Raw genomic sequence first — 288,358 nt, forward strand, 5'->3', positions numbered from 1 at the left:
GCAAATAGATAGAGATTTTCTTATTTTTCCTGCTACTGTGTTTGTTTGTTTGTTTGTTTGTTTTCTTTTAAAACGCAGCTCTACTGGGGCACCTGGGTGTTTCAGTCTGGTAAGCATTCGATTTCTGCTCAGGTCATGGTCTCACTGTTTATGAGTTTGGGCCCCGCATCCGGCTCTGTGCTGACCGCTCACAGCCTGGAGCCTGCTTCGGATTCTGTGTCTCCCTCTCTCTCAGCCCCTCCCCACTTGTGCTCTCTTTCTCTCTCTAAAAATAAATGAACATTAAAAAAATTAAAAAAATAAAAAATAAAAAGCAGGTTTATTGAGGCATAATTTTTTTTTTTAATTTTTTTTTTTTTTAGGGGCGCCTGGGTGGCGCAGTTGGTTAAGCGTCCGACTTCAGCCAGGTCATGATCTCGCCGTCCGTGAGTTCGAGCCCCGCGTCAGGCTCTGGGCTGATGGCTCAGAGCCTGGAGCCTGTTTCCGATTCTGTGTCTCCCTCTCTCTCTGACCCTCTCCCGTTCATACTCTGTCTCTCTCTGTCCCAAAAATAAATAAACATTGAAAAAAAAAATTAAAAAAAAAATTTTTTTTTTCAACATTTATTTATTTTTGGGACAGAGAGAGACAGAGCATGAATGGGGGAAGGGCAGAGAGAGAGGGAGACACAGAATCGGAAACAGGCTCCGAGCCATCAGCCCAGAGCCTGACGTGGGGCTCGAACTCACGGACTGCGAGATCATGACCTGGCTGAAGTCGGACGCTTAACCGACTGCGCCACCCAGGTGCCCCAATTGAGGCATAATTTACATGGTATAAAATTCACCCATTAAAACAATTTTTTTTTGTTTAATTTTAGAGAGAAGGCACAGTGGGGGAGAGGGGCAGAGGGAGAGAGAGAGAATCTCAAGCAGGCTCCACATTCAGTGTAGAGCCCAATGTGGGGCTCAATCCCACAGCCCTGGGATCATGACCTGCGCTGAAATCAGGCGCTGGATGTTCAACTAACTGAGCCACCAGGTGGCCCTAAAAATCACCCATTTTAAGTGGCATCTAGATAAGTGTAAATAAATTTATACAGACGTGCAATCATCATCACCACAGTCCAGCTTTAGAACACTGCCATCATCCCACCAGTTTCTCTCACACCCATTCGCTGATGGTCCCCACTCCCACCTCATCCCCAGTAACCACTGATCTATATTCTGTCTCTATAGTTTTATCCCTTCTATCAATTTCATATCAATGGAATCACACAATATGTAGTCTTAGCGTCTGGTTCCTTTCCCTTAGAGCGATGCTGTTGAGGCTCATTTGCGCTGTTGAACGTATTAGCAGTTCTTTTCTTTTTATTGGCAGATTGAATGGATATACCGCAACCTATTTACCCACTCACCAGCTGATGGACTTTTGGGGTGTTTCCAGCTTTTCGCTTCTCATTAATAATGCTGCTGTGAACATGTGTACAAGTCATGGACACAAGTCATTGGAAAACATAAGAAACTGATGAACTGCCTTCCAAAGTGCTTGTATTATTTTACATTCCCACTAGTGATGTATTTATATTTTTTAACATTCATTGGCAAGCAAATGTATCCTCATAAAGTTGCTGAAAGTTCATAGCTTAGGTAGGCTAGTTGTTGTCCTTATAATCTTGCTTATTTTTTACTTATGCAACCCTTTCTTTGTAAGTAGTTCAAAGGTAAGTCAGACTATTCCTTGTTGAATTATGATGAATTCAGAGTAAATGTGACCAAAAAAGAAAAAAAGCCCACTAAATTGTTTCCCCTTTCTTAGTAGGGAAAGAAATGATACAGATGACATTATTAAGGAAAGAACTTTTCACCCTCAATCTTTAAACATAAAGGTTGATTTCATCAGAAACTTGAGTTTACATTCTTTTTGGAGGGAGGACAGGAAGTGAAATTAGTTTATGGAAGGAAGTACCTCTTATAAATGGTAGATACTCAGGAAGTTGACTATAGTTAGGGTAGGGTCATTAACTTCAGATTTTGAGAAATCAGAAGAGAATTCAAGAATCTAAAGATTTTTAAAGTTTATTTGTTTACTTTGAGAGAGAGTCAGGGGCGCCTGGGTGGCTCGGTCGGTTAAGCGTCCGACTTCAGCCAGGTCACAATCTCGTGGTCTGGGAGTTCGAGCCCCGCGTCAGGCTCTGGGCTGATGGCTCAGAGCCTGGAGCCTGTTTCCGATTCTGTGTCTCCCTCTCTCTCTGCCCCTCCCCTGTTCATGCTCTGTCTCTCTCTGTCTCAAAAATAAATAAACGTTAAAAAAATTTTTAAAAAAAAAGAGAGAGAGAGTCAGAGAGAGAGAGAGAGAAGGCACTTGCATACCTGTGAGTGGGAGAGGCGCAGAAAGACAGAGGGAGATTGAGAATCCCAAGCAGGCTCCACACTGTCAGCACAGAGCCTGCCTCAGGGGGCTCGAACTCATGAACTGTGAGACCATAACCCGAGCTGAAATCAAGAGTTGGATGCTCAACCGACTGAGCCACCCAGGCGCCCCGAGAAATCAAAAGACTTTTAAAAGGAGAAAATATGGGTCTCAACTTGGTGTTTTCATTTTGAAAGGAGAGCCACGGTGGTTGCAAAGAGGCAATCCTAGACCTGCAAGCCACCATTGCTGAACTCAGCACTTACACCAAGAGTGGGATAAAGGCCAGGTCTTCCTGTGGTGCCCTAACACGCAACTGGACACAAACGCAATGCTCTTTCAGTGCCTTACAGCATAGCTGGACAGAACTGCAGCCTCTTGAGAACCAGAGTTCGCTTCATGACGGCCCTAATCCCAGTTAGCTTCCACATGGCACACTGGGGACATGGCGGGTGTCAAGTCACCAACCAGAAAATCCATCTCAGTTCACAGTCTGTTAGGGTTTTTTTTGTTTTAATTTTTTTTTTAACGTTTATTTTTGAGACAGAGACAGAGCATGAATGGGGGAGGGGCAGAGAGAGAGGGAGACACAGAATTGGAAGCAGGCTCCAGGCTCTGAGCCATCAGCCCAGAGCCCGACGCGGGGCTCGAACTCCCGGGCCTCTAGATCGTGACCTGAGCCGAAGTCGGATGCTTAACCGACTGAGCCACCCAGGCGCCCCCACAGTCTGTTAGTTTTTAAACGATCTTTAGCTAGGGGCGCCTAGGTGGCTCAGGCGGTTAAGCCTCCGATTTCTCGGGTCGTGATCTCCCGGTTGGTGAGTTTGAGCCCCGTGTCGGGCTCTGGGCTGACAGCTCAGAGCCTGGAGCCTGCTTCGGATTCTGTGTCTCTCTCTCTCCCTCTTTGCCTCTACTCTGCTCACGCTCTGTCTCTGTCAAAAATAAATAAACATTAAAAATATATATATTTAAAAAAAAACGATCTTTAGCTAAATTTAAAAAGAATCAGGCGTGCCTGGCTGGCTCGGTCAGAAGAGCACGTGACTCTTGATCTCAAGGTTGTGGGTTCGAACCCCACGTTGGGTGTAGAGATTACTAAAAAACACTTAAAAAAATAATCAGAGTTTGCCTTCAAAAAATCTCCTCACATCTCTTTTCAAAGTTTTTCTTTCTGCTTCTGATACTCCTTACCTGGTTTTTGTCCCTTTTTTGCCAAGATCATAGGTCATTTTCTTGGGACTGGGCTTAGCCAAGATAGATCTTAGCCAATAGAACTTTCTTTCATAAAAGGTCCACTTAAAATTATTAAACATGTATCCTGTGCTTCAGGGAAGTGAGGAGTATTTGGGCAGCAAAGGGGTTTTCATGGCACCCTTTAAAATACGTCATACAGACAGATAGTTTCCTTCTCATAGGCCTGGCTCTTATAAGGCACTTATGTACAGGAAATAATGGATCCAGTGTTTTTAAGTTTTTACTTTTTCAGCAAGAGGAAAATGCCCTTGGGAGCTTAGAGTCTATTGGATAAACTGAGTAAAAGTATTTTATATGCCACGAAAATTATCTATTTATCTATTATCTATCTAGCTATCATCTATCTATCTGGTTAGCTGTAGCTTTCAGAGCTGTACTTAACTGCTGAGTAATAAAGAGAAAAATTGAAGGATAATATAGTATGTGCTCAAAAGGAATGGCTGATATGTATTAGTTGGCAAAATGCACCTAATTATTTTGTAGTGCCTATTTTTTTTTTTTAATTTTTTTTTTCAACGTTTTATTTATTTTTGGGACAGAGAGAGACAGAGCATGAACAGGGGAGGGGCAGAGAGAGAGGGAGACACAGAATCGGAAACAGGCTCCAGGCTCTGAGCCATCAGCCCAGAGCCCGAAGCGGGGCTCGAACTCACGGACCGTGAGATCGTGACCTGGCTGAAGTCGGACGCTTAACCAACTGCGCCACCCAGGCGCCCCTGTAGTGCCTATTTTTAATTGGAATTCTACATAGTTTCCTTATTTTCGGGAATCGTCTAAAATACACACACACACACACACACACACACACACACAGGGGTGCCTGGGTGGCCCAGTCAGTTGTGCATCTGCCTCTTGGTTTCGGCTCAAGTCATGATCTCATGGTTTTTGAGTTCAAGCCCCCGCATCTGGCTCTGTGCTGACAGCACGGAGCCTGCTTGGGATTCTCTGTCTCCCTATCTCAATGCCTCTTACTCTCTCTCAAAAATGAACACGTAAACATTAAAAAAAATAAAATACGCATGCGCGCACACACACGAACACCACACTGATTTTTAACTATTGGCTTCCTTTTGAAAGTTCACATCTGTATCATTCCATAGCTGGAGGATGTCGGAGAAATAGAGTAGAGGAAACATCAAGACGGCCGTATTTCTGGTCTGGTTGGGCAGTAAGTAGGTCGATTTGAGGATTGGTCCCAAGGTGCTCACATCTAACCTGTGGGCTTACTCAGATGACTTATTGTGACCAGTGGCTCAGTCGTGAACACGGTACAGCAGGGGGGAAAGCCATTAATGCTCTCTGGGATACTGGCAACTCCCACCTTTTCCTTTTGTTCTATACTTTCTATCTTCATACAAAATAGCAACTTTTACACTTGTGACGGAATAAGTAAAATCGATCTAGACTCACAACTTAGGAGTTGTTTTAAGGTACACTTGACCCCTCCATTGCTTTCAAGTAGTTCCAGAATTTTATTCTTCTCTGGGAAATCCGGCGATGGCATCTGACTTTCCCCTCTATCCAGTGATGTGCTGGTCAACGTTCGACAACTAGGTTCTCTAAAAAATAAAAAGCCCTGATTTGTAGCATTTGCTGATTTCCAGGGTGCAAATATTCCCGACGTGGCCGATTTTAAGCCAGCAGTATGACTTCCTTTAACACGGAGTGGGAAAGAGGTACATATGCCCTTATAGTAGTCCCATCATACAGGTTAAATAAAGGCAAATATTGTGATGTCGTAGGTAAAACTAAAAGGTAGCAAAGTAACTAGGAAGTGATGAGTTTTGAGTGTTTCTTCCCGTTGCTTTGACTCTAGTTTATTTATGGCACATTGGTAGAATTTCATTTTTGCAATGATTACGTTGAACGGCCAGTTGGCAGAACTCCCGCAAATGTAATCATTGGTTCTCACCAGCCAGCATGAACTGGCTCCAGCACCTTCCATGCCTCATTGTATCTCAGCTTCACCGATGTCTAAGAAAGGGGGGGCCTGTGGGCCCCTGGAGCACTCTGTGAGAGAAGCAGGGTAAAGTGGGGAGGGTGCTGCAGGATGGGGAGGACCGGCTCAGACTCCATTGTGTCTCCACTGTGGGTTTCCTACCGCCTTTTGATCGTCCGTCAATCTCTAAATCCCACACATTCAGTTCTATTTTCTGACATTTCTCTCTTTAAAGCAAGGCGGGGAGAACACTGGTCCTCAAGTTCTACCTCCCGTGTCTGCTCTGAGAGTAAAGTTCCCGAAGACAATTCCTTCACTTATGTTCCAGTTGTGAAAAGGTGTCATTGTTTAATGGCAACACATTAGAAAGCCATTGTTGGCTGCTACTATTTAAAGCTCACGCTCCTGATTTGTCTGTACTCCCTCCCATCTCTTGCTTTTCCTTGTGTCCGTATGGTATTTTTTGTTTTGTTTTTTTCCTATAACTCTGTCTCCCTCTGGTTTTCAAATTTTTAAAAAAAAAAATTTTTTTTTTTCAACGTTTATTTATTTTTGGGACAGAGAGAGACAGAGCATGAACGGGGGAGGGGCAGAGAGAGAGGGAGACACAGAATCAGAAACAGGCTCCAGGCTCTGAGCCATCAGCCCAGAGCCTGACGCCGGGCTCGAACTCACAGACTGCGAGATCGTGACCTGGCTGAAGCCGGACGCCCAACCGACTGCGCCACCCAGGCGCCCCCAAATTTTTTGAAATCTGTTTCTACTTGTCTTCTCTCTCTGGGTCTTCTTTTTTATTTTTTAAAACATGTATTTTATTTTAGAAAGAGAGTGAGAGAGAGCCCGAGTGGGGGAGGGGGCAGAAGGAGAGAGAGAGAGAGAGAGAGAGAGAGAGAGAATCCAAAGCAGGCTTCACATTTAGCACGGAGCCTAACATGGAACTCAACACCTCATCCCCGGGATCATGACCTGAGCCGAAATCAAGAGTCACTCAACTGACTGAGCCACCCAAGGAACCCCGCTCTGTGGGTCTTCTAACTGGTCCATAATACAGACCAGAACCAATAATACCAGAACCAATGCATACATTTACAATGCATACATAATACAGACCAGAACCATAATACCAGAACCAATGCATACATTTTTATTATTTGTTGTTTTTATTCAATAGAATGTTATGTTTTCTTCTTAATTTCAATACTATGCGAGCTGTATGTGTTCTCTTTCAAATAAGAAAACAACATGAATTTTATTCGCGAGTCCCTTGAAGGATTTGTTGGGTAATTGCCAATTGCCTTTGAGAGAGAAAAAGAGTTTATCTACACCCTTTCTAAACACTCTATGAGTTCAGCCTGAAAGCACACCGCTCAATGGTCAATTCATAGATGTAACAAATCAAAATTAAAAAAAAAAATTTTTTTTTCAACGTTTATTTATTTTTTGGGGGACAGAGAGAGAGCATGAACGGGGGAGGGGCAGAGAGAGAGGGAGACACAGAATCGGAAACAGGCTCCAGGCTCCGAGCCATCAGCCCAGAGCCCGACGCGGGGCTCGAACTCACGGACCGCGAGATCGTGACCTGGCTGAAGTCGGACGCTTAACCGACTGCGCCACCCAGACGCCCCAAAAATTTTAAAAAGGATTCAGGAGGCTGGAGCAGGGTGGTACTGTAATATGTTATGAAACATAACCTCAAGCCGGTTTTTACCAAAAATTGGAAGAAAAAAATCTGGAGATAGTGTAATAATGAAAATTCTGTTCAGCACCAAGGTTTGACCCAGCCAATGACCTTTCAATCACACCTCTTGAGTAATTTGACTCCCTGACTTGTAAGCTGTTCTTTAAATAGCAAGAAACGATGGCTGAGGGCTAAAATCCATGCCACATACGTGGCTGAATCAGGGAGAGCTGCTCACGGGCATTCCGCTAGGAGGGTGAGAAGGGCAGAGAATGCCATACAATCGCAGGTGCCCCAAGAATGGCCAGAGTGGTGCCTATTGTTTAGACAAAGATGCCACTTTTCTTTTTTTTTTTTTTTTTTCCCAACGTTTATTTATTTTGGGGACAGAGAGAGACAGAGCATGAACGGGGGAGGGGCAGAGAGAGAGGGAGACACAGAATCGGAAGCAGGCTCCAGGCTCCGAGCCATCAGCCCAGAGCCCGACGCGGGGCTCGAACTCCCGGACCGCGAGATCGTGACCTGGCTGAAGTCGGACGCTTAACCGACTGCGCCACCCAGGCGCCCCAAAGATGCCACTTTTCAAGGTTAGCGCCGATGCAAAGTTTTGACTCTGCAAGATCAAGAAGGAGGATTGCATTTCGATGAGACCTTCGCAGGTGCCGTGAACACTCTCAGAATCGCATTTGCGAACGGAGAACTATCCAGAAGGGAAGCTCTACAATTGTTAATATCTTACAAAACAAGACCTGCCAGGAATAGTTACATACCCTGAGTCATTTAATCGATGGAGATGAAATGGAAAACTTCTTGAGGACAGGGACCTCCAAGCTCTGGGCCAACAACCCCACCAGCCCTTATTTGGCACGTAGAACAATTACAAAAACCATAGCCTCTTTAGAGAATATGCGGATATTAGATGTTGAGGTCTTAGTCCATTCAGGCTGCTCTAGAACAAACGTATCACATATCCGGTGGCCTACAAACAACAGAAATGTATTTCTCAGAGTTCTTGGGGCTGGAAGTCCAAGATCAGGATGCCTGCCTGGTTGGGTGAGGACCCTTTTCCAGGTTTAGACTTCTCATTTTAGTGTCACGTGGTAGAAGGGACAGGGGAGCTCTGTGGGGTCTCTTTAGAGCACTAACCCCATTCACAAGGGCTCACGACCTAATCACCTCGCGAAGACCCCCACCTCCTAATACCATCACATTGGGCATCAGGATTTCCACATAGGAATTTCGGGGGGAACGCAAACATTCAGACGAGAGCAGGGCCTGAGACCCGAGCCTTTGGCGGATGCGCTCAATTAAGACCTAGCTCGGGGCGCCTGGGTGGCGCAGTCGGTTAAGCGTCCGACTTCAGCCAGGTCACGATCTCGCGGTCCGGGAGTTCGAGCCCCGCGTCGGGCTCCGGGCTGATGGCTCGGAGCCTGGAGCCTGTTTCCGATTCTGTGTCTCCCTCTCTCTCTCTGCCCCTCCCCCGTTCATGCTCTGTCTCTCTCTGTCCCAAAAATAAATTAAAAACGTTGAAAAAAAAAATTAAAAAAAAAAAATTAAGACCTAGCTCATGGAGACCAACAGGCACACTTATTAAAACAGCCAGATCAACCTCTCTCTCCTCCCTTGCTTCTCCACCCCTAACCCAGGAAAACTGTGTTAGAGGATGAGAGTCCCACCTAGGGTCAAAGTCAGGTACGTGTCTTCTTTCTTTGAAGATTTCCAGGCCTTAGGGTCTCCTTGGAGAGATGGGTCCGGGATGGGTGTTAGTGGATGTTGGGACACTCAGGGGACAGGAAACAGAGGGGAATGTTGGCTCTTCTCATTCAGGCAGGAAAGAATGGTTTGAGTAAGACACCATAGTGACTCTTCATGGGTGAAACGTGGCCTATTGGATATCAAGGACGTCAGGTTTTCCCCCACATGCCTTGATGGGGTATAGGCAGATGTCCCATCCTGCATGGGCCAAATTGGAATTAAAGTAGGAGGAATAAATGTTTCTCCTCATGCTAAAACGGGCAGGCATGGTTTTAATTTAGATCAAGGAGATTCAAGTTAGATCAAGAAAGACTCTTCTCTCAGTGAGAATTATTCACAATGAAAACAGTTCTCGCTGAAATACTCAAGATGTGGCTTTCGAGCAGATGCCTAATTAAAGTCAGATTTCTGTATTGCTCATGCATGTACTATAAGGAATTAAAAGAAGCAAATGCAGTGAAAAATAGGAAATCCTGAACACATAAAACAGAGAAGAGTGAAGGGCAGTAATCTAACAAGACGGACAATAATTATTTTATAGCTGATCAGGAATGATCTGTTTTCAGAACAAATTAATGAGAGCCTGAGTTGCAATTTGTGTTTATAAAAGAAACCAGAAACGTATAGGAAAATCAAACTTGAGCCTGTCGCCCGGGAGGAGGGTCCTGTTTGGTTCCAGGGCTTTCCTGGATAACAGTGAAATGCCACTGTTTGTCAGGGCGCTTAGGTGTGGTACCAAAATCTGTCTGCAGAGTCACTCGATTCAAAGCACGGATTAGTCTCTCCCCATGTTTCCCAGCATGCCTTAAGTCCCCATTCTCGAGCTATCCGATTCCCCTTCTCAGATGAAAACTCTTCCAGATCTCACCTGTGAGAGGAAGCTGCCTTTCCTTCTGCCAAATGATCCAGATCATTTGTGGTTCAAGGTGATTGTTCCTTCTTGCCTCTAGGTGCCTAAACTCGCAGGGCACCGTTATTCCTTATTCCTTGGGGCTGCAGTCAGGAAGATTCTTTTGTGAGTTACGATACAGCCGGTTTCACTTGACAAAGTGTGATGAGACTAATTAGGTGAGCTGGAAACCAATTACTTGTGAGTGCGGGACCAAGAGGCGACTGAAGAGGGAAGGTGGTGAGCTCAAGGGGACGCCTGCTGCCGCCCGACTCATCTGTGACCCCAGGATCGCCACTGAACCGCCCTCAGGCGATAGCGTGAAAAATTCAAAGAAACGTATAATCGAGCTCATTTTCACGTTAGCTGACCGGCTTCCAAATAATATAAAAAAGGTGGGTAGTGTAACTATGAAGCGTCCACAAAATTTTAGAAAATGCATAATTCATGGCGCCGGGCCAGGAAACCATCAATCGTCTAGGCCCATGGGTAAATAATGAAATTGTTATGCCTCATTTAGCTCTCTATCGATTTGGAAGACGGAAAGTGTTTCAGAGGAAATTTATAAACCAAGGCAAGTCTTGATTTGGATTCTCAGCGAGTACCAGAAGCGTCACACAACCTTTATCACTTAGCAACATACACCGTAGATATAGACTTTCAAACAACAGGGAATAATGGACCTGGAAAATTGTGTTTTCGTGAAAAACACCTTCAGTAGCGTGAGAGACACACGTTTTGTGATCGCAGTCTGCTAATGCATATTTGTGGGACTTCTCTCGCATCTCGGGACCGCTCCCCGTTTTCTTTGTGAAGCTGTGTCGCATGAGCACCGGCGGAGGCCCGCCCAGGAATTCTATTAGCATTTACTGTAACCACTGTGTAGGGAACACAGATGACTAAAGTCGTTGCTTTTAAAGCCCTCTTCACAATTGAATTTCCTGTGGGGAAGCAATATCCCAGGAGCATAATAGATTCCCCCCTCCTTCCATTTACACAGACACTTGCACAGCTAACTAATCAGTCGCCACTCTAATCTATATTTCTGATTTGTTTCCATGCATCACGCAGGCGGGCCATCTTTTGAATTCAAAGGCGCCTTAAAGTGAAATAAAATAAACCGCGAGTAAATGACGCGGAATTGCTAACAGTAGGACCCTTGTTTACATCCCACATTCTGAAAATATTTTGTTCAGCTGGCTAGGGAAACCACATGGTTGAGACAGACTGGGTGATGATCGGGTTTATTGCCTGGCTGGAACCAGGATGGGAAAAGGGATGGTGTGTGATGTGGCTGTCTGTCACCTCAAACCCAGAGAAAGAACACATTTTCAGCACACATGCGGTCCGTGCTTTCCCAGATCTCTGATCATTCTTGCCAGAGCATCACGTGTGCCTGGCACCGGGCCAGAACGACATGCCGGTCTTTCTGAATCTTTAGATAATACCCGTCTCCTCCTTCCTGTGGTCATCAGTGGATGCGGCTTCTTTTTCCTAAGACTCTCTCAGAGCCCATTTGTTCTTCAAGTCCTTTGTTCCCTCCCACTTTCTGGAAGGATCCCCGAAGACATTCGTATTTCTCCCTGTCCACCTGCATTCGAAGGTCTATTGAGAGGCTTCCGCGTTCTCTTATCCCACTTTGTTGCTTAACGATAGCTGAGGAACAGTCACGGGGGGGGGGGGGGGGGGGGGGCAAGGACATTGGAAACACAAAGATACTCTTTAGCGTGGGCTCCGTGCTGCACGGAGGGACTAGCTCACTGCGCAGACCTGTACCGGGGCGGTGGGGCTGGGGGGGGGGGGGGGGTTGCAGAGAGCATGCAATTGTTTGGTCAAAGAAATTAGAAAAGAGGGGGCAGGGGATGGGGGGGTGGGGCGGTGAGGATGGAATTTAGAAGGGAAGAATTGGATTTAATACCTTAAAAAATATTTTTTAAGTTTCTTTATTTTTCTTCTTCTTCTTCTTCTTCTTCTTTTTTTGAGGGAGAGAGGACAGGAGACAAGCCAAAGCATGCCTCTCTCTCAGCAGAGAGCCCCACACAGGGCTTGAACTCACCCACCAAGAGATCATGACCTGAGCCCAAGTCAGAGGCTTTACTGACTGAGCCACCCAGGCACCCTTTTCTAACTGCGGTTCCTCGTATGGTACAACTCAGAAACTTATTTCATTCTCTATCTGTTAGGAACATACAGGTCCACCTGAGGAGAACCAAAGGCAAGGGTTCTTTAGAGACCGAAGGATGCTGTCACGATTTTTTTTTTCCTTTGAAAAAATGTCCTCCTTAAGGACATTTGCATCTCAAGAGCACAGGGATTATAGGAGCCACAACAGGGAGCCCTGGGGCGGGGTGGGGGGCGGGCTGGGGGCTGGAGGAGGGCGGGGAGCCTGTGGATGCGCTCAGCCTCCTATATGTCCATGCGTAAACAAGAGAGTTTCCAGGAGCCCCTGTGAGAATCAGAAGAACTGAAACCGGTCCAGACTCTGTCTGTAGGCATTTCTCCAGTTTTCTGCCCCGGACGTGACCCAGCACCCTCACTAGCCTCTCCTCGCTCTGTCCCTGCCGGAGCTGTTCTCAGCCCATCTCTGCTGTCTATGTCGGGGAATCAGGGCTTGTAGAATATTGCCCAGTTTTCCTGTCCTTGGGCCACACTCAGAGGCCTGCTCCCCATGCAGGGGGTGGCGTGCAAGGCTCTGTGGGCTCCTGCCTTCTGCTCTGTGCTCTGAGATCCCGAGTCCCACAGACCCTCTTCTCCACCCACCCTGAGCCTTTCTGTCTCGCCTTTGAAGCCTGGAAAACAAGTTCCCAACTTATTCATCGAAGGCCAACAAATCACAGTGTAAAATGAGAAAGTAGAAAACAAATAGAATTGTGAACAAATTCACTGCAAATTTATAATTTATAAATGTTAGAGGAAAATCTCCCCCCTCCTTTGCCCGTGAAATAGATTTGTTCATGAAACAGAAGAAAAATGTATAGTTAATAGTTAACGTAGTTAATAGTTAATAGTTCCTTAGTTCTCAGTAAAAGAGGATGTTTGGAATAAACACACACACACACACACACACACACACACTGAAATAAAACTTTAATTGAGAGCAATAAAAATTAGTATTCCAACTAACACGGCAGAAAGTGGGATCATGTGTACCTAACGAGCTTGAGGAAATGATTTAGAATGTGAAGGAAATACTATATATTTTTTACAGTGTCACTGATGTATATTTAACACTCCATAAAAATTGCCCATTGTAGGCATGCAGTTCGGTGGGGTTTGAGAAATATACACAGTTGGGCAACCCGCAATCAAGTTTTAGAACAGTCGTATCACCCCGAGACCTTTCCTGTGCCCCTTTGCCTTCAATCCCTGCCCCCACCTCAGCCCCTGTGCCAGGAAACCACCGATCAGCTTTCTATCATTCCGGTCTGCCTTTCGTAGAAAGGCAAATCGATGGAATCACATAGTATATATTCTTCTGTGTTTGGCTTCTTTCATTTAGCATGGCATTTCTGAGATTCATTCATGTGTATTTCAGAAACTCATTTCTATCTACGGTTGAGTCGCTTTTATGGATAAACCACGTTTTGTTTATCCATAGATAAGCATTTGGGTAGTTTCCATGGGGGGGGGTTATTATGAATAACGCTACTATGGGCATTCGTGTAAAAGTCTTCGTATGGACGTTTGTTTGCCTTTTTCTTAGGTAGGTACCTAGGAATGAAAAAGTTGGTAACATACGCTGGTAAATTAGTACATACCTAAGGTAAATCCATACTTCACTTTTAAAGAAGCTGTCAAACTTTTTCAGAGGGATTGTACCATTTTACATTCTCACTGTATCCTCACCAACATTTGGTATTAACAGTTATTTTTATTTTAGCCGTTTTAGTGGACGTGTAGTGGCATCTCATTATGGGTTTCATTCGTATTTCCCTACTGACCAATGATGTTAAACATTTTTTCATCTGCCTGTTGGCCATTCAAATATTCTTTTGTAAATGTCTTGTCAAGCTCTTATGCTGATTTTCCAATCAGATTGCTTGTTTTATTCTTATTTACTGAGTTTTAAGAGTTCTTTTTATATTCTGAATGTGAGTTCTTTGTCAGAAATACATGATGCATATTTTTTTCCTAATCTGTGGCTTGCCTTTTCATTTTTTTCTGGTGTTTTCCAAGAAGCAAATATTAATTTTGATGAAGTTCAATTTATTGATTTTTTTTCTTTTATGTTTGTGCTTTTTATGGCCTAAGAAATCTTTGCCTAACTCAAAGCCACAAAGATTATTCATTTGTGTTTTCTTTTTTTTTTTCAACGTTTATTTATTTTTGGGGGGACAGAGAGAGACAGAGCATGAACGGGGGAGGGGCAGAGAGAGAGGGAGACACAGAATCGGAAACAGGCTCCAGGCTCCGAGCCATCAGCCCAGAGCCCGACGCGGGGCTCGAACTCATGGACCGCGAGATCGTGACCTGGCTGAAGTCGGACGCTTAACCGACTGTGCCACCCAGGCGCCCCATCATTTGTGTTTTCTTCTGATGGCAATAACTGGAATAAAGAGGATGCTAAGGAGAGCTGCGGATCCATAAACTATCGTTATGAAAAAAGTAAGCAGAACCAATAGATCAGAAATAATAATAAAAAGTATAGGAGAAAATCTTTTTAGAAGCCAAAAAGCATTTAACACCTAAATCTGAAGTAAATCTAAGACCAAGTGTTAGGGTAACCCACTCTCGTATCTCTTACCTCTGTCTCCTGAAATGAAGGACTGGTAGAATTTTCTGGTCAGGCTCAGACTCTGACCGGCTTTCACCTGCTCTCCTATTCCAAACCCTGAGGCATGTGGCTCCCGGAACCCAGCCCTGGCCCCTGCTTTGTGCTCCGGGCCTTCACATGGTCTCTTCTCAGCCATCGAATGGTCTACTGGGCCTTGGAGGGACTCTAGCTGGGAAAATCTCAGCCCCAGCCTGTCCGTGAGACTGACAGCGGGCAGCCCACCATTCTACAGGCTGAAGAGGGGAAGGCACGGAAGGATGTAACTTCCAAAAGAACGAAGCCAGCTTACCCTGACACTTGTCCTCTTGTCATAGGAAATAACAGAGCACCACCTACAGAAGTGGGAAGAAAAAAGGGAACTTAATCTACTTGAAGGCGGTTCAAAAAAAAAATCAGATAGGTATATTGTCAGAATATCGGTGATCCCAGTGTGATTTTGCCAAAAGGCTCCTTAAAATGTGCTCGGGATAATTATGGAGAGGCAAATCAGAGAAGAAATGAATTAATGGGGAATATGCAGATGAGGGCTGGTAGTATTAAAACCACCCAAAGATGGAGATATGGTTAAAGGTACTAACCAATGATTAGGACAAGGGCTCTTCTTGAAATGTTAAAAATAGCATTAGCGGGGAGCCTGGGTGGCTCAGTCGGTTAAGCGTCCGACTTCGGCTCAGGTCACGATCTCACGGTCCGTGAGTTCGAGCCCCGTGTCGCGCTCTGTGCTGACAGCTCAGAGCCTGGAGCCTGCTTCAGATTCTGTGTCTCCCTCTCTCTCTGACCCTGCCCTGTTCATGCTCTGTCTCTCTCTGTCTCAAAAAATAATAATAATAATAAACATTAAAAAATAAAATTAAAAAAAAATAGCATTAGCAGGAGTTCCTCTTTTCACTTGATGGTCTCCAGGTTTTCATGTCCATAAACTTAGGGACATCTTATCTAACATCCCATTCATATTACAGTTTCCACAACTATCCTAAAAAAGTCCTTTCTACCTGGTTTGTCCAAACCAGGTTCTGACCCGAAACCATGAAACATGCTTGATCACTACAGATTGTAGGCATGACGTCATACGGCACAACCCCTCTTTGCATGGTACCGACTCATTAAAGAGAATGACCAGTTGAATTGCAGAATGTCCTGCTGTAGAACGCGTCACCCGCTGGATCTACCTGGTACTTCCCACCGCGATTGTCGTTTAGCGTGTTCCTCCATTCCGTAGGGAGATCCCTCCGCAGTCGCTAGGGGAGGAAAACAAGTAAAAGAAAGCAAGTAGTAAGCATGGAAAATGACCAGTCTGAAGGAGGGGTGCCAAGGCACGAGAAAGTCTTCCTCCCCGATTCATGTGTTGAAACCTACCCCCTAAGGTGATGCTATTAGGAGGTGGGGCCTTGAGGAGACGAGTAGGTTCTTGTAATGAACTTCGTGCCCTTAGAAAAGAGGCCCAAGAGAGCTCTCTTGCCCCCTCCTACCGCATGAAAACATAACAAGAAGTCTGCGTCCTGGGAGAGCACCCTCACCCCACCGTGCTGGCCCCCCAGCCTCCGATCTCCAGCCTCTGGAACAGTGAGAAATCCATTTCTGTTGTTTATAAGCCACCCAGCCGGCATGGATGGTAATCACGAAGAGCAGAATTCGGGGAGATGGCCCAACAAATAAAGGCCCAGATAAGGGGAAATATAAGCAGTCTGATCTAATGACTTCAGTCAATTCTTTGCATTCAGAGAATGCTGGGACCCCTTACCAGAATTACTGAATGATACAAGCAGTTGCCGTTCATGTTTGCTGCGACATGTAATTAATCGGAAACATTGCCAGCAGTGTTTAAACAGGATATTTTCTTTCACATTGCACCACGAAAGAATACTGTTGTTTCCATCAGGTTTACTATATGAAAGAGTTAAAACAAAGGACACTTATTCAGGATGTGCATTTGGTACAGATACGGATTCCCATTTTTTCACCTTCTGGTCGCATTTGGTTTGGATTACTTGAAGATGCACCCTGGTCTATACATGCAAGGATGATACAAATCTTCAGAATGCGTTGTATACATGACTGCCCCACTGCAAATCTTTTTCTCTGATAAAACTAGAAAACCTGTCACAGATCAGAATGGATACTTTCAGTTAGAAGCTAATTGCGTTGAAAATAATGTAGATCTGTGCTTCTGAAAACAAATTACATCAAATGTCTGCTTAAATTTACCTCAGTAATTGATACATCCTCCTCAGATTTGATCATTGAAATGAACAGACTTTAACTTCCACCTTGTGTAGCTGAGATTATCATGATAATCCTTACAAGAGGCTTCTAGATGGTGTCTTCGAATGCTGAGAGATCTGTTTTCCTTCAGTCTCCCGATCTGCAGAGCATCATTTAGATACTAAACCTCACAATCATCTTGGTCTCTTCTCTTTCCTTTGTTTCAGAGACAACAACCGTCCTGAAGTCCCATGGATTCTTCATCTTTTTTTTTTTTAATTTTTTTTTAACGTTTTTATTTATTTTTGAGACAGAGAGAGACAGAGCATGAACGGGGGAGGGGCAGAGAGAGAGGGAGACACAGAATCGGAAACAGGCTCCAGGCTCCGAGCCATCAGCCCAGAGCCTGACGCGGGGCTCGAACTCACGGACCTCGAGATCGTGACCTGGCTGAAGTCGGACGCTTAACTGACTGAGCCACCCAGGCGCTCCATATCTGTTTTTTTTTTTTTAGTTCTTATCATGTACACCCATTGCCAGATGCTTATCACCTAGATAGACTACTGTAGGAATAAAAATTGACTCAAGTTTCTGGTTCTTCACTTACATACTTTCTACCAGCACATACACATACACACACACACACACACACCCTCCAAAGATTTAAAGAAAATACCCAGACTCCATTTTCCCTGCCAGGAAACTTCTGACCCAGCTTGACTGACCAACAAGTCAGGTCAAACAAGGACTTGTTGCGTCTCGAGCCTGCCCCACATTCACCCCTGACTCCCATCCTTGGCCTCTACCGTTCTCCTGTCCCAAAGGTGGCTGTTCCTTCTGTCATTTCTAAATGCCTGTAGTTAAAGGTTTATCTCAAGGGCTGCCTGGATGGCTCAGTCAGTTAAGTGTCTGACTTTGGCTCAGGTCATGATCTTGTGGTTCGTGAGTTCGAGCCCCGCATCTGGCTCTGTGCTGTTAGCGTGGAGTCGGCTTAGGATTCTCTGTCTCTCTGTCCTGCTCTTGTGCACTCTCTCTCTCTCTCTCTCTCTCTCTCACAAATAAATAAATAGTTTTTAAAAGGTTTATCTCGAGTCCATGGAGCTTTCTCAGTGGGCACCATGTCTCAAACTTCTGTGAAAGTAGGTAATTCAACCTATGCATGTCATTTGCTTTGACTTTTTATTATTCTTGGCTTTTCCTAGTTACTTAACTATGTCCACGAATATCTTTATAATCACCTCCTTTGACAAATGACCAGAAATTTGGGACATGTTGCCTGAACTCATCTTGATTTCCTTCCTGATAGCTGTGCACGGGTTGTAAATATACACCACCCGCCCTTCGCTGTGAACTTCTATCTGATTTGACTTCAGTAAGTGCTTAGCTCTCCACATCCCAGCATTTGTCCCTTTGTGTGTTAATGGCCTAACGAATTGATTTATTGAAGGGCTGTGACTCAGGGTTCGGGCCTCTCTTGGACACTGGGATACATGAATGAAAAAGGGGTAGTGATTGCTCCTGAGAACTTTACAGTCTACACAGCTTTGGATAAACAAACAATGAAAGTTTTAATTCGGATTTTCTGATTCAGACTGAATGAAACTGAATGAAGAACCACAACTATATGAAAGTTGTAAGAAGTTTAAAAACAGCTTTGGTCACTCATATGCAAAACAAACATTAAAGAATAATGGCAAAGTTCATAAGATAGTCAGGATCGTTCATTGCCTTTGTTTGTTTGTTTGTTTTACCTCCTTTGTCCTTATATTCTAAGCTTGGAGAGCTGACCTGACAAATGTGGGGGTGAGCAGGCATAAATCACATGAACTCTGCTTTAATAGTTGTTTTGTTTTATTCATTGAGGTTTTATTTAGGAGGGTGGTTTAAGGGGATGGTTCTCCCTGCATCATGCTGTTTTAGAGAAGTCAGCAGAGGCCGGCTATAGTATGTAGGTAAGACCTCCGTCTAGAGCCGTGGTTTATAACCTTGGCAACACATTCCAGAATCACCTGGAGATCTTTTAAAAAGACTGCCTGGTACGAATGCAAGCTGGTGCAGCCACTCTGGAAAAACAGTATGGAGGTTCCTCAAAAAACTAAAAATAGAACTACCCTACGACCCAGCAATGGCACTACTAGGCATTTATCCGAGGGATACAGGTGTGCTGTTTCGAAGGGACACATGCACCCCCATATTTATAGCAGCACCATCAACAATAGCCAAAGTATGGAAAGAGCCCAAATGTCCATTGATGGATGAATGGATAAAGAGGATGTGGTATATATATACAATGGAGTATTACTCGGCGATCAAAAAGAATGAAATCTTGCCATTTGCAACTACGTGGCTGGAACTGGAGGGCATTATGCTAAGTGAAATTAGTCCGTCAGAGAAAGACAAAAATCCTATGACTTCACTCATATGAGAACTTTAAGAGACAAAACGGATGAACCTAAGGGAGGGGAAACAAAAAGAATATAAAAACACGGAGGGGGACAAAACAGAAGAGACTCATAAATATGAAGAACAAACTGAGCGTTGCTGGAGGGGTTGTGGGAGGGGGATGGGCTAAATGGGTAAGGGGCATTAGGGAATCTACTCCTGAAATCACTGTTGCACTCTATGCTGATTTGGATGTAAATTTAAAAAATAATAATAAAAATAAAAAAATACAGTGGATCATTAAAAAAAAGGCTGCCTAGGGGCGCCTGGGTGGCGCAGTCGGTTAAGCATCCGACTTCAGCCAGGTCACGATCTCGCGGTCCGGGAGTTCGAGCCCCGCGTCGGGCTCTGGGCTGATGGCTCGGAGCCTGGAGCCTGTTTCCGATTCTGTGTCTCCCTCTCTCTCTGCCCCTCCCCCGTTCATGCTCTGTTTCTCTCTGTCCCGAAAATAAAAAAATAAAAACGTTGGGAAAAAAAAAAAAAAAAAAGGCTGCCTGGATCTCAGACCAAAACTGTAATTTAATTGGTGGGGGGTGGGGGGTGGGAGTAGGGGGGGGTGTTAAAGGATTCTCAGGTGATTCTAATGTGCAGCCAAGTTTGAGAACCACTGAAGCAGAGCCAGATCGCCAACGCAGAGCTCTGTCCATTCAGAGGGAAGGGGAGTGAGCCGTTGAGGGTCTTTCCAGTGAGCTGGGAGACAAGACAGTACCAAAAAGACCAACGGGGACTTGCCTGGGAAAAATGACAACACATCCGTGAGGGGGTGATGGAAAGCCAAACTGTAAGAGGCACCCGTCAGCTAAATAGGAAAGAAACTATATCCCCAGTGGTTAAAAGCAAGTAAGGACAAAATGAATACGCAAGGAAACGGGTTTGAATGAGCCTTATTATGGGCACCAGTGACACAGATCGGGAAGACCTGCAAACTCGTACATCGGTTTGCACTTTGCTCAAAATGTATTTTCCGTTGAGGGAGGGGCAGATGTCAAAACACTTGTTCAATTTTATTTATTTTTTAAAAGAATTTTTAGTGTTTATTTTTGAGAGAGAGAGAGAGAAAAAGACGAGCACAAGCAGGGGAGGGGCAGAGAGAGAGAGAGAGAGAGAGAGAGGGAGACACAGAATGCGAAGCAGCCTCCAGGCTCTGAGCTGTCAGCACAGATCCTGACGCAGGGCTTGAACCCACGAACCATAAGATCATGACCTGAGCCGAAGTCGGATGCTTACCCAACTGAGCCATACAGGTGCCCCTTGTTCAATTTTATTTTATTTTTATTTTGAGAGAGAGAGAAAGAGAGAACACGAGTGGGGGAGAGGGGGGCAGAGGGAAAAAGAGAGAGGATCTTTATGCTTAGCGTGGAGCCTGATCTGGGACTCGATTCCACAATCCTGGGATCTTGATCTGAGACACATCAAGAGTCAGACGCTTCACCAACTGAGCCACCCAGGCACCCCAAAATACTTGTCCTATTTAAAAATGTCATAATTAGGGGCGCCTGGGTGGCTCAGTCGGTTAAGCGTCCGACTTCGGCTCAGGTCATGATCTCTCGGTTCATGGGATTGAGCCCCGTGCCGGGCTCTGTGCTGACAGCTCGGAGCCTGGAGCCTACTTTGGATTCTGCGTCTCCCTCTCTCTCTCTGTTCCTCCCCTGCTCTCACTTTGTCATTCTCTCTCTCTCTCAAAAAAAATAAAGATTAAAAATTGAAAATTAAAAAAAAAAAAAATAAAAATAAAATAAAACATCATAATTAAATGTGAGCTGTTTTTACATATACACACTATGTACGTGTATTTTACATTCTTATCAATAAAAATCAGAGTTCAGTCAAAATGTTTAATGTTAGTTAATAGCAGAGTTATATTAGTGGTTCTCTAATGCTTTCATGTGGCAAAGCATCTAGAAATCGTGAGGCTTTTTATTTAGTTAGTTAGTTAGTTCGTTTTTATTATTTATTTATTATTTATTATAATATTATAATTATTATTTATTATTTATTTATTTATTTTAAAAATACAATTTATTGTCAAATTGGTTTCCATACAACACTCAGGGCTCATGAGGCTTTTTAATGGAATACCATGAGATATGGATAGAGTAAGTATGTAGGAATTAAATATATACTTTTGTGTTACATCAGATACTGTCTCTAATAGACAAATAATGCCTATATACAATTTATAGCAAGAGTCAAAGATTTAAGAAAAAGACAACTATATGAAGACCGATAGAGAAAACTATCATTCACCTAAATTTTCATTTGAGTCGTGAAAAAGTCATCACTGTTTAATTCTTTTTAATTTTTTTTTCTTTAGCGTTTATCAATTTTTGAGAGACAGAGAGACAGAGCATGAGCAGAGAGAGAGGGAGACACAGAATCCCAAGCAGGCTCCAGGCTCTGAGCTGTCAGCACAGAGTCCAATGCTGGGCTTGAACTCACGAATCGTGAGATCATGACCCAGGCCGAAGTCAGATGCTTAACCGACTGAGCCCTTCAGGCGCCCCTTAAAAAAAAATTTTTTTTTCATCACTGTTTAATTTTTAGGGACAGAATATCTTGGTTCTGTGCAAGAAAATCAATATTCTTTGAGCATGTAGCTTGAGAATGACTTCCTTGTATCAGTGAACAAAATGCATTAATAAGTGCTATATTCTTGCTTTTCTCGTGATTTACGCAGGGACAGAGCCTAACTCCTGGCCCTGTGTGCCATAAACAACTGAAAAGGAGGTAGCTAACTGTGGGACTTGTAACCCCAAACACTCTAAGCAGTATAAAATATTAAGTGAGGATTTCACAAGTGAAAAAGGAAGGAAGGGAGGAAGGAGGGGGAACCTGTGTTAAATGATGTCCTTTAGAACCAACCATAAACTCATTTCTGATAAGGGCTCTATTATAAAATGTCCATATCTCATTATACATGTCTTGAACCAGTGCAATAGGTAAAAATCTTTGGTTTAATAGGAATTCATTTTCTATTAACCATTTCTCTTAAAAATAAATCCGTCCGTTTAAAATATCCAATTACAGGGGCGCCTGGGTGCCTCAGTCGGTTGAGCGTCCGACTTCGGCTCAGGTCACGATCTCACGGTTCGTGAGTTCGAGCCCCGCGTCAGGCTCTGGGCTGATGGCTCAGAGCCTGGAGCCTGTTTCCGATTCTGTGTCTCCCTCTCTCTCTGCCCCTCCCCCGTTCATGCTCTGTCTCTCTCTGTCTCAAAAATAAATAAACATTAAAAAAAAAATTAAAAAAAAAATGTCCAATTATGTTAGTTTTCTGTCAGCCGAGTTAAACTCCCTTGAAATTTTTTTCAAAAAGTCCAAAATTTTCCAAGACGTCAAACAGAATTAAGAAAGAAAATCAACAACCCTGCAGATTAGCATATGGCAAAATTTCGCGATACCTTATTAAAAATATACCAAGAAGAAAAGGCCATGCAGATAGATTTAAAAATGTGACAAAGGGAGGGGTGCCTGGGTGGCTCAGTCAGCGAAGCACCCAACTCTTGATTTTGGCTCAGGTCATGATCACACGGTTCATGAGTTCGAGCCCCGTGTCAGACTCTGCGTCGACAGTGCTGAACCTGCTTGGGATTCTCTCTCTCCCTCTCTCTCTGCCCCTCTCCTGCTTGCTCTCTCTCTCTCTCTCTCTCTCTCAAAAGATAAGTAAACTAAAATTGTTTTTTTAACTGTGACAAAGGGATACTTTTCTGCATAAATGATTACAATGAATTCTGTTCCTGTCTTAAAAAAAAAGTGATTTTTTAAAAAAAGTCCACCTTCGTCAGCAAAGTAAAATTCTTAAAACTTTAGCTATCCACAGAAACCCTGTACAGACTTTGAAATGGGCTGGTGTTCCACCTAATGAAAGGAAAAATGTGATATATCATAGCTGTGCCCCTTGCTGACTTTTAAGTGCAGTAAAGATACCAATCAAAAAACAAACCATCAACAAGTTCTGTGTGCCTATTTGTGGGAGATCTCCAATCGTTTGTGTGCTTTATGATTCTCTCACTGATATTTGGGTCTCTCCTGGGTTTTAGGCGCTTCAGATTTAGAGAGGAGAAAACAATGCTTGTTACATGCTTCCATATTGTGCTTAAGTGAGTTACAGAATATCTTCTTAGACAAATTGTATACTTTTGCATACGCTATACAAGAACAAAGGCCGTTTTCTTTTCTGCTAAATTTAACAAGGTCCGCTAGTGATGGATTCATCTAGCACTATAAGAGAATCGTGTGTTCTGGATGAATTTTCCAGATAGCTCTGATTTATCATTAAGCATCCAGCTATAACGATCAAAACAAAACAAAAAACAGAAGCTCCTTGGACGTGACGATCTTTTGAAAAAGGTCATGCAGCTTAACCTTTCCTCAGTATCCCAGGGACCTCATTATGGACATCGGGTAAGGAGGAACACTGAAATAAAATGATATCCAATCTTCCTCCGGTAAAGCATGGCAAAGACCCGGGGCCTTGATTTCCACAGCACAGCTGACATGTGGCAGGACTGTGCAGATTCGATTCATGGATGTGACATGGGGCAGGGACTGTTGCTGGCTTCGTGTCTCAAGCACAGAGCGGATGGCGGTCCTCCCGCATCAAATGCTGCACGATTCTGTCCAAAAGGGGCTTCTGCCCCAAAACCGCTTCCTTTTTTGTCCAATTAGGCTCTGAGCTGAAGATACGGGCGCTAGGGAGGCCACCCAGAGTTATCGTTAGTCTGATACGTTCAGCTTTAGTGCTTCAGTGGCTCCGTCGGTTAAGCGTCCGACTCCTGATTTCGGCTCAGGTCCCGATCTCGCGGTTCGTGAGTTCAAGCCCCACGTCGGGCTCTGTACTGACCGCACAGAGCTCGCCTGGGATCCTTTCTCTCCCTCTCTCTCTGTACCTCCCCCGTTTGTGCTTTCTCTCGCTCAAAAAATAAATAAGTAAACGTTAAAAAATGTATTAAAGTAATAACATGATAGATCAGGGACGTCTGGCTGGCTCAGTCAGTAGAGGCTGTGACTCTCGCTCTGGAGGTTGTGACTTCAAGCCCCACGTTGGGCATGGGGCCCCCTTAAAAAGAAAATTAAAACGATGGGTCAGAATAAGAAGACGTTTGATGTTCACGAGATGGAAGGTGATGCCTTTTTAAGGCCAGCATGAATGAAGGTTTCAAAGTATACACATTTGTCTCTGACGGAAAAGGTCACCTCTTTTGTTTCGAACACAACAGGGACTACACCGTTGTACTTCAGCGTTAAGCTCACGGTCACTTTAATCAGTAGATCGCGACGAGGAAAGGCGTCAAGGATCTCTGCTTCATTTAATGCTAATAATTGTTCCATGATAAAAAGTCTCACGTTGTACCACCTGAGAGCTAAATCTCGTATTCGGAGAGGTTACCCCTTATCCATCTTTTTAGAGGGATGAGGGATTTTTAGTGTCTTTCACTCTCGTGGGCCTAAACCTCCCTCCAGTTTAGAAGGAAAGTCTGACACTTAAAAAGACGCGTTTCAGTCCCCAGCTGATTTGGGTGTACAGGAAGTTCTCAGACACACTGGTGGGGAAAACAAGAGGTTTGTTGCTTGTTTGCCACAAAGCACAAGATGTTTAAACCGATGGTAGCCAGTCACCGTCCTGGTGAAAGGCAGCTTCCTTTTCCCATGTTCCTTGCAGCTGCCTCCTGAATATCATAAGCTCACAACTTGGATCATCAGAGTTTTATCTTTAAACCTCTACGAGGTTTAAAGCCATTTTGCACCTTCAGTCAAGGCGGGGTGGTTAACTGCCTCCCCCCTCCCTCCCTCCAGCATCTTTCAACCTATAAAAGGCCTCTCCTCGGCACCTGAGTGGCTCAGTCGGTTAAGCGGCCGACTTCGGCTCAGGTCACGATCTGACCGTTCATGGGTTCGAGCCCCGCGGCCGGCTCTGTGCTGACAGCTCAGGGCCTAGACCCTGCTTCGGATTCTGTGTCTCCCTCTCTCTCTGCCCCTTCCCCGCTCGCACTCCATCTCTCTCTCTCTCAAAAATAAACATTCCCGGAGCGCCTGGGTGGCGCAGTCGGTTAAGCGTACGACTTCAGCCAGGTCACGATCTCGCGGTCCAGGAGTTCGAGCCCCGCGTCGGGCTCTGGGCTGATGGCTCGGAGCCTGGAGCCTGTTTCCGCTTCTGTGTCTCCCTCTCTCTCTGCCCCTCCTCCGTTCATGCTCTGTCTCTCTCTGTCCCAAAAATAAAATTAAAAAAAATAAATAAATAAATAAACATTCCCAAAAAGATTTTTTTTTTTTTAAAAAAAAGTCCTCTCCTTTCTGCAGGTGTTCATTCTGTCACTTACGGAATCAGGACGATGACCATAAAAATTAAATTTAAACAAAAGGTAAATGCAGCCACGCCTTAAAAATTTACTTAACTTTTGGCAAGAAGAAAACAAAATTTCCTTCTTTCCTGTCTCTTTTTTGTCAACGGAAGATGTCGTTTTGTTTTATTTATTTTCAGCATATTGAGCTGAAATAAAATTGTAAAATATTTACGGTGTGCAGCACAATGGTCTGATATGCATACGTTGTGGAAGGACTTCCCCCAGTGAGTTAACGAACACTTCCCTTCCTTTTGTCTTTTTAGACGTTTCTCGGATTTTCTTTCTGATCTTCTCAATTCTCCATCTTGGCATCTGTCCTCGCCTTGGAGTCGTAAACTCCTTTTATCATCTGGTGCTGCATTTTGTCAAACAAGAAAGCCTGAGAGTTCAGTAAAAGATGGTTATAGCTCTCTCTACAGACACATTTATTTCATTTTTCGATTTACTTATTGTAAGTAAGCTTTCCACCTAACTTGGGGCTTGAACTCATGACCCTGAGGTCAAGAGTCTAATGTTCTATCAGCTGAGCCAGCCAGGTGCCCCTCTCTGCACAGATATATATATATATATTTTTTAACATTTATTTATTTTTGAGACAGGGAGAGACAGAGCATGAACAGGGGAGGGTCACAGAGAGGGAGACACAGAATCTGAAACAGGCTCCAGGCTCTGAGCGGTCAGCACAGAGCCCGACGCGGGGCTCGAACTCACGGACCGAGAGAACATGACCTGAGCCGAAGTCGGACGCTTAACCGACTGAGCCACCCGGGTGCCCCTCTGCACAGATATTTAAATAGAAACCAGTCTGTAAACATGTCAGTTGGTTGGTAGGGTTAACTGGCTTGTCAATTTGCCGCCTTGAAGTGTTGGGAATTGAAGAGATTTTACATATTATTTTTAGGTGGCCCTGTAGGTGCTCCCACTGATCGTAGTGGTAAACAAAGGCAGAAGAAAATGGTAGATAAAATTAAATTTCCCTCTAACCTGCAGCCCATTGGCAAACACTTGAGGCAGACAGAGCAGAACATCTTCTCCAGGAACGCCCTACTGTCTTAAGGTCAATGCTTTGCTGGCGGGAGAAACAACCTTAGCTTGACAACGGCTAGGCCTCCAGGATCTCGTGAGTCCTCTTTAGCACGCGAAAATCCTTTTGGGAACTTAGCCTGGCCTTTACCCACCCCACCCCCCCCCGGCCCCCAACTCCCGAGTCTCTCCTCACAATCCCGGGGCAGCTCTTTCTGCCCACGGATCTTGTCCCCGAGCTTTAATAAAACCACATTTTTGCACCAAAGATGTTTCAAGAAGTCTTTCTCGGCCGTTGGCTCTGGACCGCTCCCCCCCACTCCTCTGCCCCACCCCGTCACTCCCAAACCACATCACTGATGATTTTATTACAAGGTAGAAATACCAAGAGAGGGATGAACACTTAGATGAACGAAGTGAAACTGAACAATTGGCAACATTTGGTTTTCTCGCCAAGGGATGGAGACAGGTGAGCCCGGCAACTGGGTTCTCAAGTCTACCCCAGGCCACGTCTGTGTCACTTGGCCTGTCTCTTTCCTCTACCCGCTTCGTCAAGCTCTGTCTCTCCAGCCATAGGTGTGGTCAGGAGGCTAAAGGTGGGTGATTCACAGCACCGCACCCTACCTGGCCCTGGGCAGTTTAAGATTGTGTGTGTTTAAGGATCCTGGCAGTCAGGCTGCATTTTTTAGATCAATATAGGTTTTTCCCTCTATTTTCATTAAACAGCATACATTGTTAAAAAGAAACGTAGCTTTGTGGGTTTTTTTCTTTCTAATTTTTCTTTTAATGTTTATTTATTTTTGAGAAGCAGAGAGAGACAGCACGAGCAGGGGAGGGGCAGAGAGAGAGGGAGACACAGAATCCGAAGCAGGTTCCAGGCTCTGAGCCGTCAGCACAGAGCCCGACTCGGGGCTCGAACTCACGAACCGTGAGATCATGACCTGAACCGAAGTCGGACGCTCAACCGACCGAGCCACTCAGGCGTCCCCACAAACGTACATGTTTCTAACATGCAAGGAATCTGGCCGACAAGCTGAACGTTTCTGGTCCGACCACTCCAAGCACTAAAATCTGACTGCAACATTCAGTCACGCACGGTACATCCAGATCAGATTGTTACCGATAACAATGCCTGAAAGGGTTTCATTTTACTGGGACAACAGAAGAGTTCAGTGCAATGGACGGAACCCAAACCCTCGATACCCTTGAACCTTTGAATTATACAACTAATTTCTCTTGTTCTGATTCTAGGCTTACAAAACAACACCCTCACATATTTGTTTTGCACGTAGCCCACTTACCGTGGGCGAGTGGAGGGGAGACTCGGCTGGGATGGAGGAGACATTGGGGGCACAGGTCACCCACACGCTATTTTTTTATTGTAAGTGAGCCACATGGCCTGGAGATTTATCACCGTCACTTCCTGTGATGTTGTCAGGGCACATCAGCCCCCTGAGCCCAGGCAACTCTGGACGGTGACAGGAATGAGTTTTTGAGCGTGCGGGTGGGGGGGGGGGGCTATGTCCTGGACAAGAGTCGGTTGGAACTGGTGTCACTTGGGTGGTCAGTCAGCTGTCCTTCCCCCAGGACACGCCCAGATGGGACTGCTCACCACTGTTTCAAACTTTTCCACCCACGTCTTAGATCTCAGAGTAAGAATCGTGTGTCTTCGCCGATTCATCCCAGCAAGGGAGTGTGATTCAGTCAGCTATTTGTGGCTATTACTAATTTCACCAATGAAGAAACCAAGGATGACTTTTTTAAAAGTTTATTTACTTATTTGAGAGAGAGAGAGAGCGAGCACGGGCAGGGGAGGGGTAGACAGAGAGGGAGAGAGAGAGAGAATCCCAAGCAGGTTTCATTCACGCTGTCAGTACACAACCCGATGTGGGGCTTGAACCCACGAACTGTGAAATCACGACGTGAGCTGAAGTCAAGGGTTGGATGCTTAACTGACCGAGCCACCCAGCACCCCGCCTCCCCCCGCCCCCCCACCAAGGGACGTTTAAGTTGGGAAAAGAAAATGCCAGAGCCAAGTTTTAAGCCCACATCCTGTCCTTTTAGGTCTGGATCTCTCATATATATCCCATGTGCCTTTGATTCCCCCCCCCGCACCGGAGTTATGAACAAAGTTTGAAAATAAGATATCTGTGTTGACAATGGGAAATACTCTAATTAGAAATTGTTAAATACCGATCATTCTGTGACTTTTTTTTCTTTTTCTCTCCCTGGACATTTATGAGATGTCAGAATCGACAGAGATGGAAAATTCCATGAAGCGAATTCAAGTTTAAGAGGGTAGGTGTTTTACTTTGAAAGCAAAATAAATATTCCTTAGCAGATAAAAGTCGATTTGCTCTTGGCTACAACTGTGAACCAGAATGAAACTTGATTCTGGCTTCCAAGTCTACCTGGGAGTCCATGGCCGGGTGATTAGACTGATTTCATTTGCTTGCGTTAAATGTTTATTGAGGGACGCCTGGGTGGCTCAGCGAGTTGCGTGTCCAACTCTTGGTCTTGGCTCAGGTCATGATCTCACAGTTTGTAGGCTCGAGCCCTGTATCAGGCTCTGTGCTGTTGCCATGGGGTCTGCTGGGTATTCTTCATCACACTCTTTCTCTCTCTCTGGCTCTCCCCTGCTCACTCTCCCTCTCAAAATAAATAAACTAAAAAAAAAAAAAAAAAAGGGAAGTGTTTATTGAACAACTACTATGTGATAGACACTCCCTCAAGAACAAGGCTTGGCAGACAAGAAAATAGATGGCTACAATATCCTGAGAGAAATACCACCACATTCCAGTGTTGTCCAGGTGAAACCAGAGAAACAACACCATGGCTTTGTAAAGATTTGCTAGCCATTCCGCTGATGGTAAGTAAGCTTCTAAATTAACCAGGAAAAAGTATTCTATACTACACAAAACAGGCTTTTGTCTCCAGGTGGTGGCATTATTTTATTTCTTTTTTTTTTAATTAAAAAAATTTTTTTTAACGTTTTATTTATTTTTGAGACAGCGAGAGACAGAGCATGAACGGGGGAGGGGCAGAGAGAGAGGGAGACACAGACTCTGAAACAGGCTCCAGGCTCTGAGCTGTCAGCACAGAGCCCGACGCGGGGCTCGAACTCCCGGACCGTGAGATCATGACCTGAGCTGAAGTCGGCCGCTTAACCGACTGAGCCACCCAGGCGCCCCTATTTTATTTCTTTATAATTATGTATACTCTTGGAATTTTCTAAATTGAGCATATAGGGATCCGAATGATCTGACAAAAAGGATGAAGCAACTGAAAAAAAGCAAAACAAAACTGAACACGACTGTCCCTACCTTGGCCGGACCATCATGACTTGAGTCTGACTCTGCCCTGGCCCTTATCGTCGGGACAAACTGTGCAGTCTAAGCCCGGTGGGTGAATGCGAGCACGGCAGGTGTAACAACAGCTTAGCACCAGGTAAAAAATCAGGTACCAGGACTCAACCTGTGATTCCTTTATCTTGTTTCTTTAATTTTTTAAAGATTCTATTGTTAAATAATCTCTACCACCCAAAGTGGGGCTCGAACCGACAACTCCGAGATCAAGAGTCGCACCCTCCTCCAACGGAGCCAGCCAGGTGCCCCTCTTGTGTTTCTTCTGAGGAGGGGTATAGAGACCCGAGGCTCACTATGACCGGGCCTACAGAATGATAATGAAAAGTCAAAATAGATTTCACAGAGTTCAACCACTGAACTCTGCGGATCCTGGGCCTGATGAAGATTTGACAGGTCATTTCTTTTCGGTCAGCAATGTCAGATTTCGTTGGCTCAGTGGCTATGACTGTAGAGAGACCCAAAGTCCGCACATTATCTGTTTCTTCCCCCCCTCAAAACATCTCTTTCCCCTCCGTTTGGTCGAATCAAGCGCATAACTGAAGGAGAAAAGAGGTCGAATCCCACCCCCATCCTCCTGATGAAGGGGTAGGAGGCGGGAGTAAGGGAATCCGAACGCAGGGTGAAGCAAAGTGGTGTTTGAACTGCTATGAGGCCACTGAGGGTTTCTGAACAGGCCACTCTGTCACTCCTTGGGGACCGAGGAATCTTGGAGCTCCTGGCGCTCCTATAAACGGGCGGTTTAGAGCGAGACCGAATACATACACGCTTTAGCGGCATAGGTTTTAGACTCTGGAGGGAAAGGACCTATTTTGTTTGATTCTAATTTTCTGGAAAGTACCACCCACAACTCAAGCCTGGTTACAATAGCCTGTAAGACTTTGTCCTGTGGTTCTTACATTATCTATTTTTGCATCTCCCCCTGAGAAGCTCTGAAGGATGTGTTGACACCCGTGTTGCTGCCTGTTTTGGCCTGTGGCTACTACCACCGGATGGATCCCTCTGACTCTATGGAAACAATTGCAAAGTGTTACAGTGTATTATTGCTGGAAGGACAATGTAATGATTGTTTCGAAAGGCCCCTGGCCTTTAGCATGCAGATAAATCGTGATGTGATAGTCTGGGCTGAAAGAACCCTTATTTTGGTGTTCCCTGTCGCTGGAAGAAGACATACCGAAAACAGAGTAAATACTTTCTGATGGTTCTAGTATCTTCTGTGAAAACAAAAGCATTGTTAATTTTTTTTGTTTTGGTTTGTTTTATTTATTTATTTAAAAAAATTTTTTTTAACGTTTATTTATTTTTCTGAGACAGAGAGAGACAGAGCATGAACAGGGGAGGAGCAGAGAGAGAGGGAGACACAGAATCCAAAACAGGCTCCGGGCTCTGAGCTGTCAGCACAGAGCCCGACACGGGGCTCGAACTCACAGACCGCGAGATCATGACCTGAGCCGAAGTCGGACGCTTAACCGACCGAGCCACCCAGGCGCCCCTGTTTTGGTTTGTTTTAAATGACAAGTCAAAATAGATTTCACAGGATGTTTGGTCGCGTTGTATTAATATTTTCTGTTTACTGTTTTTTTAAATACATACAAACATATACGCACACCACTTCGTCTACACCCACAGTGTAGGCCAAGAAGTAAAGTATTTTTTTTTTAATGTTTATTTGTTTATTTTTTGAGAGAGATAAAGAGAGCGCACCTGCACGAGGGAGGGGCGGAGAGAGAGGGAGAGAGAAAATTCTAAGCAGGGTCTGCACCATGAGCACGAAGCCCGATGTGGGGCTCGATCCCAGGCACCGTGAGATCATGACCTGAGCCGGAATCAAGAGTCAGACGCTTAACAGACTGAGCCACCCCGGGTGGCCCCAGAAGTAAAGTATCTTACCTTTAAAGAAAGTTGAGAAAATGTTTGTGTATGCGCCACCATCTTCTTTGCATATTTCTCTCAATTTGTTCCCAACTCTGACTAGTTCAAATGGTACGTTGGAAAGATTTTTTTTTTTTTTCTGCTGTTTTGTTTGTTTGTCTGGGCTCCACTGGAAGGACACGTTGAAAAAGCCCCAGGGACACAACGGGCAGGATACTGATTGTCGTTCTAAAGACGAAAGGAAGTTTCTGGACACGGAGGGGGATGCATCATTAAACACACGGGGTTGAAAGAAAAGACTTCGGTATGTGCTCTGGCAGATAGGGCACAAGATAACACGCGCACTAGGTGAATTCGCTGAGCTTTGATGTGTAACGAAGGTGGGTTTATTGCAGTCTAAGCCTGGTTTCTTTCCCATAAAACGTATGGCTTTCTGAAGAGGCACACAATGAGATCATCGGCACAAACCCCAGACACTCGGCGAATACAGAGAAGGCACAGATGTGGAAGGCAGGAGGGGATTATAATAGTCAGGGGTCTGTTAGACGGCAGGTTGATCTGTTGTCCCAACGTGGCGTGTATCCTGGGACACAAATGATGTATGTGTGCCGCTGTTACTGTTTCTTTTCTTTTTATTTATTTATTTATTAAAAAAAATTTTTTTTTAACGTTTATTTTTGAGACAGAGACAGAGCATGAACGGGGGAGGGGCAGAGAGAGAGGGAGACACAGAATCAGAAGCAGGCTCCAGGCTCTGAGCCGTCAGCCCAGAGCCCGACGCGGGGCTCGAACTCCCGGACCGCAAGATCGTGACCTGAGCTGAGGTCAGACACTTAACCGAGTGCGCCACCCAGGCACCCCTGTTACTGTTTCTTTATGTCAAGGTACAGGAGCGACTGAGCCTGCAGACCTGTGGTTCCCGAAGCCTAGAGTAAGAGATTAAATGGCGCGTTTAGTGCATTGGACACAGGGCCAAAACCTTCCACCCTCCATTCAGAACCTGGGTAAAGATTGTCCAAGTATGACAATTAGAAGGGTCCTGACAAGGCGCGGAGGACCCAGGTTCTCATGTGACTTGCCTTCATTATCTGTGATTCGAGCCGCATGGACTGAATGAACAAAACAAACTAGGATATGTCTGCTTTCAAATATGAACCGAGAGATTTTTACACTAACTTTTCCACCCTTCTTGCGGACACTATCCTCTCTATTTTTTGATGGAGAGAGAATAAAGTATAAATGCCTTAATTTATTACAATGTGTTTTAATATTTAAGAAATAGTTAGGCCTTTCCAGATATATATGGAAGTGATCTAAAGAGTAAACGCCATAGGGGCGCCTGGGTTAAGCTGGCGGTTAAGCGTCCGACTTCGGCTCAGGTCGTGATCTCCCAGTTCGTGAGTTTGAGTCCCGCATCAGGCTCTGCGCTGACAGCTTGGAGCCTGGAGCCTGCTTCCGATTCTATGTCTCCCTCTCTTTGCTCCTCCCCAACTCGTGCTCCATCTCTTTCTTTCTTAAAAATAAATAAACATTAAAAAAAAAGAGTAAACACCATAGTCTAAACAGGACTTACTATTTTAAGTATTACTAATTATTGGCATTACTAATTATTTTATCTTACTCTCTATATTTTTGAAAGTACCTTATGATCTTTAACAACACAATGTAATCCAAAGAAAAGAAAATAAAATACCTTTCTATAGAGGTTTGATGAACGTCTCGATGTAACTTTGGTCTTTCTCCTTAGTCAAAGACTTAACGTTTTATTGCCTTGCCCCCCCACCCCCCCAAAAGTAACCTTTCTTTATCACAGGATCTCCAGTTACCTAATGGAGACGTTTTGTGAAAATTACCAACGAATACAACTTTAAAATTTAATTCAATCAACATTTATCAACTACCTAATGTCTATCAGGCACCTTGCTGGGTATTGGGGATACAACAAATAAGGGAGACAGAGGTTGCAGTCCAGGAAAGCAGACTCCGGAACGCTCCCTTCAAAATATAATTTGAAAAATGCACTAAGAATGAGATGCTTACACAAGGGGAACACATTCAAAGAGTCAGTCATCTTAGAGCAGGACATACAATGTACCAGGCATGACTCCCATCTTAATGTTCAACTATTTGAACAGTTGCTGTCAGAAAGCTCCCCCTCATAGGCACTTAGCAACTGGGTAGAACATGGTAGTCATGTAACCACAGATGTCATGGCTGAGCATCCTCTAAAGAATAAAATATTTGGCCCTCACTGTTGCTCTGCATGTTATTCCTACCTGCTTAGAGCTGAATACCTCTCGGCTTCCCATTTCTCAGGTACGCACTGCTATCTCTTAGGAGGTATCTTTCTGCGGGCTTTTTTTTTTTTGGATCACTGCTCCTGACAGACGTGCTCGGACTAGAGTCTCCAACTGCACAAATGGGGCTCGCTCGTGGATCGTTTCTAAAAATGAAATTGTAATGATAAAAACTCTTAGCACTTATAAAACTAAACAATTATAAAAAGCAGACAATAAACGTTATAAAAACTAAAAATAGTTTCTTTTATCTATAGCTCTATGGCACTAGGTCACTCTTTCACCATGAAAATCCTTTTGGTTGGTGTTTTGGTTGATGTTTTGGGCTGATGTTAATGTTTCCAGGCATTTCGCCAAGCTTTACACATCTAAGAAATGTTTTCTTGTTTGGCCATCTTTTCCTATTTTATTAAAACATGAGTCACTCCTCACTAATTGAATAGAAGCCATGGAATGAAATTTTGTAAATCCACATGATAAAAGGAAATACACTTATTTATTTATTTATGTTTTATTTATTATTTTTGAGAGAGAGAGAGACAGAGCATGAGCAGGGGAGGGACAGAGAGAGAGAGGGAGGTACGGAATCCAAAGCAGGGTCCAGGCTCTGAATTGTCAGCACGGAGCCTGATGTGGGGTTCGAACTCATGAACTGTGAGATCATGATCTGAGCCGAAGTCAGATGCTTAACCAACTGAGCCACCCAGCTGCCCAGGAAGTACACTTTTAAAAAATAGTTTTATTTGTTGAAGTAACCTCTACCCAATATGGGGCTTGAACTCATGACCCTGAGATCAAGAGTTACATGCCCTTCCAACTGAGCCAGTCAGGCACCCCAGGAAATATACTTTCTTTTCTTTTTTTTCTTTTTTTAATGTTTATTTTTGAGAGAGAAAGAGACAGAGTGCGAGCAGGGGAGGGGCAGAGGGAAAAGGAGACACAGATTCCGAAGCAGGCTCCAGGCTCTGAGCTGTCAGCATAGAGCCCGATGCTGGGCTTGAACTCATGAATGGTGAGATCGTGACCTGAGCCGAAGTTGGTCGCTTAACCAATTGAGCCACTCAGGAGCCCCGAAATACGCTTTCAAGTAAGAAATATTAGAATATAAAGTTTGGGGGGGGGCAAGTTTTCTCTTTGTAAATTATTTCAAGAGATTCACAGATCAATTGCATAAATGTTGTGTGTCAAACATATTAGTAACAGCACTGTTTTCTTCTGGTGCCTGTCATGATTCTCAGTGACGTTGCGAAGAAAAGGCTAGAACAGATTATTGGTTGGGTCTGGCAGAGAGTTAGCTTGGGGATCTAAGATTCTGCTGAGCGTGGCAGCTGTTACAAAGCTCGGTTTAATCTCCCTTCCCGCTGCTCTGTGAGCTCCATGGTGTATCCCAGCGCCTGCTTCAGAGTCATTGTCAGTGTTGATTGAATTAATGAATGAAAGATGAATGCATCACAGCAGTTTCCTTGAGGGATCACCGAAAAACTAGGGCCGCGTCTAACATTTAATAATGTTCAAGGGGGTGGTGAGGATGGAGAAAACAAGCAGTACAGGTTTTTAGTTTTGCTTTGTTTTGGGAGGCGAGCGGGATGAATTTCCGTTTGAAAATCTAAAATCCAGGAGCACTTCTAAATATATTTTTATTCATCTGAAAATTCTTTGATGATTTGACGGATGACCCTACGCTCGTAAGAAAGTGTGCATCACGAGGAGTTCAAACATTGCAGATGATTGGGAAAGTAATAAGGGAAGTGGCTTCGTAAAAAGAAAAAGGCTAAATAAAGCAGGGACTGACTACTAGAGAAAGAAAGTGAAACTCCTCTCTGTCAAACGGGAACGAAGAAATGGTGTGAGAGCACAGGGGAAGTTGGGCGTGCAGAAAGCTTCAGGATTCGAAAAGAACCAAAAAAGTTTTGCCCTCTCTACTCAGTGCGAGGCTGTGGTTAGTTACGTTGTTCTCTGCAGTTGGCGTGAGGAGTTGAGAGGCAAAAGGGTCGGAGGAAATGGGATATTACCATAAAGATAATATATATTTTATTCACCAGCACGGAGAGCCTAAATAAGGTAAATAGCCTAATTACTGGCTGTAAGAGTGGGAAGACGCTGGCAGCGGTAAGAAACCACAAAGTCTTGTTTCTCGTTGCCAAAAAAAAGAAAGGTCTTCCCTCGTTGCCAGACTTGGTCTGAATTCCCAGAAACGTGGGCAACACTCGGGGAAATTTGATAGAAGTACGTTTTCTAATCAAGTTCAAGGATAAAGTCAAAGATGGACCCACTTGCGACAGGCGCCAGTGACGGGTGTGAGAAGGAACCTAAGGCTGATCGAATCCTGCTCTGTTTATGTGTAGAGGTAGCATTTTCGACTGTTTTAGTGGAGGGTTGCTGCATTGATCCTTTATCTATTTATTTACTTATTTATTTATGTAATTTATTTATTTTGAGAGAGAGAGAGAGAGTGAGAGAGAGAATCCCAAGCAGAGAATGTCTGTGCTAACAGTGCAGAGCCCGACTCAGGCTCTAACCCAGGAACCTCGAGATAGTGACCTGAGCTGAAATCAAGAGTCTGACACTTAACCGGTTGAGCCACCCAGCCGTCCTCACTGATATTTTAAACAGAACACTGAATGAGGAAGTCACATTCACCTGGCACTTAAATTGAACCCCTAAGTAAAGCCCAGAAGTATAATGGCTGCAAACAAAACTTTCCAACTCTCCAGAAGTTACTCGTACTGGCGGATAAAATTTTGAGGGGGCAATAAACTTCTTAAACCTGAATTTATCTTTTTTTAAGTTTATTTATTTATTTTTGAGAGAGAGTGAGCGAGGGGAGGGGCAGAGAGAGAGAGAGAGAGAGAATCCCCAAGCAGGGTTCTTTGCTGTCGAGCCCAATCGGGGCTTGATCTCACGAACAGTGAGACCATGACCTGAACCGAAATCAGGAGTTGGACGTTTAACTGACTGAGCCACGTGGGTACCCCAGAAACCTAATTTCACATCATTGGTATATCTAATGTAATATTCATTAGACATTTATTGTCATTCCATTCCTCCTGCTTTAGACCAAATAAAGGTCTATAAAGACAGTGATCTCCTGAGCCTAGCACAGTGCCTGGTACATTGGGAAGCATTACTAATAACTATGTTAGTCCCCACACAGTAAGTAATAATAGTACTGGGAGGGAAGGGTTTCCGAGCACCAGCGAGAAAGGGACTAATTCCAATCTGGGCATCCTGAAGGCTTTGTGACGGAAATCACATTTGATCTAGCAGTGAAAAGACAGGAGGGCTGAGAAGAAGTCCATCCCAGGTATGAACATGTGAATTGTGGCAGGGGAAAGGGGAACATATGGCCCCACTAAATTACAGGTTATGTGGCCCACAAACTGGGAGGCAGGCTGAAAGGGGAAGGTTGAGTTGGATGGTGGAGGGCTTTGAACGCCCCGCTTCTGGGGCCTTATCTCTTTCTCTGGCGGGGTGATCCTAGCACTCTTTGATTGTACACCTCTATGTAGAAATTTCTAGTACCTAACCCCAAAATAGGAATACTAATTTTTAACTCATATATACTTATATATTTATATACCTGGAAAAGCTGAGTGAAGCTTTTCTATAATGAATATTTTTTTATGATTATGAACTAAAAGCTATTAACAACAAGACAGTATTCATACCTTTGGGTTCAGGTTTTCTAATAAATTTTCTTTAGAGATTTATCCTACAGAAACTGCTTTTGAAATGGGCAGAGATTAATGAGCTCGTTTGGAAAATTTTTAAAAAAAATTTTTTTTTTCAATGTTTATTTATTTTTGGGACAGAGAGAGACAGAGCATGAACGGGCGAGGGGCAGAGAGAGAGGGAGACACAGAATCGGAAACAGGCTCCAGGCTCCGAGCCATCGGCCCAGAGCCCGACGCGGGGCTCGAACTCCCGGACCGCGAGATCGTGACCTGGCTGAAGTCGGACGCTTAACCGACTGCGCCACCCAGGCGCCCCTCGTTTGGAAATATTTATTAAGAGCCTGCCATTTTCCAGACACGATGCTGGGCACTGGGGATACAGTGGGGGAAAAATAGACACATCTCTGAACTCACGACATTCACAGTCTAGTAGAGGCATCAGACTTGAATCGAATAGTCCCACAAGTACAGGTAAAATTTGACTTGGATCAGACAACAGTGGAAAGACTTGTGGTACAATGAGAGCGTGTATTAGGAACACAAAGGAAATTTAAGGGTCAGGGAAGATATTTTGAGGAAGAGAGACAAATGGGAAGAAATCTGAAGACTAAGGAAGAACAAGAACCTAATTACAAAAATGATTAAATAAACTGTCAACATCCAGCCATTTACTGGGATACTATCCAGGGATTAAAAAGAAGGAGGTACCACCATGGAAACAAGTTCAACATCCAATGCCAACTTAGATAACACTATATTTTATAGAATTCCATTATGTTCCATATGCATAAAAAGTGTTCCAAGAATGCTCCATATGTATAAAAAAAGATATACACACATATGTATATACACACTGAGAAACATCTAGGTTGTTTGGGGGATTATGGTAGATTTTCATTTTCTTAAATAAAATTTAAATTTTCTTAAATATTTGATGTATGTTTGCATTTTGTCTAACTCTACACTATGTTTATAATCACGGAAAAAAATATTTTTAAAGTATGATGGTCACAATCGCCTTTTCTTTTTTTTTTTATTTTAGAGACAGAGAGAGTGTGAGTGGGGGAGAGGAGCAAAGAGAGGGAGAGAGAGGATTTTAAGCAGGCTCGGTGCTGAGTATGGAGACTGACGTAGGGCTCGATCCCAAACCCTGGGATCATGACCTGAGCTAAAATCAAGAGTCGGTATGCTCAGCCAACTCAGCTACCCAGGTGCCCCGAAAAAAGGATTTTTAAAATTAGGGTCCATGGGGCGCCTGGGTGGCTCAGTCGGTTAGGCGGCCGACTTCGGCTCAGGTCATGATCTTGCGGTCCGTGAGTTCTAGCCCCGCGTCGGGCTCTGTGCTGACAGCTCAGAGCCTGGAGCCTGTTTCAGATTCTGTGTCTCCCTCTCTCTGACCCTCCCCTGTTCATGCTCTGTCTCTCCCTGTCTCAAAAATAAATAAACGTTAAAAAAAAATTAAAAAAAAAAATTAGGGTCCAGGTCTTACCACTGGTGTAGAGGCTGACGTGCCCACACATATCTACACACATACATGTGTAGTAATTATAGATAATCTTGATTAGTGATTTATACAGTCACATCAAATGATATATTAAAATATACATTAAACCATGTGCTCTGGGAATATTTACCATTATCATGAGTGATTCTTAACTAATGGAACAGAAAGCATGATCATGATGGCACCACATTTCAATTCAGTCTCGCTGGAAGGAGAGAAATTAGATGAATTCTTGAAATCCCATCCCCTTTTCACCAGTTTTCAGAAGACTGTAGTTCATAAAGCAAGGTATTTTGTTAAAAGGATAACACTATTTTGTGGGTCCAGGGAACCACGGGCCTTAGGAGTTTACCAGACCCTCATACTTATAAATTGCCAAGAGTTTGTTAAAACCATCAAATAGCATTGCTCTATGGTTCTCAACTTTTCACGTGTCCAGGAATCCCCAGGACACTTGTAAAATATATGCATTCCCAGGCTTCACCTTGGATTTTCTGAGTCAGAATTTCTGGGGGACATCCTGAGATCTGCCTTTTAACAAGGTCTTTGGTGGTTCTGCCTGAAGTGGCACCGAACCCACCTTCAGGAAACACAGTCCCCTTTGCATCCCACCAATCAAGCTCTGCCCTGACAGAGAGGGTGTGGCTGGCTTAAAACGCGGAAGATGCTCTAACAAGAATTCCTTTTCTCATTTCTGATAGATTTAACCAATGGATGAAAGGAGAATCTGAAGCCAATTAGCTAAAATGCTTTTCCGCTTTCCAGTTCCTCAGACTTTATGAAAGACAAGACTTCTTAGTAAGAGCTGTTTTAGCCCATTACCCATCTTTTTTTTTTCTTAGTGAACACTGGCTTGTTAATTAGAAACCAGTGCCTTTCTCAATGGATGTAATCAGTGCCTCCATGTTCTTGGGGCAACAGGATGGTTTGTCTTAGCCCACGGTCCCATGGTTATGTTACAGGGAATCCACTTTAATGTGAGTGGGGTTTGGATTGGTTGGGGGGATGTGGGTGGGAGGGTAAAGGAATGGGAAAAGAGGGGCAAATGTATGACGTAGAGGGAGAGTGCTGTGCTGGCAGTGAGGGAGAATGAGGTACTTTCTTGGTCTTATGTTGATAATTATCAGCGACATAGTTACGACCATTACCATTTCATAGAGGAGACCAGTATCACACTGTAAATATACCTGACCCTAAAATGTAGATTTCATGCTCTCTTAGAAAAATATTCATGGTTTTGTAGTTTAAAAAAGAACACGCTACTTCTGCAATTTACCAGTATTTGTTTTGTGTGTTTTGTTTTTTGGGAGACAGACAGAGAGAGCATGTGAGTGGGAGAGGGCAGAGGGAGAGGGAGAGAGAGAATCTTAAGCTGGGAGTGGAGCCAGATGTGGGGCTCTGTCTCATGACCATGAGATCATGACCTGAGCTGAAATCAGAAGTCAGACGCTCAGCCAACCGAGACACCCAGGCACCCCCCCAAATTACCAATATTTGATAGAGAAGTTATTAAAAAAACTGCACGTGTGATAATAGAGATACTTTGTATCATCGTATTACAAATACAGATTAATTGTACTTAATACAAAATCCTACCGTCTGTGAATTTCAGAGCGTAGAATCAATCAACTAATTTTTGTGACTTTCCAGTTGTAAATCTCTTTCTCTCTCTTTCTCTCCCTTCCATTATCTCCCTGCCCTTCCCCCTCTCCCTCCCTCTTTCAACAAATACTCAGCAAAGCAATGGGAAATACTGTCATCCTTTTCAGAAGGCCCTGATTTCTCATCCTGGTAAAAAATTAAGAGGCTGGAAGCTTAATGTAATACCTAATATAAATGATTGCTTTTTTCCCCCCTAAGATAATTAGGCATTTTAAATCCCTCCAGTCAATTCCCCAAAAATATTTCAAAATATCCCTATTTGGCCTCATTCTAAAAGTAGCATGCATTCATTTTTAAAAATTAAAAGGTTCACCTGCTTCCGATTCTGTGTCTCCCTCTCTCTCTGACCCTCCCCCCGTTCATGCTCTGTCTCTCTCTGTCTCAAAAATAAATAAACGTTAAAAAATTAAAAAAAAAATTAAAAGGTTCAGAGAAGTGTAAAATAGATACCATCAGTAATCTCACCACCCAGAAACTACAGTTAACAATTTAGTGTATTTCCTTGCAATCTTTTTTATTAATATACACGAACTTATATATGTTTTGGTTCACAAAGTGTATACAATTATTGTCTACCCAATTATTTTTCTGACCATTTTGACTTATAATGCTGAGGACATTTTGCCAACCATTACATATTATTTGAAAATGAAATATTAAAATGGCTCTCCACTTTCGCACCATACGGCGTCACCGTAACCTCAGCAGCTCTTCACTATTGTTGGACTTTCCAGTGGTTTTCAACTTTTTTTTTTTAAATCATACATAGGATGAAATATATTTTATTAGTTGATCTTAGAGCTCTGTTTAAAGAGGGAATTGTCTTTGTCCAGGAGAGCACCCTGATGACCTGCTTCTGGACATCAAAGAACTTTAAGGGGACTCATGGGTGGCTCAGGTGGTTAATGGACTTTGGCTCAGGTCATGATCTCATGGTCTGTGAGCTTGAGCCCCACTTCAGGTGAGCTCCACTTCTCTCTCTCTCCCTCTCTGTCCCTTTTTGGGTTCTCTGCTCCTCTCTCTCTCTCTCAAAAAACAAACAAACAAAAAAAAAAACAAAAAAAAAACCCAGAAAACAAAAACTGTAAGACATGAAGATTGAATCCAATTTTTAAATTGTCTGTATTGCTGTAATTGAAAACAATGCCCCACCCCCTTACCCCAACCCAACAGAATAGACTGCACACCTTTCCTTTGTGTGAAATGTTTTGGAAGAATCAAGGAAAGGGCTTGAGTTAGGGGCTGTGAGGGATGGAGGGTGGCAAACAGCCACAGCTGAATCATGAATGAGATCAAGGGTCCAGAAGTGAGCAGAAGTCACATAGGCAATGTAAGTGCCCAGGAATTTGCAGAAATATCACAGGAGGGCACTGTGCTTCCCTAGGGACATAGAACTAAAGGCTCGAGCCAATTTTATTTTAATTTTAAAAGGTCGAGATGACCTCAGTCAACATCTATGAAATAAATAACACTGACGAAATAGGACACAGTTGGATGTTTATTTTGATCCACTGGGGCGTCTCCGTCTTCTAATAGAGGAGATTTTAACACATACGTGTATATCCATTAGCTTGTTTGATGCTCTCAGTTAAAAAAAAATACTCTTCGTAAGTTTTTGTTGTTGTGGTTGTTCCATTATTGTGTTTTACTTTAACTATGAGGACTGCGTTTACTTTGTCTTTACAGCCCATAGTGATTTGGAAGTCACATATCATTATTAGTCATTCTCCCCAAGAAACAGGTGGAGATTTGTCTGTAAGAAGGTTGCTAGAAAATGTGCTCAGGAATAGTCTCTCCAAGGGTATGAGGAATATAGGACTAGGCTGAGAGAAGCCGAACAGTGATGCAGTTGCAACAGTGGCCTCAGCCTAACTCCCACGGAGCTCTGAGATTGGGATGGCCCTTCTAGAACATTCCAAATTGAGTTGTGGGGGGTGGGAGTGGGAGAGTCGGCCGGTGGCTAGCACGTATCCTCCTGTATCAACTAGTCATGGATGCGGGCTGTCCTGGAGAGGGGTCATGTAGTCACATCCTTGAATGAGGAAGCTACTCTAGCTGAGGACACTTCCTGGGGAGGGACCCAGGGTGAGCCTTCAGGGGGCAACACTCCCAGCAGCTGGGGGACAAAAGCATCAGTCCTAGAGGGGATACGGTTGGTACCCACAGTGCTCATTACACGTAGCTTCTTATTTTTCTATTAGCATTAAGTTGCAAATAAAAATGCCTGGACTTCTTTTCTCCCATTTTAATGTCAATAGTTATATTATACTTGAATGGAAAGAATTACTGACGTGCTTTTGAGTCAGATGAACAATTTGGCGGGATTCTACTGGTTTGGGTTGATATAATCTGGCATTTGGATGAACAGAATCAACAGTATCATGTTATATTTCTCATCTTTAAGAATTAGATTTGTCACTCGTACCATTTCATTTTATAACTATTCCCACATTTTTATAGATTGAGCCATTTAAACTCATAAAGGCTAACTATTAAACTTTTAAAAATGTTTGTTTTTGAGAGAGAGAGAGAGAGAACAAGCAGGGGAGGGGCAGAGAGAGAGAGGGAGACACAGAATCCGAAGCAGGCTCCAGGCTCCGAGCTGTCAGCACAGAGCCCGACATGGGGCTCGAACTCACAAGCCGTGAGATCATGACCTGAGCCAAAGTCGGACACTCAACCGACTTAGCCACCCGGGCACCCCTTTAAAGGCTAGCTATTAATTTTCCTCGCTCCTTTGACATGAATGAACAAATGAACGAAAGACCTAGAACCGAGGACAGAATTATACCTGCTTTGCTGCTAACCCCAAAGCCAGCATTCCCTAACTGGCATCCGTAGTGTAAAGTTACTATTTTAAAAATCAGGCGTTCTGGCCTGATTTTTTTCTCCTTTTGGACTCACAGGAAGTGACTTGGAGTCCTAGCTAATCTATCTAGTTAAATACTGTAGAAGATCCTGGGGTGCCTTGGTGGCTCAGTCAACTTTGTGTCTGACTCCTGATTTCGGTTCACGTCATGATCCCACAGTTCATGAGTTGGAGCCCTGTGTTGGGCTCTGCTCTGATAGCATAGAGCCTGCTTAGGATTCTCTCTCTCCCTCTCTCTCTGCCCCTCCCCAGCTCATGCTCTCTCTCTCTCCCAAAATAAATAAATAAACTTAAAAAAAGAAAACTATAGCAGATCCAAGTTCTTCCAATCTGTGAGGGCGAGGACAGAACAGGCAAGAGATAAGAATCATATTCACTTTGTCCACCCACCATATTGTTTGTATTTAATTCTACCAACTTGCTTGAAGTTAGGAAAGGCACCTTGATCTTAGGAATGCCTCAGAAATATGCCACAGCAGGATTATCAGCACAAGACATACAAGAATTTGAGTCTAAAGCAAGAGATTGATTCCAGAAACCGCAGGTGAAAACTGGGTTCTGCCCCCGATCCTTACCTGTGGTATGATACCAACTTTTCAACAAATTGCCGAATCTATTATCACATCTATTCGCCGTTCATTCAAGCGGGGAGAGCAGGACACAAGATGAGATCGCAAGTATGATTCAGAGCATGATACCCCTTTTGTGTGGATGACAAACTAGGGACTTTGCATGTTACCTCTGATAATAAGATATCTTTCACCTAACATGTGTTATTAGAGAGGTCTATGGCATGGCCACTTGGAACCGAGACTCAATGGGAGTGCACAGGTTAGTAGAGAGATCAGCAATAACTGTCGATTCATTTTAATGTGTAAGTTTTAGCTACCTGGCCGTGCATTGAAGGGAATTTGGGTGGAGGGCATGTGGACCTGTATCATGCAACATGGTGGCATCATCCCCGAGATTTGGGGAACACTGGCACAACCGTGTAGGTCCAAGATCTACCACTGCAGGCTAAGTTAGATACGGTTCAGAACAAGGGACGAGACCCTGTATTCAGTAAAATGCTATATTAAGTCAGCAGCAAGACCTTGTTTTGAATCCTTGTAGCCTATTAGAATTTAAAGTCCTCAACCTTCCATTATTTTTGTCTGGTCAAGATATATCTATATCTATATCTATATCTATATCTATATCTATATCTATATCTATACCTATATCTATATCTATCTATATATCCATAAATTTATATATATAAATATATACATGTATATATAAATTTATATTTATATATATAATTTAAATTTATATATATTAAATATATATTATATTATATATAATATAAATATATATTAAATTTATATATATTAAAATATATATTAAATTTATTTATATTTAAATATATATTAAAATATATATTTAAATAAATATAAATTTATATATATCCAAATATATATATACATGTATATATATTTATACATATAAATATATATATAAGTATTTATATATAAATTTATATATATATATACCTGTATATATATAAAAAAATATATATGTATTGTTGTTTTGTGGTTTTTGTCTGCTAAATACATATTACAAAAACTTGCATAGACATTGTCTTTAATTCAGTTCTGTTTTATATAAGTATATTTATATTTATATAAATATAAATATATTTATTTTTATATAAATATATACATGTATATATATAAATATATATATGTATTGTTGTTTTGTGGTTTTTGTCTGCTAAGTACATATTAAAAAAACTTGCATAGACGTTGTCTTTAATTCAGTTCTGTTTTATATAAATATATTTATATTTATATAAATATATTTATTTTTATATAAATTATACATGTATATATGTAAATATATATATATGTATTGTTGTTTTGTGGTTTTTGTCTGCTAAATACATATTAAAAAACACTTGCATAGACGTTGTCTTTAATTCAGTTCTGTTTTATATAATATGTGTATATTTATATAAATATACATATATTTATTTTTATATAAATATATACATGTATATATATAAATATATATATGTATTGTTGTTTTGTGGTTTTTGTCTGCTAAATACATATTAAAAAAACTTGCATAGACATTGTCTTTAATTCAGTTCTGTTTTATATAAATATATTTATATTTATATAAATATAAATATATTTATTTTTATATAAATATATACATGTATATATGTAAATATATATATGTATTGTTGTTTTGTGGTTTTTGTCTGCTAAATACATATTAAAAAACACTTGCATAGACGTTGTCTTTAATTCAGTTCTGTTTTTGTTTTTCTCGATTGTTACATGTAGGCACTGTTCATATCCATGGATGTTCATTTTATACTAGATGTTTAAAAGTTGCTTTTTGATACTGTATCTTCTTTACTCGAATTAGAGAAGTAATAGAACTTTCCATTCATATATGTTTTTTCCTGAGGGTAATCTGCTTTATTAGTCAAGCAGTTCTTTTACTGACTCTATGTCCCCGGACAGACATTTCTTTAGAGCTGATGACAAGAAGTGTGATACCATGCAGGTTTTTTTTTTTTTTTTTTGTCTGTCCTTAGACTGCCCTCTTCTATTTCCATGTGAATCTCATTGCAGAAGGATGGAAGTAATTAATTAGCCAATTTGTAAGTAATTCTTGCTGACAAGCAGGCCACCTTCCTTTAACAAGAGCAATCTAGGGGACATGTAGTAAATCCATTAATTAAATTGAACACAAAACCAAGGACTTTCAGGGATCATGTTTCTTTTGTAAAGCAAATCGTCATTTTATGATTAATAATTACGTTGCAATCATTTAATCGTAAATAGTGCCTGATTCTGAAGATACATGTATAAGCCAACATTTAACATCAGACGTCATTGTATGCTTGAGCCCGGACGTTTCTACCATTAGATTTTTCAGGTGACCATTTCCCCATGGATATTATCAAAGAGGAAGTTTTTCTGGAGGGGTAAGTCTTCCCCTGTCTCCTCGGAAACCTCTCCCAAAAGAGAGAATATACCGATGAAGGTAACTTGGCATCCTAATATCCAGGGCTGTAATCGCTGGTGCGACCAGAATACCACTTTCCACTTCAGAAAGATGTGATCACACAGGAGGATAACTATTGCAGACAGTCCCGACTCACTGCAGAGGAAGAAGGTAAGGTCTCGGTCATGCAGTCAGATAGACCCTGTGTGACGGAATCGGAGGCCACCGCGAGGCTCTCTGCCTGCGGGAGTAGGGGCTTCCTATGGAACTGCGGCCCTGTCCGCTTTGCCTGATACACCGTTACGTTTCTGTGAACACAGGGGCCACCGTTGGCAATGTGTTCTGTGAACACAGGGGCACCGTTTCGCAATGAAAACAGCGGTGAATGGTTACCTCCGCAAATGGGTGTCGACTCTACGCATCTACAAATCAGAATGAAGGTTGAGTTGGCGCTACGTATTTCAAGGTAGAGATTTCCCAAAGAGAGGCAGTGAAGTGCTCCGTGGTGGCTTGTATCACACTGGTGGTCGCTGGTGGGGAGAGTGCGGGTGGGGACCTCAGGTGGCTGGGCAGGGGCAGGGAGCTTGGGCGAGCTCTGCGGCAGCCTGGGGCCAGGAAGCAGGGGAGAGGAGGAGGAGGAGGTACAAGCAGGTGTGTGTGGATGGGCAGGGGAACTCAAGACGCTGCCTTTCCTGGAGGACAGAATGGGAGGGTCTGGCCGCCACGTGGGGACCAAAGTATGGCTCCGTGTGAAGCATCAGAGAAAACCTCAGGAGACATGGGCAGACAGCATGTTGCACGTGAGGTTAACATAGGAATAACTCAGACTGCACAGGGCGCCCGGGTGGCTCAGTCGGTTGAGCGTCAGGCTTCGGCTCGGGTCACCATTTCACGGTTTGTGGGTTCAAGCCCCCATTGGGCGCTGTGCTGACAGCTCAGAGCCCGGAGCCTGCTTCGGATTCTGTGTCTTCCTCTCTCTCTGACCCTCCCCCACCCCTGCTCACTCTCTCTCTCAAAATTAAATAAACATTAAAAAAAAAAAAAAAGGAAAAACTCAGACTGCAAAGCCAAGTTTAAAATGAGAGAAACAAGGAATCCGAGGAACAGCAGAGAGGACAATGTGTATCAGAACCCGAGCTGAGGATCCCTGAGCTCTGACCGTAACAGGCGCCGCCCTGGACAATGGGGCTGCTATGACCGTGGGTCACCAGCGTGGCTGAGCTCCAATGCCCCGCACAGCACTTTCATCCGGGAAGACTCAGTAGGGGAAGTCGAAGCTTTAATGCAAATCAGTGCATGAAATTAAAGAAGAGAAACCAAAAGTTTCGATCCAAAAGCCAAAATGTTTTCCTTCATTTCAAAATCCACGGTGAGTGGGATAATATTATATTATCATCCAGGGAAAATCTGGCTTGATATGGGTAGATAAGCAGAATATTTAGATTTTTTTTAGAGAGGAACAGAGATTTATCACATGCTACTTCTCTATGTGAAGAGCTGATTTTTAAAGGAAACTATCCTCTTCCAGGAATTAAGTTATGAACTGGTAAATGTATATTTATGATACAGAGCATTCAGTCATTCATTTATTCCTTTAGGCAACTGTTTCCTGATGGTCTACCTTGCTCTTGACTCTGAGCCAAACCTTGGCATCGCAATGATTAGACATGCCAACGGTGGCCCCTGTGTTCACAGAGCCCCCTCTTCCCTTTCCCCAGTTAGGGGAGAAGACAATAGTCAAACAATCATTCCATCAACTGCAAAGCTGGAACCAAACTAGAGGATATTTTATAATAGGGACCCATGCCTCAGAGCCAGGAGAAGTCGTAATTAAGAAACTGACAATTTCTTTAAAAAAATTTGTTTTAATGTTTATTTATTTTGAGAGAGAGAGAGAGAGAGAGCAGGGGAGGGGCAGAGAGGCTCCAGGCTTTGTCAACACACAGCCCCAACATGGGGCCCAAACTCTCGGGCTGTGAGATCATGACCTGAGCTGAGTGGTTAACCAACTGAGCCACCCAGGCGCCCTGGGAACTGACAATTTCAAACAGAGGTAACTGTGTGAGCAAAGGCCCTGTGGCATGAAGCATCGTGACCTGAGAGGCCACCATGGCATCTGTTACAGGAGGAGGCTCCTGGAGTCATGTGGACAGGAGGCCGCGGTGGCTTAGGTGGAGATGGATTTGGGAGGTATTTAGCGGACGAAATCAACAAGACTGGATGTTCGGATCAGAATGGGGGTGAGGGAGAAAGGGCAGTGAAGGGTGAGGCCTAGATGTCTGGCTTATGTAACAGGAAAGGTGGGCGTGGCTTCTGCTGAGATCAGGGAAGTAGAAGGGAGCCACGGATGGGTGGGTGGGAAGTTCAGGAAGTTAGTTCTGGAACTGTAGGGATACCTGGGAGCCATCCACGTGGAGGCAAGCCGGCAGGGGGAAACCGGGTCTGAAGCTCGGCCGGAATGTGTGGTCTGGAGACGCGCGTTTGGAAGTCATGGGGGTTAAGTCTGCAATTGATGAGAATGCATAGGAAGAGGACAGAGCTTGGGGAAAAGACGAGAGAGGGCCTGGCACCAGGTGTTGACTACGCAGTGGCTGAGGATAAGGAGGGAGGGCGCGCAGAGGAGACGTGGCGGCCAGAGCAGGGTCCCGCATCACCCAAGCCCAGGAAAGTTTCCAACAGTGCGGCTGGATCCGCAGGGTGAAGTAACCCCCCCCCCCCCCCCCCCCCCCCGCTCCGTGCCGTGCAGTGACACGAGAGCGGTGTCCGCTGAATCTAGCGCCACAAAGGTCGTGGTGACCCTGGCAAGACCAGTTTTGATGGGGGATTGAGGCGAAGCCAGAATGAGGAGTCGGGGAAGTGGAAGGTGGGGCTTGGGAAAGACAGGATAAAACATTCAGGCACTTTGACTATGATAAGGATCTGCCAAGAGATCCTTTCTTTTTTTAAGTTTATTGATGTCTTTGGAGAGAAAGAGAGAACACGAGTGGGGGAGAGACAAAGAGAGAGAAAATCCCAAGCAGGCTCTGGGCTGACGGTGCAGAACCAGACACTGGGCTTGAACTCACAGATCATGACCCGAGGCTGAAATCCAGAGTCTGCTTAACCGACTGAGCCCCCCAGGTGCCCCCCACTAAGAGACAGATTCTAATTTTTTTTTTTTTTTTTTTTTTTTTGAGAAAGAGACAGAGCAGGAGCAGGGGAGGGGCAGCCAGAGGGAGCCAGGATCCGAAGCAGGCTCCAGGCTCTGAGCTGTCGGCACAGAGCCCGATGTGGGACTCGAACTCACGAAGCACGAGATCACGACCTGAGCTGAATGAAGTCAGAGGCTTAACCGACTGAGCCACCCAGGTGGCCCCCCACCCCCACCCCCACCCCTAAGAAACAGGTTCTATCTGAGGGAGAGGAGTTACCAGAGGGTGTAAGGGTCCCGAGGTGACAGGCTGGGAAGGGATCCCAAGCTCAAGGAGAGGGATGGCTAAGAATGTTTGGCAACCAGACAAGGGAAGGGTCTTGTGTGAGGGCTTCAATTGTCTTCAAATTGCAGCAGGCACATTTTCTGAGACAGAGGGGCCAAAGTGTGTGTGTGTGTGTGTGTGTGTGGTGCGAGGGCTGCTGTCGGCTCGGCACAGGCGGGGAGAAGCCCGGGGATAGGTTTTGTGGAAGGAAAGAGTGTGTTACTCGTTTTTCTGCACTGACAGTGAAACAAATCTGCTCCACTGTGTGGCCTTACTTCTAAGGATTCAGCTACTGGGGGCCTGGGCTCATCAGGTGCAAGATTTCGCCAGACAAGGGGAGCAAAAGAGCCGAAAGGGCAAGGGATTGTCGAGCGTTGGGAGAAGTGCCCCCGGTTGCTGAACCATAGGCTCTGTTGGACGAGGCCGGAAGTCAAGACAGAAGGTCAATGCCCTGAGGCCCCCCGCGGAGCAGTGGGCCGGAAGTCGCCAAGAGGCTGAAGGCGGTGTTCTCAGCGGGAGGAGCCGAACAAGCCCGGGAAGGAGAAGGGGCTGCAGAGCGTCGTGGCCTCCGTGACCGTGGGCGTGCAGGCAGCTGCAGGCCGTGCCCGACGGCGAGACCCGTTTTGCCAAGTGATTGTCACGCGTGCGTTGAAGCTCCTGGCGGTTGCGGAGCTTGGAGGCCAGATGCTGGGACTTTGATGAGTAACAGGGGGCGGAGTGGCAAGGGATCTGATAGACGACAATGTCAAGCGGGAAGGGCAGGAAACCACGAGGCTCAGAGAGTGGAGTTTTATTTTATTTTATTTTATTTATTTTTATTTTATTTTATTTATTTTTATTTTATTTTTATTTTAATTTAATTTAATTTAATTTATTTTTATTTTATCTTATTTTTATTTTATTTTATTTTATTTTATTTATTTTTATTTTTATTTAATTTAATTTAATTTAATTTATTTTTATTTTATTTTTATTTTATTTTATTTTATTTATTTTATTTTATTTTATTTTATTTTATTTATTTTATTTTATTTTTATTTTATTTTATTTTATTTATTTTTATTTTTATTTTTATTTTATTTTATTTATTTTATTTTGATTTTATTTTATTTTGATTTTATTTTATTTTATTTATTTTATTTTTATTTTATATTATTTTTATATTTTATTTTATTTGTTTTATTTTATTTTTATTTTATTTTATTTTATTTATTTTTATTTTTATTTTTATTTTATTTTATTTATTTTATTTTATTTTGATTTTATTTTATTTTTATTTTATTTTATTTTATTTTTATTTTATTTTATTTATTTTACTTTGATTTGATTTTATTTTTATTTTATTTTATTTATTTTATTTTTATTTTATATTATTTTTATATTTTATTTTATTTGTTTTATTTTATTTTTATTTTATTTTATTTTATTTTAATTTTATTTTATTTTATTTGCAAGACAAGATAATAGGAGGCAAGATGGCAGCCAACTTCCCTATCCTGTATGGGGGCTGGGCAGAAACGTGAGGGCAAAGGAAGAAGTGTCCTTGGAGGGACCTGGGTTTCAGCGCAAGGTGAGCTAAGGGAGGTCGGCTGAGGAGCTGGAAGAGATTCTCTGGAAGAGGCGGAAGGGAAGGCCGGCGGAGGCCGGGCACCAGATCAGGGCCCCCACTAGACTGTTATTATTAGACCACAGAGGAGACAGACTACTACAAACTGTAGACCAGGAAGACGGGTGCAAACAAAAGGCCTTAAACATCAGAAGAAAAAGAAACTCTCAGCTACTAATCTCTCTCAGCGTCAAGCTAATTGCCACGAAAAAGAGCAGGGCCCCCAGCCGGGTCTCTAAACCCTTCCCCCAAGCAGAGACTTTCCCCTCGGGCAGGGATTTGTCCAAAGGACGGTTCGAACCCCATTTGAGACAATTCTCCTAACGCTGAACCCAAATATTTGTACTGTAGCTTAAAAAGTGTTGTTTGCTCCCTGGTGAAAACAGAACAGCTGAATAAAAAACACGTCCACAAGCTTGCCAGTTAAAGACGCCAGTCTAATCATCTCTTGGCTTTCTCTTCTTCAGACTGAACCGTCTCTGCCTCTCACTTGTTTGCATGTGTCCCATTTTCTAAGCCCCGTTGAATGTAGGGACAGAATGTTCCCCAAGTTCTTGGTGTTCCTCTGACCGTGGAACTCGGGCACGGACACAGTGCCCTGGGGGAAGTTTTGGCAAATACCACGTATAAAGGGAGGGTGATCTCACGGTTCTGCTGGACACGTATTGGTGCATCTGAACCCTGTGCGGTGTTTCCAGAGCCGGGGGTATGACTGACCGTCGCTTATCTATTTTCATTGCTGGCCCTTGTGTAGCCACCCTCGCCTGCAGCCAGTCACGTCTCACCTTCTATTTGTATACTTCGTTTCCCTCTCTTGAAGGTGCTACCCTGCATTTATCTCCAGCGAACTTAAAAAAGCATGCTGACCACTTCTCTAATTTAGTAGGGTTATTTTCAATTCTGCAGTTCACCAGCAGGCTGACGCCGGCCTTCCCGCTCCTCCGGTGAGGAAGTGACTAATGTTCTCCGAGTTTCTTTCTTGCCAGTGCTGTGTTGGAGGGCATCTGTTTGCACACATTTTCTGCCTGAGTTGTTATCTGCTACTCCTGGGGCTTCTCGTCTGTGCAGGGGCATTTTCTATGTGCCCTGCTCGCCTTCCTTCAGGCCTTTATCAGTGTCAAGGGAATTCAGTTCTTAGCGTTTTGCACCATAGGTCAAGCCTTTGTAGACGTTGATGCCAAAGTGGGCTATTTCTAACTTAATATGTGTAGGCAACAAGAACTTAAGCTTTTAGATTCAACATCAACACCCAGATTAGTTTTTTTTTTTTTTAAGTTCTTGTATATATTGCATACATCAGGGTCGATTATGGCCCCTAGGATGTGTGGTTCTAATTTTTAACTGAACCATTGCACAGCGTCAGGGCGTCGGCAGGCATTGACTGAAAGAAGCGTGAATATAAAGAGAGAATTCTGGAAAGGATACAGCTCAGCATGCCCAAATCCTCCCTCAGGAAGAGTTAACTTCTGTGGCTGAGTCACAGGTGGATGACACTTTATCTCCTGTTCTTCTCATCTTTATGACTCCTTTGTAAGTGTCCTTACCAACATTTGTATCTCAGGCCTGTCTCCCCTAGGCCTGCCGGAGAAAGGGCTGGTGACTAATTTATCTCTATTTCACTCACAGAATCTTACGTAATGTCTTACAACAGTCAGCACTCAATAAATATTTGTGGAGTGAGGGAACAATGAAGGGACGAATACCATTTGGGAAGGGTTCGGTCCCAAGGTGGATTTTTTTTTTTTTTTCCTGGCCAAGTAATTTAATTTGGATAAGACTCTTTCTTCTTTCTACATAGAAACTTTACATGATTTAAATGGTGAAAAGAATGAAAAAAAAAATACGTTTGAAATCTAGAAATAAAGACGCTTTTAGAGAAGAGGAGAAACCTTTAAGGATTTTCTCTAAAAAGCAGTCAAGTCAGTTGTCGCAAGCAAATGTAAGAGGAACTCATGTATTTGCCTTGGACAAGATGTTTGGAAGTTTTCGGCAAGCAGCAGCCAATCGGTAAGGGCCATATGCCGGGATCCTATTAGACAGCTCCAAACAATCTGATTATGTGCAAAAAAACATATGCAAGAAAGTATTTCTGAATAAAACACACATTTAAAAATGAACCAGCCAGTCTGGGATACATTAGATCGAACTAAGAGTATAAATCAAATACTTTATTCTACTGTCATGGCCCATGCAGAATTTTCTAGACCAGGCTAAGAAAGCTATCGTTTGTAAGAATTGACCTGTAGTAAAGAGGTGCTGCTGATTCCTGTTCGTTAAGCGTCCCTTGATGCGTCAGGCGGCCTAATGTCCTGTGGCCCCAAAGCGTTGTGCCTAAAAGCCCGCCCACCCCAGGACGGTTCGTGTTTACAGCTTGACATTTTCCCTACAGAATTTATAAAAGTCTTAGCTAATGTAAACATATCGATGAATCTATAAAAGTCTTAGCTAAATTTTTTTTTTTTTCCAACGTTTATTTATTTTTGGGACAGAGAGAGACAGAGCGTGAACGGGGGAGGGGCAGAGAGAGAGGGAGACACAGAATCGGAAACAGGTTCCAGGCTCTGAGCCATCAGCCCAGAGCCCGACGCGGGGCTCGAACTCCCGGACCGCGAGATCGTGACCTGGCTGAAGTCGGACGCTTCACCGACTGCGCCACCCAGGCGCCCCTATAAAAGTCTTAGCTAATGTAAACATATCGATGAGGAAACATCAGGACCCGTTCCTGGGCTTCTCCTGTCAGAGCCGGAGGGAGGGCAGGGGAGGAGGAAGCAGCAGCCTGAGTCCTGGTCTGGTCGGGTCTGGAATAATTTCTGCAATTGAATGAAGAACCCGCAGGGCCAGTGAGAAGTTTGGAAACGCAGGTGTCCACGGAGTTGCAGAATTCCCCTCCACCATGAAGGGTGAGCCAGCCTAAAGAAGTTCAACAGTAAGAAAATAGAAAACTTCCCCAACTCCTGAGGACAACTGTTCTCCTCTGGTGAAATTTCACTCTGCTAGGCATTCTCCTAAATGTTTTCTATAGGGTATCCCATTTAATTCCTCACCACCGCTTGATGGGGGGGGGGGGGGCACGATTATTCCCATTTCATAGGTGAAGAAACACAAGATTGCAGGGGATTAGATGACTTGCCCAAACGACCCAACTAGAAAGTGGTTTGGTCACCAGGCATCCCTGATTTCCAAGCCAGGGCTCCTCTGCGCTGCTGTCCTGCCGTTCCGTGGGAGATTGGGCACCTTGGTCCTTTGGCTTTGACTTGATCTGCCTGGCAGAAAACTTGGGACCGTGGCCAGGTCTAGCCAGTCCCCTCCATCTTTTCCCAAAACGCGCTCGATGGAAGATTTGTCCTGCAAGATGATCTGCAGAGAAATGGGTTCCAAACAAACAAACAAAATGGAGAAATGCTGCAAAGGAGAATTCGCTCTCGGAGATTCACGTCATATAGTAGAATCTTAAAGGCTCAGGACAGTCTTGTGTGAAAGAAACTCTATCTCAGTGCTTCCCAAACGGATTTGAATATAGAGAATCCTCTTTGCTCGCATAAAATCTATTAATAACTATGGAAAATTGTGGTCTGTGGGACACATCTTGGAAAACGGTGATTAAGGACATTTTCTACACTCCCCTCTCAAGAATGACTCTCTTAAAAAAAAAAAAAGAATGACTCTCCTTTTAGACTTCTGCCGCTATGGTGTCACAGTTCTTGTTCTTGTACCTCCAGCAAAGCTGGAGTTTGCTGCATTCTTTTGGGCAAAAGGCTGCTCTCTTGAAAGGCTTCAGTCTCCAGCCCCAAGCCCATCCAGATTTCCCACCTTCCTTCTTTCCTACGACTTCATGTTGTTGAGGCTCCAACCACGACAAGAATAAAGCCGTGTAAATGACCACACCCATAGATGTTGAGATGAAAGAGGAAAGGAAGATGACAGGGACAAAGGAAAATAGAATGAAAAAGAAGGGAACAGGTGAACAGGTTTCTGTTTGAAAGTTCGACCACCACTTCCGTAGGTGCACGTGATAACACGCAGAATGTATTTACAAAGTTGCCTATGGTTGAACCATTCCCAAACGGCTTAACAAATCATGTTTTTGTGTCCAGAACCGTGAATTCAAAGTGAGGAAAATTCTCAGTCTTCTGCGGCAGGGATAGCACTGTTCGGTTCTGTAGAGCACTGACTTTCTGTAGAGATAATAATGAGCTCATTCGGTCAACAAACATTTATTGAGCACCTACTAAATGCCGGGCTTAAAAAAATGTTTATTTATTCTGAGATACATCTCTTGAAATCTAAATCATTTAAACCTTTGATCTAGCTTGAGTTCGCTTTTTAACATAGTGTTACATGGGAATCCACGTCATTGTTTTGCGTGTGGCTATCGAGGTATCCCAGCACCATTTGTTATAAAGAGTGTTTCTCCCCCATTGAATGGCATTCACAGCATTTATGACCACCTGGCGTATTATTTACTTGCTTGCTTATTGTCTTTTTTTTATTTAAGCATGTTTTTAAATGCTTATTTATTTTGAAAGAGAGAGTTAGAGACCGAGCAAGGGAGAGGGCAGAGAGAGAGAGAGAGAGAGGGAGACAGAAAATCCCAAGCAGGCCCCACACTGTCAGCGTGGAGCCCTCACAACCAGGAGATCATGGCCTGAGCTGAAATCAAGAGTCAGATGCTTAACTGACTGAGCCACCCAGGTGCCCCAGGCTTTTTTTCTTTTCTTTTTTTCCCTACGCTCTTAAACAAGTAGGTTAAAAATACTGTGTGTGCCAGGGCCCGGCCCCAGATGCAGCCAGGAGCCCAGCTGAAGCCCATGCCCCCCACTCACACTCCCCACTGCTGCCACTCCATACGCACGAGCACTGACTCACTTTACCCGGTTCCTCACCCCTCCTCACCCTACCCTCCCTTCCCTGAGACAGATGGGTCAGAGGGGCCTACAGGTGGATGGGCAGAGCTGGGCCAGATCCCTTGGTGGGCAGGGGTCTGCTGAGCCAGCCCAACACCCGCTCCTGGGGGAGGTGCCAAGGGCACATTGATCCCCCTCAGTGTGACGTCCATTGGTCCCAACAGGCCTGCCGCCCTCCCCTTCCTGTGTTTGGCTCTCTGGTCACTGGACTTACCCTACGCAGCCTCTGGTGACCTGGGACCTTGCCGGGCCGGTCGTGCTCCTCCCAGGGGAAGTATTGAGCCTCGGAGGAGGGGTGAAGCCCAGCTTGGATGCCACCTCTCAGCAGGAAGTCCAAGAGCCCACCCGGGCTGCTTCTCCAGGAAAGAGACAGGCCTGGAAGGGCGAGGGGCCGGTGAGGGTCTCTGAGGAAGGTTGGGGAAGACCTGAGGCGAAAGCCCAGGCTTCCTGGGTCCCGTCTTTCTGCCCCCGCCTTCCCTGCCCTGGGCTCATTCTCTACTGACAAGACTCTTCCCTCTCCCACCCCCACCCTCGGCTGACCAAGGATTGGGGTTGGGGTGCTCCCTTTGAGCCAGCGCTGTGGAGGGAGAGACCCTGTGCCTGACCTCTTCCCCCCCTCCACCCCCCCAGATCCGGTGCTGAGGATACAGCTCTTCTCAGTGTCTGAACAGTCTCCAAAATCGAAACGTATATTTTTGCCAGGAGCCCCAGCTTCCTGTGTTTTTAATATAAATAATATACACAGACTGACAGAACTTTAAATAAATGGGAATCGGGGCGCCTGGGTGGCGCAGTCGGTTAAGCGTCCGACTTCAGCCAGGTCACGATCTCGCGGTCTGTGAGTTCGAGCCCCGCGTCGGGCTCTGGGCTGATGGCTCAGAGCCTGGAGCCTGTTTCTGATTCTGTGTCTTCCTCTCTCTCTGCCCCTCCCCCGTTCATGCTCTGTCTCTCTCTGTCCCAAAAATAAATAAACGTTGAAAAAAAAAATTTTTTTTTAAAAAATTAAAAAAAAATAAAATAAAATAAATGGGAATCTGGGGCGCCTGGGTGGCACAGTCGGTTAAGCGTCCGACTTCAGCCAGGTCACGATCTTGCGGTCCGTGAGTTCGAGCCCCGCATCAGGCTCTGGGCTGATGGCTCAGAGCCTGGAGCCTGTTTCGGATTCTGTGTCTCCCTCTCTCTCTGCCCCTCCCCCGTTCATGCTCTGTCTCTCTCTGTCCCAAAAATAAATAAACGTTGAAAAAAAATTTTTAAATAAATGGGAATTAGATATTTAAAAAAAAATACTGTGTGTTGGAGGGCGGTAAGTGCCACGGAAAACAGAATAGAAAAATTGAATGAAGGGGCATCAGATGGGGAGAAGGAGGGGTACAGATTGCGCTTTTAATAGACTGGGAGAGACGAGAGGAGAGGAAGTGTAAGCAAAGATTTGAAGGAGCACAGAGGAAAGCTGATACATTTTTGTAGCCAACCTTTTCTTCCTCCAACGCTCTTTTTTGCCTAAGCTTCCTTGAGTTTTCGTCAGGCTTCATTCGTAGTCTAATTGTTAAAAAAAAATTTTTTTTTTAACCTTTATTTATTATTGAGAGACAGAGAGACACAGAGCATGAGCAGGGGAGGGGCTGAGAGATGGGGAGACACAGAATCCGAAGCAGGTTCCAGGCTCCGAGCTGTCAGCACAGAGCCCGACGCGGGGCTCGAACCCAAGAACCGCGAGATCATGACCTGAGCCGAAGTCGGACGCTCAACCGACTGAGCCACCCAGGCACCCCAATCGTTTAATTGTTTTTACGTCCGGCTGCTTGGGACTCTCTCTCTCTCTCTCCCTTTCTCTGCCCCTCCCCTGCTCATGCTCTCTCTCTCTCTCTCTCAAAATAAATAAGCTTAAAGAAAATCAGAATGATATAAAAATATATACATTAAAAAATGTTACTCCTCCGTTTGTGTCTAACCATCCTTTTTTCCTCCATAATGGATATAGAACAGCTTGTGTGTATCCTTACAGTATTACTTTATATACATACAGCAAATATAGATTTATATTCTTATACTGCCTCCCTCCCCCACCTATTACACAAAAGGTTACATGCTGTACCCTGTTTTGCACTTTGCTTTTTAACTTAACACGAGAGGATCTTACCCATATTAGCACATAACGGTCCTTTTCTGCTTCAGGCATTGGTTGTGTGACTGTCCTATAATTTATTTAACTGCTCCACTATCGATGGTTATTTGGGCTTCATCAGTCTTAAACACAAGGTGACATGACCTCGAAGCGCCGGAGGCACCTGAGTGGCTCAGTCGGTTAAGCGTCCGACTTCCGCTCGGGTCATGATCTCACGGTTCGTGGGTTCGAGCTCCGCATCCGGCTCTGTGCTGACAGCTGGGAGCCTGGAGCCTGTTTCAGATTCTGTGTCTCCCTCTCTCTCTGCCCCTCCCCCACTCGCGCTCTGTTTCCCTCTGTCTCAAAAATAAATAAACATTAAAAAAAAATTAAAAAAAAAAAGAAATAGAATGTGCCTGAAACAAAATTTAAGGGATGATACTAAATTTTTCCCCTGAACTGAAGTCAGTGGGAAAAGATGTCCCACAAAACTTCCAATGACATGTATTGCTGCTTTCAATATTGAGGGTCTTTGGGCCAATGTTTATGAATGAGAAGATTTCTTTTTTTTCTTTTCCTGTTTATTTCCCGTGTTAAGAGCGGTAGAAGTTGGTAACGAAACATTTAAAATAATACTTCACAGGCTTGTTCACAGGTTTTTGAATATTTTGTGAGCGTTTCTCTGGCCAACTATACTAGACATCTATTTCCACAGTAGTTAAAATTTCTGTGTCCTGTATTTCTGTGGCAATTTATTTTTATCAGTCATTTCCTCAAAAGATTAAAATGAGTCATTGTAGGCATTAGTGTAAGATTTTTCTTCAAACTATATCTTCAGAAAGGTAGGTAATACGAGGTTGCACAGAATGAATGAATGAATGAATGAATACCAGGTTCCAGGTGTATCCTAAATCTATATCACCTGATCGTCACAAATGTGTGACGACCCATTCTTAGCCCCTTTTACAGATAAGGAAATAGAATCCCAGGGGTAAAATGTTGTGCCCAAATTACATATCTATTTCGTTTAAGAGCCAGGGTTCAGTCGATTGTGTCTTCTCCTTCTGCCATCTGTGTGCTTATCTAGTGAATTTCCCCAACTCTCAGGAAGTTCTTGGTACACGGCCCGTGACCATTTATTTGCTGACAACGTTCAGATGAATCACCTCCCTTTAAATTAAAAAAAAGAAAAATCATTTTGCCATCTTTTAAATTAAGAGAACAAAAATCATTTAGGGTTTGTAAGCTAGCCAGGGACCTAGGTCAGCTCTCGCGCACACACACACACACACACACACTCTCTCTCTCTCTTTGCTCTCAAGAATAAAGTAGCTCTGAAAAGAAGTGATGCATATTAGATAGTAGGTCTTGGCTTCTAAAATTTAATAATGGTACAACAAATTTTTGTAGACAAACCATTGCCCCTTCCAAAGATAAGGTGGAAAGAAACGTAGAGAAAACCGCTCTCCAGCATAATTTCAGTTCCTTCCACACAGAAACCAGATCTGGGGAGATAAGTATGTCACCGAACAAAAGAAAATAAAAGAAAAATGGGGCAATTAGAATCATATCTCCAGTTCCGTATAGCATGACCATACTATAACAGCTCCCTATTGACAGAAATACGTTATCATCCACTGTTGGGAGTTGTCACTTGACACAACATGTTTTATAGAATTATACTGGAAAAGAAGGAAAAACAGGGGGAGAGACCCCTGTGATTCACATATTGGAAAAATATCTTGATATATTTTGAAACATCTCGAGTATAAGGTAGTTCATCCTCTTGCCTAGGTTGTTGATGTGTTTGCGAAATGTATGGGCACTGAGATTTTTCCTTCCCATTCCATCCACCTGTCTTCCCCTTTTCTCTCAGAATTGGAGAAGTAACTTGGATTTGAGGTTCTCCCTTGTGAAGTAACTCTGGTCAGGGAAAGTGTGAATGCCGTCTGTGCCTAATAACGTCAGGGCATCCGTTTGCAAGAAACAAAGCCAAAATGATATTACTGGGAAAATAGAAATCTTTTGTGCGTAGGGAAGATTCGGGGGGGGGGGGGGGGAAGGATTCTTGTGGTTGGTGAGAGTTTGAGTTTAAGTATTTTCACGGAGGCCTTGTTGGCCCAGAGTGAAGGCGCTCTCCCAGACACGTGTCCCAGTAAATCCCAACTCTGTAGGTATTTAAACCCCTTCAGTCTAGAACTGTTGCACCCTTCATGGATTCCTGGATGTATTCACTTCACTCTCTGGGCAGGCCCAGGGGGGTGATACCTGGGGATAGCGGGAGGAGGCCCATCCCATTCAACTCAGTCAGTATTGGGCAGAGGCAGCCGCCCCTTTGTGGTCTAAGGGCAGTGAAGCACATGTCCTGGGAGAAATGACATAGCTGAAGAAACGGAAAGATCTTTCCCCCAAATTTCCTCTTCTTGGAGGAGAGCTAATGTCTATCCACCGGGAGACCAAAAGAAGGTGCCCGTCACAGGGGTCACCTACACATAAAAATATTTGTTTGCCAAGAAAGAATGGAAATTTGCCATTGGAAATACTAGTCACGCTTGTACGTTGTGTATTCTTGACATATCTTTTTGGCACGCATCGATAAAATAAGTGAAGATTCGAAATAGTGATTACCACTGGGGAGGGGAATGAAATCCACAAGGGGGTAAAAATAACTTAAAAAAATTTTTTTTTAATGTTTATTTATTTTTGAGACAGAGAGAGACAGAGCATGAGCAGGGAAGGGGCAGAGAGAGAGGGAGACACAGAATGTGAAGCAGGCTCCAGGCTCTGAGCTGTCAGCACAGAGCCCGACGCAGGGCTCGACCTCACGAACTGTGAGAGCGTGACCTGAGCCGAAGTCCGACGCTTAACCGACTGAGCCACCCAGGCGCCCCGACAGGGGGGTAAAAATAACTTTCAAGTGTATCTGTTAAATTTGATGTCTTTGAAAATAATCTGAAGCAGATATGACAGACCTTAATATTTGGTAAGCTGGGTGGTCTGCTCATGGATGTTGAATGAGTTTCACTCATTTTTTTTTCACGGTTTGAAATCTTTTATGTGGCAAATACGTGTCGGCTTGCTGAGGATCCATACCAATCTCCTTCTGAAGTGCCTCCCTGAGCTCAGAGACTGGAAAGCTAAAAAGTAGAGTCTCGCCCCCCTGGGGTCCCTGATATGATTCACGTTCCTATAGCATGAGACTTAGTTGGAATTGACATAATTGAGGGGAGAGGCAGGAGTGAGGCATCTATTGGCAGGGTGGCCATAGAGGTAGTCTGTTTCATAGCTGTGGTGCAGGCTCCCCAACATAGCTGAGCTGGCATGATTTGGAGCTAGCGGGCTCTCTCAGACCATGGTGAGTGTGTCGGGGCTGTGTGTGCGTAACACCAAGCAGAGAACCAGCAGAGACGGAGTTCCAGAAATGTGGAAACCTGCATAGGGGTGGTCTTGAGTCTGTGGCTGAATACTAAGCTGTACACATGTAAAGTGAAATACCACAGACAGGCAAAGAACAGCTACATACGCTGAGGGCCTTTCAGGTCTAGAAGATATTCAGGTCCTGCCTGGCCAGAACTGAGAGACCTAGTTGAACATCCCGGGCAGTGGAGAGAAGCCTCTTATTTTAGTAGTAGGATTAAATTAGCTTTTGATTAAAGACTACTCTAGATATCCTAAAAAAGCTTATAAACAAGCCTCAAAAGGGTCAAATTGACTTGCGGGTAACTTAGCCGCCAGCCAAAACAAAGTTCAACGTTTTTTACAGGAAGAAAAAATTCAGATACTCAACGATATAATGTTCAAAATATCCAGCATCCAATAAACAGGTTACTCAATATAGAAAAATGGAAAAAAAAAAAAAAAAAGAGAGAGAAAAAAAGACCCAAAGATGACAGCAATGATGGAACCAGCAGAAAAAAGCCTTAAAACAACTACCATAAAAATGTTCAAGTATCTAAAGGAGAGCAAGACCATAATGAGGAGGAAAAAAAGATATTTAAAAGCCACAAAATGGAGGGGCGTCTGGGTGGCTTAGTCGGTTAAGCGTCTGACTCTTAATCTCAGCTCAGATCTTGATCTCAGGGTCATGAGTGTAAGCCCCACATTGGACTCCATGCTGGGTGTGGAGCCTACTTAAAAAAAAAAAAAAAAAAGGAACTTTCTGGAGTTGAGAAATACAGTATCTAAAATAAACATTTCATTGGATGGGATTAGCAGCAGATTAGACATGCAGAAAAGAAAACACTGCAGAAGAACGGTGGGTGGTCAGACCGAAGGAAAAAAGGAAATGAAAAGAACCTTAGCACCCAGTAGGACAATAAATATCAATTACAGGTACATGTAACTGGAGTACAGATGGGGAGGAGAAAGGAGAACACAAAATCACTTGAAGAAAAAGATGTTTGAAGAAGTAATAGCCTCCAAATTTCCAAACCAACTGAAAAAAAATCCATAACCACACTGTTGGGAAACCGTGATAAATATAGACTGCTAAAAGCAGTATGGGGAGAAAGGGTGGGAAGACTTACCCACGGGAAGAAAAATGTATAATCACTGATTTCTCACCTCTCTGCTATTATCTGGTATCTCTTAATATCAGCTGGAAGACAGAGTATTTCTGTTCTGAAAGTAATGAGAGAGTTAAAAAACATCAACCTAGAATTCCATATCTAGCAAAAATATCCTTCAAAAGGACGGACAAAAGGACAGACATTGTTCAGGCAAAACTGCCCTACGGAAAATGTTAAAGAAAATGTGTTCTTCCAGCTGATGAAAAACGATCCCCGATTAAAAACTCAGATCTAGGGGCGCCTGGGTGGCGCAGTCGGTTAAGCGTCCGACGTCAGCCAGGTCACGATCTCGCGGTCCGTGAGTTCGAGCCCCGTGTCGGGCTCTGGGTTGATGGCTCGGAGCCTGGAGCCTGTTTCCGATTCTGTGTCTCCCTCTCCCTCTGCCCCTCCCCCGTTCAAGCTCTGTCTCTCTCTGTCTCAAAAATAAATACACGTTGAAAAAAAAATTTTTTAAAAAAAAAAACTCAGATCTAAATAAGGGAACAAAGAATAGCGGACATGGTAAATATGTTAGTGAATGTTAATGACTCTTTTTCTCATTAAAAAAATTTTTTTAGTGCTTATTTATTTTTGAGAGAGAGAGACAGACAGACAGACAGACAGACCGTGAGCAGGGGAGGGGCAGAGAGAGGGAGACACAGAATCCCAAGCAGGATCCATGCTCCGAACTGTCAGCAAGGAGCCCAACGCGGGGCTTGAACCCATGAACTGTGAGATCACGACCTGAGCCGAAGTCGGACGCTCAACTGACTGAGCCACCCAGGCGCCCCTCTGTTTCTCATTTTTAATTATTTTTCAAATAATTGACTATGCAGGTCAAAATGAATGAGAATGTATGTGTGGCTTTCACTACACGTAGAAGTAAATTGTGTGATGACCGCGGAAGAGGGATAGGAGGGGGTGAATGAACCATATTATGTGAAGGTGGACAGTGAGAACTTGGAGAGGCGGTGATACATGAGGGGACTGGGGAGGCACATAGGGGCTCTATATAGTCCCTCTGCAACTTTTCTGTAAGCTCAAGGTTATTTCAAAATAAGTTAAAACGAAATGATCAACTTTATACATATTTGAAATGGGTGCATGTTATCTTATGTTATTGGTATCTCCAGACAGCTGATTTAAGAAACAAAGATACCACCACAGACCCCGTGTTGTCTGCGCCCTGCGTGTCATGGAATCAACTTTATTTTCAAAGTGGTTAGTCATTAGAGTTTTGGGATAGCCGCCAGCCACAACTGGGACGGCTAGTTTCCTGTCTGTGGAGGCAGAGAGCAAGCACCTTACGGGAAGCTCCCACAATTCCTTCACAGAGAGCCCCCAAACATCTCCTCTTGTGTCCCGCTGAGCCCATTGGATCTCCTGCCTACTCCTGAACAGCATGCCCTGGCCTGGGAAATAGGATCAGCCAATCAGCGTCCACCCTGGAGTTGGGGGTGGGGTTAGTCTCATCTAAACCCTGATACTGGGGAGGTTGGGGTCTTCCTAAAATGGTGGTAAAAAGGAATGTATGCTGGGGAGCCGGCCAACAAATGCCTGGAAGAGATGGCTTCTGGCTTGCTAGAAAGACGATATATTTTATTTAAAATTTTTTAAAGTTTATTTTGAGAGAGAATGAGAGTGCGCACAAGTGGGGGAGGGGCAGAGAGAGCGAGAGGGAGAGAGAATCCCAAGTACGCTCCACACCGGAGCCCAGAAGCCCAGGTGGGGCCTCAGTCCCCCAAAGCATGAGGTCTTGACCTAAGCTGAAATCAAGAGTCAGTTGCTTCACCCACTGAGCCACCCAAGGGCCCGGAGACAAAATATTCTAAGTTCCCAACTAAAGAGGCTCTAAAGAGGAATTACTTAGCATGACTTAACTGTAGCTATTTCATGAGCCTACTGGCTCTTTCCAGTCGGAGAAATTTCCCAGGTCTGGGGTGAGCTTTGCACGGATACCGTTTATATCAAGCAGGAGGTAAACTCAAATCAATGCTTTTGATGACTTCCAGAAGATGCACCATTCCATTCTCTTTCTCTTTCCTCTTCCTCCCCTTGACAACCTGTCTTTCCCCTTCCCTTCCCCTCATTTCCCATCCTTTTTTTTTTTTTTTTTTGGTTCTGAATACCTTGTTTATAACAACACAGGCAGAGCAATCTTTGAGTCAAGTGCAACATCCAACAACATTTCTCCGGTTGTGTTGCTGCTTGCAAAGAACATTTTGTCCTATAGATGCTTAGACTTTGATTTTTCCAACGATTATCGAATGCAAAAATAGCATTACATATACAAATGTCAAATGTCCTGTGAGCTCGGTGCCATGGAATAGTCAGCTTAAGGGTGGGGATTAGAACCTTTGCAAATGGAAGAATGGAATGACAAAGATTCTCCCCTCACCCTTGCTTATGGTACACAATTTTGCCAAACTTCCATTGGTAGATGTTTCCCCAGTGGCTGTCATGGAAAAAGATTATAATTTTCCTGAGCCTACTCAAATGCTTCTTTCTAGCTTTGACTGAGTCTAACACTTTTGGAATGAATTTCGAATTTTCAGGGAAAATATGTAACTAGTTTCAGAGTGTGCCAATAACGGGAATCCACACCAAATAATGTATTATCTGTAATTATGTTTTGGTTGGCATGCTATTATATAATTAGCAATTTTTAGATCACTGTAATAATCAAAAGTGCATATATTTTGATAATGTACTGATTACAGAGCCCACAGAATATCGCAGTTCTTAAGATGCTTGCCTCTAAGCATTTTCAGAATTCATACAGTGAAAAGTCAGCTCATCTAGCTTCTCAGCTGCAAACCACTTAACAAATCCAGAGTGAATTTGAAAATTGCCGGTCCTGCTATCTGAAGAGCCTGCTGTTGTGCTAGATTCCGCTGATGGAGGAACGTTTTCTACAGCTCGAGTATCAATCCTGAAAAAACATCCCGTAGCAAGCAGAAATATTAGACAAAGGGGGAAGACTTTTAACCAGAGAAAAGATGTACTATTTCCCTAGCTGGGGTGGTCTGGACTCATGATAGTCTGCATTCTGACCCTGCCGGTTTGTCCTTTCTAGAAGCATTGCTTTGACTATTTTTAACTTCACAACATTTTACACCATTCGCTGTTATTAATTCCCAACTCAGCTGAGTGTTAATTAAAATAAATCAAGCATAATGTGTATGTATTTAACCCAAGTTTAAAAATCAAGGTAAATAATTGTTCTTTTCCCTCAGAATATAAAGTATTCTGTGCTGTTGCACAGGGAACGGGCATATCCACGTTAGGTATGAGTGTGTCAAGCCAGGGTTTATACCATCGACCTCACACTCAGCCTAATGGTAGAGTTCGAGACACTAGGGCCATTCCGTCCAAGAGAATATAGTGTGAGCCACATGTGTAATATCTAATTTCCTAGTAGCCATATAACAAGCAAAAAGAAACAGGTGAGACTAATTTTAACAATATATTTTATTTTGCCCTATATATCTGAAACACATGATTTCAACATGTGGTGGATATAAAATTATTCGTAATGTACTTCACCTGTTTTTCATACTGTGTCTTTAAAATTTAGTGTGTGGAGTAAATCCGAAGCACAGCTCAGTTTGGACCAGCCACCCTTCAAGCTCTCAACAGCCACATGTGGCTTGTGGACCCCACATTCGACAGCCCAGCTCTAGGTGGATCCACCATGCATTAGATGTCCTTGGCTTATCAGGCTTTTGGGAGATGAATGATGTTAATGGATTTTTGATGTTAATGGATTTTTTTAAGAATATGAACTTCTTTTGAAGTATAAACCATACAGGAAAATGCACGGGTCTTAAGTACATTTGAGTGAATTTTCATGATAAATGTAGTTGTGTAACCAGAAACCAAGAGATAGAGTATTGACAGAACCACAGAAGTTTCCTCACAGTCCCCTTGGATTTTCTCATATCCCAGATATCAAGACCTTGCTCTCTGTGCCCTCTTTCCTTGAAGTAGATCTACTTAGAAAACCAAGAAGAGGATATTGCCGATGTGTTGAAAACCAATCCTTTGGTGCTCAGGGAATTTTCATCTATGGCTAGGAACCTGGATTATGGAGCCTCACAAATATGAAGAAACTCTCATGGGATCATGCCAGGAAAGGAGGCTTAGGGGGAAAAAAAAATGTCCCTGACTACTTAGAGAATTGGGTGTTTCTGTATTTGCCCTGGCTCTCATTTAGTTTCAAACATACAGTGATTTATTTATTTATTTTTATGTTTATTATTATTATTATTATTTTCATTCTTGAGAGAGACAGAGTGTGAGCAGTGGAGGGGCAGAGAGAGAGGGAGACCCAGAATCTGAAGCAGGCCCCAAGCTCTGAGCTGTCAGCACGGACCCTGACTCGGGGTTTGAACTCACGAACCGTGAGATCATGACCTGAGCTGAAGTCAGACGCTTAACTGACTGAGCCAGCCAGGTGCCCCGAGATGGTACACATTTTGATCAGGCAAAGTTTTGTCTTGGCAGAGCAAGTAGCCTAGCATTTTATGTATTTTCTTTTCTGAAAAAAATTTTTTGGAAGGCTGTCTCTGAGGTCTATAGATACAAAGTCTTTCTGGAGCCAGGTTGGGGTGCAGAGGCTCACAGAAGTGGTCAGAGTGAAGGATTAAGCATAAATGCAAAGACACAAACATGGCCAAGCTAGAGAAGAAATCACACATCTCTGACCATTCCTTTAGGGGCCTGGGCCCGGAAAGGGAGAGCTACACGTCTTAAAGGCCCTTCTGAGGCAGAGAGCAATCTCCCCAACACACAAATCAAAATGGCTCCCACAGGAAATAGGACGCCTTGCTTGCTCCCGCTGTGAGCTGTCTCTCCTTCTCTCTCTTTCTGGCTCATTCTTCCCAGGAGGGTGCCTCTCTGGAAGAAAAGGTGTCTGGGCTATTTTCAAGCACCTGACAAATGAAGGTCATAATGAGAGCTGGATGGCCACATAGCTATTTAAGTCGTTAAAGACAGAAAATGATATTGGCTAAAATCCAGTCTTTCCATAGCTTAGTGACTATTTTGTCATGCCCTATTCTGAACAGACTGAAATCATTGTATAATATTGGTGTTGGGGGAATGAGGCTGAGAATTTCACATTATATCACTTGTTCTGTGCCACAGAATATGATTTAACCCGGGCGAATCTGAATGTGGTGAAAAACTGTATCACTGTGGAGTTTCAGGGTTGGGAAACGGGCTGGCAACAGTAGACCAGCCACGGGTGGAAGCTTTTTATTTCCCCACAGGACTTCTGGTTGTGTACCTTTGGGAAACTCTTCGAATAATAGCATTAGAACATTCAGGAATAAGAGGCGCTTGCCTGGTTCAGTTGGTGGAGCATGTGACTCTTGGTCTTGGGGTTGTGAGTTTGAGCTCTGCAGTGGGTGTAGAAATTGCTTAAAAATAAAATATTTAAGAAAAAAAAAAGAACAGGGAGCCTAGGTGGCTCAATTGGTTAATCTCCAACTCTTGACTTCGGCTCAGGTCATGATCTCACAGCTCGATTTGTGAGATCGATCCTGCCTTGGGCTCTGTGCTGACGGCATGGAGTCTGCTTGGGATTCTCTCCTATCCCTCTCTCTCTCTCTGCCCCTCCCCTGCTCATGTGCACGCATGCACTCTCTCTTTCTCTCTCTCAAAATAAATACACTTAAAAAAAAAGAACATTCAAGAATAAAATAAATTGGTATAGTCTGAATACCTCTGTGGAAAACAGATCTTCCCGCCCTCTAAAAAAGAGAACCACAAAGCAAAAAAAGTTATCTGAAGTTACTGTTTTGTAAATTTCCGCTTTGTAGAGGCTTAACTTAATATAAAATTGTAAGGTATTTAAAGTCTACGACGTGAGGGGGACCCGGGTGGCTCAGTTGTTTGGGCGTCCGACTCTTGATTTCAGCTCAGGTTACAATCTCGTGGTTCTGAGATCGAGCCCCGAGTCTGGGCTCTGCGCTGGCAGTGAGAAACCTGCTTGAGATTCTCTCTCTCCTTCTCTCTCTCTGCTCCTCTCCCACTAACACACACATGTGCCTGCTCTCTCTCTCTCTCTCTCTCTGTCTTTCTCTTTCAGGGTAGATAAAATAGAATAAAATAAAATAAAATAAAATAATAAAATAGTGTACAACATGCTCTTTGTGCACATTCTTCTTAGGTAAGTTGATCACTTTCATGAATTCAGATACCTTCTATTACACTAACGACTTCTATGTCTACACATATGGCCCAGACCTTTCCTCTGAGCTCCAGACCCATAAATGGAGCTTCCAGTAGACATCTCCAAACACATGGCTTATAGGTACATCGAATTCAGCAAGTCCTGTTGAGCTGGGGGTGTTACCCTGACAGACCTGTCCTCTTCCAGTGTTTTCTGCCTCGGTGAATGGCACCGCCGTGTCCCTTGTTGTCCAAGTCTGACACCTGGGAGTCACCCATGACTCCTTCCAGTCAATCACCAGATCCTAACTAGCTCAAGTCATTCATGTCAATTCCCAACATCAGCCAGATTCCAATCAACCACTAAATCTAGCTCCTGAAAATCTTTTTTAAAAAATAAGTTCAGGGCGCCTGGGTGGCGCGGTCGGTTAAGCGTCTGACTTCGGCCAGGTCACGATCTCGCGGTCCATGAGTTCGAGCCCCGCGTCGGGCTCTGGGCTGATGGCTCGGAGCCTGGAGCCTGCTTCCGATTCTGTGTCTCCCTCTCTCTCTGCCCCTCCCCCGTTCATGCTCTGTCTCTCTCTGTCCCAAAAATAAATAAACATTGAAAAAAAAATTAAAAAAAAAAAGTTCATTTATATATTTTGACAGAGAGACAAGGCAGGGGAGGGACAGAGAGAGAGCGTCCCAAGCAGGCTCCGCCTTGTGAGCATATAGCCTGATGCAGGGTTCGATCTCACAAACCATGAGAAAACGACCTGAGCCGAAATCAAGAGTTGGTCACTTAACTGACAGAGCCACCCGGGTTCTTGCGTATCTTAAATCTATCCACTTCAACTTCGAGTGCCATGTCCTCAAGGATGCATGACTCTCCCGGTGTCTTTAGGTGGCAGAACCCACAGGGAGTGTTGTCAACTAACAAACTCACTTGAGTGAGTTGGTTGTGCAGAGATTTTAGTGGGGCTTCGTTAAGTAGGCATGGCTGATTGAACACGCCCACACTGGCTAAGCTCCATCTACCGCCCTCTCCCCTCCTGGGGAGTAAGATGGGCACTGTGTGGCTCAGTCTTTATGGTATGGTCAGTGCTCACTTTAAAACTATTGGCATAGGCGCCCCCCCCCCCCCCAAGGAGTTCTTGTCTTGCATTAACCTACCAGGTGCCCGCTCGGAGTCATCTAGTTAACAGAAACTGTTAGGTGTGGTCTGAGGGCCCGTCGCGAATCATAACACGTTTATTGGAATTCTTCAGGAAATTCCAAGGGTGCAAAGATCGACTCCCAAGAGCAGGGACAAAGGCCAAATCTCTCTTTGAGTAAAGTTAATTCATCACTATACAGCATCTTGGAGCTGGTAGATTGGTGCCCAGGACAGATAATCTGGGTTCCTTCCCTAACCGTACACATGAGGCCAAAGACCACGCACACAAAAAGCAAGTTGGGGCTTGGAGAGGTTTTAGTCTTCAAATACCATTAGCACACTTTAATTCGGTAACTCTTGTCTCTGGCTACTTAAACTTCACGGTAGGATTTCCTCCTAAGAATGTGAAAGGCATATTGACGGGGAAAAATTAGTGTTAGCAGTTGTGCAAGTGAGAGAAAACCTTTCCAAACAACGACCACTAGAGTAGGGCTTAGAGAAACCAAAGGTTACAATACATTACCTTACCTTTTCCCGGTGATTTATAGTTTGCAAAATGATTTACATACCTTATTCCTTCGAGTGTTAGCCATGGTGTAAAAAGAACATAAATAAAGGATTCAAAAAGTGAGTGACAATTAAGGGAACAAAAAGATTATTCAACTTAATTTATTTAAGAATTAAATTGTGCTAGAATTCATTTTGTCGGCACTCAGAAGCACATTTACATAAGAATTGATATGCTAATGGAGACTCACTTAGGAACTCTGTTAGGTGTCAGTGTTTTGTTAATGCAGTTAACGTTTTAAGAATTTGAAAGGTCAAATTAAAAAAAATTTTTTTTAATGTTTACTTGTTTTTCAGAGAGAGAGAGAGAGAGAGACAGAGAGAGACAGAGTGTGAGCGCAGGAGGGGCAGAGAGCGAGGAAGACACAGAATCCGAAGCAGGATCCAAGCTCCGAGCTGTCAGGGCAGAGCCCGACGCGGGGCTCGAACTCACAAACCGTGAGATCATGACCTGAGCTGAAGCCGGCTGCTCAACCGACTGACCCACCCAGGTGCCCCAAAAGTTCAAATTTTGATACACAATAGTTTTTTGAGACTTTTTTTTTTTTTTCTGAAACCAAGCTTATGTTAGTGTGGCATGAAAAAATTAAGATAAAGCCAATAATGAACTTCCTTCTCAGAAAGAAGGTATTCACCAGTTAAGTAGAATATTTGATCCCTTTCCCCCTAAAAAGGTAGAAATTCTATCACGTGTCTTTTTGAGAACATGTGAAAGTTCTTTGCATTTAACATTATACCAGTCTACCTGTCAGTGATTTTTAGATGTGGAAAGTTATGCCTTCACCCTTTGTGTCTTTAACATTTCTATATTTAAACCTTTCACAAATCCATACTGTCCGAACTGAGGAGTCTTAGCTACAATGATGACATTTTTCTAGGCCTTTAAAAAAAAATGGTTCCAGATACTTTATTTAAAAAATAAAACAGGGGCGCCTGGGTGGCTCAGTTGGTTAAGCGTCTGACTTTGGCTTGGGTCATGATCTCACGGTCCGTGGGTTCGAGCCCCGCGTCGGGCTCTGGGCTGATGGCTCAGAGCCTGGAGCCTGCTTCCGATTCTGTGTCTCCCTCTCTCTCTGACCCTCCCCCGTTCATGCTGTCTCTCTCTGTCTCAAAAATAAATAAACATTAAAAAAAATTTTTTTAAAATAAAAAATAAAACAAAAACTAACTAGGGTGCCTGGCTGGCTCAGTGGGTAGAGTATGTGACTCTTGATCTCAGAGTTGTGAGTTGGAGCCCCATCTTGGATATAGAGATTACTTAAAACAAAACAAAACAAAATAATCCCCCCCCTGCAAACCAAAGAATTCTGGTGCATGATAACAGATTGGGCTCAGGCCAAAGCCTTATTCTATACCTTTCAAACCCTAGAAATAAGATTAAATAAAACAAACTGGTAAGTTCCTAATTGTTTGGGGGGGGGGGGGACAGTTGGAGACCAAAAACCATGAGATGCTTCTAAAATATGGAAAGCAGAGAAGTTCAAATTTTAATTTTTAAAGTTTATTTATTTGAGAGAGAGCATGCATGAGCAGGGGAGGGGCAGAGAGAGAGGGAGAGAGAGAATCCCAAGCAGGCTCCATGCTGTCACCATGGAGCCCTATGCAGGGCTCTAATCTCACAAACTGTGAGATCACGACCTGAGCTGAAATCAAGAGTTGGAGGCTTAACCGAATGAGCCACCCAGGTGCCCTGAGAAGTTCAAATTTTAAGTCATAGCTGGAAATGTAAGAGTAATTGCTATAAAAGAACTTTTATAAATTAATACATGTATTCCATTGTATCAGTTAGGGAAGTAGAGAAACAGAACCAGTATATATATATATATATATATATATATATATATATATACTATAACAGAACCAGTTATATATATACTATATATAACCAGTGTGTATATATATATATATACACACACACACATATATAGTATAAGTGAGTAAGTACATACATATATATATCATGTAAGTGGATATATACATACACATATATGTGTAAGTGGGTAAACCAATTCCATGAACAAATCTTTTTGTACGTAGAAATATATACAGGAATGTGTATATAATATATATTGTGTGCATAATACAGGGATATTATATATAAGGATTATATAGGGATATAAAAATTTTTATAAGGATATATATTATATATGGATATAGTATATATAAAGCTATATATAATATATAGAATTTCATTAATATATGTATAAATAATTGTGGGAGCTGGATTATATAGGGAAGTATAGGGATCTACATGTATATTCCTGTATAATTGTGAGAGCTACTTAAGCAGTTTCTGTGAAGCTATTGTCTCTTATTTCCTTTTTTCTTTTATTTCTTTTATTTCATTTTATTTCTTATTTTTTATTTTTTTAAATTTTAAGTAGGCTCCATGCCCAAAGTGGGGCTTGAACTCACAACCCCAAGATCGAGAGTCACATGCTCTGCTGACTGAGCCAGCCAGGCATCCCTGGGTCTATTTTTATTAACACATCTCTTTTCCTGGATATGAGCTACCATATTCTGCTTAAATTTTTTGCATATCTAGTAATTTTTATTGGATGATGGAAATTATGAATATTATGTTGTTGGGTGTCTGAATTTTTATAAAAACTTCTTTTAAAGAGTGTTGAATTTTATTATGACTGGAAGGCAGGTTATTTGTGGATCAGTTTATCCTTTTGATGCTTTTTTTAAACACGTATTTATCTAATTTTGAGAGAGAGAGAGAGAGAGAGAGTGCATGCATGCACAAGCAGGGAAGGGGAGGGGGGTGGGGAGCAAGCTTCAGGCTCTGAGCTGTCAGCACAGAGCCTGACACCGGGCTTGAACTCACAAACCGGGAGATCATGACCTGAGCCGAAGTCGGATACTTAACTGACTGAGCCACCCAAGCGCCCCTTGATGCTTCTTCATAAGCTTTGTTAAGATGGGTCTACTGTAGCCTTAGCTTTAGCACTAAGTTGTAATACTTCTATGGTCTCCACTGAATGCTCCATGTTTTCAATATGGTCTCCCCATTCTAGTTTTCTAATGAGACAATCAAGCATCCCCAGCCCCATGTGAGCTCTGGGAATTTTTCAGCTCACGGCTCCTTGGCGAGACCTCATGGGGTTTCGCACCACACATGCGCAACATAGTGTTCTGCCGAAACACCTAAACAGACTGTTGTGCGGATTTGCCTGTTTCTTGAGCTCTTGCCCTGCCCGGTTCCCATTTTCCCCAGCATTCTGCCCTACAAATTCCATTCACCTCAGCATTCCCAAACTCCAATCCCAGTGTCTTCAGTTCAGGGAGAACGTCGTGATCTGCCTGGTTCCCCCTTACAGGACTGCAGTCTGGAAAACGCCTCTAGGCAGATGCCAACAGTGATCACCAATGTCATCTTAGTTGGTTCATTTCTCTCAAGTATCACAGTCCCTACTTTGCATGTCTACAAACTGTGGTTTCAGAGACTGTCCAGTTTTCTAGATGTTTATGGCTAGTCTGGTGTCAGTTATTCTGTCATGGTTCAAAGAAGAAATCACATTTTCTCTTGGTTGTATCATTGAGCCAATGAATCACATGAAAAAGAAACGACCTCTGGACATTTTAGATGCATGAGCCAATATGTTTCCATGTTATTTTGAGATGGAGTGAGCTGGGTTTTTCTGTCACCTACGACCAAAAATTGCATATGAAGTGACATACTATATAAAGACTTATTTTCACAGCCCAAAATTAAAATACTTATTTAATATTCTATTATTTCTCCTACATGTTTTTCCCAATTTGGTCTTTTGCAATGTGAACATTGCTCTTACTTGACATTTATTGAGATGTATCTATATACATTTACCTAAATATAATTCAGATGCTAAGTTGGATGCTGAGGCTTTAAAGGTAAATTTCCTGCTCTCAAGAAGCTAACAGGTCACTAGGGGAAATTTACATATATGTAAATAAGGGTAACGCGGTTTGTTGTGTATTGAATTATGTCCTCCAAAAAGGCGTGCAGAAGTCCTAATTTCTGACACTTGTGGTATCAATTTGTTTGGGAGTAGGATCTTCGCAGAGGTAGTCAAGTTAAGGTAAGGTCATACTAGAGTAGAGTGAGCCCTAATCCAATGCTTGGTGTCCTAATAAAAAGGAGGAAATTTGGGTGCAGACACACAGAGAGGAGAAGACCCCATGAAGACAGAAGCACAGACACACAGGGGAGAAGCCCACGTGAAGACGGAGATAGAAACCGGAATGATGCATCTATAAGCCAAGGAATGGGAAGGATTACCAGCAATCCCCAGAAGCTAGGAAGATGCAAAGAAAAGATTTTTCTCCAGAGCCTTCCTAGAGAGCGTGGCCTTGCCTACGTCTTGCTTTTGGACTTGTGGCCTCCAGAACCGTGAACCCAATAAATTTCTCTGGGTCAAGCCACCCAGTTTGTGCTACTTTGTCACAGCAGTGCTAGGAAATTAACACTGGGTTGTATACAGACAATAGTGGAATTGCACGGGGGGGAGGAATGAAAGTCCCCCAGAATTTACACTCCCTGTGATCGCATCTACTAGCCTGAGTAGAAGGACCCATTACTAGGCACTGGTCTAGATACTTTGTATCAGTCAGAAGCCAGAGGGGGAAAGGAGGGGCAGAAACAGATTTGAAGAGGTAACAGCCAACGATTTTCCAAAAGAGGTGAAAGCTGTGGATCCGCCTAGGGGGGAATCTCACGTTTCAGCAACAGAAAACAACAAAGATTTCTCACGCTCACGAAATTCATTGTTTCTGGAAGATTCTGCAGGGTATCTTTCATCCAGGGGAGGGCTTAGCAGGATCTTCCTCAGCTTTGAGTCGATACCACGATACCACGTCATTCTTAGGATGGCCCCTAGGCAATGGGGAACAAGGCAATGGATCAAAGACTTAGTCCTTTCTGCCCAAGGCAGGACTTCCCTGGAGGGGAATCTCTGGTTCCGACTCCTGCATTTTTTGTGGTAGATTCTACCTGGTCTGCGCTGTGATCCCACGGCTTCCCCGACCCAGTCCAACTTCCTCGCCTTTTCCTTTGTAACTTTTATTCCACCATAAAATGTTTACACCCCTAACTCCATCACCACAGCTGCTTGCTTTTTTTTTTTTTAACATTTCTTTTTTTCTCTTTCTATTTTTAATTTTAGAAAGAGAGAGCACGAGTGGGGGAGAGGGACAGACGGAGAGAGATAGAGATAGATGGAGAGAGAGAGAGAGCGTGAGAGAGAATCTTAGGCAGTTTCCATGCTCCGCACGGAGCCTGATGCCGAGCTTGATCCCACAACCCTGGCATCATGACCTGAGCCGAAATTAGGAGTCGGACGCTCAGCTGACTGAGCAACCCAGGCATCCCATCGATGTGATTTTAATCTGGGAAAAGAGACACAGCAGTATTTGGGCGGGGGGTGTTTTTGATCACTTGGCAGGTCACTGTGTGAGTTTTTATACTGTCAGGAAGGACGACTCGCCAGCCTCGATTTTGCTTCATGATCCCTCCCCAAAGAGGGTTGCAAGGGACATCCTGTGTGGAATGAGAAAGCGTTCCCGTCATACTCTAGATAAAGATAGCTATCTGTGTGCAGAATTTCCTAGATGCAAATTGGGCTATTTTAACTTTATGGACCTCAGTACCTGGCTTATATTATAAAGTGGTTTCCCAAAGTCTACAGAATAATGCTTTACATAAGTGCCTTGGGCATAAGGTCCCTTTCTACCTTTCTCAGCTTTATCTCCTGTCCCTTCGCACAGGCTCTGTCAGCTCATGTTATTGTAAGTTTCTTGCGGTTTGCAAAATATATTTTGTTAATACTATTTCCTCTCCCCAAAATGAGATCCACACATTGTGTCTCTGGCTAAAATATAATCATTTCTTGAAATTCAGCTTGTATCGTCCACTCCTTGGAGCTGTCCTGCTTTCTTCTTCCATCTCTCCTGAACGAGGCAGTGTCATTTGTTGCTTCCTTTTATATCGAATCATGGAGGCTGAGAATTGGGGAGTTACTGGCAGCTTTTACAAAAGAGCTAAGATTTTGTAGTCCTAATGACCCTTTTTGTAAATACGGTACATCTATTTTTTAACCTGTTCGTGTAATTAAAATTTTTTTTAAACGTTTGTTCATTTTTGAGAGACACAGAGAGACAGAGTGTGAACAGGGAGGGGCAGACACACACACTCACACACACACACACACACTCACACACTCACTCACACACACACACACACACAGAATCCGAAGCAGGCTCCAGGCTCTGAGCTGTCAGCACAGAACCCGATGCGGGGCTCGAACCCATGAATTGTGAGATCATGACCCGAACCGACTGAGCCACCCAGGTGCCCCCTGTTCATGCAATTCACAGGAGTCGAAGTAGAAAACATCTGTGAAACACTAATAGCTTTGAAATTAAAAAAAGCTTACAAAAATAAAGCACTAGTATAAATATTCTAATTACTATATTCTTTACTATGTGTTCCCGGGGAAGAGGGCCTTACATTTAGCTCTGTGAAATGCACGATAGGCCAAATTCTGGATAGAAGAGTGAGGTAGAAATTTCAGTAATCAAATGTGTATTTTTCAATAGAGTCTTCTCGGTATCATCAAAATTTTGCTTCTGACACTATTAGGGTAAGTAAGGACTGATTTTCTAGTTCCGGAGATGGAGTGTGAGTAAAGACATGCAAATTATGTTCCCCCTCCCATCCCCCTGAGTTGCAGAGGGAAAAACAGGAAAGATTTTTGTTGACTCGGGTGGTGGGATGGGGGGTGGGGGGGGGTAGAGAGGTGGGGACCGTTGGTTTTTGAAATGCGTAGGTTTCCAAGGGACTGAATTCTTTTTCCACTGGTTGGAGTAGAACACTGGCATTGGTGGTCTCAGCGGCCAATGTAGTGGGCTCAGTGGAAGGGGCTGGTTATTCATCCTGTCACCCCAGACTGTTCGATAGTTGGGGACCCTGAACTCTGACTTAAGGAGCCGGCTGGATATACCTGTGCTTGTGTAAGCCTGGTAGGGCATTGGGGGTCTGGGCTGCCCAGATCCAAGTTTATTCTTTTTCTTCTTCTTGCTTCTCCCCCTCCTCCTCTCTTTCTTCTTTTTTGCTTTAATTGAATTTATTTTTTTAAATGTTTATTTATTTTTGAGGGGCGGGGGAGAGGACATGAGTGGAGGCAGGGCAGAGAGAGAGGGGGCAGAGGATCCAAAGAGGGGCTCTGCACTGACAGAAGCGAGCCCTACGTGGGGCTCGAACCCACGAACCGTGAGATCCTGACCTGAGCCGAAGTCGGACGCTCAACCGACTGAGCCACCCAGGTGCCCCTATGAGTTTGACTTTAAAGAAAAATTCCACATGTAAAGGGTACCATGCAATATGTGTCTTCCACTGTGTGGCTTATTTCAATTAGCATAATGCCCTCCAGGTTCATTCGTGAAGTAGCAAATGGCAGGATTATTGTCTTTTTTTAAAGGCTGAATAATTTTCCAGTGTGCGCGTGTATGTGTGTGTGTGCGTGTGTGTATCACATTTTCTTTATTCATCTGTCAATGAACACTTAGTTTGTTCCTATATCTTGGCTGTTGTGAATAATGCTGCAATCGACATGGGAGTACAAATATCTCTTTGCGATAATGATTTCATTTCCTTTGATTAAATAACCAGAAGTTGGATTGCTGGATCATATGGTAGTTATGTTTTTAATTTTTTGAGGAACTTCCATGCTGTTTTTCATAGTGGCTATGCCAACATACATTCTGCCAAACGTACAAGCGTTTCCATTTCTCCAGATCCTCACCAGCATTTGTTATCTCTTGTTTTATTGATAGTAGACATCCTAACAGGTATGAGGTGATATCTCATCATGGTTTTGACTTGCATTTCCTTGAGGATTAATGATGTTGAGCACCTTTTTATGTACCTGTTGACCATGTGTATGTCTTCTTTGGAAAATGTCTATTTGTCTAGTTTTAAATTGGGTTATTATTTTATTTTATTTTATTTTATTTTATTTTGCTATTGAGGTGTATGGATTCCTTGTATATTTTGGATATTAACTCCTTATTGGATATGTGATTTGCCAATATTTGCTCCCATTCTATAGGTTGCTTTTTTAGTTTGTTGATAGTTTCTTTTGCTGTGCGGAAGCTTTTTAGTTTGATTTAGTTCCACTTATTTATTTTTGCTTTTGTTACCTTTGCTTTTGTTGTCGAATGCAAAAAAATTCATGGCCAAGACCAATGTCAAGGAACGTACTCCCTGTTTTCTTCTGAGAGCTTTAAGTCATACGTTCAAATCTTAATCCATTTTGAGTTGATTTTTAAAAAATTCTTTTTTCAACGTTTTTTATTTATTTTTGGGACAGAGAGAGACAGAGCATGAACGGGGGAGGGGCAGAGAGAGAGGGAGACACAGAATCGGAAACAGGCTCCAGGCTCTGAGCCATCAGCCCAGAGCCTGACGCGGGGCTCGAACTCCCGGACCGCGAGATCGTGACCTGAGCTGAAGTCGGACGCTTAACCGACTGCGCCACCCAGGCGCCCCATTTTGAGTTGATTTTTGTGTATGGTGTATGGTTTCCTGGGCTCTCTATTCTGTTTCACTTATCTATTTGTTTTTATGCTAATACCATATCGTTTTGATTACTATCACTTTATAATACAGTTTTAAATCAGGAATTGTGATGCCCCCAGCTTTCTTCTTCTTTCTCAGGATTGCTTTGGCTATGGGGGCTCTTTTGTAGTTCTGTAAGAATTTTAGGATTTGTTACTCTATTTACGTGAAAAAATGTTGTTGGGAGTTAAATAAGGATTGCACTGAATCTGTGGATTGCTTTGGATAGTGTGGATACTTTAACAGTGTTGATTTTTCCTGTTCATGAACATGGAATATCTTTCCATTTATTTGTGACTTCTTCAATTTCTTTCACCAGTGTTTCATAGTTTTCAGGGTATAGTTTTCAAGAGCTTTCCCTTCCTGGTTAAATTTTTTTCTGAGTATTTTATTCTCTTTGATACTATTGTAAATGGGATTGTTTTCCTAATTTCTCTTTCCGATAATTCATTGTTAGGGTACAGACACACAGCTGATTTTTGTATATTGATTTTGTATCCTGCAACGTTACTGAATGTATTTGTTTTAATAGTTTCTTAGCGGAATCTTTAGGGTTTTCTACATATAACGTACATCTGTGAACAGAGAAAATTTCACTTCTTCCCTTCTAACTTGTATGCCCTTTCTTTCTTTCTATCTTGGCCGAATTGTTCTGTTTAGTAGTGTCCCTGGTTCTGCACAACAGTGCTCTGTAGAGTAGCTTTGGCCATCAAGTAATTTTTTCAATGCTCACAACACTAGCACATCCATACTCACGCTTAAATATGCATCTAAATATTTGAATCGGCTACGTATCCGCAAAACACTAGACGTTTTACTCGAGTCACGGGCAAATGATTATGGAAATGGAATCCAGTGGCCTTGCTATTCAGGCCAGAGTAACGAATGACAGCTGATTATCTTAGCCGATATAGATCATTTTCTTGACTTTGGCTTTCAAGATGAGTTTTGTCTTGATTGCAGCTACATGAAGGACCACCTTAGAACCTTCAAATCACAAATGGTAGTATTCAGAACTAGTGAGTGATAGAACATCTGGAGTGTTCTTCTGTCATTTATTCTGGTGAGCCAATTAATTAAAAACTGTACAGTTAGGAAATAGAAATTGCAAATGTTTCTCATTGCAAAAACTGTAATATTCTTTAACAACGTTCTTTTGACAAAGTATAAAGCATAGCAACGTTCTAGTCACATTGATTCCCAGTTAGTAATGCCAAGCTTAGAATGACAGCTTTGGACTTGGATTGTATTTTATTAAGATGCTCAAAAATGTAATGAACAGAATCCAGAAGTCCAAATGAAATACAATGTTTGTGATCAATATTAATGGGTTAAAAAAAAAAGTCACTACTGTTTCACTTACTGTTACAATGTGAATGCTTAGAGCAACATTGGTTTGTGCTAACTTTCTCAAGGGTAAGTACCAGGTAGCATGCTATGACTTCAGTGGAAACAAATTACATGATAAGTGGGTTATATGTAGACCTACATTTTCTTTTCTGCAAAGATAGGCATGCATTTGTAAGAGGTAGAGACTAAATTTGAAATGAAGAAGTCACCCTATTTGGAATGGAAGAAAACAAAATCTATTTTAGTATCATTTTCTTTTTGGAAGATTTCCTTATTTTAATATATCAGCTCCAGGGTGAAAAATTAAATTAGATTAATGTGATAGAGAAACTCATTGTATTTATGGGTTTGTATTGTTACTTAATCTTTGTGTGAGTTTGGCCTCAGTCTTCCATTAAATAAAGATTTTAGAATATATTCTCCCTCCTTAATTTTTTGATTCTTACAGAGGAATCATGGTTAAAATAAGCCCTACAATCAACTGTTCAAGAAGTCATTAGCTCCTTCAAATGCCCTGAAGTTTGAGGTGTAGACAAAGTTAAAGATACACTTTAGGTAATGCTACTGATTTGTGAATTACAATTTTTTTTCAATTTATAAAATTTCACTTATAATGTCATAGATTATACTCTGCTTGAAACTATAAATTATTTGTTTAATATTTAGTAATTAAGACATTCACTGTAGACATATCTATCCATTATAATTTTTAAAAATATTAACAAGTGATGGGGATCTTTCCCCATCTACTTATTTCAAAATATACTATAGGTGATTATTACCATCTTCTTTTGCTTATTTTTTTTCTGTTGTTCAAGTACTTAGATCAAACTTTATTTATTTTTTTAAGTTTACTTATTTATTTTGAGAGCGAGAGAGCAGGGGAGGGGCAGAGAGAGAGAGGGAGAAAGAGAATCCCAAGCAGCCTCTGCCCTGGCAGCGCAGAGCCCGACGTGGAGCTCGAACTCACGCACTGTGAGAATCTGAGTGGAAATCAAGAGTTGGATACTTAACCCGCGGGGCCACCCACGCACCCCTAACTCTAGTTAAATTTAAGTAAGAATTTTCATTTGTTTTTTAAGCTGGTTTTACTTGTCATTTCTTAATGTTTATTTATTTTTGATACAGAGAGAGACAGCATGAACAGGGGAGGGTCAGAGAGAGAGGGAGACACAGAATCCGAAACAGGCTCCGGGCTCCAAGCTGTCAGCACAGAGCCCCACGCGGGGCTCGAACCCACGGACCGCGAGATCACGACCTGGGCCGAAGTCGGACGCTCAACCCACTGAGCCACCCAGGCGCCCCTACTTGGCATTTCTTAAAATAAGTGATGGAAAATAAAATAATTTGGAAACGAAAGACTGATAACTCTGTCCCAAATTAGACACAACTCTCCAATAATGTGTAGAAACTAAACCACCTGTCCCTAGAATGATGCTGCCTTGGAACCAGATCCGTGTAGGGTGGCCCCGCCCTTCAAATAAGGAGGACGCAGAGGACCCTCCGGAGTCGGGATGATAGTCACCACCTGCCATTCAAAAAGCTTGAGCTCAGCTCTTTTTCCAGCAGTAATCATCTATCACTCATGATCCAACCAAAATCTTTGGCCCATTTTGGGTAAGAAAGTCAAGGCCAGATCTGACCCAGGATCCTGGCCTCAATAATGCCATGTGCTATTGGATTACCTTTCCACTCACCATAACAGGCAAAAAAGAAGAGATCAGAGAACCAGTCTTTGTACCATCAACAGTGCCATTGTATTCAATACAGTTTATTGTGGTGTTTCTGATCTGAGTTGTATTTTAGATCAATCCACTTATTTTCAGTTCAAGGGATCCTTCAACTGAGATCGTTAAACAGACACAATTGTTTAGCTTCTTCCCCTTCTTCTTCTTCTTCGTCTTCGTCTTCTTCTTCTTCTTCTAAATAAGCTGAATGTCCGAAGCCAAACCAGGGAATCTTCATGTAAAGGGGTTGCTTAGATCACAGTTCCTACTGTTTATCCACAAACATAGGTTCCACATATGATGTAGAGAGCTGGCTGGTGGTGAAAGAGGTCATTCTAAGGCATCCTTCACAGAATGAGATGTCATCTCAAAGGGATATATTGTCTCAGACACCTTTAATCCATCTTTTTCTTTAAGTGGGACGCATCCTATTTTCTTTTAAACCTCACAACCTCTAGCAAACAAGCTGGTATCTCCATAGTGCAAATGACAGGAACTGAGTTCAGAGTCAAAGGATTATCAAGTGGAAACTAAGAGCTAAGGGAATATGGACCCCCACCACTAAGTGAGGCTGATTTTAAAGGCCTGGAGTCAAGTACACAATGGGTATTGTTTACTTTGAAACTCGAGCTCTCAGGCTTTTAAATGATCTTTTTAATGGTGTGGCTGCCTTTCCCGTGAGGGGATCGCACCTTCCCAGTGGGTGCTCAGGAGTATTACCCTTTTGAATAGCCACAGGGCCCCCCGCTGATTCATGACCATTTGCAGAACAGGATCAGTCTCTGGGGTCCTTAATTTTTTTTCCTCTCCTGGTACAACAAGACGAATGCACTGAAACTGTGCCCAGGTCTTACTTCAACCATAGCATGAGATAAAGAGGATTTACAGGCAAAGAACGCCCTTGAACAGCCGCCACAAAAGCAGATAACTTTTAAATAACGCGATGTGGTGGAAGAAACTGCCTTGTGGCAATCTACTTTGGAGAAAAACAGCAACTATTTACAATAAAGTGTTGGCAAACTGTGTGCGTTTAGGCTCTAGGAAAGGCGGAAGGTCACCACACTGCTTATGGGTTTTCTTTCATCGAGAACACTGACTTGAAGGTTACAGACAGAAGTTACATTTTTATTATTTATCTTCAACCAAGTTCAGTTGATTTACAACAATCAGCCATATGACTCATTCACTTTGAATGGAAATGAATTCAAAGACGACATTAGAAGAAACATACAATGAGAAATTATCTAAATTATACAATTGTACCCCCTCACTTGAAACGGATTCAGACTTATAATAGATAATTGCTTTCTTGTACTGACGGGTTCTTTTCCTTTTCAGCATAAGGTGATTCATCTCCAGGTTTCCCTAAATAGTGAACTCTCTTAATGTTCTTAAAGTCTAATTAGTTTTCAAAAATCCTTTTCAAAAACATGTTTTGTGGAATATATCCACGGAATCAAATGAGGTTTGTTATGCTAAGACTCTCAAGTTGTTAACATGGGAGAGCTGAAAATTAGCATCCCACACCACAGTCCTTACGGGTAGTGCGTGAGGGTAATAACACCTAAGGACACTAATTTTTTTTTTTACGTTTGCCCATTTTTGAGAGAGAGAGCGAGAGAGAGCAGGAGAGGGTCCGAGAGAGAGGGAGAGACAGAATCCCAAGCAGGCTCCGCCCTGCCAGCGCAGAGCCCAACAAGGAGCTCGAACCCACAAACTGTGAGCTTGTGACCTGAGCCGAAACCAAGAGCAGGTTGTTCAACCGACTGAGCCACTCAAGTGCCCCAGGACACTGATTTTTGAACACACATAATATGAAGGGACAAAACGTCTCCTAGCCACGGAAATAACCACATAGACCGTAACAGCATCCAGGGAAGAAAGATGGTGAGTCTGAGGCGAGTAATAATCCGGATGCAAAAGAAGTGTCGTCTACGCTACGGTAGGAGAATCCATTAGATGTCTCATTTCCTCTGGCCCTGGTTCACGTTCACCCGCAATATTCTGATAGCTAGTTTGCTGCTCAAGTGTCTTAAGACCATGAAAGGAAGACCACTGGTTTAGAGGAAGTGACAGTGGTTTTCGTTACAAACTGTCTAATAGACACAGTTGGTGATCTCTGCAGGTGTGGACAGTGGCAAATTCCTGGACCAGGACTGTTGAAAACAAAATCCTATACATTCAACCCAGAACTTCTATCGGCCAGCAAGTCTTTAGATGAGCAGTTCTCAAACGTTTCCACATCATGGCATATGAGGAAATGATAATATTTGTAAGTGCCCCTGAGGTGAACTTGAGGGCATTTGAGGAGTCACTATGGGGCTTTGTGCAAAAAAGATTGCATTCCCTTTATGTTACATATTGATGATAAGGCAAGAAAATAAAACTTAGTCGAAAATATTGAATATCGAGTTTGTAAAAAACTTACAGATAAAATGGCTTCACTCTTTTACGTGAAAAGTGGAGTTGGGTCCTGAGAATATTTTACACACACACACACACACACACACACACACACACCTGATTTGCAGCTCAAAACCGTTCCATGTAATTCCTGATCCGAACCTTTCACGTTCTTCATAGTTACCTTGGTCAGAAATTATGTTTACAGAAGCAGAGGTACCAAATAGCAGATTATCACTTTTTCTTCCATGAATGGAAACTGTTTTCTTGCCCTTTATCTTTGATCTTTTATTTTTTTAATGTTTATTTTTTTTTAAATTTTTTTTTCAACGTTTTTTTATTTATTTTTGGGACAGAGAAAGACAGAGCATGAACAGGGGAGGGGCAGAGAGAGAGGGAGACACAGAATCGGAAACAGGCTCCAGGCTCCGAGCCATCAGCCCAGAGCCCGACGCGGGGCTCGAACTCACGGACCGCGAGATGGTGACCTGGCTGAAGTCGGACGCTTAACCGACTGTGCCACCCAGGCGCCCCATAATGTTTATTTATTTTGAGAGAGAGAGAGAGAGAGAGAGAGAGAGAGAGAGAGAGAAAGAGAAAGCATGAGTTGGGGAGGGGCAGAGAGAGAGAGAGGGAGAGAAAAAATCCCAACCAGGCTCCTCCCTGTCAATGTGAAGACTGATGCAGGGTTCGATCTCATGAGCCATGAGATGATGACCGGAGCAGAAACCAAGAGTCGGCTACTTGACTGGCTGACTGAGACACCCAGGTGCCCCTGATCTTTGGTCTTTTAAAATCTTACTTTGGGGGTGCCTGGATGGCTCAGTTGGTTGGGCATCTGGTTCTTGATTTTGGCTTAGGTTATGATCTTGTGGTCCTGTGGATTCGAGCTCCACGTTGGGCTCTGTGCTGATGGTGCAGAGCCTGCTTGGGATTCTCTCTCTCTCTGTCTCTCTGTCTGTCTGTCTCTCTGTCTCTCTCTCCCTCTGTCCCTCCCTTGCTTGCACTGTCTCTGTCTCTCTCAAAATAAATAAACCTTCGTAGGTCTTAGAAAGCTATTATTGAAAAAAAACCCTAAAAATCTTCCTTCGTAGGTTTATCATTTTTAAAGAATGGAAGTCCCTTCTCTTTGACAAATGCAACATTGAAATGTTTTGTGATAATGAGTGGATTTTGAAGCCTTTACAATGTTCTCATACTAAATATTTCAAAGTTTTCATCAAGTTTTTCTTCCAGCATAAAGATCTTGCCCCACTGGTCTTACTAATAATTTCGAGTTCGAATTCTAACAGTTACTAAACATCAGTCATGGTATTTTTCTTTGAACGCATCAATATTGACACTACACGTTCATTTATTTCATGGGGTCTTCCCAATCTTGGGTCAAGTTCTTTAAGAAGCTCAACAACATTAGTTAACACATTTTGAAGCCACCATACCAACCCTCATATGTGCAAAGTAAGAATCATTTACACCCACACTTACACTCACAATTTCAATGGCTCTTTCAGCTCAGAGACTCCAGACATTTTTCCTTGGTCATCCTCTTGGGTATGAACTGGTAGTATATGTTTCTGATCTCAATTTTTTGCATAAAGCTCTAAACAAGTGCTACTGTAGTGGCTTGAATTCACCGTTTTGAAAATATCATTTAATGTGGAATACAGAACCATGGAAAATCTTCATGCCAACATTTCTCTGCATTTGTAATTGAAACACGAAGGCTTTCCTTGATGGGATCTGGGGGGACCAACATTAGCTTAACAATGAAATTGTCAATAGACATCTAAGCGTTGTACCTGATATATATTATTTGCTTCGGTACATTGACTCAGCACTCTAAGCGCTTTGTTTTGGTACCTCTTTGCAGAATAAACAATGTTTTGCTGTAGCGTTTCTCTTTAGGTGGCCCGACTGGATCTATTAACTGGGCACACTTTGTAATGCCTGTAGATTCAGCAATCATTTTTGATATCTAGATTAGTGTTAGCTCCATGGTGACTCACACGTCACAAATGCATCTATTTGTGGCACTACTCAAAAGTGACATGTTTTCTATGCCTTTACTTTGCTTGCCCCAAACATAGACAATTTTAACACAGGCTATTAAGTTGAATAATCCTATACTTCGGTCTGTGAGCTGGCTTTAGCTATGAAATTGAGTCTAATCTCACACAAGTGTAACCGACGTCATAAAAAAAATGTCTTCTTTTTAAAAATTGAAGCTTGCAGATGCTTTAAGAAGTTCAAATCTTTTTCTCTTTGAAGAGATAAGCTTTGTGGAAGGGAGCTGGTCTGATGTGCTAGGCATTGTTGCTTCATTTGATAATTTTTCCATGACAAAAAAAAAAAAAAGCTGAGGATTAAAAGAATTAATGAAGAGCATTAATGTGAATTTGAGATAAATCCTCATTATTCTGCGTGAAAGTGATTTAAGCCTCCTGATTCCTTGGCTTTCTTGGATGGCCACGTCTGCGGTGTTTTGCCCCAGATTTACTGAGATATAATTGACATACAGCATTGTATTAAGTATAAGGTGTACCACGTGATGTTTTGATAGATATACATATTGCAAAATGAATATCACCACAAGGTTAATGAACGTATCCTTCACTTCACATAATTACTATTTTATTGTGGTGGTGGTGGTGGTGAGATTGAAAATTTGTCCTCGTAGCAACTTTCAAGTACAGTTATTGTTCACTACAGTCACCATGCTTTATCTTAGATCTCTGTCCCTTATGCATCTTCTAACTGAATGTCTGTACCCTTTGACCAACATCTCTCCATTTTTCCCGACCCCTCAACCCTGGCAACCACCGTTCCACTCTGTTTCTGTGAGTTCAATGTTTTTAGATTTCATATAAGTGGGATCATACAGTATATGTCTTTGTCTTATCTCACTTGGCATAATGCCCTCAAGGTCCATCCACGTTGTCGCAAATGGCAGGATTTCCTTCTTCTTTATAGCTGAATAGTATTCCATTGTATACACTTACTTTCTTTATCCTTTCGTCCGTCCGTGGACATTTAGTTTGTTTCCATGTCTTGGTTATTGTGAATAGTGCTTTGCAACACTGTTTTGAAAGTCATCTCTGACAGTTCAGTCTAGAACCTGTCACTCCAGCCCTTGCAACAATCCTATAAATCTCTAAATCCCTGCCAACTAGACTGGATTTTGCTGTCCGCAGTAGAACTTCAAATGATACAATGACTGGTACCAGAAGTGGCTGCTGACCTCAGAAATTCAAAGACATAAATCTGGAACTGGTTGTTTAATCTGAGTGGATCTGAAAAGAGTGAAGAGATCTTGAGTTTACCTTGAGAGGATGCCTTATGGGACTCACATGTGGTCTCTTAGAGAGAAGTAACTTTTGGAGACAATTTTGACAGACCAAGCCGCTACTGACATGGCACAGTTATGGCCATGAACAAAAGCACCACCAGGGATGTGAGATGGGTGAAATCCTTCTAATTATATTTAGTAGTTCTGAGACAGGAAATGACAGCCTTAGAGTTTTCAGTTTTAAGCCATGGCCAGAGAACCAGATAGTTCCAATGACTGCCATACGATGATATCTTATCTCTTGTAACCACAGTCTGGATCTGTAGATTTCTGATTTATCATGTGTGCCGAACTCATAGCTTCACCAGGTTTCTGAAAAGATCTAGAAGCAGCGACCAACCCAGTAGCAATGAGAAGCCCTCGTGTTTAACTTGTGGTCTCTAAATTTAATTTTCCACCATGACGAACCCGGGCAGAAAATTTTTCCAAGTTATGTATGGTAAGTGACTTGTCCCCAGAAATATAGAGGACTATTATGAGTCAATAGTAATAAGACAAACAACCCGTTATGAGTAGGACAAATGTTTGAACAAATACTTCACAAAATAAGTTATAGAAATGGTTAACAAAAACCTAGAATGAGCTCATCATTAGTCATGAAGGGAATACAAATGAAAACCAGAAGGATACACCACTACACATCCAACAGAATGGCTGAAATTTATAATTTTTTTAACGTCTATTTATTTTTGAGAGAGAGAGAGAGACAGAGACAGAGAGACAGAGAGAGAGGGCGAGCATGAGGGGAGGAGGGGCAGAGAGAGAGGGAGACACAGAATCCGAAGCAGGCTCCAGGCTCTGAGCTGTCAGCACAGGCTCCAACATGGGACTTGAACCCACAAACCGTGAGATCATGACCTGAGCCGAAGTTGGATACTCAACTGACTGAGCCACCCGGGCTCCCGGAATGGCTACAATGGAAGGGCCTGCCAATACCAAGTGCTGTAGAACATAGGAAGCAATTGGATGGCTCACTCATTGGTGGTGAGTATGCAAATACAGTATAGATCCTTTGGAAAAACAGTTTGGCAAGTTCTCATAACATCAAGCGTACACATGGCATAAGACCCAGAAATCCCATTCTTGGGTATTTTCCCAAGGAAGGAGAAACATATGTTCACACAAAAACCTGTGTATAAATGTTTAGAGCAGATTTATTGATAACAGTCCAAAACTGGAAAGAACCCAAGTGTCCATCAACCAGTGATTGGATGTTGTATATCCGCGCAGTGCAGTCGTCCTCGGCGACGGAAAGGGACAAGCTCCTGATATATGCAACACCATGAACAAATCTTAAAAGCTAAACTAAGGAAGCCAGACACAAGAGGTAGCATGTTGCATGGTGCAACCGATAAGACATTTTAAAAATACAAAATTATAGGGAGAGAAAACAGACCAGTTTTTCCCGGAGAAGAGGGCTGGAGGGAGAGGTCTGACTTCAAAGGGGCATGAAGGAAATTTGGGAGGGTGGAAATGCTGTACATCTTCATTGTGATAACAGTTACACAGCTGTAAACATTTGCCCAAACTCATCCAGCCATATACGTTCAAGTAAAAAGGACCAAGGCTGGGGGACGGACAGAGGCAGGCAAGGGACGGAGTTTGGAAAGTATGAGAGGAATTCAGGAGAGGGAGAGTTTTGTTTTGTTTTGTTTTTTTACTAAAGTCAATCAGAGGGTCTTGTATGAAGACAGCATTTGAGCTGGGCTTCGTTAAGTAGAAATAAAAGAGTATTCCAGGGGTTACACGAGTTGCGGATGACCTGGCAAACAGTAGGTGCTTAATAAATATTTGTGGAATAGGCGCAATGATGAAGGGACAGTGAGCGAAATCCAGAGGAGAAAAGTATGGAAAAATTGGGGGTGACAGTCGGCTTGGCTGGGGCTTGTGTTGGGGGAGAGAGGTGGGCGGCCCAAATAGGAAATGGGCAGACGGTTTTGCATACCAGGCTAATGAGTTCAGACTTTATTTTTAGGAAGCCGATTGAAGTTTGAATAGAGGGGTGACACGTCTAGATTGAGAAGTTCTGGAAGGCTGATCTGCCTCTGGTATGGTCTCTCGTATCGATGCAGGAATAGGAGGCAGAGAGGAACCGAAGCCATCAGACGTCAAAAATGGTGGCCCGGATTGGGGTGACCGTAAGGATTAAAGAGGAGGAATAGATTAGGAGACAAAATGAAGAGGGCCCGTTGACCTCACTGCCGATTGGAGTGGAGGAGGGTGGAGGACGAAGAAGGGAAACTGAGGTCTTAGGCCGTTGGGAAGGGTGGGATCAAGAGGAAAGAAAGGTGGAAGAGGAGGAGATTTTGACGGGCCAACACAAGTGCCGTGAGGACAGACTGGACACCCTAGGGCCTGGAAAGTGGGCCACGCAGGGGTGCAGCTTAGGGGAGCCTGGACAGGGGGTTGGTGATGCGGCAGCCATCGGCGCAGATTCCGGCTGGGGGCCTGTCTTTGGGGGAAAGCGCTAGCATCCCAGAGTACGCGAATCCAGAGCCGGTCCGCGGGCCAGAGGCTGAGGCTGGACGGCCTGCTGATTTCCAGTGTTCACCCGGACTGGCCGCAACAGTTAGGAAGAGCAGGGTTGCCGTGTCCACCCCGCGCAAAGCTCTGGACTCGGAGCTCGAGGTGCCTTCGCTGCAGACCGCTTACCCAAGGCGGGACGGGGGGCGCGCGCGCAGCCCAGCGCGAGCTTTCAGGGCCGAGGCGCGCGCAGGCGCGGCCGGTGTCGCCTAGCAACCAAGAGCAACAGTGGCCTCGGAGGCGCGCGCGGACGGCGGCGGGTGCGGTTCTCCGGGCGCGAGGGGCCGCCGCTCGGCGGGATCCGCCGGCAGGTAAAGGCGGGCGTGCGGCTGCGCGGCTACTCCCGCGGTTTGGAGGGGCCCGGGGCCGAGGTCCCCGCAGAATTTGGGCAAGGGGGAGGTGCCCAGCGCGTGGGGACCTCTGGGACAACCGACGGAACGAATGCCTCGTTGGGGGTCGTCGGTCCCTGCCCTGTGCGCCCAGTATCGGCCGGGGATCCGGGTGGGTTTCCTAAGCATCCTGGCCTCCTTCCGTTTAACAGGTGACGAAACAGGCCCCGAGAGGGGATCTGAGAGTCTGAGATTCCGTTCCGTGCCTCCCAGCAACTCAGGAAACGAGTCCCCACTGGCTGTAGTCTTCCCCCTTCCTTCACAGTTTTTAAAATAAGGCTCCTCCTCAGAAAACATTTAAGGTCGCACAGGCTGAAAGCTCACAAAGAAGTACAAACGGTCGACAAATTTGTGGGGGGAAAGCGTGGCTCCTTTCTAATGACGGAGGAGGTGGCCATTTAAAGCAGATTTGTTTTTGTGCTCAGTGCGGTGAAGTTCATGCCTTTTCATCCAGTTACTTGCCTTTCTCTTAAAGAAGCAGTTGAGGACGTGGATGAACATTTTATGTCCAAGGGGGTTCATTGCAGCCGTATCCATAATTTCAGGAAATGAGAAACACATGTTCAACAATAGGAGCCTGTCTAGATACATAGTGGATTTGACAATAGTATTTTAAATGACATGATATGCTGATTCACTGGAGATGATTGGAGCAATGAATGGACACAGAGATTTCACGAACCTGTCCATTAGTGTAAAAAAGCAGTAGGGGGGCGCCTGGGTGGCGTAGTCGGTTAAGCGTCCGACTTCAGCCAGGTCATGATCTCGTGGTCTCGTGATCCGTGAGTTCGAGCCCCGCGTCAGGCTCTGGGCTGATGGCTCGGAGCCTGGAGCCTGTTTCCGATTCTGTGTCTCCCTCTCTCTCTGCCCCTCCCCCGTTCATGCTCTGTCTCTCTCTGTCCCAGAAATAAATAAAATGTTGAAAAAAAAAAAAAAGCAGTAGGAAAGGAGGGCACTTGTGGGGATGAGCCCTGGGTGTTGTCTCTAAGTGATGAAGCGCGGGAATCTACCCCCAAAACCAAGAGCACACTGTACAGCCGGTATGTTAGCCAGTTTGACAACAAATTATATCAGAAAAAAAAAAAAACCAAAAAAAAAAAAAACCAAAAAACAACCAGAAGAATATGGCAGGCAAATGGTTCCAGGAAAGGAAGTTGAGAATAGGAGATCGAAACCCATGTAGCATGGTAAAATCCCTATAGAAAACACACAAAAAGGAACTATCCTGAAACAGTGCTAATCTCCCTGAGTTTATTCCTGAGTGATTTTTTTTTTTATTCCATGTGCCCTTCCTTGTTTTCCAAATTTTCTGTAATGAAATGTATTCTGTATAACTGGACAGTAGACACAGAACTATACAGTTAAGCAGGGTTAAAATGGTAAATTTTATGTTGTGTATATTTTAGCACGATCGAAAACATCACTGGGAAGGGTGGTAAAATAGTCAAGGAAAGCAGGTGTGCTTCAAAAAGTCAAAGGGATTTGTTTTTTTAATTTTTAAAGTGTTTGTTTATTTTTGAAGGAGAGAGAGACGGAGTGTGAACAGGGGAGGGGCAGGGAGAGTGGGAGACACAAAATCCGGAGCAGGCTCCAGGCTCTGAGCTGTCAGCATAGAGGGCCATGGGGGTTCTCTCGAACCCACAGACTTGAGACATCATGACCTGAGCCAAAGTCAGATGCTTAACTGACTGAGCCACCCAGGCGCCCCAGGATTTGTTTTCTTAATGGGGCGTCTCTGGAGCTTTAGAGGCAAACAAATCTTTAAAGAATAAACGAACATAAGATAATGTGGTTGTATCGTGTTGATTTTAAGTGAAATGTTGAATTTACAACGTTAAAAAAAAACACCTTATGGTCATCTTTGAGGCTCATCGCCCCTGATCTATGTCAGCTAAATACTTTGTCCCCCATTAACTACTATACTCAATTTGGTAATAAAAACACAAACTAAATGCTTCCTACTTTACGGTACTGCCTGGGATCGACTCCATTGCTGTCGTCCTGTGTTGAGGCAATTCTAACCTCTGTACTCTTCAGCATGCCGTTACTCAAAGCCACTATCCTGAAATGGGAAAAAATCAGTTCCTGAGTGAAAATCAGATGATGTACAGTAATTCAATGCAAGTATAATTCAGTTCTTCTTAAACATTATTCATAAGGAGTTCTTCTGTAAATCAAAGGCTGCTCTACCTTGGAGTCGATTACGAAGCACTCTAAAATTTCTTTTTCCTAGAGATTAATCGCAAGATAGATTTGCATTTGTCCAGAATGGTTTCTGTCTATCTGCCTGGAATATCATAAACACAAAATCTAGGGTCTGTGTGCTTTTCAAACACCTATGAAAGATGTTTGAGTTTTGAAAAAAGTATTGCCTCTAAAATCTGAAAAGAAACTTGAAAAATTAATGTAAATGTTTTAATATTAAATTATATTTGAGAACAGTTTTCTCATTTTGCAAGAAGTTTGAGGCATACAACCTGCTGAATAATTTCAAATGCTTGATTTCAAAACTTTATGTGATGAAAATCATATTTAATGGGGAATGTGGGTACATTTTAATGTTTTAATATACTGGATGTGAGGGAGGGCATCACAGTGTCAGCTTGCCCAGACCCTCAAAGATCTTGAAATTTATGTGACCTGAACTGAGGGATCTGGATGTCTTTCAGAAGCCCCTAGGAGTTTCTATGAACATGTGGCGTTTTAAAACATGTGATAAATTCTGGTTAGTGCCTCTAGTGCTAAGAGTTGCTTTTGTCCCTTGAGAGACCATCTGAACCAATCCTGACATTGTAGATTCTCACCAAAGATTTTTGACTTCCCAGAGTTTTCTGGAAACTGTACTAATTACCCTGAGACAGGTTTGTAGCATCTGAGATTGCCCAAATGCCAAACATAACCTCTCATTGGAGAAAACTCGAAAGGTTTCTAGAGTTATTTATTCTAACAGTCCCCAACATCTTGGAAAGTCCTCTGTACCCAGATGGGGTTACTGCTCTGTGGTTTATCAGCTGTCAGTACCAATCCTTTGACTTTTTGTCTGCACAGTCATGGACCTACGAGGGCAGGGAGAAACAGGTCTCGTAAGCAGTAACCCCAACTTCTCCAGAATACATCTCTTCAGATTCTCAATTACTTTTTTTTTTTTTATTGAGCTATGGATTATATTAGAGAAAACTTCTGGTTATCTGGGAAAATGACACCAACGTTCATTTGGAGTTGCCTTGTCTTGGGTATCAGTCACAAAATCATACTCCCAGGAAAAACAGTTAATGATTTTTATACATATCGAATACCTACCATGTACCAGATACTGTTGGGATAGATCAGTGCAGGAAAGCAGACAAAAATCCACCCCGTTGTGGCAGAACATTCTTGGAGCTCTCAGAAGTAAATTGGATTTAGTCTCCTAAGCACCCCATCAGTGAGCTATATGCATGGTAAACTGTTTCCCGTTATGTAAGTGAAAGTTAGGCCATGGATGTGTTCACTTCCTTACAAGCTGGAAGCCAGGACTGGTGCCCAACAATCTTAACAGTAAGTTCCTTAAAAACTGTGGCGTTTGAAATAAGACTGCAGGTAACATATTTGTACATGTACGACCATTTCTACCTATATCACATCATCTCTTTTTTAGGTAAAATTTATTTTTTTTTAAATTTCTTTTTCAACGTTTATTTATTTTTGGGACAGAGGGAGACAGAGCATGAACGGGGGAGGGGCAGAGAGAGAGGGAGACACAGAATCGGAAAGAGGCTCCAGGCTCCGAGCCATCAGCCCAGAGCCTGACGCGGGGCTCGAACTCACGGACCGCGAGATCGTGACCTGGCTGAAGTCGGACGCTTAACCGACTGCGCCACCCAGGCGCCCCATGGTAAAATTTAAATGAGGAAATAAATCTCCTTCGAAGGGCATCCATAGGTAACTGAGAGATTTGTGCGTATACAAGGTACAAATGACACTTTAACTAATTACTGCATCTTTTTCCAGAATGGGTAAAAAGGTAAAGAAGGAAGCGGAACCCCCTCCTAAGGATGTGGTAAGTTTCTGATTTTAAGACTAGTAGCCCGTTAACAACCAGTTTTAAAAATAAATTGTTCCAACTGTTTGGCATGTACCAGCATATACATGAGTACACATTGGCAGAAGTCCAAAGTCTGACTAATGATAAGATTAGTTAGAGAAATCTAACATTATATAAACAAACATTTACAACGTTGTCATTACATAATCAGCACAATTAGAGAGTAATTATTAGCTTTTCCAGGATGCGGATGGCGTGTTTATGGGCCTAGTTAATGACCAAATAGTTTTGGTTTGTTCTTTTAAATATTTTAAATTGATATTTGCTGGTCCCTCGTTTATGTTAATCATCCAAGTGCGTTTTCAAAAATAACTAGGAGTTTATGCTATAGCTATTAGCTCTGTATATGAGGTTGTCTGAAGATGACCATTTGAACATCAGAAGGCTCGTATTTTCCAGTTCTATGGAGAGAAAAGTCTGGGTTCATCATCTTTTTCTGTTCCAGATGTTTGAGTAATACATTGCCTAAAACACAAAGCCCTGTCTCTCTTTTCAAAGTACGTTTTTATCTTATTTCTCTTAAGGTTTATGAATTACCAAAAGATTATGTTAAAAATAAAAAATGAACTTGGACAGTTTTCAGATTAGAAACTTATTTTGAGGGACACCTGCCTGGCTCAGTCGGTGGAGCGTGTGACTCTGGATCTCGGGGTTGTGAATTTGAGCCCCACGTTGGGTATAGAGATTACTCAAAAATCAAATCTTAGGGGCACCTGGGTGGCTCAGGCAGTTGAGCGTCCGACTTCGGCTCAGGTCATGATCTCACGGTTCGCGAGTTTGAGCCCCGCGTCGGGCTCTGTGCTGACAGCTCGGAGCCTGGAGGCTGTTTTGGGTTCTGTGTCTCCCTCTCTCTCTGCCCCTCTCCCGCTCCCTCAAAAATAAATAAACATTAAAATAAATGAAGAGATGAAAAATCTTTAAGAGCGAAAAGAAACTCATTTTGAAACAGACATTTGGTGTGATTTTCTTCAAGTAAAATGTGACTGAAAAAAAGTGTTTATGGTCCGTCAGTAGACTCACAGGGATTTTACAGTTTGAAGGAAGCTGGGCTTAGTGCAAGGTCTTTCCAACAGCACTGGAGCTTTGCGGTTACAAATGTGAGCTACGTCCCAGCCCTGCGTCTCATGACCTGTGTTATTTGGCACAGCGTTGCCAAATGTGGCCATGTTCTTTCAGTTCTTGTTTGAAATTTCTTCAGTGTGAATTGTGAGGCCCAACTCGTTTTGGTTGTTGTGTGAATTATAATGAAGTAAAGCTCATCACGGTTCTCAGTGCCTGGCACATAGTTAATGCTACTAAATAAGACCTAATGTTGCGGGTCTCCTTTCGACTCTGATACACAGACCCACACAGACACACACCTATGTAACTTCCTGTGTTTGATCCTTCAATACAGTTGGGAACGAAGACTCCAGAAGTATCTGTCCGGGGGCACCTGGGTGGCTCAGTCGGTTAACCGTCTGACTCTTGGGATCGGCTCAGGTCATGATCTCACGGTTCCTGAGATCTGGCCCTGCGACGGGCTTTGTGCTGATACTGTGGAGCTGGCTTGGGATTCTCGCTCTCCCTCTCCCTCTCCACTGCTTCTGTGCACTCTCTCTCTCAAAAGAAATAAACTTAAAAAAATAAAACGAGATGAAGGAGAAGCATCTGTCTGCTCCAGTCTAGGAACACTTTGCAGAGATAGATGGCCATTGTGGTTCACGGTACAGTTTCATCATTCCAATTGCTCTCTTTTGGACATCCTCCTAAAATGTTCCAAATTCTCTTATTTTTTTTTCATTGCCACTTAAGTTTGAATTATCCCTTTTTGCTGCAAAATAGCATTTTTAGAAAAAAGATTTTATTTTTAAGTAATCCCTACGCCCAGCATGGGGCTCGAACTCACAACCCTGACTGAGCCAGCCATTTTCCCCGGTCAATATCATTATTGACATATTATTACCGGAAAGTGGACTAATGAACACAGTACTTGATGACAAACATTTTCTGATTAAAATTAGAATTAAGGGACCGTTAAACAATAGATGTATTTGTCTAATACACTTCCTATAATTTTGTAATGTTTTGCTGGCTTGTCCTCCGTATTCCAGTCCTTGGGGGGCACAATCAAGGGCTTGAGAAACAGTTTTAAACCTAGCGTTAACAGAAAACTAGCTCTTCTTTCTCAGTTCACGAGAGCCTTAGGGACAGCCAAAGCATGTGTAGTGGCCAATGTCAAAGAAATTGCTGTCTATGTTTTCTTCTTGGAGTTTTATGCTTTTAGGTCTCATAGTTGCATCTTTTCATCCATTTTGGGCTTATTTCTGTGTACGGTGTAAGAAAGTGGTCCAGTTTCATGGTTTGTGTGACCATGTAAGCATGGGTTTATTTCCGGGCTCTCTATTATGTTCCATGGATCTATGTGCCTTATTTCTGTGCCAGAATCATACTGTTTTGATGACGACCGCTTTGTAGTACGTCTTGAAACCTGGGATTGCGATACCTCCAGCTTTGTTCTACGTTCTCAAGGTTGCTTTGGCTATTTGGGATATTGTGTGGTTCCATACAGATTTTAGTATTATTTGTTCTAGTTCTGTGACAAATGTTGTTGGTATTTTGATAGGGATTGCACTAAGTATCCATCCATAGATGAATGGGTAGAGAAGATGTGGTATATATGTATATATATACAATGGAATATTACCTAGACATAAAGAGGATGCGGTCTTGCTGTTTGCAACAATATGGATGGAGCTAGAGGGCATAATGCTACAGGAAGTAAGTCAGAGAAAAATAAATACCCCGATTTCAGTCAAAAGTGGAATTTAAGGAAAAAAAGAGATAAACAACAACAAAAAAACAGACTTTAAATACAGGGAACAAACTAGTTAGTGGTTGCCAGAGGGGAGATAGGTGGGGAATGGGAGAGATTAAGAGGCTACTTATAGTGGGGCGCCTGGGTGACTCAGTTAAGCCTCCGACTTCGGCTCAGGTCATGATCTTGACGTTCGTGAGTTCGAGCCCCGTGCTGGGCTCTGTGCTGACAGCTCGGAGCCTGGAACCTGCTTCAGATTCTGTGTCTCCCTCTCTTTCTGCCCCTCCCCTGTTCCCACTTTCTCTCTCTCTCTCTCTCTCTCTCTCTCTCTCTCTCTCAAAAATAAACATTAAAAAAGAGTATACTTACTGTGATGAGTACTGAAAAATGGATAGAATTGTTGAATCATTACATTGTACACCATAAGCTAGTATAACACCGTAGGTTAATTATGCTTTTTAAAAAAGTAGAGTGATCCAAAAAAAAAAAAAGGACGTATATACCAATTACCAATGGGCCTTGACCGTGGCCTTTCCTCTTAGTCCTTCCATACTTCTCTTACTCTGACTATATGTTAATAAAGCTGGCAGATTAGTGTTAAACTATGTAACCACTTTCTATCTTGTGAATTCAAGTACTTCAAAACAGTATACCACAATGTCAACTGTCTGAACTTGGCATTTGTGCCAAGGTATACCTCTTCAAAGTCTATGAAAGCGTTCTTGTACAGAGTATAAAAGAAAACCAAATTTCAAAGATGGATGTATAAATGCTTTAAAAAATTAACTTTCCTGTGCCAACTAATAACAACTGGCTTCTTATTTCCAAAGATTCGTGTTGTTATTAGTCTTTTGTATACTAGTTAAAATGGGTAATGGGGACAGAAAGAAGAATGTTCAGTTATATGGTTAAAACAAAAAGGTCCCCTTGCTTTTCTTAATTTTCGAATCATCAAAACATACATTTAATGTACGCCCATGTGGTTTATTGACCTCCATTCCTTCTCGTGAAAGCCACCACTAGCTAAGAAGATGCTTGGAGGCGGGGAAGATAACGGCTTGAACGACCGATGCAACTATAATCTACCTCCCCAAACATTTCCACGTCTGGCTGAAAGGTTGTTTGTGATGCTTTAACAAAAGGAAAACTTTCTATGGAATGATTGCATAAGAGAATTAGTAATAGAAACAACCTTAGAAGGCAATATTTACTATAAGGCAAGATATTTAGGGACTAAGGATCCAGGCTCTGGAAATATACCGCCAGAGACTGAATCCTCACTCCATCTGGAGGCCAAGTTCCCGAACTCTGTATACTCCGGTGAGGATATAACGACAACCACTTCATATCTATTCACAGTGGGGAGGCAAGGTTAGGTAAATATGAGATGCTTAGAACAGCGCTTGGCACTAGATGAGAACTTGGTCAAAGTTGTTATTCTTCATGATGTAATTGAGAGTACTGTTGATCATCCCACAAATCTTGAGAAGTTTTGCGCATTGTCAAAGGAGGCAGGGAGATCAGCTGTGGAAGACCAGCTGGCCACTAAAGTTCCTGGTGGCCTGGAGTGTGGCCCTCATGCTTCATGGTCAGGTTTTCAAGTTCATGAGCATGGAACTTTTATTTTCTTCATAATTCAGAGGCAACTGAGTTTCAGCGGACTAAATCCACAGTATCTAAACTCACAAGGGACTGTGACCTGGTTCTGGAATCTCACTGTCAAGTTAACTGAACGTTTATGTATTTACGTTAATGGTTCTGCACCTTCTGTCCATAGTTAGGTGCAAATGGGGGGGAGCTAAGCTCGCTGAGTGTTGAGTCAGAGCATCAGGCGACAGCAGGATCTGCTTCCTCACGTGGGTGACCAAACCCAGTTCCTTGGAAGAGTGGGATGTCTCCAGTGACTTGTCTTCCCCGGACGCTCCCGTCAACCTCCGAATGCAACCCTTAACGCGTTGTCACGGGCTGCCAGAACTGCCTGGACTTATTTCAGAAATGAAGCTTCATGGGAATTAATTTTCCGATGTTTCCCCTACATCACAGATTTTAAAAAGTCATGATTTAAGAAAAATTAGTATAAATTAAGAAACATGCACAAAACCATATTCTAAAAAAATCTTGCTTACCTTGATCTAAAAGTTTATTTCAAGTTGTAAAGAAACCTAGAGGCCATTTTAGCTGTTTTCATTTTAACCTTGTCACTTTTTACTGGATTTTAACTGATGTCTAGATGCTCTCTACGAAAAGTCCCTACTAGAGTGAGACAGTCCATTTCTGTTCATCTGTCTCTCTTTTCATGTATAATTGGTTTCCCCCCTGATCTGAGACCAATGATGTAGCAAACACGCTCCAATAGCCATCAAAAAAGCCTTTTCTTTGCCCTTCTTGGTACCATAAAAATTACGAGACTCTCATGATTTATCTGTTTTCACTGAGTTCAACTTTACAACTTTGTATTCTTTTAGGCCCGGCCTAATGTAGTAGTCACCAGTCACCTGCGGTTATTTAAATTTAAATTAATGATGATTAAAGGCATAGTAATTGAAATTAACAACTAAAAATAAAACGAAACATTCAGCACCTCTGTCACCTTACACTTCAAGTGCTCAAAGGCCACATGCGGCTTGTGACTGCTATATTGGGCAAAGCAGAATCAGAACATTTGCAGTGTTGAACTTTGTGCTGGACAGCATTGTTCTAGAAGGTCTCGTGTCCTTAACAGAGATGTAAAAGTATCTCTGTGAGACTATGGCTGCGCTAATTGACTGAACTTAAAATTCAGAGTTTAGCCAAAACGCTTCCCCTTTATTTCACCCTTTCTGTAAATAACTTTGGTTCATCATTTGTTTTGTATACAGCGTGAAATTATAATTTCACAACCAGCTTGCTGGTGAGTGACTGTGAGTTCCTCACGGGAAAGCAGATGGGCTATGTAATTACAGCACAGTATTATTTATTTAGTTGTGTGGCATTCTGTTCTAGCTATCATTTGATTCTCAGCACCTTTTTAAATAAAAAATTACTATAATGCTGTAGGCTCTGTAGGAGAAACAGATGTCATGCCAAGTTTTCTCCGCTCTCTGCCAAATATTGGTATTTCTCCTCCTTTAACAGCTCTTTAGACTGTAACTCTCACAGTCTGAACCTTCCCTTCAAGCTTCTTGTACTCCATATTACCTTTTTCTTAAAGACGACCAGAAGATAGGTCAAAATACCAAAGTGTTTTCTCCACCCCTGAAGAAGGGTTACGAATATTTACGATGGGTTCGGTTTAAGTATATTTTCAGTATATATATTTAACTGCAGTCATTGTGTGGAGATCGTGACATTAAGTATGTTTTAACAGAGCATATTTATTCACATGCTTATAAAATCAGCTTTAAAAATCTTGAACTATCAGTGGTCTCTGAAGTGCAAGTTCTGAAGTGGAAGGGAACTTTGTCCTGAGTGGGGGTGGATAGAGAAGACAGCCAGCAGAATGCCAGGGAAACTGTTGTGGGCGGCAAAGACGATTTAAGGCTGTGATTCTCAAGGGTTGGGGGGGGGGTGCGGTCAGGGAGCCCTATGAGGGTGGGATGGCCACCGTGGACTCCCTCCCCACAAAAATGCCCACCAAAAGTTTTACATACAATTTTAGTGGAAGGATCTATCCCTGAAGCCCATTGATGGCTCCACGAACCTCAGGTTTAGAACCTTCTTTTCTGACATCAAAAGACAGTACACGGTTAAAGCCCTTTCAGGCCACAGGCATAAAACAGAAGTTTCCAGAGGTATTTTCATGCACTTCTTGATAAACATTTATTGAGTATTTCCACATCCTGGGTTTATTCTAAGTAATGGCCGTAGAGAAATTACACAGTCCTTTGCCTGAAGAAATTCATCCACTTATTAGACAAATATTGAGTGAATGCCATGTACAAGTGTTTTTCTACCTCCTGGGCATATACATGGGAGCAAAACAAAGTTCATAGCTTATATGCTAGTTAGGGGAAGCAGTCAATTAACAAATAATAATATAATTCGGGTAGTAATAAGATCAATGGGGAAAAATAAAGTAGGATATAAGGATGGGGAGGGATGGGGCTACCTCAAATAGAATCCAGGTCAGGGCAAGCTTTCTCAGTGGGGTCACATTTAAGAAAGACAAATGGAATGAGGAAGTCTGCTATGCAAATATCTGGGAAAGAGCACCCTAGCTTAGAGAGCACTGTAGCCATACTAAGACCTTACTTAGTATACTTGGGGAATGCCAAGAAGGTTGATGTGACTGGAGACTAGAAAGCAGGGAGCAGGAGATAGGGATTAAAGGTGGGAGGCTGGTGGTGATCATGGCCTTTTCCGCTATATTAAGGAGGTTGGATGTTTTCCTAATGTGCAAAAAGGGGAATCCGTTGGAGGGTTACAAGTAGAGGATTAGTGACATCTCATTTATATTTGAAAGGAAAAACATTAAGATCATTCCAGCTACACCAGGAAAAGTGGAAACTGGAAGACCAATATGGAGGCTATGACGGAGGAACGATGAGCTATGCAGCCCGGTGGCCTGAGTAAGCAGCCATGTTGAAGGCAGAAATGACAGGATTTGCTGCTGGATTGCACGTGGGGTGTGAGAGGAGAGGAGGTGGGAGATGGTTCCAGGTTTTGGGCTTGAGCAACCCAGGAAATGATGGTAAACATACTGAAGAAGACACGTAAACCCAAGAAACAACGCAATGCATTAAGTGCTGTTACAGAGAAGTTCAGAGGAATATAGCTGTGAAACAAAACAAAACAAAACAAAACAAAACCTTCAAAGCAACAACTGCCACAACCACAACAACACCCCAAGGATTTTTTTTTTTTTTAATATTTATTATTTTTGAGAGAGACAGAGACAGAATGCGAGTGGGTTAGGGGCAGAGAGAGAGGGAGACACAGAATCTGAAGCAGGCTCCAGGCTCCCAGCTGTCAGCACAGAGCCCGACGCGGGGCTCGAACTCTCGAGCTGTGAGATCATGACCTGAGCTGAAGTCGGTCGCTCAACTGACTGAGCCACCCAGGCACTCCCACCAAGGATTTTTAATACCCAAGCTATCATGAAAAAAAGCAATAAAAAACTCATCCAGAAAGATGCAAGCCTGACAATTCAATCAAGTAAGCCATAAGCTTCTACAGTTTCAAACGTTGTTTGTTATTTTAATTCTCTAGAAATGAGATTAAAATGTCAAGAAGTGATAAGTAACGTGGTGTTCACTGTTGATGGTCTTAGAAATATTTTGGTGAACTTGGGGCGCCTGGGTGGCGCAGTGGGTTAAGCGTCCGACTTCAGCCAGGTCACGATCTCGCGGTCCAGGAGTTCGAGCCCCGCGTCGGGCTCTGGGCTGACGGCTCAGAGCCTGGAGCCTGCTTCCGATTCTGTGTCTCCCTCTCTCTCTGCCCCTCCCCCATTCATGCTCTGTCTCTCTCTGTCCCAAAAATAAATAAACGTTGAAAAAGAAATTAAAAAAAAAAAAAAGAAATATTTTGGTGAACCAATGAGGATGAAAGTCAGAGTGGAGATGTTTAGCAGGAAGTATGAGGGGGAGAAAATGGAGGAAAATCAATAGTTCCTAAGAATTTTCTCATAGTTTTTTTTTTTTTTTTTAATGTTTATTTTTGAGAGAGAGACAGAGTGCGAGCAGGGGAGGGGCAGAGAGAAGGAGACAAAGAATCTGAAGCAGGATTCAGGCTTGAGCTGTCAGCACAGAGCCCGACGCAGGGCTCGAACCCAGAAAATGTGAGATCATGACCTGAGCTGAAGCCAGACGCTCAACTGACTGAGCCACCCAGGCGCCCCAATCGCTCCTAAGATTTTTGACTGTGGAAGGGAAGGAGAGCTAAGATAGCACCTGGAAGATGATTAATATCTAGGGAAATATTACTTTTGTTTTAAAATAAGAGAGTTTTGAGACATCAGAGTGTAGAGAGGCTAAAGTGGTGGAAGTTTGCAGAGTGCCAGAGAGGAGGGAAATATCTAGGAAAATAGCTCCAGAAATTTAGTTAATGATTCCCTTGATTCTTTGAAGTCTAAGCTGCACAGGGTGAAACTCATGTTCATGACAAAGAACAGGCATGAACAAACTATCAGAGAGCTACAAGAATAATTTTAAGATTCAGACCCGCCTGGAGGACATTCTAATTTTGATCCAAAAGATTGGAGAGATCTTGTTGAACATCTGGGGCATTAAGTAGAGCCCCCAGCAGGGTCATGCCTTAGTTGTAGTATGGCTAACCCAGCCCTAGAGCAACGGCTTCCTCAGACCTGCTGGAATAATGTTTTCAAATAGGCCTTACGTAGATAAAGCTGAACCATAAATAAGACAACCGTCTAGCAGAACAAAATTCAACATCCTTTAAGAGAAGGACCCCCAGTGGTGCCTGGGTAACTCAATTGGTTAAGCGTCTGACTTAAGCTCAGGTCATGATCTTGGGGTTCACGAGTTTGAGCCCTACATTGGGCTCTGTGCTGACAGCTCAGAGCCTGGAGCCTACTTCGGATTCTGTGTCTCCCTCTCTTTCTCTGCCCTTCCCCTGCTCACACTCTGTCTCTCTCTCTCTCAAAAATAAATAAACATAAAAAAAATAAAAAAAGAGAAGGCCCCCAATACAATCCAGACACTCAACAACATAATTTTTACAATGTTCACTTGCCAGTAAAAATTATTATATATGCAAAGAAAAATGTGACTCATATTCAGAAGAAAACTCAGTTGATAAACCAGTATAGGAGATAAAATCGGACACTAAAAAATTCAGTTGTCCAAAAGAAGATGGAAAAAGGAACCAGGGAACAAATAAGAAAAGGAGAAAACAAGGGTGCCTGGGTGGCTCAGCTAATTGAGCGTCAGTCTCTTGGTTTTGGCTCAGGTCATGATCTCACAATTCATGAGTTCAAGTCCCTGGAACCTGCTCTGGATTCTGTGTCTCCCTCTCTCTTTGCCCCTCCCCTGCTCATGTTCTGTCTCTCCTTTGAAAATAAATATTAAAAAAAATGTTTTTAAGTGAGAGATTGTCAAACTGAATAAAAAAACAAGATCCAAAGTGTAAGCTGTCTATAAGAAATCTCTAAATATAAAGATATAGCTAGGTTAAAGGTCAAAATATGGAAAGAGACATACTGCAAACTAAAATCATAAGAAAGCTAGAGTGCCTATATTAATACTAGATGAATTATATACCAGGGCAAATCATATTACCAGAGAAAAAGAGACCCATATCATCATAATGAAAAGGTTCATTTGTAAGAGGAAAAATGGTCCTAAATATTGTTTACCTAATGACACTTGTTTAAAATAGATGAAGAAAAAAAGATCTCATTTGCCATAGCATCAGAAACAACAAAATATTCAGAGATAAGTTTAACAAAATAAATGCAGTGCCTATATGCTGAAAACTATAAAGCATTGCCAAGACAAATTAAGGAAGACCTAAATAAGCGAAGAGATATACTATGTTGGATACAGATACATTGCTAGTGGGAACCAAGATAGTAAAACTACTTTGGAAAAACCTTATTTTTTTGGAAAGTTAAACCTGTACTACCAGTCAAGCCAGAAATTCTACTCCTAGGTGTTCACTCAAGAGAAATGAAAATATACATCTACAAGAAGACTTATATGGAAAAGCCCATTGCAGCTTTCATTCATAGTGGTCCCAAGTGAAATAACCCAAAGGTCCATCACTAACTGAACGGATAAACAAATTGTTATGTTTATACAATGAGATACTACTCATCCGTAAAAAGGAATGAACCACAGATACGTGGAATAATACGGATGAATCTCATAATCATTCTGCCAAGTGAAAGGGGCCATACGTAAGGGGTACCTGTGCCATAATTTCATATTTAAAGAGTTGAAGTTAACCTACGGTGAAAGGATGCAGATCAGTGGTTGCCCAGAGGAGATATGGGAAAGGGAATCAGCTGCAGAGAGGCAGGAGAGAATATTTTGGGGGTAATGGAAAGTTCCACATATTGTTTGGAGGGGGTTAGTTAGAGGTACCTATACATTTATTAAAACTCATCAGACTTAAACTTAGGTGCATTTTATTGAATCTAAATTGGCTCTCTGCAAAGTGGACTCAGAAGTAATGGGAATAATCCAATTGTTAGGAAGAAGTTGACTACTCAAGAGGAAAAAAAGGATGATTAATGGTATGACGTAACTGACAATGTGTAAGTTCTATGAGAATAGGGGACTTGATTATCATGTTTAGTATGCTGTTCTGAGTGCGTGGCATTATTAGCGTTGAATGAGTGTTTATTGAATCAATGAGAGAATTAAAGGTGAATGGGTTAAAAATCCAAAGCACACATTAGATACTGGGCTTAGATAGTAGGAGAAACATTTTCTCTAAAGTAACAGAAGAAGATATAGATAAGTTTGAGACGCTTGTGAAATTATTGATCTTGAATTTACAGCAATACTAATTTTCCCTGTAGCTTAACATCCTCCAAGAATGCTTGGATGTCGGGGTACAAATGCAAAGAAAGAAAATTCTAGTGTTTGTCCATATTCTAGAATTGATTTGGTGACAAGACAGAAGGATGAAAAAAAAGTTTATTTAGGGTTTGGCAGGAGTGTTATTAAAATAATAGATCATAATCTAAGCAAGATAAGAAACAAAGTGGAAAAAGCAAATAAAGAAAAAAAAAGCAAATAAAAATAATACCAAGGATTGGTGAGGAGGTAGAACAACTGGAACTCTTTATCTTTAACTAGTGAGAATGAAAATTGATAAAAGTACTTTAGAAAACTGTTCAACAGTGTCTATGAAGGGTAAACGCGTGTCTACCCTATGACTCATCAAGTCCATTCCTAGGTATATGCCCAAGGGAAGTGAGGGCATATATCCATAAAAAGACGTGTGCAAGAATATTCATTGCAGCTTTGTTCATGATAGCCTCCAGCTGAAAGACAAGAACCTAAACTGGTATATTCATAAAATGGAATAATATATAGCCATAGGAAGTATGACTTAGTAATACAAAAATGTGACTGAATCTCAGAGACATTGTGCTGAGCTAAAGAAGGCGGACATGAAAGAATACATGTTATATGAGCCTATTTATTTATTTATTTATTTATTTTTTTCAACGTTTATTTATTTTTGGGACAGAGAGAGACAGAGCATGAACAGGGAGGGGCAGAGAGAGAGGGAGACACAGAATCGGAAGCAGGCTCCAGGCTCCGAGCCATCAGCCCAGAGCCTGACGCGGGGCTCGAACTCACGGACCGCGAGATCGTGACCTGGCTGAAGTCGGACGCTTAACCGACTGCGCCACCCAGGCACCCTATATGAGCCTATTTATACAAAGTTGAAGAACAGGAAAAACTAATGGATGATTTTATTTTATTATTTATTTATTTACTTTTTTTTACTAAAGGATGATTTTAAAAGTCATAGAATGGTTATCTTTCTGGGGGTGTTTTTCGGAGGGGAAAGGAGCGTAAGGGAAATATTCAGAAGTGATAAGAATGTTCTATGTCTTAGAGAGATAGATCTGAATTTGTATTCTGTAAGATCAGGTGGAAGACGTATATATCACTACACAAAAAACAAATTTTGACAAGCTGACAATCTTAGTTACTGAGATCTATTTGCCTTACAGGTGTTTATTTTGACCACTGATAATATTTGGTTTTCTTCCTATCATTTTTAGGTTTTTGGGTTTTCTTTGCTATATTTTCATGTTGTGTTTCTCTTGTTTTTTCTTCCCTTTTTCTGAATTGAGCAACTTTCTTTTGTAACCTTGTCTTTTTGGTAAATTGGAACTTTTACTATTTTTCTGTAGCCTAGTAAACACACATATTTAAACCTGTTTTTTTATATCAAGGAAAAAATAAATAATAACTAGGCAATAACCCAGTTCTCTTTACCGAAACAATCTGGTTTCCTTTACCTGAGCTTTATTGAGAAAAATCTAGAGTTTTAATTCCAAATTATATTTTCCCTTATAATGTGTTATCACTACTTCAGAAATCCTTAAGAATTACATCATGATTCACAACATCATTATCATTCAATTTTACTATATATCTCATTGTATTTATTGAGATAGTACTATTGTTTTTTATATCTTGTCTTCCCCAGTGTTGGCTGGAGCATTTACCAAGTAATTTCTTTAAGGATATAGTTAATGTACTTGTTGGGTTTGTGAGTGCCTGCTGATTTTCAAGCCTCAATCCCCAAATGCTTTCCTCCCTTAAAATTTCTCCGGGTTTCCAGGTCGCTGTGCTCTCCCGATCAGTGTTGGAGCCAGTGTCTCCGCCACAGCTCTCTGCTCTGCTAGAGGCCATCTTGTCCCATTGGTTCACGTCACCGGAAACCCACAAGTACTATAAGCTTCGTGCTTGTGGCAGACTTTCAACGAAGATTTGTCTCCCCAGAAAGAGTCTAAGAGGCTTGAGAACAAACACCATGACTTTTGTAACTCTCACAGTTTCTAGTAGAGAGTTAGACATATACAAACAATGGCTTTAATTTGGATGTTAGATAACGCTGTCCCCAAATCCAATGGTCGTTTCCCCTGCGAGGACTATTTTTATCCCAGCTGTGCCCTTTTAGGTCACAGCTTACTGCTACCTTCTCTGTCTTCTGTACTCTTCCAGCCTCACACAATTATACCTCCTTACTCAGAGTAATCTGTCTCTCCATTCTCTGCCTGAAACTGAACACCAATGTTTGTTATATCTCCAGACACAATAAGATGTTCATTTAGAAAGGGACCACCACGAAGAGCCAGCTAAAGCTTTGCAATTCAATTTTTTTGTCTTTAACATAAGCAGAACACCCACCTTCACCAGTCTCTGGAAATGGAAGAAAAATAGCGTAACAATTTGTTTTCTCCTTGACCAAAGAAAACCCACAAGAGTCATGCATTTGTTATTGTGTATTTTGGCTACCCGTGAATTCTGAACATCTCAGAGCGGAATATAGTTCTTCCTAGAGCTCTATCCTTTTTTTTTTTTTTTAGTGTTTTCATTTTATTTGTGAGAGAGAGAGAGTGAGTGCGAGTGGCAGGAGGGGCAGAGAGAGAGGGAGACACAGAATCGGAAACAGGCTCCAGGCTCTGAGCCGTCAGCCCAGAGCCCGACGTGGGGCTCGAACTCACGGACCGCGAGATCGTGACCTGGCTGAAGTCGGACACTTAACCGACTGCGCCACCCAGGCGCCCCTATTATGCTGTTTATACAGAAAGGGAAACTGTGTGAAATTCTTACAGGTTAAGTAACTTGTTGGATTCCACATGGCTCAGTTGAAAAATTAGATCTGTCAGATTCCAAAATACTCTGCTCCTCCTGCCATCACCCCAGGAATTCCAAAGCCACCAATATTGGCAACCGTATCTCTATCAGTGATGTTTTTTTAAAATAAAAACTTTACAATGCACTTAGTGGGCAGTGACCACATCCTTTTTGTACGATTATGTTCTCTTCAAGTTTCTAGACGCCATTCCCTTTTTCGGTGTGATTTTTAAAGCTCGTATGTGAACCTGATTGTTTTCTCTCTACATTTCAGTTTGATCCACTAACGATTGAGAGCAAAAAAGCGGCAACTGTGGTGTTAATGCTTAATTCTCCAGAAGAAGAAATTTTGGCTAAAGCATGTGAAGCCATTTATAGATTTGCTTTAAAAGGTTTGGCTTTTTCAGTTTATTTTTCGATTTCATTAGTTTCCTAAAATATTTACTACATAATGGGCACTCTCCTTAGTCTTTAATTCACTTCTTGTCAGATGAATTCTTTCAGACAGCCAGAATATCACTTAATGCATTACCTGAAAGTAATATATCTCCCTAAGTGCCTAACTTAATCTCAAGGAGTAATTTAGTCGCTGCATAGAAGAGTCATGTTGAAGGTTGGATTGTAGTCTAAAAGATTGTAAGTCACGGGAGCTGAAAGAGCTCCCAAGGGTCAAAGCTGGCACGATTTGAGCAGCAAAATAAAGTCGTATTGGATTATAACCCAAAGCATAAGTAAATGTTTATGAGCCTATACTGATAAAAATAAATAATTGAATAAGTAAATAATTCGGAGAGAAAAGACAAATCTCCCACGCAGAAGAATTCCAAGTAATTTATGTACTCTGCCCTCAAGGACACAGAATATAACTTTTCACTCTTTAGGTATGAGCTTGGCATAGTGACTTCTTTCCAAAGATTACAATATGGAAGCAGGGAAGAAAGAGGAAGTTGACAGTGGAGAAACTTAACAAACACTCTCTCAGCCAGGTGATCAAAATCAGCATCAACAGTGATAAGTCATATTGATAATAGGCGATCTTGACACGATGTAATGAAAGTGGCCCTTCCGTTATTTGTTCCCCCAAAACTTATAACCCTCAAATCAGGACAGTTCCAAGTCAGGGACACTCTACAAATACCTAACCAGTACTCCTCAAAATGGTCACTGCCGTCAAAAACAAGAAAAGTCTGAGGAACTCTCATAGCCAAGAGCAGCTAAGGAAATGCGATGACTGAATGTCATAGGAGACCCAGGGTAGGATCCTGGAACCGAGAAGGAACATTAGACTAGAAGTAAGGAGATCTGAATAAACATAGACTTTAACTAATAGTAACGTATCCATATTAGTTCATTAATTGTGACAAATGTACCTACTAATGTAAAATGTTAATAATGGAAAAATGGGTGTGGGATATGTGGTAACTCTATACTCTCCTCGCCATTTTTCTGGAAAACTAAAACTGTCGTAAAAAACCAAAGTTTATTTCAACACTGTAAATGTTACAGGTTAGATTCTATTGCAAGGTTTATTCATAGAGGGTTTATAAACGCAAATGATAATTATATTTTAGTTCATTCCAAGTGGTGAGAAAATGAGACTTTTATTATACTGTGTAAGTTTTTTAAGTTTCTTTATTTTGGTGGTGGGGAGGGGCAGTGTGCAAGCAAGGGGGAGGGGGAGAGAGAGAGGGGAGAGAGAATCCCAAGCAGGCTCCATGCTGTCAGCGCAGAACCCAACGTGGAGTTGGATCTCATGAACCATGAGATCATGACCTGAGCCAAATCAGGAGTCAGATGCTTAACCGACTGAACTACCCAGTCTGGCATTGAGAATACTTGGAGAGTTTAGGGTAACTTTGTAATTAAAAACAAACAAACAAACAAACAAAAACTTTTAAACTAAGAAGGGAGCAATTTGACTTTTTTTTTTAATTTTTTTTTCAACGTTTATTTATTTTTTTGGGGACAGAGAGACAGAGCATGAACGGGGGAGGGGCAGAGAGAGAGGGAGACACAGAATCGGAAACAGGCTCCAGGCTCTGAGCCATCAGCCCAGAGCCCAACGCGGGGCTCGAACTCACGGACCGCGAGATCGTGACCTGGCTGAAGTTGGACGCTTAACCGACTGCGCCACCCAGGCGCCCCGCAATTTTATTTTTAAGGAAATGATACTTTAAACATTATGTTTGGGACTTGTCGGAGAGAACAACAAATCATCCTGTTAGCAAATGGTGAAATAGTCTCCTTGCTATCCCACTCTAGTCATCGTTGGGAATCCAGGTAAAAACCAGAATCATGGCTTCTGGCAGAAATGGTCCATGAGTCATTGCGTGGAATTCTGGGCTAGATTTCAGGGAGACTGGCTCATGCAGTTACGGCAGCACGAGTCTCACTCAGCCACAGAGTCATCCAATACCATCTCCTTGCATATGACATGAGGTAAAGAAACGGGTAGATTATGTGAAATCAACACAGAAGATATTGTAAGTCTGGTGTTTTATACTAGAGCAGTATTTTCTATTTTTTAAAGATAAATGATGGGACTTTCCCCCCGGCCATGAAGGAGTAAGGGGTCAAATTTACTTTCCCAATTGAAACAAGTGAGAAAACAAAAACATACGAAATAGCAGTTGGCAAAACCCTGAGTATTAGGCGATGAAGGACAGTGACCATTGAGAGACAGGAAATGAAGGAAATGAACTCTATGATTACATCAGCTTATTGATTTCAGAGAATATCCAGACCGCATCACGGGAAGGGTTAACCTGTACAGAGTCTGGTAGACACGGAGTTGAGAAGACAGATCCGAAAGTTAAGGGAGACAAAGGAAGCAAGGGTTTTCAGGACGGTAACAGAGAGGAAAGAGTTGCATAGAAGGGGAACTGGAGATTGCTAAAGGGTCCAACTCAAGACTGATCAGGGTGTGTATGTATGGGAACTATTTGAAGTCGGACAAAGGACCTAACAGGATCAGTGCTCACACAGGGCCACAAATAGGGCCCGTTCCCATCAGCCAGACTGGAAAACTCAAGATTCATGGACGATTGTATGGAACATACACAAGGGTCTTACTTCAATAGTTAGAAATAATTAGTGCTAGATGGAGCTCTGTTCTAGTACTATCTAATGAATATTTAAAAAGCAAGACCTGAAGGGATCAAATTGTTTCCAGATAATTGTGTCCCAAAACAAATTTGAAGAATATAAAAATAACCACTTACCAACTAGGTAAAATTCACAGTGTCTGGCATCCAAGAAAAAATTCCCAGGCGTGAAAAGAAGCAAGAAAATTCGACCCATAATGAGGATCTAAATCACCAGTAAATCAAAACTGACGCAACGTATGTGTAACCGGAGTCTTTGAAAAAAATGCGAGAGGGACAGAAAAAGAATTAGAATAAATAAGAGTTCCCAATTCCTCTAATTTTTTTTTTAATTTTTTTTTCAACGTTTATTTATTTTTGGGACAGAGAGAGACAGAGCATGAACGGGGGAAGGGCAGAGAGAGAGGCAGACACAGAATCGGAAACAGGCTCCAGGCTCCGAGCCATCAGCCCAGAGCCCGACGCGGGGCTCAAACTCACGGAGTGCAAGATCGTGACCTGGCTGAAGTCGGACGCTTAACCGACTGCGCCACCCAGGCGCCCCCCAATTCCTCTAATTTAATGAAAACTCCAACCTTCTAGATCCAAGAAGCTCATAAAAGCCCAAGCACAACGAATATGAAGAAAATTATATACTAAGGTCTAACAAAACAAAATTGCTTGAAAAGAGTAATAAAGAGAAAAATCTTAAAAGCAGTCAGAGGAAGGGGCGCCTGGGTGGCGCAGTCGGTTAAGCGTCCGACTTCAGCCAGGTCACGATCTCGCGGTCCGTGAGTTCGAGCCCCGCATCGGGCTCTGGGCTGATGGCTCGGAGCCTGGAGCCTGTTTCCGATTCTGTGTCTCCCTCTCTCTCTGCCCCTCCCCCGTTCATGCTCTGTCTCTCTCTGTCCCAAAAAGAAATAAAAACGTTGAAAAAAAAATTAAAAAAAAAAAAAGCAGTCAGAGGAAAAAACACATTACATTCAGAGAAATAAAAATAAGGATGACAATAGATTTATCATCCGAATTATGCAAGCAAGAAGTCAGTGGAGAAACATCTTTAACTAAAGCTGAAACTGGAAGAAAAAATAAAAACTTTAAACCTAGAATTCTATTCCCAGCAAAAATACCTTTCAAAAACATAAGCGAAATAAAGTCTTTTTCAGACATTCAAGAGCCAAAGTAGTTTATTGCAACCAGAACCGTACTACTAATTATGGTAAAGTAGGTCCTTCAGGAAGATGACACCAGATGGAAATGTGGATCTACACAATACAATAACAATAAAGGTAGAACACTAGAAATTTAGCATATAAAGTTTTTCCTTATTATTTAAGTCACTTAAAAATCAAATTGGTTATTGAAAAAAATTTAATGAAACATTTAATAAAATGTTTATTTTAATTTTGAGAGAGAGAAAGACAGTGAGAGAGAGAGCGAGAGAGAGAGCGAGAGAGAAACAGAGCAGGAATAGGAGAGGGGCAGAGAGAGAGAGAGAGAAGGAAACACAGAATCCAAGGCAGGTTCTGGGTTCCAAGCTGTCAGCACAGAGCCTGACGTGGGGCTCAAACTCACGAAAACCTTGAGATCATGACCTGAGCTGAAGTCGGATGCTTAACCGACTGAGCCACCCAGGAGCCCCTCAAATTGGTTATTTCAAACAAAAGTAATAATCATATACTGTGCCGCATGAAACATTTGTATAAATAAGGTATATGACAACAACAGAACCAAGGGAGAAAAGGGAAAAATGGAAGTGTACTATTATAAGGTTCCTCTACTGTCTGTCAAGTGGGATATCACCACTTGAAAGTAGACTGTGATAAGGACATATAATACAGACCCCAATACAACACTAAAATAACAAAACAAAGGGTAATATCAAATAAGCCAACAAAGGAAACGAAACGGAATCATAAAAATAATCTTCAGTTCATAAAAAGAAGGCAGAAATGAAGAAGAGTAAAACAAAGAATGAGACACAAAAGACAAATAGATGGTAGGCTTAAACCTTAAACAGATGACCGAACGAAATGTGAATGTCTGAGCACCTCAGTCACCAGCGTGAGAGTGTCACATTGGATAAAAAGCAAGATCAGGGGCGCCTGGGTGGCGCAGTCGGTTAAGTGTCCGACTTCAGCCAGGTCACGATCTCACGGTCCGTGAGTTCGAGCCCCGCATCAGGCTCTGGGCTGATGGCTCGGAGCCTGGAGCCTGTTTCCGATTCTGTGTCTCCCTCTCTCTCTGCCCCTCCCCCGTTCAATCTCTGTGTCTCTCTGTCCCAAAAATAAATAAAAATGTTAAAAAAAAAAAAAAAAAAAAAAAAAAAAAAAAAAAAAAAAAAAGCAAGATCAGACTACATGCTGCCTTCAAGAAATGCACTTAGAATATAATGACACAAATAACAATAGTAAAAGGATGAAAAAAAAAGGTATCTGGGACGTGAGGGTGATCTGGCTGCGACATCTGTCACCCCATTGATTGCCACGGTTGATTCGGCTGATCTGGCTGGCTAGACGGGTGTCCCCTTCCTGCCTCACGTGCGTCCCCTCCCGAAGCTGTGAGCTCGGTCGAAGAGGACGACCTTCCCCAATAGAAGAGGACCGTTCTCTGGTCAAGGGTATACGAGTAGCTGTGTTCCCCTCCTGGAACCTGTAAACAGGCTCTCAAGGCCCATTTGTAGGAGAATGTGTGGTAGTCAAGTTTCCATGACTCCAGACACATCCAAATGTGACACTGAACGTGGCAGTGGCAGTCGGCCTTTCTTAAAAAAAAAAAAAAAAAAAAAAGATATCCTATGTTAGCACTAATCAAAAGAAAGCTAGAGTGGCTGTATTAATTATCAGAAAAATAAACAGCAAAAAGAAGAGTATCAGATAAAAAACCTCATTTTATAATAATAAGGAAAGAGTCAATTAATCAAGAAGCTATGAAAAAAACCTGAGCAGTTATGTCGTTAATGTCATACCTTCTAAATACGTGAAGTTAGAAATGCAGGGAGAAATAAACATCCACAAGTATAGCTGAGGATTTTGATAACCTCTTAATAAATGAAAAAACAAGTGGATAGAAAATCTGTAAGGATATAAAAGATTTGAAGAGCAATATAAATGAATTTAACCTAATGGATATTTATAGAATACTCCAAGCAGAATGTACATTCTTTTCAAATGCACAGAGGACATTTATGAGAGGAGGCAATATTCTGAGCCATAATACAAGCCTTAATAAATTTCTTTTTAAGCCTGAGTGAATTTAAAAGGATTCCAATCATATAAAATATATGTCAGACCACAATAGAATTAAATTAAAAATCAATTCCACAAAGGACTCTGGACAACCCTTAAATAGTTAGAAAGTAAACTGCACACTTCTAAATAATCTGTGATTGAAAGAATTCAAAAGGAAAATCCAAATTGAAAATGAAAGCACAACATATACAAATTTGTGGGATGCTACTAGAAGAGTATTTAGAGAGAAATTTATTGTACTAAATGCCAGCCGGAAAATAAGGTCTTGGGGCATCTGGGTGGTTCAGTCAGTTAAGCATCCAACTCTTGATACTGGCTCAGGTTGTGAACACGCAGTCATGAGATCGAGCCTCGCATTTGGCTTCATGCTGATCATGGAGCCTGCTTGAGATTCTCTCTCTCTGCCTCTCCTCCTCTCTCAAATAAATAAATAGACATTAAAAAAAAGAAAGAGAATAAAGTCTCAAATCAATGACTTCAACTTCCACTTTAAGAAACTAGAAAAAGAAAAGCAAATTAAACCCAATGATTAGTAATAAGGATATATGAGCAGAAATCAATGAAATAGAAAACAGAATAATGGACAAAAGTAATGAAATGAAACACTGGTTTTTTGAGAAGATCAATAATAATGAAACAGAGTCTTAAATGCAGAGAACAAACTGGTAGTTGTCAGAGGGGAGGTGGGTGGAGAGATGAGTAAAATAGGTAAAGGGGATTAAGAGGTATGAACTTTCTATTATAAAATAAACAAGTGAAATATGTGTGTGTGTGTGTGTGTGTGTGTGTGTGTGACTCTTGAGCCAGATTACTAAAAAGAGAGAAGGCAAATTATCAATACAGGAATGAAAGAGGGGACATCACTCTGGGTCCTACAGATATTAAAAGGATAATATTAGGGGCGCCTGGGTGGCGCAGTCGGTTAAGCGTCCGACTTCAGCCAGGTCACCATCTCGCGGTCCGTGAGTTCGAGCCCCGCGTCGGGCTCTGGGCTGATGGCTCAGAGCCTGGAGCCTGTTTCGGATTCTGTGTCTCCCTCTCTCTCTGCCCCTCCCCCGTTCATGCTCTGTCTCTCTCTGTCCCAAAAATAAATAAACGTTGAAAAAAAATTAAAAAAAAAAAGGATAATATTAACATTATGAACAATTTAATGCCAATAAATTCTACAACTTAGATGAAGTAGGCAAACTTATTTTAAGACATAAACTCCCATAGCTCACTAAAGAAAGTATAGATAGCCTGAATATCCCTATATCTATTACAGAAATTAAAATTTGTAGTTCAAAACTGTCTCACAAAAAAAGCTCCAGGTCCACATATTTTCGCTGCTGAATTCTACCAAATACTTAAAGAAGAGATACTACCAGTTGTATATAAACTCGGGCAGAAAATTGAGAAAGATGGAATAATCCCCTATTCATTCTGTGAAGTCACTATTACCCTGATACCCCAAACAGACAAAGTCATTATAGGAAAATAAATCTGCAGGTTAATATACCTCATAGATATAGATAGATATAGATATAGATATAGATATAGATATAGATATAGATATAGATAAAGATCATGACCAACGAGATTTATTCCCAAATTGCAAGGTTGCTTTAACATTTGAAAATCAATCAAGGTATTTTACTATGTGTGGTAGGCAGACTAATAACTCCCCTAATCCCTGGAAGTTGTGAATATGTTATGTTCCATGGCAAAGGCGAAATAAGGTTGTAGATATATTTAAGGTTGCTCATCAGCTGATCTTGAGAAGAGGAAAATATCTTGGATTATCCAGGTGGGGCCTATATAATTACAAGGGTCCTTATAGGTGGCAGAAGGAGACAAGAGAGTCAGAGTCAGAGGAAAAGATGTGACAGCAGAAGCAGAGATGGGAGTGATGTGATTGCTGGCTTTAAAAATAGAAGATGCTCATTAGCCAAGGAATGTTCATGGGAAGAAATGAGAATGGGTTCTTGCCTAATACTTCAAAAAGGAACGTAATCCTGTCCGCATCTCAAATATAGCCCACTTGGCCAACTACATACTCCTGACTTCCAGACCATAGATAATATATTTGTGTTTTAAGCCACCAAGTTTTGGGTAATTTGTTATAGCAGCATTAGGATATGAATAGACTATATTTAAAAAAAGAAAAACCATATTATGATCTGAATAAATGCAAAGAATTATCTTTATAAAGTCCAGTGTCTCCTCCTGATAAAATATCTCAGCAAAGTAGGAGTAGTTACAGACTTCCTCTATGGCCAACTAACACTTAATAGTGAAAGGCTGAATGCTTTCCCCCTAAGATCAGGAAGAAGAGAAAAATGCCTGCTCTTGGCTGTGTGGGAAGTTCTAATTAATGCAATCAGGTAAGAAAAAGAAACAAAAGGCATCCAGATCGGAAAAGATGAAGCAAAACTATATTTGATTTATAGACTATGATATCATCTTTTATATAGAAAAGCCTATTGAATCTACAAAAAAGCTACTAGAAATAATACATTAGCAAAGTTCCAATTGGAAGTTTAGCAAAGTTCCAATTCCAGGTTTCCAATTGGAAATCAACATGAAATTTAACACTATTTACAATAGCACCAAAAAGTATGAGATCATAGGATGAATCTGACAAAAGGTGGGAAAAAATCTGTACACTGAAAACTATAAAATATTTCTGGGAGAAATTAAAGAAGTTCTAAATGAATGGAAAGAGATACTGTATTAATGGCGTGGGAGATGTCAATTGTTAAGATGTCATTTTCCCCCAAATTGATCTATGTATTTAATGCAATTCCTACCAAAATCTGAGCAATTTTTTTTTGTAGAAATTGACAAGCTAATTCTAAAATTCATATGGAAATGCAAAGCTTCTAGTAAAAGTCAAAACAATCTTTTAAAAAAAATTTTTTTTGTGTTATTTTTATTTGAGAGAGAGAGAGAACACGAGCAGAGGAGGGACAGAGAGACAGAATCTGAAGCAGGCTTCAGCCCAGAGCCTGATGCAGAGCTCAAATTCACAAGCAGTGAGATCATGACCTGAGCCGAGGTCAGATGCTTAGCCAACTGAGCCACCCAGACATCCTGAAAGTGAAAACAATCTTGAAAAAGTAGCAACCTTGAGAACATACTCTTCCTGATTTAAGACTATTATAAAGCTACAGTAAGTAAGATAGCGTTATTGGCACAAAGATAAACAAATAGATCAAAGAAGCAGAATAAAGAAGCCGTACATGGGCCCACATATATATGGACAATTTTTCTACCAAGGTACAAAAGCAATACAGTAGAAAAAGTCAGTCTTTTTAACAAATGGTTTTAGAATGAGATATCCACATAAAACTTAAAACTATAAAACTTCTAGAACACATAGGAGAAAACCTTTCTGACCTTGGGTTAGCGAAAAATTTCTTCGGTATGACACTAAAACATAATCCATAAGAGGACAGTTGACCGGATGTTATCAAATTTACCCTGAACACACACACCTAACCAAAAAAAGATACACAGGTGGCAAATAAGTGTGTGAAAAGGTGTTGTGTGTTAACCAGGAAATTAAAGCAAGAGTGAACTATCCCCACACACCTATTAGAAGAATGGCTAAAATTCTAAACAGCATGAATTCATGGCAGCATGAAGTGCTGGTGAAGATGTGGAACAACAGGAACTTTCATTCATTGCTGGTGGAAGTCCAAAATAGTACAGGCACTTGGGAAGACCGTTTGGTAGTTTCTCGGAAAGCTAAACATAATCTTATGCATTTCTCAGAACCCATAGAGTTGTACCACACAGTCAGTGAACTGTAATGTACATTGCCAACTCTAGTTAATAGCAACGTATCAATATCGGTTCATCAATGGTAACAAATGTGCCACACTAACGCATGATGTTAATAATCAGGGAAGTGGGGGAAGGAAGAGAGATGGAGAGTATGCGAACTCTGTATGTTTTGTTCATTTTTTTTTATAAACCTAAAACTGCTCAAAAAAAGGTCTAGTAATGTTCTTTTAAAAATTTTTTTTTCAACGTTTTTATTTATTTTTGGGACAGAGAGAGACAGAGCATGAACGGGGGAGGGGCAGAGAGAGAGGGAGACACAGAATCGGAAAGAGGCTCCAGGCTCTGAGCCATCAGCCCAGAGCCTGACGCGGGGCTCGAACTCACGGACCTCGAGATCGTGACCTGGCTGAAGTCGGACGCTTAACCGACTGCGCCCCCCAGGCGCCCCGGTAATTTTCTTTTTAAAGATAGGCTATAGATCACGAGAAAATCTTTGTCAATCATATATCTGATAAAGGACTTGTGTCCAGAACTCTCAAAACTCAGTAATAAAGTAAACCAAGTTTAAACATACATATGAGCAAGAGATTTGAATAGCCACTTGGTTAAAGGGCCATATGGATGGCAAAAAAGTGCCTTTGGCTCAACATCATTAGTCATGAGGGAAATACAAATTAAAACCATGAAGAGATACTATTTCACAGCCACCGGGATTACTCTAATCAGAAAGATCGACAGAAATATTGGCTAGGATATGGAGAAATCGGAACCCTCGTACATTGCTTATGAGGATGTAAAATGGTACCATCACCTTGGAAAACAGTTTGGTAGTTTCTCAAAAAGTTAAATGTACATCTACCACATGATCCAGACAAAGTGTGGTATATCCATATGATGGTGTAGGACTCAGCAATAAAAATGATGAACTATGATACATGCTACAACATGGATTCATCTCAAAATGATCAGACTGAGCAAAACCTGACAATAACAAATTCATACTCTATGATTATATAGAGTTCTGGGAAATGCCAAATAATGTATAGTAACAGGAGGAAGAGGTCACAAAGTGTCAAGAGGAAACTTTTGGGGCTGTTAGATACGTTTTTTTTTTTTTTTTTCCCTTAATGGTGCTGTTTGGTTTCATGGGTGTTAAACATGGGTCAGAATTTATCAAATTGTTCTCTTTAAGTTTGTACCGTCTATTGTTTGTCAATGATGCCTCATAAAAACTGTCAAAAAAGAATAAAAATAGATGTAAAGATTACACAAGCTATTAATTTTGCAAATCCTCTTTTGCTGGCCATAAAATTATAATACACAGCGTTGTTTATAAAGTGAGAAGAAATGTATTTTGATGAAGAAATAATTCAAGTTATGTAATAAAATTCTCAGAGCAAAAATTTAAAGACAAACTTAATTTTTATGACAATATGACATATAAAATACCTTTTTTATTTAAGCATAAGTATCTTAAAATTTATATTAAAGATTCATTTGACAAAATGTTTTCATCTAAGAAATTAAGTTTTAGAATTTCCTTAAGACGCAAATATTGGAAGATTTGAAGAGAAGTTGGTGATAGTCAAAGCAAGACTCTGGCATTACGTGGCCTTCTGGGGTTTCTTGCCACAGCTAAGGAGTCCCCAGTTACCCTGGCGGCTCCCCTCTGTGCGTGAACCTTCACGCTAGCTGCAGACACATCTTGGATGACAAAATAGGTGCTGTAACCCCAGTGGGTGAAAAACGAGCCCCCTGAACTCACCCCACCATCCCACTTTAACTTGAAGTGGGGTCCGCGTATGTTAATGAAGTCTCGTGATTAATTACGCCAGTACATGACCGGCACTATGCTAGGCGCTGAGGATACGAGAGAATAGAACAGAAAGGGTATCTGTCCTCGTGGAAAATTAAGTGCTAGTGGAACAGGCAAACGAGGCAAGGAGGTGGCTAAGGAAATAGATTAGGGAAGAGGAAGAAAGGCTTGGACGTAGTGGTAACATTAGCTAGGGTGGTCAGGGGAGACCCTCTGAGCAGGTGCAGTGTGAACTGAGAACTGAAAGACAAGAGGAAGCCAGCTCTTGAAATAAGCATCAGGAGGAAGGAAAGCAGCAAATGTCGAGGATCCCTGCGCTCTAAAGTTTATTCCGAGACAAGTATATGCGGAAGCAAAGAGGAATGTGAAAGGCAAACAGCAAATAAGAAATTAAAATGGCACCAGGAGAATTTTGATGAGACTGATGATATTCATGCATGCTTTTTTTTTTACCTGTGATATCAGGTGAAGAAAACAAAGCTACCCTCCTTGAACTTGGAGCTGTGGAACCTTTAACCAAGCTGCTCACCCATGAAGACAAAATTGTAAGAAGAAATGCTACCATGATATTTGGAATCCTGGCTTCTAATAGTAAGTATCAACTCTCAGACATAATCTCATGACCTCATGTAATGCATTATCCTTTTTTAAAATTTAACTTTAAGGGGTTTGTTTTTAATTTTATTTGAACTGACTTTGATGTTAACGAAAAGTTAAATAAATATAATACAACAGATTATGATTTCATATTTTAAGAACATATTTTTCTTCTTATTTTACTGTTTATTTATTTTTGAGGTGGCGGGAGGGGCAGAGAGAGTGGAAGACAGATGATCGGAAGCAGGCTTTTCACTGAAAGCACAGAGCCTGTTGCAGGGCTTGAACTCATGAACTGAAAGATCATGAGCTGAGCCAAAGTCAGATGCTTAACAGACTGAGTCACCCAGGAGCCCCGAGATATTTTTAAAATATAAAAATACATGCAAATATATCCATGTAAAACTCTCAGCGTTGGTGACGTGGTAGATTTGAGTCTAACAAGTTGAAGGGCACTCATTGTCTCTTAAAATAGCTCTTTTCTGGAGTTAGCATGATGTAATTTGTCCGCCCATATGTAAGCTACACTTCGTATGTATTTCATAGTGAAAGTAACCCAGGGCGAAGAGGTTTGATACATTTATTTTTCTGAAACTGCAAAATATACTTTGCCAAAAATAATTTTAGACATGGATTTATTTCTTAAATCAGACCTATGGCTTGAATATTTTCATATGTTTAATATGGTGAAATGATAGTATTAGTTAAAATATGCTAGTATGTCTGTTAGAATACCGGTTTGACGAAAACTCTGCCAATAAAGGCAGTCCCTGACTAATGAACAGGAGGCCTGTTTCACTTGAAAGTCATTTTCATGTTACAATGGTAGGTTTCTGAGTTAGCCACTAAAGGCCTTGTGACTTTATAATAAAACATGACATTCTTGGTGAAGACTGAATGAACTCTAAACCGAAACCCAGGCAGTTAGGAATAAACATATCTGTCTGTCTCATGGCATGCGGCTAAAGTTATCATACTTTCCCCCCCTCACCAGTCTCAGCAAAAGCACAAGCTCAGTTTCCTCCCTCAACTTCCTGACTCCCCCCCCCCCCACTTTCCTGACCCCTGGGGTGAGACAGGACGGGAGAGGAAGGAGGGGCTCTTTATTCCACGCTGTCCAGCAGGGACGGCGGCATTAATGTCACAGACAGGAAGATGGGAAGTGACGGGGAAGGAGAGTTTTAGGTGACACCTGTGCCCTTACAGCCAACGCCGCCAAGACTGCGTGAACACTGCCTGCCGTTCTGGGGGGGGGCTGATGGAGCCCCGCTGGGGCTGTCAGTGGAAGGGGATCTGGAGGCAAGTGAGGCTGTTCTGGAAGGCAGGGGCTCTGGGGGCATTTCTGGCTGCAGGATGAGGACAGTCGTGGGGGAGTGGATGCTCTACCAACCCAGATTTTGGTAACATTAGTCAACACTCACACAGCATTTACAGTGTGCCAGGCGCTGTCCTACATGCTATTTGTACATTCAGCCATTTAATGAGGTCGGTGCTATGGTCATTCCCTTTATATGTGCGGCAACTGAGGTACAGAGAAGGTAGTAATCATTTGTATCGTGGGGCCTTCATGAATTTGTCTCAGTACTGTCTGTGTACTAATTGTCTGTGTACTAATTCCGCCACGTTGAATGAGCCACCTTGAAAGTATTTATAATCAAAAAAGGGAACATGAAAATTTTTCTTACGTTTTATTCCGTTTACACGCCACGGAATTTGAGAAGCGGGGGTGCTTTGTAATACCTCTTATGCAACTCCTCATTTTAAAAATAGAAAAGAGCCCTGAAAGGATTAGGTTCCTTGTGCATTCATGCGGGTGGTTAATAGAAGAAATCAGATCAGAGCTAGAATTAGAACTCTACTGTCTGGCTCCTAGCTTTAGTGGACTGGATTCATCAAGTATTCTCCGATCCGTAACATGAGTGCACATGCTAACTCAGGTTCTCCTACTACGTGATTCTGGGGGAGAATGCGTGTCCTTTGAAAAGGAAAGTCATAATTTTCTGCTGAGACTTCTGCCTTCTAACTTAGTGTCTAGGTTTCTATGACTTTTTTTTCCTCTTTACTTTTGTTCTTGATTTCTCGTATTCATTTTATTTAGAATTCGCACCTTCCGATACACGAGGAGCTTATAATCTGTGAAGCCCTCCAAATTGTTTGCCACATTTTCCCGAGCAGGGTTTGAATGTTGCATTTCACGAGTTTCCAAAAGAGTCTGTGACCCTAAAATATTGAGAATAACCGTTGCATTTGAGTGCTCAGTGTGATGGCTCTCAGACCCGTCGAGCCACCCCCTGGGAGCCGGCTGGCGGGGCGGCGACCAGTGCTGGGGTGCAATCTGCTACCACGAAGCATAACACTGGAAAGAGTTTTGCTGTCTTGGCGGTTTCCAGCGAGCCCGTGGGTCTTAGATATGATGAATGAACCCTCCCGCCCCCTGACCAAGAGCTTTCTTTTGATTCCACGAATTGGGTAAAAAAAAAAAAAAAAATCAAGGCATTTATGGGAATTGATTCATTTTCTACGTGAACCGTCTGATGACACGATAACCTGCTTGGCGTCCTCAATGGCTCGTGTTCCTGTTTTGTCAGTACAGCCAGTACATGAATAGCTTTTGCTTCACTGTCCATCCATGTCCGAGGCGACTAAGCTAGTCGTTCACTCTAAACGAAGAGGCCTGGGGCACCTGGGTGGCTCGCTCAGTCGGTTAAGCATCTGACTTCGGCTCGGGTCATGATCTCACAGTCCGTGAGTTCGAGCCCCGCGTCGGGCTCTGTGCTGACAGCTCAGAGCCTGGAGCCTCCTTCGGATGCTGTGTCTCCCTCTCTCTCTGCCCCTCCCCCACTCACACTCTGTCTCTCAAAAATGAATAAACGTTAAAGAAGTTTTTTTAAATGAAAAGGCATGTTTCCAGACTAATTTGTAAACAAACGCACCTCTGGTGCCGCATGGTGAAATCATCTTTAGGCTGTCTTAAAATAACCGCTTTTTCTTTAGAGATGTTGTATCTTCACATGCCTTTCACGTACTCAATGCTTTCACTATGTTCATAGTGGATGAACCAGTACGATGTTCCAACAGAATGCCCAGTGCTAAAAGGATTGCTGTGAGAGCAAACAAATTCTTGATTTTTCTTCTTTGTCTTTTTTCTAAAGTGATTGAGTTATGAGCCTATGCTAATCCTGGGTCATTCAAGACAAGCATTTAAATTACTGTGTTAAACCTTTTAATCAAAATGGAGTTGCTGTCTCTTACGCACCCCCCCTCCCGCCCCCGGTTTGTATTTAGTTTGATGAGGCCATATAACAGAGGCTCATTTAATGAAGTCAGCTAAAGAGAGAGTTCATTGCCATCCTTGAAGCCCAGATTTTACATTACTTATGGCGATCTGAAGACCTTGCCATCTTAAGAAAAGGTTGATGTAAAAGAGTATATAAGGGGGGCGCCTGGGTGGCGCAGTCGGTTAAGCGTCCGACTTCAGCCAGGTCACGATCTCGCGGTCCGTGAGTTCGAGCCCCGCGTCAGGCTCTGGGCTGATGGCTCGGAGCCTGGAGCCTGTTTCTGATTCTGTGTCTCCCTCTCTCTCTGCCCCTCCCCCGTTCATGCTCTGTCTCTCTCTGTCCCAAAAATAAATAAAAACGTTGAAAAAAAAAATTTTTTTTTAAAATAAAATAAAATAAAAGAGTATATAAGGTCAAAAATAAATTGGATGGTTCATATTAGGCAACCAGAAAGTGTAAATAAGAATGCAGTTACAACAGATTGCATGGGATGTCTGGGTGGCTCAGTCGGTTAAGCCTCTGACTTCAGCTCAGGTCACGATCTTGCGGTTTGTGTGTTTGAGCCCCATGTCGGGCTCTGTGCTGACAGCTCAGAGCCTGGAGCCGGCTTCAGATTCCGTGTCTCCCTCTGTCTCTGCCCCTCCCCTGCTTGCTCTCTCTCGCTCTCAAAACTAAGTAAAAACATTAAAAAAATGTTTTTTAAAAAAACCCAGATTGCATGAAGTTACTCCAGGAAGTGAAGGTGTTGGCAGTTCCGAACCACCTAAAATTGTATGTGTCCTAGAGTTTAGCTGGAACATATTTAAAGCAAATTTTTAAAAATGTATTTATTTATTTTGAGAGAGAGACAGCACAAGTGGGGGAGGAGCAGAGAGGAGAGACAGAATCCCAAGTGGGCTCCACGCCATCAGCGCGGAGCCCGAGGCGGGGCTTGAACTCACAAACTGTGAAATCGTGACCTGAGCCGAGATCAAGAGTCAGACGCTTAGCCCACTGTGCCACCCAGGCGCCCCCAGCTAGAACATATTTGCGTGGACCGACCACAATAGAGTTTCTATTCAGTTGCCCTATATGAGCGTGTTCTCTGTGGAGAAAGAAGGGGGCAGAGATCGATATTGTTTTTCGAGTGATGAAAATAGGCACTTATCCGTTATGTTTTGCTGACTTACCCTCAGGAAAAGAAAGATCCTTTAGGGACAATTGGGGTCAAAAAGCAGAATAACAAACTGATCGGCTATGCCACTGATTTAGAGGCACTGCCACAGAATCTGAGCCCTCCTCTGAGCCAAGAGAAAAATGGTTTAGCGGAGAGCTCTACTAGATCTGTTACTGGACAGATTTGGCTAACTTCCTATCTAGAAGGGAATTTCGTGGCACGGGTTTCTGTGATGAAGACTTTTGAGTTGTTAGGGCAGAAGAACGTGAGGTGTCACATACGGGCCCAGCCAGGCGGCCTCGGCCTGCGGGAGCATTTCCTTCCTGCAGGGAAACGAGAGAAGCAGAGGGCACATGGAGCGTCGGTGTTCTTGACCTCATGGTCAGTGTTGCAGCAGAAACTTTGAAATATATGGAAGGTTCTTTTGGATACCAAATGGAGAATGAACTGGAGATCTAAAAGCCCAGAAATATTTTGCATCAAGCATGTAAAAATAGACGGGTGTGGCCTTCTCATTTGGAAATACAGACACTGGACTCCTCAGAGCAGGAATACCAAGAACACAAGTTTTCTAGAAGGTGCACCAGCACACTTGGAAAGATCTGAGTAGGATGCCTTCACTCGTTTAATTCCCTGTCAAGGTATACTTTTTTTTTTTTTTTTTTTTTAAATTTTAGAGAGAGAGAGCAAGAGAAAGCATGAGCCAGGGAGAGGGACAGGGAGAGAGGGAGAGAATCTCCCGGGGCTGGATAACTGGATCCCATGACCCTAGGATCATGGATCCCATGACCCTAGGATGATGGCAGAAATCAAGAGTTGGACACTCACCCGACGAAACCACCCAGGCGCCCCCGTTTTTTGAACCAGTGTTGACTGTAAAATAATGCCCTCCACTTTGGGATGCTACCCTTTCCAGAAGCTCTACTATTCTTTTGTACTTCGAGCTTATTCACATACGTGTAAGCCAGCGATAAGTTTGCTGGCCCTCTTCCGCCATTTTGAACAGAACAGAGCAAAAGGTGTCCAATAAAAGTCAAGTATACCCAGTGGTTAATGAGGAAAAATCCATCCAGAGACTCTCTGCCACGAAGTGAAATTTTCCAAAATCCTAATGATGCTAATTTTGGCTTACAAAGATAACTGACCAAGAACCACTGCAAAAACTAAATGAGTACCTTATTTCTTATGCCTCATTTCTCAGAAAACACGGGTTAAGGATGGCAGCGGAGAAATAGGGGCGTGTCTGCCCGGCCTTAATTAGGCTCACGTGACTAGTACAGAAGTGAACTTTAAACAAATCAATATACTTGTCTGATATACTTGTCTGATAATCAAATGGAACACAGCCAAGATATAGTAATCGAAAAGGCTGAGGATAATTCTTAACTTGCATTCTGCACAAGTTTTCTTAAAATCAAAATTTAAAAATACCCTTTTCCAACAAAACAACACCAAAAGGAATTTCTACTATACGGTAAACAAATGTAGGGCGCAGTAACTCGGCTTTACCGATTAGTGTTCTAGGTACACTTGGCACTTTTCTGGTTATCTTTTCTAGTGTTGTCGGAAGGTAGGATATTTCGGTGATCAAGAAGAGGGGCTAGAGTCTGTCTAGGGTCCGACAGACCTGACCATGCTACCTGGTCTCACCACTGACTTGCTGATTTTGAGCCTCAGTTTCTTTATTTGTAAAATTAGGTAATAATAAAGCCTATCTCATAAGGGACTGTTTAAACAACCTCGCTGTTATTGATAATAAGAAACATTAATACGCTGTTTCTTCTTTTGCAGACGATGTTAAAAAATTGTTAAGGGAACTAGATGTCATGAATTCCGTCATCGCTCAGCTTGCTCCAGAAGGTAGTTTTGCATCACGCATCTGTTTCAAAAATGGGACTGGTTTGTTTTTCGCATTTCATTAAACTACTCCTCGGAAATAGCCTATGTAATATCAACTGTGAATTGTCCTTAAGGTCTTTCAAGCCAAGAGGGGCTCTCACCAAAAGTTAGGATTCGTGAAGCTTTGGTTTTCAAAACGTGTTTTAAAGTAGTGGTTGCAGAAGCCTTTCTCACACTTGTGTTGTTTATCTTTGATGTGCAGAGGAGGTGGTGATTCATGAGTTCGCCAGTCTTTGCCTGGCGAACATGTCTGCGGAGTATACCAGCAAAGTGCAAATATTGGAGCACGGCGGGTTAGAGCCACTCGTCAGACTGCTGGCCAGCCCAGACCCTGACGTGAAGAAGAACTCTGTTGAGTGCATTTACAACTTGACCCAGGTGAGGGTGATTTCTAAAAGCGGGTTTTGACCAAAGCTATTTATAGAATTGATTTGCCCCATAAAAAAGGCTAAAAGGTGTTAAAAACTCCTCAGTTTTGATTCACTGGTTTTTTGTTTTGTTTTGTTTTGTTTTTCTGGTACTATTTAGGAGTTATCCCTTGGGGGAAAAAAAGAATGGAGGTTGAGTGTAGATACCTTTCAACTTTCACATTTTAGAAGCAATTGTGTCCCATGAAAGGGCATTTTCTTTTTTTTTATTCAGTTTTTCATTTTAATTCCAGTACAGTTAATGTATAGTTTTATACTAGTTTCAGGTATACAATATAGTGATTGAACAATGATATACATATTCTGGGCTCATCACCAAAAGTGAACTTTTTTTTTTTTTTTTTATAAAATTTTTTTTTTTTAATTTTTTTTTTTTTTAACATTTATTTACTTTTGAGACAGAGAGAGACAGCATGAACAGGGGAGGGGCAGAGAGAGAGGGAGACACAGAGTCGGAAGCAGGCTCCAGGCTCTGAGCCGTCAGCCCAGAGCCCGATGCGGGGCTTGAACTCACGGACCGCGAGATCATGACCTGAGCTGAAGTCAGACGCTTAACCGACTGAGCCACCCAGGCGCCCCAAAAGTGAACTTTTTAATCCCCATCCCCTAGTTCACCCACCCCCCACCCACCTCCCCTTTGGTAACCATCAGTTCTGTATAGTTAAGAATCTGTTTCTTGGTTTCTCTCTCTCTCTCTCTTTCTGTCTCTCTCTGTCTCTCTTTTTTGCCTTTGTTCATTTGTTTTGTTTCTTAAATTCTTAAATCATACGGTATTTGTCTTTCTCGGACTGACTTATTTTGCTTAGCGGAATGCTCTAACTCCATCCGTGTTGTTGCATTATGGCAAGACTTCATTCTTTTTTTGACTGAACAATATCTCATTATTTATATCTCCATCAACAGGTGAATGGACTGCTTCAATAAGTTGGTTATTAGACATAATGCTGCAATAAACACAGGAATGCATGTATCCCTTTATGAATTGGGGTTTTTGAATATTTGGAGTAAATATCCAGGAGTGTAATTACTGCATCAGAGAGTAGTTCTGTTTTTTTAACTTTTTGAGGAACCTCCAGACTCCCTTCCACAGTGGCTGCACCAGTTTGCATTCCCACCAACAGGGCGCGAGGGTTCTTTTTTCTCCACATCTTTGCTGACACCTGTTGTTTCTTGTATTGTTGATTTTAGCCGTTCCGACAGGTGTGAGGTGATAGCTCATTGTCGTTTTGATTTGCACTTCTTTGATGGTGAGTGACGTTGAGCATCTTTTCATGTGTCTGTTGGCCATCTGGATGTCTTCTTTGGAGAAGTGTCTATTCATACCTCTACCCATGTTTAATTGGATTATTTGTTTTTTGGGTGTTGAATTGTATGAGTTCTTTATATACTGTATTTTGGATACTAACCCTTTACTGGATATGCCATTTGCAAACACCTTCTCCTATTCGGAAGGTTACCTTTCAGTTTTGTTGATTGTTTCCTTTGCTTGTATAAACTTTTTATTTTGATGTGGTCTCAATAGTTTATTTTTGCTTTTGTTTCCCTTGCCTCAGGAGCCATATCTGGAAAGGTGTTGCTATGGCCAGTGTCAGAGAAATAATTGCCTGTGCTCTATTCAGAGATCTTTAGTTTCCTGTCTCACATTTAGGTCCTTAATCCATTTTGAGTTTATTTTTGTGTATGGTGTAAGAACGTGGCCCAGTTTCATTCTTTTGCATGTTACTGTCCAGTTTTCCCAACACCATTTATTGAAAAGACTCTCTCTCCCCGTGGATGTTTTTGCATCCTTTGCCAAGGATGAATTGACCATATAATTGTGGGTTTACTTCTGGGTTTTCTATGCTGTTCCATTGATCTGGGTGTCTGCTTTTATGTCAGTTACCATCCTATTCGATTACTACAGCTTTGTATATACGTTGAAGCCTGGAGGGGTGGTTCCTCCCATCTTGTTTTTCTTTTACAAGATTGCTTTGGCTATTTGGGGTCTTATGTGGTTCCATACAAATTTTAGGATTGTCTGTTCTAGAATGTTGCTGGCATTTTGATAAGGATTGCATTAAATGTCGAGATTGCTTTGAGTAGTATAGGCATTTTAACAGTATTTGTTCTAATACATGCGCATGGAATGTCTTTCCATTTCTTTGTGTTGCCTTCAATTTCCTTCAATGTTTCATCGTTTTCAGAGTACAGGTCTATGAAAGGGCATTTTAGAAGTGTATGTAAATTTTCAAAGAATAGAATGGCTTGCAAATTAAGGCAGGATGAAAGTAGATAAATGTATTTCTTCTTGAAACGTGGAATCTAATACATTGAACGAGGTTTCACCCACGCAGACTTATTGACCTAACCTTGGTGATCTAAGCACATTGGATGCGATGCATGCCGTATTCAGTGTACCAAGATTTTTGGATTAGACTTATTTATTGGTGAAGACCCAATGAGTTTATGCTGAACAGAGCTCATTGTCCATAATTTCGAGGTGCTTTGTCACTGAACTGTTTTTCCTTTGTTATGGAAAGAAACAGCCTGCCTTGGCCTCTTCTACCTGTGCTGTCCTGTGTCCCCACCCCTCCCGCAGCCCCTCAAGGCACCGCCCCTCCCCCCCCACAGCAGGTCAGCTTCCTGACACTTTGAACAGCCTTCTCTGTTTCTTTTGCTGCTCAGGTTCCTGAACAATTCGCACACACATTTGATTAGCTTTGCTTAGATCAACTGAAAATACCAAAATGCCATTTGAAAGAGTTAGCAGTAGAATATAGAAGGAAGAGATAGTGAAGTGAAGGTAAAGGAGGGTTCACCGAGAGGTGGAGTATCTAGACAAATTATATAGAAAGTGTGACAAATGGGTGATGCCCGAAGGCAGCAAGAGCATTCCCGGCCTCAGAAGTCATTGCCCCAGGCGGGGCACTCACTGGCCTCTGCCCTGGCTCCTCCCTGCTCCACTGCCCCCTTTCTCTTATCCCACAGGCCTAAATAACGTGGTCGGTGAGTGGGTTAGTGTCTTTCATCCCAAGACTCCTCATAGCTCTTACCTCCCTCTAATTTTGTAATCAAAGAGAAGTGAAAAGACTTGCCTTCACTATTCTTCACAACAGAAGTACTGGTTAAAGACAGCATGTTAATTTCCTCCCACCGCTGTAACAAACTACCCCAGACGCGGCGGGCGCGGCTTAACGCAACAGGAATTTCTCTCAGTGCTGGAGGCTGGCGGTCCGACCTCGAGGTGTCAGCAGGGCCCTGCCCCCACGGCCGCTCTGGGAAGCATCCTCCCGGCCTCTTCCTAGCTTCTGGTGGTGGCGGCCGTCAATCCCTGGCGGTCATTGGTATACAGCTGCCATCATTGCAATCTCTCCCTCTGTTGTGCCTCCTCTTACGTATTTAAAAAAATTTTTTTAGTGTTTATTTCTTTTTGAGACAGAGTGAGACAGGGAGTGAGCAGGGGAGGGGCAGAGAGAGAGGGAGACACAGAATCCGAAGCAGGCTGCAGGCTCTGAGCCCCAACGCGGGGCTCGAACTCACAAACTGAGATCATGACCTGAGCCAACGTGGGACACTCAACCAACTGAGCCACCAGGGCACCCCATGCTTCCTCTTCTTTTAAAGACCCCAGTCCTCTAAGGACACCATTAAGTACCTACCCTGCTCCACTATGACATTAACTTAACTAATAACATCTCTACTGACCCTGTTTCTACATAAGGTCATGTTTTGAGATACTGAGGGTTAGGAGTTCAACATACATTTTGGGGGGACACAATTCAACCCACAGCAAACAACTTTCCACAGTTTTTATGCCTGTAGGAAGCATGCACTGAAGGATGGATAGAGAAAAGCTAAGCTGTTAATGGGACCTTTTCCACCTTAATGCTATTTGACATTTATGATATTTTGATTTTAAGTGTCACGATTAGTAGTCAGAGTTTGGGGGCTTCTCATGACTTTTTGCTTGGTTTTCCCCACTGCTCACCCCAACTAGCCCTCTCCCCACCACTCACATACCCAGAATTGCAGACACACAGGGGAGAGCGACTCACCGAGACTCTAACGACCCCTTGATATTATAAACGTCTTGTATAAAGGTCATGTGTCTGAACTCAACCTGGTATAAATTTGCGTGCACAGGGCCTGCCAGCAGCACTGTGTGCATGTAAGCATTTCATAAATAATCCATTTGGATGAAGATAATAAAGAGTTGATGGCATCGTTTCATTTTATCAAATACTATTTGAAACAGGGTGTAGAGTGTGAAAAGAATTTGATTATGCGCAGATTTATTGTAGTGCTGTTAGTAACGAAAGGACTTTGCTGGATAATAAAGAAACAATAGGTGCTGCAAAAACCATAGATCACATCTACTTCCTGTTATTGACAATGTCTGCATAGTTAAAATGAATATTTAGGTGTTGTCGATGGCGGGTTTTTCTTACTTACTGTGTGAGTGACTTTGGAAGGCAATCTGGAATAAAAGATGGGAAATTTAAAACTTACAATGTCCTTTGTTAGACCATAGAGGTTCTCCATTCTTGTGACTGACTGTATTTTGCTTTAAATTTTACTTATTTGATCATTTGTATCTCATGGCAGGATTTTCAGTGTCGAGCTGCACTTCAAGAACTAAATGCAATCCCCCCTATATTGGATCTCTTGAAGTCAGAATATCCAGTTATTCAGTTGTTGGCTCTCAAAACCTTAGGTATTATTACAAATGATAAGGAGGCACGGACAACGCTGAGAGACAATCAAGGAGTGGACCACCTTATTAAAATCCTAGAAACTAAGGTATTTGACACTTTCATTCAACTTTCTATGAGGAAATGTATCTCTCCTACATGTTGCTATAAAATCCGAATGTAGAATGCTTTTTAAAATAAAATTTTATTATATTTAAGCATAGTGTTCAGTAAAATGGATTAATTAATTTGTTTATTGCTACATTGTTTATCAGCATGATTAAATCATATTAATGATAGAGGCCATTATAAAAGACTTTTTTGGGGGCGCCTGGGTGGCTCGGTCGGTTAAGCGTCCGACTTCGGCTCAGGTCATGATCTCACAGTCCGTGAGTTCGAGCCCCGCGTCAGGCTCTGTGCTGAGCACTCAGAGCCTGGAGCCTGTTTCAGATTCTGTGTCTCCCTCTCTCTCTGCCTCTCCCCTGTTCATGCTCTGTCTCTCTCTGTCTCAAAAATAAATAAACGTTAAAAAAAAAATAAAAAAAAAAAAAAGAAGCAACCAAACTGTTAAAAAAAAAAAAGACTTTTTTTGAGGGGCACCTGGGTGACTCATTGGTTAAGCGTCTGACACTCGGCTTCAACTCAGGTCGGGATCTCACGGTTTGTGAGTTCAAGACCTGCATCGGGCTCCATGCTGACAGTGCAAAGCCTGCTGGGGATTCTGTCTCCTTCTCTCTCTGCCCCTCCCTTACTTGCTCTCTAAATAAATTAAAATTTAAAGAATAAAATAATTTTATTCTTCTGGTTTAGAACTATAAGATTTTTAAATTCTTGTTTAGGATCCTCTTCATGATTTCCTGAAATACCTAGAATTAGTCTTTTAGGCTTTATCAGCCATAGTTTTCTCTAGGATAAAGCAGGAAGGGTTATTTAATCCCCACTGGGGAGAATCATCTGCTTTACTTAGTCTACTGATTTATATAGTATGTTCATCTAGAGAAATACCTTCATGGAAACATCTAGAATAATGTTTAACCAAATATCTGGATACCGTGGCCTAGCCAAGTTAAAACGTGAAAATTAATCATCACGAGTCAATTTGGCATCCCTACATATCTCCTTAAATCCTACTTAATCTCAAAATCAAGGCAATAGCAAGGTCCTTGCATGCCTAGCATGATATAACTATCCTGTGTACAACCAGAATATACTAACCCTTTCCCCAGAAGAGGGTGCCATGTCCTTGGGGGATATTTAGTCTTCTCCTTGATATCCTGTAACTTAAATACTATGAAGTAAAATTAAGAATAACTACTAACTTGTAAAGTCAATACATCTTATGTTGCCTGAGGGGATAGAGAGGGAAAAAATACCCACACTATTTCACAGACACACACACACACACACACTCATAACAAAATAAGGAAGAAATACTCATGGCAGTTACAACCCTCTTGTCTACAAGTGGCCACATGGTGGTAGTTGGTGTGGATAACTGTCTTCCTCCAATATCCATTCCACATTTCCTTTTCCTTCAGCAAGGACTTCAACCGGATGTGGTTCTTCACCCGGTGGGGTGATCCATATCTTCATACCTGAGGGTCTGCGCCATTCAGGAGGCCTGCTTGGATTAGGTTATCGTAGTTTTCTTTCAACCTTATTCACAGAGCATGGTAATACTAAGAGATACCCGAAGGGCTTCCTGCATTCCGGATATACTCTTCTTCCTGTATTCCGGATACACTCTGGTGTGGAGTAGCAGTCCAGTTTCCCCTTGGTAGTTGGGATCAGCCACCCTAGCAGCACAGGAACTTCCTTCATTGCCTGCTTATGTGGAGGCATGGGGGGGGGGGCCAAAGTGTCTGGGGGAAGTTTTAACTTCTAGTCCCGTGGAATCATTGTCGTGCCTCTTGGTGGAAGCATTCTCTCCTTTGGAACTAAGACCTCTAGGCCAACAGAGCATGAGTTCTGGGAGAGAGCAAGCAAAGATATGGCTGATGGGCCACTAGGGGGTAACAATGCTACCACACCCGTTTCCACCCCCTGATTCCTGGACCCACCATCACCGGCTCTGGGAGATCCAGCACCGTATATTGGCCACTGATTCAGAACGTATATAAAGTGGAGAACCTTGCCCCGGCCCTGCCAGGTATTGCCACCCACTTCATTGGCACCGTAACTGTCTTCAAAAGGCCACTCTGTTGAGCCAGCTGCTTCGGGATGGTGGGATATGGGCATGGACCCCCTGTCACCCTTGGTTTGCTGTGAAGAGAGCTCCTTGACCAGAAGCATTGCTGTGTTGGAGCCCATGATAGTGGAGGCAAGAAGTCACAGACTTACAACACTTCCCTCTACCAGCTGGAGATTTTAGGGAATATGCTTTCCTTCAGCTCCTGTCTGCTTTTTCAAAGAATATTTTCTTCGGATTTTAAAATCGTTGGTGGTACGAGGTTGTATGAGCAACTTCACTGGGCTACTATTGCTGCAAGCGTCTTTATCTGTGAAAAAATTATCCTGTATCTGTGAAACATTTTGGAGCAGGGGAGCAAGAAGAGATGGGGCAAACTGTGAGGGAGAGTGATGTTATGATAATTAAACAGAACTGTTTCCTTGGGCATCTGTCACAACAACGTTAACAAGGTTACGTTCTGACTGACCTTCGTCTTGTAGTAAAATTTGGGAAGTGTCAATTTCTTTCACTACAATTTTCTGAAGTTGTATTTGCTTTTATTATTAGGAATTGAATGACCTTCATATAGAAGCACTTGCCGTGATAGCCAATTGCCTTGAAGATATGGATACTTTGGTGCTGATTCAGCAGACCGGGGGTCTTAAGAAGCTCCTGTCCTTTGCAGAAAATTCTACAATTCCTGATATTCAGAAGAATGCAGCAAAAGCAATTACTAAAGCAGCTTATGATCGTATGTCTCATTTTATATGAACTAAGCACACATGCTTCCTCTTGTATTCTTGGTTTTGATTAGTACTAACAAGCACTAGAGTATTTGTCTGCTTTTAATTAATTTTTGAAGTTTATTTCTTGTGAGAGAGAGGGAGAGCGTGTGCGTGCGTGCACGTGTGGGGGAGAGGCAGAGAGACAGGGAGAGAAAGAATCCCAAGGAGGCTCCGTGCTGTCAGCACAGAGCCCGACGTGGGGCTTGATCTCATGAACTATGAGATCATGACCTGAGCCGAAATCAAGAGTGGGACGCCTAACCAACTGAGCCAACCGGGCACCCCAGTATTTGTCGGCTTTTAAATGAGCGTTGGAGAATAGTGCTTACTATTTAAGGTCAAGATTCATCTCAGTGCCAATTAGTAAAAGTAGAAATTGCTTTGTCAGGGACATAATTAACTCGCTATGATTTAATTATGAATCTTTTTTTTTTAAAGCAATTCATTCCTAAGTTAAGCCTTTATTTCCCCTTGATTCTGAAATTTTACAGAAGCCATGCCTTGCTTGTGATCCTGAAAAACGTTGTTTCAATATACCCACATTCGGAATGATATCTGTACAATAATTTCAACTTCGGCTGGAGACAGGCAGTGATGTAGCCATGTGATATGGCTGGGAAAAATAATATGCTCACACTGTATACATAATACAATTTTCATTTCAGTGGCAAGCTATGTTGGCATAAATCTGCAAAATATGAGAGATTAATTACATCACAAGCACTGAAGATGAAATTATAGTTTTAATTTATGTATATTTGGAGTATTTTATTTAATAAAAGATGTGATTTTATTTTCCTCCTTCCACATCACTCCTCTTCTAAATGATGACAGTTTTGACTAGTTTAAATGATTTGTTTCCAAACATAGACACCCACATCTGTACATATATATGCCTATGTGTATATTATGGGACCCACTTCCTTTTCAATCCATACTGAGTTCTTCAAGGCAGAGTTTTACAGCAGTAAGCCGAATGTCACCGTCCAGTACGGAGTTAATATAGAGGGGACTTGTGAGTTGCGTTATGAATGCCAAATCTAGACAGGTTGTAAAATCAAGGTTTTTAATATTGGCAAAAGTTGCTTGGCTCGGTGTTCTATCAAATGGAACTTCGACCTTATTGCGCCTGGTCAGTTCTGTTTTCCAGCTGTCCCAGGTCTTCTTAGCTGTCTGAGACCGAAAGAGAGGACGATGGCAAGAGACAGACGATATCAAAGCCAAAATTTTTGCGACTTCTCTTTTGTGTGGTTGGACCATTTAAAGCCGGTCACAGCCCCTCTTGGGATAGTGAGTTTCATGAATTTATGGCCCATCGTGCGACATAGCAGCGGGAAGAGCCCTGGGTGGGGAGTCCCTGGTGGTCTAGTTTTACCACTGGTCCCGCTACCTGCAGTGCAATGACCTAAGTTGTAACTATGAATGAACCACAGCCTCTCTGGACCTATTTACTAATTCATTTACTAATTATTTATTGAGCCCCCCACTTTGGGTCAATAAACCCAGAAGGGGCAAGGAAGCAGATGATCACACTGTGCTTGATGGTGGAAGGACAGGATCACCTGGGAGGGCCACCTAAAGTCAGGTTGGATCACATAGGTTTTCCCGACATGAGTAATTTACCAGCCAGGACATAAAGTAAATAATAGAAATTGTCTGGGCAAAGAAGGTCCTGGTGGGATGGGGAAGGATCACCAGTGCTCTAAAGGAGAAGGAACAGGGTATAAAGGCCAGAGGAGGGACAGAGCATGGTAAATTCTAGAACTGAAAGTTTTCAGAACGGCTAGTGAATAGAAGGCAGCAGAAAATTGAAAGTGATGGCTGTGGAAGTAATGAGGAGCCAGATGCTAATGCGCGATATAAGCCAAGGAAGGACTTTGGACCTTATTTTGATGGCAACAAAGAGCCATTGAAGTGGCTTAGAAAGGTGAGGGACCATTGCAGATGCTCACTTTTAAAAGAAAGAGCTCTCTTGCTGCACAGTTGGGGAGAGATTCGAAGTGTGCTGGACCGGACCCAGAAAGACCAGGAAGAGGACCAGGTGAAAGTTTCCTGAAACAGACATTTGCAAGGAGAATCCCCCATGACAGTGCTTGGCACATCGGGAGGGTCCATAAGTGTTCGATGAGCGACCACATGGGTTGGAGGAGGAAGAAGGTGATGTCAAGGACAAGACCAGGTTTCTGGCTAGGACAGCTGGGAGTAGAATGGTGCCATTCACAGAAATGGGGAACTCAAGAAGAGAAGCTGGTTTTGATTAAAGGAAAGGAAATGAGTTCTACTCTTTAAAAAAAAATGGTAGCAAGATATACATAATGTTAAATTTAGCGTCTTAACCATTTTTAAGCTCAGCGGTATTAAGTACATTCACGCTGTCTCCACCATCCATCTTCAAAGCTCTTTTCGTCTTGCAGAACAGACAGCTTGTACCTATGAAGCAAGAACTCCCCACTTCTCCCTCCCTGTAGTCCCCGCCAACCACCATCCTTTCTGTTTCTGTGATTTTGACTATTCTAAGTACTGATACAAGTGGAACTGTAAAATATTTGTCCTTTGGTGACTGGCTTATTTCACTCTGCGTGACCCATCTCAGGTTCCTCCATGTTCCAGCATGCATCAGAACTTCCTTCCCCTTCGGGGCGCCTGGGTGGCTCAGTCGGTTGTGCATCGGACCTCGGCTCAGGGCATGATCTCGTGGTTTGTGAGTTCGAGCCCCGCGTCGGGCTCTGTGGTGACAGCTGGGAGCCTGGAACCCGCTTCGGGTTCTGTGTCTCCCTCTCTCTCTGCCCCTCCCCCGCTTGTGCTCTGTCTCTCAAAAATGAATAAATGTAAAAAAAAAATTCAAAAAAAAAAAGAACTTCCTTCCCTTTTAAGGCTACATAGTATTCTGTATGTATACATCACATTTTGTTGACCTGTTCATCTGTTAATGGACACTTGGGTTTCTTCTACTGCTTGGCTATTGTGAATGATGCTGCTATGAACATACATATACAAATAGCTTTTCAAGTCCCTGCTTTCCGTTATTTTGGGTATATACTCATGACTGGAATTGCTGGATCATATGGTAATTCTGTGTTAAATATGTTGAGGAACTGCATACTGTTTTCCACAGCAGCTGCACCCATGTTACACGCCCGCCAACAGGGCACAAGCGTTCCAATTCTCCACATTCTCACCCACACTTGCTGTTTTCTTTATTTAGTTAGTTAGTTAGTTAGTAGCCATGCTCATGTGTGTGAAGTGGTGTCTCACTGTGTTTTAATTTGTATTTCTCTAATGATCAGTGACGTTGAGCTTTTTTTTCCATGTGCTTATTTTCTTTGGAGAAAGGTCTGTTTAAATCCTTTGCCGCCCCCCCCTTTTTTTTTTTTTTTTTTTTTTTCAACGTTTATTTATTTTTGGGACAGAGAGAGACAGAGCATGAATGGGGGAGGGGCAGACAGAGGGAGACACAGAATCGGAAACAGGCTCCAGGCTCCGAGCCATCAGCCCAGAGCCCGACGCGGGGCTCGAACTCCCGGACCGCGAGATCGTGACCTGGCTGAAGTCGGACGCTTAACCGACTGCGCCACCCAGGAGCCCCCCCCCCCCTTTTTTTTTAAACCAGGTTGTTATTGAGTTGTAGGAGTTCTTTCTATACTCGGGATATTAACTCCTTATCAGATGTATGGTTTGCAAACATGTTCTCCCGTCCCGTGGGTTGCCTTTTCATACTATTGATCGTGTCCTTTGACGCACTGTTTTTAATTCTGGGGGAGTCCAATTTCTCTCGTTTTTCTTTCGTTTCCTATGCTGTTGGTGTTATATCCAAAAAATCATTAACAAAGCCAATGTCATGAAAAATTTCCGCTATGTTTTCTTGTAAGAATTTTATAGTTTTATCTCTTATGTTTAGGTCTTTGATCCATTTTTGAGTTGTTTTTGTGTATGGTGTGGTGAGGGTCCAACGTCATTCTCTTGCGTGTGGAAATCCAGTTTTCCTAGCACCATTTGGTGAAATCCATTCTTTATTTGTAATACAAAGAAACTCAAGCAGATAGTCTTTAAATCCCATCTGGCACTTCATGTTTTATGAATCTACTTCCGTATGTTAGTTCTAAAATGACTACATCCCGGCTCCAAATTGTGTCTCCTCACTATTTTAGAATCAAATGACTAAATCTGTATTGATTGCATCTATGCCATTTGTGATTTTTTTTTTTTTCATGTTTCCTTTAACCGTTATTTTTCCAGACTGAAGAATCTTCAGTTAGCCTTTCCCCATACACCATGTCCTTATGCTATCCTGTACTCATTCCCTTACTTTTTCTGGATTTTCTCTTATTCATGATCTCCTCTTTGAAGTGGGGTGATGTATGTTACGAACAGCATTTTAGAAACATGCACCATCATTTTATGTAATATAAAGATTTGGTTATCGTAGGATTATTTTCAATTTCAGTTTTATGGAGCAAGGATTTTAATCAGCCTTTTGACCATATCAGCAAACTGGGCCAACCCTTGAGTGAAAGACCTACAGTGAGCCCCAGATCCCATTTCTCCAGCAGGACCCAGAGTTCAAAGTCTCCCATTTTAAATTCTAACATTTTTTTGATTTGTAGTTTAAAAAATGCAAGTTTTGCTTTGAAAATGATATTGCATTGTCACCGAGGCCTAGTATATGATCTATGGATACGAGTCTTCTATGAGATCTTGAAAAAGTATGCTCTTTGCCCACTACTTAGCAAATATTTATTGTATGCCTGCTATATGCAAGGCACTGTTCTAGAAGATAAAGGTAAACAATGAATAAAATACGGGAATAGATACTTGTTGACTAGACACAAAGGTGTACTACCAGCTCTTTAAACTCCAGATGAGGGGCGCCTGGGTGGCGCAGTCGGTTAGGCGTCCGACTTCAGCCAGGTCACGATCTCGCGGTGCGTGAGTTCGAGCCCCGCGTCGGGCTCTGGGCTGATGGCTCAGAGCCTGGAGCCTGTTTCCGATTCTGTGTCGCCCTCTCTCTCTGCCCCTCCCCCGTTCATGCTCTGTCTCTCTCTGTCCCAAAAAATAAATAAACGTTGAAAAAAAAAAATTTAAACTCCAGATGAGTTAAATAAAGAGACACATGAAGGGACTACTTTCAGAAGTACAGTCAGGGTTAAGGGAACAAGCAAGGGATAGCGAGGTCCCCACAGATTAGCAATATTGTGAAACCATCACTCGCTAGATCCAGAGGCAAGGGGATGAACCACTGTTAGGTTTATTTCTACAACTATTGTATTTGTTTCACCTTCTTCCTGACCCTGTTTGCTGTTTTCGGCTTTTCATTTTTCTATGTTGTCTTCTTTGCTTTCTTCCTTTTTTTGTTATATAGATGAAAGGAAATTTTAAATGACTTTTTTAAAGATAGAGTGGCTACAGTTATTGAAGACATTTAACTTTTTTGCTTCCATAACTCTTCCCTTTCCTGATGTTTGTAAATTTCATAGGGGGGGGTTATAGATTCTCTTCTCTAAAAATCTGTGTAATTTGGGGGCACCTCGGTGGCTCAGTGAGTTGAACATCTGACTCTTGATCTCAGCTCAGGTCACGATCGGGTTGTGGGATCGAGTTCCGCATCAGGCTGAGTGTGGAGCCTGCTTGAGATTCTCTCTCTCTTTCTCTCTCTCTCTCTCTCTTTCTCTCTCTCTCCCTCTGCCTCTCTCCCCCATGCATTCTTTCTGTAAAAAATGAATACATAAATACATTTTAAAAAATCTATATAATTCTCTTTTTTATGAATCAGTTTGCCGTTATACACTCAATTTTTTCCACACTTACCGTTATTTACATATTGAATCCACTTCAGTGTACATTGTAAATTTCTCATGATAAAACATACCCATTCTTAAGATTTTATTTAGGAAAAAAGCACATAAGACAGTTTGGCTGGGTCTGGAACTGTTACATCACAGCATTTTCTCCAATTTTCTACGAACCTTGTTTGTGTAGCGTCTGAGTCTAAGGGCAGTCTGATTTCCATTCTTCTTTATAGAAAATATTATCTTTTTGTATTTGTGCTGAATCCCTTATCCCATAAGTTAAAAAAAACTTTGTCAAAATGTGTCTGACACATACCCACCCTCTCTCTCTGCCTGAGACATAGAAAAGTCTTGTCATCTACTGAATCATGGTTTGGGATCTGTTTTTTGTTTTCTAACTTAGGAAACTTTTTTCCTATTATACTTTTGGTTATTACTTTTGTTTTATTTACTGTTTTTTTTTTCCCCCCCAGGAATATTTATTATTTTAGCCCGTCTCTGTTCTCTTTCTTTCATACCTATTACACATTCCTAATTGTGGTTTTTAATGTTTTGGTGGGTTTTTTTTCATCATCTAGGCCTAGTTACAATAATCAGACAAGACCTGCAGGATGCCCTTGCTTATTTACCCCGTCAACTGAGACAGCAATGGAGTCCTTTAGCCCAGTTTTGGATGATGATGAGGCTTTCCCACTAATGTGGCATTACAACACTGGGGTGCTATTTTCTCCTGGTCCTAGTGGTTATATAGGACGAAACCGATACAAATTTAGAACGTTCTGAGGAGCCCATAATTGTTCATTGACCAGGAGTAGTTTACAGAAATTTGTTTCTTCCTGACTTGTCCCTGACCCACGGCCCCCTCTTTCCCCCCTTTTCTTCTCAATCAACTGCTTTGAAAGACTAGTTAATTTGAAATAACTTCACCTCTTCATCTCATCTCCATCCCTCGACCGACTGCATGCGACTTCAGCTTCTCCCATTCTGCCAAAACAGTCCTTGTAGGATTTGACATCGACTTCCCAACTCCTAAATCCTACAGCCGCATCGTTTACCTGATGATCTCTTCTATTTGTTGTTTATTTACTTCCTTACGCTGTTTACTTGGCCGGATCGACAATAAGCACCTCTTCTCCCCTGCCTCCCTTTTGTACTGTGCCTTCTTTTCAAGCCCTACCTGTGTTTCTTGTCTACCCCTTTTTATACCAAATGTTGCCTGCCTTGACTTCTCTCTGCCAGACCCAGCCAGATCTAGGATGCTTTATTTTATATTAACTAGTGACAATGAAAAACTAAAAACTTACTAAGGAATAACAAAGTTCTCTCCTAATATTTCTGTATTGGAAGTAAATAATCATGAAGTCTCAAAATAATTTTCCACAGTTAGAAAACCCCAGAAGAGAGCACAGGCAGTAATTTCTCTGACATCAGCTGTAGCCACATTTTTCTAGATGTCTCCTGAGGCAAGGGAAACAAACGCAAAAATAAGCTATTGGGACTACATCAAAATGAAAAGCTTCTGCACAGCATAGGGAACAATCACCACGACTAAAAGACAACCCACTGAATGAGAGAAGATATTTGCACAGTTAGAGAACTCCATTTATAAGTAGGTTTTCACAAATATTGCTCCTTATCCTGTTATTAAGAATAATGTAACCATCAGTATTCACGTAAAACTTTCTTTCTTACTTTTTCATCATCAAAAATGTTTTGTAAGTTAGGGAATGCATTGTCATTGCACGTCAAAAACACACAGACACATAATGCATATTCTTTAAAAGAAAATTTTTTTTAATGTTTATTTATTTTTGAGAGAGAGAGAGAGCAAGGGAGGGGCAGAGAGAGGGAGACACAGAATCCGAAGCAGGCCCCAGGCTCTGAACTCTGAGCTTCAGCCCAGAGACCAATGGGGGGCTCGAACTCACAACCGTGTGATCATAACCTGAGCCAAAGTCGGACAGACGCTTAACCCGTTGAGCCATCCGGGCGCCCCTTAACACACATTCTTTAAGTTTTGTTTGTTGAGTACTTTTTAACATGCGTCCCCACAGTCGAAAGCCCAGATCAGTCAGTTTTTGACCTGGGACCGGGAGGAGGAAGGTGTTAATTACCACGTTGCCAGGAGGTTTATGAACTGACATTAACATCTCAGCAGGAGCAAAGGTGGCGCCATAGCAACTTCCCGAGAGCGGGTGAAGAAAAGCATCATTACGTGCAGATTTATTTCCAGTTACAAAGCCTCACGCTTTTTATTTTAGTGATACTGCACAAATGTTATCTTTAAAGGACATTACTCTATTAGTAGCATAATTACCTTGCCATCTTTATTATCTGTATAATTAAAACATAAATACTTTACTTCTCGGTGCAGCAATTCAGTGAAGGTACTTGGTTAATATGTTAATTCATCTTTTAAATCTATTATGGCCACACTGCAGTCAGCACTTTTGAGGTTTGGTGAACGCAGCTGGATTTTGAGAACACTCCCAGCAGGGCTGAGAAACTAATTGCCCGTGGTATTTAGATTATTTTTTAAAAAAATATTTCCAAGAATTGCGTATATACTGGTTTTTGAATGCGACAACCACATACTCCAAAGTTAGTCTTAACAAATTAATTCTTCTGGCTGATTTTCCTGGTAGAAGTTATGCTCAGAGTGTTCTGTTTAGTAAAGTTAATTTAGAGCTATCAGGGAAATCTTAATTATAAATCTAAGCATTTTAGGTCAAAGACTCTAGAAGAGTTTCAGATCTTTTTTATTCAGGGAATACTAATCAGGACTACATATATTTTAAAACCTTTCAGAAGCCACATACTTGAGATTTAAGTATTAATCGCACCATTTACAAGAGTAAAACAGTCATGACCTGCCTGAATCCTCGGTTTAAGTGAAAGGAGCAAGGGATTAAAACGATAGGATTACAGGACATGGTTCATAATTGGTTTAAGACAAATGAACAGAAGTGTTAGTGATGTAGCCAGTGCCAGTTGTGACCAGGTTGCTGTGTTTGGAATGAACAAAGGCCAAAAGTGATTGCAAAGGTGGTGACATGTGAGTGTGGTTCCGCTTCTGCGCAAAAGGGGGCAATTTGAAAAAACTCACGGTTAAAAGAAGACAGAGATCCTCTATTAACTTTAAAGTGGACAAGCAGTTATGATAAGTTCTGAGAATATTCCTAGAAACACAAGTTAGTTGTAATATATGTAAACGATGAATTAGTTCCTCGTGCAGAAGTCACATACGATCGAAATGAGTAGGGCGGTTTTTGCAGAGATTTTTTATTCTAACAGAATAGTCTCCTCTTAGTATATCAACATCCTAAGAGCATATCTTACACGTTCTTCTATTTTAACCACGTAAATTGACTTCAAAGGGTAATTAATGGAAAGTCAAACCTACGATGAGGCTTTTTGGAGGACTGTAAACAAATTAGCAAAGAATTATTTGTAAGCTGGTTCTTGTCAAACTAGTCTCTGATTCCTCTTACGGCATTAAAATTGAGTTTGGTTTAATATATCTTTTTTCTAGTACATGCCTTTAATAAAGAGTAACTTACGGGATGCCTGGATGGCTCAGTTGGTTGATCATGTGACTCTTGATTTTGGCTCAGGTCATGATCTCATGGTTTGTGAGATCAAGCCCCACGTCGGGCTCTGACCTGACAGCATGGAGATTCTGTCTTAAGATTCTGTCTCTCTCTCTCTCTCTCTCTTTCTCTCTCTCTCTCTCTCTCTCCCTCTCCCTCTGCCCTGCTCCCCCACTTGTGCGGTCTCTCTCTCTCTAAAAATAAAAACACTAAAATAATAAAAATTAAAATTAAAAAATAGCTGGAGAACACAGAACAAAAAAATGAGGTTTTAACATTCTAATTTAGTTTAATGCAGTGCTTGCTTAGTATAGTAATGAGGTTGTCATTTATTTAAAAAAATGAAAGGAAATCAAGAGAAAAACAGTAGGGAACAAAAAGAACATTGAAAATACTTTGATTTTTAATTAAGTGTTTCATAATGGGGTGAATGTCATGGTATGTTCTTAGAGTCACAATTTTATTTGTTTTCAAATAAAAAAAACCCATGCTAATGTATGTTTAGGTTACATCAATGGTAATTTAGCAATTAAATATTTATTGTAATTTTTGCTGCACCAGCATTTATTGTAACTTGAGATAAAAATGATTATGATTTTTTGATATAAGGTTATAAATCCCGAAGACCTGGGCTCATTCTCTTTTACTCTTTTTTACTGTCTTTACTTCTCTCCTTTTCTCTTGAGTCTCCAGCATGCCAGTTTGTATGTCTTAGGCATTCTTCAAATGTTGAGTTTTGTATTTAAAATAAACATCAAATAAACAGGGTTTTGTCCTTTCTAAAAAAAAAAAAAGTCTTTATTTATTTACTTTGAGAGAAAGAGAGAGACAGAGCTGGGGAGGGGCAGAGAGAGGGAGAGAGAGAATCCCAAGCAGGGTCCACCCTGCCAGCACGGAGCCCCGTGTGAGCTCGAACTCATAAACTGGGAGATCATGACAAGAGCCCGAATCTAGTATTAGGCGCTTCACCGACTGAGTCACCCAGGCGCCCCAAACAGGGTTTTGTCCTTAGTGAGAAGACAGCATTGTGTGAACACGGCACCGTGCCAGGCAGCATGGCTGGTGTTAAATAAATTTTCGCTGAATCTGAAACTTGCCTCTTTCTTATCGTAGAATTTTCTTTGCCCTAGTACTGATATCATACAAGGGAACAGGAACTTAAGTTTTAATATTCATAAGTCACTTTGCATAGTCACTGTGTTCTAGAGGTCGAGTGGGGGAATATTTTATTTAGTGTAGAGCTTCGCGACTGAGGCTAAGAAACAGTTGGAACCTCCTGTCACATTTTAGATGAGGAAGTAGTTACCCTTGCATGGTTTTTTGCGGCAAAATCCTGATTAATTTTTTTCCTTTTGGTTTATGAAAGCTGAGAATAGAAAACTTTTTCACGAACAAGAGGTTGAAAAATGCCTCGTAGCCCTTTTGGGTTCTGAAAACGACGAAACTAAAATTGCCGCTTCCCAAGCGATCTCGGCAATGTGTGAGAATACGGGCAGCAAGGAATTTTTCAATAACCAGGGTAAGCAAAGCAGAAAAAAACCATTTCGAACATTTTTAGGTCCCCAGTTGTAGTTTAGCTGGGTATTCACAAAACCACATCTTCCCTCTCTTTTTCTGTAGGGATTCCACAGTTAATCCTGCTGCTGAAGAGTGACAGTGAAGAAGTGAGGGAGGCCGCCTCCCTGGCCCTGGCCAATCTAACCACATGCCATCCCGCTAATGCAAAGTAAGCAGAAACTCAACGCTGACTTGTTTAGGGGTATCTAACAGTCCAAGATGTTCTCATTTTAATATTTTGGCTTTCCAGGCAATTTACATATTCTTTCAGATGTTCTCTCTTGGGTTACTCCTCAGGAATCCTTATGAAAGTCAGAGTCATCAGATGGCCCTGATTTTCAAAGATGCTACAAAATCTTGACTCTTCTGGGCCGATTGGGAAAATGGGTGAGCCATCTGGTTCAGCTCACAGTCTAACTTTTGTGGACGATTCCAGAAGAAACAAAACGGGAAATATTAAAGGCAACTTTGTAGAAACATGTGATAAATCTAGAGAAAATTTAAAAGATCCGTTTTATTTATTTATTTCTTAGAGTTTATTTATTATTTTTGAGAGAGAGAGAAAGAGGGGGAGACACAGAATCCAAATCCCAAGCCGGCTCCAGGCTGAGCCGTTGGCACAGAGCCCAACATGGGGCTAGAACTCAGAAGCTGTGAGATCATGACCTGAGCTGCAGTTGGAGGCTTACCCGACTGACCCACCCAGGCGCCCCTACAAGACCCATTTTAAAAGGACATAAATATTAGGTAAATCTAGAAACATTTTAAAAAGTCAATAGAGGGGCACCTGGGTGGCTCAGTCGGTTAAACGTCCGACTTCAGCTCAGGTCACAATCTCATGGTCCATGAGTTCGAGCCCCGCGTCGGGCTCTGGGCTGATGGCTCAGAGCCTGGAGCCTGCTTCCCATTCTGTGTCTCCCTCTCTCTCTGTCCCTCCCCCATTCATATTCTGTCTCTCTCTGTCTCAAAAATAAATAAACGTTAAAAAAAATAAAAAAAACAAGTCTATGGAAAGCAATATATTTATGGGTAAACACTATGCGGAAAGATTGGAAAGGAGTGCCCTCTATATTCTAAGCACTGTGGTGTGTGATCTATATTCAGCACAAACTTCAATTACCAAGATAATCTGTCAGCAGATGAGGAAACCGAGGCTCTGCAAGGTTACCTAATTTTCCTGGGTACACACATTTATTAAAATGGCTGAGCTGGGGCGCCTGGGTGGTGCAGTCAGTTAAGCGTCCGACTTCAGCTCAGGTCACGATCTCGCGGTCCGTGAGTTCGAGCCCCGCGTCGGGCTCTGGGCTGATGGCTCAGAGCCTGGAGCCTGTTTCCGATTCTGTGTCTCCTCTCTCTCTGCCCCTCCCCCGTTCATGCTCTGTCTCTCTCTGTCCCAAAAATAAATAAACGTTGAAAAAAAAATTTAAAAAAAAATGGCTGAGCTGGAAATTAAATCTGGAATCTGTGTTCTTTCCTCCACAGAAGATTGCCTTATAAAAGAGCGAGAACTTCTTGAAAGAAACATTCATAAATAAAATAATTATTTACCCTCCCTGTATCTCATTTGGTATGTTTATTATTAAGGATTCTCTAGAGAAACAGAACCAATAGGACATCATATACACATATGAGAAGGTTTATTATAGGAACTGGCTTATGTGATTATGGAGGCCAAGAAGTTTCATCATCTGCCATCTGTAAACTGGGGAAGCAGGAAAGATGATCTCTTGGTATAATTCAGTGTGAATCTGAAAGCCTGAGAGCCGGGGAAGCCAGTGTCCCAGGCTGGAAAAGATGAATGCTCCAGCTTAGGCAGAGAGCAATTCACCCTGCCACCTTTTCGTTCCATTCCGACCCTCAACGGATTAGATGATGCCCACCCCCATTGGTGAGGGCCACCTTTACTCAGTCTCCTGACTCAAATGCTAACCTCTTCCAGAAACACCTTCACACATGCACTCAGAAATAATATTTTACCAGCTCTCTGGGTATTGTTTCGCCCAGTCAAGTTGACACATAAAATCCACCATCACAATACGTAAGTTATTAACTTTTGTGTATTATTGCTTTATGGCATTGTGGCTGAGATTACTCTTTTCTAACTTGAAATCGATCTTCCTCTACCGCCATCATATACTTAATCTATTTCTTACCCTTCCTACCCTTTCTTTCCCTTTCTCTACTCCCACACAGTATTTTGTGAGATCTTAATGGGATGACTAAAAATCTAACAATGCCCGATTAAAATACAGCCAAAATAGGATAAGCATCAGAACAAAACTGTGTTCCTTTAATAGCTCCAATCTTTGACATAGCAATTTCCTAAATTCAGGGTCATCATTATCTATGTGAAAGTACACAAATTTCTAGAATATTGAGTCATAATAAGTAGCAATTTGAAAATAGCATTGTTCCAGGATAGTGGTGCCAGTGAAAAGGTCTTACCAGTGACATTAAAACACTTCTATCTTGGGTGCATTTAGATTGATATATTATCTAAAATACTTTAATAGGCCTCCAGAGTGTATAGATGTCTTAATTTGATGTGAGTTTGCCTGGCTTATATAATTTCACAGTTTTATACAAAATCATAGAAAGTTAGGATGTTAAGTAGCTTCTGAAAGAGGCTGCTTCAGACTTTCTCTTGCAATTCAGTCATCTGTTACACAGAACTTTGTCATCCGACTCTATGGTTCCATGTTGTCAACATAGAAAGGTCAACTAAGACTAAATGATGCCACGTGTCTCTTTATTTTTGTGATTTATTTTTACTTTTATAAAACTTTAATGGCAGGTGTTTCTTTAACCTATTATATACTGTCCATTCTGATCATTTTTTTCAATATGTGTTTGGAATGGGAAATGGGATGTGAATGGAAATGGTCGTCTCTTGAGGTATCTCTTATGGCTATGGATATCTGTCTCTCTTGAGACCTAGATACTTTTTTACTTTGGACTTTTTGAGCTAAAAGATACTGAAAATGAATGTTTTGGGGGGGAGGAAATGGGGTCAGATTTGACATATTTGTGCCAAATGCTGAAGACTGGCGTTGGCAAAGGTTCTACAGTCAACCAAAAGGAATGAAAACAAATAAACCACATTGCCCATTCTTCTAGCAGGCCTCCTAGAGCATTAATTAGAACCAAAACAGAAGAGGCAATAACCATGATTGATTATTTTTAATCAAAAGTGTATTCTACTCAGATTGTCTTTAAAAACATATTAGCTTAAACTCTGCGTTGGTGAATATTTCTGGCATCACGTTTTAGAAGCAGGGCCTTGGATCACTTTTCCTAGCTGCTGGGGCGGGGGGGGGGGGGCGCCGCATGAGGGCATGGGGGGCACGTGGGGAAGGGGAAGGCCTGAGTTTTGACTGCTGCTGGGGGGGTGAGATTGGGGGGGTGGAAAGAATGTTGCTTTTCTGCCACACCTAAGTAGTAAGAAAAGGCAAAAACCCAGAGCTAATGTCTTCCAGGTGCACTGGGTAGCTGTTCGGATACCTGATAATTGCCAGCCTAATTAAAAAGAAAGATTTGCAACTAAGCATTGTGAATACTAATTTTGTTTGTTAGAAGACAACCTCTTCTCTGACATTCATATCTCACTGTGCCTAAAGTGGATTTCTAATTATTTTTTTAAATTTTTTATTATTCAAGTTTATTTATTTATTTTGAGAGAGAGCAGGGGAGGGGGAGAGAGAGAGAGAGAGAGAGAGAAAGAGAATCCCAAGCAGGCTCTCTGCTGCCAGTGCAGACAGAGCCTGATGTTGGGTTCAAACTCACAAACTGTGAGATCACGACCTGACCAGAAATGGAGAGTCACATGCTCAACCAACTGAACCACCCAGGAGCCCCTGGACTTCTAATTCTTAAAGTCGGGGCACCTTCTGGAATTGGAGGCCTGTTTTATGCATTGAGTGATCTCTGGTGTGTTATGATTACACGTAATGCTGGCGTAATTTCCTTTATGTAACAACGGATTTGGGGGGGAAAGTGGACTTACACCAAAAACGCGACGGAAAGTGAAAGGACAGTGAAAAACCAGAAGGTCTGACATCAACCAATGCCCGTAATTGAGAACAGAAAGTGATCGTTTGTATTGTTGTGTTTTTACATGATTTGGATCACAGAAGCAACAGTGGGAACTTACCTCTAAGACTTTTCTGTTTGTACTATTCATTCTTTATTATCTGCAGGGTAAAGATCACTTAAAGTGGATCAAAATATGGAAAGGCCATGAACACAAATAAAATTAACAATTTGAGGGGCCCCTGGGTGGCTCAGTTGGTTGAGTGGCCGACGGGCTCATCATGACCTTGCCATTGGCGAATTCAAGCCCTGTGTCGGGCTCTGTACTGACAGTGTAGTGCCTGCTTCAGATCCTCTGTCCCCCCTCTCTCTCTACCCATTCCCCACTCGTACACTCTCACTCTCAAAAATAAACATTAAAAAAAAATAACAGGGGCGCCTGGGTGGCGCAGTCGGTTAAGCGTCCCACTTCAGCCAGGTCACGATCTCGCGGTCCGAGAGTTCGAGCCCCGCGTCAGGCTCTGGGCTGATGGCTCAGAGCCTGGAGCCTGTTTCCGATTCTGTGTCTCCCTCTCTCTCTGACCCTCCCCCGTTCATGCTCTGTCTCTCTCTGTCCCAAAAATAAATAAACGTTGAAAAAAAAATTAAAAAAAAAAAACCAATTTGAAGGCATAGGAAAAAAAGGACAAGAACAGCCAGATTAACTTATTTTATTTAATGTTTATTTATTTTGAGAGAGAAGAGAGAGAGAGAGCATGAGCGAGCACGTTGGGGGGTGGCATAGAGAGAGAGGGAAAGGGAGGGAGAATCCCAAACAGGCTCTGAACTGTGAGCCCAGAGCCCGATGTGGGCCTCCATCTCAAGGTCCGTGAGATCATGACCTGAGCTGAAACCAAGAAGTCAGACCGGCTTAACCGACCGGGCCACCCAGGTGCCCCTAACCATATTTGCTTATTTAAAGTGACAGAAGGAGAAAGAAAAGTGAAATCATTTTTTTTTTAATTTTTTTTTTCAACGTTTATTTATTTTTGGGACAGAGAGAGACAGAGCATGAACGGGGGAGGGTCAGAGAGAGAGGGAGACACAGAATCGGAAACAGGCTCCAGGCTCCGAGCCATCAGCCCAGAGCCCGACGCGGGGCTCGAACTCCCGGACCGCGAGATCGTGACCTGGCTGACGTCGGAGGCTTAACCGACTGCGCCACCCAGGCGCCCCGTGAAATCATTTTTAAGCGAATAAATAAAAAGTGAGAAGGCTAAGACAACCCTTGTAGGAAGAAATAGATGAAAATAGACACCTAAGAGCAATAATGAATTCCCTATGAAAAGGTAACCCATTTAGTCACTTCGGGCACTTGTCCTTGCTTCGTTCACTGCTAATCTTTCTGACAATTCTCCACTTGTAATACTTCTTGGAAAGGAGAAAGTTGTTGATTTTTCATCCAGGAAGTAGCATCTCAGCGAAATTTCAGGTGATCTCTACTTGTGCTCTCCTGTCCAATTATTCATATTAAAGTTGTACATGATTTACGCAAATAGTGAGGGAATTATTACCCGTGGTTGACATTCTTCTGAGGAGCAGATTCCACACATTACAAGAATATTTTAAGCTGTTAATTTATAACATCACTGCCATCTGTTGGATCTGATCAGAATTAGAGGTTTTGAGTTATCTGAAGACTAAAAAGACTTTCATGTTTTTCATTTTCCGTTCCAACACGAAGTGAGTGTTGGCTATTAGTAAACTGGGAAAAGATTAGAAAATGGTATGGTCGTTGGCAGGATAGCTTTCAAACGATGCAGTTATTTTAGGAAATAAGACAAGGAATAAAATAAAAATACAAAAAGTAGGGGCGCTTGGGTGGCTCGGTTGGTTTAGCCTCCAACCTTGGCTCAGGTCATGGTCCCGCCGTTCGTGGGTTTGAGCCCTGCATCCGGCTCTCCGCTGTCATCACAAAGCCCACTTAGGATCCTCTGTCCCCCTCTCTCTCTGTCCCTCCCCCGCTTGCACTCTCTCTCAAAAAATAAATAAAAACATTTAAAAAACTATGAAAAGTAATAATACAATTAATACCCATAGATAAGTAGGTAATAACTGGTTTTGCCACAGAAAACACATAATCTAGTCTCCGTTGTTTGTTCGCAGATCATACTAACTCCTGATTCTTCCTGCTTATTCTGTGTTACCTCCGTGAAGAACCAGGTGATTTCCCTTAAGCTTAGAGACCTTCTTATCTCCATTTCTTTCCTTTTCTTTTTTTTTTTTTAATTTTTTGTACCCCTTTTTGGGCTTTCCACAACAGCAGTGACTTAAGAGAGTTCTAAATGACAGCACATATAATGGTTACCCACCCCTCCCCCCCCCAAAATGATTGATTACTGGGCCACTGCTGGTCTCCATGACACGAGGGTCAAAGAGCTCTTCTGTGGGGACCCTTCTACTGCTGTGTGACCTATAAGTAAGGAGTATACCCCAAAGGGATCCCAGAAAGAGCCACAGTGCCCCCAAGTTGTACGGGTGTATGTTTGAGTAGTTTGGAAACTTGTGAATGTTTTTTTTTATTATCTGTGGATAACCTGTCATTTCGTATTACTCTTCACTGACGGAGAAATAAAGCATTGGCTGAATAGTTTTAAGGCCTAGCAGAATTATTCGTGGAGTACCGTGCCTAAGAAAGCCATGTAACGTGTAGAGAAACCATTTAAAAGGTATGTCATGGACAGACAGAATCCGAGGCAGGCCCCAGGCTCCGAGCCGTCAGGAAGGAGCTCGACGCGGGGCTCGAACCTGAGCTGAGGTCGGCCGCTCAACCGACTGAGCCACCCAGGCGCCCCTCACCCTTTGAAATGTTAACGTCTGTTCTAGAGCATCCTTTGTGCCCAATACAGGTTCACTTGGAAGAAGTAATCTTGTCACGGTGACTGCTTTGTTACTGAAGAAACATTGACTATAGAACGAATCCACTGTGATTTACAAAATTAAAATGCGGTCTCATGAAAAATGCAAACTCATGTCATAGACCCGATGTGTCCAGTCTAAGATAGACTTAAGAATGCTGCAGCTGTACAGTTATTGTCTTTATTGCGCGAGGGTTTTTCCCTGGGAAAATGTTTCCAGGGCTCTGTTTTCCCTGCCGAGCAGTGAAGGGAACCGTGTCTTTATACTGACCCCTAGTGGTGCTTAAGGAGGAAGTTGGGGGAGGGGCAAAAAATTGGCAACGGAAAGATCGCTCCGTGTTTTAGTGGAAGACACATTAATTTAATTTGAAACACCCTCTGGTGTGTCTAACGTAATAGCTTAAAACATTATTAAAATATTGTGATCTGGCAAGCATTTCATTGTGTTGCTTTTAAAGAGAGAATATTCTACCACTAACAGTGTGTTCATGCTTGAGTTTGTCTTTGGTCCTCTGTAAGGGGCAGTCGTTTAAAAATGTTCTGACACATTCATAGTTCTGGTGGCTGAGTATGTGCCGTGCCATATAACCACACAGGATTAATATAATATGCTTGGACAGCATCAGTTAATCGCATCGTTATCGTAATTACTCTAGAGTTGATTTTTCGCTCTTGACTGTGTACCCTGGAAAAGAATATTTTGTTTTAAAATGCCTACTAGTATCACTTTGTCGTAAGATGCTACCTCCTTTGAATTAGAATGCTCACAATATGAGCGACCTACAAGATAAATAAGCTAGTTTCATAACCTTTTAGGAAATTCAGTTTTGCGCATAAGGATGTTTTAAACTTTTGTATTAAGGTTGATCCCTCGAAGAACTAAATGTGTTATTTACCATTTTAAAAGACTTCTGAAGTTAACAGATGAAATAAATGGGAAGAGTCTTTGAGGTACACTTAAAATTTCTTCTTTTTTTTTAAAGTTTATTTATTTATCTTGAGAGAGAGAACACGAGCGGGGAAGGGGCAGAGAGAGAGAGGGAGAGAGAGAGAATCCTAAGCAGCCTCTATGCTGACAGCACAGAGCCTAATACGGGGCTTGATCTCAGGAACCATGAGATCATGACCTGAGCTGAAACCAAGAGTTGGACACTTAACTGACTGAGCCACCCAGGCGCCCCTTAATATTTATTCTTGTGTTATTTCCATCCAAGTTTACTGAATGGATACTTTTCTTTTCTACCTTCATTCCTTCTCTGGCCGGAAAAAAATCATACTGGATTTGAAGAAAGAATGAAAAGTTGGATTTTGCAGTAAACCAAGTTGATGCCATATCCCCATTTTGTGTTCCTTGTCGTCTAGTCAACTTTCACAAACGGTTTAAACTTTATTGGCTACCAGTTTCGTGAAGCTCTGTGAATCCCATGAAGTGATCAATTAGAATATTATCTATGCTGCTTTTATTACCCAGAGAGCAGACGCTAACATTTGCATTAACCTGATTTTAAAGTTGCTGGTACCTCTTTCCAGTTTAATTCCCAGCAGTACTGATTTTCCTAGGAAACTATCAAATTATTGTGCGATTTTTTTTTTCTCTTGCCCTCTCAGTTTGAAGCAGTAGTTAAAACCTACATAAATTCCATTTTTACTTATCCTTGACGTTTCATATTAATCATTTTCTGTGTGTTTTCTTCTTCTCTGGAAATGGCTTTTCTTTTTTTTTTTTTTAAATTTTTTTTCAACGTTTTTTATTTATTTTTGGGACAGAGAGAGACAGAGCATGAACGGGGGAGGGGCAGAGAGAGAGGGAGATACAGAATCGGAAACAGGCTCCAGGCTCCGAGCCATCAGCCCAGAGCCTGACGCGGGGCTCGAACTCACGGACCGTGAGATCGTGACCTGGCTGATGTCGGACGCTTAACCGACTGCGCCACCCAGGCGCCCCTGGAAATGGCTTTTCTTGATCATTGACTGCACCTAACCGGGAAAGGCTTGGGTGGGATCCCGAGAATGTCCCAGCTCCAGCCCTGCAAGTGTTGGAGATTTGACCACTTAGCCGAAAAGTTGTTTGAAAATGAGAATTTCATACACACAGGCAAATTTGGAAATACGGTGTTTTTCCGTGGTCTGAGAAATCGAGACAGGATATGGGAAAATCCCTGCACCGAGGCTCACTGAACAGGAGTAGACAATGGTGGTGATGACAGTTGGGCCAGGCATTAAGCTAAGTTCCTGAAATGGAATATATTACTAAATCCTCGAAGCAGTGCCATGAGGCAGGGATAATTGTTAGGTCCACGTTGCAGATGAGGAAACAGAGGCACGGTCTTTGCTCAGGGTCACGGCGGTGGGATCGAGCTACGCCGAGGCGGACTGCTCTGTACATCCCTAGGGAGTTTGCCGCGGTGGAAACTTCTAGTCTAGAAACAACTGCTCTTTCTCTCTGCCTCCTGCTCAGTATCTGAGTCTGAACTTTTCCAGATCGTCACTGAAATGCTTTTCTTTGCTTTCCTGATCTCTTTGAATTCTTCCAGACTGGAAAGGCCGTGACTCCTTGAACTCTAGTAGGGCGCTTGGGAGGCATGAGCTTTCATTTCCTCCTTTCCTTCCTCCCCTCCTTCCTCTTCTCCCAGCTTCCTTTCCCTGTTATCCCCCCTCCACTTCCTCTTCTTCCCCCTCCTTCTATAAAGGGAATAAAGAAAGGGGAAAAAATTTTTTCCAATGGTCACTAAGAATTTCCCACTATGCTACATATCAGAATGGCCCATGGCCCATCTCATTTCTCATTCCCTGAGGAATGATGAAATGAACCAGGTAGATCTTGGCGCTTTTTTTTTCCTTCTTCCTGGAAAAAAAACCCCACCGTACTTTTTTAAAGCTTCAGAGATCGATGGTTATAAAAGGTTATAGACTATAAGTCAGACCACCATAGTTTTAATCCTGTGTTGGTTGATTGACTTGCCTGGTGGTTAAGTCTTAGTCTCTCTAAATTTTCTCTCTCTTAACTATAAAACAAAGAAAAGTGAGCCTAGATTGCCTATTATATTTTGGGTATCTGAATAATTACCCTCTGTCTAGTATCCTAGGGCGTTTGGAACAAAGCTTCCACTAGGAAGGATGGGATTGCTCTTGACCTCTTTTATTGTTTTATCTCAAAGGTGAAGGAGGTTATTACTTATGAATTTAGGTTTCTTTTGTAATTCTCTCACCGGTACCCAAGTGTTCTTTATGTCTATTCTTAGCTGCAGGGATACCGTAGGGAACACAACAAAGCTTCCACGAAACGGCTGTCGTGAAACTTACGTGTTGGATGGGAGACAGAGACCATATACGAGTAACTTTAAGAAGGTAATTTCAGAAGTGATAACAGCATCAGTTAAATAAAACAGCACAATGTCAGAGAGAGGGGCACACGTGACACCAGGGTTGTGAAAGGGGTCGAGGGAATGACATAATGCTCGTCAAAGATGGCCTCTCCTGAAGAAGGTGACATTAGAGCTGATGAGAATAAGGCAGCCCCAGCAAGTGCTGTCACACGAAAGCACGCAGCGTCCTTATGATTTAGTTAAGAAAACCAACAACACGGTACCTCTAATTACTTTGGGATTGCGTCCCTTGTCATGTGCAGATATGCAAAGAGACTGATTTCCAGGCTAAACAGAAACATTCGGTAACCGCAAAAGCCATTTATTGCGAACATTCGAACACCTTGACCATTATTCCTATTTTATCAGGAGACAAGTCAGCCATGTAAAAATGAAGACAGTTGTTCTTTCCTGATGGCAGCTAGTTAATTATTGGCAGCCATTCCAGCTTTTGAAACAGAAGGTGGCATGTATGGAAGGAAGTATTGTGATTGGACAGATAGGTCAATAAGGATTCCATGTCACTCGTAAGAAAATTGCATTTGAAATCCCTAGACTTTGGTTGACTGCCTCGTAATTGGTAACAAAAACCTGCATGCTGTTTTGAAGGTGCTGGGTCAGCCTCTACTAGGTGCTTTGCAACTAGCCATTATCTCTTTGGAAACCATGATGTCATAGCAACTAGAGCAGAAAAGCACACTCTGAAGGTCTCAAAATTATGCCGCTCAGATACACCAACGTGATAGAAGCAATTTGGTTTTCGCATCCTTTAAAAAAAATTTTTTTTTGCGTTTTTCCTATTTTGCTGTGGAGTGTAAAACGTCGTGCATTTGTTTTTGTGGCTGGGTTTTATTTTAATAATTGTATGTTGCTTAAAAACCCTTCACTTTGAGCATTTGCCTACAATTCATTGTGATTCTCTCCCTTACTGCTGATAAGCTTCTTTAAATAATATTCCTTTAAAAGGAGAACTCTCTTGGCTACTTTTGTCTATCCTGGAGCTCAGCCAGAGCTGGGGCACGTATCCCATTCTCCTGCAACCGTGGGGCTGCAGCGGGCTCTTAGTTCTTTTCGATGCGCTCAGAAATCGATCAACTTCACGAATACGCTCGACTTCTTGGATCATTACTTTTGTTGAAAAATTGGCTGGAACCAGAGTCAGGAATCCTGTTCACAGCATTCCAGATCTGGCTGTGATACCTGAGAGACCCGTGTATCATAACGGCCAGCGTCCCATCCCCAGGCACCTGTACAGCCTCACCGGGAGCCCGCAAGGCTTAACCGCGCCAGCCCTGAGCCGGCGGCATATGCACCTCTCCTGACCACTTGCGGTGTGTCTGTTGCCAATATGTCTTCCTTGGTGTGACGAACCTCGCAGAGACATATGAAAAGTCACGCTGGTGAGAATGGTTGTAATCACTGTTAACAAACAAGGTTCTGATTGCCAATATCACCATCTGTTCCATCGGGTTCCACATATTACCCTGTATGTGGGCTCTGTTAAACAGATTTCTGCACTGCCCAAGGTCACCCTTGATTCGCGTAACCAGCCTTCGCAGGCGGGTTAAACGTGAACCTCCAAACTGCAGTGAGGGTTTTCTGAGAAGTACCAAATAGCGTCATCTGATGATGGGACCCGAGCAAACAGGTCAACAATGTCTGCAAAGACAAAACGTAGACATCCTTTGGCACATGAAATGGATATATCCCTAAGAGGTTGTCTAAAGCGCGAGATGCCATGTGCTAAACCCCACATGATAATTACTGCACGGAAATAATTAGAGTAGCATTGGGGTGGGGAGGGCAGCCGTAGGTGATATGAGCAGAGACCTCAACTTGGTTGAGGTCCTATGCCTTCTTGCAAACTTAAAGCTGAGCCGGGCATTTTCCCCTCACCCTCTCGCGACTCTTACTGAGGTTTTCTTCATTGCTCCCCTTGAGCTGAGTCAAGTCAGTTTAGATATATTGATCTTCTCAGCCCTGGGGATATAAATAGGACTCAAGCCCTGCCTCTAAGAAGGGGGAGCCAGGTGTAGACATAGCAAGAGGAGGGAGTGAATAACAAAGGGAGGCAGCGATGGACAAGAACGGACAAGAACGACTCCACACAGGAAGGGACAGTTGAGCAGGTTTTGAAGGGTGAGCTACAGTCCCCCAGGCAGAGGTGTGGAGGGATAGGGACCCGCCTTTTGGGCAGAGAAAACATGAGTGCAAAGACACACAGACATGAAATAGCATAGTATTTTCAGGGAGCCATAAAGAGACACTTATTTGAGCACAATGTTCTTAGTGCCCATGCCCGTAAGTGCTTTTTCATCTTGGGGTTCCAGGATTTAAATTTTTATTTTTAATATTTTTATTTATTTTTGAAGGAGAAAGAGAGACAGAGCATGAGCAGGGGAGGAGCAGAGAGAGAGGGAGACACAGAATTTGAAGCAGGCTCCAGGCTCTAAGCTGTCAACACAGAGCCCGATGCGGGGCTCGAACCCACAAACTGTGAGATCGTGCCCTGAGCCAAAGCCAGATGCTCAACCGACTGAGCCACCCAGGCGCCCCAGGGCTCCAGGATTTAAATGAGAAACTTTGTGCTAAGCTCCTTCCCACAACAAGCTTCTATAAAATAGTATTTCAAGATTGCTGCTGTTCTGTGTGACCATTTGTGCCAAAACATCATTTTAAAAAATGTGTCTATGTTTAACAAACAAATGATCTTGAGCTCACGTGGAAAAGAGCGCTGATCCAGTTGGGGGGTTATGCTTCCTAGAGGAAGAGGCATTTGTGCTGAAGTTGGCAGGTGAATAGGAATTTTCCGGGGGAAGAGTTTGATAGGAAGTCAGAACGGCGTTCTGGAACATTCAGAGGGGAGACAGAGCCCGGTGGCGGTAGCGTGATGCAGGTCTCCAGCGAGGCCCAGAGCACAGAGCCACAGGAAGAGGTGAGAGGCCTCCGGCAGCGGTGGGGGAGGCAGGTTGGCTCCTGCAGGGGCTTGGAGGCAAAGTGAGAAATTTGGAACTTCATCCTGAGCAATGGGAAACCAAAAACATTTTAAGTAGGGGAGACATCTGATTGTATGTACTATATATTTCACTGTATATATAATTATAATAACCTGATTCTGGGGCGCCTGGTGGCTCAGTTGGTTAGGTGTCCGACTTCGGCTCAGGTCATGATCTCGCGGTCTGTGAGTTCGAGCCCCACGTCGGGCTCTGTGCTGACAGTTCAGAGCCTGGAGCCTGTTTCAGATTCTGTGTCTCTCTCTCTGACCCTCCCCCACTCATGCTCTGTCTCCATCTGTCTCAAAAATAAACGTTAAAAAAAGAAAATTAAAAAAAAATAACCTGATTCTGATTTTATGTATTATGTATATTACTGTATGTTTAATTATAATAATCCGATTACTTATCTAGTTTTAAATGTTCATTCATTTTTTATTTTTTTATTTTTATTTTTTTTTCAACTTTTTAAATTTATTTTTGGGACAGAGAGAGACAGAGCATGAACGGGGGAGGGTCAGAGAGAGAGGGAGACACAGAATCGGAAACAGGCTCCAGGCTCTGAGCCATCAGCCCAGAGCCCGACGCGGGGCTCGAACTCCCGGACCGCGAGATCGTGACCTGGCTGAAGTCGGACGCTTAACCGACTGTGCCACCCAGGAGCCCCATAAATGTTCATTCATTTTTTAGAGAGATAGTGTGAGTGGGTGAGGGGCAGAGGATCTGAAGCAGGCTCTGTGCTGACAGCAGCGAGCCCAGGGGGCTCGAACTCAGGAACCGGGAGATGATAACGCGAGTCCAAGTTGGTCACTTGACCGACCGAGCCACCCAGGTGTCCTGGATTATTATTTTAAAAGCTCGCTTTAGCTGTAAATTGGAGAAAGGATTGGAGGGGGAGAGGAGAGACCGCTTAGAAGAGCACATCAATTCACAAGAGAGGATGTGGACTGGATTGGATCGGAGAGATACAGCTGGAGAAAAGAGAGAGGTTCGAGAAATATGGGGGAGGAAACCAGTCAGGACTTGGTAATAAATTGGATACACATGACGTGTCGAACTTCACTTCTGTTTACATATATCAAGTGATACAAACAGATGTTTTTATACATTCCCATATTTGAGTTTCAGTTATTTTTTTTAATGCCCATTTTAAACTCTTACTTGATTAAACTCCAACTGGTGGAGGTTAATGATAGTAAGAATCAAAATATTTTCGATTATCATGATGACATATGGGCCTACAATTCTGGATTTTGTAACAAAGCAGTTTGACTTCCGTCCCATTCATTTGGAGAATGCCATAGACTATCTAGGAAACGGAAATGTGTTTTTAAAATATGACAGGCTTCAGCTTGTGTGCACATTAGACACAGAAAAATAAAACAGAACGTCTTGGGTCTGAATCACAAAATTAACGCCATTTTTTTTAAAGAAAAATATAAATTCTGTGCTCTATTTCTATAAATGAAATTAAGGTTTGTTTGTTTGGGGTTTTTTTTAGGTAAGAATAATAAGCTGGATTTTTTTTCACCATAATAATTTCATCTCGGTTACGCTGTTTACACTTGAACGGAGTGCACACAGCACATTACAGGCAGGGATCTACCCACAATGCAAGTAGTTCTCCCAGCTGCACGCGTGCGATTTGTCTTTCAGCGTTGGCAGTTATGTTCCATTTAGTAAAAGCTCTATTCCACTGTGTACTAGAATCTTTGGTTTCTTAAACAGCTAGGATTTTATGTACTTCTCTTTACTGGCTCATAAAGAGCAGGGAAAAGAGCAGAAGATAGAGATACAAAGGAACCAAGGCAACATATGCCTTTGTCCAGGAAAAAGGAAGAAGCCAAAATGAAACACAAAGGTTGTGGGCAGAGGTACATCTGATGAAAATTCCTGTATCTCGTAGCCCCCTTTTTTTTTTTTAAACAAATAAGAGAAATCGAAACGATGGAGTGTGATCCTATGTATTTACTTAAATTTTCCATACAAAAGACAAAGCCCTTGAGAATTGACTGGTATGCGTTTACCTGAAACACTCGTACCTTCTGTCTCGGTTGCCGTTGAAATACCTCCACTGTCGGCTCCTCCTTTATTCTCCGGGATGTTTTAAAAGGTGAATCCCGTCAAAGGAAAAATCGCCAAGTGGCAAAGGAATTGTGCATTCTCACCAACGCATAGTTTGCAATGATTAAAAACTACAAAGTAATTCGGCTGAAGGGACTGAACGATTGCATTAGGTGCCTGAAAAACAAGTCATAGAAATAAAATGAGTTTGGAGCAGGTTTACGTCTCTAATGATTAGAAAACGTGCGTAATTTCAAATGCTTGCTGGCAGTAAGAAAGAATGGGAGACACCACAAGAAAGATTAAATATGTACCAAGGACTAGAGCATGGGTAGAAGTGGAAACAGACACTCTTGGCTTTGCCTTCGTATCAATATGGTGTGTTTCCCGGATTTATTCACACCAAGGGTGGGAGGTGCCTTGAGGGTTAGTACCAACCGACCAGGCATTCTCCAGAGCCTTAGTCATTTTGTCCCCACCTAGTTGCTGTCAGTTCCGTCCACCTCTGAGCTGGTCTGTGTGACAATCATAGCTTCTTTTCTCCTCGGTGATATTTCATTTACATTCTGTACTCTCTTGGGCAATTGTGATAACTTCCATTCTTTTTTTTTTTTTTTAGTTTTTAAAAATATTTATTTATTTATTGGAAGAGAGAGAGAGAGAGAGAGAGCAAGCTAGGGAGGGGCAGAGAGAGAGGGAGAAAAATCCCAAGCAAGATCCACACTGTCAGCACAGAACCCGACACAGGGCTCAAATTCACAATCTGTGAGATCATGACCTTGACCTGAGCCCAAACCAAGAGCGGGACGCTTAACTGACTGAGTCACGCAGGTGCCCGGATAACTCCTATTCTTGAGGTTGTCGCTTCTTCACAATCAGCAAATTTAAGTGCCAAATTAAATTTAATTCATCAGAATACAGGGTGATGGGTTGAATCATATGGCCTCACTTTTTTTTTTTTTCCTTCCACTTTTGGTTCTTAATATGATCCTAAGTGGAATGTATCAAATATAAACCTTAAAGAGATGTTCACATTATTGAAGTCTCAGGTATGTTTTTTGTTGTCTTGATTACCTCCATTCCCACGATGATGCAAGCGGATTTTTAACAAGAATTCCGGGTCTTCCTTTGAAACTAGGATGCTCTGTATATCTTATTGTTTGGAACATCTCTCGTCTGAAGCAGTTCCGAATATTAAGGAGCATAATTAAATCATCGTCCACTTGTTAAAATGATTTCTTTTTTTATTTTTGCTCCTTTATGAGCTTTTTAAGTAATTAGAAAGCAAAGACTATAGAAAGTATGGCGTTCTTAAAAAGAGATTTCGGCTTATTACTTGTCAGACTGTTAATATCGTTACGGATGACTGTGGTCTCTTTATAGCAGAAATAGGAAAGTTACCAACTGAATATGCCAACATTACTGACAGTAGTTAGTAGTTATCATGTCAGGAGTATGACTTTGATCTTTGATGTTTAATCTGTAAAAGCAACATTCACCTCCAAAACGTTTTGCTGGCTCCAAATGTGTTACCCTCTGCCCACAATTAACAGCCTCATTTAAATACGGGGAAGATGAACTAAAGAATCTTAACTTAAACCAGGAGCATTCCCTCCACACTCATTCCTACTATTTATTTATTTTTAACTTTTTTTTCATGTTTATTTTTGAAAGAAGGACAGGGCGTGAGTGGGGGAGGGGCAGAGAGAGAGGGAGACACAGAATCCCAAGCAGGCACCAGGCTGTGAGCTGTCAGCACAGAGCCGGAGGCGGGCTCGAACCCATGGACCGTGAGACCATTCCTACTGTTTAAAGCTTTGCGGGGCACCTGGGTGAGTCAGTCATTGGAGCATCTGACTTCAGCTCAGGTCATGATCTCATGCTTCATGAGTTTGAGCCCCGCCTCGGGCTCTGTGCTGACAGCTCGGAGCCTGGAGCCTGCTTTGGATTCTGTGTCTCCCTCTCTCTCTGACCTTCCCCCCCCCCCACCTCTCTTTCAAAGATCAATAAACATTAAAAAAATTAAAAATTAAAAGCTTTGCTTTCCTACCGGATGGGAATATCTTGATCGACTTTCTCGGAATAGAACTTCCTGATCTTACAAGTATCACTGAGTTAAAAAATGAACAGCGGTAAGAGGATTTCTAAGATGTCGTCATGCCTTTTTCTCTAACTGCAAGCTGCAGAAGTAGGAAAGGGGTAATTGAAATTCATTCTTAACGGACATTTTCCCGACATCACTAGCACCTCCATGCCGGGTTCAGCGCCGCGCAAATTAATTTCTTTCCCAAACGGTATGTATCAGGACCCAGTTGTGGCAGAGGTTCGGATGTACACGCCAAGGACAACGTCCTGAACTCGGATGAATGACGCTCATTTCTCCTCCGTTTCCCCAGGGCTGTTGCTGAAGCTGACGGTGTTGATCCGTTAGTAAACATCCTGTCGAGCAGACGGGACGGAGCCGTCGCCAACGCGGCTACAGTGTTAGCGAACGTGGCAATGCAGGAGCCTCTGCGCGCCGGCCTCCAGAGCCACGGCGTCTCGAGCGCCCTCCTGGGCCCGCTGCGTTCCGCGAACACGGTCGTGCAGAGCAAAGCGGCTCTCACCGTGGCCGCAACTGCGTGCGATGTGGAGGCCCGGACAGAGGTGAGAGCTTTTGCTGACCTGGAGTCTCTCATTTTTCCACCCATCGGTGGATTATTCTGAAACACTTTCAAGGGTTCGAACCTACCCATCCTTTAGGTCCTTCAAAAGTGGTGCAACCCTTCAACCATGGACTCTGGGTGATAATAACGCGAAGGTGTATGTTCGCCGGTGGTAACCAATGTCCCAATCCGGTAGGGGACTTGGTAATGGGGAAGCCGCACGTGTGGGGGCGGCGAGTGTGGGAAATCTCCGTCCCGCGGCTCAGTTTTGCTGTGAACCTAAAACTGCTCCACCAAGACCAAAATCTGCTACATCGGGGCAATACTTTGGAAAACAAATCGGCAGTATCTGGGCGCCAGGAAGCATTGTTTATAATATCTACACGACGGGAAACACACCAGTTGTCCAGTTTTGAAGAGAATGGTCAAATAAATTTGTGGTATATTCACAAAGCGGAATTTCACGTCAGTGAGAATGAATGACCTGTAGTTACAGACAGCAACAGGGATGCATCTCAAGCACAATGCCGAGCAAAATCAAATTGCAAAAGAATACACGTTCCAGATTCTATTTATGTGGCATTCGGAAATAGGCAGATCTAAGCAATACGTTGTTTAGGTAAACAGACACGTAAGTTAACACTATAGAGACAAGCTAGAGAATGATTAACCCCCAATGCAAGAAATCCTCCTGGGGGCTCAAGGGAGTGGATGCACTTCAGAGGAGCAAACAGGGGCTCAAGGTCATTTGAAAGTGTCATTCCTTAAGCTGAGCGTTAGACAGGTGTGCCTTTACTATGACGCTTTGTATCGTACATATGGATTCCACACACTCTTGTGTTTCTTGTATATTTCAAAGTTTTAAAACCTAGAATTTCATTCTTTTACAAGTGGATCGTATTTATCTTTCTCTTGCTTTTCCCATATTTGCTTGTCACCTGGCACTCACTCCAACAGCCTAAGACTTTGTTCCTCTCCTGCCAATAATATAAATAACAACAGCTAACACTTGCCATGCGGTGGGCACCGTGCTCAGCACTTGACAGACATTTAGCCTCCCTCACGACAGGCTGATTTGTAATCACCATTTTACAGATGTGGAAAACGAGGCTTAAAGATGTAGTGGGCTCAAAGCAGAGTTCGTAAGTTGGAAGATCAGGGATGCGATCTAGACCCCAAGCCGCTCCACTGTGCTCCCCGCCCAGACAGCTAACAAATCTTTTCTCCTCAGTCCCTTAGGTATCTCTTCTATCCTGTGTCTTTGTTCCCATTGATTCGGTTCATTTGTATTCATCCATCAAGGCACTAAATATTACTGAATATTTATTTTATGTCTACTGTGTGCCGGGTACTATGCTGGGCTTCGGCAACAGAACCATAAAAGCATATTGGTCCCACCTCCATGCCGTCTGCAGAATAGTCCATCCATTTCCTGGAATACCGCAGATCAGTCTACCGCTCCCCCCCCCCCCCCCCCCCCGGGCTCCTGCTTCCCACACTGTCTCCAGGCTGATCTTTCAAATTTGTGACCCTCATCGCCTCATTGCAAGTCCCCGCCGCCCCGGGGGGAAAAGTTCAGCTGCTTCGCGGGATATGCAACGGCGGTCACTGACCCGCACCTACCCACCCGCGCCTAACGCCTCTTCCCAGGCGGGACTCCATACTCCAGAAACACCATTCCATTTGTAATTCTGTCCATATGCTCTGCTCTCCTGGTTTCACCTCTTTGATTTCTCCCTTTGGAAAACCAGTGTCACTTTTGTCCGCCTGCTAAAATCCTGCTTTTCCCGCAAAACCCATCTCCGCCATCCTGCCTTCCGTGACAGCCCTCGAACCCGGGAGTATCCTCTGCTATTGTTCCCGTTACCCCCATGCAGGCTTCCCTTGTCTGTTGCGCATACATGGTTCCTGTGTGAAAGACTATAAGCTCCTCGAGGCTGTGGGGAAGGGAACTGAGAGTTTTTCTTTCCTGTGTCGACGTCATTAACAGATATCTGACGCAGAGTGCATGCTTAATAAGCAGTAGTTGAATGAATGAGGAAACGAATGTAGGAATTCATAAATGAGATCTTTGCCGAAAGAACACACGGACGCAGACCATCGTGTGTTATACTCGGAAGTAAAGATGTTCCGAAGTTTGACTTGCGTGAGACGCTTCAGGGAAACTTTTCTAAGCCGTGCATGTTGCACGTGCTAAAGTATCATCTCTGAGAGGAAACTACCTCTGGACACTGACCGAAAATGACCGAATCAAGTAGCTCTTCTCCCACAAGGGCTCTCGTCTTCAGATACTGCACACAGAAACTGATAGACTATTCTTTTTCTTTGGTCCTCTAGGCTCAGATAATGCAATATTGCATTTCAGGCAGTAGATAAGAGCTCTGTCGGATCTTTTTTTTTTTTTTCCCCTCCTTGGACTAATTCTATACATGAGTAATTACCTTCAGTACCTGAATTTCCTTTAATACCGTGATTAGTTCTGCCGATTTTCATTCTATTCTTTTCTTCGTCTCTTTTTCACTCTTTGGAGAAATGACGAAAAGACGCTGTGCAGTGATAACAAAAATTGCTCTTTTTCTGGGGAATTGCTACAACACTGCCCTGGCCACACTGATGGTCTGGTGGTAGTATACGGTGGCCCGTAGTGTATCAGTTCCCCCTGCCCAGCCTTAGGGACCGTGTTAGTTTCCTCTTGCCGCTGTAACCACCACGTTGTGGCTTAAAGTAATATAAACCTATCATCTTACAGTTTACAAAGCCAGAAGCCGAAACCAGGTCTTAAGGGTTAAAATCAAGGTGTTGGCAGGGGCGTGTCCCTTTGGGAGACTCTGGGGGGAAATGTGTCTCCTGGCCCTTTCTAGCTTTTACCATCCACCTCCATCCCTGGGCTGTGGCCCCTTCCTCCGTCTTCAAAGGGTATTTGTCCAATCGCTGCTTCTCCACACCCCCTTTCTTGCCTCCAGGCACCCTCCTCTCCATCCTCTAAAGACCCTTGTAATTAAATTGGGCCCACCTGTTGATCGGGGACAGTCTCCCCATCTCAAAATTGTTAGCTTGTCACATCTGCAAAATCCCTTCCAGGGAAGAGGACACCTCTGGGGGACCATCATCCTGCCTCCCCCAGGGCCACGTGAACATTCAGGTTGAGGAGCAGAGTCAATGAAAGTACAGCGGGGAGATAATAGGCTGTCCGCCCAGTCTCCATCCCACCAAAGATCAGGACGCCCTCCCTCCATGATTTCTCTGGGGGCCTCCTCTTGACCGTGCACAGAAATCTGGGCTCCTGTCTATAAGGTTTTACAGGAGCTCTTTCACCCCGGGATGTAAAAATTCCAATTATGCACAGATCCTAAAATGCTCGTACATAGTTAAAATCTCTTCACCACCAAACAAGGCGATTACAGAAACAAACAAACAAAAAAACCCCACGAATGTTTATATTGTGTCCTCCCAACGCGTACACTTGCAGTTTCTACTTTCAGTTAAGGAATTCAGGTGGCCTGGAGCCGCTGGTCGAACTCCTGCGCTCGAAGCATGATGAAGTAAGAAGGCACGCCAGCTGGGCCGTGATGGTCTGCGCCAACGACGAGCTCACGGCTGTCGAACTTTGCAAGCTCGGGTGAGTGGGGCTGCCTCGCGTTTCTGGCTCAGATGGAGAGCAGAGGAGGAAGGCGGACAGTCTTCAGGCCCAAAGAAGGGCAGGCAGGGCCCTGGGGAGCTGGGCTGGGCACCTAGAGCCTTCCTCCCAGAAAGGACCGCCTGGTGGGAGCAGGATCATCTGGGCTCCTCCCAACCCCTGGAGACCTCCCTCCCCGCCCCCCCTCCGCGACAAAACCATCTTGACTGTCTGTTTTTCATCCTGATAAACACCTCTCTTCCACTCTGCAATCGCGGAACGCCACCTCTGCCTGGCTACTTTTTTTTTTTTTTTTTTTTGATTTTCTTTTTCTTTTTAAGTTTATTTATTTATTTTGAGAGAGGGGGAGACAGAGGATCCCGAGCAGGCTCCTCGCCGTCGGTGCAGAGCCTGACGCCGGGCTCGAACCCACCGACCCGTGAGGTCATGACTTAAGAGCAAAGCAAGAGTCCGTTTCTTACTGGACTGAGCCGCCCAGGCGCCCCTATCTCTCCACTTTGGAAGCCAAAATAAAATGCGTGAGCCGTGACCGCCTCAGAATTCTGCATTTAACCAAACCGACAAACAGGCTTTTTAAGGTTCCACTGACAGGTTTCCCCATTTCTAACCATCTTTATTTATATTTGTATTTATATTTCTGTTTGTATTTATATTTCTGTTTGTATTTATATTTATCTTTACATTTATATTTATATTTTATATTTATTTGAAAACATTTTATTTTTATTTTTTTTAACATCTTTTTAAATTTTTTTTTTAACGTTTATTTATTTTTGAGACAGAGAGAGACAGAGCATGAATGGGGGAGGGTCAGAGAGAGGGAGACACAGAATCGGAAACAGGCTCCAGACTCTGAGCCATCAGCCCAGAGCCCGACGCGGGGCTCGAACTCACGGACCGTGAGATCATGACCTGAGCTGAAGTCGGACGCTTAACCGACTGAGCCATCCAGCCGCCCCTAAAAAACATTTTATTTTTAAGTAACCCCCACATCCAGTACGGGGCGTCAAACTTAGGATCCTGAGATCAAGAGTCACCCACTTGACAGACGGAGCCAGCCAGGTGCCCCCCAACCATCTTTATTTTCGTATGTATATATTGCCTGCTTAGCTGGAGAAATTGGAGCCCGATACTGCTTTTGCTTTAAATGAAGACCTTTCTCCCCCTGCAGAGTATCCTTTTCAACTGTTTGAACATGAGGCACTACATGGCATATGTATTCTCAGAAAGGACTGATTGGTCTTAATAATTCTGTCAACATTACTTTATCTAAAAGGGTGAGATGTCGGGGCGGCCTGGGGAGGCTGAGTCGGTTAAGCGTCCGACTTCAGCTCAGGTCATGATCTCAAGGTTTGTGTGTTCGAGCCCCACATCGGGCTCTGTGCTGACCGCTCGGAACCTGGAGCCTGTTTCGGATTCTGTGTCTCCCCCTCTCCCTCTGCCCCTCCCCCACTCATGCTCTGTCCCTCTCTCAAAAAACATTAAAACATAAATAAATAGAAAAAAAGGGTGAGGTGTCTTTAACCTTTCCATCTCAATTCTTCACTCAGGGTCTTAGCTACGGATATACATGGGAATTTAATGTTGGATTGCTTGTTTAGAGCAAATAAGGCTCTTTTCTTTTATTGACAGGGCTTTAGCTATCCTTGAAGAAGTTAATCTATCAGTAAGCCGAAAAAATAAATTCAGTGAGGCAGCTTATAACAAATTGCTCAACAACAACCTGTCTCTGAAATATAGCCTGACTGGCTACTTGTCATCAAGTAACATAATTAGTGATGGATTCTATGATTACGGTCGGGTAAGTGACAGCACTAATTTGTATTTCAGTATGTGCGATCGTTTCTTTAGTCACGATGCCATTACATTGCAATTTTATAACCACCTAGCAGAATGTATATTTTTACAGACAGAAACTTGGGAATCAGAGCTTTACTCTTAACTCTGTCTGCTATAAGGTTTTGCATTTATGTACAGTTTTACCTAGAATCTGATTACCTGTAGTAGAAATCAGCTTGCTAATGCTACTCTCGAGTTTCAGAGAAAATATGAAAGAAGGAGCGCTTTCTGTGGGGGGGTTCTGTTATTTCCAGGGCTCAGCTCAGCGATAAGAATAGAAGTATAAGTGTTTTGCTTTAATTCAAAAAAAATTTTTTTAACGTTTATTCATTTTTGAGAGAGTTAGAGACACAGAGCGTGAGTGGGGGAGGGGCAGCGAGAGAGGGAGACACAGAATCCGAAGCAGGCTCCAGGCTCCGAGCCGTTGGCACAGAGGCCGACGCGGGGCTCGAACACACAAACCTTGAGATCAGGACCTGGGCTGAAGTCAGAGGCTTAACCGACTGAGCCTCTCAGGCACCCCTTGTTTTATTAGTCATAATCTAATTGAAATTAACCAAAGTGTATTACCAGATTTAAAAAAAAATGTTTTTTTCAACGTTTTATTTAATTTTGGGGACAGAGAGAGACAGAGCATGAACGGGGGAGGGGCAGAGAGAGAGGGAGACACAGAAACGGAAACAGGCTCCAGGCTCCGAGCCATCAGCCCAGAGCCTGACGCGGGGCTCGAACTCACGGACCGCGAGATCGTGACCTGGCTGAAGTCGGACACTTAACCGACTGCGCCACCCAGGCGCCCCTAAAATGTAATATAGAAGAATGTTATTTAAGCTGCATTTCTGATTCTGATTTTAAAACCAATATACAGTGTAATGCAGGGTGGACGTCCAGAGAAATGGGAAGCTGAAAATTAGAATCTTGAGGACTTTCTGGCATTGCGGCTTAAGTTAGCATCTTCCTTTCTTCTGGAGGCCAACAGCAATGAGGAGAATAGGGGAAATTTTTTAAATCTACGAATCCCATATTAAGCAAACCTAGGAAGCAGATGTGATCCACAGACTTCAAAAAAAAAAAAAAAACATAAGGGGGTGCCGGGTGGCTCAGGCAGCTGAGCGCTGTCCTCTTGGTTGGTGTTCAGCTCACGCATGATCCCAGGGTCATGGGATTGAGCCCCGCGTCAGGCTCCGTGCTGAGTGTGGCGGCTACTTGGATTCTCTCTCTCTCCCCCCGCCGCCCCCCTCTTGCACCTGTGTGTGTGCTGGCACTCTCTCTCTTTCTCTCTAAAATTACAAAAAAAAAAAAAAAAGTAGGAGTTACTGAAATTTCCTGAGATCAAGCAGAAGGGGTGTAGGGGAAAAAGGAAAAGGGGAAAAAATAAGCACAGAGAGGGACGAGGGAGCCAGCGGGGGCAGGCCTCAGAAAGCACCATCAGCCATCCATACCGCCTCAGGTGATGGGAGAGCTCAGGGGCGCACAAGCCAAATGCTGTGTTTGCCGGGCAGGTGCAGGACCCGAGCACCTGGGACGAGCCAGGCAGGCAGCGGAAGCCTTCCTGGATCAGTGTGGTTCAAAAAGGCAGAGGAGACAGGGCCATGAAGGAATCACATGGCCGAGCCGTATTTGCAAGAAACACTCTGCCGGTGCTAGCGGTTCTAGAGACATTAAAAAATTTTTTATTTTATTTTATTAAATTTTTTTCAAAGTTTATTTATTTTGCAGGGAGGGGAGCAAACAGGGGAGGGCCAGAGGGAAGGGGAGACAGAATCCCATCAGTGCAGGAGCCTGAGACGGGGTTTGAACTCACGAACCACGAGATCACGACCTGAACAGAAATCTAGAGTCGGTCGTATTTTATTTTATTTTATTTTATTTTATTTTATTTTATTTATTTTTATTATTTTATTTAATTTTTAATTATTTTAAGTTTATTTATTTTGAGAGACAACACAAGTGGGGTAAGGGCAGAGAGAGAGAGAGGAGAGAGAGAGAATCCCAAGCAGGCTCCACGCTGCCTTCACAGAGCCCGATATGGGGCTTGAACTCACAAACCATGGGATCGTGACCTGAGCTGAAACCAAGAGCTGGGCACTCAATCAACTAAGCCACCCAGGCACCCCTATTTTTAAAATAATCTTTACAATGTGGGGCTCGAACTCATGCTCCTGAGGTAAAGAGTCACGTGCTTTACCGGCTGAGCCAGGCAGGTGCCCCTAGAGGCATTTCGAATAATGAAAATGGCTAGCCTAAAACTGGACTCTTGATCCTCCTTCTGACTTCCCCTAGCACATTATTAGTACAAAGATGCTTTGAGAAAAATGAGGAAATGGGCAGAAAAACCAACAGAGAACACTTACCAGGAAAATGTTGCCATGGGTCAGATAAAACTGTGACAAAATGTATTCGCTCATGAGTTTTAAAAAAATTTAATGAAACAATGTTTTTTATAAAGGAGAATTCTCTGGGGTGCCTGGGTGGCTCAGTTGGTTGAGCGTCCGACTTCGGCTCAGATCATGATCTCGCGGTTCACGAGTTCGAGCCCCGCGTCGGGCTCTGTGCTGACAGCTCGGAGGCTGGAGCCTGTTTCAGATTCTGTGTCTCCCTCTCTCTCTGTCCCTCCTCCGCTCATGCTCTGTCTCTCTCTCTCTCTCTCTCTCTGAAAAGTAAATAAACATTCAAAAAAATTTATTTTAAAAATAAAGGAGAATTCTCTGATTCATTCATTCAGTAAATATTAAGTTTCTAATATTGTAGGTTGGAATAGTCAGTGAATAAAAGAGACACATCTCTACTTCCGTGGCACCGGTGAGAGGAAAGAGTCAATAAATAGGAAACACAACAAATAAATAAATTATATCACACGATCAAAATGATCAGAGCATTGGGGGCAAAAATAGATCAGAGGCAAGGTAAGGGGGCTCTATAGTGCTGGGGGTTGCTGGGGTTGATGTTCATAATTTTAGAAATCGTGATCAGGTAGGCCTCACAGGGAGGGTCATACTTGAGCAAAAACTACAAGGTGAGGGATTGAGCCATGGAGATGGCTCGGGGAAGAGCTTTCCGGGCAGAAGAGACAGCTTGTACAGAAGCCATAAGATGTAAACATGCTTAGCAGATTTGAGAAACAGCAAGGTCAGTATAGAGCTGAATGAACCAAGGAGCACGATGGTGAGGACTAAATCAGAGAGATACAGAGAGACCAGATCATGTTAAGTCTTGTAGACCGTTGGAAGGATTTTGGCTTTTACTTTGAATGAAGTGGGAAAACTTGGCAGACAGAGTTCTGGGCAGAAAAATGACATGATCTGTCTGATATATATCTGTTTTTGTTTGCTTTCTGAGAGAAAGAGAGAGAGAGAGAGAGACAGAGCATGAGTGGGGGAGAGGCAGAGAGAGAAGGAGACAGAGAATCGGAAGCAGGCTCCAGGCTCTGAGCCAACAGCACAGAGCTCGATGCGGGGCTCAAACCCCCGAACCATGAGATCATGGTGTGGGCCAAGGTCGGACACTTCACCAACTGAACCACCACGACGCCCCATGATCTGTCTGGTCTTTAAAGGATCCTAAAAAGTGTCTTGGATGAGAGAGGGATCTAATTATAGTATGATTGGAAAAAGACCTCAGAAAATGGTGTGGTCTAACCCGCCTCACCAGGCTGGTGAAATTGCTAATATAGGACTTCGTCTAGCCTATTTTTAGATATCCTCCCAATATTTTTAGTGATCTCTTTAGTAATTAGTTACTCTGACAGACAACACATTCTCCCAGAGTGATCAGTTCTTAAATTATCTACAGATAAATCCTGGCACCAAACTTTTGCCTTTGAAGGATCTCTGCTTACAAGAACCGAGTGATCAACGTGCTATACTTTTAGTGAACAGTAAATCATCTGATGTGTGAGTCTCTCGGGGGTGGAAGGATGCAGGGAAGCATAATGGTTTTTGTTTGTCCATCATCACGTGAATATGTAAAGATTCGCAGGATGGCACCTTTTTGTCCCCTGTATTTAGCGTCACCCTGAAAATCAACACTGGTCCATAAATTTGTAGCCTGACCTAGTAAAGACCATGAAATCACCACCAACGTGGTTTTTCCTTTGACTCCCCGTTACCACTCAATTCCAGATGTATTTCTGTAGTCAGTGCCTGTTCCCTTCCCGGTAACATGAAGTTAATTGAAGAAAGTATAAATAGACAGGAGCAAACCGAAGCGAGTTGTGTTTACAGGGCTCCAGAACTGTATGCAGGACTATAATGCTGCCCGGGGCTTTTAAAAAACATAAAATAAGAAGTAAATAATAAAGCTAAAAATGCAGGCTTCAGAATTTTAAAAAATGGTCACGGATACCTATATATATCTACATATTTTATGGGACACATTTTACAAAAATATTTCCTGTTCCAGTTCATGAAAACCTTTACAATATTCTTTGTGTTACCTTTATGCGTTTATTAGGTCACTGTTAAAAGTCAGCTCCAAATATGATTTTCAAACAACAACAAAAAAAACCAAAAAAAAAAAACCTGTCTTTTGTAGGCAGATCCAATATTGACAAATCAAGTATTTTAACTTGTGTATAATTTCAAATATGTAAAATTTTAGCTCTCCGCCTCCATCTACGGAAGATAAATCATCAGATGTTGGTTATGGTCGGAGCATTTCTTCTTCGTCTTCCTTTAGAAGAGCAAGCAAAGAAAAGACCAAGTAAGAAAATGGTATTTTGTCTGGACTCAATTCTCCCCTCAACGTGGGAGTAAAAAAAACAAAAAAAATTAGGTTTTAGATCTTGGCAACGTAATTCTTTTCATCCTTATAGTAATATAATTCCATCATTGCCTAAAAAAATTTTTTTAATGTTTATTTATTTTGAGAGAGAGAGAGATAGAGAGCAAGCAGGGGAGGGGCCGAGAGAGGGAGACAGAGAATCCCAAGCAGGCTTGCACTGTCAGCGCAGAGCCAGATGCAGGGCTCGAACTCACGAACTGTGAGCCAGGCTCACGACCTGAGCCGAAATCAAGAGTCGGATGCCTAACCGACTGAGCCACCCAGGTGCCCCTCGTAATTGCCTTTTCAAATTGCCACGGAAAACATCTCTGGAAAAGTAGCTAGCGAGACTGGCTTTACGTCCTGTGTGCCATGACCACACACTGAGCTCTGGACCACGGGACACAGTGGCCGTGGGCAGGCTTTGTGTTACTATTTGTAGATGGAAGAGTGCCTCGTGCCCTGCTTCACCCCTGCCTTGACGGGAGAGGGATCGCGGCATGTCACGGCAGTGACAAATGCCTTCTAACGTATGAGACGCCTTGCACATGTAATGTTCTCTTATTTTTCATGTGACTGAAATCGATCATGAGTTTTTTCATACAATCAGAAAAAATAGTTATCATTTTAGTACTGGATTTGGATCTCCCACAGAAGAGAAATCCGAGCCTCCTTCTGGACGAAATACTGCTCTTAGCAAAGGCACCACAAAAGAAAGAGGATCAAGGTAGGGGATGTGTGATTACGTTCTCTTCCTAATTGTGATCATGTCAGGCTTTGACTCCCCAGCAGAGTTGGGGAAGGGAAGCGGTGGCTTTTAAATAGGAAGCTTTGCTTCTGGAATCGGCACGTGGTGCGAAGCGAGACTCGGGGGCTGTAATTAAAAAGTAACTTCCTTCGTTTTTGTCTCTTGCAACCTCTTTAAAACTTAACCGGAGGGAATTTCTTCTTCTGCCTCTGGGTGAGAACTCGGGTCACTTTGATCACTATACAGTCCTACAGGCACTTCAATTCAAAAACGACCACAGAAACAGCAGTCCTGGTGACTCATTTACAAGTCCAACCCGGCGTAGAGATCGATGTAAAATGGACCCTGTGCCCTCCCCCATGGCTGCCTTTGTGGGTGGTGAGCCACACACGCTGGCGTGTGGTTCTCTCTCCCTCTCTCTCTCTCCGTCTTCCTCTGTCTCTCTCTGCCTTATGCCTCCACCTCCCCTCCCCATCCAGCTCACCCAGAGAAACCTCTGACCCTTCAGGAGGCAGCGAGAGGGGGGAGAGGGACATAGGACCAACTGTTTACATGATGGAATGATTACAGTGTGGTTTCATGCTTTTTAGGCCTGGCATGTTTTAAACGTGCTTTCTGTATGTGTACGCATTTTTAAACATATTATTTCTCTAATGAGCACTTTCCTGGATTCCTCAAAAACCCACGTGGACCTCTTGCCACGCTCCGTGACCCTTTAATTATTGTTGACTTAAGCCCTTCAGAACCACTGTGGTATTGGAGGCCATCTAGCACACATGTCCAGCATCCGCTTTCTAAACGGGGACTGCCCCCGACGGTCTCCCAAGGTGCAGACAGCGGTTTGCTCTCTTCCTCAGACCTCAGAGCTGTTTATTTTCTGTTTCGGACGTCATTCTCTACTGTGAGTCCCCGTGGCTCATTCTTCTCGTCTCTGCTTCTAATCTGCGCCTGTCGTTCTAGGCCTGATACTTTTTGCCCTTCCCTCTCCTCCCCTCCCTTTTCTTCCCGGTTTTCCTTTCCTCCTTAGGCTTCTCAGCCTCACCTCTACTGCACAGGCAGCTCCTTGAGGACAAGAACATAGGCTGATTGGAGTATTTCCCTTTTCATCCCCAGTGTTTAGCCTAGCGCTTGGTTGGCACACATAGGCCTCCGTGTTTATTCAAGAGAACAGAAATCTGAAATTGACAGGAAAGGGTTATTTTTGACGAGGTCCACCCGCCTAAGCCGTGTGTCTTGAACAAATTGGGTACCTTCGCTTTGCCCGAGTCCCCTCATCGGTGAAACGGGCGTAACCTAGGCTGTTGTGACGATTAAATAAATTGGCACATGAACAGTCCGTAGAGCAGTGCCTGGCACAAAGTAAACACTCAACAAATGCTAGTACTGTTGTGCGAAACAGTTACAAGGAGCCCAAATCCACTCAACCCTTGCAGGGACGTAGAGGAATCTCCAGGGTCCAATGTGGGAAATGCAGCCATCCCCAAAAGGACAGGAGCTGGGATGAAGTCCATAACTGTAGGGTCTCTCTGGCTTTCTCCCTCTCTTTCTCTCTCTCCCTCTCTCCACGTGCGTCATATCTTATTTACAGACCCTTTGTTATCCTCCTTGACCCTCTGTTGGTTATTGCCTCACCCATAACTGTAGCGTATGTGACTTTCGTTTGCCATGGGACAGACCTGGCTCCGGTTCCAAGCAAACTTTCCGTTCTAAAGCCCAACAACTATCAGGTGCAAATTTGTAAGAGGGACCACCTTCTCTTCAGTGGCCAAAGCATTGGCTGGCTTTGGGGCAGGTGTCTCCCTTTGGTCTACCCAGCCACGGCCCTGGGGAAGAATCAGCTTTCTGCCCCCTTGATCGGGGAGGGTAGGCACTTGTCTGATGAGTGACCGTTATGCGTATACTGTACCTATCATCATCAAAGTGTATCTTCCCTCTGATATCTCTGATATCACATCAGCTTAAATCTTTGCTGATTCTGCTGTTCTTGGCTCTTTCGCACTATCTTATTTTTCTTACGGCCCCGTCTGGTTCTTTTTATTTATTAATTAAAAAAAAAATTTTTTTTTTTTTTAAATAAAGCTACCGTTGACATTTATGTGCCCCTTTCCTGAGTCCTGGCTTCTCTATCCCGCTGGCCTGGAAACAGTGCGTTTCTAGCGAAACTCATTGTTCCCCCAGCTCCCAAACCTCCTTCTCCTCCTCTGTTCCCAATGCCGATGAATGTTACCTCCCATGCAACTGCTCAAGCTGTGGCATCCTCTTAAAACCCTTCTTCTCCTTACTCCCCTTCACTGAATGAGCCTCAGCCCTATGCACTCGATGTCTTCAGTGCCTCTTAAATCGTTATTTCCCTTCAGTTTCACCTCTACCTCCCCTCTTCAGGCCTTTGTATTATATCTCAGCACACTAACCCCCTTATTGTAAGATCCTCCTGCATTTTATTTAGCCCTCCAGAAACCCATCCTCCATGCGACCACCCCCCCCCCACCGAATTAACTTCCCAAAGTGAAAGGCCGATCATATTACTCTGCCCAAAACAACGATTTCCTACCATCCTCCAGATGAAGTCCGAACAGCAATTGTGTACGCATGGCAAACGCCTGAAAAAATAAAAATAAAAAATAGTAACCAAAAAAAAATTTATAGATTAAATACTCACAAATTCTTTCAAATATTGAAGGCTTGTTGTTGAAAGGAATAGCGGTTTGACTCCCTGGCAATATGCCCCGGGGAGAATAAGTATAAACAAGGGAGGATCAGGGGCGCCTGGGTGGCGCACTCGGTTAAGCGTCCGACTTCCTCCAGGTCACGATCTCGCGGTCCGGGAGTTCGAGCCCCGCGTCGGGCTCTGGGCTGATGGCTCGGAGCCTGGAGCCTGTTTCCGATTCTGTGTCTCCCTCTCTCTCTGCCCCTCCCCCGTTCATGCTCTGTCTCTCTCTGTCCCAAAAATAAATAAACGTTGAAAAAAAAAATTAAAAAAAACAAGTGAGGATCATTATTTCTTCTCACACCATTTCCGGTCTCCTCCTTGTCTCTGCATACTCTTGCCTCTTACTCCCCACTGAGAGATACGCCCTGACGTGCTCCTAACATTCAGACAGGTTGTTAGCATACAGGAGAACATACGTTTGGATTCGGTCAGCACTGGTCCTTGGTTTTCTCACCTCTAAAATGGAAGTGATGATTCCTTCCTCGCAGAGGTGCTGTAAGAGTAAGTGAAACAGTGTTTGTTGAGTGCCTAAACCATTGCCTGGCATACTTAAGTGACCCATCTACGTCCAGTCCCTTTCCCCTCCTTATTCCTGGGTCCACTGGGGGGATAGATTGGTCATAATCGTGTTGCCCTGTTGTCTATCTTTTGGTAAGCCCTTCTTGTCTTGTTCCTATGAGAACTTTGGACCCCTGACGAAAGAGTAACACATTTTAACTCTACCCATCTGATAATGTCGTAGAGAATGTGCGATGTTAACAAAAAGTTACTGAGAGGTACTGCCGAAAATGACGAGACATCTAGAACCACAAAGTGGCCAAAGTCTTGAAAGGAAGAGAGGGGACAGGAAAGAGGCAAACCAGTTATGTGTGTGGTGGCCCAATACAGACAGGGGAAGTATGATTTGTCTCTTTCTCCTCATGGATATTATCGCCATGTAGTATGTAAATTAAAATCCTTAAGCGACAGTCTCTCGCTGGGTGACCAGCAACTATATTGTTCTTCTGTGCGAAGCGTTCAGCTGTTCCCTCCTTCACAGGAAAACACTCATAGGAGACGTGATTGGTTTCGCCTTTATCCAGCCGCCATCTTGATACTTTCCTAGCCTTCACCGAATCCGACCAACCTAATATGCCCTCTAAAGCTTTTCTTTATAAAGACCATTCCCCCCACAATAAACACTATACCTATTTGTGAGTGTATCAGAAGTTCTATCTGTAGCATATTTTTGTATTCAGACCAGATTTCATAAATATTTAAGTTGATTGCGCATGAGTTTATTATACACACTTAAAAGTTTATTGCTTTCCTGTCTCTATTTTGTTTCCTTCCAGTCTGTTCATCTCTGGAGTCTTTTAGAAATTTACAACCTATACTTAAACATTTCTGCCGCTCAATCTTGATCCTCATCGTAACGACTTCCTAAAACATTGTTATTTTTTGAAGAATTTCCCTCGACCGCTTTTTTTTTAACCTTCGCTTAGCCGTTTTTTTCCCCCTTCCTCCCAAATCTTGACTAACTGCAAAAGTCTTTCAGAAATAGATATTGTTTCTTAATCACATTTAACATCTTAATCACGTTTAAATACCTTCTCACCTTCTTTTCTTGAATTTTTTCATTCGTTCAGCAAATAGTTATCGTATTAGGTATCAGGAGTTGTTCCCACGTTAGAGATACAGCAGTGAACATAAACCTTTGTTTTCATAGAACTTACATCCTACTGGGGACACTGACAAATAAGAAAATAAACCACACACACGCACACACACACACACGTATGCACACATACATCCTTCTAAACCCGGAATACATTGTGTGTCCACTTTATACAATACTCTCTCCTCATCTTTTTGGAATAGACTGGGGGGAACAGGACACCCACCTGGGATAGATTTCTGGAACATCTCAAATTTCTTATTTTTACCACTCATGTGGAATTTATCGAATACTACCTGGTATTGTGATAATTTTTCATAGACCAAAATCTTCCTGCCTAAATTGAAACCCCACGTGGGCCAGCTTCATGACTTCCGTTTCTCCCAGCAGCCTTGCCTTATAACTTCTATGTCCAAATAGTTGATGGAATCAAAAAGGAGCAAGTGATTAAACTTTGAAAATGTCAGTACACAGTTTGGAGCCAGACAAATGTCTCTTCCTGTTTAGCTACCTGCCTTCTCATCCACCGATGAACATAGAAAATATCCTTATTGTTTTGGATTCCCACAGTAACTCTGTTTTCTGAGGTAGTTTTGCTAAAGTCTTGGTAAGAAAGGTAAAAATTCTGCTATCTTTACTCGCAAACCGGTGTTCTTTCTGAGGGTTAATTTTACGAGAGTTAATTTTGTAATTTCTTAGCACTTGTCTCCATAGTGATTTAGAAATGGAATTCATTTGGGGTGCCCGGGTGGCTCAGTCGGTTAAGCATCCGACTTCAGCTCAGGGCATGATCTCATGGCTCATGATCTTACGGTTCGTAGGTTTGAGCCCCACATCAGGCTCACTGCTGTCAGTGCAGAGCCCGGAGCCTGCTTCGGACTCTGTGTCTCCCTCTCTCTCTCTGCCCCTCCCCTGCTTGCGCTCTGTCTCTCAAAAATAAATAAATGTTAAAAAAAAAAAAAGAAGAAGAAGAAATAAAATCCATTTAAGTATTGAAGCCCTTATTGACATACCCAGGCAGGCTTCATGGGAAAGAGGTCCAAATGAAGTATTTCTGTTTGTAGCAGCAGAAACTACAGTTCAGAGGCTCCTGTAAATTATCCCTTTTTAATCACTCAATAGGATTGCCCTCCATGATGTGCTAAGTCCTGCGTGCTGGCTCTCGTCTCCTACGTACCAAATGATTCTCCTCTCGCACCTCAGCACACTCAGAAATACACCTACTTTGTGTTATAGGTGCTCTGAGTCAAGCTGTCCCATCTTATAAAGCTACCCTGTAACTTTAGGAGCAGGTAAATCTAAATATGCTTTTCGCCATTCTAATTGACCTTTCTCGTGGTGGCTCCCAATTTACTAAAATCTTACTATGTATGTGAAGATGTTCTATTTATTTGTCTTGCAAAAAAAGAAATGTGTTCAAAAATTTTTGTGTTATTTGTTTTTGAGAGAGAGATAGTGCAAGCGTGAGAAGGGCAGAGAGAGAGAGAGAGAGAGAGAGAGAGAGAGGGAGACACAGAATCTGCAGCGGACTCCAGGCTCTGAGCTCTCAGCACAGAGCCGGACGTGGGGCTCAAACCCACAAACCATGAGATCATGGCCTGAGCCAAAGTCCAACGCTTAACCAATTGAACCACCCAGGCACCCCAAGAAAGGTATTCAGATGATAGAGCTGGAAATATTAATTTTTGCTTAGAGATTTTATCATAATCTATGGGGAGTACATTTTAGACCCTACTTAGCTGCAGTAAATAGAATATTGAATTAAAAAATACAAAACGTTGAGTATTTGTGGTGATTATAGAGTTTTGTGTAATGCTCCAAAAACAATTAATAAGACTATGTTTTGTATTTCTTCCTCCAAATGAATTAAAGAGAAAACTCACATGGCCTTTGGTTGACCCCCCCCCCCCTTCATCCTGTACTTCGAGAAATATTTAAAGATAATTCCTGCTTCTAATTTACTGCTAGTGGAACAAAATGCAAAATAGTTGCAAAGACACAATTTAGGAGATTCACCTGGCCAGGCCCCATTTTCTTAGCTAGGGGATGGGTGTGTGTCTGTGTGTGTCTATATATAATATATGATATATGATATGTGATATGTGATGTGATATGTAATACATAATATGTAATACATAATATGTAATATATTGTCTATATATAATGTTATATATAATATATGTTATATATTATATATGTCATATATAATATGTCATATATAATATATGTTATATATAATATATGTTATATATATGTTATATATAATATAATATAATATAATATAATATAATATAATATAATATAATTATGGCTAAGGTTTATTTTAGTAAAAGACACAATGCAGGAACAGCAGGAAAAAAATAGACGTAAGCAAAGGCTATAGAAGTTCACATGGAGGTTTTCTCGTCCCCCCCTCCAGTTCTGCTAGCGTAACAAGGGCTGCAATTTTCTCGTGAGGTAGCTCCACCCGAGGAAGTGCACCTGAATCGTGGGATCTGAATTCATATCGGGAAATTCCAATTTGAATGACGGTGCATTTCTCGGAGGCCACAAGGAAGTGGCACAACGCGTCTCAACTGCCAAAGGCATCAACCACGTGATCTCTCTCGGGCGAAACTATCCTTTAACAATGAAGAGGGGGAGGTAAAGACATTCCCCCGTGAAGGAACACAAAGAATTATGTGTCAAAAACTGGTTAACAGCCTCCAGGACAATAAGCTGTGACCGCTGGCAATGCCTTTTCCACTGACAGGAATCATTTGCATCTCTGCTACCCGTGTTAACTAGCAAATTCTCTCGGGTTGAAACTATTAATTAAGAGTAGATTTTAATTAAGCAGTATCTTTACTGTTTATTAAGTACATTTCAGTTTTCGTAAGTGCAGAACTAAGTACATTTCTTTAGATAAACTTCAGGTAAGTCTTCACCCCTGCATGACGTGGAAATGCTGTGCTATCCGTATTTTGGTTTGCTTTTTTCCATGTTTTGGGTAATTTAAAAAAAAAATTTTTTTTTAAGTTTATTTACTTTTGAGAGAGAGACACACACACCGGAGTGTGAGCAGGGGAGGGGCGGAGAGAGAGAGGGAGATATAGAATCCAAAGCAGGCTCTAGGCTCCCAGCTGTCAGCACAGAATCCTACGCGGGGCTCGAACTCACAAACCGTGAGATCATGACCTGAGCCGAAGTCGGACGCTTAAGGGACTGGGCCACCCAGGTACCCCTGGGGAATTTTTCTTAAAAATGGTGATGCAAACTCTTCTTGCTGAAGGGCCCAACTGAAGCAAGAGATGATGTAAGACTGTCTTCGACTCCCTGAGGAAGCAACCTATTTTCTCCCAATTCAATAAATGCTTCTTGCATACCTACTGTGCACCAGACATCTTGCTAAGCAATTATACGGAAGACCAACGTACGATTTTTGTCTGTACCAATCAGGCAGTGTTACCTTGAAAGTTAATTTCTCCTGCATAATGTAGAGGCTATAAAACTCCATCCCTGTCATCGAAAATTTGAAAACGGCATATGATAACGGTCACTGAGGTTTAAAATAATCTATTTCTGTGGGGTTCTTTAGATTACTCAGAGCACAGTTGGTGTGGTTCATTTTGTGACGTTGATTGCTGCCGTGTACTCTCAAAGGAAAGGCCGAGGGAAAAAAGAGGAGGAAAAAGTGAAGGAGGAAGAAGAGGTTTCGACATTACCAAAATTGATGGGAGAAGGAAGCCCCGAGAAAGAATGGTATCCTCCCTTCGATCCTGACTTCCGTGTTTACGTGTATGAAGTGACCAAATCAATATTTCCCATAACCGATATTAAGGAACAGATTGAGGTCCTTGCAAGGTAAGTCAGTTGTCTCTGTCTATGCATGCACATTTTTAGTTTCTGAGAAAAAGTTTCTGATGTTAGCGGTTTGCATTTTTTAGCCAGTTTTCAGGCGACTCCATCATAATAACTGCACCCCACCGCTGACTCTGAAGCAGAAACACAATCAATTGAAAAAACGCTCCATTTCTATTTTACGTCCTATTTCCACCAAGAATCAGAGCTAGGAGCTGGAAATTGCTTCAAGAAAAATGCTTTTGCTTTTGTCATTTTCTCCAGCGAAACCACTAAAGCCATCCTTCAATGTGATCCTAAGGAATGAATCAAGTGTGAAAATTAAATGACTCCGTAGGTAGATGGGGTGCTCACAATTTAAAGGAATCGTATTGTGAATTATTTGTAGACTCAAAAATTATGTTCTAATACAAACAACCATCACTGATTTTTATGTCCTATGTCTGATATTTTGCACTGCACGTTGCTCTAACGTGGGGGTGTGAGTGTTCTGAGGGATGGCTATTTGGGCAGGCTCAACACCCTGCAGACGCCAGTGAGGCTGCCTTCTTTTCCTTAAAAAAATTTTTTTTTTAATGTTCATTTATTTTTGAGAGAAAGAGAGACACACAGCAGGAGTGGGGAGGGGGCAGAGATCAAGGGAGACACAGAATCCGAGGCAGGCTCCAGGCTCCGAGCTGTCGGCACGGAGCCTGACGCGGGGCTCGAACTCATGAACTGTGAGATCGTGACCTGAGCCGGAGTCGGACGCCCAACCGACTGAGCCACCCAGGCGCCCCCGATCCTGCCTTCTTAATTGGAGCATTTAGTGTGAGTCCGCTAAGAGAAACCTGAGAACTTGACGTGGTAGCTGTGAGGGGTTAGGAATCACTTCAAGTGGAGGGTGGCCTTCGCCACTGGCACCAAGAAGGAGCAGGTGAGTTAGGTGAGCAGGCGGATCCTGCAACAGCTGGGGCCTCCGCGGGAGCTTGTGCCCTCTCCAAGTTGAAGTGCACTGCACTCATCAAACCTGGATGTGACAACCGCAAGAAACAACGGCCGCCAGATCATTGACTTCTCGTCAGCCAGAACCGGAAGAGAACATTTTTGGCTGCTGGCGTTTTTTCGGGTGTCCTTGAGAAGTGATGACTCAAGCAGAACTCTGATCTAGCTCATTTCAGCATTTGCCAAACGCCCTCGTGCTTTGTTCCTATCGGGAATACTTTTCATCACTCCCAAATAATTGTGGGTTTTTCGTTGTTTTTTTGTTTTTTTTAAACCTGAGCCCGCACCAAGACGGGGATGCTGAGATTTGCCCCCGAGCTGTTGGTCCCCAGCATTGATCACGGTCTGCCTGGCTGGATCGTGCGACAGCTTTCTCCCCCACCTTCCCTCCTGTTTTCGGCCGTTGTTCTTCCTCGCTTGGTTCTCTGCACAGCAAGACGAAAGTTTTTCTTAAAATGTGCAGCTCTGCCTCTACTCCAAGATGCGGTACAGCCTTAGTTGACAGAGGATTTTTGTAGACGTGTTGTTTACCGACCTCTTCAGGGAGAGCCTCCAATGAGGAGAAACCCCCGGGCACATCCATTCCAACTCCTCACCCAACTTATTTCGCCTTCTGCCTTCTTCCTCTCTTCCTCTCACTTTAGTGTTACCTAAACGCCATCTTTCTCTAAATCAAAAAAAAATTTAATCAAATATATCTATATTTTTAAGGTTATGTTTTTATTTTGAGAGAGAGAGAGAGAGCCCCACCAGGGCAGGGGTAGAGAGAGGCGGGGGAGAGAGAGACAGAATCCCAAGCAGGCTCTGCGCTGTCAGTGCTCAGAGCCCAAGGCAGGGCTCAAACCCATGAACTGTGGGACCGTGACCTGAGCAGAAAACCAAGAGTCAGACGCTTGACCGACTGAGCCACCCAGGCGCCCCCCAAAATAATAAAATTTAACAGGGAAAAATTAGAAAACTTGAAAATATTTGGGAACCCAAAGGACAAATTTCCAATGTGTGCACGTCATCTCTAAGTTCAAACTCGTTAAAAGAGGGACCGTGGATGTTAGCGCGAGGCCTTGGATTTCAGATTGAAGCATTTGTGAGTATGTTTTCAAGGGCAAGATAAAGCTTTAACCCTGTGTTGATAGGAACTTTGTGTGATATGATTTGTTTCTTGTTATAAATATTGCGAAGATTAGCATTCATTTCTTCCTTTGTGTTGAATGAAATTGTGAGAGTTTCAGTCTCTATATGATAGTTTGAATACAGTGAGCCTAATGTTAACCCACTTGTAGCAAGTTTAAAAAGTAAAGCAAAGGGGCGCCTGGGTGGCGCAGTCGGTTAAGCGTCCGACTTCAGCCAGGTCACGATCTCGCGGTCCGTGAGTTCGAGCCCCGCATCGGGCTCTGGGCTGATGGCTCAGAGCCTGGAGCCTGTTTCTGATTCTGTGTCTCCCTCTCTCTCTGCCCCTCCCCCGTTCATGCTCTGTCTCTCTCTGTCCCAAAAATAAATTAAAAAAAAAAAAAAAACGTTGAAAAAAAAAAGTAAAGCAAATAAGAAAGCCAGAGGAAATGGAGCTTTTACACATACAACTGTACGTAGAGTTACACCCAAAGCATCTAAAATGGGATATGAAACTCGATCGATTTGATCTCAATGTCATTGACACAGGTACGTGGCAGAAAAAATGGGTGGTAAAATGTCAAAGGAGAAACTCCATAATTTCAGCTGGGAACTCCATGTCAGTGAACTAAAATTTCAACTTAAATCCAATGTTGTGCCAATCGGACAGATCAAAAAAGGAATCTTCTATCATCGAGCGTTGCTTTTCAAGGTATTTGAGATATTTTGCCTCATTTGCCTTTGGGTAAAGATGTTTGTCTTTCTCATAATAGTGTGAGCCACTTGCTAACATTTAACTGGCTAATATTAATCCTGCCACCTAGAGTTACTTATTTGTGTGTGTGTATACACACACACACACACACACACACACACACACACATGTATATATTTGTCAGACTACCGGAAGCATATTCATTCAATATTTATCACACACCTACTACAGGTCAAGGGTTCTTCTAAGGTCTGGGAATATGGATCTCCTAAAGCGATAACCCCTGCATACACACAAGGGCTAGACTTGTGGGTTCTCAGGTGATGTCAGGGAAAGTTTCAGGGGAGGAAGTGATATGTAGCCTGAGTATTAGAGAATACATAGGATTTCATCGGGTAAAGAAGGAAGACAAGAACATTCTAAACAAAGCAAACATTTTATACAAGATGACAGGAAGGAGAGTCCATGGTCGACTTAAGGAATGTAGCATAGTTTGTCTGGAAAAAGGAAAGAGGACGGGTCAGATGCAGCTAAAGGGCCAGAGTATAAAGCTCCTTGTGAGTTTGCACTTGATCTAAAATCTATGAGTGGCCACTGAAAGTTGTTAAGGGGAGAGCATGATTTAAAAAATACTTATATAGGGGCACCTGGGTGGCTTGGTCGGTTAAGCGTCCGACTTCCGCTCAGGTCATGATCTCACGGTCCGTGAGTTCGAGCCCCGTGTCGGGCTCTGTGCTGACAGCTCAGAGCCTGGAGCCTGTTTCAGATTCTGTGTCTCCCTCTCTCTCTGCCCCTCCCCTGTTCATGCTCTGTCTCTCTCTGTCTCAAAAATAAATAAACGTTTAAAAAAGTTTTTAAAATCAATCAATAAATAAAAAATACATATATAAGTATATATATGTATGTATATGTATATATTTCAAGTTTATTTTTAGAGAGAGTGAGCAAGTGGAGGCGGGGGGAGTAGAGAGAGAGGGAGAGAGAGAGAATCCCAAGCAGTCTCCACACTGTCAGTGCAGAGCCGGATGCGGGGCTTGACCCCATGAACCATGAGAACGTGACCTGAGCCAAAGTCACTTAACCAACTGAACCACCCAGGTACCCCGCAGTAACGTGATTCTGAAAGACCATTCAGGCAGCCAAATGGGGAATGAATTAGAGCAGGGGCAGGACTGGAGACAGGAGGACCAGTTGGAAGGTCAGTGGAGCGAGAAATACAGGTGACCTCTACTAAAGCCATAGCCATTGCCGTGAGGATGTGCAAGGAGGTGTGAACTAACAGAGATTTAAGAGCTAAACTGAAAGCAATTGGCGTCTGCCTAGGTGCGGTGTGAGGGACTGCATGAGAACAGAAACCTAAAGAAATCATCCATAGACCTTAGAATTCGCTAACTTCCCTCATCTTCTTGACCCCATCCTTCCTCTCCCCTGCCTCGCCAGTCCACCCCGGGCCAGTCTGATGGCTTGCCCTTTCCACTGTGCCACCCAGGCTGTGGAACAGGACAGTGGGGGGAAGCCACAGCCACCTCAGGGCGCCCAACTCAGGTGGACACTCAGGTGTCACCCTTTTCCATCTCCTGGTCACAGGCTCTTCTCTTTTTTCCTCAGCAGCTGTGCCCCCGCGTCTGTCTTTCCTCCTACTAACACTTTTCATCTCTACCTCTTTCTCTGAGCAGACAACCTTGTTTCCCACCTCACAAAGAAAATCCAGACTTTCAGGTGAGAACTCATTCGACTCAGTGGGAGGCAGCGTCACCCTGAGGTTAGGACTCAGACTCTGGAGACAGATCCCCTGCCTTCCACGTTAGGTCACCACTTACTGTGACCTCCTTGGGGAAAATTATCTGACCTTGGTTTTACCCTCCATAAAATGGGAAATGCAATAGTATCTATTTCACAGGATTATTGTGATGATTTAAAGTGCCTTGCCGTGGAGTTTAAGAGATCAGCAACTATTATTTTGGAAAGCATGTTTATTTTTGGCTCTCTACCCTGCAAGACAGTGAACGTAAGATGATTCTGGTACCAATTCCAATGGGGGAGGGGTGGCGGGGATCGGGGTGGGCCAGTTTCTATACATTCAGGTAATCCTCCGACCTCAGCTGGGTCAGTTCAACTCGATTCTGACACTACCTGCCTGGAGATGATGTCAGATCCCACAGGTTAAGGGCTCAGTCCTACAAGACTGTCCCCTCCCGGCCACACACACTTCACCCAGGTTGTCATCTGTGCCTCTGACCAACAGATTGGAGGTTCCCCTGGACACAGCCCCCTCAGGGTTGATTAATTTGTTAGAGCGGCTCCCAGAACTCAGACACATTTTCCTGACTTGATCGGCAGTTTATTAGAAAAGGATGTAACTCAGGAACAGCCAGATGGAAGAATTGCATGAAGAATGGTATGGGGTTGGGGCGCCCGGGGGCTCAGTCGGTTGAGCGTCCGACTTCAGCTCAGGTCACGATCTCGCAGTTTGTGGTTTCGAGCCCCGCGACAGGCTCTGGGCTGACGGCTCGGAGCCTGGAGCCTGCTTCGGCTTCTGTGTCTCCCTCTCTCTCTGCCCCTCCCCCACTCATGCTCTGTCTCTCTCTGTCAAAAATAAATAAACATTAAAAAAAAAAAACAGGGGCGCCTGGGTGGCGCAGTCGGTTGAGCGTCCGACCTCAGCCAGGTCACGATCTCATGGTCCGTGAGTTCGAGCCCCGCATCAGGCTCTGGGCTGATGGCTCGGAGCCTGGAGCCTGTTTCCGATTCTGTGTCTCCCTCTCTCTCTGCCCCTCCCCCGTTCATGCTCTGTCTCTCTCTGTCCCAAAAAATAAATAAATAAACGTTGAAAAAAAAAATCTCAAAAAAAAAAAAAAAGAATGGTATGGGGAGAGGGCTTGGAGCCTCCGTGTCCCCTCCAGGCACACCACTCTCCCCAATCTCCATGTGGTCACCAACCCAGCACTTCTCCAGAACCTCTCCTTTTGGATTTTTATAGAGGCTTCATTACATAGTCATGATTGATGAAGTCATTGGCCACGGGGGGCTGATTCAACCTGCAACCCCCTCCCCTCCCCACAGGTCAGGAGGTGGGGCTGAAAGTTCTAACCCTCCAGTCGCAAGACTGGTTCTCCTGCGAAACCATCCCCACCCTTGGGGGTGGTCCAAAAGCCACCTCATTAAGAAAAGACACTTTTATGGCGCTCATCACTTAGGAAATCCCAAGGGTTTAGGAGTTCTGTGCGGAAACGGGCGAAGACCAAACGTGTATTTCGTATCATAAATGACAATACCACGGAGTGCCATACATTTGGATACTGTTACGTGAGAGTTGACGGTTTCCCAGGCAGGTTCAGCCTAGATAGGAGGTAAGGCCCGAAGAATGACGGCCATATCTTAATCGTCTTGGTCCACCCAAGACTGCCTGGTGCCATCACGACACAGTACGTAATCAGTAAGTCACATGAATATATAAACAGGTGATTAAAACAACGCGATTCCTGCCTCCTCTGGCTAGGAGCATTTATTGAGCACCTGCTCTGTGCGGGGCTCACAGCCCTAAGCACTTGACACGTTTTCATCCACTTCATCCTTACAACCTGCTAAGCAGGAGGCTCTACTGTTATCCTCATTTCCCAGACGAAGAAACGGAAGCACAGAGAGGCTGAGCCCTTTGTTTGCGGTGACAGCAGCCAGGGAGCGGCTGAGCCGAAATTCAAACCCACGCAAGTCTGAGCCAGCTCTCTCAATCCATCATGATGTGGCAAAGAAGTTTCCAGATTATTATTTTTTAACGTTTGCTCATTAATTTGAGAGAGACAGAGAGAGAGATGGAGAGTGTGAGCAGGGGAGGAGCAGAGAGAGAGGGAGACACAGAATCTGAAACAGGCTCCAGGCTCTGAGCTGTCAGCACAGGGTCCAACGTGGGGCTCGTACCCACCTTACGGTGAGATCGTGACCTGGTCAAGAATCGGATGCTTCACCGACTGAGTCACCCGGGCGCCCCAGTTTCCAGATTATTTTGAAGGTACTTTGTAAATAACCTCAAAACCGGGACGAACTGAAGAGACCACTTCCAAGGAACATTACACAACTCAGGAAGTGGCAGCAGGCAGCCCCAGCAGAGCAGGACCGTCCCCGGCCAACCAGCTCCTCCTGCTCACGGCACGATTTCCATCACACAGAACAAATCGGCAAGAAATAGGTTCCCACCAATTTGATCCCTCCATTCAATCCCACTGCGTATCACACCCCCAGAGCAGCCTAGAAGCATGGAAAGATTGATAGATGCACTAGTGTTGAAAACCCGCGGAATAGCTTTTCTCCAATGACGTTATCAATCTTGTGCTGATACAATGCCGTGTAACTGCCTGAAAAATGTCACTTCCCAGCAGGACCTACACAGAGATTTTTGAGGCTACAGGATCTCGAGGAAGAAGGGAACTTGTCACATTTTATTGGCTCCTATCACAATATTCCACGTGTTTTTTGTTTTTTTTTTCTTCCAGCCTCCTTTCTAAGCACTTCTTTACAAGAGTTGTAGATTTCACCTTCAACAAGATGGGTCTTAGAGCTCAGGATTTTTTTTCTCCCCTCCTCTCCCTCCTCACTTTTGGTCGCTCTTGTGTTTTCTCCCACAGGCTCTGGCTGATAAAATTGGCATCGGCTGCTCTCTGGTTCGTGGGGAGTATGGCAGAGCTTGGAATGAAGTTCAGTTGATGAATGAATCTCGTAAGGGACTGATCGGGGCTCTCCCTCCTCCTGAGGTCTACATAGTTGACCTCATGTTCCATCCAGGTGGGCTGATGAAGTTAAGGAGTAGAGAGGCAGATCTTTACAGATACCTCTAAACGATCAAATGACCAAACAGGGGTTCACGGGAGAAGTTCATTAGATACGCTTTCTCTGAAGTTCACCCATTGGTTTTATTTCTTTAAATAAAAGTATGAGAAATGTTCTTTCTGTCTGCGTAGAAATGAGGACACTGGGATTGAACTTGGTTGTGTTTCTGATTTCAGTCTCTTGGCAAGAGTTCAGTCTGACTGGATCATATTATGCTCCCTGGCCCTCATGTAAAGTTTATTATTGTCAAAATTAATCCTCTCCACTGTTTCCTAAGGAGCCTCTGTGCCCTTTGGGAATCATGTGTAAAACCACCCAGCTGCTGTTCCCGGGACAATACCGTGGCCTCATGACTGTCATTCTTCATACCCAGAATGCTTCAGGAGCACTTGGCTAAATACACTCAATGGTATTCAGTGTCTTCGGTCACCTAGTCTCACTTTTGTAAAGTAGGATTATTGATAGTTCGAACATTTCTAGATTGATTTTAGTACTACAAATTCCTTTCTAAAAATTTGTGTTCATATTTTTTAAAGTGTATTTCTGTTAATAACCCCATTTAATATCCTTCACTGACCCAAAAATCTTTCTCAAACCTGTTCCCGTGAACTGTCTGTCGTCTGTCCTGTCTTGGATTACTTGAAACTGTACCTCCAGTTCAAAACAATTCTGATTTCCTTTTACACGTTTTAATGCTGGGTCACGAAAAGAGTATTTTGAATGTACTTAGCTTAAAAATTCTTTCTTTAGAAACTTTTAAATGTAGAAATCGAGTCAATCTTTGTCAGAAATTGTGTTTTCGGTAGTCAGAACAAAATGGGGAACAGAAACACATTTCAAATGATGAATAAAAACTAGTAATGGGATGACTCTCATCAAATATATATATCTTAGTCTGGCTTTGAGTCTCACGTTTATTGTAACCGTTTTACTCGAAGGTTTTTAAAAGTCAGCTTGATTTTAGAAGTGAAGGCTGAGATGCTTCTGTATGAACCGATGTGTAACTTCAAAGAATCTGTATTTCCTTATTTCAAAATAAAGCTCTTTATATCAAATGATGGGGCAATTACATTTATCATGCCATTTCATGAACTGGAGCATAGATTATAGGATGCAAACCCGTCTAAGCAGTTTCAAGTCTGTTTTGATCCAGAACGCATTTAAAGTGGATTACAGAGGTATATAAGATGTCACAAGGTAAAAATAAATGAAAAACAGGCCCAAGTGTCGGAAAGAAAGTTCACCAGGGCCAGGAACAAGCTTAGAATTCAAACGCATCCATGAAAATCCCATGCATTCGTTAGCAGGGGGTGAAAATTTGACGCTAAGCTCTCCAGCAGACAATGCAGAGGGAAATGCTATCAGTTACATGATTTATAATAGGGTCCGCTCGCTAAAAGCACAAAGCGGTTTCTCAGGAGGAACAAAGACCAGGGAATTTCCTCTTTGGGAGTTTCATACAGATGACAAATGTAATATAGAAAATAACATCTTTGAAAAACAACCTCCTAGTAAGTTCTGAAAAGGGTTTTCGTAGGCGATGGCCTAACATCAAAATGGATTCCATTCAGAGTCCCTGTGCTAGGGTCCAGGTAGACATTACATTTTCCAGCCTGGTACAGGCCAAGGGTTACCCCCCTCTCCCCTTTTTTTCATCTTTGAAACATTTGTGTATAATGTCTCTCTCAGCGAGGCTCTAGGTAATTACTGAACAGGAATGAGTTTCAATTATATTTCCAGACAGTTCTTTGAAGTTTATCTATTTTGTGTTACCACGAGACAATACATTCACAATAGCCACACATGGCATAAAATACCTAGAAATAGATTTAACAAGAAATACACAAGAAAAACTATAAAATTTTAACGAGATCTGAATTAATGAAGATACACGCCATTTTCCTTGATGGAAAGTCAGCAGTACAAAGATTTTAATGCTTCCCACATTAATATATGCATTTAGGATCTCATTTAGCATCCCGACACATTTTCTTTTCTGGAAACTGACAAATAGTAAACTTTATCTGGAAGAATGAATGCATATGCATGCCAATAATATTTGAAAGTAAAAAAGGAAAGAATTGGTTTCATCATATACCAGGACATATATTAAAAGGCAGTAATAGGGGCGCCTGGGTGGCGCAGTCGGTTAAGCGTCCGACTTCAGCCAGGTCACGATCTCGCGGTCCGTGAGTTCGAGCCCCGCGTCGGGCTCTGGGCTGATGGCTCGGAGCCTGGAGCCTGTTTCCGATTCTGTGTCTCCCTCTCTCTCTGCCCCTCCCCCGTTCATGCTCTGTCTCTCTCTGTCCCAAAAATAAATAAACGTTGAAAAAAAAATTTTTTTTTAAAAAAAGGCAGTAATAGGGACACCTGGGTGGCTCAGTCGGTTGGGCATCCGACTTCGGCTCAGGTCACTATCTCACGGTCCGTGAGTTCGAGCCCCGCGTCAGGCTCTGGGCTGATGGCTCAGAGCCTGGAGCCTGCTTCTGATTCTGTGTCTCCCTCTCTCTCTGCCCCTCCCCCGTTCATGCTCTGTCTCTCTCTGTCCCCAAAAAAATAAACGTTAAAAAAAAAAATTAAAAAAAAGTGTTGCCACTGCCATTAAAAAAAAAAAAAAGGCAGTAATAAATTAGTATGGTGTGGACATAAAAATAGAAAAATATTAAGAGTACAGACACAGATACATATATATATGTATATATGTATGTATGTATATGTATATATATACATATATACATATATATACATATATATACATGTATATATATATATATATATAGGGATTTAGTATTGATAAAAATCGCTTTTCCACCAGGAACAGGGCACAGTGATAGCCTATTCAGTAAGTGACAATGGGAATAATTTTCCCAAGGGAAGATCCTTTCTATAATGACAGATAAATGAGAAGCCACAGAAGAAAATATCTGACAAGTTTGGCTCCGTAAATCTTTCAAATTCCTGTGTAGAAAAATACAGCATCAGCAAAAATATTTCTGTTCAGCAAAATAAAATGTAAGCAAAATCATAGGGAGTAAAATATTTGCAGCGTATGTATCAGACATCATGTCAGTGTCCTTAACAAACAAAGAGCTTCTATAAACCAATGAGCAAAAGATAATCCACTCGGAGAATAGTCAAAGACAACGGTGTTTAAGTAGGGACATCCATACAGTGGTGATAAACAGTCGCCAGATCTCAGTAGCCTGTCCTTTGTCGTATTACATGTCAAACACAGGTCAGTAAAGGAGGCTCTGTTTTCACACAGTCACCCAAGGACCCAAGGAAGGGACAGCAGCCCTTCTGCTTTATAGCAGTATGACCCGGAACACATGACTGTCTAAGCCACTGCAGTGGGGGCAGAAAGTGTTGAGGATCTCTTTCGGGAATTAGGTGCTTTGGGCTGAAATAACAGGTTATTTGGTCAGAACTAGACCCAGGAAACATGGGGAAATATCCGGAACCAAGGAGATGTGAGTTGGAATCCTACTCTGTCACTTAAAAGCTGTGAATACCCCGCAGGTGTTGTGGTTGTGAGGTTTCAGAGCAATGTATTATAAAGTAGTGTGTTGTTCTCTTCTGGCGGTCAAACCATTTCATTAAAATTAATACCTAACTTTTAAAAGCAGCTATTAATTGAATACAGAAATGGACAGGTAAATAGAATCCTCTCCCCAGGCTTCCCTCCCCGGCTCTTGAGCAGGTATCCTAAATGAGGATTCGAGTCTACACTGCACTTTTATGAAGTACACATCAGATTTCAAATGCACTAATTCCTTGTCAAAGAAGCACCATTGTCGTCCATGAAAAATACTTTTCCAGATGCTCAAAATACTATGCGAAGTCAAATGGATACTGACCTTTTCTTTTTATTGCCACAGAATTCTTCAAATATGGTAACTTGTTTCTCAACAAGATTATCACCGTGATATTCCTCTGCAGAAGGTGTAATCTGGAGATACGATGCATCAGGAGATGATGGTGTGTTTTCCTTTAGAACTCTCCATTTATTTTAAATTTTGTAATGTTTTTATTTTTGAGAGAAAAAGAGACAGAGAGACAGAGAGACACAGAGAGAAAGAGACAGAGCATGACTAGGAGAGGGGCAGAGAGAGAGGGAGACAACAGAATCCAAAGCAGGCTCCAGGCTCTGAGCCATCAGCACAGAGCCCGATGCGGGCTGAACTCCCGGACCGTGAGATCATGACCTGAGCCGAGGTCGGACGTTTCACCCACTGAGCCACCCAGGCGCCCCTCCTTTAGAACTCTTCAAAGAAATGCTGTAATACACATACTAGTTGCTTTCTTTCTTTTCCTAACTCAGCACTAATAAGGTAGGATAAACAGGCTCTACGAAATTACATGGAAAATATCACTGTTTGGGGTGTAATCTTAAAGCAATACAATAGTAACAAATCACTTATCTACAATTTAGCATTTAAAAGTACTCTTCTTTAAAATTACCTGCATATTTTTATATTGATAACTAGCAAAAGCTTTGCTCGGGCTTATACTCTTAAAGCCCTGAATATAATTATTTTAATAATAAAAGTGGACCTGACTTCAAAAGACAGCCATCAAAGTGTGAGATGGGAATATATTAATATAATGAATTCAAATAAGGCTCTCACAGAACTCAGGCAGTACAGGAGACCTGTACTGATCTGCCAATAAACAACCCACAAATAACCATTTTTAAAATATTAAGTATTGTTGGAAAGGGTAAAGAAATTCTGCTGTGATTTTACTAACGAATTCAATAGGCCCTTATTATCGAGAAGCAATATAATAGCGGGGGTAAAGGCCCAGATTTTCGGGTCAGAGCTGAAGTTAAGTTGTGCGTCTTTTTCTACCTGTGTGACCTGGACAAAGTTACTCAACCTCTCTGTTCCTCAGTTTACTCTTTTGGAAAATGGGGAGACACAATAACAAATATGCGCATATTGTTTCCTATGTGCCAAGAGAAGCTAAGTAACTTATCCAAAAATCACTCGGCTAAGAAGCAGCAAAGTTTTAAATTTGAACCTGATTTGTTTCCAGAGGCTGTGCTCCCAATAGTATGTGCCTAATACTCCCGCTGTTCAGATGAAAGGCGACCATGGTGCAAATGACCGATGTGTGTGTGATTAGGGGCAGGAAGGGGTGTGGATATGGGAGTACACGCCCGTGTGTGCGTGCATGTGTGTACGTGGGTGTGTTTATAGCTCGTTTTCCTCACATTGCTCACACAGTGTTCTGTTCACACCTCTTCCTTTAGCACATTTTGAGGGAATTCTTTATTTGGCTCCCGGGCCGGTCCATCAACCCTCACTTCCAGTGACGTGCATTTTGAGGGTATGGACAGGCAAGCAGTTATGCTTTACCTCACTTAGTCTCCGAGCACCTGGCTCAAAATTTAGGGGAGACGCTCATGCTGGCATTTTGTCTTCCTTGGTTTCTTTAGGCTGTAAGATGGACCTACTCGAGGTTAATCCAATGGACCCCAGAGCAGTGGCCTTAGTTTTCTACAAGGATGAGGACAAACGTGGCCCGTCTAGGAAAGAAATGTTCCTAACTTCTGGAGGGTGAAGGGTCTGAGGGTTTACTCCAGGGGCAGGCTAACTGCCACAGTTTCTTGGCTGCTGGCATCAGACATGAGACTCCTGGGTCAAAGACAAAGGACTTCGTTACTCACCGCACAGCAAGCAGCATGAGCCAAGCACAGTGTGTCTGTTCTCTCTGCTCCCAAGTCTCGTGGGGACGACCTGGATAGACCCAGACGCATGCCGGCAAGTGCAGTGGATTGTGCGTCGGGAGAGGGACCGTGCTCTTACAGAACCCAGTCTTTTGTAATGGGCAGTAAGCATAGCCGCCCTTTCACCAGAGGGAGACGCTATCTCTATCTTCCCAGGCTGTGTGCCAACATCCTTGAAAAGAGAGTCAAGGCAGAACAAAGGCAGTCAGGAAGCCTCTGAGTGTAAGACATGCAGAAACAAAGGAGTGTCACGGAGAATTCTCTCCCAGGCACTTGATCAATTCTTACGGTATAGAAGGCGTTATGGAATTTCTTATCTATAAAATAGAGAGATAGTCGACACATGGTTATGGAAACCTACCCTAGCCATTATCTCTATAGTTATATATATATTTTAATTTTTTTTAAGTTTATTTGTTTTTGAGAGAGAGAGAGAGAGAGAGAGAGAGACAGTGCGAATGGGGGAGGGGCAGAGAGAGAGAAAGAGAGGCAGAGAGAGAGAGAGAGGGAGAGAGAGAATTTCAAGCAGGCTCCGCGCTGTTAGCACAGAGCCCGATGCGGGGCTCGAACTCGCGAACGGTGAGACCGTGACCCGAGCCAAAACCAAGAGTCGGACACTTAACCGACTGAGCCACTCAGACACCCTGAGATACACCCCTTTATGACATTTTATATAAATACATAAAACTTTATTATGTATCCGTAATTGTATATCAGCTCAATGACTTATATATCAGCTCGATGACTCGTGAGTCCAATTTTCTTTCTAAAGGAGTGTTGGTGAGAGAGTGTGGTAGTTATCCTCCGTATCATCCCCCTAATCTTTTGTTTACAAGTTCAAATTCAGAGAAGCCTCACTTTCTCCCCTGAGCTTCCCCGGATGCCTTTTGCTCTTCTGATGACCTCTATAACGCTGTCTTTGGCACTCACTCTGGCTTTTCCCCGTATGCCCACTGCCTGGGCCCACCATTTTCGTAAACCAAGTAAACATCAGGTACTGTTTCCGAGCAACAGAGAAACTTGGGAGTCAGAGGAACTTGGATGCGAGCCCTCCTACCATTTCTCAACTGTGGGATGTTGAGCAAATGTTTTGGTTTTCTTGTCTTTAAAATGAGGATGTAATAGGGATGCCTGGGTGACACAGTCCATCAAGCAACCGACTCTTGGTCTGGGCTCAGGTCATGATCTCAAGGTTTCATGAGTTCGAGCCCCACAGCAGGCTCTGCCCCGACAGTGCTGTGGAGCCTGCTTGGGATTCTCTCTCTCTCTCCCCCTCTCTCTCTGCCCCTCCTCGATTGTATGCTCCGCCTCTCTCTCTCAAAATAAATAAACTTAAAAATTTTTTAAATGAGGATGTAATAACACCAGCGACCTCACCAGGTTGCCCTGCAGAAGAAATAATAAGAAAGTGCCTGTAACTTGCACAGTGCAGGGCCAAACACGGTAAGCAGACAACTGTTAGCTATTATGCTTTGATCTCTCCCAACGAAACGGGAGATTATCTCGCGTCTGGCAAACACCTTACTGGCAGATTTCCTAGCACGAGATGAGGTGAGCGATATTTGTTGACTGTCTTGATGCCTGAAACGAGCTGACTCTAAAAACTAAAAATGGGCTTTTCATCCGTTTTCATTTTCCCCTGGATACCTTCGAAAATAGCGGTGCGGTCAGGAGGAGTACTCTCATTTCCAGGTAAAATGCCTTCTCCCCTTCGGTGTAGGGGAGGCGATGACCGCACAGCCGCTTGTGAATTTGTGCAACAGGAAGTGAAAATTCAGAAAGGCTCGCGGTCTTTGGAGCGGACGCCCCCCCCCCCACACCATCCTCATCGCGCATGCGTGCATCCCCACGTAACCCGCCCCTTGCCGACCCGCAGGATGCAACCTGTCGTGGCTGCTTCGTTGGGCAAGAACAGAGCGTGGCTTCCACGGCCTAATGACTTTGTATTGCTGCTTGGCCCAGCTCGTCTGCGACTGTGAGTGATTCATCTCGCACGTTTCCCTTCCAACGTACCGTTTGCGTCGTGAGGACCACTCAGGTCCTTGTTAACTTGCTTAACCGGGCGTAGAGCTCCAGATTGGCTCAGATCTTTCCGTCATCGGAAACCTGCACGGGAGAAGGCCCTTGTTCTTACACGTCCCCAGTAATCGGCATCTGCTTTGGGTCTGTTTCAGGCACGAGTGTCTGGGTCTGACCCCAGGGCGATGAGCTGAGAGCCATCAATTTCCTTTTCCAGCTCCTAGGTATCAGCCCCCAAATCCTGCAGACAGTCGGACTCTGATTATCTTGAGAAAGTCCCAGTTTGTTTTACACAACAACAGCTGGCATACAAATGGAATCAAGCACTTTTAAGTAGTCATTAATCATACTGATGAGAACAGCTGAACCAAACAGTGTTCTCTCTAAGTACTTACACATCTGACATACAAATCAAGTGATCGTCCAATTAGTTATTTATAGGTTCCTTTCTTTGAAAAATCTTAATGTCTGTCTTTCCTTTTTGATATTCCATAGTCTTTACTTCTAGAGGAAAAAAAAAAAACCTTGAAAAACCCAGATGAATGCATTTATATCTATATTATCAAGTCATTTATCTGCTAAATCACTGAGCGATTTCGTTTATTGGCTTCCCAGAAAAAAAAAATCTTTAATCTCTTTTAACTTTTTAATTTATTTTTTATTTATTTTTTATTTAATTTTTTTTAACGTTTATTTATTTTTGAGACAGAGAGAGACAGAGCATGAGCAGGGGAGGGTCAGAGAGAGAGGGAGACACAGAATCGGAAACAGGCTCCAGGCTCTGAGCCGTCAGCCCAGAGCCTGACACGGGGCTCGAACTCACAGACCGTGAGATCATGACCTGAGCCGAAGTCGGACACTCAACCGACGGAGCCACCCAGGCGCCCCTCTTTTAACTTTTTTAATACGCGTAAGAGAGAAATGCGGAAAGAGAGGTACATAGGATAGACGCTTACAGAACAGAAAGCTTGACTTGTATCCCTTCTATGCAATTATTTATTCCTTTAAGAATTAGGATGAGAGAGAAAACTTGGCTGAATGAGATGAGATTTTCCTTATTCAGTTTGAATTTTCCCTGGCTAAGTAGGACAATCATAAAATAAAACGTAAAAAGGGAGCTCAGAATTGCCAGAGAGGGACATCAGTGCCCCACTCAGAGGTAATAATATGGAACCCACCCTAGCAGGCTTTAGGGATTAGCACAAAATTTAGCATCAGGAAAGCCCTCTCCATGCCCGGGAGCCATGATTACTAGCTACGTAGACATTACTGGTGAGTTAAAAACATTTATGGGATAACTCAAACGCTCCCTTCTTGCTCATGTTCTTTACTAAATGAGTGCCCTGGGACTCAGGATTGCCATGTGGCGCCATTCAGAGAATATGCTCACAGATATGAAATCGCATAGAAAGCAAATGGAGAAATGAGGAAGGCTTTGGTATATCTCTTAAATCCTAGCCATCCGATTCCTTTTAGGCTTAGTCTGGGGTTCATCGTTCCATTATTGACAGAGTCCCGAAGGCCTGGGCTCTCTATCCCCCCATCTGGGGGATGGCGTCTGGCTGGGAACATAGTCCAGAGCCGGAAAGTAAATCACTCCAGGGAAGAAACCAAATCTTGCCTTAGCTTGTCGCTGGCCGAGCCTCAGAGCCTGGGAGAGGACACTCGGAGAGTAGCCTCCCCCAGGACATGTTCTGTTATCATTTTTCACGTACAGTTGGCATCTCTGTCAGAGACACCATGTAAAAAGGACACAAGAACCCACAGAGGTCAGCTACGAACTAGAAAATTCCACAGAGAAGGTCAGAGTGGATCTTTAGCAAGTGTTCCAAAGTGTTCCCTCAGCTCAGGTTTCAATGTCAAGGGTTAAGTGTGGCTATGAAGACATTAATCCAAGCAGAGATTTGCAAGTTACCGTTCTTCAAAGTTAAAGAGAAACAAAGGAACGGAACTTTTTTTGTTAAATACGCTCTACAGTTAACATGGGGCTTGAACTCACGCCCCCCCCCCCAAGAGGTCATGAGTTGCATGCTTTACTGACAGAACCAGCCAGGCTCCCCCAAACTTTTTTTTTTTAACGAATGGATTCATTTCCATAAGGAGACAATTTGAAAAATATAAGAAATAAGTTGTCTAAGAAACTTGTCACCCACGCTACGCTGAATGCCTAGGTTGCAAGATGCCACATCGGCTTTAACATTTTGTTATTCCAGTTTTGTTGTTTGCTGATGACAGGGTTCACGGCAACTTGGCACACTGAAAATTTTTAGCTGACGGAATTTGAGTAACGGCAGGTGCGGGAAGGTCTCCCCGACCTCCCCGGTGGCCCCCAAAACAGGTCATGAGACCCTCACATGAGAGGTGCCCTCTCTATACCCAGAGGAAAGGAACATCCTCATCTCCAAAGACGGAACAGGGCGCTGAGAGGAATTCAAACAAAGAGGACTCGCTAAGTTTCCTCCAAGTTTACTGCAATTAGCTCGTATCCTTTTGTCCTTTCGTGGTCTCCCACAACTTTCCGCCGTCTTCCAAGCCTAGTGTAAAAACACGCAGGGTTCACCTTTCTCGGGTCTTCTTTTTCTTATGCAAGCTCCCGTGTCATGTAAAGCTTATGTTAAATACATTTGTATCCTTTTGTCTGGTGAACCAGAATTTTGTGAGTCCCATCTATGGAGCTCCAGCCAGAGAACCTACGAGGGTAGGTGGACAAAGACCTTTCCCTCCCCTGCACTGAACCGGGGCAGGCTTGAGTTGGTTGACTCATCTCCTCGTCTTTTTGTTTATTTGTTTTTAAATGGTTATTTATTTTGAGAGAGAGAGAGAGAGAGAGAGAGAGAGAGAGAGAGAGAGAATCCCAAGCAGGCTCTGCGCTGTTGACCCAACACAGAGCTCGATCTCATGAACGGTAAGATCACGACCTGAACCCAAGTCAGTAGTCGGGCACCCAACGACTAAGTCACCCAGGCACCCCTCCTTGTCTTTTTAGATTCATGCCATTGAGACACGTAATCACTGAAATCCTTGGACCCTGAGAATATTTAGATGATGGGCTCCCAGTGCCCGTTGGTATGCTATTTTTATTCTTGGGACTTGGGTATGTGGTTTCCACAGGAAGTAACATCTGTACTCTCCCTTTTGGAGCAATAGAATCACTCACTCTTCAGTCTCCTAATTATGGATGTAAATTGTGAGCACATTATAATTAGCATAACGCCTGGAAAGGTATCTCATTATAATTTTTTAAAGTTCTATGCACAGCTGTAAGCAAAATCTGAAATGACCATCGTGGGAGACGTGTGTTGGGGTATCGGCTGATACCGTGGTCATCAGGTTCATTGCCTAGCTCTGCTACTAAGTGAGTGGTCTTGGGCAGGCGACTCTGGCTCTCAGTTTCTTTGCCCAGAAGATGGCAATGACCATAATCCCTTCTCATCAGGTTGCTGTGAGAATCGAACAGATGAATAAACACCAAGCTGTCAACAACGGTGCCTGGCACAGAGAATGAACCCAGTGAATGTCCGCTCTCCTCAGCCCCTTCACACCATGCCTGGGGACCCAGATTTTCAGACATAATCCGCATAAAGGGGAATCTGCGGATTGAAACAATCCCCAGCCTCCTTTCATTCAGTGCGGGCCGCCCTGGATAGAAGGAGAACCATGGCGCAAATCGCCTCCCTGACCAAACCTGAAAACCTCTCTCTCCTCCCCGGGGGTGTGTAAGGGCGAGTTGGGGTGAGGACAGCTACTCCCTCCCACTTCTGCATCTGAAAAAACAAGACTAGGAAAATCTACCCGAATGGTTTCTGACAGCCCTAGGAGTATGATAAAAGGCTTCTTTTTTCTTAAAAGAAAAATCACTTTTAATCACTCAGTGTCAGGAGCCGGGAACTTTCTGTTGTGAAATAACCTGAGCTCCCGCTTCCTTTGCTCCCCCTGCAGAGCCCCCGGGTGGGAGGAGGCGAGGGCGTCTGGGCAGAGCCCTTGAAACTCAAGGGCAAGGGAGGGCCCGGAAGGTCCAGGGTTTCCTGATCTCCAGGGCTGCAGACGACAGCTGGGCTTTCTAGGAATTCGGTCCTGCAAAGCAGGGAGGGTCCTCATGTCTGTACTTGAGATTCCCAGTGTGCTGGCTCACCAGGTGCACCCGTGGCAAACCTCGTGGGGGGCCAAAGCTGGTTTCCCAGCCCACTTTCCACCCTTTTCTCCCAGCACACCCCCCTCCGCCCCCACACACCCTCAGGTTCATCAGAGCCTGCTCTCTGGAGGCCCATTAATTCCAAAGCCTTCTTTCTAGAATGATGAACTCTTCAGAATCTGCATTGTTTTACTTTTTTTTTTTTTAACGTTGATTTATTTTTGAGAGGGAGAGAGACAGAGTGTGAGCGGGAGAGGGGCAGAGAGAGAGGGAGACACAGAACCCGAAGGAGGCTCCAGGCTCCGAGCCTTCAGCACAGAGCCCGACGCGGGGCTGGAACCCATGAACGGCAAGATCATGACCTGAGCCGAAGTCAAAAGCTTAACCAACTGAGCCACCCAGGTGCCCCAGAATCTGCATTTTAAACGTATAAAAAACTTGAGGCCAAATGAGTGACTCCTTAATTGTGGAAGTTCAAGTCTCAGTGAATGTCCTCAAGTGCATTCCTTTGTTCTTGAGAAATACGTGCTCGTGATAGGGGATATGGAAAACGGAGCAAAGGAGTTTTCTATCAAGAAGAGTATTTGTGTTTTGATAGATTTCTTTCCAGCCTATTAATCTGTACTTTTTAAAAACCTTAATGACCTACTGAATATGCAGATTTTGTTCCTATCTAACATAGATCACAGTTATTTAGGAAGGACACTGGGGGAGAAGGGCTGGAACAAGAGGGATCCTTCTGGCGTCCAGAAGTCGTGCTACAGTCAGCAGCTCCGTGCCCTGGACACCTGCCATCGTCCCTCCCCATGTTCAAGGGAAAGCCCGGCAATAAGCAAAGTGGGGAGAAAAGAACTTGGCCATGGTACGTTTCCTGCCTCCTCTTCCTGTGCTTTGAGCCACTGGCCCCTTCTCAAAGGCCTTGGCTTTGTGGAATAGCAGCCACAACCCGTGACAAGCTGGGTGATAAATAGGATATTGATGGGCAATTACCTGACACCAAATAGCTCCATAAATCAACGCGCTAGAAGCTGGTACCACAGTCAAGGGCAGCTCTCAGTGAATGCAGGCCCCACAGCCCCGCGAGGTGACGACGGGGAGCAGAGGCAGGGCCCCTTTGGAGCACCTTTCGGAGAATGGAGATCTACATGGGGAGCAGATGCTCCCCGCTCCCGCCACGCTGCGGCTGCCAGGTCAGGGTTCGTGCGGCCTCAGGAGGGGTTCCAGCCCAAATGGGGCTGAGTTGTTGCTTTGGTGCCTTCCCGCTACGGTCACCTCCGTGATCTCTCTCGACCTTCTCCTGCATGGGGAGTTTAAAAATAATTAGCGGGTACCGGGGTGGCTCAGTCGGTTAAGCGTCCGACTTCGGCTCAGGTCATGATCTCACGGTCCATGGGTTCGAGCCCCGCGTCGGAGTCTGTGCTGACAGCTCAGAGCCTGGAGCCTGCTCTGGATTCTGTGTCTCCCTCTCTCTCTGTCCCTTCCCCAGCACCCGCTCTGTCTCTCCCTCTCTCTCAAAAATAAACCAACATTAAAAAAAATTTTTTTTGGAATTAGTGTTTCAGGATTCTGAAAGTAATACAGTCTCATTGTGGAGACTTGTTAAAAGGTTAGACAAATATATAAAGAAGCAACTGTCACTCACAGTCCCGTGACCAGGGGTAACTAACCTCTGTTAACATTTTGTCCCCTTACAGGCTTACAAAAAATGGTATACCCATAATCCTGGATGCTACAAAGCTGTGCATTTTCATCCTCTGGCCCCATCACCACCCATTCAAGGACAAAGCTTCCCTCCCTTCCCCACCACGGGGGGGGGGGGGGGTGCAATTCATCTTTCCCTCGTTCAAAAGGCGGGGAGTGCAAATGTCTGGCAACCACTCACTGTCTTGCCACAAGATGGCTCCAGAAGCTTCGAGCTGCCCTGATGCCTGACATGCTGAGTCCTCCCCGCTCGGTCTTATTCCAGACACTACAGGATGTGCCATACCACCCACAAAATGTCCACCCAGGCAGAAAAGAACATTCCACTACAAAAAGAAGAAGGAGAAGAAGAAGAGAGAGAAAGAAAGAAAGAGAAAGAAAGAAAGAAAGAAAGAAAAGAGAGAAAGAAAGAAAGAAAGAAAATGAAAAACTTGGAAATCTGATCTTAAAGATACACATTTTAGGCGCTCCAGGCGGAGACGTTTGCCAGAGAGAATGACAAGCCGCTGTCCTGACTGTCCCCGGGGAAAACCTTTACAGACTTCTCTCCAGTGGGGCTCCTTCCTGGGAGGAAAAGAAGATCGAACAAAGGCTTTGCTCCCTCACTCCTACGGGAGTCATTCTTAGAAATAATAAATGAAGTCGGATTGAGAGACTTAATAAAGTCCTCTAATACAGTTATTTTGCAGTTAATGACTGAAGCTTTCTTTAAAGCCCCTTTGCAACAACAATTTGAATCCAGAAAACGCAGGAATTGCTGGAAATGAACGCTCCTTGATGCCTCATCTTTTAGCCAGTATATGCAGACCAGTACAGGGCACGGATGTTTTTCACTTGCTGTGGGGATGTATCTCATTTCTCATAAGTTTCCTTATCCATTACAGCCTACGTGGAATTTACCCGTTGTGTTTCCGCAGTCACACAAGCGTGTCTAAATGAAAAACACACCTTCTCGGGCCCTCTAACAAAATCAATCCCTCAGCAGGAGAGTGAAAGCTTGTCTAGATCTTGCATTGAAATGCACATTTGCATGCTAATTACCCAGAAAGCCCTCAAATTCACGGAGGTGTTATGGAAATGCTAAGTCGGAATTCTAGGAGCCCAGGAACAGGGAACGGTTTTGATGGAAACAACTGGAGTACAATTTATGTTCAAAGTCATTTCTAGAATCCGCTTGAGTTGGATTCGTCGTGTCCAGATGAACCGGAGACCGGTCTCTCGAAGTTGGTTTGACCGTGAGCAGCAAACAGCTCGCTTTTGTTTCTATGCCATTTACAGCCTAGGGACGCCTTTTCACCCAGGCTCCAAAGTCTGTGTGCCTGAATAGGAGAAAACTCAAACATCAAAACTCACAGACCGCTGCAAAGAAGCACTCAGTCACAGCTCCAAAGGTTCTGTTCGATGGCTAAAAATACATTGTTTTCAAATAGGGTGATAATTGAAAAGAATTATTCTCTGATTGAATAAAATGAAGCGACATCTATTCAGCAAAATCAATCTGCGAACACAATTTGAAAACTGCTTTCTTCCCCTGGAAACGACAAAGTGTTCATACATACAAATGGAAAGCAAAAAGCCTTTTGGTTTTCTTAATTTTCTCCATTCTCTATATATTTGAGGGGAGTGGGAAACATTTGTCCTTCTCCCTTTGCGGGAGGATGCTCTGTTTCTTTTGTTTTGCCATTTGTTTTTCTTTCTGTTTTCCTTCTGGAAGGTTTTGAAACCCCCAAGAATGCCAAATAGAAGGGGACATTTTTCTTAAGTCTTCGGTGGTGTTTTATGCTCTGACTTGGTTTTCTTCTTGTGCCAATGTCTCATCTGTTCGGAATGTTCTCTCACACACCAGTGGTGTCAGAGGGGCAGCACTCCCACATTCACCAAAAACTCCCTCTGGCAAGGCAGGGCCAGTGTGCCTGCCTTCCTAATCCTGAGTCCAAAGCAGCCTCATAACTTGAATGGAGCACACAGGTTACCCACTTTCTTGTCCTCTTAGGTCAAAATCTCTCTCTCAAAATTATTTGCGCTTTTAAATCTTGAATTAAAATCATGCATTGGGACCCAAAAGACTCGTTCACCTTTTTGCATTGTTCTCCCAGAACCAGGGATCCTCAGTGGTGCGTGGGGGTGGAACAGTAACAAAGAGGGCAGGGTGTAGAAGCATGCAGTGTAGACAATGTGTTACGGGTCTACACCGTGATATTTACTTAGCACGTTCCGAACACCAGTCAAGAGTACACCGGGTTATTAAAACCTTTTTTTCTATACAAAATGGGGGGATTATGAGAAATCCAAGAAAGAGTCTAGCAGTTATCTCTCCATGGTAAACATAATGTAATGGCAGCTATTTTCAGAGGCGGTTGACTCAGTTTCCCCCCAAGATACGAAGCTCCCCTGCCAGGATGAGTGTCAACCACACTGGTGATCGGAGGACTGTGCCTCCCTAACCAAAGCGGAACCTATCTTTCCTCTATACCGTCCTCCCCTCCTCCATCATTTAATTCATTCATAAAACAACTGTGAAGAACCTGTTATCCAACAATCATACTAAAAATTCACCCAGAAAGGCTACCACCGTCCTAGAAAATAGATCTGCTCCCGCTGGCGAAGATTCTTTCCTTGACCAAACTTGGGACAGGATCCTCCGCTCCCTCTTTTAAGTAGGTCTCATCCTTGGACCTTGTCTTTGACCTGCCTCGTCCAGTTGTAGCAAAAAATCCTGCCGAGTCGGTTTGGTAAGGATTCTCCCATCCTTGGTATCTTGCCTGCATCGAGCATCCGGTCAAATGGGTTTAGCAAGAATCCCTTCTTAAAAACAAGACAATGGGTCCAAAATGGAGTTGCTTGTGCTAAGACTCATGTCACTAAACCTGTGAGAGTCTTCATTCTGTACAACTCCTTGGAGATTGTTTCTGTCTGCTAGATGGGATGCGTTGTGATTCATGGATCGTTGCATTAAGCCAATAAGCCAATAAGATCTTTAAAAGTTATGCATTTGAATTTTGCTTTTTACCACCCCCTACCCTTGATGTCTCTTCTTAGTGATTTGGCATCCATTGACCCCCCCCCTCTGTTCCTTGGCTATAAATCTCTAGCTGTCTTTACTGTATTTGGAGTTCAGCCTGATTTTCTCTCCCCTACCTCTCAGCGATAGCCTTGACACCTTGCAATAGTCCCGAATAAACCTTTTCTTATCCTTTTAACAAATGCCAGAATGAATTTTTTCCTAGCAACCCAAATAGCTGAGTACTTAAAGCTTATTTAGACCTTATGTACATGAATAGTCCATTGATATTCTGTTTTTATTCTCTCTGAAAGAACTTCTATATATTATCTTCTGGCTGCACATATGCCATTGTTAAAGAAGGAAGTGACGTCAGGGCGCCTGGGTGGCTCAGTTGGTTAAGTGTCCGACTTTGGCTCAGGTCATGATCTCGTGGTTCGTGGGTTCGAGCCCCCACGTCAGGCTCTGTGCTGACAGCTCGGAGCCTGGGGCCTGCTTCGGATTCTGTGTCTCCCTCTTTCTCTGCCCCTCCCCCACTCACACTCTGTCTCTCTCTCTCTCTCTCTCTCTCTCTCTCTCTCAAAAATGAATAAACATTAAAAAATTTTAAAAAAAGGAAGTGACGAGTCGTAACATCTTTAAGGCAACCAAAGCGTGCCAGAGAAAATGAGTATTTCAAATCTACACTTGATAAAAGCCACTGCCCTAGTTAGACTCAATAATGACAAGAGAGATTTAAAGCTGGAATTCCTAGAGACCATCTTGTTCAACCTTCTTATTTTACAGGGGAAAACTAAGACTCAGAGAAGCAAAGTGATTCGCTAAAGGTTTTTAAGAAGTTCCTGGCGATGCTCGTTGTGAATACAGGTCTCCACACTCCCAGGGAAGTTGGCTTTCCATTCCTGAGGGAGGTGTGAAACCCGACCAACTGACCCCTCAAGAGCAAAGAAAATGGCTTCTTTTTTGTGGCCTCCACCGGATCCTGTCTCCAGGCCCCAGTCCCCTCCCCCAGGAGTCAGCCCAGCCCTGGGTGCCAAGAGAGTGTCGAAGGCACCTCGGGGGAGGAGGTCAGTGCTAGACCCAAGTGCAAGGGTGAGGCTCTTGTCTACGCTCTGCAGAGGACTCGTGTCTCACCTGTGAGATGAAAAGGCAGGACCAGGTCTTTCTGGCTTACCAAGCACTGTCACATGGGAGTCTACAGGACGGCCACAGACACCTGGGAGGCAGGTCCATCCACACCTAAGAGAAGAAGAGAGAACCTCAGATCGGGGAGGTTTTGTTTTTTTTTTTTTAATTTTTTTTTAACGTTTTTTTTTTTGAGACAGGGAGAGACAGAGCATGAACAGGGGAGGGTCAGAGAGAGGGAGACACAGAATCTGAAGCAGGCTCCAGGCTCTGAGCTGTCAGCACAGAGCCCGACGCGGGGCTCGAACTCACGAACCGTGAGATCATGACCTGAGCCGAAGTCGGCCGCTTAACCGACTGAGCCACCCAGGCGCCCCTCGGGGAGGTTTTTACATAACCACTGAGTGTCACCTTTCTAAATCTTTTTACCACAATGATTCATGATAAACCCTCCTTATTCCATCACTGGTACAGTTAAAATAATAATGTATAGTGATCATAGTTAGACTCCCAGGACTGTGTCCACATTATAGATTTCCCCAAGGAGTTCAAATAATCCAGAAATCAGGATGGATTCCTGGACTTGAGCAGTCTCCCCAGTGACCCGCCGCCTCCTTGGCAGAATCCCCTGGGGAATGTCCCGTCCTGGGACCCCTCCCTCCTCCTGGTAACTTCATGGGAATACTCCCACTGTCTGGCCGAATCAGAAACTGGCTGATGTGAGGGCACTCTCGCGACGTGGGAAGAGAACAATTTCTCTCTGCCTGGAGTGTGTAAAACATGAACAGCATAGTGTAGAGTAGCTCTTAAATCATTTATATTTTCCCTTTTTATGATGCCATTGCAAATTAGCTATTTTTTGCATTTGTAATTAGAGGCTGGAACAGATGGGGAGGCCGTGGTTCAGGGAGATAAATTTGCAGCCATCCACTGGCTGCTGGGTACCCCTCGCTGTAAGTCATCCAAATGCCTCCCGGGGAAGCCCGGGTGCCAGGACCTGGGCCTTGCTCCCCACCCCCACCTCCAGCAATCTCTTTCCCAGTTGGGGAGACTCCCGCTTGCCAGTTGTAACTTCTTCCCAGTTATCGAGGGGAAGGAAGCATCGAAAGTAGAAACTACAGGGGCGCCTGGCTCAGTAGTTAAATTGGTTAAGCGTCCGACTTCAGCTCAGGTCATGATCTCATGGTTTGCAGGTTCGAGCCCCGCATCGGGCTCTGCGCTGACAGCTCAGAGCCTGGAGCCTGCTTCAGATTCTGTGTCTCCCTCTCTTTCTGCCCTTCTCCCTGCTCATGCTCTGTCTCTCTCTCTCTCTCTCAAAAATAAATAAACATTTAAAAAAAAGAATAGTTTTGGGGCTCCTGGGTGGCTGGTTAAGCATCTGACTTCGGCTCAGGTCACCATCTCACGGTTCCTGGGTTCGAGCCCCGCGTCGGACTCTGTGCTGACAGCTCAGAGCCTGGAACCTGCTTTGGATTCTGTGTCTCCCTCTCTCTCTCTCTCTCTGCCCCTCCCCTGTTCACACTCTGTCTCTCTCTCTCTCTCTGTCTCCAAACTAAACATTAAAAAATATATTTTTTAAAGAAGTAGAAGCTACGTTTCCCACAAATCCCTTCAGCCCTCAAGTGTATTTGGAACACACAGCAAGCACTCTACTCATGACCTGTGAACCCCGGGCGTCGGTTTGAAAGTCACAAAACTCGCTTTCAAACGAGAGCTGATCACAAGTCAAGAAGCACAGTCCAGAAGGAAGGGTTGCTGCTAATCATCAACCATCTCATTTTGCCCGAAAGCTACTTCTGAAGGAATAACTGGCCCACGGGTCCTGAGTTCTGAGCACGGTGTCTGCCTCATGCTTAATAAATGCCTGGGGAAGGGTACTTGGCTGGGAAAATAAAACACGTAGGAGTGGAAAGGTAATCGTGTTGTATGAGGTGATTTTGTTGTGTGAGGCTCTTCCTGGAGCCTCAAACCCAGGATTCTTTCAATCCAATCAAACCCGGGATTCTTTCACGTCGGGCTGAGCCCCTGGGCTCCGTGGGCGGCCAAGCTGGGACGGAGGCTCACTGTCCCTCCCCCCCCCCCCCCCCCCCCCCCGGGGAAGGCTCCAGCTCTCGCTGCCCCCAGGAAGATGTTTACGTCGGGGGTGGTGTTGGATAGCGGCTGGGGCCCCGTGAACGCATCGCTGCCACCACAAATCAGCCCGTTGCATTCTTAGATGACACTGGCCAAATAAACTCTGGGATGGCAAGGCGCTGCCTTTTGTCGAAACGGCGGGGAAACTGGATATGGGACACGGGCAAGAGAATCAGGAACGGGTCTGAAATCCGCTTGGAGTCCTGCTTCTGTTCTCGCTGCCGTGAAAATACAGTTTGGGTTACATGGCATATGGGTAATACCTCGCGGCCCGCCCTTAACAATTGTTCCTGTCCAACTTGACCCAGCCTGCAAAGAGCTGCTGACAGCCAACAGCTGAAGGAGGACGTCTCAACTGGTCCTGGCGAGCAGATGTTTGTGTGCTGGGGTCTTAGATGGGTGGCGGCATTTTCGACGCGCTTTGTAAACTAAAACCGGACATTTGTTACCGTTTGGAGAAAACAATAGCGTAAGGAAAGAGCTTCTAAGAAAGAATAAACCACGCTCGGGAGTGGGTTTGAACTTCGGAAGAGCACTCGCCCCAATACCCGGAGCAGCAAGGAAACAACTGAGATTTGCCACTTGCCATTTGATGTCTCTTTGGGGGGCGGGGGGGGGGGTGGTGCGAATCCCAGCATCTTTCAGTTAAATGCTTGACGTGACAGATTTCGCTTCCACATCCCCTCCCGTCCCACTTCTCCCCAAGATGACATCCGGGAGGTCAGTGGTCTGCAGAACCACCGGGTCTGTGAGATCGATCATGGAGAACGGCAGGCTCCCGGTTTGCCTTTCAAAGAAGGGGGGTTGGGGACACTAAGCTGTCACCGTGGTCACAACCATTAGCCTCTGGCCACAAATTCCATGTGTTCTCTGGCTTCTCTGTTCCAAGCCTCTGTCAGCCATTGAGCCCTCCGGCCCCTCTTGCTGGAGCATGCGGTAGGTTCTAGATCCCCCCACAAACTCTGTAAAGACTGGGCAAAGCTTTGGGGTGCCTGAGTGGCTCTGTCGGCTGAGCATCCAAGTTCGGCGCAGGTCATGATCTTGCAGCTCGTGAGTTCGAGCCCCGCGTCGGGCTCTGTGCTGACAGCTCGGAGCCTGCAGCCGGCTGCTTCGGATTCTGGGCCTCCCTCTCTCTGCCCCTCCCCCACTCATGCTCTGTGTCTCCAAGTCTCTCAAAAATGAATGAACAATACAAAAGTTTAAAAAAAAAAAAAAAAAGATTGGGCAAAGCCAGAAGCACTAAGTGCTATGGCCACTGGCCCAGACACGCGTCCCCCCCCTCCAAAGCTGCAGGACAGCTCCCTGGCAGGGTGTTGAGCAAAATGCAGGCGTCCTTTGGAGGCTTACAGCCTCCTCCATCCTGTACCCAGGAAAACGGGCCGCTGGTTCCTGATGTGCTCAGGTTTTCCAAAATCTACAGAACGCCTCTTGCCTACCCTGTCCCTCCTACTCAAGAGCTGAAAGAACACGAAGCTTGGCATTTGACCTTCTTATCTTACTTATTCTCCGACCTTCCACCCTCCACCAGTGGAGAGAATGGCCGCTCCTTTGACTTTCACATCTGCCTTCTTTACTCCAGCCTCATGATGAGCTGGTGTTTCCTCGAGCGATTGCTGTGTAACCAGCAACTATAAATCCTAGCGGCATATAACTTTGAGCACTTACTGAGCTGACAGGCCGGTGGGCATGCTGAGGGCGGCTGATCTAGGCGGGCCTTCCCTGGGCTGGCTGTGCTCTGTGGCCCTCAGCCCCTTCTCAGCCCAGAGGGCCTGCCCAAGCCTGTGCTTCCCCGGGAAACGGCTACCTCACGAGAGCCGCACGCGGAAACACCCAAGGTGTCTTAAGATTCGGTCCGGAACTTGCACACTCACTTGTACGCCACTCTTTTGGCCGAGACAAGTTCCATGGCCAAACACAAGGTCGAGCGGCTGGGAAATGTACTCTGCTCCTTTGGTGGAAAAAATCGCAAAGTCACGGGGCGAAAGGAGTGAATGTAGAGAGGGGGAACGGAACGGTCTGGAGACAACGATACGCGGTATCACACTATGTGCTCAGGGAGAGAGACCGGCTTGCTAATGATGGAATGTTTGGGGACGTCACACAAAACTTTGAGATCTATTGTGTGCGTCCATATCCCAGAGCCAAAAATGGTTACTTGCCCTGGTAGGTAGAGTAACTGACCCTTGGGAAACCCGCTTTCTCTTTCCCCATCTCACGGGTAGGTCACAAGCAGGAATCTTCGCCAGCCTGCCAAGGTGTATGGATTGTTTGTGGAAGGTGTTCCATTCCCCCGGCATCACCCACGCTGAATGCACACCTTGCAAAGAAGACAGCTTCTCCACAGCAGCCTCTGGGTATGGGAAGACAACCTCAAATGATACTAGTTCGAATAGAAATCACGATCTTCTGAAGTTGAACACTGTACCAGGTTAGATGTTATCTCTGTCTCCAGAATTGCCTGATTATTTAAGATTAGACGTACCAATATACAATAGATATTAAAGCCAAAGGGGGCATATGATTTACTAAGGAATATAAAGGGGGCCAAGAACTCATTTTAAATGGGCAGCATAATATTTTGAATACTTACTTTCCAGGTACTGTTCCAAGTAGTCACATTCACAGCTCATTTAATTCTCTCTACAATCCTTTGACGATGCTATTATTATTTTCCTTTTAGAGATGAAACCTGAGGCTGGAAATTTGGAGAACTTGTCCAAGCCCAGGGTTACTTGGATAATGAATGGCAGGGGGGAGGGGAGGGTCCTTGATTCCATCTAGAAATATGTGGTCAAGAGTCTCTCACTTTCCCCTCCAGGTCTTAGCTGAGCCTGGAGGTCTCCTACACTAATTTCGCAGGAATTTGTAAATTGCTACAATTTAAGGTTACTATTTTAGTGTCTGGAAGGCACAACATCTGAGAGATATAGTTTTTCTAGGAGGCTGGACCAATATACAAAAATATTCACAGTGGTTCTCTCTTAGGTAGTGGGATTTCAGGTGATTTTTGTTTCTACTTTTCTTTGTGCTTTTCTATATCAAATAATATTACATTTACATTGAGTAGAAAATTGAAACTTTTTCTCGTTCATTTTTTATTATTTTGGAAAGTAGTTCTTTTTCATAAAAATGTGTTGCTTATGAACACAGAGTGGGTTTATTGCTGTTATTTTAAGTATTTTTATTTTTGAGAGACAAAGTGTGAGTGGGCAGGGGGCAGGGAAAAAGGGAGACACGCAATCCGAAGCAGGCTCCAGGCTCTGAGCTGTCAGCACAGAGCCTGATGTGGGGCTCGAACTCAGGAACTGTGAGACCATGACCTGAGCCGAAGTCAGACGCTTAGCCGACTGAGCCACCCAGGCACCCCATTTTAATTTCTAATACAGTAAATCATAATAGATATGTCCTACAGAAACAATACTCTTTGGTGTCCTTCATAATAGAATGTAGGGGCACCCGGGGGACTCAGTTGGTTGAGCGTCCAACTTTGCCTCAGGTCCTGATCTCGAGGCTGGTGAGTTCAAGCCCCACGTTGGGCTCGTTGCTGTCAGTGCAGAGCCCGCCTCAGATCCTCTGTCCCCCTTTCTGTCTGCCCTTCCCCTGCTTGCACGCCCCCAAAAATAAATAAACATTTAAAAAATATTATGGGGCGCCTGGGTGGCTCAGTCGGTTAAGCGTCTGACTTCAGCTCAGGTCACGATCTCGCGGTCCGTGAGTTCGAGCCCCGCGTCGGGCTCTGGGCTGATGGCTCAGAGCCTGGAGCCTGCTTCCGATTCTGTGTCTCCCTCTCTCTCTGCCCCTTCCCCGTTCATGCTCTGTCTCTGTCTGTCTCAAAAATAAATAAACGTTAAAAAAAAATTTTTTTTTAAATAAAAAATATTAGAATATAAAGGGGTCCTGAGACAGGAGGATTTGGGAACGGTGACAAAAGGGCACCACAGGGTTTGGAGGTGGGGATTCTGAATCCGAGTTCCAGTTTTGTCACTTCTCTGAATTTGATTTTAGGAAAGATACCTAAGGGAGGTAGGAGTCAGACTGTGTGGGGTCGTAATGTGGCTCCACCCGTGCTGGCAGTGTGACCTTGGCCGAGTCGTTTCACTTTGGTAAACCCAGGTAACTAGAATGCTGGTTCATCAGATTGCTCCGAGGATTACACGGCACGATCCTTTCCAAGTGTTTACACCTGTTCCCAGAGGGTAGCAAGAGCCCCGTCAATGCCAGCCGCGATTTGTTCGTCTGAAACACCTTCCAACAGGAAAAGCTCCTTCCTCTTTCATGAGCTCACGGTTCCACATTGTCAGTCACGACGTGGGACTCCAAAAGCCTGGAAGCCACTGCAGAGCGGGCCTTCCGCCCCATCATCGCCTCCTGCTTCCATCAGGTCCCGCCCTGAAGGCGAAATGGATCATCGCTGTTTTCCCGAAAGCGGATGTGAGGAAGGCACGTGACTCCAAGGCAAGAGAAAAATCGTGAGGTTGCGGTTGACACAGGGGCCTGGGAGGACCTGAGAGGCCCAGGCGGCCAGGCCCACCGGATGCCCACAACCTCTGGGCCTGGAGACATCCTGCTCCCCTAATTAAGGCCAACCCTGGCTCCTTCCCTGAACCTCCCCGGCCCCACTGCCCCTTCCATTCGCTCCACAAAAACACCATATCCCAATGGCCCTGGAGCTCCCCAGTCCCACAGCATGCAGCCTTCCCTCCTTTCTCCTCCTTTGTCCTCTCCCCCCCCCCATCCTCCTCCTCCTCCTCTCCCTCCTCCTCCTCCTCCTCCTCCTCCTGTCCTTTCCCCCTCACTAGCTCGCCAGCTACCACTCCCTTCTCCCTGATCCCCCTCCTCACCCTCCCATCCGCGGGCTGGCGGGGCTCTTCTCTGTCAAACCCATTCACCGCCAGACGAAGGACTTCCAGGGACAGTTCCAGAGCCTCCAGGGGTGGGGGGCATCCCAACACCGGGGCTGGCAGCCGGGCCCGGCTCCTTGCAGAAAGGTGAGCCATTCCGAGGCGCTGGGCGCCCCCTAGTGGGCCCTTCGTGACGCCAACCCCGCAGACACCACAACCTCGCTCTCCCGAGGGGAAAGACGCCTTCCCTCCGGGGAAAGAAGGTTCAGAGGATACGGATCCCGTTCTAATCCCACGACAAAACCGCCTCTGCTCCCTCCCGCGCCAAAACAGTTTCCTAAGAAGGCGCACGGCGGCGCAAAGCGGGAAGTTGTCAGGCCGGGAGCTCGCGCGCTTTCCTGCAGCCTTCCGTCTGTCCAGGGCACCTGGGAAGCTTCCCCAGCACGAAAACACAGCGAAACGCCCGCCGCGGAGTCAAAGCGCGATGCGGGGACGCGCCTGGAAGGAGCCAGGGGCCCGAGTCATGTGGCTCCGGCGGTGGCTGGGGTTTGACTCCTGGGCGCTCCGACCCTGCTGGTTTACACCCAGATGTGAGGGCAGGGGCGCGGAGGGTGCCCTTGGCGGGGGGGGGAGGGGGGGGCAAGCGAGCCGGTCACTGTTCGCTGGGCATCCCGCTTCCCCGCCCGCGGGTGCCCACCCCAGGCAGTACCTACGACCCGACCCCGATAGGGAACATTTCTCTGCTCTGAGCTTAACACACCCCCTTTGAGGAACCACACTGTGCCAGGCCCCACCCCTACCCCCGGAGGTCCCAGAGGACTCCCGGCCCCAGACTCTGCTCTCTCCGTTGCTGAGACCCCGTTCTCTTTGTATTTCTTAAAGGTTATTTATTTATTTTGGAAGAGAGAGCGCGCCTGCACGCACAAGCAGGAGAGGGGCAGACAGAGAGAGGGAGACGGAATCCTAAGCAGGCGCCACGCTATCAGCACGGAGCCCACGCGGGTTCGAACCCACCAACCCCTGCGTGAGACCATGACCTGAGCCGAAGTCGAGAGTCAAGACACTTGACCCACGGAGCCACCCAGGCGTCCCCCCCCCCCATTCTCTTTAAATGGCAGATTGTTCCCACTGAAAAAATCCCTCCTGGACAGTTAGCCCAGGATCGAAGCAGATTGCTCTAACCTGTAACTTAAAATTTGTTTCTTAATGTGTATTCATGTTTGAGAGAGACAGAGTGTGAGTGGGGGAGGGGCGGAGAGAGCCGGAGACTCAGAATCCGAAGCAGGCTCCAGGCTCTGAGCTGTCAGCACAGAGCCCGAGGTGGGGCTCGAACCCACGAACCCTGAGATCATGACCTGAGCCAAAGTCGGACAGACGCTCAACCGACTGAGCCACCCAGGGTCCCCTAACTTGTAACTTTTAAAGTCAGCTTGTCATAACCTGGGACTCTAGGAGACACCATCATGAAATCATAAAGCTTGTGTTTAGCCAACTGATATGTTCGTGTATCAATCATTCATGCAATCCGGGGCAAATGCAATTTTAACAGATCTCAGTACACACATAAGCTCGGAGAACCTCTCCATTAATAACTGTCTGCTTGTTCTGGGAGATTGGAGAGACCTCTCCTCAGCTACAGGCTCAAGTTCACAGTCAGCTGGGAATGGTATTTCCATTTAGGTAACATTAGTAGACACGTGGAGGTTCCTGACAATTGGCAGGACATAAATATGTGACCAGTGCGACTGTTTTTTAACAGGTTCACGCAGGCAGTGATTACCCCTTGGTCTTATCTGACACATGCTAATTCCTACCTTGTGCGAACTGATTTGATTTGAGGTCCCCGGGTCTTACAGTGATAGCAGGGACGTTAGGAGGAATGCATAATGACATTTCCCGAGAAAGAACAATTCCCACACATGTTCCAGAGGAAGAACAGGGCACGGTTAGGATATGGTGGTGACGGCTGCTTGAGGCACAGGGAGGAACTGGGGGCAGGTGGGCAGGGACTCCTATGCTCTGGCACCAACCTTTTCCTCAGTAGTTACCCACCTCATTAGCCGAAGAAAGCTCAACGAAAGGAAAAGACTCTCTCCTGGTCGGGCCGAGGATATACACTCTCCTGGCCGTTCCTAGTGGTTTAAACCCAGAAAGATCTCTTAAGAACGCGGAGGCCAGCACTGCTCTTTTAATGGCACATTCTGGTATAAGGTTCTTGTCAGTTTCATAGAAACCATTGTAAAACGCAGACCATGGGGCGTCCGACTTCGGCTCAGGTCACGATCTCACGGCTCGTGGGTTCGAGCCCCGCGTCGGGCTCTGTGCTGACAGCTCGGAGCCCGGAGCCTGCCTCGGATTCTGTGCCTCCCTCTCTCTCTGCCCCTAACCCACTCGCATTCTGTCCCTGTCTCTCTCAAAAATAAATAAACATTAAAAAAAAAAACCGCAGACCCGCATGTACATTTAAGACGAGAGCCATCGAGGCTGTGTCTCAAGCACAAGGAAAAAGAGAGAGGAGGCAAGGATTGGTAATTCGAGTGCTAAAAACACTGCTGTCTGCAGTGTCCGTTGACTGCAACTCAAGAAATAATGCACCCCGCGTAGATCTAGTTTTTTCTTTTTCTCCAATGCGCCCTTGGTCATGGTTGGGTAACCAGCTGTGGGCGCTGCCCACATTCAGACATCTCTCCAGAAGACTAGCTACCAACTACCCAATTTGTTGACATCAGTGTCTAATTGTAAACAGTCAAGTAATTACACCATTAACCGGGCTAAGGAGCTATGCCCCCCAAACCACAAGCCACTTTAAAAGAAAAGCAATCTTTAATGTTCCCGTCATTAACTACCACCTTGCATTAGCAAAGCCAGGGTATGCCTCGGACACAGGAAGCTAAAGTGTGTTCATTGCTCGCACGGGATGATTCTACTCAAGGCCCCCGTTCTCCCACTGGATTGAGAGAGCGGTGGTCTCGGACTTCAGCGGGCATCAGAACTGCCTGCATTCTGCTCGCGACCGGCCCCACTCTCGGAGGGCCCGATTCAGTAGGTCTGGGGTCAGGCCTGAGAATCTGCGTTTGCAGCAAGTTCCCAGGGTCTACTGACTCTGCCAGTCTGGGGCCACCCTTTGAGAACCACTGACCTAGAATGTAAAGAAATCTTCCCCTTGGGCTAGCTTTTGTTTCCCAACTTTTGCATACCAAGGCACACAGCCAATATGACTCTCTCCTGAGGAGGTAACTAGCATCTTGGTTTATAACTGAAGGAGATAGGCACTTCTGAGAATTTCTAGAGACCCCTCATTTATAACCTATGGGAGTTTCCATTGTTAGGCTTCTTCGTGCCCCGGAGAGATTATCACTGGGAATAAGGAAAATACTAGATTCTGAAATGGGTTGCCTTCCAGTAACAGCTGTCACCACATTGAGGGCATTTGAGCCAAATAAAGTCACACTCAACTGTTTTCTCTCCTTTTCTATACACCGAATATTTTCCCAGTCAGCAGAATCTCTAAGATATCTGGGACAAAGAATGAAAAGCCAAGAGTTAAGATCTAACTGCAGCAATTCAAAAGCAAAGAAGGAGATTTAGAAGTAGATGATAGCTTTATTTTCTAAACTGCCCACTTTAGCACATGATTTTTTGTTTTTTTTGAGAGAGAGAGAGAGAGAGAGAGAAAGACCACGTATGAGCAGGGGAGAGGGGCAGAGGGAGAGAGAGAGAGAGAGGGAGACTCTTAAACAGGCTCCACGCTCAGCACAGAGCCCGATGTAGGGCTCGATCCCATGATCCTGGCATCACGACCTGAGCCAAAATCAGGAGTGGAATTCTCAACCAACTGAGCCACCCGGGAGCCCGTAGCACAGGATTTTTAAATTGGAAGAGAGAAAGCAAATTCTACCCATATCTCTATCGAAATGACTCTCCATTGACTCACTGGCCCCAAGCCCTGTAGATTTGTAGCTTGATAATACAAACGAGCTAACGTATAATTATATGTGTAATTAATGTGTAATTATATACTCAGAGCGCAGTTTTAGCTCAATCCTTTGTGCCAGAAAGATGCCGTCAACCGTGAGCCTCATGAAGTCACAGCCTGGAAGGTTTGACACCCTCAGCGAAGAGCTCAGCCCCAGTCCATGTTCATTCAATGATTATTTAACATTGTCATAGTCCATGATGGCGGCCACAAAGCAAGGGCCACCTCTATAACTGCCTGGGTAGGACTCTTCATGATGAGACTGTTTCAAAACAAAACAAAACAAAACAAAACAAAACAAAACCGAGAGAATGAACACATCCTAGGCTTGTAAATATTCAGTTGTAAATTTTGATGTCTGTTGCAAGTTCTGTCTTGCAGTTTCACAACTAAGCTTGACATTGTTCGGCATGTTTGATTACATCGTGTGCTTTCTTTATATATGATGGTGAGCCTGGGGTTTTCGAGAGTGATGGCCACAGTTTCCTTGAGTTTTCAGACTGCGTGTGTCACGGTCTAGTGAGGTCATGAGGTACGGGGTCCTGCACTTCAGCGCTGTGAGCTGGAAGAAGAAAGAAGGAATCTCAGCATTCCAGGGATGACGAGAAGGGAGACCTCCCGGAGCAACGACTGGACAGGAGCTGGGAACAGGGGTGGGAACTGGAGGCGGGAGGTTGGAAAGGTGTGGGGTCTGCAGGCAAAGCAACCGCACGACGGGGGTGTGCCTTCCGCGCATAGGCTGCTTGTTTGGAAAGTCTGGACTTAACAGCTCTTCCCAGTGGGAATTTCCTCAGCATTGAAGACAGAGGGCCACGCCTCCCATCCGAACCGGAAGACCCTGATTGCATCTTTTGGCGTCTACACAGGGCAGCCCTGCGCTCAGGGCACTCAATAAAGAACAGCTGTTATTCGAGCTTGTTATTCACCCGCTTGGTGGTAAAAAGGCAGAGAGTTAGGTGTTGTTTTGTAGGAATCAGAGTGATAGTTCTGTCTCTGGAACCCTAACGCTGCCAAACACGATGTGTGTGCTTTCTTTTGCTGTTTATATATTTCCATGCCACCTTGTTCTACAAATAATGTGGAAAGGCTTAGGATCTGCGTGCCACTTTTTTCAAAAAGAAAGAAAAAGCTTATTTTGAGAGAAAGAGAGTGAGCACACATGAGTGGAACAGGGGCAGAGAGAGAGGGAGGAAGGCGATCCCAAGCAGGCTCCCCGCTGCCAGCGCAGAGCCCCATGCGGGGCTCGAACTCACGACCCGTGCGATCATGACCTGAGCCGAAACCAGGAGTCACCCACTGAACTGACTGAGCCACCCGGGGAACCCCTGCATGTCACTTTAAGTTAGAGAATGTGATGCAAGTGATGAATCACTAAATTCTACTCCTGAAGCCAATATTACACTATGTGTTAACTAACTAGAATTTAAATAAAAATTTGGAAAATAAATTCTACTTTTGCAACAACAACAAACATTAGAGGATGTGAATTAGAAGTCAAACTGAGGGACTATATCAGTGGAATGGGAAAATATGACCAGAAAGTCCCAGGCAATTTCCAGAATGGGAGACCAGGCCAGAAATTGGGCCCTGGGCTTTTCAGCAGCCAAAGAAAAAGAGGAGAAATGCAAAATTCATGTTGTCTGGCAAAAGAAAACACACCAGTTTATCAGAAGAAAGACTTTCCCCAATTAAAAAACATTTTTTTTAACGTTTATTTATTTTTGAGATGGAGCATGAACGGGGAGGGGCAGAGAGAGAGGGAGACACAGGATCTGAAGCAGGCTCCAGGCTCTGAACTGTCAGCCCAGAGCCCGATGCGGGGCTCAAACTCACGGACTGTGAGATCGTGACCTGAGCTGAAGCCGGATGCCCAGCTGACTGAGCCACCCAGGCGCCCCTCATGTTTTCCTTATTATTGCTTTAGCCTTCCTGGCCATAAAGGTCATGCCTGCCTTCCCACATGTCCTTCTGAGTCTGTGGGTCCACACTGATACCCTCTCCATACACATTCGACACACATTCTGAATTCAAAACCAGCCTATGTCCTGGAGAGCTGTGAGCAGTCCCTGATTTATTCCAGCCCCTCTCAAGTTCAAACTCTTTTTTTTTTTTTTAATTTTTTTTTTTCAACGTTTATTTATTTTTGGGACAGAGAGAGACAGAGCATGAACGGGCGAGGGGCAGAGAGAGAGGGAGACACAGAATCAGAAACAGGCTCCAGGCTCCGAGCCATCAGCCCAGAGCCTGACGCGGGGCTCGAACTCCCGGACCGCGAGATCGTGACCTGGCTGAAGTCGGACGCTTAACCGACTGCGCCACCCAGGCGCCCCTCAAGTTCAAACTCTTGAGCAAATCAGTGATTGACCTGAAAAACCCATTCATGGGTTCATTTGTCCCAGTTTCTACTTTTTGCTCAACTCACTCCATCGTCCTTTCTCACCGTCCTTTCTTCATCGTACAGCCCGACACGCATCCCAAGAAAGCTCTGCACACCTAGCCAAGTCTAAGGCAGAGCATTGGCAATGAATATAATTTTATTTTGTATACTCAGTTTTTAAAAGGCATTACACTTTGCTCCTAAAGCCACAGAGAGATGATGTCAATTGCTTATTTTAAAAGGTTCAATATAATAACAATTTGTTTTTATTTTATTTTTGTAACGTTCATTTGTGAAGAGAGAGAGGATCCAAAGCAGCCTCCGTCTGACAGCAGAGAGCCCAACGTGGGGCTCGAACACATGAGCCACTAGGTCATGAGCCGAGCCAAAGCCAGAGGCCCAACTGACTGAGTCACCCAGGCGCCCCTAAAAGATTGTTTTTAATCCCGAATACAGATGGGATAAGGGTAAAATACAGATTGTGAGAAGAGTCACAAAGCCAAGGTGAAAATTGCACCAAACGACCATCAAAAACAGAGGCTCAGACTTGTAATTCATATGCTAACATGATTGAAATTTGTTCATTTTCACTCTGGTCTTGGTGGTGGGTATGGGGCTGCTCAAGTTAATCTCTGTATTAAAACAAAGGAACTCATACAAAACAAAGGAAGACTTCTGTCTCTCCTTGTCTTGTCTCTCATTCTGTAAGTTTTTCATCAGCTCTGCTTCCCACTCTCGTGACACCTGGGGACAAGTCCTCCAGGTTGAGGGGTCCTCAGTGGCTCAAGTTTGTAAAGATACAGGAGTGCATTTCGTCATGAGGTTGCCATCTGGAGAAACTGCTGTTCCAAGTACAAGTGATACTTTCTTCGTACTTAAAACTGTGCCAGGGTGGCTCAGTTCGTTGGACATCCAACTCTTGATTTGGGCTCAGGTCATGGTCCCAGGATCTTGGGATTGAACCCCACATTGGGCTCTGCAACTGAGCGTAGTGCCTAACTTGGGATTCTCTCTCTTTCCCCCTTCTCCCCTCTCCCCTGCTCACACGTACTCTCTCTCTCTTAAAAGAAAAAAAAAAGAATTAAAAAAGAAAGATGCCTTCTATTGAAAGAGTTCCTTCCACTTACGACAATATCCATCCCTGATTAAAGTGATTTCCCTCTATTTTTGAAGACAAAGGATGAAATAGGAAATATAATAATACTGTATATATATAATCGGAAAAAAAAATTCTAGCAACTCATACATTCACGTTCTGGATAGAGTTAGCTGGCTTCTTTAAAGTCTCAAACTTAAAAACAAAGAGAACCCAGCCAACCTCGGATGGCAATCTTTCTAAAATGAATTGCGTATGCAGATGATTTACCAAAGAATTTCAATTCTTTGAGGATACAGACATTGTTTTTCTCCAACCGCAGCTGTCATGGAGATTTGTCCAATGGGTTTTTCCCTTCTCCTAATGATGGCCCATCTCTCAAGGAGCACAGAGAAGTTGGTTAGGTTGGGACTGTACCCCACCTCTCCCCAGGCCACTCTCATGGTTCAAGACTTGCTGGGCCAGAACACCCCACTGGACACTGGGCCAAACATTGGCAACAGCCCCCATGTGCTTGCATACCCCCGACTCTAGAGGATTCATGTCAAGTGTCCCTAAGAATTCTCTCACGGCTCTTTGGTCCTATTTGTTAGGTCTCCCACAGGGGATCAGAGGCAAGTCTTTTGCAGGCACCGCAATTTCTGTAAATGACTATCTTAGAAAAAAAGCGAGAATGAAGTTAAAGAAAAGACAAAGAAGGCAGAGTGTGCTTAAGTCCAATTCTGGAAAGGCATTTGATCTGAGCGAGAAGCGGAGTAGAATAAAAGTCCTCAGGGAAAGAACCAGAATGTTGTTTCGCTTCTTTCAGACAGAGGAGCTCCTGCAAAGTTCACTCCCAAGAAGAAAAGGAAACACATCGGTTCACGTCACCTTCCAGATTTCCATTGTTTATGACTCCGTAAGTGCTGTGGTTTTCTCTTTCATTATTTGGGGACCACACTATCTCTTAGCCTTACAAAAGAAAGTTCCTTATGCGTCATGTCTTACAACACAGGAAAATACTACTTCGTGGCTGAAAGAGAACTTTCAACCAGCTTGGCCTGTCAGGCATTAGTATGTAAAGATTGATGGAGTGTTCCTCAGGGGGAAATTAATGAATATGCATCCATGACTAAAGCTTTTCATTAGTGCTCCTTCTCTCTCTCTCTCTCTCTCTTTCTCTCTCTCTGGGGTGTGTGTGTATGTGTGTGTGTGTGTGTGTGTGTGTGTGTGGTATGTTAAAAACTTTGACTTACATAGATGGTCCATGGCTCAGTCTAGTTAGAAAATGAAATAACAGAACTTTGCATCGAAGAGCTAGTCTAACAAGCCAGAGTTAGTGCAAACATTTTATATCAGCTATTAAATGTAAATATCTGTCTCAGCACTGTGTGGCACCCAAAAAATGTTGTTGGCTTGTTATTAGTCCCAGGATACTCTTATTTTATACTTTCCAATAGAAAAAGTCTCCCTACTCTTGCATATAACAAGTAGTAAGAATATTTTAGTTCCATGAGTGAATATCCACAATTTTGGTGGATTAAAGCATTAACCAATCTATTGTCGTTCGGAGACTAATGAAATACTGGTTGCTATGGTGATATTATGTGTTGAGAATCTCATTATGCTTAGATATCCCATCTGAACGTTCAATGTTTACACACACACACACACACACACACACACGACATATCTGCAGAACAGGTAGAAATTCAGATGTGATTACGTATCAGGGTTTATTTTTTATCATAAAAGAATAGAGCAGAACAGCAGAGTTCTGGGGCAATTGGGTGGCTCAGTCAGTTAAACGTCCAACTTCAGCTCAGATCATGATCTCACGGTTTGTGGGTTCGAGCCCCGCGTCGAGCTCTGTGCTGACAGCTTGGAGCCTGAAGCCTGCTTCGGATTCTGTGTCTCCCTGTCTGTCCGCCCCTCCCTCACTCATGCTTTCTCTCTCTTTGAAAAATAAACAGTTAAATAATAATAATAATTAATAATAATAGAACAGCAGAGTGTTGCTGCAGGCACTCAGACTCAGCTACAAGGCAGTCTGACATTTCAGCAGAAATGATTTTCAGCACATATTCATCGAAATGTAAATATGTACTTTAAACTAGAAATGTAATGCCAGCAAAAGTACTTTTCACGTAGCAGGTGCAACCCCAGGATTTGGTGAGGGTTTTCCTTCAGGCCTCCGATGCCCATCACTCCTTCTACTTGACTTCTTAAAGACCTGTTCCCCGTCTCACCTCCCCTCTGCGATGGTAGTTAGAAACTCGAAATTGGAAGCTATAATAATCATGGCTATGACAAGAATTTATCTACAACTAAATAGTAATCTTAAAATAACATAGGTCATGGGCGCCTTTCACTTGTGCCCTCTCTCTCTCTCTCTCTCTCTCAAGGAAAAAATAATGTGGGTCACAGGGCAGACCTGAGGCTAGAGCCTGCAGTGAGGCTGGTCCAAGGACGTCCACTCCGAGCGGAAACTGAAATGTAGTATATTAAGTGGGCATAAGTCTTCGCCGCCTTCTGGTTTGCGAGGCAGGGAAAAGCAGCACTTAGTGAAATTTGCACACCACTCCCCCGGAAGCGGCCCCAAGGTCTCACACGGTTCGCAAGAATAGATACAAACATTTGGCTCCGGCCGTCTCCGACCCCCCGCTTGTAGAAGCCGTGTGAGAGCTCAGTGGTTCGGGCACATGCCATGGAACGAGGCGTTTGGATCTCAAATTCTGCCGCCTCTTCCCCATCGCCATTGGCTGTGGCACCTGCAGCCCGTCGCTTCCCTCTGCGAATTTCAACCTCTTCATCTGTGAAAGAGGGGCGGGAATGACATCCATTTCCGGCTGAAGTCACGTGACAACTAATACCTCGTCTTCAGGGGAGTTAAATACGATCAAGTAGGTCCACAGGTAGAGTGCTTGGATTTCCAGGACTGTCAGACAATAGTGGGTCTTATTTACTCTCTCAGAGACTGTAGCCTCACAAATAGCCCGCCTGCCCTCTCTCTATTTCTGGCTGCTGGCCTGCTCTCGCTTTGAGTGCTTTTTTGCCCCCCAGCTTCGCAGATTCTTTCCTTCCATACCCACGTTCACTGTCACCTCTGTAAAACTACCCCTAATTTACCCGGCTTCTCCCCAACGATGTTTCCATACACGTGGGTCTACATCTTGACTGCCCAGCTTGGTGAGAGACATCACGAAGACAGAAATAATACCATGTCCTCTATTTTATGACTTTAAAAACAATGTTTATTTCTTTATTTTTGATTGAGAGACAGAGAGGGAGAGAAAGAGAGAGCAGGGGAGGGGCAGGGAGAAACGAAGAAAGAGAATCCCAAGCAGGCTCTGCACTGTCAGCACAGATCCCGACGTGGGGATCAATCCCGCGAACCGTGGGATCGTAACGTTAGCTGAAATCGAAAGTCAGCCGCCTAATGTGCCGAGCCACCCAGGTGCCCCTATTTTATGACTTGTTACAAGCACTTACTGAATACTCACTGAGTTAAGTCCCTCAATGAGGCAGCAATTATAAGACTGACAGCTTAGGGATGATGCCTCTTTAAGTCATAATTTGAACATATTAAAGTTCGGCAACGTTATGAATAATAAGTAATCAAGAAGCGAATGATTTTTATTCAAAGGAAGGCTATTTATTTATAAAGGCATAAAAATAGATGATACCCTGTGTGGATAATTATTCGATTTAGGTGAACTTGGCTTTCAGAGAAATGGCCTATGATGTTCTGCTTTTTGGTTTGCAGTCCAGCCATCCGAACCCCAGAAAGATCTCGGTAAGTAAAGAGAAGTGAGGTAAAATGTAATCAAAATTGGCTGCAACGGACCGCTGATTCAGCTGTTAAGATGGCTACTTTTTTTTTTTAATTTTTTTTTTCAACATTTATTTATTTTTGGGACAGAGAGAGACAGAGCATGAACGGGGGAGGGGCAGAGAGGGAGGGAGACACAGAATCGGAAACAGGTTCCAGGCTCCGAGCCATCAGCCCAGATCCCGACGCGGGGCTCGAACTCCCGGACCGCGAGATCGTGACCTGGCTGAAGTCGGACGCTTAACCGACTGCGCCACCCAGGCGCCCCAAGATGGCTACTTTTAAATAAAATGTATGCCTTCATTATAACAAAAATAACTATGTCCAATTAAAACATGGGCTCTAAAGGAGCGATGAAACAAGAATTAAGAAAGAATGCACAGATATATTCAAGATAAAAGAGATAGGATCATTTTAGCTACTTCTATTTCACCATGGCCCTCCTACAGAGTTCTCCGGTGAATAGAACTTACTAAAAAACAGATCTAATAAGACAAGGGAACCAGAATAGGGGACTCTTTCATTTGCATTGTGAAGCATCAGGAATCTCCACTAACGGTTGGAAAATGCAAGCTGTCAATCTGTTTCTGATCCTTTATTATTATTTAAAAATATTTTTTTACCTTTATTTTTGAGAGACAGAGCACAAGTGGGGGAGGGGCAGAGAGAGAGAAGGAGACACAGAATCCGAAGCAGGCTCCAGGCTCTGAGCGGTCAGCACAGAGCCCGACGTGGGGCTTGAACCCACAAACCGTGAGATCATGACCTGAGCTGAAGGTCGGACGCTCAATCGACTGAGCCACGCAGGCGCCCCTCCTTTATTATTTCTTTAATGTTTATCTTATTTGAGAGAGGGGGGGAAGGAGAGGGAGAGGGAGAGAGAGAGAGAGAGAAAGAGAGAGACACAGCATGAGTGGGGGAGGGGCAGAAAGAGGCAGAGAAAGAATCCCAAGCATCCTGCACACTGTTGGCACAGAGCCGGATGGGACCCCATCTCAGGAATCGTGAGCAGTCAAGAGTCGGTCCAATAACTGACTGAGCCACCCAGGCACCCCCTGATCCTTTCGATGTATGAAACTGGGGACAACATCAGCCTCTCTGGCCCTCATTTGACTAAAATGGAAATGGAGAAGTTGAATCTGGTGACTTCTAAAGACACCTCAACTCTACCATTCAACCCGATTCTTGCACAATGTTGGGACTATACTATGGGTTCGAGTGTTTAATTTTAAAAGCTCAGATTATTGCATCTTTAAAACATTATCTCAGGTGACTCGGGTCGTGATCTCGTGGTCGGGCTCTGTGCTGACAGCTCGGAGCCAGGAGCCTGCATCAGCTTCTGTGTCTTCCTCTCTCTCTGCCCCCTCCCCCTGCTCATGCTCTGTCTCTCTCTCTCTCGCTAAAAACAAAAACAAAACAAAACATTATTTCATGAACTGTAGTGGATTGACTACTACCTAGCTCGGCTGTGGGGTGGGTAGGGTGGATAGGTTTGAGGGTGGGTTTCACTTTGACCATGACTAAATTCAGAGTGTGGACCACAAAGTCCGGCTACTTGCCGGAGATCAAGGCACTTCCCTAGATTGGAAAGTGAATTGGAAGGCTTGGGACAGTCAGGAAGCTTGACCTGGTGTTCCTCGGCCTTGTCTAAGAAAAAGTCAGAGTTTGATGACTACTCTTGAACAGTGAGAAATCAGAGCATGTTCCTACGGACACAAGCATGGAACCAGGAGGGAAATAAGGCAAGCAAGTTTTCTGCCGGCTACGTTGACCTGGGCTTTGTAAACCTAGATGTTTATATGTTCTGTGTGCATCAATCCCTCTCTGATTTCTCTTAAGCAGAATTCTAGTGTATACAGACTTGCTGCCACATATAACTTTTCTGTAGCTGCCAAAATTCCATTTGGCATAGAAGCAAATCTCAAGTCACTCTTCTTAGCGAGAGTTAGCAAAAGAAGGAACTGGATGTAGAGAAGAAGAAAGGGGCCGAAACCGAAAGAGCCATCGACACATTTATTCAGCACCACCTTAGGAAGATGAATGAACAAACGAAAATATAGGATTCCTTCCCCCCCCCCCCCCCCGAACACGAAGGTTTGTTATGTCTCAAAACCCCTGAGCTGATTTTTGGTTCTGGTCACGATGCGCTATCAAGAATCAGAGTGGCCCTTCTAACACCAAAAACTGTCAAACTGAACAAAATATGTAGGACAACAATTTCAGGCAGTGGACAATGGACACCACAGAATCGTGATCTTTGAAAGAAAGGAAACTGCGCATGCACCTTGCAATCTGCCCGATGGCACCTTCCAAACTATGGCACAGCAGATGGAACCCCAACAGCAGGAATGGTGTCACTGGGCTGAGGAAGCAGAGGTCAGGTTCAAGGACGTTAAAGTGGAGATGGGAGGATAAAATGCGATAGAGGAGGGAGCTTCACGGAGAAGCGGCTCCAGAAATCTTGGATTTTCAAAGGGTCCTCTTGAGTTTTGGGCCGTGGTCTACGCTGCGTATGTGCAGGGTGAGAGCTTGGGGGGGGGGGGGCAGAGACCCTGTCTGAGCAGGACAGAGTCACCATCCGCCATGCAGGGCTGGAAGACTTTGGAGTTCCAACCACCCAGAGGGGAGAGAACTTCCTGAACTCATTGAGGCGAGAGCTTAGAAAGGCCACATCTAGAGCAAGGACAGCCCGACCCCTGCCCTAACAGAGCCTAAAGCAAGTCTCAGCAGGATCGAACTGATCCATCTGCAAACCAACTGAATGCCAGAAGTGAACCCACCACTCTTTAAAGAAAAACATCAAAATTCATCGCTAAGTAGCGTTTTCAAAGTACGTAATCAAAAAAAAAAAATCGCTAGACGTGGATGCGGCTGAGAAAAGTGACTCATAACTGGGAGGAATAAAAAGTTAATAGGAACAGACCCAGAGATGGCCATGCTGGAATTACAAGAACAGGTATTATAAATTTGTTCAAAATTTATGAACATGAAAAGATGAACACGAGATACAGATATGGAATCTCGGCCTAAAAATGAAAACTATAATAAAAAGAAGCCAAATGGAAATAATCGATCTGAAAAAGAAGATATCGAAATCTAAATGTAACTATAACATAATAAATATAATAACATAATATGATTTTATACTATAAACTGTATTGGTTTAACAGCAGACTAGACGCTGCACAAGAAAAAGCCAATGAACTTGAACACAGGGTAATAGAAATTTTCAAAGCAGAAGCACAGAGAGAAAGAAGGATTTTATTTTAAGTTTAGTTATTTATTTTGTTTTAAAAAAAAATTTTTTTTAACGTTTATTTATTTTTGAGACAGAGAGAGACAGAGCATGAACGGGAGAGGGTCAGAGAGAGGGAGACACAGAATCCGAAACAGGCTCCAGGCTCTGAGCTGTCAGCACAGAGCCCGACGCGGGGCTCGAACTCACAGACCACGAACGAGATCGTGACCTGAGCCGAAGTCGGCCGCTCAACCGACTGAGCCACCCGGGCGCCCCAAGTTTATTTATTTATTTTGAGAGAGAGAGAGAGAGCAAGCAAGCACATGGGAGGGAGAGAGAGAGAAAGGGAGAGACACAGAGAGAGAATCCCAAGCAGGCTCTGCATTGTCAGCACGGAGCCCGACATGGGGCGCAAACTCACAAACCGTGAGATCGTGACCTGAGCAGAAATCAAGAGTTAGATGCCTAACTGACTGAACCACCCAGGTGCCCTGAGAAAAAAGGACTTTTTAAGTTAACTTAAACAGAGCCTCAGTGACCTGGGGAATGCATCAAGTTATCTCATATACATATAATGAGCGTCGAAAAAGAAGAAGAAAGTGAGAGGTTGAGACAGGAAAAAACATTTGAAGACACAATGGCTGGAAAAATTCTGATCTTGTGGAGAAATTTCAACCCAAAGGGTCAAGAATCTCAACAAACCTCATATAGAACAAACATAGTGGTAAAGACACCCACATACATCATAGTCAAAATGCCGAAAATCGAATCTTAAAATCAGCTGGTGTATATCATACACTGTGATAAGGATGTATATGGCCATGTCTAGGGCAACCATTAGAACATAAAACAGAGAGGTATAACCTGAAAAGCCAGCATGGGAAGAAAGATCGGTACCAAAGAAACACACAAACAAAAAACTGAATTAAGAAAATTGGAGAAGGAGATAACAATGAAACAAACAAACAAAAATGGATAATTGGAAAACAAATAGCTCTCCCTCTGCCAAGTGTAATGGTTCCTGGGGGTAGCTCAGTTCCGGTGGGAAAAGCCCTTGGAAACATTGTTAGGTTCACGGAACCACGTAAAGAGAGCAGCACACAAAATCAATAGTTATATCTATGATAATTACATACTAATTAATTCTAATTAATTAATTCTAGTATTGAATTAGTATGAGTGCTTTTCTAATGATTCCCATGGACTCTCTAGTACACCAAAGAAATTTATAGGAGCTTCTTTCCTAACAATTTCAATAAGAAGCTTGGGAATCTGCCCTGCCTCAGACAAAATATACCTTAAGACCAAGAGCTACTCCCCCGATAATCGAGGTATTTCTGATTCTGTGTCCGGGAGTTCTACTGTGGCTGCTGGAGATGAGAAGCTCTGGTTGTCACCTTTTATTTAAGTTGCCTGGCTTAATGATTCTGATGCTCCAGCTGCCTGCAGGAGGCAGCGGAAGATATTAAACTTGGAGCCACACGGACCTGCCGTTAGGGTGTCGAACAGTCCTCTACGTGAACTCTGAGATCACCCAGCAGTTGGGCTGGGGAGAAACACAAAGAGCCAGGTGCAAATGTCCTCAGTGAATGGGGGAGAGTGACCTGAAGGTTGACAGATGGCAGGACTGAGGAACAGGTCATGGGTATTGTAGACGTTAAGTAACCCGAGCCTCAAAGCAGGAGTTTGTTTATGGTAGAATGAGTTACACAGGGCACATTGGAAGGGAAGCCGGGGGAGGAAGACTTTGGGCACAGTGAAATCAGCTTAGGGGAGAGACTAACAGAATGGAAGAGGCTTCGTTCTGTTTGTTTCCTTTGATTTTCCTTTTGCGTTTACTCACGTTCTGTAGAAATCGTCATTCTGCCCGGGCTGTGCTGAGGAGGAATCCAGTATGTTCTTCTGTTGTTCACAGCAGCGCAGGACGCGGGACACTGGTGGCTTTGAAGGGGCAGCCAGTGTCCAACGGGAGAGAACTGAGACCCTTGTGCGGACTCACCCTCTTCCGTTTGGGAGACAGCCCTCCTCCAGCCCTTCTCTGCCAGCACAGCGGAGGGCTCCGGGTTTCACGTATCGAGGCAAGTTCTTTCTTTGCAGATCATGCCTCGGATTTCATTCCATCACCGCTGCTGCTCCGGTGCTGCACGAGCAACTTGACCTCCGCGTACTTTGTTATCTCCATCTATTAAGTGTGGAACGGGAGATTTACAAGGCACCCAACTGGTGGGGAGTCTCATGAGACTAAGTCGTCACAAAGACTTTTATGTCATGTGTGATAAAACAGAATTAGGAGTCCGTTTCTCCAGCTTTTAAAAGCAATGTGTAATGAAGTCAATGCACCATTTTACAATGGCTAATAAAATCTGATTTAAATACAAACTTTAGTTATTTACGAAATTGAAGGAAGCGCCAATGACTAAGGTTTTGTTTTTAACTTTACTCGAACCGCAAGAACACTGCTTTCTCGCTCCTTCGTGACCTCTGGAGAGTCATAAAAGCCAAGACAGTAGCTGCGTCAAGAATGTTGCAAGTCTAGGGGCGCCTGGGTGCTGCAGTCGGTTAAGCGACCGACTTCAGCCAGGTCACGATCTCGCGGTCCGGGAGTTCGAGCCCCGCGTCGGGCTCTGGGCTGATGGCTCAGAGCCTGGAGCCTGTTTCCGATTCTGTGTCTCCCTCTCTCTCTGCCCCTCCCCCGTTCATGCTCTGTCTCTCTCTGTCCCAAAAATAAATAAACGTTGAAAAAAAAAAAAAAAAAGAATGTTGCAAGTCTATTACAGTTTCTAAAGGTGGTTTTTACTCCATAATCTTGGTAGTATTTCTAAAGAGGCGTTAAACACAAGCACCGGACCCTTTCGTCGGCTTGGTGACTGATCTCCTTGATTTCCTGGTGGAATTCAAGATGCTTCACGTTTTAAAACTTCACCATGGCCATCAAATTAAGGAAAAGCATTTACTCAGCTCCTAATTTTTCCTGGGGTAGAACTTCAGTCCTGGAGTGTGAATTGGACTTTTATGACTTGCTGAAGGTGATGTCGAGTCGTCCCTATCACGAGCGCTGGGAACATCCCGACTCAGGTCGCCGCAGACCAAAAGCCAATCAACAGGCAAAGGCGAGTCCAGCTATGCGATTATTTCCCAAACCCAACGTTTTGATGCTTTTGTTTTGCTTTTAAATGTGGCCAAATCCGGACGCCCCTGAGCTCGTGAGCAAAACTAAAACAGATACACGCATGGATGTGGAACAGCAGACAACCTCGCTCACACTCAGACATAACACAACTCAATCAGGCTCAGCTGTCTGCGTGGCAAAGGTCCTACAAGAGAGGCTTTGCACAAAGCTTCGGAGGTTGAGAAACCCAGGGCTGTGTGGAATAATTTGTTCTTAGTTTGTTTTTTTTTCCCCCCATGGTTCTGATTTTTTAAGTGTAGGGGATTACCCATTGCCTGGAGCTCATTAATCACAGGAGCTTTTGATTATGAAAAGTGCAATCCAAAAGATAGTAGTCTGAGGACTTGGCAGAGAGGTTCTATGCCCATCCCTTGAATGTGCCAGAACACCCTGAACTCTGCCAACTGTGATTACACTTGGCATTAATTGAAGATGCCGAGAGCTATAAGCCTTCCTGAATTTTGCCACCTGGAGCAGATTAAAATCTGGGTCCTGCCCGTGAGGAGGTCTGAGGGATTGGGAATACAAGGCTGTTTTAATCTTTTCCAAGTCAGGCTGTTTAGAAATATCCATACATCAAATGTTCACGGATCTCATACAATTTCCTTCTCATGGGAGAATGCAATTACCAGTAACATGAAGTGGGATTAGCTTGTTGTGGTGAGCCATCTGGAGAGAGGAGATTCACCAGCCCCGGGAAATATGTTCAGAGATTTGCCACCATGATTTTGAAGGAGTTGCCGAAGGTGCTCAAAGGCACAATGATGTTTCCTCTGAAAGCCTTGTTCGGTTGACCCAATTAAAATGCAATGGGAGGAAAATCGAGACCTCCCTCCTTGCTGAAATATTCTTCTGCCCCAGAAGGGTGATACTTGGGTTTTAAGGACTGGTTTGAGTACTTGTAAAGCTACCACAACAAACAAACAGCAACAACCACAACAACAAACAGTGGAAACTGTCCTAAAACTGTAATGTATATGGATAAACAGGAATGCTCATAAAACAGAAAGGGAGTGGAAGGAGGGACTAAACAGGGAAATCACTCTGAGTCAGAATTCAGCTCTCTGGATCATTCTAGAGTGTCAGGTAAGGGCTGGCTCCCTTGAAGAGCATAGAAGCGAATTTAGATTAGGTTCAGCAAGTGGAGGATTCTGAGGAGCACAGAAGGCAAAGAAAGCCTTCGCGTTTTCACAGGGAAAAAAAATGAATCAGCATAGTCTGGGGATAGAGACAAGATGGACCAGGAGATCAAAGGCCAACCCACAGTTCCCTGGACCAACACAGGCCATCTGAAATGATGCCAGTCTTCTCCCTCCAGAGGGAGAATTGAACCTCAGTGAAAAAGTAAGTGCCAGTCACACCAGTTTGGCCAGGAAATGTTTACGATACGGGGGCAGAACCAGAGAAGTCAGGAAGATAACAGATTATTGGGGCGCCTGAGTGGCTCAGTCCGTTGAGCTTCGGCTCAGGTCATGGTCTTGCATTCGTGGGTCCGAGAGTTGCATCGGGCTCTGTGCTGACAGCTGTGAGCCTGGAGCCTGCTTCGGATTCTGTGACTCCCTCTCTCTCTGCCCCTCCCCTGCTCACACTCCGTCTCTCTCTGTCTCTCAAAAAATAAAATGTTAAAATTTGTTTAATGTAAAAAATCTTATAAAGGAAAATAACAGATTATTTTAAAATTGGTTTTATTAATTATTTACCATCCTCACAATTAAAATTACTGACAAACTACACATGGTGTCTTCTTCAATTTATAAATAAATTATGATACATCCAAATAACAGGGAAGCCATTAAAATTATGATACATAGCTACATCGATTGATTTTGAGCAATATACATAAAAGCTTCTAGACTTATTTGGTGAGGCTATCATAAATTTGATGTTAAAACCAGCCAACGACGCCACGAGAAAGGGTGACAACAAAGTAAACTCAATTTTGAATATCAATGTGAAAATCCTAAATAAAATATTGGCAATCTAACAATGTGTAAAAAATACGTCACGACCAAGCTGAGCTGATCTCAACGATGGTTTGCTACTGGTAGAAAAAACTATTACTGTAATATTAACTGTAATATACGGTACTATTAACATAGTAAAAAAGAAAGGCCACATGATCATCTCACTAGATACAGGAAAGCCAACAAATAAAAGTCAACACTCATTCAGGATAAAAACTCTTAGTATCTTAGGGATAGAAAGGAGCATTTCCATCCTAGTAAAGATTACCAAAAATTTCCAACAAACGTCATGTATATTGGAGAAATGTCAGAAGCATTTCTTCTAGAGTCAGAACAAAAAAAGGGTGCCTGCTGTCAATATATCTGTCCAACATTTATGAAGGTCTAAACCAGCACAATAAGAAACTAAAGATATAAAGACTAGAAAGAAAGAAAGATGATATAAGATTGTTTTCATAGACAATTCGAGAAACTTTAAGACAAACTATTGAATATAAGAAGAACGTTTGGAAAGATTACTGGGTAAAATATTGATATGCCAAAATTACGTTCAAATATACAAACAGTAAATAATACAATAGCCACCAAAGCTACCAAGTTTCTCGTAGCAAACAAAGTATGGCAACACTTCTACTGATAGTAACAGAACACTATGGAAAAATACAAAAGAAAACCTAAATAAATGAAGAGCTACATTACTTTTATCAACATTATCAAAAATAGAAATTGTCTACCCCTTAGTTTATAAATTCAGTGCAATTCCAACCAACATTCCAACAGAGATATTTTCATGCAGTTAAATACATGGAAGGCGATTCTGTATTTTACTTAGATGAACGAAAAGCCAAGAATAGCCAATACATTTTTGAAGAAAGGAGATTTATATTTGCTAAATTAAAGCTTAATATAAAATTATAGTATTGAACAAAATAAAATGACAGTGTTGAAATAGTGTGATATTGGTATAGAGATAAACATATAGGCCAGTGGAACAGAACAGACTCTTTAATAAATGGTTTAATAAATGAACATTTAGGGGCGCCTGGGTGGCTCAGTCGGTTAAGCGGTTGACTCTTGGTTTCAGCGTGGGTCATGATCTCACGCGTCATAAGTAGGAGCCTGCACTGGGCTCCACACTGACAGCGTGGAACCTGCTTGGGATTCTCTCTCTCTGCCCCTCCCCTGCTCGTGCTCTCTCTCTCTCTCTCTCTCTCTCTCTCTCAAGACCAATAAATAAACTTAAAAAAAAATGAACATTTATAAGTAGTTCTGACAATTAACTTTCCGTGTAGAAAAAGACAAAATTAGACCCTTACTTCATACGCAGAAGTTCATTTCAAGAGAGCCAAAAACTCAAATGTGAAAAATAAAACTTTAAGCTTCAGAAGATAACATAAGAGAATGTCATTATTACAAAAGATCCATTCAAATAAATGAGATAGATTTTTAAAAGCCAGACAGGTAAAATTTGAAAACAAAATATAAGAAAAGCAAGTGGGAACAGGGTATATAGAGTATGATTGCAACCGTGTATACTGTTTGTGGAATATTAGACCCACCCAACCCATGAACATAGGGGGATAAACACATAAGAGGATATAAACAAACTCTAAAGGTATTGGTAGATCATTTGACTACTTAAAAGTGAAAACTTCCGTACAAAAGACATGAGCAAAGTAAACATCCAATTCACATTATGGGAGAAAACAATTGAAACCCGTACAATCACAAAACAAATCAGTATGCCTAATTACAAAGAATTCTAACGAGCTTTAACAGAAAGAAAAACAATCTAAAAGAAAAAGAGACCAGAACGCACCCAATTGACAGACAGAAGAAACTCAGTGGGTAGTAAAGGTCTGAAAAGATTCTCAACCCCATTAACCACCCAGGAAATGAAAATTAAAAATTAAGGAAACCCCATTTTGTACCCATTACATTGGGAAAAATTAGTAAATCGCGTAATACTAAATGTTGACGAAGATGTGGGGAAACAGGGGCTGGTACACGTTGGTACCACCACTCTGAAGAGCGATACGGAAGGCCTGAAAAAGCTGAAGGTGCATTGTTCTTCCGTCTAGCAATTTCACTTCTAGATGTCTAGACTAGAGAAATCCCACACGAACAGGGTTTGTACAAAGTTACGCATTCGTAGCATGGTAGCATGGTTTGTAATAGCTGCAGAATGAAAACATCCTATGTTCTCTAAGTAGAATAACGAATATCCTCTGGTTTATCGATACAATATATTCTATACAGCAGTTGAAGGAATGAACTAAATCTATATTTGTCTGTCTATCTCAATACATCTTTAAAAAATAAAATACTGAATGATAACATCAAGTTGTCAAAGCGTACCAACAATATGACACTTCTTACGTGAGATTGAAAAAGACCCTAAACGATAGTTTAAAGGGTTTTAGGATACAGTTATTTGTAATCCCGAGAATGGTTCCCAACCGAGGGTGAATTTGCCCCCAGGGGACATTTGTCAATGTCACAACTGGAGGAGGATGCTACTGGCCTCTAGTGGGTAAGAGGCCGGGAATGCTACTAAATACTCTGCAATGCATTCATTGCATAACGGTTTCCCACCCTCCCTCCCACACATCAATGGATTATTTGTCCCCAAATGTCTGAAGTTCTGAGGTTGAGAAACCTTGCTCTAAACCCATCCTATCCAAATGATATAACTGAGAATGGGGTGGGCCGTACAGTTATCCAGGTTGGGGAGGAGTTTATTCTTTAATGAAAAATCAGAGTACAGGTCGAGGAGAAAGGGAAGTATTTAAAACATATTAACCAAAGTATAAATGAAAAAGATTAAAAGAATATATACCACGTATTACCAGTAAGATTTCTGAGATAGTGCTTAAGAATTTTTTTGCACACCTCTATTTTCTAATTTATCCAAAAGGAATATGAGCGTTTGTAAAATTAAGAAGAAAATCCTTTGAAAGTCCAAAAACTGTATCTTTTCACCAAAAACAGTATCTTCTCCAAAATTTTATGCTTCAGAACACGGTTTCACAGCGCACGCATTTACGTGTTATTATTCTTGGGTATCACCTATTTTGTTTTCTACCTTTCCCCTCGACATTATTTCACAGAGATCATGCCATAAACCCAGATAATCCTCATATTTGATGTTTTAATGGCTATATAATGTTTCACTGTATTTCTGTGTCAAGATTTATGCAGCCATTTCCTGGCTGTGGATGATTTTAGCCTCTTCTACTATTGTGAAAAGCATAGCTATAAACACCTTTGCAAAAATTGGGTACTTCCCCCTTCTTGAACTCTCTCCTTAGGATTTGCTCTCCAAAGCAGATGTGCCAAAGTTCGGTGATCTTCATGTTGTCGGATTTCTTTCCGGAAAAATGATGCCACGTACTAATACTCAGTGTATGAGTATACCTGAGTCCCCAAAGGACAATTAACTTTGGTTTAAAAAACCTGCCATTAATAATTTAGTATGTATAAAATTGTATATTAGGTTATTGTAATTTGCAATTCTTTAATTATTAGGGAAGCTAAACAGCCTTCCCAGCGTCAGTTCACTATTTGTATTTTCCCTTGTGCAAACCATCTGCTCTACGCTTTACCATCTGTCCAGTCAGATCTGAGTTTGCCCATATAGATAATATTAATTTCCCTTATATTATAATAGTAAATGTTTATAGGTTATTACAATGCTCCCCTGTTGTTTTCCTTTTTATTTTTCCGATTTGGGACTGTGATGGTTCCTTTTATGTGTCAGTTTGGGCTACGAGACACCCACATAACTAGTTAGACATTATTTCTGTGTGTGTCGTCTAGAAAGGGCGATTCTAGACGAGATTAATGTTTGAATTGGTGGGCTGAGTAAAGGCAGTGACTCTGTCCAGCGTGGGCCAGCATCCAGTCACTAGAGTCAGAGGAAGGTTGACTTGTTCTCGGCCTGACTCCTTGAGCTGGGTCAAACCCTCAGCACATCTGCTTCTGAACACTCTCCATCTCTCAGGACTTGAATTACAGGCTTCCTGGTTCTCCAACCTGTAGATTTTTCAGTCTCCATAATTACGTGTGCCAATCCCTTCAAATGAGTTTTTCTATATTATATACATCTCCCATTGGTTCTGTGTCTCTGGAGAGCCCTCACTAATACAGGAATTAATCATTTACTGTTTTGTATTTTGTGGTCAATATGTATGCATTTTAAAGTTTTTTTTTTAATCTTTTACATTTATTTTGAGAGAGAGTGAGCATGTGTGAGTAGGGAAGGGGCAGAGAAAGAAACAGAGAGAATCCCAACCAGGCTCCATGATATTAGCACAGAGCCCAATGCAGGACTTGAACTCATGAGGCGTGAGATCATTACCTGAGCCAAAATCAAAAGTCAGATGCTTAATCGACTGAGTCAGTCACCTCCAGTAGGTATGCATTTTAATTTTCCTGTACCTGAACCCGTTGATATTTGCATTGGTTCATTGGAAATTCCTTTGACTGCTTCTGTTGCCTCAAAGCCTTTTTTTCCCAAATGAATATGTATAGTCTTGCTTTGTTTCATAGATATATATGTATATACGCATGTATATGACACTAAACTTAACTCAAAAATGATTTCTTTTGGTTGGAATAAATTATCATTCTAAACCTTAGACTCTACGGTTATTTTCCTGTATTGATGGTCACTTTGTCCCAAAACACAGCTTGAATAATTTTATATCCCATTGTTTATAATGGCTTAAATATATATTGATTTGGAGAGTCTCTATGTATCTCCCAGGCCTAAGTTTGGATTAGCCCATTTTGATAAATACCATTTCCTAAAAAGGCACTGTAATATACGGTATAGCCATATATTATTACAAAAGCATTTTTCCCCACACTTATTTTAATTGTTTTGTCAATTTTAACAAAGTAACCCAATGGAATTATAAATGATATTGCTTAAATCTATAAATTAACTTGAATGTTATTTTAATTTTTTTTTAACGTTTATTTATTTTTGAGACAGAGAGGGACAGAGCATGAACAGGGGAGGGTCAGAGAGAGAGGGAGACACAGAATCTGAAACAGGCTCCAGGCTCTGAGCTGTCAGCACAGAGCCCGATGCGGGGCTCGAACTCACGGACCGCGAGATAGTTACCTGAGCCGAAGTCGGCCGCTTAACCAACTGAGCCACCCAGGCGCCCCTTGAATGTTATTTTAATCTTCAGCTTTCTGGTCAGCAGGAGCTTATAACGTTCCATTTTTCACCAAAAATCATATGGCTACAGACTTACGAGAGTTCAGATACCATTCAATTTCGAGTTCTAGGCCACCCTGCCCTGCACTTGTGCCATTTTACAGATCATCAAACCAAGGCCCCCAAACCTGTATCTGGTTAGGGAGAAGCTGAAGACAAGACCCAGGGTCTATCTCATTCTGCTTTTCTATCACACCATTTATTCACTCGCTCCCTTTAATACTTTAAGATGTCTACGGATATTAGTTAGAAACATCCCAGTTGGTTCATTTCTAGGACTTTTCTAGATTGCCATAGGAAAAAAATGGGCATCGATACTGAACTTGAGCCATGTGTTTTGTTCAATGGGGAGAAAATGCACACAGCTTATTCCATTTCATCATACCTAAATGGTTTGGTCGTGTTTGTTTTGTTTGTTTGTTTGATTGATTTGTTTTTTTCTTCATGGGGAAAGCAAACTGGCTTTTGAGCTGATCTCCCATTTTCTGGGTCACTCTATCTTTTTAAGGGTTTTATTGTGAACAATAGTTTCTTATTTACTACAGTCTGCAGGGAAGTATAGAGATAGACAAAGAGATAAAGTTACAGAATCTTGCCTTTCCAGGAGATTCTCACAATCAAATGCAGAACACCAGATACAGAGTGTATCAGTTCCACACAACAGAAAATCCAAACGGCAGTGGTTTAAAGAAAAGATGGACTTGTCTCTCATGTAATGAGAAATCTGAAGAGAGGCAATCCATTACATTGGTTACACAGTGTCATCAGAGACCCAGGCCAACTTACTGACTTTTACTCTGATATCAGGGTGTGGGACTCATGAACATTTATATCAGGAGATTGCCAGTGCGCTGGGCCATCATCACTAATTTCCAGGACAGAAAGAAAAGGAAAAGCAGAAAGCCAATGCCAGCCAAGTTAGCTCTTCTGTAACTGGTTTTCCTGGAAGTCTTCCTATGATGTCTGCTTTTTGTCATTGTGCACAACTGCATCAAATGACCGCCACTAGCAACAAGGGAGCTGTTGGGTGAAACATTTTAGCTAGGCACTTTGCTACCCTCAGTAAAATCAAAGATCTTTCTGTAAATAAAGAGAGGAGAATGGATATCAGACAGGCAGCTTGTAGTCTCTACCACTCAGTATATGAGGCAAAACATTGCCTAAGATTTTCTTTAGACCAGGGTTTCCATTTGGCTAATGAGAAATTGGCGCATGGTCGTCATGGTTAAGTTGGACTTAGACAAATGGTCGAGGGCAGAGGGGGCATTTCAACACAAGAAAGGGCCTGAGCGAAGAGTCCTCATAGCAGGTGTATGGGAGAATGGCAGTAGCGATGGAGGGAGGCCCTCCATGTTTTGGAATGTCTTTCCAAAGTGAGAGTGGGGGGTGCACGGAAGTGCAGGGGTGGATTGGTTAGCAACTCTGCTTACCAATCAGTGTTTTCCTCATTACATCTTCATAGCAGTAATTAACATTTATTAAAACCAACTATTTCCCAGAGGATTTCTAAGTGTTTCACTATGCATTGTCTCTAATCCTTGCAATACCCCCAGTTTAGGGATAAGGAAACTGGATATTTGACCAAGGTCATGCATCTTAGGAATGTAAGATACCCAGAATTGGGTCTTAGGCCAGTTTACAATGTCACAGTGTTAAATTTATTTCTTGGGAATAAACTTCTTTATTGGGATGGGATGGCGAAGATGAGTGGGTTACCCTTCTGCTATTTCTTGATAGTTTCTAAAATCTAAACTTGAGGGGGACTTTACAAACTCTTCAACTAACCATCAGAATGACCATGGACAAGCGACTTAATCTCCCTGAGTCAAATACAAAACCAGTCAGACATTACAAGAAAAGAACACTACAGACTGCTATCCCTCATGAACATGAATGCAAAAGCTCTAAAGCAAATTGTTAATGAAATCACATAAATAAAAAATTTTTAAATGCAATCCATATTTTCTGATCCAGCATATATATGTGTGTATAGAGATCTACATCTGTACCTTTGTCTATACATCCTGGATTCATTCTTTTATTTATTTATTGTCATTTTGGAAGATCTACCTAGGAGGTTCCCACCAGTGAGTTACGCACCACGCGGTGTTGAAGGAGAATGAACAAGGCTGAAACTTACAGTGCTGGTCCAGCGAAGATTAAAAAGAAAAAAGAAAAAAGGCTTCAAATGCAGTGGTATGGTTTGTTAGCTTTGCCACCGTTTCTGAGTTGAAATTGTGCAGCAAAAGCTCAAAAAGATGCACAGGGTTATTGGAAACTCATTTATCAAAATTCAAAAGAGAGGAAGGGGGAATGGCAGGAGAAATCTCAGAGAATACAGAAAGCTGCTGCATTGTGAGTAAAGCATACACTAAACAGTACATCCAAGCTCTGCAGGTACAGATTGGAGGAAGGGAGGTGCTTGGTGCTAAATGTACCTACCAGATGATATTTCGTATAGTACCTTTCATGTGGAAAGTCTAAGAATTAGGAATTTTTGGCATTGGGAGGTGTGTGTGCGTATCTATCTATATCATCTATATCTATATCTTTATATCGCTATCTCTATCTCATCTATATCTATCTATCTAGCAAGAAAATCTCAGGAACATCCTTCTGACTTCTCTTCTTGTCTCCCACTTGGTGACACCTGGCTTTGGGAAGCCACACTTCTAATCCTGATTCCTACATACCGGTTGGTTGTGTGATGTTGATAAACCACTAGCCACACTGGCCCCATTTTCCCCGTGAACAACCAACGTTAAAGTAAGTGGCCAGATGATCTTGCAAGTACTTTCTAGCTGTAAACTTAGGCATGGCCTAAGTGAGTGATCTTGGCCACTTGGATCCCAAGCACACAGCATACTTAAAGTAATCTCATTTGAATACAAATTGTATGTGTACAATCTTATAACATGGCAAACAAAACACCGGAAAAATTACATCACTGGAATTATCCAAAACAAGGTTGGTCACTTTAACATTGCAGTGCTGTGACATCTTTGAAAATATTATTTACCCAAGAGAAAAGAAAGCACATATGCATACAAAGATTTGTACAGGAATGTTCCTAGCAGCTCTATGTCTAATGGGGGAAAACTGGAAACAATATACGTATCTATCAATAGGTGATAAGGTAAGTCCATTGTGTAATATCCACAATTGGAATACTACTCAGCACGAACAAGGATTCCATTTATATGCAACTCAAGAAAACGCAGAATAACCTGTAGTTCCACAATATATTCAATTCTAGAAAATGCAAAGTAAAACAGATCATTGCGGGGCGGGGGTGGGGGGGGTGGGAAGTGGAGTGGGGTAAGGTGGTGGAGGGCAGGGCCAGGGGAGGAGCAGGGAGGGGTAGGAGCCCAGGGAAGCGTGCGGGCACGCTGGAACAAGCAGGAGGGGAGAGCGGTGCAAAGGAGAGGGGGCCAGGGAGGGCCCCGAGGAGGGGAGGGCGGTAGGGGCAGAGGCGGGAAAGGGTTAGGAGGAGGGACTTGGGAGGGGGAGGAGCAGGGTGGTCACGGGTGTTGGAAGGGTGGAGGCGGGGCGCGCGGGGGGAGGCGGGGCGCGCGGGAACTGCGTGCGTTGGCTCTGTGCGGCCCGCACGCGGCGTCATGGCGCGCCTGCTCCCGGGCGTTCTGGGTCTTGCCCTTCCGAGAAGTAGCCCGGCGGACCGGAGCGGGCCTAGCGGGCAGCGGCGGCGCCGGCACGGGGGCAGGTCACGCGAACGCAGGTAGGTCCCGCTGCCGCCGCCTCCCGGCTGGCGGTTTCACTTCACCCGCCTGAACTTGGGGGGTCGGAGTGCTGGTTCTGCACGTGACTCTTCCTTCTAGAGAAACTTCTTGGCTGCGCCCCTGGGTGCTGTTCAGGACAGTGGGTTGTACCTTTGGACGGACGTGGGTGGGTGTCCCTGAGTATTTCCTTGGTAAAATGTCCGGCTCAGGAGCCCCTGACGCTTGTCCCCAGACTCCAGGCAAACGATGCTCCCTCCTGTAATGGCCCGTGATCTGTTACACTGTCCCCCTCTTAAATTCTGCATGCTTCTTTTCCCAGGGGAGAAACGAGCGGTTCAGACTTTGGACGCCTGCGGATTTGCTTCCTGCCCTGCTCTATTTCTATGTGTGTGTCCCAGATCTAGGGAGGCGTGTAGGCTAATAACTCGTTCCCCTTTAGACTGATAATCATTGATTGTCAGTGGCTCTGAGACCAGTGAAAAGTGTGTGTGTGTGTGTGTGTGTGTGTGTGTGTGTGTGTGTGATGTGTCCGTGTTTCTTTAACATGCCTTTGGCTCCTCTGTCGGATTGGGGCGCATTCGCATGTCATCTTTTAGTTTGGAGTCACCTGTGGAGACCTGTGTCAATTGTATTTCAGATCTATTTCAGGGTGATTTAGTGCTCCCTGTGGATTGGCTTCTTGGGCAACTGCCCAGCTGTCCCATCTCTGAATCCGATTCTGTTATATGCCCATTGAGGAAATTTCAGGATACCTGTCTCCTCTGAAATGTACCAATCACTTGGAATTCTTTTCATCCCCTGGAGTTCTCAAAGTATAGTTTTAAATAAATAAAAGCACAGGCTGCGTGAAGTAGTAGCTGATCCAACATGACTTTCGGCATGACCTTCAGCACCCCATGGTGTCTTAGCCAGTCTGATGATATTTGTTGCATACCTACTGTGTGTCAAGCGTTGGCTTCCTGAGAACCACAGGTGATGGAAACATCACACTTGTGGGCCGGAGCTCTCCTCATTACCTTTTTATAGGATCGTGGTTTCAGTGGCAGCTTGGCTTTTATGTTTGTTCTGGTGTTGTCAGAAATAGCCTTGATGAATTGCCTGGGGGATCTAACGTCTTCAGCAACGTTTAAAATCTGGCCAGACACCAAAACATAACAGGAGCTTTATAACTTCTCAGACACCCCCTCCTGGGAATTTATTCTGAGGAAATAATTCAAAAGAACAAAGTTATATGTACAGAAATGTTTTTAACAGCACCACTCTTAAGAACCAGAAGCTGGCCGTAACCCAAATGTCCATCAGTTAAGGAATGCTTAAGTAAACCAGAAAAGTTCAATTCCAATTAAGCCTGTGCTTAAGGGTAATGGTAGTAGTAGGGTTATTGTACAGACTAAATGAAAAACATTTTATTTTTTATTTTTTTAACGTTTATTTATTTTTGAGACAGAGAGAGACAGAGCATGAACGGGGGAGGGTCACAGAGAGAGGGAGACACAGAATCGGAAACAGGCTCCAGGCTCTGAGCTGTCAGCCCAGAGCCCGACGCGGGGCTCGAACCCGCGGACCGTGAGATCATGACCTGAGCCGAAGTCGGACGCTTAACCGACCGAGCCCCCCGGGCACCCCAATGAAAAACATTTTAAATGCTTCATCACAATGACTGGCCCTTAGCATACGGTAAATGTTAATTATAATTACATAAGCAAATACAAAGGACAAAAGTATAGCTACATTTAACCTACGTTACAGACTTAGGGAAGGTTGAGAGAGCAATGAGATGTTGTTAGTGACAGAAGACGGTTCCACAGCCCTGAGATTTCTGCTACGCAAGAGGCAAGGCCCCTATGACTTTGTCTTTGAGATCGTCAAGAGCAAATCGAGAGAGGAAAGTAAGAAGTATCCTGGAGAAAACTGTTGTTTCAGGAAAACAGTCTAGAAATACTCTGCTAGGAAACCATCCTGAGCACTGGTTAAACCAGTCCAGTCCCTGGGGTGGGAAAGAAGACTAGTCTGCAAATTACAATGGGCTGGGGATTCGTTTTGTGCCAGTTCCTAATAGGTTTCCTTAGTCTCGACAAGTCCTTATTGAAACAAGGCCGCCTTGTGTGTGACACTGGGTAGCAGAGCCGCTGTGACCAGAAAGGTGAACAAAACCAGAAGGAGGTAACCAGTATGTGACCATATGACCAAGAGAGGGTGTTAGGTTATTTTATTTTATTTTTAAATGTTTATGTATTTATTTTGAGAGCGAGCGAGAGAGAGCAAGGGCACGAGCAGGGGAGGGGCAGAGCAAGAGAGAGAGAGAATCTTAGGCTCTGCACTGTCAACGCAGAGCCCAACACGGGACTCTGTCTCGTAAACTGTGAGATCATGACCTGAGCTGAACTCGAGAGCTGGCCGCTAAACTAACTGAGCCCACCCAGGTACCCCAAGAGGGTGTTCTTTACAGATGAGAAAATCTAAGCCCACCTCTTGAAATATATTGCCAACAAGAAAGATAGCCTGTGCCAATCACAGCACAAAGCGAGAAAAGAACCCAGAGGAGTCCAAGTGTATCAAAGCATAGTTCCAGGTAAAGCTGTGTAGCTATCTAGCACAATAATAAGAGCCACCAAATCTTTTGGTAGCGAAGATCACAAGAGAGAACGCAGAGGGAATCTGAAAGACAGGCGGTCCCTAAAGGACCAACTTGAGGTGCAGACGACCTGGACTAAGGACAGAAAACACCTCTACACACACTCAAAAGGACCAGAAGCCCAACGTTGAGTCCTCTCTGGCCACCGGTGTCCAAGTGACCTTACTCCTTCCTAAAATGGTCACTGGTTGGGTGTCGTATCCAGGCGCCTAAATTGCTGTTCGGTGAAACTGCAGAGCTTACACATAATGCAATTTCCATTCAAACTTTAGTTTCCTACAGCGTAGTGTGTGAATTGGCCGGAGCAGCCACGACAAAATGCCACAGGCTGGAAGGCCGAAACACAGAAATTTGTTTTCTCATCATTCTGGAAGCTGGGAGTCCAAGATCAAAGTATTCGCAGGGTTGGTTTCTCCTGAGGGGCCTCTGTCTTTGGTTTGCAGATGGCCTTGTCTCTGTGCTCACACAGCCCTAGAGTCTCTTCCTCCTCATGTGAGGACACTGGTCAGATTTGGCCCATCCTGTGGCCTCATTTTTAACATAATCACCTCCTTAAAGGCCCCATCTCCGAAATACGGCTATAGAGATTAGGGTCCACCCATATGACCTCATTTGACCTTATCTCTTTAAAGGCCTTATCACCAAATACTGTTACATTCTAAGGTACTGAGGATTGGACTTCAACATACGAATTTTGGGAGGACACAGTTCACCCCCTAACACCATGATTAAAGAAACCTCCGTAAGTGATGCAGACCTGATCCTGACCCGAGAGCACCCAGCTGCCCGCTGGCCATTTTGCTATCAAGGCAGGGTCCGTCTTCTCTTGATGGTGTCTTCTAGGCTGCAGATTTACAGTTAAATGTTGCACATTTGGTGCTTGAAGAACAACTAGTCTGAACATTGTTACCTACCCATGAAACCTTTCGCACACATTGTGTAAAAGGTACGTACAGATAAGGATTAGAAGAGCCCTGAAAAATGGGGGAGAGGGGCCGAGGGAGGGAGAGAGAATCTTCAGCAGGCTCCACACTCAGGGCAGAGCCCGATGTGTGGCTTGATCCCGTGACCCCGGGATCATGACCTGAGCCGAAATCAAGAATCAGACATTCCACCAACTGATCCACCCAGGCACCCCGAAAAACGTACTTATTTAGATAAAGGAGTAATTCTTCCGTCTGACAATATAACAAACAAATTTTTAACCTTTATTTGTTTTTGAGAGAAAGCGTGAGTGGGAGAGGGCAGAGAGAGAGAGGGAGACACAGAATTGGAGCAGGCTTCAGGCTCTGAGCTGTCAGCACAGAGCCTGACGTGGGGCTCGGGCTCAGCAACGGCGAGATCTTGACCTAAGCCGAAGTCGGACGCTTAACCGACAGGCGCCCCTTTTGTCTAACAATTTAAATATTAGTTTTAAAGTTTAAGCTAGGGGCGCCTGGGTGGCGCAGTCGGTTGAGCGTCCGACTTCAGCCAGGTCACGATCTCGCGGTCCGCGAGTTTGAGCCCCGCGTCGGGCTCTGGGCTGATGGCTCGGAGCCTGGAGCCTGTTTCCGATTCTGTGTCTCCCTCTCTCTGTGACCCTCCCCCGTTCATGCTCTGTCTCTCTCTGTCCCAAAAATAAATAAACGTTGAAAAAAAAAATTTTTTTTAAAAAATAAAGTTTAAGCTAAAAAAATATGAGAGGAGAAGGGGAGCGTCTGAAAAGAATTAGTCACTCTAATAGGTGTGGTAAAATACAGAGCTATAGGAGAGGGATCTGGGGGCCCATCCAGGACAGACCTGGGGTTCGAAGCTGAAGGGCGCGAGTCCCGCTGAACTTTCTCGCTTCTTGAATTCCCTCTTTCTGGTGTCAGCAATTGTACTGCATGTGGAAAGACCCTAAGGGCAATGCTTCCAGGAAACAGTAGTGGTTTTTTTCCCTCTAGCCCATTCCACTTCCTCCCCAAAAGGAGAAGGGAAGATCATAGCAACTTTCCAGACTATAAACCTTAGTACCAAAAGTCAGTTCTCGTCTTAGAATTCCACAGAAATAATAAAAGACCTTTGCCAAAGGCAAGAATGCAGGCGGCGTGACGCGGCAGGACAGACACTTGGAGGGTAAGGAGAGCGTTTTATCATGGTGCTTCTCCTGCTCCTTTCTATAACCAGTGTCAGTGATATAGCCAGGGTTCAGGTTTCCCCCATTTCCCCCAAAACCAGTTTAGATTCTGGGAGGGAGAATCAAATCCCGCTCTTGCTCTTGCTGTCCTTTTTTTCACTATTTGAGGTGGCCTTCGTGTGACCAGTCCCGGCCTAGGCCACACAGACACGTTGGCCCTGGACAGCTTTTGGATCTTGCCCTTGGTTGAAGGCTTACAAAATATACTTATACACATCCGTTGGTCTTTTCAACGGCCTTAAGTAGAATGTCTTCCGCTTCTCTTGTGGTTAAACACATAGTTCCAATTAAAGCCAGTTCTGATCCCACTTGGTCTTGAAACAACCAAAACACCTTTCCCTGCTAACCGCGCCTGAAGAGATTGCACAGTGTTTTCCCCTCGCTGGGCGGGTTAGGCTGGCATTGCTTTGTAAAACTCTTTTATTGTCACCTTGAATAGTTATCTAAAGCTTACACAGTCAATAAAATGTTCACGGTTTCATTGTTCTCCTATATTTCATCCACCTAAGGTCAAGGTCAAAAACAGCTCCACAGCTCTCCCCTCTTTCTCCTAAATCATCAACTTACGCTCTTCAGTGGACAATTCGCAACAGCATACTAGGATACTGTGATCTTTCTCCTCATAAAGAGTACTCTCGATCTTACCTTCCATTCCAGCTACCTGCAGAACTCCTGAGGGACCTGTCTGCACTGTCTCCCTTTCCTTCCTCCTCTTCTCTATCAGATCTATTCTACACACACACACACACACACACACACACACACACACACACTCTCCTCCGCCTAAACTGCCCTTTTTCAGGGCACCAGTGACGGCCACATTGCCAAACCTGATGGTTAATTATCAGTCATCTCTTTCCAGGATGGCACATTCTTGCGGTTTCCTTCCTGCCTCGCTGTCTGCTCGTCCCCATCTCCTCCACCTGTTTATCTTGGGGCGCCTCCAGGTCCCACCCTTGGGCCTCTCTGTTCTTCCCACACTCGCCGACTTGGGGGTCTTCCAGGCTCATGGCTTTAAATAACATCGTAATGCTGTGAGGAGTCCCAAATTTACATGGCCACCTTGGGCCTCTCCCCAGTTTCTGCATCCATAAATCCAGCTGCCTGCCTGACGTGTCCACTTGAATATTGAGCTGGCATTTTTATTAACAAGCCTTCAAACCTGCCCCTCCTGTAGGCTTCCCCGTCTTCCCCTGCTCGGACCTAGAGCCTTGGAGTGGTGCCCCTTTGACTGTGTCCTTTCTCTTGTACTTCAAATCTGCAAGTCCTCTGGCTCTGCCATCAGAATACAGCTGGCGAGGGACCTCTCTAAGTCTGTCTGCTGCCGCCACCCTGACCCAGGACTCCTCCCATCTCTCGGCCAGGTTGTTCAAGTGCCCTCTGTGCTGGGTGCCCTGCGGCGGGCGACCTTTGCCCTGCTTCAGTTTTTTTGGTACATCAGCCAGTAACCCTTTTAAGTATGTTAGATCATGTCATGCCCCTGCTCATCTTTCCATGACTTCCGCACTCAGAATAAAAGCCACCAACCTTAGGGTAGCCTTCAAGGCCCTTGGTGGTATGCCCGCTACCCCATTAGCTCTCTGCTCCCACTTCCGCATATCTTCCTGGTCGCTCCACCCATTCCCCTGGCCTTCCCGCTATTCATCAGACATGCCAGGCACACCCAGCCAGGTTTTTCTCTTGCCTACGTGCTCTTCTAGATATTCACATGGCATGTTTTCTGATTCCTGTGTGACAACACCGAACAGTTTGGGGCAGTGAGGAAGAAGAAGCGGTGCAAATAGGGGAGGGCGTTTTGTAATCGGGGACTTTTGTCATCTCTGCTGGAGATAATGGCGGCCTGAGCCAAGGTAGTGGCAGATGAGTGAGGATGAGCAGATCCTAGAGCTATTTAAGAAGGAGAAGCAACAGGGCTTGGTGCACGGAAAAGGAAAGAGTCACGGAGGACGGCCTGGCGTTCCGGTTTAAAGCGTGGGATCAGAGAGCTGGAGCACAGGAGAGGAGGAGCAGATTTGGGTCGGGCGGGGCAGGGGAGACACGCGAAGTCCTCTCGCGCATGGTGTTTGAAACGGGACAGCCTCGAGGTACCCGTCTGTGGTTGCATATGGATCTGGAACTCAGCAGAGAGGACGGAAGGAAGCTAGATGTGGGGGTCTCATCGTGTGGATGGTCCTTAAGCTACTCAGCGGACAAAATCACCCAAGGGCAGGCAGGTGTGGTGCGGTGACAGGGGCAAGCCTAGGACAGCCGGACTCGTTCCAGGGCTGGCTGACGAAGGATGCCGAAAGGGAGCCGTGGGAGAGACCAGAGCATCGGGTGCCACGGGAAAGCCCAGGGAAAGCAAAGGTGCTGCGGGAGAATGCCAAGTGTCAGAACTACGGGGAAATGAGAGAGAAGGATGAAGGGTTCCCAGGCTTCACGGAGAAGGTGTCAGCGGACCCCCTGAATTGGGAGGCAGTGCGGTGGGGGGTGCGGCGTCTTCAGTGCCTCGCGCCCAGAGGCCCGTGATGTCAGCCTGTCCCGCTGTCGGCGATGCTCCCTTTGCTTCTTTGGTTAAGGTGATGACGTGTACATTTTTCCGTTGTAGAGGCTCATTTTCTTCCTCGTAATTAACACCATCTTGAAAATGTGTAACTGTCCCATTCTTCCAACAGTCGTTCGCCCAGGGTTTTAGAATCCCCTGCCGATTCTTGCTTGAGTCTATCTTGAGTGACTATTTTAGTGATTATAAAAGAGTGATTTTTTTTTTTTAAATTGTATCATTCCCCCGTCCATTTATTGCATGGCATTCTGCATTGGTAACTCTGAAAGGCCACTGAGCAGTAGTAATCGTCACATAAATACATCTTGCTTTGCGCCCCAGGAAATGAGTCCTGGGGAAACCGTGTGCAGTTGAACTGTATTTTCATAGGAAAATTTCGGAGGTGTATTTCCAGAGTGAAAAAGAAGTCCCCATAGCTTTACAAAAAGTATTTAAGAAAGGGCAACTATTGACATATTTAACAGATTAAAAACTTTTTAATAAAATGTGAACAACCATAAGCAACAACAACACACGATACCAAAAATACCATATTATGCGGTATTATGAGCTAGCGATGAAGATACAGATCTTCACTATGTAGGACCTCTTTCTGGTAACAAAATGAATTTCAAATATGCTTTTCAGACATGTTCGATATTTGGCGGTAACACCGTAAGTGTCTAACCTTTTATCTTGGTTGCTGTGGTCAGTTACTAAGCCTCCGGGCCACCGTTTTCTCATGGGGAAGTTGAGGTGCACAGATCATAAAACCCTTTCGCATTCTTCGTGTTGGATGGTTGAAGCATCGGTTATATATGCCTTGGGCTTCCTCCTCCCCTTTGGCTAAAAAGAGTATTGTCCTAGTTAATTTGTTTACATTCACTGGAGTAAAAGTCGTAAGATTAAAGCATAAGGGTAGATTCTGGAAGGTCTCCGTTTCTTTGCAGGGGCACGCGCTGTAGGAGTCTCTTTTTTTTCCGCACTAGATTTTTTTTTTTTTAATAAAGACTTCTGCCGACAAACAAAAGCAGAGAGATTTTTATAAACCAGCGAAGGAGAGGAGTTGAATAACCCACTAGCTCCCGGTTCTTTTCTCTCCAGTCACTCAGCTCCTCCCAGCCGTGTCCTGGCAAGAAATACTCCTCTGGATGCGGTAATAGAAGAGCGATCAATGTGCACCCCCCGGGCACCCGAGGAGATCTTAGTCTGCACTATTTCATATTTCAGCTGCCTCTTTAGCTCCCGCGCCCCAGCGGGACGAGAAAACCGGCTGTCCGCTCGCTGCTCCTTTCTCGTGAAACTAATGAGTCAGTTGAAGCATTTTGTACCGGAGCTTTCTGGTCCCCGGGACGAAGGGCGTCGTGGGAGAGGGGAGGGACGGCCGTGTCCTGGGGGTGGCCGTGCACTTGAGGAGCAAGGCTCAGGGGAAACGTCCATTGGGCCCTTTTGTTCTGATTACAACAGGTTCCCATTTAACCCCCCAGGGTCCCTCACAGAGCGCGAGCCAGTCTCTCACCCGGAGCGAGTGGCAAAAGCAACTGACTCCAGAGCGGTTCTACGTCACGAGGCGAAAGGGAACCGACCCGGTAGGCCACACTGCCGACGGTTCGGTGACTGGATGGACCGGGGGTGCCTGGAGGGGGGGTTGGGGTACGTGTCGCTCATCCGCGCTGCCCGTCGCCCGGCCCTCCTCCGTGGTTCTCCCTCTCGGGCACCCGTGTCCACCTGCCTGTAGGGACCGGAAGCCTTCCCGGACCCCCCCCCCCTCCCCTCACCCTGTTCTGCCTCCTCAGTAACCTTCCCGTTGCTCTCCTCCTGGCCCCCCCTTCTCCACACGGCTGCCAGAGAGATCCGAAAACACAAGTCCGACCACAGCCCTCCGCCGCCCCTCCAGAGGCTTCCCACCGCTTCCAAGGTAAAGAGCAAAGTTTACAAATGGCTAATTAGGCCCCAGTGGCTCTGCCCCCAGCCTCCTGCCCCTGTCCTCCGTGGGGCTGTTTTTCCTATCTCTGCCCTTGGGCCACACTGCGCTTCCTTCCGCTCTCAAACACCCTGGGCTCCCTCTCCCTTCGGCCCTTGACCCTGTGTCCTGCTCTCCCCCACCCCCTGGCCCATCCTCCCTGCCCCTTCAGACCTACCTCTCAGCCCCCAGCCCCTGTGCTCAGGGAGGCCTTTCTCGGCCCCAGGCCGGCCTTGCTGTTGCCAGCACTTTTCCTTCAGAGCACTTGCCATTGGTGGTGTGGCCCTCGCACAAAACACAGCGCCTGGCCGTGGTCCGCCGTCAGAAAGTAAATTTTTGTGACTTCTGAGTGAGTGCGGGCTAAGAGGCAGAAACATTAAGCTGCATTCATCAAGCTCAGCTTTGACTCGTTTCCGGGGGCAGCCGTCCTCCGTCCTCCGTGGTTCCTCGTTACGGTACTGTTTTCCCAGCACAGCGCTTCTTAACCAGTAATCTGTCTCACACCCAAGCATAGCCGCTGGAATAAAGCCGTAGAACGCGGTTACTAGACCTTTTCATTGGGGAAGTGGACCCCACAGAGTGGACCACAGCGCTTTTGCGGAGCTGTGGAGTATTTCTGTCTTTCTTTTAGCAGGCCCCACCGAGTTTATGTGCACATGGCCGTGGAATCATGGCACACCCTCGGTTTCTCCGATGCTGACGTCCTTAGGCCGGCGGATCCCAATAGATTCTTGTGAAGTCCTGCTATTTTTTAAAACTTCCTGTGGGCGGGACTCGAATAATCCTTCCCTGGGAAAGAGACCGTGGTTATTAGTGCAGGTAGTACGGGGAGCCACGTGTGATTCTCTGTGTGCAGTTGAGCGTATCCCAGAATATTCTAAGCCAGCCCTTTCTCAGGGACACACACAGCCAGGCAGGGTTTGGTATATATACCGAGCCTGGAGATGAGCTGACAGATGTTGAGGAGAACAAATCTGTGGGATTCTCAAACAGATGGTGCAGTATGCTCTGTGCATTTGGCCATTTTACAAAATGAGCATCATCCAGTATTTTCAGTAATGTTACAAATCCCTTTCAGCTGACCCACGTCCACACGTAACTTCTTGGAATAATGCAGAACTAGCTGTAAGCCTTGCTAACGAGAGAGAAGTAACACGTCTAAGCTTTCTATCTGGTCACCCACACTTAAAAATTCGGTTGCGCGTGTTCGTATTGGGCCGCAGGGGTACGTTAGCACTCGGGTAGACACAGCAGATGAGTTTACAGCCTGGTTGCACCATAAAACTCCGACAGAAGGCAGTCGAAGGCAGGTTTTATGCAGGTCACCCGCTGTCTGCCCCGCAGAACTGCTCTCCACATGCTTCGCTCCGCTCTGAGCTCTGGGAAGAAGAACACGCTCCCCTTCCCTCCGGCTACTGACCGAGTGTGGCAGTGGATGATGCCGGCGAGGTCAGAGGACACAACCGAGAAATCAGGATCCGGGGTCCTCTCGGCGGCCGTGCTCCTGCAGGCCGCCCTCACCTACGGCCGCAGCCTCACGGGTGCTGGGAGCTGCCCCATCCTTGGCCCCACAGGCCTAGTAGGGTAGTGTGTTCTCAAAGCCACGGGCCCGGGGCTGCTTCACCCTCCCTGTTGGTTTCCGCTGGCCCTGTCCCCACCTTTGTAAATCGTTCTATATGAAGTTATGTGCAAATTGCCCTTTTGAGCGGGCCATCTGTTCCCAACAGGTATGTTGTATGGAAAGAGGTCCCGTTGGTCCAGACAGACTGCCTTCAGGGCCACCATAGCAGAATACCACAGACTTGGGGGCTTAGACAACAGACATTTATTTCTCACAGTTCTGGAGGCTGGGAAATCCCATATGAAGGGGCTGGCCAGTTCAGTTCCCGGTCTTTTCCTCCCCATCTCTATAACGGCACCCAGACCAGCCCTGGGTACGTACTAGGTTTTCAAGTAAATACTAGAATGCACAATTGAGTTAAAAGCTGAGTTCGGCCCTAAATAGATGATAAGACTCATATAAAATCGAGGTGTAAGGGGAAGGAGGCATCAGGAAATCGGTCTAGGAGGCCTGGATAGATGTCACTTCATAAAATGTGTCCGCTGAAGCTTCCTAGGCTTTCTAGCTCAGCCCCAGGACTGGTGGCCCCCTGGCATGTGTGTCTCGTCAGCCCAGGCGGGAGGGATGTGGAGCTTGGTTGCAGATGCCACGGGTGGGAGCAGGCACCCAGGGGGACAGGCCGTAAAAAGACCAGCTTACTACTGTGCAGAACTACTGTTCTGCAGCCCAGCTTAGAGTCTTTGAAGAGGGAAAACGTCCAAGTGTGCCCAGATGGTAGGCTCAGCGGGTTATTTTGAAATTGTCTGTGATGCGGCTCGCTGAAAATGGGCTGTTAATATTACCACGGGGAATCTGAATGTTTGACCTGTGATTTTGTCGAGACGGGAAATCTAGGAAGGGCAGAAGAGTCCAGCCTGCCCCCCGAGTCCGTTCTGCAACGTGGCGACCCGTTCAGAGGAGCGCTGGCTTCTCTTTCGTCCCGTGCAGTTGGGGGAGCGCTTGCTGCCCGGCCCTGCTGGTGGATGGTCCGTAGTTGGCTGGGGTGAGAGGGTTGGTTTTGTTTTTGTTTTCTTTCCTTTTAATTTACTTTCACAAAAGGAATTGGGCAAAAAGCTCTTTGCTTCTTTTTCCAACAGCGAGATCCAATTTGCAAAATGACATTTTGAAAAATATATGTCAAGACTCGGCTGACTCATCGCCTCAAGTCTCCTTGTGTTTTTCTTGGGAAACCTCTGGAAACCCACAAACTCTTTAGGCCACAATTAATGAAGTCATTTCATCTAGGTAGTAACTTTGGCATGGGATAATCTAACTCATTATTTAAACGTTTTGTAAGTATGCAACGCCCTAAATGCCGCGCAAAGCGTATTAGAGGCACAACCACGAGCTGACAGAGCTATGCTATGTATGTATTTATATTCTGTCTTTAATTGGAGATTTCAAAGTGTTTTAGACAGTGGACTGGATTCCTATTGTATGAACTGTTTTGAGACGAAGACTGAAATGTTACACCATGCAGAGGACTGTTCTCTCACTTTCTCACGGACTTTGATGTTCTTGGATGAAAGGTGCTATATAAATACAAAGCACGATTAATGTCATAATTTGAATATTTGGCACAATAAAGGCTGGGTTGTGATAAGCCTGCAGGCTGCTTCGTCGGGCACGTTGTAATTTTCTCTCCGGTGATGTTTGCCCTTCGTCAAATTAGTACAAAAATTCCTTTATTTGGGGACTGAATCTTGGATTTAAATCCGCCACATCATCTCCTGCTGGTGTTAGGAGAACCCTACACATGATGTATCTCATTTGCTTTCAGCCTTTCAGTGGGATCTACCTGAATAGCAAGGAATCAGGAATGTATCACTGCGTGTGCTGGGACGACCCACTCTTCAGGTAAGGTCAAGGTGGAGAGGTACTGAAGGAGAACGGACCTCCAGATTTCATGCAGCTCTGTCTCATTTGAAGTCTTGGCTAAATATATACCCCTGTTGTTTTTAATTGCCCTCCTCATTTGGCATGGTTGCTATAAGGAGAGCTGTTTCTATAAAATACTTGCCTGTCTGGATTATTTCTAGCATGTAGAGCAGTTAACGAGATCTCTTAGCCTGTATTCTTTCTCTCTGTATCCCGGAGAACTAGACAACAAATAAAACTTCGTGGGCACCTTAAGGTAACACTATTAGAATATTTTCCTGGGAAAGTATTTAAAGAAACCTAAACCATAATAGTATTTGCCTGGCCATGTGATTAAAACTATATCTCTCCCAGGGAAAATGGGTTTATAATTTAATTTGGGAAATGTAGAATTTTATGAGGATAGATTCCCCACAGTGCTTGACAGTAGTGAATACATACCCTGTTCTGTACCAGCTAAAAGTAAATTTAATTGTCCCTTGATTTCAAAGCCTCTTTTAAGTCAATCAGGATCTGAAATCTCTCAACAAAGGCTTTTTTGTTTAGCCATGCAGGAAACAGTCTAAAAACAGTAGATTCGATGAAGAAGAAAGGAAAACATCTTTGAAGTCCTGTTTTCAGAACTTCAAAGATATTTTCCTTTCTTCTGCATCAACCCTAAATTGGTTTAGAATAAAATATAAATCACGCCAGCTCTGTGAATCTTCCATTAAGCCGGGCTTCATTATGTCCTTTGGGCTTTGAGCAGACCGGGCTTTCTTGGGCTGCTGGCTGCTAATGTGGGCCGGATTTGGAAAGCCAGACCCCGCCGGCAAGGATGAGGAACAATTAGGATCGATTTCCCTTCATGCTTGCGGAAGGGCAAGTCTTTGCCCGGATTCACTCACTACGACAAGTGGCTGGTGAGGGGACGTCTAAGAGAGCAGTCGGCCCGGGATGGCCTGGGGAGGACTAAGAGAAGCAGGCTATTTTAACACAGGAAGATGTGGGACGCGTATTTCTGAGCCATTAGTTATTCCTTGACCTTTGGTTCCGTTAAGGAGAAGCAGGACCTTGAGATGGCCAGCCTGCTTTTAGTCAAAAATAAAGGTGGACAGTAACCAGACGGATGCTCTGTTTCTACCTTTGGGCTGTGAAGACAGGATGCGAAGTTGTCCCCGTAGGGGCATTCTCCCACTTTGCGTTCATTTCCTTACTTCACTGGTGTTCCAGTTTCTGCGCCAGTAAAATTAAGACCTTTTCCTCCCCGGGGCCCACCATCCCCTCACCGCAGCAGCCAGTCTGGAATCACAGAACGTTGAAGCCGGGATGGACCTGAGACTAGAGCAGTAGGGTAGACTGTCCAGGAGCAGTTTCTGCCTCCATGGAAATGCTCCAGATCTGCTCTATCCAATATGGTAGCCACTAATCGCATATGGCTCTTGAACGCTCAGTGTCGTTGAAGATGAATTTTTAATTTTATTTAACTCTAATTCATTTAAAACTAAAAGCCCACATGTGGCCAGTGGCTACCGTATCGGCACAATGCGTGTCCAGATTAAGGAAGTCGAGTGACCAACCCCAGGTCACTGAGATAGTGAAGCGGCCAAGACTAACAGGAGAACCAGCCAGTTCTCGAGAAGCCCGTTTACCAAAGGCCAGTTTACGAAGCTGCCGATTCACCAACCTTACTTACTTCTTTTTTAATCATTTAGTTTTAGTTGAAAGGTTTCTATTTTTTTTCCCCCCTTAGGGACTTTTGAGTTGGTTTCTGTTCCATTTTCCTGCTGCTGCTGAATAATTGAAACTGGAAGAAATACGAATATGTTTAAAAGGATCTTTTATGCTCCAGAATATACTTTTCTTAAAGATGTGTTTGTTCATAGGAGAGGTAGGATACTGAAGTGGCTACGGGTCTGCTCCCCTGCTCTGTGACCTTGGGCATGTCTCTGAACCAGTCTGTGGCTTGATTTCCTCACCTGTAACGTGCTAGCACGATAGTTGGACTTCATAAGGTTGTTGAGAGGATTAACTGAGTCGTGAGGTAATGCACGCAGAAGCACCAGCGTAGTTCCCGGCGTGTGCCCAGCAAGCACTCAGTACCTGTTGGCAATGACTGTCCTCAGAGACGGATCCTTCTTAGGGCTGCGTATGGAGATAAATCTTTGAGAATGAGGAATTCTTGTGAATATAGTCCCATTAATGAGAATCTATCCGTGAAGCTTATATTCCTGAGCATGCTTCCCATTCAAGAGCTTGGTCTTAGGAAAATATTCTTGTTTTGCCTCTCTTTCTCTAGTCTCCAGCCTTCATAATAGCAAGCGGGGGTGGAGGAAAAAAGTAAACATTCCTCCAAATGCTTGTGTAGGGTCACAATGAGGGGGAAAGTTGGTCAGCCAAGAAAGAGTCAAGTGGGTGTGGGACCGCTGCCTCCTGGCAGAATTGGCTTCACACAGAACCAGTATGGTGCCTGTTCCGGGAGACATGCCTCCTGTCCAAATCAGAGGCCTTTAATCCAAGGTTTCCAGGTCCAGAACACTCTTAGGATGTTATCACCCCTCTGGGGGCTCCAGACTGTTGCTTCATTTGCCACCACTTCCCTGCTTCCTCTGTTCCCCTTCTTTCTCCTTCCCCCCCCCCATGTACCCATTCTGGAAGTGTTTATTAAAATCTACTGTGGGATCACATGTTGGGTGCTCCTACATCCTTCTCAGAATAGAAAGAAACTGAAAGCCTAATATTACTTTCCTTCTTACATAACATCAGGATGTCCTGCATGTTACAAGTAACTAAGTAACATTCGTTAAAAACCTTTTTTGTGTTCCGGTTCCTCCAAATGAGTGGAAATTCTTCTAAGATTTTAGAGTTGTCAGTTATCACCAGGTGCCTCGGCTGTAGTTTGGGGGGCTGTGGAATTTCCGGAAATGAAGAAAAACCAAAGCACATAAACACGTAACAAGCACACAAACACACAGCAAAAAAAAACAAAAACAACAACAAAAAAATACCTCTAAGAGTATATGAAAAGAGATGATCCAGAGTGGTTTCAGTTTCCCAAGGTAGACTCTTATAATCTGGTAGTCATTTAAATATGTTTATTTTAATTTCTTTTTTTTTATTTAAAAAATTTTAATGTATATTTACTATTTGTTTATTTGACAGTCTGGCGTGCCTGCATGAGCAGGGGAGGGGCAGAGAGGGAGACGGAGAATCCACAGTGGGCCCTAGCACTCTCAGCGCAAAGCTCAAAGTGGGGCTCGAACCCATGAGCCATGAGCTCATGACCTGAGCTAAAGTCAGATGCTCAACCGACTGCGCCATCCAGGAGCTCCCATATATTGGAATTTCTAATTGACCTTAATATTTAGGTTCCCATTCTGAAATTCTATATGATGGACCTCTCATTATTACCTGATAAAATCTGCAGATTCCGTTAATTGCATCAAGAAAGATTTATTGTTTCCCATAAACATTTTAAATGACTTTTTATTAGTCTTTAGATTAATTCATTAAAAAATGTATTACATTCATAATTCTCCATCAAAATGCCTTTAATGATCACTGGTTTACGTGTAATGTTAAGGGTGGAAAGGCTGTGACTAAAACATACTCAAAATGTTTTTCCCTGGGCCGGGGTGGCTCGGATGCATAGTTTTGAGCCCTTTGGAAAGGGTTGCAAAAAAAAAAAAAGTGGACCTATGGCTGCTCAGATTTCATGGATATCTGTTATTAATAATAGTAATGATTTTTAAAAATAATGGCTACCGAATCATGTACCATTTATGTACCAACACTATGCTAAATACACTGTACCTATAGGAAAACTATTTCAGGTAATCTTGTCAGCAACCTTGTGAGGCAATAATGCCTTTACTGTTCTATCCATTAGGGCACTGAGGCTTTAAAAGACTAAATAACTTGCCAAGGTCACAGATATAGCAGAGCCTGGCTCCACGCCCACACCTTTCAGAAGTCAGGGCCCTTACTCCTCAGAGTTCTCAAAGGCTGGTCTGAGGATCCTGGGAGTTTCTGGGACCGTTCAGGGGCCCTACAAGGCCCTCCCTCTCTTTCGTTACTGCATATCCATGAGGCCACATCCTCTTCTGTACCTCAGTCAAAATAGCAGTGAAGCAGATCGAATCCAGAAGCACATACGAAGAGTCAATGGTCTTTTTCCTTTTTCTAAGCTAGATGTTAAAGAGATGCGCGGAATTGTGAAACAGTGCATCTCTTCTCACTAAGTGTTTGTTTCATTTTGGAAAATATAATCCGCCGTCAGAAAAGTAGGTTACTTATGGGACCAGGTAATGAATTCGTTAGTTTTAAAAATAACTTCGTGGATGATTATTTACAACTTGTCAGTTACAATTTCTAATTTGTTAAACATCGGTATCCGTAATTCCCGTAAACAAAAGCTCTCCGAGCTCCTCAGTGATTTAATAGAGAGCAGCCCTGAGATGGGAGTGTTTGAGGATGACCGCCTCAAACCTGACTCTTCCTGCTGCGGCGCGTGCTCTCCCCCGAGCTTCCTTCTGCGTTCACAGGCCAGGGAGTTGGTTATTTGCCATTTTTCCTTCTCTTTACTCCGGTTTTTTGGTTTTTGGCTCTTGGTTTGTCTGTTCGTTTGTTTGTTTTGCAGAGTTTATAGTGCATTTCTTCTCCCTCTTCCTTAGAGAGCCCCTCCCCTGCCATTGCAGATTTTCCACTCGGGTTCCCTAGTGCCCTTTGAGGGAGCTCACCGGGGGTCCCTGGCGCGTGGGTTTGCGTGTTTCCCTCTCACTCCTCTGGGCGGCCCCTCTGGGCCTCTCCCACCTCGGCGCCATTCGTTCCCATGGGACGTGTCCAGGAGGGTCACGGCGCCGCAGCGACTGTTCACAGCGAACCTTCACGAGCACTTACTCCTCCCCGCCCCCGCAGAGTATCTCCTTCAATCCTCAAAACGTCTCCATGACGTAGGTGTTATTCTCCCCATGCTACAGATGGGGCCCGGAGAGGTGACATAGCCTGCCCAGTGTCACACAGCTGCGAAATGGCAGAGGCAGTCAGGCTTCTGTGTCCGGGTCACCGGAAGGTCCTGCTGCTGAAAATGCGTTTCATCAGGTCTCCGCCTGCTGGGCCCAGACTGTGACGCCCTCCACGGACCACTGCTGTTTCGTTTCCGTTTCCCCCTTTTCCACGTTTAGACCACTTGGATTGGACCTGTGCTTCCTAATGGGCATCACAGTTCGCAAAGCCTCTAGTGTTTTTCGGTCCCTGTCGGACATCGGGAGGGGAGCCGGCAGCATCCCAGGAACAAGAGATCCTTTCAGGGGGACGGGACAACGTGTTCAATAGCGACAGTGCAGCGGGCAGGGTTCCTGCGGAACTGATTGTTCACCTAACTGGCCTGGAGGTCTGGCAGAGGAGGGAGGGGATCAGAAAAATGAGTTGGGGCATCCAATGCTCTTCGTGTGTTCATAACAATCTCAGCAGCTGCCGCGTGGCCAATGTCTTCCCCGGTTCCGAGAAAAAGTACTGCTCCGGCCCCGGACGGCCTTCGTTTTCTGAGGCTCACGGGACGTCTGGCTCCGATGAAAGGGACGCGGGGATCCTGAGAGGCGTGGACACCTCGTTAGGATTAACTCGCACCAAGGTTGTCTGCAAGCAGGTGGGGTTTTTTTTGTTTTGTCTCTTTGGTTTTCCCCGATGTTGCAAAGAGCGTAGCTGGTCTTATGACGTGGGAGTATTTTCGTACTTTTCTACACTTGCTACTTCAGATCCTTCTCCCATCATTCTGGGCACTGCAGGGAAGAAAAAGAACCTTCCTGAGCCACTCTCTGACCTAGCCGTTCCTGGTTGTGGCCTTCCAGAGATGGGGCAGAGGGAGGGAGAGAGAGAGAGAGACAGAGACAGAGTGAGCAGAGGAGGGGCAGAGAGAGAGGGGGAGAGAGAGAGAATCCCCAGCAGGCTCCGTGCTGCCAGCGCAGAGCCCAACACGGGATTCGAACTCACAGGCCGTGAGATCATGACCTGAGCCAAAGTCAAGAATCGGACCCTTAACTGCCTGAGCCACCCAGGCGCCCCTGTCTTCTTTCATTTCTTAATCAAATTCTGATGTGATGGGCTTCCCTCCCCCCATACAAATGTCAGACACCAGAGTGGGGTGGCCATGTGGGGTGCGGCCACGTGGGGCTCACCTGTCTAGTTTCACGTCAAGAACTTTGTCTCGGTGGGGAAATGACGGCGGCCTCTCTCCCGTGCAGTGCGGAGCCCGTCTTGGCCGCGTGCTTCCTGATGGACGGGGGCCTAGTGGGCAGAGGTTTTGCATCAACAGTGTGGCACTGAAGTTCAAACCAAGGAAATACTGACTGTCTCCAGGGGCCCCCTCCCCTCGCCACTGCCTCATTTACACCCTCGGTTGTCACCGCTCATATGAATGACGTGTTCTGTTGGCTACCAAGCTAGGCCAAATGTGCTGCTGGCACCAGGCAAGTCACAACCTCTGGGATGTATTTCCCTGGACTCAGCCCAACCCTGACTCCAGCTTGGACTGGAATTTCACGCGGTGACAGAAGGGCAGCCATTTCCATCGAATTGACTTCTGTAGGCTTTGCCTGGGACCAGAGGGTGTGACTCTTGGGGGACATTAAGAAGCTGATGGACCACGAGCCAAAAAACTCCTACAAAACTACCCTGACCTTACCACTGCAGTGAAGCACTTCGTGGACCTATACAGGTGAGGGGTCAAGGGAAAAGAGGAAGGGGACGCGGGATTAGAGTAATCAACAACAATCCCAGCGCCGAAAGAAATGCCAAGGACCGGGGTTGTGGGACGGCAGAGTTTGGGAGGCACACGCAGGGATCGATGGGATGCATGGTTCTTTTTCATAGCTTTAGAATGTCTTGACCATTCTGGTTTCATGCTTTCTACCCACAACTAAATGCCAGTGGGAGCTTGTTAGGTTTCAGTGATTAATGAGTAAAAGTGGCTGCAAAGTTAAGCTTTAACACGTTCAAATAAAATACTTACTAAAATTGGGGTTTACTCTGTGTCTAAGCCTATGAATTTGCTCTTTTGTGAAAACTCTAAATCAGATACCAAAAGAAAAAAGAAATAGATTACGTTGGAGTAGGCATCTGGTTATACAACCTTAATAGAACTCAACTGTTTCTCAAATTGAGAGTCTTGAATACTTTGCTATTGAAAGCGTTTAAATTATTTGAGATTTTATAGGCAGAAAGAAAAACCTAATGATTCCATTTTTCTCTTTATTAGTTTGTAGTGCATCATGTAGCTTTTCTTTTGGTGGTTACCATGGAAATCACAACATGCATCCTTAACTTGTCACAGCCATATAACAATTATTTTTGCTACTTTTCCAAGAATGCTCTCCTTAGATCGCTTTAACCTCATTAACACCCTTCCATATTTTGTGTTACTGTTGCTATGAATTTAGTTTTACACACATTTTAAGCCCCACAGGTCATTAATTTATATGCCAATATTTATTTATATTTACCTACATATTTCCTCCTTATTTCTTCCTGAAATATCACATTTCCCTGTGGGATTGTTTTCTTCTGCCTGAAGAACTCTTTTTAAAAAAAAAAATTTTTTTTAAATGTTTATTTATTTCTGAGACAGAGCATGAGCAGGGGAGGGGCAGAGACTGGGAGACACAGAATCTGAAGCAGGCTCCAGGCTCCGAGCTGTCAGCACAGAGCCTGACGCGGGGCTCGAACTCACAAACTATGAAATCATGACCTGAGCCGAAGTCGGACGCTCAACTGACTGAGCCTCCCAGGCGCCCCAGAACTCTTTCTTTTAGTTCATGACTCCTGGTGTTGAATCTTCTCAGCTTCTTTTCTTGGCTGAGAAATGTATTTATTCTCCTTTAAAATGTTTAAAGCTTTATCGAGGAAAAGATATACCAAAAAATTGCACCTATTTAATGTATAAATTTTGGTGAGTTTTATCTCCGTTCATTTTGGAAATATTTTCCCTGGGCATAGAATTCTAATTTGGACATTTTATTTTGGCATTTTTAAAGGTTCGTTCCATCGTCTTATGGCTTCCATTGTTTCCTCTGTGAACTCAGCTGCCCGTGCTATTGGTGCTCCTTTGAAGGCAGTACGTTCCCTGCCCCAACCCGCAGCTGTTATGAATTTCTCTTTTGATTTGATTTTCAGCAGTTTATGATGTGCCCTAGTGTGGTTGTCTTTGTATTTCTTGTGCTTGGGGTTCACACAGTTCTTTGAATCTTTGGTTGATACTTTCATCAGTTTTGGAAAATTCTGTTACTCTCCCTTCACCATTGCTTTTTCCCTGACCTCACTCCTCTCCTTCTAGAACTTGAATCACACAAATGTTAGGCCATTCATTGCATCCCATGTGTCTCTATGGTTCTTTTCTGAATTTTCCCAGTCTGGTTTTTTTTGTTTTTTGTTTTCTTTTTTTTTTTGGTCAACATGCTCTGTAATTTACCATTCTTATCCTTTTGCTTGTTTAATCTGCTTTTAAACACATCTTTTGAAGGCCTCATTTTAAGCGGTATATACCTTTTTAGTCCTAAAATAACCATTTGATTCTTTTTTGTGCATTCCAATTCTCTGTTGAAGTTCTCCGTCTTCAACAGAGAAAAATGGGTGTATTTTCCTCCCATGGTTTTCATCTCTGCTCTTGAACATGTTAATCATAGTTTTAAATATGTTCTTGCCTTCGGGAATTCCTAGTAGCGGGCTTCCATGCATCTCAGATATAATCCTCCAGAGTAAGAGCGTGGGAAAAAGGCCCATTCAGAAAATATTGACTAATCAGAAAGGTCCCTTTGGCCCATCCAGTGACCCATCTGTAGCACCTTTTCCCATAGTGCTATGCCTGATTTCAGGAGTGTTTGCCACAATATCTGTTAAGTTTTACTCTGACCATACTTTCATTTAAGAAAGACCTCTCCTAAAAATAGAAACAGTTCTTGGTACCCTAGTCGGCCCACCTTTCTGGAGGCTTCTGCCATTCCAACCAAGTACCAACTGTGTAAGCACTCTCATCCTGAAGCACTGAATAATGCATGCAGAGGAGCAATTTTAATAGAATATTTCTTTCATCTACTTTCCAGACATGGTTTTCTTTGGCCTCAGAAGAGAATATTACTATTTTATTGTATTAGCCGTTTTATATGCTAACCTCCTATCCAGTAACTTTATTTCTACCTCTCACCATCAAACTAGCACCCATACACACAGGGTTAAAAAAAAATCTATATTTAGAAAGAAGTTGAAACCAGTGACTTGTTTGAGTAGACTCATAACTGGCGAAATGACCATTGGATTATGTGTTGGTGGGTTGGTTACACCTCTGCTCCCTATCTCAGCAGCAACCACAAAAAGGCCAAAACACTCCATAAGTGACTGGTTTGACTTACATCTGAAGGTGGAAAGAATATCAACTTGCTAGAGCGAATGATTAAATTATATTCTTTCTTAAAAAAGTAAATTATTAAGTAATGTATTGACTGCAGTGCAATTCTGACCCTAACCACCCAGGGTTAGTACCCACTCCACAGGTGTGGGGCACAGTCCCCAACAAGACTACTCTCGTGTCCTTTGCCAGCTGCAGGTTTGGGAGTCCTTAGGCTACTTGTACTTCTGACCATCTGGCTACAAATCCAAAGGTGCTCCCGCGACCTCCTTCAGGTTCAACAGTTCACCAGACTCACAGAACTCAGGAAACTGCTATACTTATTATGACAGTTTATTCTAAAGGATACAAATCAAGACCAGTCAGTGAAGAAACACACTGCGAGAGGTTCTGTGCCCTCTCCGTGTGGAATCAGGTCGCATCATCCCCCCCAAACCCGTCAATATGCTCAGCAACCAGGATGCTCAGCAGAGCTTCAGTGTTCGGTGTTTACTGGGATTTCATTGCATATGTGTGACTGATGGACTCATTGGCCACATGATTGAACTCAATCTCCCTTCCCCCAGAGGTGGGGGTTTGGGCTGATAACACGTGGCCCAAAGCCTCGAGCAGCCCTCTAATCACAAGATTGGTCTTACCAACATGACCAGTCCCCATCCAAGTCATCTTAGCATAAACTCGGGTGTGGTCCAGTGACCCCTCATGAATAAGAAAGACACACTTAACCACTCAGGAATCTCCAGGGGTTTAAAAGCTCTATCTCGGGAACCCAGAACAAGGATGAGACACATTCTCGATTATATGACATTTAAGAAAATAACACTACGTATCAAAAATTATAGGCTATTGTTAAGATATTCGTAGCTTCAAATTCTTTTCTTTTTTATAAAAGAAAGCAAATGAAATAAAAGATTCATTTAATGAAGTTAGAAAAAAGAATAAGGCAATCTTATTAGATATCTTCATAGGATAAAGAAAGGACAAACTAAGAGGAGACAGTGAATTAGGAGAGCAATTTATTAGAGAGAACATCAAAGAAATGCATCTCTGAAAAACAATGACAACATAAAACAGACTTCCAGTCATTTTAATCAAGAAGAGAGAATGTTCATCTGAACTAAAACAGAAATGAAATGTGGAGTATAAAAACAGGTAACAGGAGATTTTAGAATTGTTAACACATGCTTGTTAGGTCTCAACTGGAAAATACAGATGAAACGTGTGGGGTATTTTTAATTGAAGTATATAGTTGACCTACAACATTACATTAGGTGTATAACATAGTGGATATATAACATGCTGATTTGACAGTTACGTACATTACAAAATGCTCACTAAGGTTAAGTGGTCACCATCTGTCACAGACACAAAATTATTACAGTTTTATTGACTGTATTCTCTATGCTGTGTTCTTTATCCCTGTGACTTACTTATTTTGTTCCTGGGAGTGTGAGTGTGCAGCTCTTAATCTCCTTCACCTCTTTCACCCATCCTCGCACCCCCCTCTGCTCGGGCAACCACCAGGTCTCTATTTTTGTGAGTGTATTTCTGCTTGTTTATTCATTTGTTTTTTAGATTCCACAGATAAATGAGATCATATGCTATTTGTGTTTACCTGACTTATTTCACTTAGCATAATACCCTCTAGTTCCAGGCACGTTGTTGTGAATGGCAAGATGCCATCCTTTTTTATGGCTAAGTAATATTCCAGTGTGGGGGTGGGGGTGGGTGTCCATTTGTCTATCAGTGGACCCTGGGGTTGCTGGCAGATCTTGTCTATCGTAACTAATGCTCCACTAAACATATGGGTGCTTGCATCCTTTTAAATTCATGTTTTCATTTCCTTCGGGTAAATACCCAGAAGTGGAATTACTGTATTGTATGATATTATTCCTCTTTTTAATATTTGAGGAACTTCCATACTATTTCCACAGTTTCTGCACCAATTTACATTCCTACCGGCAGCGCACAAGGGTTCCTCTTTCTCCACATCCTTGCCAACACCTGTCTTTCTGACATCAGCCATTCTGAGTGGTGTGAGGTGATGTATCATTGTGGTTTTGATTTGCATTTCCCTGATGATTAGTGATGTTGAGTGTCTTTTCATGTGTCTGATGGCCATCTGTGTGTCTCCTTTGGAAAAATGTCTAAACCCTCTGCCCATTTTTTATTGGATTATTTATTTTTTGGTGTTGAGTTGTATGAGTTCTTTGTATATTTTAGATATTAACTCCTTATTGGATATATGATTTACAAATATCTTCTCCCATTCAGTAGGCTGCCTTTCCGTTCAAATATGTGATTTTTATGGGAAATATTAAATTAAAAAAATTGTTATAAGAAGATCTTTTTTTTTTTTTTTTTTTTTTCAATGTTTATTTATTTTTGGGACAGAGACAGAGCATGAACGGGGGAGGGGCAGAGAGAGAGGGAGACACAGAATCGGAAACAGGCTCCAGGCTCTGAGCCATCAACCCAGAGCCCGACGCGGGGCTCGAACTCCCGGACCGCGAGATCGTGACCTGGCTGAAGTCGGACGCCTAACCGACTGCGCCACCCAGGCACCCCAAGAAGATCTTTTTTTGAAAAAAAAGAGATTTTATTATTAAGTAATCTCCACACGCAATGTGGGGCTTGAAGTTACAACTCTGAGATCAAGAGTCGCGCACTGTACCGACTGAGCCAGCCGGGCGCCCCAAGAAGATCTTAATATCTGAATAGACTAATACGCAAAGAGAAATTACTCATAGTTGCCTCTCAAAAATAACTCTGGACCTGGAGAGTTTCATGAACAAATTCCTTCAAACCTCCAACAATTCCTAAGCCATATCCATAGTAGATTTAATATTTGCAAAAACAACACAACAGTGACATTAGATCCTGTCAAAGGTAGAGGATAACATAGAGGAAGGAGACGTATAAACCGATTTTACCTAAGAAAATATATGTGAGAACATTAAGCAAATTACTAACAATGAATTTAGTCATACATTCATTATTAAAATGGTATCAAAAGCATAAAATTTAGCTTTCTCTTTGATCAGCATGAAAAATTAGATTCTTTGAAGGTCCCTCCTGTTCAAGACAAAACAGAACCTGCACGAAACATACTGATTTTTCGAATCACATTGCTAGACCTGCAAGATGTAAGAGACGTCTTCAAGACATGTTGGGTGCGCTGGGAGCAGGACTCTAACAGGAAGCGAGGGCCCTTCACACTCAGAGAAGGCTGGGCTGCCTGGGTGTGGGGGGTGGTTCAGCCGACGTCACTCATCCATTCAAGTATTTATCCAACAGATGTTGAAGGGGTACTTGCTGTTCGCTGGGCTCTTTTCTAGTTACCGGAGACACAGATGAAGTCTCTGAGCTCCTGCCCTCATTTGGAGCTTCCGTAGAGGTAGAGGAGGTAGGCAATCGGTTAAATTAATAAGTATAATAAGATTTTAGCCAGCGCTGAGAGCTGTGGAGAAAAGCCAAGCGTGGAGGCGGATGGGACACGTTGGGTGGGTTATAATTTTATTTTTTTTCAACGTTTATTTATTTTTGGGACAGAGAGAGACAGAGCATGAACGGGGGAGGGGCAGAGAGAGAGGGAGACACAGAATCGGAAACAGGCTCCAGGCTCTGAGCCATCAGCCCAGAGCCCGACGCGGGGCTCGAACTCACGGACCGCGAGATCGTGACCTGGCTGAAGTCGGACGCTTAACCGACTGCGCCACCCAGGCGCCCCATGGGTGGGTTATAATTTTAGATTGGGTAACTAGGGGAATGCCTCACTGAGAAAACTTGCAGGTGAGGGAAGAGCATTCGGGCAGAGAGGATCACACACCGCACAGCTTATGTGGAGGGAGTGCCCTTCACGAACAGCGAGGGGACCAGCGGGGCTCATTACGAGCGAAGGAAGCAAAGAATTCTCTACAGTGACCCATCTTGTTTCTTCCGACATGATGAGTTAAATGGAGGTATAGTGAGGATGCCAAAATTGGGGGGGGGGGAGTGATAGTAATTAGAGTCGCAGAATAAAAACTGGAGTAATAATACGAATTAGAAATTGCAGGGAGGCCAAGCGAGCAGGACTGCTTTTGTAAGGAGAGCCCCTTCTGGCTGGTGTTGGTGGGTATTCCTCTGAAGCATGTCTTCCTTCAGGCTGATCAAAGGATCCCAGTGGTTGGGTTGGCTGTAATCGGACTTAGGAAAGGACGGAGCGGACCCGTGTCACATCGCCACCAGCGTGCACATCCCGTCCTGAATGATGCCATCAGGCTCAGCTCAAAAGGTGAGTCGAGAACGGGCCCCGGCAAGCACTCCCGCGACTTGCAAAGGTGTAAATCCCAGCCCGAAGGCTGGCTGATGACCCGACGGGTGTTCTCCCTGTGGCCACGGGCGAGCTGGACCCACCATCGGTCTGAGGGGGTGTCAGAGGCCTGTTCCTCAGATTTGTTAAATCATCACGTTGTACACCTGAAACGCATATAACGTGTATATTAACTATACTTGGATTAAAAAAAGAAAGCAAGCCTGTCCTCAGGAATAGCCCAAGGATGTTTCTCCAAGGTTATCTGTCATGGTTTGACCCCGGCATAGGCCGCAAACAGCACTCTCCATCCGCCCGGGGCAAGGGTGGCCTGCGAGGGGCCACTGGGGCCGGAGGACTCCAGGAGAAGGCTGTTTTCTCAAGACGCCAGCAAGTGAGGAATTCTTCAAAGAAGGGGCTGTCGGCAGGCAGGCTCGTGTCTGCCCAACTTCCTCTCCTCACACTCTCTGACCTTTCTCCCACCTTAGGACGCACTAACTGAGGGTCCCCCGAGTCTGGCTCTGGGGAGCAGGGATGGGAGGACGGCCTTCGCAGTCGGCTGAGAAGCTTCTGGTCGTTTCCTCTGCACAGGGGACACCCGTGGGGCTGCCTCCCGTCTGTGTAAGGGAGGGAGGTTTGTGTCCGCGAGGTCCCCCACGACGAGGTCCTGGAGTGTTCCGACGACAGGATGCCCTCCTCCCCGAGAGTCATGAACAAAAGAGTACTTCCTGTTACATTTAGATGCCGATTATCAGGGAGGGGGTAGTGATTGATGAGATGAGGGTGCAGGGAACGTTCTCTCCCGTCGTAGGAGTATTTGGCTGCTTGGTAACTGTTTACAGCCTGTTTCTTTTTTTTTAAATTTTTTTTTCAACGTTTATTTATTTTTGGGACAGAGAGAGACAGAGCATGAGCGGGGGAGGGGCAGAGAGAGAGGGAGACACAGAATCGGAAACAGGCTCCAGGCTCCGAGCCGTCAGCCCAGAGCCCGACGCGGGGCTCGAACTCACGGACCGCGAGATCGTGACCTGGCTGAAGTCGGACGCTTCACCGACTGCGCCACCCAGGCGCCCCTAGCCTGGTTCTTCCTAGTGCGCACCCCCCGAAATCATTTTCTTTGTAAATGTTAAAAGCCATGTGAAAAAAACCCAACAACCTTGATGAGTCTTCTTTTGTACTTCCATCAGCAACATGGCAGCCTCTGAATAAACTGTAATTTCCTTCACCGTGCCTGCTGAGAACATTTAGGCCACATTTAGGAAAAGTTCGACACCTGGGTAGGGGTCTCAAGAACAATTAGCAATTAAAATAATCTATGTTCTACACTTCCGTATCAACACGGCCGCTTGACTGATTTCCGTCTCAGGCACAGCCTCGCTCGGGAGCACCGTCCTCCCCAATTCGGAGCCGTCGGAATCACCGGAGGCATCTTAGGTGTTGTGAGGCATCTCTCTGTGTTCGAGAATCTATTAGCGCATCACTCACTTTAGAACCGAACCCGATGCCTTTTCCAGAGAATAGGCTTCTAGGGGTCACCAGTCCTCCCCTCAAGTGTCCACCGCTCGGGACTAAAGAAAGCGCCTGGCCCGGGGCGGGTGCACCTGTGCTGTCTGTTACCCCTCCCCCCAGCTGCCCGGACCCCAGCCACAGCCTGGGCTTTCCCTAAAGATACTCCTCTGTGGGGGTTATTCCCGGAGTCACAGACCCCCAGCACCATAAAATGCCACAGAGAGAAGAGAATGAAAAGGCACTGGGTCCAACCCCTGTGGATTTTACAGGTAAACAAACTGAACCCCGGAGAGACTTAACTAGCTAGTGGCGGCCGTGACACCCAAGGTTCCTGAACCTCAGCCCACTTTCTCCCCTGGGTGGTCTTCACGGGCAGAAACTGGATGCGGTGGTCTCTGTCTTGGAAAAGCAAGATGTCAACTTCACCTCAGGCGTCCTTTGCTAACTTTGCCTGGAGGCGTTCCCAAGGCCACGGTCAGGCCCAAGAGTCTAAGAACTCCAGAAAACATGGCAACGCTCCATATAAGGGGGTGGCCATCCTACAGCGCCTCGTTTCCCCTTCCCGAACCTCCCCGGAGACCAGACACGGAGGCCTGCAACAGGGCTAGGACTTCTATGAGGCGGGAAAGGCAGCTCACTGGTCAGGGGGCACTCGCCCTCAGACCCTAGGGGCGGCGATGCTAAGATCATTCCGAGATCGGAACAACAACCACATGGACAGAGCTGCTCCCTGGGGCCTCCTCTCCAAGGTCAGAGACCCTGGGACAATCCATAGGCAGGGCTAGGAGGAGCCACCTAAGGGTCCCCTGTTGCCAAGACACATTGAGGGATGGTCACCACATGACCCTCTACAAAATGTCCTCAGTGGGCCGGGGTTTTCAGTTCAGCAACGCTTCCAGAATGTCCAGGCTGAGCGTCACAGTGCTTTGCCACGGACAGCAAGCCCCCGGAGCCCGGGGACCCCCCCCCAACCGCCACTGATCAGTGTGCACTTAACAAGAATGCTCAGGCTCATGCTAAACACAGGTTGATAGTTTAGGATGCAGAATAACCAATCAATGAAAGTGATAGTAAAACATAAAGCAGTAAATAGTAAAAAAAAAAAAACAAAAAAAAAACCTTTTATGAGCCTTTAAACATTTTTTTTTCCACTTGCTATGATTTTGTTTTGAAATCTAGGCGTGCTTGCATGAGAATTGTAATATTTATGAGTCCTTGAACTATTTTATGAATTTATGTATTTTTTTAGGAAATTGTTTCTAAAGTGGGGGCATTTTGTTCCTAGTTCGTTTCAATCAGTATGCTTAATGTTTTCTGTGAATTTAAAATTGCCTCCTTGAGGTGCCTGGGCGGCTCAGTTGGTTAAGCATCCAACTCTTGATCTGGGCTCAGGTCATGATCTCACAGTTTGTGAGTTTGTGAGTTGTGGGGCCTCACGGATTCTCTCTCTCCCTCTCTTTCCCTCTCTCTCTGCACCTCCCCTGCCTGTATGCAAGCATACATTTCTCTCTCTAAAGATAAATAAACATTAAAATAAAATAAAATTTCTTGTTTGGTTCTAAGTAAATCTCTGAAAGAATATTGATCAAAATTAATCTTTTCACGTCACTAGTATTTTTTTTTTAATTTTTTTAAATGTTTATTTATTTTTGAGAGAGACAGAGCACAAGTGGGAGAGGGGCAGAGAGAGAGGAAGGCAGAATGTGAAGCAGGATCCGGGCTCTGAGCTGTCGGCACGGAGCACGACACGAGGCTCGAACTCATGAACCTGAGCCGAAGTGGGACGCCCAACCAAATAAGCCACCCAGATGCCCCAGCTATATCCCTTTTAAAGTATGTTCCCAGAGGGAGACCTGGGTGGCTCAGTCGGTCGAGCACCGACTTCGGCTCGGGTCATGATCTCAGGGTTGTGAGTTCGAGCCCCACGTCGGGCTCTGTGCTGACAGCCCAGAGCCTGCTTCGGATCCTGTGTCTCCCTCTCTCTCTCTCTCTGCCCCTCCCCCCCTTCTCTCTCTCTCTCTCAAAAATAAAATAAAAAATTTAAAAGCAAAGGGGTTTAAAGTATGGGGTTTCATTGTTGTAGCCCCAGGCTAGTGAAGCCTGAATGTACCCTGTATACCTGTCACGATCGTAATGCTCCGTTAAAGAGATTATCCAGACAAAACATTTCTTTCCTCTTTATTTGAATCTTGATAGTAAAAAAAAAAAAAAAAAAAATGGCATGAAAAATTAATCCAGTTCAAACTCCACCAAGATATTTCTGACCTATGACACGGGCAAATTCCAAACGTTTGCTAGCACGCTCTGGTGGCGAGACTCTGGAGAGACAGGTTTCACGATACAAAACGGCACAACCAACCGAAGGGCACTTTGACAATATCTATCAGAAAACCTACACTCGACCTTTGACCCGGCAACTTCACTCCTAGGAATTGATCCCAAAGATACATCGGGGGAAATAAGACAGGGAGCGTGCAACACGGTTAGTAAAAGGGAGACTGGAAATAATCCAGATGTTCTTCAGTCGGGCGAAGACGGAACAAACTAGGCTCGGGCACACCATGGAGCGTTGTCCAGTTATAAAAAGAAATGAAGGGCTGCTCTATATGCTATTACGGATTGATCTTCAGGACATAGTGTTCAGTGAAAAAAAAACCACAGTGGAGGATAATGTCCTGCTATCGATCTGATAAAGAGGGAGACTTCTCCAAGGAAATTCCTTTGTAGATTGGCGTTAGAAACCGTGAAAATAGTTTATATAATTCTCAAACAAAATTAAATTGAAAAAAGCAACTCCCAAGCAATCAAGACCAAAGCGAAGCGATGCACCCAACTGTATCATGTTAGCAGCATAACCACAGAGAGGCACAGTCTTAAGTGATTTTAAAACGTGGTGATTTGACTGCGTATCTATAATGGGCTGTTCCAGAGGACAGAAAGAACTGCGAGAGAAAAACTGTTAAACTGTTCTCAGTGTCATACTTTTGGCAATGACATTACTGTCATTGGGAACGGGGATTTTCGGTACGGAAGCAAGGAGAAACCCACGTCAGATGGATAAGGTTGAGTGAAGACCCTATAGGTTTCAATTTGATTGGAAATACCTGTATGTAATCATATTAAACTTATTTTTTTCCCTGAAAAAGAGAATTTCCCAACTCTATCCTCGAAGAGGTCTAAAAACAAGGAGCATTCCAGGGGCACCCGGGTGGCTCACTCAGTTAAGCACCTGAGTCTTGACTTTGGCTCAGGTCATGATCTCACAGTTCATGGGATCAGAGCCTGGGTTGGGCTCTGCCCTGACAGCATGGAGCCTGGAACCTGCTTTGAATTCTTTGTTTCCCTTCCTCTCTCTGCCCCTCCCCTGCTCGCTCTCTCACTCTCAATATAAATACATACATACATACATACAAGGAACAGGGCACCTGGGTGGCTCAGTCGGTTAAGCGTCCGACTTCAGCTCAGGTCATGATCTCCCGGTTTGTGGGTTTGAGCCCCACGTCTGGCTCTGTGCTGACAGCTTGGAGCCTGGGGCCTGCTTCAAATTCTGTGTCTCCCTCTCTCTCTGCCCCTTGCCCGCTCACACTCTGTCTCTCTCAAGAATAAATAAATGTAAATAGGGGCGCCTGGGTGGTGCAGTCGGTTAAGCGTCCGACTTCAGCCAGGTCACGATCTCGCGGTCCGGGAGTTCGAGCCCCGCGTCAGGCTCTGGGCTGATGGCTCGGAGCCTGGAGCCTGTTTCCGATTCTGTGTCTCCCTCTCTCTCTGCCCCTTCCCCATTCATACTCTGTCTCTCTCTGTCCCAAAAATAAATAAACGTTGAAAAAAAAAAAATTAAAAAATAAATAAATAAATAAATAAATAAAATAAATGTAAATAAATAAATACAAACAAGGCACATTCCAATGGGGGTAAGCAGTTTCTGGTCTCACTATTTCCCACTTGAAGAATCAGATGACTCAGAGGTGGGGCAGGAAGAGTAAAAGATGAACCAGGAATCTCTTGTCACAGCCTCACGACAAGGAGGCTATCTAGCACCTGAACACGATCATGTCACAAGCACTCAAGACCCGAACTGAGAGGGCCCACACAGTCTAAAGATGGGACAGTTGGAAGGTCGGTAAGATTAGCGTCTACAAGAGAGCACAACCCTGCAGGTGTGTTCCCGCCTTGAGTTCCCAATGATAAAAATAAAACATCCATTGGGCCACTTTTGAGGACTTTAACCAAGTCATTATTCTGAAAAGCGCCTGCTACAGACTGAATGCTCGTATCCCCCCCAGACTTCATATGTTGAAACCCAGTGCCCGTTGCGATGGCATTTGGAAGTGGGGCCTTGGGCAGTAATTGTGTCGCGAGGCTGGAGTCCTTAGGTCATGGATGGGTCTGGTGCCCTTCTAAGAGACTCCAGGGGGCTCCCTTCCCGTCTCTGTACATGAGAACGTAGCAAGATGGCCATCTGCCAGCCAGGAATGGGCCTTCACAGACATCGGATCTGCCAGCGCCTTGATCTTAGAATTCCCAGTCTCCGCGCTGTGAGAAATACATTTCTGTGGTTTGTAAGCCACCCAATCTACTGTATTCTGTTGTAGCGTCCACGTGGACTGAGAGATGGGCAGATAAAAGGAAGGACCCAAGCGCTGATCCTGCCTTACCTATAGGGCCTTGACTTGGGGATCGTCAAATCCTTGATTTTAGAGAGGCCTCTCTTTATAGAAGTAATCCAGACAATAAACAGATACAACATTCACACCAGCATTTTGTCCCTAATAAAACAACAGATCCAGGTAATCATAAAAAAAAACAAAAAACAAAAAAACAAAAAAGAGAGAGAGAGAGAGAGAAACAAGGAGACATTTGAAGTAATCTTACCCCAGAATTCAGAATTCCAGACTAAAACTGATGACGTGGTCGTTTGTTTCTGTTTTTTTTTTTGTTTGTTTTTTTGAGAGAGGGCACGAGTGAGGGGCAGAGAGAAAGAGAATCCCACAAGGGGCAGAGAGAGAAAGAGAGAAGCTGGGTTTACCCGAAGCAGGGCTCGAGCTCAGCCGAAGCGGGGCGTGGGCTCGCGAACCGTGAGATCATGACCTGAGCCAAAGTCAGACGCTTAACGGACTGAGCCGCCCAGGTGCCCCTGAGCCAATGAAGCTCTAACCGCTAACTCTTCATAGTTCCCAGGTCCCTGGTGGAGTCTCCCGAGCAGCTGAGCTCCAGTACAGCTTTGCTGAGGATAGTAAGGGAGGAAAAACAATTTCCTCCCAGGTCCAGATGGTCACTGAGAATACACCACCTGTCGGGAGCTACGCTGAACATCCGATATGTTATCATCTCATTGAATCCCTACGACAACGCTGTGAGATGGGTATTGGGACTCCCATTTTACAGATGAGGAGTTAAAGTGACCACGTTCGATCCGAACCCGGATCTTTCTGATTCCAAAATCTGTGTTTGGGGCACTACTTTATAGGTAACTTGGATCCTCTGCCCCCATCAAGTTATGTGCCACGGATCTAACATCCCAGATTGATCTGCTAGCGAAGATCCTGGCCGTAAAACCCAGGAGAAATGGCAGAGCCAGCCCTGCTGGGGCAAGAAGCCAGTTTTTTTTTTTTTTTTCAGCAGTGCCAGATTGGCCCCACCCTAGGGTGCAGCTGAGCTGAACCCCATCTGTGATGGCTCTTGGACACGGGATTTCTAGGCCACTTGAAAGATAAAACCCCAACCCAGGAAGCTGCAAGACGCGTCTGGGACATCACAACCAGTCGGCTCGGGGAAAATGTGCAGAGGGGCCCTGAGAGAACGCGGCTGCTGTCCCCGCGGCGGGAGGTGGAGCCAGCAGCCGCCCAAGCGGAGGGACCCCGGGGCCTCGCGGGGCTGGCGCAAAATTGTCCCTGTCCCTGTCCCCTGTCCTGGTTCCGCCTGCTCCCCTGCTGCCCGGGGCACTTCCGTGCACCTTCCAGGAAACAGAGTGTGTCCGTCAGCTGCTTTACTCGAAAACTCCACAAAGCCTTTTACTGCTTTGCCAAATGCTGGGAAAGAAAGAAAGAAACCAAGCATGTGAATTTCCCTTCTTGATGCTCCAGACATAGTGGCCTTGTTGGGATCCCTAGACGCGCTGTGCTCTTTCTCGCGGGGAGCCTGCAGGGCCACTGCAAGAAAGCCCCTACCTTCCCTCCTGGGTCTCAGCTTCCTGTCACCTCTTTGGGGGGGGGGGGACCTGTGAACTCCGGGACCGGGTCAGATCCTCCCCTCACGCACTCTGGACTCTCTCGCATTACCTACTGCACGTGCACTTCATGAATTATGTAATTACTTAACATTCTTCCTCTCTTGATGATGGGCTGCAGGCGTCTGGATATGGTTTCCCAGCTGCTACTTAGCCACGCTCCCTCCACCCCTTTTCGTGGAGGAACCGAATGCAGGTTTCAATGGCAAGTCTCATGTGTGGCTTAGAAAGCCAGAGTCTGATGGCGCCTTGGCTTGGAGCAGCAGGCCCTGGAGACATCTCCAAAGGCAAGACTGGTCCTCTTGGTGGAGGTGATGGGCTCAGAGGGGGGCCTCCCCACGTCTGTCATGCCACTGCTGTTTTTCTGGGATCTACACAGTACCTGGTTCGCAGCAGGTGCTCACTAAATACTCCACTGGATGACTGACTGCTAGTCTGAGTCACGGGCTGCACAAAGTGTTTCCGATGTACAGAGTTCGGATGACCTTATGTCGATCCTGTGCCTGGCTTGTCCTGCTCTGTGCCCTATCCTTTCCAAGAATGTCCTAAGTTTTTTTTTTTTTTTAAATGTTTATTTCTTTTTGAGAGAGACCGAGAGAGTGTGAACAGGGAAGGGGCAGAGAGAGAGAGGGAGACACAGAATCGGGAGGAGGATCCAGGCTCTGAGCTGTCAGCACAGAGCCCGACACGGGGCCCGAACTTATGAACCATGAGATCCTGACCTGAGCTGAAGTCGTCCACTTAACTGAGCCACCCAGGCGCCCCAAGGTATTTATGTTTTTGAACCAACTTTGACACGGGTTAGCCAAAGCTCTTTTAGACATAGGCTCTAAGCTAGAAGTGAAGACAGAAGTTGTTTTTCTCTCATCTGCAGAAAAGTGATCAGCTGCTAGCCCACTCCTGCCCCATGTGTTTTATAAAGGTTAATACTGACCTCAAATTCTTCTTTTCGAAGAGGAAGGGGAGAGTTGGTCATAATTCTGTTTTTTCCCAACAGCTAACACTCAAGTCCTGGGAGGAAACTGGCCACCATACAGGCAGGGGTGAAAATCCCTCACTCAGAGCTCTAAATCCCTTTTTTACATTGATTCTAGATTCAAGAATTTACATGCAAATCACTTTTTTTCTTATATGAGAGTGATAAACATTCAATTTGGGAAATTTAGAAAATACAGATATGCCAAAAGAAGAAAATCTAACTCATCATAACCCAATGCCCAGAGACAGCCACGATGCCTATTTTGAGATCGTTTTTCTCCCATGAAAATATATCCTTTTTAAAAAAAAAAATGAAAGCATATTGGGGACCGTTGAAAAAAAATTCATACAGAATGTATAATATACCTGCACTGTTCACCAGCAGCATTGACGACTGTGAACATCTAGTAATTGTGTGCGTGTGTGTGTGTGTGTGTGTGTGTGTGAATGGAGTATTTCAGATAAAGTTGGCATCCTCTTGGTTTCTCTTTACAATTCCATTCTCGTCCCTCATTCCCCAAGAGTAATCAATAACGTGAATTGATATATCTGTCTCTTTCCAGGCTGTGCTACTGTGTGCCCTCCTTCAAGGGTTTCTTGAGACGTGTATTCAGAGCTAGGATTGCTCGTGGAGCCGTATCGGTCTTTCAAGACGCCAGGTTTCAGACCGCTTACGTGGGTCCCAATCGCATGGGACCAGAAATTGTATCTCACTCTTTTTCCTTACCCTTCTGGCCGTGATTGGCCGTGAATCTAAGCCACACGCTGTTTTGTGCACTTAATACTTAACGCATCTTGAACCCCTTCTCACATAAATAAATACTCTCGCATATGATTTTAAAAGGCGAAAGATTGGGGCGCCTGGGTGGCGCAGTCGGTTGGGCGTCCGACTTCGGCCAGGTCACGATCTCGCGGTCCGTGAGTTCGAGCCCCGCGTCGGGCTCTGGGCTGACGGCTCGGAGCCTGGAGCCTGCTTCCGATTCTGTGTCTCCCTCTCTCGCTGCCCCTCCCCCGTTCATGCTCTGTCTCTCTCTGTCCCCCCCAAAAATAAAATAAACGTTGAAAAAAAAATTAAAAAAAAAAAGGCAAAAGATTTATGCAATCTGAAGAGAAACCAGAGTATCTCCCATATAATTTTAAAGCATATTATGTTGAATGGCCATGCCACTATTTATGTAGCAAATGGCCCGCCGTCGGATGTTCACATTTCCGCTCCCCAGGTTTGCCATTAGAAATGGCACCCGGGAACTTTTATAGCAGAGTAGTGACGAGGGCAGACTTTAGATTCAGACACAACCTGGCGTTGCCTCTGGGCACGCCACCCCCCACTTGCCAGCCATGCAGCCCTGGGCAGGCCCCTGGGTCTCACGGGGCAGCAGGACCGCTGAAGGTCAGCCCCTGAGGCCAGCTACTGTTTGAATCCTGATTCTGCCATGTACGAGTTATGTGGCCCTAGGAGAGTTCTCTAACTCCTCTGTGCCTCAGTCTCCTTTTCTGTAGAATTGGACACGATTAATAACGGCACCCAGCTCAGAGGCTGTTGGAAGGACGATGCAATGTAATGGATGGTTTTAGCCCAGTCTGGCATTTGAGAGTATCTAGCGTTCACGATGTGCCTACTCTCCAGTCTAATTGGAAGGAAACAGAATTGGCACCGAAAGGGACCAGCAAAAGTCACGTCTGATTTGCCCAGATGGAGGAAGCGAAGCCCAGAGGAGGTAGCGATTGGCCCGCGGCTGCACAGGGAGTTGCTGTCAGACCAGTCTGTGGAAACAAAATGAGCAGGGGGCCACCGGTGTGCTCCCTCTGGTGCCTCGAGGTGACATGAGAGGAAATCGAGAATGCCACGCATCTGTAAAGTGTCATTCCTTCCGCACAGACCTTCCGCGGAGTCCCACGACGGCTCTCTTGCAGCCTCTGCTGGCTCACCAGTCACTCTGGGGGTGATGCGCCCCCGGGCCCGGCAAGGTGGGTGTTAACCCGAGGTTTCCAGCACGTGTCGCCAAGCCCATGCACAAGCTCTGTGTTCTCACTGCTGGGAAACAGGGGAGCCTGATCGGTGACTGTGGCCACCATAATAAATCAAAAGCTCTAATTGTCTGTCAGAGAGCCCTCAGGGGGGTGGAGGGTGGGCACGGCCAAGATCTGCAAGTTGCCCAGGCAGCATGTAACCCTTCGTGACCCTGAACATCTTGTCGCTGTTCCCGTGATTTGTTATCTCGCCCGGAGCAGGCCAGGGTGCACCTCACGTCATGGCAGATCAGCCGGGGCCAGGCCAGACAGCAGGGGTGACAGTCACGAGAGCAGAGGGGACGCTGCCACAGCCTGGACGCCCAGAACCGCAGCTGAAGGTTTTCAGTCTTCCACCCCTTTACTTCCTCTGTTCCCTTCTGGAATCATTCTTGGGCTTTTGTCACTCAAATGCACAACGGGGACATTGCCAAAAGGCAATAAATATAGTTTTCCTTTCAGGGTAAATCGCTTGGGTGTCGAGAAGGTTAGCCAAATGTAGGCACGTGCCCAACGAGATTTCTGGAGAGTGTTCTCAATCCCATATCCCTTTGCGAGGATGCTTCGGAAAGAGTTCTAAAACTCGCTAAACCGCTAGACAACTCAGTCACTGTCGGTGCTTTTCTCCACGGTCACAGTCACGACGAGTGCTGGAAGTCCTATTTTTATGAAGTTGAAAAAGTCTCTCCCTGGGGCGCCTGGGTGGCTCAGTCGGTTGAGTGTCCGGCTCAGGTCACGATCTCACGGCCGGTGGGTTTGAGCCCCGCGTCGGGCTCTGTGCTGACAGCTCGGGACCTGGAGCCTGCTTCGGATTCTGTGTCTCCCTCTGTCTGTCCCTCCCCCGCTCGCATTCTTTCTCTCTCTCTTCTCTCTCAAAAATAGACATTAAAAAAATTAAAAAAAAATAAATAAATAGCAGGCGTGTAAACAGATCATTACAAGACAGCAATCTGGTAAGCACTGCATTCCAGAGTCGCTCCCTGCTTTTGCGTCGGCCACTGGATTTTACCTAGACTGCTCGCCCGCGGCCGGCACCCCTGCTAGAACCCAGACGCCTTGAGGCCACGGCTGGATGTCACCCACTCAATTCCCACCAGGTCACCTTGAGCTGATGTGAACCCCCCACCCCTCCACCTGCAGTCAGGTTAGAGGAGATTTGCCTGCGGCTGAGGACACGAGATGAGAGCTTGGGAGAAACTAGCCGCTGACGTGCCCTGAGTCCCTGGACAAAACCCAAGGTCTGTGGACGGCATCCAAAACCTGATGTCCCTTCTCCGGTGTCCCATGACTCTGCCATCATGATGAGCTCGAGGCACAGCGGTCCCATCTAATAATACAGCATCATCAAAAGCGGGCAGATCGAGGGGGGCAAGACGGAGTCCTGGGGGCCGAGGAGGGAGTTCACTGACCCCATCCATGGGTAGAAGGAAAAGTAAGTGCGTGGAATCTTTCTGGACCTGCTTTTGTGCTGCGGGGGCGGGCCCTCTGGACCCCAGAGAGAGCCACGGTGCCCTGAGTCTGGGCAGGGCTGAGCTCGGAAGCCCCTCCTCTGCTTCCACCGTGGGGGCAGAGAAACCTCGGCGATCCCTATCGCCCTGACCAGCTGTGATTCAGAAATCGTACGTGGTTTAGAAAGTGTGCGTGTACCTATATGCACGTATACACGTGCCCTTACACACGTATACACACACGCGTGCGCAGAATCAACTGCAAATTGCGCGTTAACCTCATCGATCTTTATCATTAACTATCTTTTTTTAACCGTTATACATGTGTAACTAATATTGTGTGTATGGGGGGGCGGGGTCTTGTAACTCGTAAAGGCTCAGAAACATAACCTAGTGTGAGCGTAAACACTGTGAGAATTCCAAACGAAGTGGGGGAAATCTCCCGTGTGGGACTTACCGGTGCCAATAGAGGGCGTCCGTTACCTTTACAAGTCACGACGAGCAGTTTGGGTTTGGTGTTTGTGTTTTTGTTTTTGTTTTTGTTTTGGAGGGGGGTAGGCAAGACCCTGAGATAGTTAATGTTTGTTTTGCTTTGCTTTGTTTTGTTTCGCTCTAGACTAAGGCACTAGGTGTGGGGAGGGAGGGGTAATTGGTGGCTAGAAAATTACACGAATATTGCCGAAATGCCATATCCCTTTTGCATGGAATAGAGTTTGATCAATTTTATCTCTTCACTTAATCTCCCGGTCTGCCTACATTGACCTAAAGCTCTCTCAGCCGACTGCCCCACCCTTGGCACAAAGCCAAGAGTTTAGGTTAAGCGACTGAGTCGTTGTAGCTTTTCCATTCTCCACACACGTGCGCGTTTGTGCGTGACCCTCTGCAGCGAGGGAATAAGCAATTCTGCAAAGTCCCACTAGAGGGAGCCAAATGATTGCTTTAGAACCATTCCCCCGCAGGTTTGCGGTTCCTCTTTGGGAAGCTGCTTTGTAATATCCTTTGGGCGACCCTCCCTCCTCTCCTCTTCCCCTCCCCCAAGATATAAAAAAAATCAGAAGTATTTTCTCACTGAACAGCTCACACACGTCAAGCAAAAAAGATAATTCCGCTGTGGAAAAGTATTTAACAGTGTCAAGAATCTCTGCCCTCTCGATAGGGAGCGGAATAAAGAACTCTTGCCTTAGGAAGAAAACTAAACTGTGGATGCAGAGTGAGGAACAAATCCAGTCGAGTGTATTGGTGGGCTAGGGGTTGAGGGAGGACGGGAGAATGATTTATGATTATGAACAACTGACCCAAGTAAGTTGATCGCTTTTTGTGTATTCTCAACGAGCAGTGTTTTTAAGCATCTGTTTCATTATTCTTGTTATTGTTATTATTATTATTGAAGTATAGTTGGAATACAATGTTGCATTCGTTTCAGGTGATATTTGATCATTTGACAATTCTCTACAAAAGTGTAGTCACCATTTCTCACCAAACCACAGTATTACAATATTATTGACTAAACATCTCTTTTAAAGAGGGCTTGACCATGAGTTTTTCTTGGGTTGCAGTAGGGTTTGCTCTGCATTAGGATCCACCTAGACAAATGCGTCTTTCCGGCACCTGCCCTACTTTAGACCTATGAGACTGTCCGTTGAGATCAACAGCTTTCTTCCTGTGGCATCACCTGTGATCGGGCACTCAGTATGCCAGGAACTTGCGGGAAAATGGTGTATCTGAATTTCAGCCAAGCTCTTTCAAAATATCCTCTTTCCTTCATTTTTTTTTTTAATCTATAGTTTTTTTAAGTTTATTTATTTATTTTGAGAGCAAGAGAACCAGTGGAGGATGGGGGGGGGGCGGGGGTGGGACAGAGAATCCAAAGTGGGCTCTGTGCTGAAAGCAGAGAGGCTGATGCGGGGCTCGAACTCATGAACCGTGAGATCGTGACCTGAGCCGAAGTCTAACACTTGAGTGACTGAACCACCCAGGCGCCCCTCCTCCCTCCGTCTTGGTACCCACCCTCACCTTTCTACCCACAGCCTTGGGGCTAATGGGTCCTTCTTCTGAGATCCCACACATTTTGTTACATATTATGGCTCCAATTCCATTAGGTTGTTATTTTAAACCTGACTTCCTTATGAAGCCATCAGCCCCTTGAGGAAAGAATTTGGCCTTAATTTTCTCCGTAGCCCGGAGCCCATCAGAGTGCAAGGCACATCCTAGGAGTTAATCAGTGTTTGTGGAATACACAATATCCTTATGAACAGAATGTAATATAATAACAGAACAAGCAAGTTTTACTATGTGCCAGGCTTGCTCTAAGCATTAGATATGTTAACTCATTGAATCTCCAGAAACGCCTTACGAAATAGGTCATAGGTAATACTATTCTCTGCATTTTAAATGGAGACAATGAGGTGAGTGATGAGGGTTAATTTGCCCAGTCATCAGTGGTCTAAACTAGGGCTCGAACCCCGGAAGGCCAAGGCCAGAATCCAAACACTCGATCACAATGCCATAAAGAGTTGCAGCCAGAATTAGAGGGGGCTATGCAGATCCTTACCAGCTTACTGCCCGTATGTTGAGGGTGCCGATAGAGTCACAATTATGAAAAACCTTGATTATAATAACATGCAACTTACCTTAAGCCTTAGGTTGACCAAAAGTCTATGCTACCATAGTAAGAGGCTCCCCCACCCCAAAAGAAATACAATGGCTAAAAGAGAAGAAAATCATTTCTTTCGGACACATGTAATAGTCTGGAGTGAGTGTTCTGGGCCAGTGGGCAGCTCTATTCCATGTGGCCATCCCGGGACCAAGGCTTTTCCGTCCTGCTGGCCCTCCCATTCCCAAGGGCTTTGTCGTCTGTGTGGCTAGGGCTTGGGCACACGGAGCCCAGGTCACACCCAGCAGGAAGGTGGAAGAGAGCACAAGGTCGGGGGGGGCACACTCCCTGTCTTAGATGCCTTGTCTTTGGGGAGAACTTGGTCACACACTCATGTAACAGCTGGGAAAGGAAGTCTCGCTGGGCAGACATGCATGCAGCTACAAGTCCATTACCATGGAGAAAGGCAAGGGGGGCTTTGATGAGAAGTTAGCTGTCTCCAGCACACTCAGTCCTCAGGCCCGTGCCGGTCAACATTTTATTATTCACTTTCATAAGGACAGACAGTGTCTGCTCATTAAATTAGAGAATAATAGTATGGAAAAGAGAAAAAATATATACTGGGTGACAGATGAGGCTTTTTTAAACATTCAAAACCTTAGGCAACGCTTTCTGAGCTATGACACCAAAGCCATAAGCCAACGAAAGAAAAAATAGAAAAAGTGAACATCATCAAAATGAAAAATGTGTGTTTCAGAGGACCCCATCAGGAAAGCGAAAAGAAAACCCACAGAATGGGGGAGAAGCCTCACAAATTATATATCTGAGAAGAGTCTTATGTCTCGAATATGAAAAGAATTATTACAGCTCGATTATAAAAAGACAACCCAATTTTTTAAATTTGGCAATCCGAATAGCCATTTCTCCAAAGAAGATGTACAGATGGCCAATGAGCACATGAGAAGTGCTCAGCATCATTAATGACCAGGTCAATGCAAATCGAAACCAAAGTAAGGTGCCACTCCCTACTCTCTAGTACAGCTGTAATAAAAAGATGGATAACAACCAGTGTTGGGGAGAAACGAACCCACAGACACTGCTGGTGGGAATGTAAAATGGAGTAGCCACTTGGGACAACAGTCTGACATACAGCTGCCATGTTCTACTTCTAAGTATGTATCCAAGAGAAATCAAGACATATGCCCACTTGTACACAAATGTTCACAGCGGTAACAAGAGGAAATTGATCATGGCTCCAACTCATATCCAGCTTCTAGACTCTGGGGGCAGGGGGTGGGGAGGTGGATACATGGCTTAGCCGTGAA

General features: G+C 44.0%; 2 protein-coding genes across 11 annotated transcripts; both read left to right on the forward strand.

Annotated features, from left to right (window-relative positions):
- The first annotated feature begins 91,581 nt into the window (after positions 1 to 91,581).
- Positions 91,582 to 193,618, forward strand: ARMC3 (armadillo repeat containing 3). 10 transcript variants are annotated; one of them, XM_043561426.1, is made up of 19 exons: positions 91,582 to 91,688; positions 95,757 to 95,805; positions 110,189 to 110,306; positions 122,298 to 122,423; positions 128,655 to 128,723; positions 128,965 to 129,140; positions 133,775 to 133,969; positions 136,598 to 136,781; positions 147,558 to 147,710; positions 147,812 to 147,917; positions 165,493 to 165,742; positions 169,224 to 169,360; positions 171,011 to 171,179; positions 175,010 to 175,110; positions 175,817 to 175,918; positions 176,589 to 176,705; positions 184,736 to 184,936; positions 187,574 to 187,736; positions 192,362 to 193,618. In XM_043561426.1, the coding sequence occupies exons 2-19, from the start codon at positions 95,758 to 95,760 to the stop codon at positions 192,569 to 192,571; spliced, it is 2,625 nt and encodes an 874-aa protein (XP_043417361.1). In that variant the 5' UTR covers positions 91,582 to 91,688; position 95,757; the 3' UTR covers positions 192,572 to 193,618. The 10 variants fall into 10 exon arrangements, with proteins under 10 accessions (XP_043417361.1, XP_043417362.1, XP_043417363.1 ...); XM_043561427.1 differs by lacking the exon at positions 91,582 to 91,688 and adding an exon at positions 91,719 to 91,918; XM_043561428.1 differs by lacking the exon at positions 91,582 to 91,688 and adding an exon at positions 91,719 to 91,878.
- Positions 193,619 to 234,668: 41,050 nt separating this feature from the next.
- MSRB2 (methionine sulfoxide reductase B2) lies at positions 234,669 to 265,602 on the forward strand. Its single transcript, XM_043564233.1, has 6 exons — positions 234,669 to 234,854; positions 245,645 to 245,843; positions 254,626 to 254,747; positions 258,502 to 258,578; positions 264,051 to 264,225; positions 264,821 to 265,602. Exons 1-6 carry the CDS (start codon positions 234,669 to 234,671, stop codon positions 264,923 to 264,925), a joined length of 864 nt encoding a protein of 287 aa, XP_043420168.1. The 3' UTR covers positions 264,926 to 265,602.
- The last annotated feature ends 22,756 nt before the right edge of the window (positions 265,603 to 288,358 follow it).

This window comes from Prionailurus bengalensis, chromosome B4 (assembly GCF_016509475.1).
Source record: "Prionailurus bengalensis isolate Pbe53 chromosome B4, Fcat_Pben_1.1_paternal_pri, whole genome shotgun sequence".
NCBI lineage: Eukaryota > Metazoa > Chordata > Mammalia > Carnivora > Felidae > Prionailurus > Prionailurus bengalensis.

What these genes read in the sequence shown, in the direction of transcription:
- MSRB2 (XM_043564233.1), top strand. Translation starts at nt 234,669, where the DNA reads ATGGCCATCAAATTAAGGAAAAGCATTTACTCAGCTCCTAATTTTTCC. An exon ending in AAGCCAATCAACAGGCAAAG is followed by an intron (nt 234,855 to 245,644) that starts GCGAGTCCAGCT and finishes GGGTGTTGGAAG; the next exon opens with GGTGGAGGCGGGGCGCGCGG. An exon ending in CCAAGGTTGTCTGCAAGCAG is followed by an intron (nt 264,226 to 264,820) that starts GTGGGGTTTTTT and finishes TCTCCCGTGCAG; the next exon opens with TGCGGAGCCCGTCTTGGCCG.
- ARMC3 (XM_043561423.1), top strand. Translation starts at nt 93,834, where the DNA reads ATGGGAAAAAATCAGTTCCTGAGTGAAAATCAGATGATGTACAGTAAT. An exon ending in AACCCCCTCCTAAGGATGTG is followed by an intron (nt 95,806 to 110,188) that starts GTAAGTTTCTGA and finishes TCTACATTTCAG; the next exon opens with TTTGATCCACTAACGATTGA. An exon ending in GGAATTTTTCAATAACCAGG is followed by an intron (nt 147,711 to 147,811) that starts GTAAGCAAAGCA and finishes CTTTTTCTGTAG; the next exon opens with GGATTCCACAGTTAATCCTG.